This window comes from Eublepharis macularius, chromosome 8, assembly GCF_028583425.1.
Source record: "Eublepharis macularius isolate TG4126 chromosome 8, MPM_Emac_v1.0, whole genome shotgun sequence".
NCBI classification, from domain to species: Eukaryota; Metazoa; Chordata; class Lepidosauria; order Squamata; family Eublepharidae; genus Eublepharis; species Eublepharis macularius.
Window position 1 is genome coordinate 107,769,180 of NC_072797.1, and position 288,358 is coordinate 108,057,537.

Consider the following 288,358-nt stretch of genomic DNA (forward strand, 5'->3'; position numbering starts at 1 on the left):
ATATTTTTGTGTGACAAACAAACCTTGCAGTCCTTTTTTTAAAAAGCACAGCTCTTGTTTTAACAGTTTCTCACTGTGGTTTCTGTTTTTTCTTTAAATATAGTCTAGTTGGAACAGCATGTTTCCCCTCACTAACCACAGTTTTAGCTCCAACACCTCCAGAGAAGTGTTCCTATAATCTCATTCCAGGATAGGCTGGGAACTATTCCAAAAGGCCTAAAGGATTCTGGGATATATTGATTCCTCATACTTTAGTTAAAGTAAAAGTAAACAGTGCAAAGCCTTCTACCCACCTTAGCTGAAGCTGTTCAATAGAGGCAGAGGAGGAAAAAAAACATTTAATGTTTGTCCCCCCCCCCTCAGAATAAAGAGGCAGACACAAGGCTTGGGTTCTAATGGCTCACTTTTATTTGAAAACAACATTAACTCAAGCCTTAGCAGCAAACATGGCAAGGGCCTAACTAGTGGTACAGGTCAAGCCCTGGGGTCACCTCTGAACCTCTGCCTTGATCTGTTTGTGCAAGCCCCAAAATTCCTACCTGGCCCTGGTAACCAATTTAACCTGCACTGCTATAGGGCAGGCGGGTAGGCCGAGCTCAAGGTGCTAGGTTGGGGGGGGGAGCCACCTTTTAAGGCACCAATCTCTGCTCCCCAGAATACCTGGATAGCCACTTGACTCTTCCAGGGTGGCAAAGACAGCCTCCAGCCTAAGCGGCCTGTGTCTGTGGCCAGGAGGCCAAATTATATTGGAGTGGAAGAAATCTTAAAATAATATTTAATTTAAATCACAAAATTTTCAGCCAGCTGAACTTGGGGTTGCTCTAGACCAAGAATATCTAATCCTACTGAATTTCTCACAGGTACTAAAAAGGAACCAATCGTAGATAAGCTTAGATGCAGAGACAATTACTATGGTTTGCTTCCCCCCAACAGCACTTAAACAGTACATTTATGTCCACCCCTGCTTCACTACCACAATGTAAAACCATGCAAGAAAAAATGGATGAATGGAATGGATGGACCATTGTTACAGACTGGCTAGCTGCCCTGGAATTCTTGAAAATATTGGCAGAGCCCTCAGATCTTGACCTAGCTAGCACAACAAAGGCAAAATGAGCATAAAGCATAAGGGATAGGTGTCCAAGGCTTGAAAAATTGCTATTTTATAGCAGGCCAAACCTATGAAATTTGAATATTCAGTGAACATTCAACTATCTCTTATTTGCATCAACTGCTCTCATTCAACTATCTCTTATTTGCATTCAACTATCTCTTATTTGCATCAACTACTCTCGGCCCAGGACCTAACGACAGTGATCCATGCAACAGTCACCTCCAGGTTGGACTACAGTAACTCACTTTATGCAAGGTGGCCCTTGGGCTTGATCTGGAGACTTCAATGGGTCCAGAATGCTGCTGCACGTGTCCTAACTGGAGCTTCATGTAGGACACACATTACGCCTATCTTGCAGCAGCTTCACTGGCTTCCAGTAGAATTCCGGATCCAGTTCAAGGTGTTGGTTCTGACCTATGTCCGGCGACGCCGGCCTTTTGTCCACCCTCACCACCAACCCTGCAGCAGCCTCTGGCAGTACCTCAGTTGCAGGAGCCCCTCCAGGCCTCCAGGCCTCTCCCACCCTTAGGCCAGTTGCAGCCGACGCCCAGGCACAACTCTGGGGAACAGCCTGCAGCCACTCAGCAGACTCACCTGTCTCCTGCAGTTGCCCAGATGGCTCCACTTCATCCAGGCTCACAGGAGGTTGCCATCAGCACAAGTCAGGCAGGCGCAGGCCCCAAGATGCCAAGGGAGCCACTGGGGAAGGTTCAGAAGCAGTAGGGGCGAGCCAGGCAGAGAGCAGACCAAATGCCACACCCTAGGTGGGGATGGAGTGGGTGGAGCCAGGAGACTACAGAGTCTACCCAGCCCTCCTATCAGATAGGCTGGGAGCAGGGCCAGTCAGGGAGACAGGGTGACGATTGGGGCCAGAGCCAGGGAGGTGGGGCCAGAGGAGGCCTTTAAATTCAGGTTCCTGTGAAGGCCAAGGAGGATTTTGGAGGGAGAGACAGCTGGAGCGTGCTGCCACTCCCAGGGCAGGAGAAGGAACAAGGTGGTGCAACCCCCCTCCCTGCCCATCTGAGGCCGGAGGACACCTGCCTGGAGAGCTCGTAGGATGGCAGGCCATCAGGAGAGGGCGCCAGTGAGGGAGGATCCTCACAACCTATAAAGCTCTAAACGGACTGGGACCAGTATACCTAAGGGACTATCTCTCCCTGTATGTGCCCCCAAGAGTGCTTTGTTTAACCGGAAACCATCTACTGGTGGTCCCTGGCCCTAGAGAGGCTCGGCTGGCCTCTACCAGGGACAGGGCCTTTTCGGTCCTGGCCCCAACCTGGTGGAACTCTCTGTCTGAGAACACTTGGGCCCACCATGATCTTGTATCATTTAGGCTGGCCTGTAAGACAGAGATGTTCCACCAGGCATATGGTGGCTAATTTTAGTCCATCAGTGCCGAGCCTTACACTGTTCTCCTTCTTTGAGGGGTTATGGAGGGTCCACTGCTGGCTGCCCCGAAAAGGGGTACAGTAATCTGTCTGTCCGCTCCTACCTCCCCTTTTTGTATGCTGATGGGCAGGAGTGCAGGACTGCTCGTCTTGGAATGGTTTTATTGATTGCTGTTTTTATGCTGTGTTTATTGTTTTTATGTTGTATTTTAATCAATGTTGTACCTTGCCCTGAGCCTGCTTCTGGGGAGGGTGGGTTAGAAATATAATAAATAAATAAATAAATAAACACAATGAGCTCGGATCAATTGCACAGATCCAACAGATTGTGTATATCGAATATCTGGGAATATGTGTATTTAAAAAAAAAACAACTACCCTTCACCTAACCAACTGATTAGTGGGATTCCATTTTGTCAAAAATCCTACTATCTGTGTATGTCAAGCAGCTAGACTGGAATTTGGGCTTGGGCTTCTGAATTGTGTCTGAATATGAAATACCCCTTTTATATTATGACTTCACCAATGACATAAGAAAAGGAGTAACTTGTCTCTTCTTTTCCAGTAGAGACACATTAGATATCCATAATCTAATGAAGCTTGCTTTAAAAAGACAATGTGAGGTCTAACACTGTCATTAATGCAAGGAGGAAATTACGCCTAGAATTTATTTCTGTCCTTTGTGCTTTTATGGGGAAATGCAATCTGTTTGCCAGGAGTTTGATCTTTGGTAAATACACTTATGCACTTTAAAAATAAAACTCTGCCAAGATTTGTTGACCACTTTAGCTTACTCTAAATAAATTATATACTTGTGATTTATTATTCATATTTAAATAATGTGGGTATTTACTTATAGTTGGCAGCAAACAAGAGTTTACTGCACTGCTAAACAACAGCTGCTCTACAGAGCATCAAAGACAATTAAGGAGCTGATAAATGTGAGCTTTTCAAGTTGGCGTAGATAAAGGAGACCATTAATGAATTAACTATGTAATTGTTTTCTTTTCTTACATTTGAAAGGTTAAAACCAACTAATTGTTTAACATTAGGGTAGGTGTCAAAACAAACAACAAACGATTTAAAGTTAACTTTAAGCAAGATCTAACCAAGATAATCCATGAAATAATGACTTCTAGATTAGATTACTGCAATGTATTCTATGAGGGGATGGCAATGGTTTGGAAGTTCCAGCTAGTTCAGAATGTAGCTGCCACTTTATAGGAAGGGGTCGGTTACTGTCAATAAATCACTCCATTTTTTAAAAAGAAATCTTAATTTGAAAGTTTGTTTCCAAAGTGATGTATAAAACCTTACACAGTCAATAATCAGGGTGCTTCTCCCTTTCTTATCTTGCTGGGAAACTGAGATGATCTTTGTAGATGAACAGCCTCACTGATCCATGAGCACTAGGGGTGTGCATAATGGGGGGAAAATGAGCCAAAATTACATACAGAACTTGGTCGTTCTGCTTGTTAAAGCAGTTTCTGGCACGCTGAACCAAGGCCGTCGTCACACGAACATCTCTTCCGTTAAATTTACAGCATATAGCATCCTACCTGTTATTGGCACAGTAACGTTTCTTTGGGTCACCTAACGGCTCTTCGCGCCACCAGCTGTCCACACCGAAGCACTCTGTTCTGTTCTCTCTAACCGCGCAGAAGCAGCTCCTCCCCCCTTTTTTTTATTATTCTGGTGTTTAATTCCGCTATAACGGAATAACAGCATATAAACATTCCGTTAGAGCAAAACATTACAACCTTTTTGTTTTTCCAAATTTGAAATTATATAAATAGCCCTTTGCCCACAGAAAACTCCCTGTCTGACGTGATCCCCATCGCTGACGACTCTGCCATGGCGATTGAGTCATTTTTACTTCAGCAAAAAGTTTGCATTGTGTTATGGCGTTATAAGGACATAATAAAATAAAAAAGGGGAAGTTGCAGGAAGAAATGGATTCTGGGATTGAAGGGAGGGCATAGGACGTTGCGAGGCGAAATACATCGACGTGAGGCATTCACATTGAGGCACAAAATAGCGCGACTATCAAGCACAAAGCAGAAGAGAGAAAATCACTACAGTGTTGGAATAAGGTGGGTGTTTGCCGGGAAATAGCGCCATTTTAGCGCTAAATAAAAGCCCATGTGACGACGGCCCAAATCTGGGAACAGAGGCTGTAATGACTCCCCCTCACCAAAAAGTTTGTATGCAATTATTAAAGGATAGCCAGGAGGTCCCAGGCATGTGGAGCTGGCTCACGCCCATTCAGTGGCCTTCTGTGCTACTCTCCTTCGCTTAGGTGCCATGGTGCCCCAGGGCCAGTCACTGTGAGTTGTCCAAAGATAGCGGTTCAAGGAGCACCACAAGGAATTTCATCTTGCTCAGAGAGTTTTCAGGTTTGGGGGCTTTTCTGATTAAAACTTTTAACCCAGTGTTAAATGATTCAGGCTTGTGCATTGCCCACACATGCATGTACCTCCAAGTCTTTCCAGATCAGTATTCCACATGGAAGGACCGATCTGGGGGACTTGTTCTGTTCTTCCCACCACTTTTTCTTCTTCAATTCACTCAGGGTTAGCAGTTTTCATTGGGAAGGGAGACTGGCAGCCAGCAACCTGTCCAGTCTCCCACTTTTACTAGTAAAAAAAGAGAGGGGGCATCTTTCCTCTACTTGCTTTCCTATGAAGGAAAAACACTAGCCCTCCCTTTCTGTGTCCATACACTCACAGTGTATGGACAGGCCCGCGGTTGGTGGGTTTAAACAAGGTTTAAACAACATCCTGGCTTTTTTTTTTTTAAATCACTGTGCTGTGCCAGAATGGTTGGCAATAGAGCACTCTCCTGCTTGCATGTGTCTTGTTTCCCACCATTGTGTGAACCCATCTATCACCAACATTCACCTTCTTTGGGTTCCAGGGGCTTGCTGCTGAGGCTCTCCTCCAGCTGTTATGACCCAGCAGGAGTAAGAGGAGCAACATAAGGTGTACGAGGTAGACTTGGGGGACATGAGTTTTCTGGTTCTCAAGTTCACCCCAGGAATCCTGAAGATACTGGAGGAACTGGAGGACAGGCTCACAATCTATGAGCTCCCCCGCCCCCCAGTTTTCTCTGAGGCCAATGCCTTTTAGGAAGAGGTAGGAGAAGTTGGAGGGGGCAGAAGAAGAAGAAGAAGTGATAGATAAAGTGCCCCCCACATCTCAACCCCTTCACCCTCAGCCATCTATTTCTCCCTCTGCCCCTGGACAGAGTATGCCTGCTCTGAGCACTTCTCCTATAGTGCCTGCAGCTTCAGGGCAGTGTGGGGTGCCCTTACACCTCTGTTGTCTGGGAGCACTTCCAGAGGACACAGTGGCAACATTGTAGGGCATGGATCAGTTGAGGGAATGACTTGAATAATCTCTCAACTACCAGTCCCAGGAACCACTTGAAGAAGCACCCTCAGGCAGTGCTTCTTCCAGGGGAGAAAAAGGCTGGCACCACACAGCCCCCAGCAAGTCTGGAGGAGGGGTCACCACCACAGTTCTCCTGTAGGGAAGGAATGCCAACACATCTGATGGAGATTTTCCTGGGGGTGGCACTAGTGTGCCAAGAGGGAAGACCCAGAGGGGAACAAAGAAAGTCACTCAGAAAATCACTGAGATGCTTGCTATAGATGAATATCTCTTTTCCAAGACTGCTCCAAAAAATCTGTCCTTGGTACACACCTCCTGCTAGCATCATGCTGAGCAGAACCATGGTCCCTTCCTTTATAGGGCTGTCAATGTTTGAAGGTAAAGTTCTCCCATGCTGTTGGGAGATGTGCGCACTTCACATTGGACATCTAGACCTGGCCTCAGTTGCAGCATGTGTACACCTCACTGACAGTGAGATGGTGGCAACTCAATGACTTCTTGTGTGGAAGTGGAGCAACCAGTGTCAGGCAGGGGCAGATGGAGGGCTGCTAGGCTGGTTACTGCTGTCAGACAGTGGCTTACTAAAAGTTGCAATCCAGCCTATCTCTTGCAATTAGACATGAGTCCATTGGTTTCAAAAGATTTTACTGAATATAAACAACCATTATAGTCCACTAACCAAGATGCGATATCTTGGCTGGTACATGAGTATTGTTATGAATGACAGGCAAAGCATAACCCAGCAAGTCCCATCCTCCCCCCATAGTTCTCAAAACAAACGGCTTGAAGCTGAGCGAGTGAAACTTTCCCAAGGCTGGAAAGGTTGTACTCATAACATTCCTCTTCTTTGAGATAACTGTTACTGGACTGCTTGTCACCTGCAAAAGAAGCACTTAAAACACTGACAGGATTAAAATCGAGTCTCTTTGGTTAGATCACATAAGAAACATAGTCAGTCCTGACAACTGCATGGCTTTGCTCCACAGTGAGGTTCTCAAGAAGGCACACACAGTGGGCAACATCGCAGATGTCATCAAGAGGCAATTACTGGAGTGAGTAGGCAGGGATGTCACCACGGGATATATGGAAACCAATAGTGGCTCAAATATCCGTGGCAGGTCAAGTGGGCCTCAATCACATTTACTGCATGGCCCACTGTTGGAATAGGCAACTCAGCCTGCCTTTGGACACTGGGGGGCACTGCATGTCTCTTTAAATGTAATGTATAAGTCTAGCAATCTGCCACTCTCTTGTCTAAGATGGGAACGCCTACTGACTCCTCCTCTCTTGCCTCTGTGCCTCTTGGGAAATCTCTCTCTCTCTTCATGGTCTTCCAAAGAGGAAAGATGTAAATCCTCCATGCTCCTTATGGAGTCCTTCTTTTTGTCCACAGACCCATCTCCAGCCTTGCTGCCTATATTTTCAGGCCGTGGCATTAGAATAGAGAATGTAACTCTTTATATTAGGATCTTTCCCTTCTTATTACCAGAAGATATTGCTATGGAAGAAATCTGCTACAATAAACTGTAAGTTCTCTCTTTTTATGATTTTGTCTGAAGACTAATTAATTAATGCACGTTTTTAAGGGTTTAAACGCTTCCGACTAAATAACTCTGCTATGTTACTCTGCTAAGTTACTAAACTAAACCAAACTAAATATATATTCCCAATACCCACGAACTTCACCTCATGGTGAAGGATGCTCTGGCTCTGGATTCTTCTGACAAACCCAGAATAGAAGCTGCAACTTGTGAGTTCCAGTGTCTTAGCCTGAGATGCCAGGGCATCATGAGTTACTTCTCATGCAGTATAAAAGCAACTCACCAACTACATCAGAAGCAGGTCCTGACCAGTGTTCGAGAGCATCACCTGATTGGCGACATTAGCAGTTGCTAGAACTCCACCTATGCCAAACTTGAGCATTTGGTGGAGCAGCAAGCTGTCTCATGATGTGACACTCCTAGAGCAACACTGGGATGGAGGAGAGTCAGCTAATAGTAGTGGCTGACCATATCCCAGACAGTGGAAGTCCTTAGGTCTTTTAAGGACTTCACTCACAGCCTTGTGTGACATGGGGACCCTAGGTCTAGTCCAGAGGCTTCAGAGGAGGATGGTCTTCTTTCTGGATGCAGGCACAGGGCATGCAGACTGTGTTCCAGCCATGTACATGCTCATGAGAAGGCTGCAACACATCCCAGCTGCAGCCTCTCAACGAGAAACAGATGTACCTGTTGGCAACCATGTGCAAGCCACACATTGCTGAGAGGGCCAGGAGCCTCACCAGCTTGAGAGACAAGCTTTCTTGGAAGGTGAGGTTTATGGGGACCAGTTCTTCTGTTCCCTATACTGCCCCTTCTCAGCAGTGTCCAATCCCAAGATGTCCCTAGACATGGTAGAATTGACTGGTTTGATATTTTTTTTGGTGGTTCTATTGCTGTAGGACTTTTCATGTGGGATACTTGGTTTTGTTCTGTGGTGATCCCTCATTGGTCCCGGTTTTTGCCTGGGGTCTGTGAGTGACACTGGTTCTGTTGGACTTGCAACAGTGTCCCTTGCTTCAGTTTAGTTTTGGTAGAATTGACTGGTTTGATATGATTCTCTGTCTTGCTTCCCTGGTGCTAGGGGGAATTGCATTGTTTGTTTCTGTTGGGCTTTCTCTTGGTTCAACTTGCATCTGAGAATGGGCCTTTGGCCAGTGGCTGCCTTGCCCTGCCTGAGAGGCAGCTTAGAATTTTTTTTCATGATAGGAAACAATGGAGAGTGGATAGGGGTTCTTTAGTAGACAGGAAGGAGTAGGTTCCCATCAAGTTTTGTCAAATTTGCTTGAAAATTGCTCCCCCCATCCTCCCCCCCCCCCCAATGACCAGATAAATATCTCTGGGGAGTCCATTTGAGAGCCAATTGTACACTCCATATTGATTATTCCATGCTAAACTTTTTCTGTGTTACATCTTCTTTCTGTAAATAAATGTTTGTTCTTCAGTTTCATCTGCGTCTTGTGTGTCAAGTCAAAATAGCTGTGTGAAAGAAGTTATATTTACCTCACAATTAAGTACTATATTAAACTTGTAGGGTTACAAAAAAGAACACTTGAGGAAACACAAAGTTTACATGCTACCAACCAGCTAGATAAAGCTTGTGTCTCCCCTTTTTACTGATTGTGAGAAGCTCAGGGCGGGGCGGGGGGTGGTAAACAACTAAAAGGAGAAACCAGAGGGTGGGATATGTCTAGAGTACAGTCACAATCTCCCTTGTCACTTTCTCTCCTCCTCCTCCATTTTATCTGGTTGCTGCCACACTGTCTTTCCCCATATGTTCCTATCTGGGAATTAAGACCACAGGAAGAGGCCCACTTGACTGCCCCATTGAGTAAAGAAGCTCATCCAGTGGGTACACAAAAGAGGGCCTTTTTGGTGGTCCCACTACTATGGAACACCCCAGGGAAGTGCACTTGGCCCTTTTGATCTTTAGAAGCCAGTTGAAGACTTTTTTTTTTATTTAGGAAGGCATGTGACTAATTTAATGTTTCTATTTATTGACAGTTCTAAACTGTGGTTTTAAATTGTGGACTTCTATGTATTTTTATGGTTGTTATTTTATTTATATTGTAAGCTTCCCGGATGCTGTAAAGTAGAAAGGCAGCTAATAAATGATCTAAATAAATAAATAAATACTGTTTCACCCAACTTTCTTTTTAATTTTAAAGTGCATAAAGTAGTAAGTAATTATCCTAGAACAAAACAGAATAAAAATAATCACCATAAACATATAGAATAACAGTCCATATGAAAGAATAGCCTGCTCAGCTGCCTGTACTGAGAGGTGCCCAGCTTCATCCGCTCTCCCTGATGGGCTGCAGGGCACCTACCTGGTTCAGGAAATGCTGCTCAGCACCTGGAGGGTCCCTTCACAGTGCCACCCAACCACCCAGCATGTGATGGCACATGCACACCCCCATTGCTCAGATGTCTCAGGGTATTTGCCAATTAACCCTACCTATCCTGAGGAACCCACCCTATTTCTGCCAAATCATCATGGCCTAACCAGCTTTTAACCAGGCCTTTTTAAATTCCTACCATCACATACATCATGGAGCAGGTAAAAAATAGGGCCCCTCCATTGCAAATCTGAAGGAAACTCTGATAATTCCTGCTTGGCTCCAATTGGCAACCATCTAGTCCCATGATGTATTCAGGGAGGGAAGTTGGGTTGATTCCCACAGTGAAAAGGCGGTTGAGATGCATCCCTTACTTCCCCCTTCAGATTGGCTGAGCCACCTCAGCCCCACCAATCAAGCCTCGTGCGTGCCATATTCCAATTATGTGGGCTGAGGCAAACTGGTTCACAGCTAATCGCCATGAATTTCCCATCTAAGAACACTTTCCTGGGAGTAAGTCCTATAGAATGAAATGAGACTCACTTCTGAGTAGACCTGCTTAAGTTTGCTCCTTAAACCAGACTTAAACTACTCTTAAAGGTACCTTAGGTGGGCCGTTTCCAGATGGCTTACCTTCTGCCGCTCCATGCCGCAACGTCACGGCTCGTGCCGGGGAAAACGTGAAATATCGCGTTTTCTCGCGCGAGTTTTGCGCAATGTCGCACAAAACTCGCGCAATGTTTCGCATTCGCCCCAGGACGAGCCGCAACGTTGCAGCATGGAGCGGCAGAAGGTAAGCTATCTGGAAACGGCCCACCTAAGGTACCTTTAAGAGTACCTTGGTAATTTTAGTAATTAGGAAAGCTCATATGGGAGAAGGTGTTCCCTAATGCTTGTGGGTCCTAAAGCATGTAATGGTTTGACGTTGATTACATTCAAGGTTTAGACTGGTTCAGGCTTTGTTTTTTAAAACAAGCCAACTTTTTCCACCTCCAAGTGAAATAAATGATGTCTCTGTGTCCAGGAGGGCTCTTTCACAGATATTGCAATTTCTTTCTTTTTCAAAAAAGAGTTCATCCTAGTTGGTAAGGTAATAAAACACTGAACAATATTTTTTTCAGTGTTATACAGACTGACACTGTGTTCACATATTCTCCTGCTCAATCTCATTACTTCCAGTAAATAGTGTACATGCTGGCTGCTGAATGTTTTGCTTTGAATCATGAATTTCATCACAGGGTCTCACTCCAAAAGATACATATCATAAGTCATCTCTTGCATAATAGACTGAAAGGCCTCTCTATAGCCTTGTCCTATCAGCAAGTACAGTTTACTCTAGCCAATTCTCTGTTCACCACTTTGCAGTAACTTTCAAGGGGTTCTGCAGTGCGCCTAGGCCATTTTTTAAAAAAATCTCATAAGCCTTTTCACTTACAGAGGTACTTCATTTCATGGTAGCAATCATATCCAGCCGGCTTACAATGTTCTTGAAAAGTACTGCTAGTCAGGTGAGCCTCATATCCTTGGGTAGACTGACAATTTCCTCAGGCAGGCATGCAGAAGAACACATTGGTTTTCAGGCTGGATCCAAATCTCTGCTGAACTACCAGATTAAAAGAATACATGACTGATACATTTTTTTAATCTGCAAGAAGCCCCCGAATCCATGCACTCAAAGCCAAACTATACATTAAATGGCGGTTCAGTCAGTGATCAGATTTTTCAACACTGACTGAAAAGCAAGGGAAGGGAGTTCAGTTCAGATTAGAATTGTGGTCCTCTACTTCTGCAGACCAGTCCTCTCCCTACAGGTACCCAGGGCATTGTGCATGCACACTCCTGGGACTGCATGATGATGTCACTTCTGGGAACTGTCATCACCGCGCAAGGCATGGTCACCCCCTGGAGCACTCCTGAAATTTGAGTCTGCTTGCCTCCCTGGTCCAGGCTAATTCAGGCTCGATCCTGGCAGTTTCAGACCTGTTTCGGCCTGACATGGCCAGGAGTGGGAGGGGGGAGCAGTTTTGAGAACTGCTGGAATGCCATTCCAGAGTGTTCCAGCAGAAAAAAGTACTGCAGGTACCAAAACTCAAAGGGAGCTGATTTCTATTGGTAAAACAATTTGGAGAAAAGATTAACTGCCTACATCTGTGTATTTTCTCCCAATCTAAATAAGGCAAATTTTATTTTAACATTAAAGTAAACATTAGGAAACATCCAACCACTGTTACACTGTTAAATTAATATTGCTTTATTCCATTAATCTTTGATAGTCAAACCCAAGCAAAATATAATGGTGTAAAAGCGCTTATGCTACATGCCCACTCTTTGGCAAGCATCCCAGTAAAGGAGTTGTACAGTTGTTTAACAACCACAATAATTAATTCATCTCTGAACCATGGCCTGGAAATTATATGGTTTCATTACCCCTTTTATTAATATTATTCATGGAAAATGCAATTTATGTGGAAATGTGCAAATCTAGGTAACAGTCCTGCCGTCTGCTTGTTTGTTGAGGGAATGAAGAAGGGGCTTCTCATGGCAAAGACCAGTCACTAATTACTCATTGACAAATCCTAGTTCCAGCATGTTTGTGGATGCTTGAGTCCCACATGGAACTTTACCTGCATGGAGGAACTTTTTCTCAGCTTGAAATGGTGCGTAAAAATTCTCCTTGTAAGAACAGTATATAGTCATTTCTCATTAAGTGCAGCCAGCAGCTCACACAATCAAACATGGGAGCCCTGTTCACTCTATAGCTGCTGTGTGTGCACGCACTTGGGTACCCATGATTATAGGCTCTGGTCCATAGGCCCATTGTTGAGAAAGGTAAGCATGTCTAAATCAATAAAGCTTCAGCGTACATTTAAGTATTAGCAGCAGCTATTACCCTATGTAATTTGGGAACAAGTCTCATTGAATGCAGTGGAAATTACTTCCAAGTGAACACGCATGGGGTTGGTCCCATTGATTTCAACTATATTTAGCAAGCTTTACTTTTTCAGGACTGTACGTGTCACATCCACACCCATATCTGCAGTGCTAAGTTCTCCCAGAGTTCCTTAAAAAAACAAACAAACAAACAAATTAACCTTTGTATTGTCTTAATTTGTTGAAATTACATAAGATATTTTTTCAAGTTGAAACTTTTTGCATGAAAGTGAAAAAACGTGGAAGTTACATAATAATTTGATAGAAAAGAGTCCAGTAGCACCTTTAAGACTAACCAACTTTACTGTAGCATAAGCTTTCGAGAATCACAGTTCTCTTCGTTGGATGGCATCTGGTTGGTTAGTCTTAACGGTGCTACTGGAGTTTTTTCCATTTTGCTACTGCAGACTAACATGGCTAACTCCTCTGGATCTATAATAATTTGAGTTCAGTATGTAAATTGAATGAAATTGCTATGTCTATATGCTGGACAATTGAGCCCCATCCTCCTTTGTAACAGCCACTGATGAAACTCCTGCAACTAGAGTGTATATATTTTCATGTCTTAAAAAAAAAAAAACTGAATGATTGGTAGCTTCAGTACACGATGCAGATATTTGGCTTGTCTTTCTATGTTTGCACAGCTGTGCATCATCCCTTTAGTCATCCCATTGTTCTTCTTTCTTGTTTTATTTCTGCAACATTTTCATAAATCAATGTTTCAGAGTCACTTTCAGAAGACTTATGCGCTCTACCATCAAGCTCAAGGACCTGCGAAAGTCACACTCGCAGAGTAATGTAGTAAGCAAACATTTCCTATCTATTGACAGTCTTACAGCTACCACAATAGATTTCAAACTTCTCAGAAAAAGAAATTCTAACAGCTGAGGTCTGCTTGTTACGTTAAAGACTAAGTAAATCAATTTAGTCAAGAGTTCCATAACAGCAGCAGCTAGTAGGCAATTCACTGGTGTGTGAACTCCCCTCCATCATTGTGGACCAATCAAGAGTGGGAGAAGCACATCCTTATTGGCTACTATTGGGAGGTAAGAAGCAACCTGGTTCATACTGCAGGTAGGTAGATATTCATTAGCTCATAGCTGCCATTATGAATGGCCTACATTTGTGCTGGGAGCTACTGGTCAGTCAACACTTGTATGCTATATGGCACTTACTGCACTCACATGTTCCTACTTCCCAGTACAATATTTAAGGACATTAAGAGAGACTTTCTTCCCCTCCTTTAATTGCTGTCGAGTGACAATGGGTAATACCCAGCAATAAAGCACCTCACTAGTCTTATGACATGCTTTTCACTTCCCAAAAGAAGTCTGTTTAAAATACACAAATCATGTCAGGGTTTGTCCATATGTGTTCGACAAATGTTCACTGAAATTGCATTTGTTTGCACACATTGAGCTGGATGTGATGAAATGCTTATTGGAGCACTCAAGCACGTGTAGACTACTGAACAGGATACTCAGAGCGTTCTACATCTACAGTAATATCAAATAAAGTTGTTAAGAAGAGAAAGGATTTTAGAATGTACTACCCTACAGGTGTGTGGGGATATTTTAAATCATCTCCCTATTTCATATATTTTTTTAATTTAATAGAATGCCTTAGTTCAGATGTTTCCCTGAAACAATGATTTGGATGCGGGACTCTCTAATATCCTGCACAGTAAAGGGTCTTGCAAGAAGAAGAAGAAGAAGAAGAAAATGTCATCTCTCTTTAGGTTTTTTTTGTTCTTTTTCAGTACTCTTTTCATACCATTATCTTTTAAAATTCCTATTTCCTCCCTGGCTATTTGTCTTTTCTTGATATATTTTAAGATTTTAAAAATATGTTTGTATGCATTAAGCAGTTTGCTTCTCAAATTTGTTTTTTGATAGCCTTATTTTCAACTTATTTGTTTTTCCATTTTCTCTTCCTCACCCCATTTGACCTTTTTCATCTTTCTAGCTTTCTCCTTCAACTTTCTTTTCACTAATCCCTTCAACTTTGAGTGCTCTCCTGAAATTAAATGGGACTTCGTTGGACTTGCTAGGTGATTTTCAGTCACATCTGTGCTACATTTGATAGTATTGTGGTAATTGCTCCCATGCAATTTAACAATTATGTAGGGCTGAGAGGAGTGCTAGCAGCCCCAGGAACTAGGCAAGTCATGTGACTGAATTTCACATGTTTGGTTGGATGATGTGATAGAAATTGTTATCTGGGGGACCACGATGGCTTTTGGCAGCTCAGCATGGTCATGACCAGCTCCTGGTCATGACATCACTAACTGGGTACTAATTCAGCTGTTACAATTGTTTATCATAGTTCAAAATTTTGTCTCTGTCAGGAGGACTTCCTTTACATTTGAAAAGAAAAAGAGTCCAGTAGCACCTATAAGACTAACAAAATGTGTTAATCTTATACCTGAAGAAGGTGTCTGAAGAAGTGAGCTGTGACTCACAAAAGCTCATATCCTACCATAATTTTTGTTAGTCTTATAGGTGCTGCTGGACTGTTGCTCTTTTCTGCTGCTACAGACAGACTAACATGGCTACCCATCTTGATCTATTTACATTTGAAGGCACTAATGATCACATTTTCTCTTCCCAGATTGCTCTTTCCATCACAAAAGAAGTATTTGAACTTTTAAAAGGAAGCAGTACACTCCAAGTACATTGCTATCTACGGTCATTCAATTTGCTTCTCTTAAGCTTTCTAATTTGTTGCACTTAGGGCCCTCTTTGATGTGTAGAACAACATCATTGTGAGTGTAACCTACACTGTCCTTTCTATAGATTTTATATCCATGGGTAACAGTGTCCTATTGATATTCACTGTTCTACCAGGTTTCTAATATCCCCAGTAAAGCTGTGTTGTCTTCTATTATCAGGAATTCTTAACTCACTCTCCTTGAAGTTGTGTCTTCTATCACTAGCATATACACACTTCATTTTTTTCCAGAGGAAGCGTTGTATTAATGCCATCAACACTAATAAATTTATGGTGGCATAAACTTTTTTGGTTCATAAAAGCTATACCATAATAAATTTGCTAGTCTTTAATATGCAACAGAACTTTTTGTTGTTCGAAACCTATACATTTTTGCTGGTCTTTAGTATGCATTTTGAAAAGATTTATATCTTGCCCTTCTAGAAAAGCACTCAGGATGGTTTGCAACATAAAAATTAAAAGAATAAATGACAAATCATAGAACAATAATAAAATTAATGCTAATTATTATTATTGTTGTTGTTATTGTTAATGGAGACAGGGGGTATTGGGATTTCAGTTTTGGACTAGGACCTAAGAGACCTAGGTTCTTATTCCAACTCTGTCATGGAAGATTACAGGATGACCTTGCGCCACTCCCAGTTGCTATGAGGGTAAAATGGAGCAGGGGATAATATTAAGACCTTTCAATTCCCTATTGAGGAGAAAAGTGGGGTCTCAGTGAAGAAAATACGTAACAGCAACAATACCAATAGTGCAGTCATAAGATGAGACACACCTCTCTGAACTCAATGCTGTCAATGGTGTAACTGCTTAGGATTGCACTGCAAAACACCAGAAAAGCAACAATGACTTTGCTTATGTACTTTTCTTGAGATCTTTTGTTAGCAGTAAGACCTCCTCCTTATACTGAAAGGGCAGTTTATGAATATAGAATATCATAAACCCCTTTTTCAATGTGCCATAAGCACAAGACACTGCCTGGTAAGGCAGAACAATTACCAACCCTGTGTCATGTCTACATACATGCCATGATTGTATTGCTGACATTTATTGTTTACTACTGCTGTCATTATGCTAACGTTATGCTACTGTATTAATGTGTAATAATTAATATACACTCTCTCTCTTCTTGCATAACTGCAGTACAGATGTTACTGAGGACCCAAGCATGTGCCTCTCCCTTATCTTAGAGAAATATGCAAGTCTCGGCTAGCTGTAACCTTGAAGTGTATAAATGCCAACTCCAGCTACTAACCTCAAATGCTGGGAATAAGTTGTTGTCTATCTGATTCCTAGTCATAACTAAATTGATTCTCACAGAACCTGTGTAAGCTGTGCACCAAAACTCTGTTGTTTGAAGTGTGGGAAAATGAAGTATAACAGAGATTGCCTGATTTGAATTGCCGCTTCTGTCAAACTCCGTGATGGAGTACAGACCTGAACTGTATGGTTTCTAATAAAGCTACTTCTTATGGAACCAACATATGTTCACTACAGATGGGCTTGAGGGATCTACCTGCCAGGGACTGACACCCTGGTTGGAGTTGCAAAATTACCAGAAAGTGTGTCAGATTGAGTAGCTGCCACTCCATGCCCAGGAGAAGCACTTAAGTGAAACAAAGAGGTCTTTCAAAAATTCCTGAGTTAATCTAATCCAAACCCTTCCATCCTTCCCTCACACACTTTCCTAATCAGGGCTATTCAGGGACCTGATAGCCCATCCCATCCAGCAATCACAGGTTACCAAACACTTTTCACACCTATAATCCACTTTAGGAAGCCTCTCCCAACTCCATTGTCCACCTCTGGATACAGCCATCAAGTCATTGTCTTTGGGAGCAAGATGTCAGTTTTGCCCCAGGATATAGTTTGCTCTCTAATTAGGCTGCCCTGCCATGAGCTCAGCGTGTGTATTCCTTGGATCCACTCACACACCCTCAAACACATGTCTGAGCCTTCTTCCTGCTGCAAAGCATTGGTTGCTCAAGCTGCTGCCCCCACAGATGTCCTCTCTCCCTCATAGACTGTTAAGTATCGCCCTACCCTGAACCTCTCTCCCTCTTCCTCACTGATTTCCTAGTTAGTCCTGTGTGTGTGTTTGGTGTAGCGTTTAAAGTGTGGGACTCTAATCTGGAGAACCGGGTTTGATTCCCCACTCCTCCGCTTGAAACCAGCTGTGTGACCTTGGATTAATCACAGCTTCTAGGAGCTCTCTCAGCCCCACTCACCTCGCAGGGTTTTGTTGTTGTGGTGATAATAATGACATACTTTGTAAACCTCTCTGAGTGTAAGTTAAGTTGTCCAGAAGGGCAGTATATAAATTAAATGTTGTTGTTGTTCGGTGCAATTGTTCTTTTGCTTCCTTAATAAAAACCATTCCTGTTGAACACTTGTGTAGTTTTTTAGAGATTTCTCTAAGGGAACAATTCTGGTATACATTGGTGGAGATCCCAGTTACCCCCTCTCATTGCTTTTCCTTGTCTGCTAATTCCTCCAACTCACAAGGAGCCCGCTCCTTTAGTGTAACACTTTGACTGCTTGCTAGGCTGTCCATTATATATGTGAATATTCATTATCAAATTTTGAGCTGTCCTTAGTTTGAAGGCCAGAACATTCTGATCAACCTCCCAAAGGAAAACTATTCTAAATCATAGGCTTCTGGTTTCTACAACTTCCCCACAGGCCATTTTCTAAGGCACTCTACAATTTTGTTTGATTTTAAGCATGGGTTGTCTTGTTCCATTTTGGTTTTAATAGAGCTCCTTTCTTTTGGTCAGCTCCTTTCTCCATTGCTTAACTAATATAAACCCTTTCTCTTGATGTTATAATCTCATCCATTTATTGAAATCCAACATTTTGATTTTGCTTCTCCCTTGTGTAAATTGAATCAGAATATTTTCACATCATTTTCTGTTTCCTTGTGTCAGTTTTTCCACATTGGTTTTGTGTATAAATGCAATATAATCTATAAATTATTGTCTGTGAATAGCTTATGGCATACATATGACATAAAATGATGTAAAATTATACTAAAATTTCAAAAGAATGGCATAACACAGACAAACTAGCACTATCACAGAACACTAGCACTATCAGTGGCAAATATGGTTGCCAGTCCCCTGGTAGGGGTGAGGGATCCCCTCTCTGTGCCTCTTGTTTTTCCTGCGGCTGCTTGGAGTAGCAGAAGGGGGGGGGAATTAAAAATGGCTATCCAGCCAACTGCTTGACATCACTTCTGGGGGAAAAAAATGACATAATGTCACACCTCTTTTAAGACTCACCGGAAACTTTATGGTAAAATCATAGAGAGTGACTCCTAGAGATGACTGATGCTGCTTTCAGAGAAAATCCAGAAGTCCTCTCTAAGACTCACTGGAAATTATGGTTTCCCCATAGAGTTTCCAGCGATTCCTTGATATCATGCTATAGCCAAGAGCTGTCTCGTATATCCCCCATCTATCTCCCGCTGGCTTTGCAATCCTAATGGCAAACAAAAAAACTTACAACAACATACACAGGAACAAACAACATACACAAACAAAAAGAACATACACATATATCCCTACCAACACTGGCAAAATGTGATGACCAGGAATACTAGAATGGCAATTAATTACTTCCCCCTTTGCAAAAATAATTTTTATTGCTTAGGAAGGGCACGGCTGGCAAGGGATAGGGTAGGCAGTAGTGTTTATAGATTAAATTATTGGCCTTTTTGAGTTCTGACAAAAGTCAGGCTTTTTAAAGAGCTGGCAATACTTACAAAGACCAATTGTCTTTCAGGTCAAGCCTGGTAGAAAAGGGAATGCTAGGGCCCTTAGCTAGTTTTTATAATAACCAGGGGGGAAAGTTACACCTTGTAGAGGCCTCACAGTCAGTGGTTGGAAGTTCTTTATGTGGTATGGGGAATCAGTACTATGACTGTTGTCCCCTGATTACACTTACCGTGCAAATTGTGATGAAGAGAACTTGTAGAGTGTTGAACAAAGATCTAAGAAAACCAAGTTCAAATCCTCACTCTGCCACAAAGCTTGCTGTGTACCTTTGAGCCAGTCAATCTCTCTCAGGGTTGCCCTCAGGCCCGGCCACCTCCGCTCCTTAAACTCAGCTGAGGAGAGATGCATGTCCAGTGCTAATACAACATCACACATCTATAATTTTTGGTCAGTGATTGTGTCAATCAGTTCTGAAACACAAATGTAGGGAAGAGCCAGGACTCTTTTGCAATGTATGATTTAGCCTTTCAAGACTCATTATTTCCTTGAGGCAAAGATGTTCTGTTATGCCCTTTTTGTGGCTGCTCTTCATAATGTAACTAGGGTAAAGGTAACATCAGAAACATCCTTTAAACAAATAGAACACTGGGAATACCCTATAGGATGCTCATTTAATAAACTAGAATGAACATCTTTTAAATTAATGATTCCCTCGGTGTGTCATACAGTAAAAATGCTAAATGGTTTCTCAGATACTTAAAACACCTCTAGATCTGTAACTGCGGCATAAAGAAGAAAGGAAGTGTGAACAATAAGACAAAGGCAATGAAGAAAGACTTTTTTATTTCCTTGGCCAAGTTTCAAATGAGTTTTCAAGGGCAGACTGTGCTTCTAACGTGATGGAAGGAATACTTTCAAACCTTCACTGCAGAATTAGTCATTTCAACTTTCTGTATTAGTTACAGTTGTTGGTGGTTTGTTTCTTTCTCTGTGTATGTGAGTCCTTGTGCTTAATTTAATCTGTCTGAACTCTTTCTCTTCCTCCTTTCTTTCTTCCCTCCCATTTATGTGTGTATGTGCTTTAGCACTCTTTAACCATCTCTTTTCATAATTGTAGATCTTGAGCTAATATAGACTATTGTTGGTTACACTGTAATTAATACATCTTTTGCCAATGCAGTTGACTTGAGATGGTATTTGTTATGCAGGAACTGCAAAGAAAAAAAAAAGGAGATGATTTTGTTCAGTGTCATGTACAAAGATATATCCCATCATTGGCTTTGTCTCATTCCTTCTTCCCCTCCTGTCAAGCAAAGTGTTCATGAATGATAGATATTCTGAGTCAGCATTCTTGCTCCTACCATTTGGCACAGGGGCAAAGACTGCTCAGGTTACAGCTTAGCATGACATCACCTTTTGGATCCTGCAAAACACTGGCAGACAGAAGAGAAATCATTGACTTTCCAATATTATCCAAGGCAGGGTAAGAGGGAAAGATTAATAAAATAAAAGTTCATCAGGATAAAATAAAAGTATATACTAGTTAATTTTTCTTTCAGAACCTTTTTAAATAACCCAGCTACTCTACAACACTAGACTGACAGACTGTATAGGCTGTATGCATAAGGTCCTGGGTGATAGATCTATAGATGTAACTCACTGAGAACAGGCTTGCTTCTATGGGGAGGTTTTGCTCCAGAGTAGGTTTTATGGAGCATACACCTGATATTACCTAATCATCCACTTTATAGGTTTTCAGTCTTTCCAAACCCATGATGGTTTGATATGATCTTTTTTGAAGGATCATGAGTGAAGCAGCTTTGCACACTATGCAAATAGGAATGTACACATTTATGAAGGTACTACCTACGCTGGCATCCTTATTCCCCTCTGAATTGCATTCCCCCTTGAACCACTACTGATATTTTTCTATTTAAAATTGTGATTGCTATATTATTATTGCATTATGATAATTGGTATGATCTATGTGTTCCTCTGAACTGAAAAGCTTATTTTTTTTAAAAAAAGCAAATATACCTTTTCAGTTAAATCTCTGCAATGAAAAGGTCTAACGGCTTTAAAACATTTTAATGAATGCTTGAAATTCAAAGGAATTAGGAGGTTGTGGCAATATATAGTTATACTGTTATAATTCTATAGTGTTACCATAACTACTATTTAAAAAGACAGCAAAAATCCATCTGGGGAGGGGAATGGCAGCCACAAAGGGTCACTAAGAGAAAAGGCAGAAAATAATCTGGATGCTTTGTTCTTGCTGAAGTAGCCATGATTGCACAATGGGCAAGAGATGGTGTGTGGAAGCATTCTACAGCCCATTTCACATTTTTGTTTTAACCTGGTTGTTATCAGTTGTTGCCCTGACTTCATGTAAAGTTTCAAATAGCATTTACATCTATTTATGAACCCTATGTAAACTGCTGTAGCCATTTCAAATAGTCCCACTTTTTCTGGTAATGGAAATGGCTATGCCCTCCCTGAGCCACAAGGACTTTTGCATTTTTTTAAAAAAATACCAGCACCTATTTATTTATTTATTTATTTATTTATTTATTTATTTATTGGATTTTTAGCCCGCCCTCCCCGCAAACAGGCTCAGGGCGGGTCACAATCATAAATAAGATACAATAAGTAAAACCAATAAAATAACATCTCATGGATATCCAGATTCCAAATGGGATACCCTTCCCCCTTTCATAAATCATTTTTATAAGCACAGTAGAAGTGGAGGACATTACAGCGCTTTAGCATTGTAACAACAGGTGTAGCTGGTTCTCTAAACTCCTAGCTTTCCGCATCTTCTTTTTTTAAAAGTATATCTCGAGTCCCTTCCCTAGTGGACATTGTTTCCATGAACATAAGGGGAAAGTCTTATCTCCACAAGGGAAGGTGTTAGAGACTTTTTTTAAAAAATGAAAGTCAGGAAATTAGAGAACCATTAGCAACCAGGAACCAAAATGGTTTACAAAGGCCACGTGAAAAGAGGTTCTTATGTCTGTGCATAGAGGATAGCTAAAAGAGGTAAGAGTGGAGTCTCCATGGGCATGGGAAGAATGCAACTGCATACTGGCACCTTCATGCTTCACTTGTTGTAAGGATTTGGACAGCTTCTGTTGGATACTTAATGCTGAACTAGATCAACATTGGTCTGATCCAGCAAGGCATTTGCTTATGCTCTGAGCTTAGAAATGAAATGTACAGCAGTTATGGTCAAAATTGAAGACTGTTTTTCCCATCTGTGAATGTGTCAAATCTTTCCACATATATCTGTTCCTAATTTTCTTAAATCATTTTTATAAGCACAGTAGGAGGAGGAGATTTTTGATACAGCATTGAATACAGTCGTTAGAAATCCTATATGTTCATGGGATTTAGAGAGAATATAGCCACAGTGAAGTTTTAGAAGACATACACTAAGGTCCTTAAATTTGTTAAAAGTAATTATTCATTTATTTATTTTAAATAAAGACCCTTTTAACTAACAGGTTTTTCATTTGAAAGGTATTCCCTTGTCCTTGCACCAGGGAGTCTTGGACATTAGTTAATCAAATGAATCTGCCAGTGTCAAAAGAACATCATCAAAGTTCAGTTTCAACAAGAGCAAATGGTGAAATATTCATAAAGTTGAACTTGGAACTGCACAAGAAACCTTTATTTTGGAAGGGTTTCACTAGGCAGTTTTCAAATGTTTTAAATTATACCAGGAAGAAGAAATGGAACAATTGCATATCCAGTTTGTTAAGCATAGGACAAGAAACAATGGGTTTGAGATTCCAAAAAGGGGAGGGGGGAATTAGGTTTCTTTTCAAAGAAGTTTCAGCATCTCCACTGAAGGTCTTTCATATAGGAAACCCACCACAAAGCACTCTCTTTCTGAAGAGTTAGTGGGGGGACATGAAAAGGGTTGAAAATATTTCCCCACTGTGTATATTTCTCAATTCAGTGTTTTACTAAAGACTCAGTTTAATTAAGCCATGGTTCCACATGAAGATGGAACTGACCAAGCCACACCATGATCTATGATTAGTTAAGGTCTATGAAATTGGGGTCTGATATCAGGATCTCCAATTAAGACCCTGACAATACATGATAAGAATTCCTGTCTGGCTGCATCAGAGACAATATAGATAAATGTATTTATTTGTTTGCTTGTTTACTAACTTACTTACTTCAACCCCACCTTTCTCTCCAATGGAAACCCAAAGCTGCTTCCATTGTCTTTCTCTTTCCATTTTATCCTCACAACAACCTTGTGAGGTAGGTTAAGCTGAGAGTGTGTAATTGGCTCAAAATCACCCGACAAGCTTCCATGGCAGAGTGGGGATTTGAATCTGGGTCTCCCACATCCTAGTTCAACACTTTAACCATTACACAACACTGCTTCTCCTTCTGTGTTAACCTGTGTTGGAAATGCTGCTTGTAGCCATGCAAAATACCAAGAACTGATACACAGCACCATGCCATTATCTTGCTGATAATGTGACCTCTAATGAGGTTGGATCACAAACACTGAAGGAGAAAAAGAGAAGGGGGTGACAGGGGATGTGAACAGACCCCCTTTATGAATGAAATACGTTGAACACTGGGCAAGGAGTAATTTTGCACTCCGACCCCCCCATTTCCTCCTCAAAATGTTGCAGTTTTATGTGAATATATGAGCCCTAATACTAATGCAGATATAGAACATTTTGAATGGCCAAAGCATTACATTTGCCTTATCTCAATTGCTTCTATGAGACAGGCTAATATTATTGCTGTGTTACTAGGATGGGGTCTAAGAGTAACAGAGGTATAATAGGTCAGTAATTGAAGCCCTCTAATGGATGAATAGCAGAAATTAATGAAATAGGTGAGTCAGCACGCCTTGGACATGGCAGGGGGGGGCGCTGCATCTCTCTCTGTGTGTATGTGTAACTCTCTTGATAGTAAACTACTTCTCTTTGTCTAAGGCAGGAATGCCTTTTGATTCTTCCTCTGTCTCTGTTTCTCTTGACAGATTTCCCTTCTCCTTGCCTCATGGCCTTACAAAAGGGAAGGATGTATTTCTCAGAGCTCCTGCCATGGAGGCTTCATCCACAGACTCACCTGCAGCCTTGATGCCGAACAGCTGGCTGTGGTATATAGGGAAAGTGATTCTTTAGACCCTTTCTTTCTCCTCCAAGATATTGCCATGAATTGAATCTACCTCAAGAAATTATAAGTTCTATCTTATTTACAATTTAATTGCCTGATGATTAATTACTGCACATTGGGGGGGGGGGGAAACACTTATGACTAAATAACTCTAAGTACCAAATGAAATATAACTATTTCTAATAGAAATGACACTTGAATTTAAGACTTTGGAGTTGACTAATCTAGACTGATCTACTACATGTACAACTGGGATGGAAAAGCAAGGAAGAAGTTGGAGACACAACCAACTAGGGCTATGTAATCTAGATCCAGGTTTCAGGAAAACGCAGGTTTTTGCTGATCTGGCTAAACACGGCTTTCCTGAATCAAATCAGAGAATCCTGGTTCTAATCTGGGAACCTGGATCCAGACCCTGGGTAAATCCAGGTAAATCAAGAAAACATGGCTTCAGTCTCAGGCTGGTTCCTTCCTGAGATTCTCCTACTTTTTTTCCAAGAGGGGAGGGGAGAAGTGAGGGAAGAATAAGGCAGGGAGGGAAAAATGAGCAGTCAATCTGTACAGGAGCTCTCCCTGTCTGCCTGGCTTTTGTGAGTGACATTGTTTCAGTTAGGCTAAGATGCAACAGTTTACTTATTTCACTTTGGTTTGGGTGGAATTCTCTCTTTTGAAAAGATTCTCTGGTTTGATGTTGGTCCCCTTAATCCACTAGTTCTGCAGGGATTCCATCTATTCTATTGCTTCATTTTGGTTCTGTTTGGCTTTCTCTTCATTTGGGAGTGTGCCTTTGGCCACTCACATCCTTATGTGCTTTAGCCTGAGAGCCTGCTTGAAAATGTTTCCCTCATAAAAAAAATTGGAGAGTGGCTGTGGGCATCTTCTTTAGGTTCCCATAGAATTAGACCAATATTCCTGAAACTTGGATGGTCTTTAGAGGACAGTCAGGGGTAGGTTCCCTGAAAACCTGGTGGAATGTTCTTGAAAAATGCCACCCCCAGCCCTCCAAATAACAGATAATTTCCCCATAGGGAATAATGGAGAATAGCTGAGGGCACCTTCTTCAGAGGCCTGTAGAATTGGACCCAGGGTCCAGTCTTCCTGAAATGTGTGTGTGTGTGTGTGTGGGGGGGGGTCCTTAAAGAACAGTCAGGAGTAGCTTCTCTGCAACTTTAGTGCAGATTTCTTGAAAAATTCCCCACATACCCCTGGATAGCCCCCATAGGGAATAGGAGCCAAATACATTCTGGATTCTGTGATCCATCTTAACTGGATCAGAGAATCAGTCCCAGATTTCAGGAATCCTAGGCCATTTCCAGATGGCTTACCTGCCTCTGGAACATCGCGCCATGTTGCGGGGAAAACGCGAAATATCGCGTTTTCTCGCACGAGTTTTGTGCGACGTTGTTGCGAGTTTTCCCCGCAACATGGCGCGACGTTCTGGAGACAGGTAAGCCATCTGGAAACGGCCCTAGATTTGTGTGCATGTGTGTGTGTGTGTGTGTGTAATCCATGACACCCAGATTTCAGATTTCCCAGATCCAGATTTCCTGGATTTGTTTGTTCGTTTCTTTGTTTTGGTGCATGCCCCTTCAACCAGTATCTGTTCTCTTCACAGAGAGATGAGCCAGGGAAATATGTTTACTTTTGCCCCTCAAACTGACCATTTCACAGATGGCTAGGTTCTACGATAAAGATAGTACTGCTGGGCCACCATCAGGCCTGTAGCTTACAATGCCCCCTCCATGAATTCCTAGTTTTCATAATTTTTTTAAAAAGATCTTTTCCCGCACTTTTCCTTGGAAAGACATAAGGAAAATTTTCAAGCAGTTTTGGTACTGGAGGGAAAGTCTTATGGCTGAAGCTCAGTTAGTTAACTCTTTCCTGACCAAATTCATTTTTATCTTCTCTGTTCTCTCTGGCATTTTTCTTCTTTGTTTCTCTTTTTTAATCCCCATGGAGAAAATACTAGATAGAACACTGTAGTGGGATTTGGAGGTGCCTCCTCTCTTTGCAGTGGAAGATTTGCCTCAAGAATAGATACAACCATGGGGAGGGGGCAGGAGCACAAAATGAAAGTAATCTTCCTGTAAAGCACTATATGCCAATGAGTGTATGAAAAGTGCCTTTTCCTCTTAACTCAGGGTCAATATGGAGATTCCCCCTCCCCATCTACTGCCGATGCTGCTCAGATAGGAATTAGTAGTTCTGGACACTAGCATGTCCATGAACTTCATGTAAACCATCTAGATGTCATAATTTTGAAGTTGTAGGAGCATCCAGTGTAGGCATGCAGGAGCTTTTCCAATGGACTTGGAAAAGGTTATTTCTAAGGGTTTACGGTCCAACTGGATTAACACATAGTGATGGAATTTAGTCATAGCAAGCACAATTGCTGGAAGTTCCTTTTTAATCTGCACATGGTTTTACTCAGCCTGTGTCAGTTTTCTATCAGCAGAGGCAATAGGTTGTTTCTACTGAAAACTGCATACTCCTAAGCCAACTTTGATATGTCTGCCTGTATTCGTAGCTGATCTCTTCAGTCAAAATATTGAAATACAGGAGCAGTTATGCTGGCCTCTCTGAGATTGTCTAAGGCTTTCTGCTGCTCATGTCCCCATTGCCAGAAGCTGTCATTTCTTAACCGGATGTGCTGGGGTGCAGTCAGACTTGATTCATTTGGAATATATTGTACCATGTACAGTCCCCAAGTAAGTTCAAGAACATTTTACATTTAGCAAATAGCTAATTTCCATGTTGTTGTTTTTAAAATCTGGTAAATAGCCAATTTCTTTGAAACCACATATTTATCAATAGAGATATAATGCAGTACGAGCCCAGTGTGGAAATAATACATATGTTCAATGTGACATTACCAGGTCTTACACCATGATATTACTGCACCCCACTCACTGAGTTTCAAGGTTTGTGTTTGATGCTGACCTGGTAGCCGTAGTCCACTGTGAGCGTAGACATTTCCCTACCCCATAAAATTACAGACTACAGGCCTGCTTATAAGTCTAATCAGTTTGCTTTAGAGGAGTTTTGCAACACTTACAGTTAAAGGTGGGCACGGACCAAAAAACCGACCAAAATTTAACACAGACTGGCCCAGTTCAGCATTTGCAAACCGGTGGGTTGTGGAATGCCCGTTTTTCAAGGATGCCACAACTTTTGGCTGGTCTGTTGGTCTATTGAGTCATGAATCCTGGAAACGTGCACTTTAAACTTGCTTCAGCTGACAGGCGGGATGCCTGCCTGTCAGCTGAAGCAAGCTGTGCAGCCCATGGAATATATTCATTTGGAATATATTGTACAATGTACAATATCTTCCAAAGCCCAGGTGAGCTCAATATATTCCAGAGCCCAGGTGAGCTCAAGGCTCCCAGCTGTGCCACAGCCCTAGCTCCCTGCCCTCACTCTGTGGGAGGGGGGAGGCAAGTGCACAGCACAACTGATCCATGGCTGGCTCCAGCCACGCTACCATGGAGACTGCCAACTGAGCCTCCAAGTGGCACGGAGGGCCTTGTAAATGCCCCCTTGCTCCAGCTGACTGGTGGAGCCCGCCAGCCAGCTAGAGCAATAGAGCACCCTCCACACCACTCGCAAGTGGCACAGAGGGCCCTTTAAAATCCCCCTTGCTCCAGATGACTGGTGGAGCCCACAAGACAGCTGGAGCAACTGGTGGGCTCCACCAGTCAGCTGGAGCAAGGGCGGTTAAAGCCCCTGTTTCCATGCCCCTGCTTGCAGGCAGCACGGAAACTGGTGCTGATGGATCATGGACTGACCACTTCACAAAACGGGGTGGGTCTGTAAAAAGTTCATGGTCCAAGGTCCGTGAAATGTGATGGACCATGGACCGATGGCTCGTGTTTTATTTCTGGTCCATGTCTACCTCTACTTACAGTAAAATCCTAAACAGAGTTTCTCCAGTCTAAGCCCATGGATTTAAATGGGCTTAGACTGGAGTAACTTTGGTTAGGACTGCACTGATGATGAGCAGTTTTCACCAATTAGCTACAGTAATCAGAAGGAGCTCTATAAGCACCAGGCAAAAATTCAAGCAAGGTATGGATTGGATAATATATGCTTTCTTTATGCATTCAAAACTTTGTCTGGATCCTGTAAATAGGTACCTACAGCTGAAATACAAAAGTGTCTGTTGCTGTCTTCTATCCATGACACAATATGTACCACCTCATAGTAATGATTCACAGTTATGGAGTAGAAGAGCTTGTGCGTAGGCAAAATCCAAGGAGAGATGCAACCCTGAAGTGAGGATGGAGTGCTACGTCTCTTAATATTTGGAAATGTTTTTCAATAGCTGACTAAAAGGGGCCTGAAATCCTCATTTCAAATGTTACCTGAGAAATAAACGCATTATCCATTAGTGAACCACAATCTCTGAGCTTCAGCCCCTTACCCCCTCCCTCCCATGCTGCAAGTAATGGATCATTACATGTGAATTTCTGGGAACACTTGAAATGTGTTATGTAAATGCTAAGTACAGTTATTAATAAATATGATAAAATAAACATAATAAAATATTTTATTAGACATTGATTAACATCTTGTAAGACTACTAGGGGCTAGATAAAAGGGCTGGAGTTAGAGTTGCCTGGTCTCCTGCTATGGTGAGAGACCTCTTGGAAATCCATGGTGTTGCCTGCCAGTGTCTGAAAGATGAGCTGGAGAAAAATGATGGCAAATGGGACGGGGGAGTGCCAGCATCATGCCACCACCTTACATAATGGTGTCAGAGATGGCATTCTAGGATTTTCCAAAAACTCTATGGTTTAACTGACATATCTTTCCCACCCACCCCCTGCCCCCCAATGCACCTGGAGGTTCCAGGCTGCAGCCTAGCAACTCTAGCTGGAGTGTAGGAACTTGACAAGTAGGAACCAGTAGGCAGGCAGGCAGGCAGGCATGTGGGCACACAGGTAGCAGTATCTCATCAAGATATTTGATGAGTAGGAAATGAGTAGGTTCACTGCATCAGCAGCAGCATGACCTGGCCTAATACTATGACTTGGCAATGTTGTCTTCTACTGCCCTCTGCTGAATGTTCCATAAAGCAGTATAGATTGTTTGTGAACACAACACTTTATATGTTAATGCATTACATTGTTCCAGTAGAAATACAAGACTGAACAAAAGGGGATGGGGAAGAAATTTACTTTTTAAAAGAAGACACCAGATTAATAAACAAAACAGACTTCAGAGTCAGCCTGGGAAAGATACACTGTGGCTTCAAGGCCCTTCAGCCATACAACAAATGGCTTAAAATTGAATCTTTGGAGTAATTTTAATACCGCAGCCATGAATAATTATGCTCTGCGTGTTCTAAATGGAATTCTGTAGGAATCTCTCTTTTTGTTTCTCTTTTTAACAAGAGTAGTACTGATTCACACAGCAGCTGTGGGGAATGGCTTCTTTGACAAAAAGGAGAACCCAAAGAACCTCAGAATGTCTCTGTGGGTGGAGGGAAGGCTCCTGCCCCCCCCCAAGCTTTTTCCTGTGTGAAAACCGTGTAGGGGAAAAGATATTTTCCCATTTCTGCTGCTCCACATGGCAGTGTAGGCAGGCAGGCACCAAGCCAGTAGCAGCATTTTTTTTTTAATGGCAAGTCTACCAGCCAATTGGTTGGGAATGTGCACAGTGTGCATGAGTGCATTTTTGTCTGGCACTTCCTGGGCAATGGCATTGTCTTTCCGCCAGTCAGGTCATCAAAAGGGGAGGAGCACAGACCTCTCCATCACCCATCGGCTTCAGAAATCCTTCTTCATTTTAACTCTGTTGGAAGGCAGGGGGGACGATGCATCTTTTTTTGGTGCTGTCCTGGAAACATCATTGTTTCCCTGCCAATCAGGATTCGTTGAGCACTGTGACTGACTGATCCCTTCCTACTTATTGGCTTCAGAAACACTCATTTAATTTAACTCTGTGGAGGGAAGGTATGTCTTTGAAACTCCATGGCAGGAAGGTGTATCATCATCTTTTTTTCCCTGACACTACCTAGGTAAAGGTATTGTCTCCTTGCCAATTGGATACTAAGAGCTTGACCCCACTGCACCTATAGCCTTCAGAATACAGGGTTATGTAAAAGCAGAGTTTTTATTTAATGTCTTCACTGTGCTATGCTGGTTGGAGTGCTCACATTCTTGGGCACCGCCCTGCTACCTCCGCAACACTGCTACTGCTTTGCCAACCAGTTTCTCATCATAGTGTGAGTCTTCCAACACTAACCTTTTTTGGGCTCTGTTGTTGCATATGTAGCATACTTAAGTTGGTTGATGATGTAGCATATGTAGCATACTCATTTAATTGATAATATAGAGGGAGGACTGCATTCTGCGTAATTTTGGTGTTAAGTACAAAAACAGTTACCCCAGAGCTTTGTTTCCTCAACCCTCGTTTGAAAAGAACAATGTACATTTGAACATGTGCAGCCAACACTCACCTTCATGCACAATGGGACCAAAATATATGTAATGAAAAAACCAGCAGATTAGATCCAAATCAGCAATATCCCATCCCGAAACAGCCAATAATGGAAAGGAGTTTGTTCAGAATCCCCAGATTCAAAATTTTCTCAGTTTTGAATTTTCTCAGTTCATACCCCTAGTAAATCTCTCCCCCTGCACTGTTTTTGTCTGGGAAGACAGCTTGAGGGAGAAGGGAGAAGCCCTTGCTCCCTCTGCAATGGTGTTCCAAGCCCATTTGGGGTCTCCTTTTTTAAAAGAAAGTATCCCTCACATCTACCATGCGGGGAACACAAGTTGGCTTTGTGGTAAATTCATAAAAGAGGTAACATATTATTTTGTTCCAACATTAATATTATCTCTGAATCAGGCATTAATGAGATCTTAATGAATTCAAACTAAGCTTGCCAAACTCCAGGTGTGGTCTAGTGATCTCTCAGAATTACAACTGATTGCCAGATGACCGAGATCAGTTCCCCCTGGAGAAAATGGCTGCTTTGGAGAGTGGACTCTATGGCATTATATCCCAATGAAGTCCTTCCTTTCACCAAACCCCAGAAATCTCCAGGAATTGCCGAAGTCGGCAACCCTATTTCAAACACTCATTAGTTTAGGTAGAAATTAAACTTTGGAAACATGCAAACAGCTGTATATAAAGGCTTACAGATAATCATAAGTAGCCATACCAGTACATTGGAGAATCTGTCAAGGACAAACCAAAATATGATGCACATTTTTCTAGGGGTCACAGTGGACCTTCAAATAGCATATTAGCAGGATTTCTGTGGCTTCTATTTCTCCCTAGCATTCAAAATCATGGATTTCTGCCATTCTAAATCATGGATTTCTACCATAGAAACTCAAGGCCACACACTTTTCAGATTCTCAAAGCCAGTAAACTGAAAACAAACTTTGCAGTTTTGTGCACAGAACCTGGGAGGGGGAAAGGTATTAATTACTATACTGCCTGGGAAATTAGTACAGAATTCAAGTTCTACAGCATATTACTTAGAAATAGAAGGTCTGGACAACAACATTGAACAAATGCCACTAAATGCAGGGCTACCACCTTTGTGTCCTGATGAAACCATATCAAAGCTGACAAGCAAAGTGGCCGTAAGGGTGGTGAACATTCCAAGGGATGCTCCGGCAGAGAGAACATCAATAACAGTTACAGCTGGTCTTAACTCATTCCAGATAAAGGGGGCAGCTTCCTAAACCAGAAGAAAACAAGGCACAGGTCATATGATTTCTGCTTGATGTATCAATATTATTTTCACTTGTAAATTGACTATTGGAGGAAAGAAAGCTTGGGTTTTTTAAATAGTCTTTTGACATTCTGAGAGTGATGAGTTGGGGGGAAAAATCTTCCTTCCCTTGCCTTTGGATTGCAGAAACATGAGTTGTTCTATACAAGAGATGGGGGAAAAATCAGGTTGGGCAGTTCCCCTTCCATATATATGTTTAATTTATTATAAAAAATATAATCTGCCCTAGACACAAAGATCAATCTTTAACTGAACAAATACACTTGCATTTTCTTTTGTTTATTAAGCCATTGGATAATGCTTCTCTTTAATGTATATGGTTCTCATTTGAATTGAGCTCGTTTTCTTTTACTTCTCTCCATTCAGCAATAAAGTCATAATGAAAAGCTTCAAATTCACTTTCTTCTGGACCTTACAATTCAAGAGCTGTTTATAATTCAATGCAAGGAGGTGCTTAAAACACAAGGGTGATTCCTCCTTTCCAAGTAAAACAAGTGACTATACCCATAGGATAGAATTAAAAAAAATATTTTGCCTGAAAAGGAAACTGAGTGTGAGAAGAATGAGAAAGAAGTAAAATGAGAGAAAGCAACAAAATGCTTATAAAATAGTCACCATACTTATAGCAACAATCTGTGAAACTGGGGTCAATATATTTTCACTTTAGCCCTCTTGTGACCTTCAAAAATGATCTTCACTAGGTTCAATGGGACTTCGCAGTGTGTGAACTGTAGGGAAGAGGATATTACTGATTTGGATTCGCTCTGCATTCCTCCGTATATAATATAGTACTTAATCTGTTATTTTGGAAGGGCCTGCAGTAGCTGCTGCTAAGTCATTTATCTCAAATAACCTGTTTACTGTGACAGCTCCAAGATAGCACATTGTCCCAGAAATGTTAAGGATGTCCACATGCAGCACAAAGTGCACGAGTGCACAATTCTTTCATTCCTGAGTTGACCACAGAAATATTTCACATAATTAATTGGAGCTCTTCTATTTTTTAAAAAATAATTAATGGCATTATTCAGATTCCATGGATTTAACTTCCTTTTAATCTTTTCTGCTCTTGTGAATGAATAGAAACAGACAGGTTTACAGGAATCACCAGCCCTCTATCTAAACAGACTTCCAATCAAATCCCCTAATTCTTATCTGTCTTTGCTATCACGGATTGCGAACATTCTTGCTTTCTTCCAGATCTACAGGCTTGGGTGACTGTTAAATAGGGTTGTTAAGTGGAATTCTCTTAATTCCTCTTAGCCTGATTTCTCCCTGAAATCTAGCAAACACCTTTGATGACTTTTTTTTAGGAATTTGAGTCAGTTTCAAATAAATTCCTCATTCATGAAGAGAAACATTCAATTTAGAGCTGTAAAATATATTTATTTATATACCACAAATTAGCTGAAAAATTAAGAACAAAGTGAGCCATTCAAGGAACAAACACAAGCCAGGCCTTGCCTGTACATATCCTTGCTGCATCAGACTGCTTTTTATCCTTTGTATCATATTACAGTGGCACAACAACAGGCAGAAATCCACAGGGGAGGAAATCTATGCTATCACATAGTAAAAAAATTCAATCTATGAGACTGGATCTTTAAGATGGATGTGACATTGGACAGAAGTACAACTCTATGTTCGAAATTTTCTCCCTCGTTCAAGTTTTTCAAGAGGGAGCCTCTCATTTGACCAAAATTTCCTTTCCTAGTCTTAGAATGGTTTTAACTTCTCTGTTTCAAACCATGCCTTCAGTCATTACACATAAATACCAATTGATGCTCGTTTCTGTATTTGTGGAGCTTCAGTCCCAGAAGATCTTCCCCATTATCTTTTGTTCTGCCCTTTGTATACAAAGCCCAGAAATAAATTTCTTGAGGAAATCTTAAAAAGCATTAATTCTTCCTCTGTGGTGGACAAATTAATCTTCCTTCTTTCTGACCTGGATCTAAACATCTCTTACAGAGCAGCACAGTTTGACCTGGCAGCAAAGAAAATCAAGGCTCGAGCTGTGCTTAATGGTTGAGACTATTTCACCCATGTGTAATGAAGGTGCTTATTTGTTTAAAGTAATTTTTATGTTTTTAACATCATAGTTTTATTATTTGGTGTATATGTTTTGCTTATGTGTTTTGCTTAGTTTTATTTTCTTGATTGTGATGGCCTTTGGAAAAAGAAATTTCACTCCTTATAACAACCCTACTGTTAAACCCTAGCAAATGTTGACCTGCATGGCGGATTTACTCATTTGCGACTGATACTGATCAACTTCCAAGGTTATGCTCTTAACCCAAGCTCCCTTCTACAAGTTGCTGCTCCTCAACTTGTTTTAATACCCTGTGCCCTGAGCAGAAGAAAACCGCTAAAGTTCACTAGAATTAGCATACCTATTTTTAATACAACTTTTATTAATTATAGAACAGAAACAATAACAATAAACATTAAATAGCAAATACATGGAGTAATAAATTGGTTATACAAGATTGCAGATTTCGAAGAAAAACATTTAAAACATTTGCTTACTATAATTTGTAGTTCATATACCACAACAATAAATCACAGTATATTGGTATAGTTGGTTTAGTTCGTAGTGTTAGACTTTCAATATATCTTGGTATAGATGGTTGGGAGGAACTATTTCAGTTTCATCAATGAAATTTAAGAAAGACCACCATTTTTCATAATAGTTAGATGTCGAGGAATTAGCCAATAAATTGTCTGTTATTTTATCTATAATGAGCTGGTCCCACACTCTGGAGTACCAGTGGTTCAAGGATGGTGGAGACTGGTTTTTCCAAAAATATGCTATTGATGATTTTGCTATGGCAAGTAGATTAGTAATTAAATCTTGTTGAGGCGTTGGCGCGTTTACCCCTTGCCATAGATTCAAAAAAATTAATTGGGGCTCCAGGGGTATGTCGTAGTTCGTTATTAATTTTATTTGCTTTAGTATCTCCTCCCAGAATGTTTTGATTTTGGAGCACTGCCACCAAAGGTGGGCAAACGTGCCTATACTTCTGCATTTTTTCCAACACATGGGTGAATATTTTGATGTGATGACAGATAGCTTTTCAGGGGTTAGGTACCAACGTGTTAAAATTTTAAATGATTGTAGTTTTATATTTATTGCTTTTGAGTTTAGAGGGGGAGATGACCAGATTTCTTTCCATTGATCTTGAGAGATTTGCAAGTCACAATCCTGTTGCCAGTTTTTTTTGATATGCATATTGTTTTGACTTGTGAAGCTGTATAATGATTTTATATATTTTTGAGATCAACCCTCTTTTACAGTGAGTATTCATGTCTAAAAACTCTTCAAAGTGTGTTTTTGAAGCCAATGTTATGTCTTTTAGGCATATTTTGTTTATCATGTGGGTTAGTTGTAGGTATGTAAACCAGGGGATGGTAGTGTTGTTTCTTTTCTAAGTCAATTTTTGTTTCAAGGCCCATGGTTGATGTTATGTCTGAAAGGCATATATTTCTTAAGAATGACCATTGCTTACTATTTAGAAAGTTGCATCCTGGTGGAAACCATTCTTGGAAGAGAATAGTCGAGTACCGTGACACTGGTGGAAACAGTTTGTCTTTGTAATGATCCCACAATTTTAATAGTCCTGTCCAAAGTGTGTTATTGTCAGTTTGAATAGGTCTGAGGTGCTTTTTGCACCATAATATTATGTGAATCGACAAAGGAGAGTGTACTGTTTCTAATGGTTGTGACCAGATTGTTTCCTCCTTAGATCTTAGAATTTGTAGTATGATTGAAAGGTGGATTGAGTGTGCATACAGTTCAATGTCTGGATATTTAAAAACCCCATTGTGAGGGCATTGTTGCAGTATACGGAAAGCAATTCTGGGTCGCTTGTGATTCCATAAAAAGTTATTAAAGATTGTTTGCCATTGTCTCAGCGTTTTTTGTGGTATCGATACAGGGATGGTGCGAAATAGAAAAATCAGTTTGGGAAGTAAAAAAGATTTAATCAAGTGATATCTGGAGTACCAACTATGCTGTTGTTTACTCCATGTCTGTATTAGTTTCTTTATTTCTTGAATTGAATGCATATGGTTATATCTTAGTAGGTGGTCCGAATTAGCTGGGATGTTAGTTCCCAAATATGGAAGAAATTTAGTGTTCCATTGGAATTTGAAATTTGAAGACAGCTTGATTTTATTTGCTTGTGAGAGATTGATTGGCATAAGCATTGATTTTTGTATGTTGACCCTCAGGCCTGAGATATGTGAAAATGCATCAAGAGTTTTTTGTAACTGTGTCTGGTTGTGTGATGTAGAGAAGCATATCGTCCGCAATTTTGACACCATGAATTAGTGGATCATTTCGTATTTCATTAGCCAAAGGCTCTAGTGCTATCGCAAATAAAAGTGGTGACAGTGGGCACCCTTGCCTGGTTCCCCTTGTAAGATTTATTTCCAACGATGATGTGTTATTTACCTGTATTTGGCTGTAGCTTGTGAATAAATGACTTGAAGGGCTTGGCAGAATATGGGACCGAAGTTCATATGTTGCAGCAAGTAGTGTAGGTATGTTGTTTCCAGGGTATCGAAAGCTTTTTCTGTGTCCAATGATGCTAGTATTAAATCTGAATTTTTGTGTTTTTAAGTGGAAATTATGTTTAGGGTTTTGTGAATATTGTCCATTATATCTCTCCCGGTGATAAAACCGGACTGATCTGGAAGAATATAATCTTTTATTATTGAATTGAGTCGCTGGGTCATGACGGCTGTAAAAATTTTATAATCTTGATTGAGAAGTGAAATGGGACGGTATGAAGCTGGATTAAGGTGGTTCTTACCTGGTTTCAGAATGCATACCTATTTGAGAGTCAACATTTTCTTGCTAGTTTATTTATTTATTTTTTTAATAAAGTTTTATTGGTGAGAGAATAAACAAAAGAAACCCCCCCCCAAATTTAACACATCTAATCTCATTATTCCCCTTGCTCTATCCCCCCAACCTTTTCCTCCCCCCTCCCTATTGACTTCCAACAGCTTTCCAACCCTTAACCCTTCTTATTGCTTAAATCTAATTCATTTATATTTTCCGACCGCCTCTAGATCATAGTATCTCTTATTCAAGCACATTCTTATTTTTTTTACATAAACTCTATCAAGCATACTATCAATATAATATATATCATATCCATATAACACAACAGTATGGTATAATATCTAACCAAGTTCTCAGTATCTCTTACTTTAGACATTTTCTATTTCTCTTCTTTTAAATATATATTCCATCAAATATACTATCAATATAGTATATATCACAAGACTTAGATTGTATGCTATGCCACCAATGTAGCACAGCACACAACCCAATATAACCCAACCACATAATATATTGTGATATAATGTCTGATTCGCTACCTTATTGTTTTATACTATATACTGCACACTGTATACCTCATTAATATATCTGTTTAACCATTTTTGTTGTCCCATATGTTCAATGTAAAATTCCCTTAAATATTATATTTCTTAGATTATAGTTACATTCCCCCTAAGTGGTAAGATCCCTTCTCTCTTCCCATTACAATGTTATTCTTTTAAAAATTTTCAAACTGCCACAGTTCTCCTTTTACATCCCATTTTTTTTCCAAAAATTGTTTCAATTTCCCCCAGTCAACAATATATTGTCCTAGGTCAAGATCTTTACGTTTCCTTGTCAATTTGTCCATTTCCGCTATGTACAGCAATTTATAAATCGAGTCTTCTACAGTTGGTATTTCTTGTGTCTTCCATTTTTCTTGCTAGTTTATGTTGCAACTGTAAGTTTGCATTTTTTGCATTCTTTTTTGTTTGTTTGCATTCTGTGAGGTTGATTTAGGAACCAAACTTGCAACACAAATGTAAGTTAAGAAAATTTCTTTACACCAAACCTCTCAACAATCAGAACAATACAACTATTTTTTAAAACCAAACTCATAGGTGCAACAAAGAACAGAAACTTGCAGCCAATAATGTCTTTAAGTTCAGCCAAGTAATTGGTTGTCTTTTGAAACCATTTCAGGGTAAGCAGAGCCCAACTTTTTGAATCCAACCAAGTGCCAGAGTTCTTTGCTACCATCCTCTTGACTATGGATCAAACTGGAACCCATGCTTCTGTATTCAGCTTGGGAATTACAGCCCCTATTCAAGGTGATAAGAGCACATAAAATTGTATCAAGCTCCCCTGCAAGAAGCCTTCTCCTCAACTGCTCAGCACCACACACTGACTCTGCCCTATCGGGCTAAACCAATTAGTTCTTGGGGATTACATAAGCAAAAAAAAAGTTCTCTATATGTAAACGTAAGTGGCTATCCAGGCAATCTAAGCATATTTATACCTCCAATCGCATTTATGTGCCTTGGCTCCAGAAAATTGTTAAGTATGGTAAGTCTTGCCAAGAACACAGATACTTCTGTGTGGTTTCCTGCCTCATCTACTGGGGATTTGATTCCAAGTTAACCCCTCCGCTATTGCTGTGGGATCTTTCTGATACCAGATGGATAGTACATTAGTCATAAGTAGAGATGGGCAAGAACGAGAAAAAACCTGAACTATGCAGTTCGTCGTTCGTCAAATTTTACAAACCATGAACCACGAACTTTCATGAACCTGCCCTGCTTTGTGAACTGGCTCGTTTGGTTCATGAAAAGTAACATTCAGGTCAGAAAATCATCACTTCTGGGTCAGCAGAAAGTCACTTCTGGGTCAGCAGAAGGTCTTCAGGAAGTCCATCCCCTGTTGTCTAGGAAACTGATTGATTAGCACCAGGCTGTCTGCTGTGACAAACCAAAAAATGAACCAAATGAACCAGCCTAAAGTTCGTAGTGGTTCATCAGAAATGGGATCTGATGAACCGCAGTTCGCAAACCACGAACCGGCCTGGTTCGTGCTTAATTTTGGTTCGTATTTTGGTTTGTGCTCATCTCTAGTCATAAGGTCTAAAAGCTGTGTACTTTCAGAGAAGAAAATATAGCACTTGTATTCTGAATCATTGCTAAGAAATGCTCTTGAAAAATCCAAAATGAATGAAACAATTGCATAGTAAGCTGATAAGCTGCAGTCCCAGACCTACTGGGGGGTGGCAGTTTGTGGCCCACAAGGATAGACGGGTGTTGTGCATGGAGGCCACCTTTAATCCTGGCGCCTTACAGCTTACAGCAGCCTCCATAGAGCTATGCAGGCATCAATAGTGAGCTGATCAGGTTTGCACGGGAGAGGGCTTTGCAACCAGCAGACCAGAAGACACAGTCTTTCCTTTCATCTGCCAGCTGGGCCCTTTTGATACTTGGTGCTTAGTCTGTTCCCCACTCCCCTCCCTCTCTGCATGGTTGGTGATCGGGAGCTCTGTACTCAGGGTGTGCAAAACAGGAAAAAAAGAGATGAAATTAAAGCAGCTTCTGGAACACTTAACCAAATCTGGGAAATGAGGCTGTAATGACCCCCTCACAAAGTTTTATGTTTTGTTTTGGTACTTACCGTGCAGAGGCTGCACAGGCAGATAAGGCAGCTGGGGGTCACTGGTATAAACTTGTTTTCCTTCACAGCAAGGCTGTCTGCACATGCAACCAATTAGTTCCAAAGAGGAAAGAGCATTAACTCTGTTGGCTGGAAGGGGATGTGTGTGGAGTGCATGAGTGCGCTCAGTTTCCCAATAACTGGGGATCCCCTTAAGGAATTTGGGGGTGATGCATAGTAGGGGTATGCCCAACTTGGTTGCTGTTGGGGCAAGCTCACTCCTAGGTGGCAGGATATCTACGCAGAGGTGCGTGCCCATGTGGTGTCCCACTTACTGTCATCTCACAGTTCTCTGCCTCAGCAAATGGACTGAGGGGGTGAGAGGGTCATTGGCTGGCAGGAGAGGGTCAGCTGAAACTTGGTGCCTTATGCGGCACCAAGGCTCCATAAGCTGTAAACCAATAAAGTTGTGGCCTTTTTAAACTCCAACAAGTTGTCTTCTGTCACCTTGCCCTCACCCCTCACCCCCTTGAAGACGGATTAGCAATCCATTCAGCCTTATGGATATCAATTATACTAGCAAAACCAATAATGATTTCATTTTAAAAGGGATTTATTTGAAGAGTTCTAATCATATATGATACTGCTACCAAAGTTATGCCTACCATAAGGTCACACTGACAAGATAAAAAATCCTCATAGTAGTTTAGGGGGAAAATAATAACATCTAGTAGTGGAGATCCATATATTGGTGGAGATGGTGGACAGTTTAGAAACTTTTTCCTGATTGATTACATTTCTGGCAAGAGCAGAAGTCTATCATCCTCTTCTATTAACCCACTAGAGAGAGTTTCTGAAGTTGATAAGGCTGACTTTTATCAACAGTAAACATCTGTAACACCATCTACTCTACTGCATAATGAACTTGTTATACTTTGGCATGTGAATGCCACCTTGAGACTATTATAGTGTGCATTTGTAGCCAAAGCAGTAAATTAGAAATCAGGGAGTTCATATGGATAAAGCATTTTCTACAGTTACAGGAAACTGGTTTAAAGACAAAGGTGTATATTTTATTGAAGACACTAATAAAGGTGTTGAATCCTTTGACTTAATGGGTTAGTAATTATGATGAGTAGTGTTAGAAAATGCTTGAAAAAAGTTCAGAAGTTTTGAACGTTTTAAATTGACACATTACAAGTGTCTGCGCATACACAGAATGTGCTTCAGAATGGGCTTCAGTTTAAGGAATTTCTTAAAAATTTCAAGCCTTGGAAACTAATGACATTTCATACAGAGATACAAACTTTTCAGGGAAATGTGTTGGATTAATATTACATCAGCTTACGGACATTCATATTCCAAACCAGATATTTATGGCTTTTGAAATCATCATTAGCTAAGTCATGAAAATGACTTGTAATGAGAAATTTTCCACAACAAAACAAAGAATCATGCAGTCACGCAAATGCCTTCAGCCAATTTGAAGAAATTAAGGCCTTATTTCTTTTAGAAAAGTTTTGTAGATGTTTTCTATGGGTGCAATTGCTATGGGAGCAATCTTAAGCTCAGAAATAAGTCAATGGCACTCATTCCCAGGGAAATTCTATGAGAATTGCAGCCTAAAATACTGATAGCTTGATCCACTAATGTAGCACAAGGTACCTTGTATCGGTGCAAAAGCTAAAAGTAGCACTGCATAGGTGCTTCACTGAATCTCTTTACTCATAACTTTTTAATGTTGTGCATATAAGACTTTTAAAGTATACAGCTAAACATGTAATATGAATGTGACAAACAGGTCTTTGAATAGAGGTATATCATACAAGAAATCCTTTAAGAAAGGTTGGTGTTGTTTATGGCTCTTGCAGCATATGCTCTGGATGGCAAACCAAGGATTGTTGTGTCATCTATGAAATGTCTCTCAGCCTTTGTGTGTTTTGAGGTCAAGAAGGTATCCAGGGTCATCCAGCAAGCTTCCATAGCAGTGGGAATTCAAACATGGGCTGCCTAGATCCTAGTACAGCACTGTAAAAACTACACTTCCCCGGCTTTCTGTATACTTTTATATTACATTATTCTATCTCTATATTATATATTATATTAATATATCACAGATAGACATTATATGCCTATATTATCATATAAATTAGATGGTATCTATGTTACATCATTTGAATGCATTTAAAAAACATTTTTAAAATCTTTCTTGAGTTTCAGTAAGAAAGGTGGACTATTAATAAATAAATTGTGGAGAACAACTGGATCATGCAAAGGATTTTGAGAGCTCTGCTGGATATTTCACCCTCCCTCCACTCCCATATATTTAAAGGGTAAAGGTAGTCCACTGTGCAAGCACTGAGTCATTACTGACCCATGGGGGGATGTTGCATTACGATGTTTTCTTGGCAGACTTTTTGTTACGGGGTGGTTTGCGATTGCCTTCCCCAGTCATCTGTACTTTACCCCCAGGAAACTGGGTATTCATTTTACCAAACTTGGAAGGATGGAAGTCTGAGTTAACCTTGAGCTGGCTATTTGAACCCGGCTTCCACCAGGATCAAACTCAGGTTGTGAGCAGAGCTTGGGCTTCAGCACTGCAGCTTACTACTCTTTGCCATGAGGCCCATATATTTAGGTCATGTATTTTGATGGCTCTTTTCACACACACACACATACACGTCCATATACATACTTAGGTACATAGTAGGTTTTGAATGCTTGAATTATCAGAGAAGCTGAATGGAGTGTTCAAATGTTGCTTAGGTGTTGCTCAAGGAGAACAAGCAGATACTGATCAGAATGCACTCTGGTCTTACCAACCGTACAGTATCATAATCTTCTTCATATATATCCCTTAAAAGTTTAAGTAAAAGAAATTGTTAAAGAACATTACCCATAAATTACAGTGACAGTCGAGGTGATTAAAGCACATGCTTTGATTGCAGACATTAATCTCTACAACTTTCCCCACGTTTAATTTAATTATACCCAGGTGTACATTTCTTTTTAATTTATTAGTTTTGTCAGTCACCACTTGCATTGTTATATGATGGTGTTTGTAAAGGGGCAGCACTGCTATGCAGGCTGACATATTGGAGATTAAAATGTAAAATAAATACACCCAGGCATTGCAATTGCCTTCTCAATGTCAAGAAACCACTTTATGGTCGTCTCACGTATTATTCAGCAGCTAACCCAGGTTTCCACTGAAATGTCAACTCAGTTCATACTCAAGTATTCATAAGTGCATTGAGATCAGTGGGCTTAACTCAGTGTTGAGATGCAGCCTGGGGGGTACGCTGAAGTGGGAGTAGCAGTCAATTCTGTTTCTCTAATCAACATAGCCCTATTAAACCCTCTTTACATGTTAACACTGTTCGGCCATCTCGGCCAGTGGCAACAGCAACTCAGGCCGGTGGCCGCTCTTTGCCTCCTCAGAAGGAGGAAAGCAGAAGGCACACCCTGGCATTCAGGGCTTAGCATTGGGGGCGGAGTCTGTAGCCTTAGCTGGCTTCTCCGCCCCATTGCCTTCAGTTGTACCTTGTGCTCTGTAGAGTGCATGGCTGTGAGGCAGTATCTATGGCAGGTATCCGGTGGTCAGTGATAGTAGGTCCATTTGGCCCTGGCTGGGGTATGCTTGGCCATTGGGGGCCTTGTGGGTCAGTCTCTGCCTCCTCACCCCATGGCTCTTTCCACCCAACATGGCCTGACTAGCACATTCCAGGGTTAGTGCCAACTGGTAATGTGAATGGGCTTATATGGTGGGGTAGCTCAGGTGCTGTCCACTCAAGTTTCTGTCAGCACACACACACACACACACACACACCCTTCATTGAAGCACGGACTGGCTATGTCATGCCTATCCAGGTCCCTCAGGGATGGCTTCAGTCCACCATATCCTGCCCTAGGTGGCTAAGTGTGGGTGCCAGGTGCTGGTGGGTCTGTGGGAAGCCCAGCAGTAGTCTGATATGAGGACCCAGCCCTATACAACTGAAGGTACCTCAGCAGCATGGAGCATCTCCCAAACATGCCAATGCCTTGTTTTGGGGAAGAATGTTCCTAGGGATGGGAAGCTCCCTCCTTTCTGGCTGGTCTCCACCACTTTTTGGTCAGGTACCAGACAGCCTGCTGTAGTTTATTCCATTCATCACACTTCCCACCCAAGGAAGCCCAGTAAATGATGTCTGTGTGGACACATGCTTTGACTGGGTCATCAGATTATCAGCACCGTGCAGTTGGCACAGAAAGGTGACACTGAGTTGGCATTTTGCCTCCCCCGGGTCCTGCCTGCAGACTCTTTGCTTTTGGGTTGTCATTCAAGCACCATCCCTACATGGGCAGGGCTCTGCCAACCACGTGCTCTGTCTCAGGTGTGGCTTTTGGCTGCTTCAGCTCTTTTCTTGAGGGGGCATGTAACACTCACCCAGAGCTTTAACACGGCCATGATTATTCCACAGTTTCCATATCTCAGTCTTAGGATTACAGCAGGCATGCGGGAGGACCTCTAAGTATGGGGGGTTCTCAACTCCTTTAAGGGAGTCACTTTATGGAGGGAGGCCTGTTGCTAGTTGGTGTGCTTTAGGCCTTCTCTGATGCCTGCTTGAAGGTCTTTTGATGGCGGCCCAAGTTAGCTTGTTCTTGAGGCCAGTGAATCCCTGGCCTGGATTCCTCAGGATTTCCCCCTCTCCAGCTTGGAAAGCAGAGGTGTACAGGGCAATCTAGTTTGCCATTTTACTCAGCACTAAATGGGCTTTCAATACTGCTGTACACCTGTTTAGGTGGAGGGGAGGCATGGCAACTTTGGTTTAGCGTGCCTCCCAGCTTTGATGTGACGACACTTCTTTCAGCTGTTCTGCCTTGTTGTGGCCTAATCCCTTAAGGATGGGTCATGAGGAGCCTTTATGGCTCATGACACAAATCTTACAGGTGACACGTTTGCAAATGAGCCAAAGACAATGAGGCTTAGGAGGCTATTGGGCTGCAGGGTGGTTGGGAGCTATGCCCAGGGGTCCCCTTGGCTGGTACATGGAGGTCCAGTGATAGGATGCAACCATTGTTCTGACATGCATGGCACACCCCCATCTCAGTGCCTGAGTGGCCTGGTGGATGGAAGGGAGATGTAGTTCTCTGCCTCGCCTGCTGGTCATTTAGGTGCAGTCCTCCACCTCATGTTGGTCACTCACTGTGTGGTAATGACCTTGGCTCACAGGGCATGGCTCTTTCCTTACAGGCTCACACAGGCTTGCAGCACTCAAGCAAGTAGTGGCCTGATAGTTTGAGGGGAGGTGCGTTCCTCCGCCTCACGTCCTGGTCATTCACCGCGTGGTGTTGACCTGGCTCACAGGGCATGGCCCTTTCCTTACAGGCTCACACAGGCTTGCAGCGCCCAGGCAAGTAGTGGCCTGATGGTTTGAGGGGGGGTGCGGACCTCCACCTCACGTCCTGATCATTCGCCATGTGGTGTTGACCTTGTCTCACAGGGCATGCTCTTTCCTTACAGGCTCACACAGGCTTGCAGTGCCCAGGCAAGTAGTGGCTTGATGGTTTGATGGGAGGTGTGGACCTCCGCCTCATGTTGGTCATTCACAACATGGTAATGACCTTGGCTAACAGGGTATGGCCCTTTCCTTACAGGCTCACGCAGGATTGCAGCGCCCAGGCAAGTAGTGGCCTGATGGTTTGATGGGAGGTGTGGACCTCCACCTCACATTGGTCATTTATCGCGTGGTAATGACCTTGGCTCACACATCCTGGTCGTTCATTTGGGAGATAATGACCTGGGTTTGATGAAGGGCATGGCCCTGTCTTGGCAGGTGCAGGATGACTTGCTGGAGAATAGCAAGTGTTGGCCCGGCATCCTGATTTTTTGGTCTGCAATGCTTCTGTGCCGGGTGTGGCAGGATGCATTGGACCACAATGCTTTAGAACAGGCTAGGCAAATGGCCAACAGAGACCTATTCAAGGCTAGGACAGAGGGGTTGGGGATTTATTTGCTCCATCCGCAAATTCGGGCCAAGTTTGCAGATCTCTACCAGGGGGATGGTGTACATCTTTCTATGAGAGGCAATAGTATATTTTTGAATGACCTGCAGCAAGGGCTTAGGTTGGGCTTTAAGCCATTTGTGGGGCACTGAGGCCTAAGCTGAGGCTTGGCCTCTGTGGTGGCAGGATTTAAGTTAAGGGGAAATTTGAGCGGGCTGGTGAGCACCCTTGGCACCTCCCCATTGGTGGGGAATTGGGGTCTGTCAGGAGTAGACATAGGCATGATCCAAAAAATAATCCCAATTTAGCTGATCATGATTCTGCGCCGCCGCCGAACCCTAGTTCCCGAACCTCGCCGATCAAGTTCCGTTTCCGATGCAGAATCGGGAATAGGGAATCGGGAAGGCTGATGCGGGAGGGCGGCCCGCGGTTTCCAGCGCTAAAGGAATGGTGGGTGATGGCGGCCGCTGGACCCGGCAGGCCCGGGGAGGCAGCAGCAAGCCGCCTCCCCTGCGGGGGCAGGGGGTCTGGTCACTTGCTGGCGGCACCCCCCATGTGCCTGGCCGCCGGGCGAAAGTGGAGCGGGGCATATTCCCCGCCAAGGAAGGGAGGTGGGTGAGGAGATTCGAGTGCCCATGGCTACAGAAGAACACCCCCTTCCCCCACCCTCCCCTCTCTTCTCCCAAATGTACGAGACGGGTGCGCGCTTTTCTGGCTGCTCCGTGGTTGGAAGGAAGCCCTGATGATCAAGGAAAGCTGGGCTTCAATTCACGTTTCCAGGGCGACAGAAGGAGGGCAAACAGCTCCGGCATTCCCCAGGCTCCATTTCCACGGGGCTTCGTTCCCTCGGGAACAGATGGGTGGTGCCAGACTGTCTGCAGACTGCAATCCCGAACATAAACTGATTGATTCGATCGAGACCCGATAGAGTGCCCCACCCGAGCGCTGAACCAGGAGCCGTGGACGGAACCGATCTGCCCGGTCCCGATGGCGCAAACGCCAAAATCGAGGCAATTTTCAGACCGTAATTCCGATCATGCCCATGTCTAGTCAGGAGCAGCTGGCTGCTGTACGGCCCAGTTGTGAGGACAGACACCCTGGGTGGGGAACCTCTGGACAAGCCAGTCTCCCCCTGCTGCCGTATGGCCAGGTGAGGGAGCTTTACAGGGGTGAACCACTTTGCCTGGCCAGGCTGGGTCCCGGCCATACCATGGATGGCTCGCACCTGGGGCAGCGGGTGTCTCACCCAGACAGGTCAGGGCGGGGTCCAGGAGTAACCCCAGGGTCTGACCTGTACCACTAGTTAGGCTCTTGCCATAGTTTATGTTTAATTGCTGTAATTTTAATAAAGCGGCCCATTTTAGAACCCAAATACTGTGTCTGCCTTTCATTCCGACTGAGGGGGCAATGTGTACTGGAAGGAAGCCTGCCAACTGGTAGCACACATACAACCCATAATCCTCCTAATATGTGCCATTGCCCCATTTTCTGAAAGGGGTAACCCACAGATTTTGCATGTATGGACAGCTTTTATACATGAGTACATGAAACCCTTTATTTTGTTTAACTTCTATATAGAGATATTTAATTTGTGGGAATTTTGAAGTCATGGGGGAAAAAACTGGGTTTTAAAATTATTTTCCCTGGAAAATAACTGAATTTGAATATATTGAATACTGGAAATAATTGGAAATTGAATATATGTAATACTTATATTTCCGTTAACCCTTAAGTTCTTTTACTGATTTAACAATATAAAATGTGTCATTTATAATTTATAATTTAGTTGGCATATGATTTGGCATATTTATGGAATTTAAAGATACAAATATATTCATTAGGCTAATACATACATTTCTTTAACTTTCTAATGTATTAGTCATCATTATTGTTATATGGCTGATGTTTCTTGTATTTTGCATAGAATTTACTGGAATTATATCAGACTTTTTATGAATTGTGGGAGTATTTATAATAGCTTATTTATGTATGCACTTTGTCACTTTACATATAAGTAACGAGCTATTTTGGAAATTTATAAATCTGTTTCTGTAACTTTATGTTTTGATATTTTTTGGGATTTGGTGACACCCGTAGCTCCAATTGTGGTTGCCCACATAGGAATTATCATTATGCAATGTTTTACCCGGAATTTGGTAAGAAGTATGGTAATAAGTATATCATTTATAGTGTTCCTTTCGCATTGAGACTCAAGGCTGATTACTAGGAGTGTGCACTAAAAAAAAAAATTGAGTTTCCTGCTTCGGGTAAACCTGAAGCAGGAAAAAAATCTGGAATAACCCTAAACCTGAAGCAGCAGGCAGCTTCGGGTTTGGGTATTTAAGCTGCTTTGGTATTCTCTGTAAATATTTGGAGCACACGGAAGATCAAAGCAGCAATTCCCGCAGGCTTTTTCATCCAATGGGAGGGGGGAAGAGGGAGCTCAAAGCAGCCCTGAAAAGAGCAGCTTTGAGCTTTCAAAGCTTCCAGGCTGGCTTTTTCATCCAATGGGAGGGGAGAAGAGGGAACTCCCTCTTCCCCCTCCCAACAGGTGAAAAAGAGGGCAAGGAGCTTTGAAAGCAGCAGCAGCAGCACTTTTCTTGCCGTTTGCAAATGGCAAGAAAAGTGCTGCTGCTGCTGCTCTACACAAAGCTTCCTGAAGTGTTCCGAAATGCTTTGGACAGCTTTGCTTTGGGATTCCCTAATCAGCTCAGCAATGCTGGGGCCGATTCGGGAACCCCAAATCTATACAAATCGGGCTTAATTTGAGTTAAAAACTTGAATGGGAAACCCGAAGTGCACACCCCTACTGATTACACAGTGTGAGGCAATATTATTAACAACATAAACAGGAATACACTAGGGTATGGATCGTAGAAATTTGGAAAGGAGCATACAGATATGAAACATTGCAGGAATAAAATGTAAGTTATTTGTCATGACATATTAAATGACAATGAAACTCCCAGGAATTGCATATCTATGCCAACAGTTAGTACCCAACAGTATAGTTTATAGTTCCCATCCCTTTTTCAAGACACCTGTCAGACCCATTCCTGAGAGCACAGGTCTACTACCTGAGTGAAAAGCCTTGTCTTTCATTTCACACATTTCATAAGGCAAAAATCATACTTCTTTCAGTGTTTCTCCAAATGTCCCAGTTTTTCCATTGCAAGAAAAGAAAGGCCCTCTTATCATACTGTGCCTTTAATAACCTCCTCTCCCCCAGCCACAAAATGGCCCACACTTGGATGGTAGCCTCTGCACTGCCACCAAGAATCCTGCTGATTCATCTCCTTTCCACACTGTATGATGGGTAGCATCAGTTCCCTACAGCTCCCTGATGGCACATGCCTTGAGTGGTTCCACTTGAACAAGGCAGCCATCGAAGCTGTCAGCAAGGAGCTTGGCCCACCATAGCAGGGTCAAGTGTCTGCCCCCAGAGCCATCCCTGTCTCGCAGAAGTTCCTACTGTCCCTCTGCCTCATGGCTATAGGTTCATTCTAGGCATTCACAGCTGCAGTACTGAAGATGTCCCAGTCCTTAATGAGCCACTGCCTTCATAGCTGTAGGACCATGTGTGCTTCCCCACAGAGGAGGTGGAGCTGACCCTTATCTGTACAGGCTTGCTGCATTTGCAGACTTCCTGAATATTGTGAGGCTATGGATTGTACCCACATTGTACTCATCACACGCAGGAGGAGCTGTAGGTCTATAGCAACCATCACTACTTCTACAGCCTGAACGTGCAGGCCAGCTGCAACCACCAGGGCATCTCCACTAGCCCCTTGCCGTCACCAGCTTCTTCACTGTATTATTTAGTTATAGTCAACCTTTCTCACCGAGGCTACAGGCAGATTACTCAGTGTAAGTCAATATGGACAACGGCTAGGGGCATTCAATAAAAATATTGCAGTGATTTTGCAAACAAGCATACATTTGAGTACAGAGCTGAAACAAAACATGAGCAATTTCTCATGATATGGCCAGTGGACAGCCACTATTATTTATTTATTTTTATTTAATTTATGTTATTTATAGTGTGCCTTTCTCACTGAGACTCTAGGCAGATTACACAGTGTGAGTCAATACAATCAATGGCTCAGACAGTCAATAACAGTGCAATAGGGTGTGGATTGCAGAAATTTAAATGCAAACAGAAATCTGACACAGGGGTGAAACAATGCTGAAACAAAGCATAAGGTATTATTATTAAATGGCATATTAAATGACAAAGAAGCTACCCAGTAGGTACACAGTAGTACAGTCCACAGCCCAGTCCCTTAACCAAAGCATCTCTTGGAACTATTTCCTTACAGTATAGTCCTCCTACCTGAGTAAAAAACCCCTCCTGAATAATTCAGTTTTGCATAGTTTTTGGAAAATCAGGACAGTAAAAGCTCTCCTAACCTCATCGGGCAGGCCATTCCATAAGGTGTGTGTGTGTGGGGGGGGGGCACAACAGAGAATGCACATGTGTGGGCAGTTGTTGACTTTGCTCATTTGCAGGGTTACAGAAGGCCCTGTTCAGATGAGTGAAGCTGCCATAGTAGAGTATAGGGAGAGAGGAGATAATGTAGATATGAGAGACGGAAGTCATGAATGGCTTTGTATGGGATAGCTAATTCCTTGAACTGAGTCCAGTGACTGATGACGTGATGAGTAACCAAGGGAGTGACCACAGAATGGGAGTAATATGCATGCTCTGCTTAGCTCCTGATTAACTAAGCTGTGGTGTTCTGTACCAACTGGAGTCTCTAAGTTGATTTTGAGAGTAAAACTATGTAGACTGCATTACAGTAGATGTTACCATGTTGGGGATCCAGATGGCCAGATCAGCTGTGTCAAGGTAGGGGACTATGTTCCAGGCTAGACAAAGTTGGAAGAAAGTATTTTATGGAGTTGCATTAGTTTGCTTCTCTAGCAGCAATGCTGGGTCTAGTATAACTCTTAGGCTTTTAACCAAGTCTGCAAGGCTCAACTGAATCCCACTGAAAATAGGGAGCACAGTGTCCTTCAATATCTCTGCTATACAAACCAACACCACTTCCATCTTATCTGCATTTAGTTTCAATTTGTTCACTTTCAACCAATTGCCCACAACTGTCAGGCAGCAACCTAAGACCTCTACTGTATCACCTGGTGATTGAACAGGGAGATATAAAACTGGCTGTTATCCAAATATTGATGTCATCTTGTTCCATAGCTACAAATGAAATCTCCTAAAAGCTTTACTTAGAGGTTGAATAACATTGGGGGGTGGGTGGATTGCACCATGTGGAACATCGCAAGATAACTCCCACATTGAAGATAGCTGATCTCCAACAACAAGCTTTGATTCTGTTCTATGAGAAATGATTTGCAAAAGTCCAAGGCATTGTCAGAATATAAACTCACTTGCACATGTGTAAAGGCTGTTGTGCCCTTTAACATAGAGCATAGGGTGAGTCAGCAATTTCTCTGACAGTTCACACCTGATCAATTAAGCTGGGATTGCGGCAAGATTGCATCAGCCGTGTGCTGGTTGGCTGACTCCAACTCACCCTATAGGCTGGTGGACACTTAAAAGTCCAGCCAAAGGTTTGTGTAGCGCTGATCTGCTCAGCTTGGTGCCTGGTGCAAACCTTTGTCGCTCAGAACAATCTTGGATAACTCTGGTAACTGACCTAAGGACTGGACTCTGGTTTTGCTCTCTCTGTATGTATGTATGCTGAGCACTTTTGCACCTGTAATATATGGACTTGTATAATACACCATCTGCACTTCATCACAACGTCTTGGCTCCAGTGTTTTTGTTGTTGGGCAAAGCGGGTCACTTGGCAGCACTAATTACAGGCGGTTATTCCGTCAGGGTTATGGGCCCAGCACGCTTCCGCTGCGCCAGTGTACCTGCCGCCTGCAACTGAACCTGTTGGTTTGCTGGAGCATCGTTTGGATCGTTGTGTGGCAGCTCAAGGGTTGGAACAGACGCTGACTGGTTACAAGCCGGTGCCTGGACCCGTTAAGGCAGCTGTGAGTGCGGTGAGTGCATGGGAGTCCTGCAGAGTGCAAGATAACAACCATGGCACAAATGGCTCTCATGCCGGCTGAAAGGCTGGGAGCCGATAACTATTTTACGTGGGCAGTATGGATGGAACATTATCTAAAAAGGGAAGGGCTGTGGACTGCTGTAAGCAACCCTCCCGCTGCTCCCACACCTGCAGATCAGACTAACAATGAAAAAGCCCTGGCCACCATCGTTTTGAGTGTGGATAAGACTCAGCTTGTCCATGTGATGGGTGCTGCTTCTGCCAAAGCTGCATGGGACGCTTTGAGAAGGCTACATGTGAGGCAAGGAGCGGGCTCACTCATTACTCTGACAAGAAGGCTTTACCGGTGCTATCTACAGCCGGGGGAGTCGATGTCTTTTCACTTGACTCGGATGGAGGGCTTTTTCCAACAGCTGGCTCAGAGAGGAAAAATCCTGCCTGAACAGGACAAAGTCTTCGCCCTGCTCAGCTCTCTGGATGCCAGGTTTGATAGCCTCATTACAGCCTTGGAGGCAAGAGACGTGGACAGTTTAACGATGGGCCTCGTCTCTGGGTTGCTGCTTGAGGAGGAATCAAGGCAGCAAGAAGCGAAAACTGCTACGACCTTCAAGAGCTGTGCAATCAACAAACAATGCGGAGGAGTGTCCCAGCACCTGCCGGAGAAAGCTTCCAGCGAGGAAACTGCACTGCGTGTCCGTCATTGCTTTGCCTGCGGTTCTACACAGCATCTAAAGAATGCCTGCCCATCCAGCCGGAGGAAGAAAAAGCAGCAGAAGTCAGCAGGAGTCGCAAGCAGTGGTGTGACCCAGCGTACTCAAACAGCACTGGTGTCTGCTGGACCCTCTGTGTCTGGTGGGAGTATCTGGCTAGTCGATTCAGGCGCTACACAATCTTTTTGTTGTGAGCGTGACTTGTTGGTCACTGAAACAGAGCCCAGGCTCAGCCATGTCTCCCTTGCAGACGGCAAAGATGCTTCAACGGTCTGTCAAGGGGAGATTTGTTTTCCTGCATTGAAGCACTCCCTGGAGGGGGTGCTTTGTGTCCCATCCCTGCAAAATAACTTACTCTCTGTAGCTGACCTTGACAAAGCAGGCTTTGCTGTTTGCTTTGCTAACGGAGTGTGCGCAATTTCCAGGGACGGAGTGGAGCTGCTGTCTGGACCACGAACTAACAATGTGTACATGGTTAAGAACTCTCCTACCATTAGCCATGTGAGTAACCGCCCTTACCATGATGGGTGTATACACTTTCTCCATCGCAGGTTTGGGCATGCTTCTTTTGGGGCTTTGGAGAAAACTTTGGGACTGCTAGGGGTAAAGGTGAAGCCTTGCAATGCTTTCCTAGACTGCAATATCTGCAAGGAAGTAAAAAGCAAGGCAGCCCCAGTAGCCAAACACAGCCAGAGGCAGTCAGCCAAGCCTCTTCAGCTGGTTCATATGGATGTGGCTGGCCCCTTTCCTCAAAGTGTGTCTAAGAACCAATATGTGCTTGTAATAGTGGATGACTGTACAAGGTTTTGTTGGGTGTATCCCATGAAACATAAATCAGAGGTTTTTAGTACACTCAAGTACTGGATGAGCAGAGTTCAGAGACAGCTGGACACTGCTGTGGTATCTATCCAGTCAGATAGGGGGGGCGAGTTCTGTTCAAACCAATTAAAGGCATGGTTGCAAAAGCAAGGGGTTGAACAGAGGCTTGCCAACACTATGTCTCCTCAGGAGAATGGTGTGGCTGAGAGGTGGATACAGACTCTCAAAACTAAAATGCAAGCCCTTTTGGCTGATAGTGGTCTGAAGAAACACTTCTGGGCTGAAGCTATGAAGGTTGCCAGCTATTTGGCCAACAGGACTTGGACTTCTTCCATACAGGACATTCCATACCATGCCCTGTATAAGAAGTACCCCAACATAAATCACCTCAGGGTCTTTGGGAGTAAAGCCTTTGTAAACGTCCCTTTGGGTAAGAGACGGACCCTGTCCAAGAAAGCCAGGGAGCTGGTTTTTCTTGGCTATCAGTCAGGTTCAAAAGCCTACAGGTTCCTGGGTGATAGAAATGAGGTGATCTTCAGCCGGTCCGCGGGGTTTAAGGAAAATTCTCGCTGGGAGAGGCTAGGTGATAGCAACCACTCACAATTGCTATTGCCTCTGGCCCCTCCACAGCAGGAGGAGAACGTCATCACTCCAAAAACTCCCAGCCCGAAGAAACGGCATGCTTCTGTGAAGCAAGAGGAGGGTGAGTCGGCTGTCAGCCGATCTCCCCCTCCTGCAGAAACAAACAGTTCCTCTCCCTCCTCCAGCCCTGCTCAAATGCAGGCTGTGCCGAGGAGGTCACAGAGGGAAAACAAAGGTGTGCCGCCAGACCGGCTGGGCTATTCACAGGCCATAAATTATGTTTACACCTCTGAGCCAGAGGATTTTTGGCAGGTTCAACAACTGCCACAAAAAGAGCAAGAGGGCTGGAAGGCTGCTATGCAAGAAGAATACCAGTCCCTCATTACCCATAAGGTTGTGTCACCAAAGTGGCTACCCAAGGGTGACAAGGTAATTGGGTGCCGGTGGATTTTTAAAAAGAAACCACTGGAGGATGGTTCTATAAAATACAAAGCAAGACTGGTCGCTAGGGGATTCTCACAAGTAAATCAGATACACTATGACCAAGTCTTTTCCCCAACAGTAAAAACCGAGACTTTCAGAACTGCATTGGCTGTAGCAGGTTTCAAAGGGTGGAAAGCTTTCCACTTTGATGTAAAAACTGCCTACCTCAATGCAGATCTTGGAGAAAGTCTATACCTGGATCAAATTCCAGGTTTTCCCATGGGAGAAAAAGGTATGCATTTAAAACTGCACAAGGCTTTGTATGGGCTGAAACAGAGTGCCCGGCAATGGAACCAATGCCTGGATCAGGCACTAAAAGCTCTGGGTTTCAAGCAGAGCAACGCTGACTCATGTCTGTATACCTTACAAAGGGCAGGTAAATGGGTGCATTTACTGGTTTATGTAGATGATCTATGTCTCATAACAGAGCATGAGAAGCACCTAACATGGTTCCAGTGCAAGCTGCAGGAAAGGTTCCAACTAAAGTACCTGGGCCCCTTAAGACACTACCTAGGGGTGGAAGTGACCAGGCACTCAAATGGAACCTATGTTTTGTCCCAAGAGGGAAAAATCCTGCAGCTCCTGGACAAATTTGGCATGGCAGAAGCCAAGCCAGTTAACACTCCCATAATTACAAATAGCTGTGATGAAGAAGGTGAGCTTTTTCCTCACACAACATTATATCAATCACTGGTGGGATCTCTCCTATATCTGTCCTCCTGGGTTCGGCCTGATATCGCGTACGCTGTACACCGTCTTTGTCAGAAAAATGCCAGTCCTAGGCAATCTGACTGGGTGGCAGCCAAACGAGTCTTGAGGTTTCTCAAGGGCACTAGCAACAGGAAACTAACTCTGGCAGCCAGCCATACAAACCTGTTCGCTTTTTCAGACTCCAGTTGGGGGGACAGGGAGCAAAGGAAATCCACCACTGGTATAGCTATTTATTTGGGTGGTGCCCTGGTTCAGTGGAAGGCAGTAAAACAAACGTTTATATCCCTAAGTTCTGCAGAAGCAGAATTTGGTGCTTTAAGTTCCTGTGTCACAGAAGTGGAGTGGTTTTCTTCGCTATGCCATGATTTTGGTATAGCCCAAAACAAGGTCATTATACACTGTGACAACACGGCTGCTATTCAGTTAGCTAGGGAGCAGAACTTTAAAAGTCGCTCCAAGCACATAGGGATCAGGTATCAAAACGTAAAAGCAGCTGTTGAAAAAGGGTTGGTGGACCTGCAATACAGCAACACTGAACAAAACATAGCTGACATGTTTACCAAAGGGTTGGATGTGATAAAACATAACATATTCACTGAACGGTTGTTTGATGGTGTAAATATGTAAGGTCAGCTGTGTATAATATATATAAATGATATGTGACATGTGGCAAGGAGTTTAGCAGGAGTGTCAGAATATAAACTCACTTGCACATGTGTAAAGGCTGTTGTGCCCTTTAACATAGAGCATAGGGTGAGTCAGCAATTTCTCTGACAGTTCACACCTGATCAATTAAGCTGGGATTGCGGCAAGATTGCATCAGCCGTGTGCTGGTTGGCTGACTCCAACTCACCCTATAGGCTGGTGGACACTTAAAAGTCCAGCCAAAGGTTTGTGTAGCGCTGATCTGCTCAGCTTGGTGCCTGGTGCAAACCTTTGTCGCTCAGAACAATCTTGGATAACTCTGGTAACTGACCTAAGGACTGGACTCTGGTTTTGCTCTCTCTGTATGTATGTATGCTGAGCACTTTTGCACCTGTAATATATGGACTTGTATAATACACCATCTGCACTTCATCACAACGTCTTGGCTCCAGTGTTTTTGTTGTTGGGCAAAGCGGGTCACTTGGCAGCACTAATTACAGGCGGTTATTCCGTCAGGCATATTCCCTGATACCTACTTCAGCCTCCAAATGCCTCAATAGGATGGTGATCCATTATATCAAAGGCTGCAGATAGATCCAGGGGAACAACAAAGCAGCATAGCCTTTGTCAATATTCAGACAGAGATCATCAACTAAAGCCACCAGAGCCGTCTCCATCCCATAGTCTGGTCTGAACCCAGACTGAAAAAGGTCCAGAGCACCAGAGTTATCCAATAAGACATGGAGTTGGTCTGCTACTGCTCCCTCAATCATTTTATCTATAAAGGGCAGATTAGAGACCGAGTGATAATTAGCCACAGCATTTTTTTCTAGGGATGGATTCTTAAGCAACAGGCAGATAACCAACTCTTGGAATGACCAAGGGAAGGTGCCTTGAGTTAGTGATTGATTTATGATAGCAATCAAGGGCTCATTTATGTGGTCCTTACATGATTTTGGCAGCCAAGATGGGCAAGGGTCCAGTGCATAAATAGTGGCTACAGACGCCAGGATTCTTTCAATAGCTATCATTGTAATTTGGTCAAATGGTCCATAAGTGAACCAAATGGTGTATTAAGCATTTAACTCACCTATATTACAGCTTCCACTTCACCTCGCCTATATTACAGCTGGTCTCCAGATCACAGTGTGTTTGTTCTATTTTATCAACAAAAATCGTTGCAAAGTTGTCACAGCTAATTTTCTGTTCTTGAAATTTTAAAGTCTAGATTTAGGAGCAAGAAGATGTTGGGATAATTTAAACATGAGATAGCTGATGCAATGGTTGGAGAGAAATAACTTTTCTTTGCTGCTATTACTGCCAATTCTTATGTCTTCTAATGGTGTCTAGTCTATAGCATGCTCTACCAGATTTAGTGCAAATTTTCCACCAGCATCTCTCTAGACATCTACCAGCCCACTTTAGGTCACCCAGCTCCACTGTAAACCACAGGGCTACCTTCCATCCCAAGGATGAGAGAGGTCAATGAGGAGCAATCTCATCAATAGCTTTGAGCAGCTTCATGTTTCAAGTTCGCACTGCAATCTCAACAGAGTTTGTGTTTGGAATCTGAAAATCCTGAAGGACATTTTGGAACCTAGAAGGATCCATTAGCATTTGTGGGTGAAACATTTTAACAGGATGTCAGGGTGCAGGGTGTCGGGGCCATATTCACCCTTGCCTTTAGAACATAATGGTCAGACATTGGTTCAGGCCAGATCTCCAATCTCAAAAGAAGACTTCCTCTCAAAGTGCAAAAGATTAAGTCCAAGGACTGGCCTCTTTCATGCTATAGAATCCTGGACCCAGCCCTAGTGAAGAGCATTCAGCATGAATTTTGAAGTCACACAGAAAATCAGGCGTCTCTGAGAACAAACACCAAAAGGGTGCTTATAGGGGAAATAATTGGCAGGTAAACAAGCAGAATATCTAATTTATCCTTAGTTCCCAATGAGAGAAACATACAGTCAATGCTAATTATAGTTTGTATTGGAATCTACAGAAACTAAAGCACTCCTGGAGGATAATAGCAAGCAACTAGGTATGTGTGTAAACAAAATCCTGAGCTGCAAAAATAATGAACCCCCCCCCATTTTTGAGCCTTACTTGTGACTCTGCAGAACAAAAATGCTACTGCTTTTGCCTGAAACCCGCCCTCCCAGAATCTGGACATGGACTTTATATATGGACTGTGCATAATTTGGTACTAAGGCAAATATGATACATGAAGAAGGGAATGTCATGGGACTGGCAGAGGAACCCCCTGATCAGTACCCACAAACCACCCGCTCTGCAAACACTCTGGAGTGGCCATCCTGCACCCAGATAAATAGGCCTGCTTGCCAAGATGCCAGCCACTGTGGAGGTGCCTGTAGGAACCAAGACTAGCAGTGGGAGAGAGAGAAGCCATGTTCCAGAAAGCACTTTAAAGGGACAAATTCTTCCTGTAGACACCATAGCCAGCAAGTGCTGCTGTCATGAACTGTTTACACGTTGCACCTTTGATGTGCAGATACCCGAAGGGGGGACTGGGAGGCAGGTGCCTCAAACTCTGGGAATCCCACATCAAGACGATCGTCTCCAATTATCAAAACAACGGATATTGTGCAATTTTTGCAGGAAAAAGATATTGTTTCTTCTAACATTGATTGTCAAAAACTATTGAATTTCTAGATGTATGGAACTCCTTAGGAATTGTTATATTTTGGGTTTTGTATGATTATGTTTATGTGGAATGGGTTTTGTATGGTTATGTTTTAAGTTAATGTGGAATAAATTTATTATAAAAACAAACAAACAATGGATTGCAATCAAATGCAGATGGTGCCCCATTGCATCTTTTCTTCTTTGTGGAAGTGTCACCAAGTACCATCAATAAACTCAATCGCTTCCTTCCCACTCTTTCCCCCTCCCTCCTGCTCTCTCAAGGTGTCACAACAGGAAAACATTGGATTCCAAATTATCCATCTCAGATATCTAGGGTCTGGCTAATATTTATTGCTTTTGTTAAATTTCCTGAGGACCATTAATGGGGTATAGTTCATTTCATTGGTCATACCCCAGGACAGAGAATTGGCTATTTAAGGGAAAGACCAACTCTCCTCGGCATGCGCACCATTCCCACCCCCCATCCTAACTAACATAGTGCAGGCACTACATTAGACTTTTCCCTTCTCGCTGCTAGGATCTCTGCTTCTCAATGGACAAGTGAGTATTGCCCAACAATAACACTCCCGCTAATGCAACTGTCTCTATATGCTTTCCACCCTTTTATTTCCTAGCCTTGCATTGAATGTGCACATGATTCTTAGACCCTGTAAGCTTGAAGAGATATTAAGTAAATGCTTTGATTCTTTGAAGTATTAGTCTCCTCTTTATTAGATGGACTCTAGGATTTCTGACCCTGGTATACATTGGTCATGATCCCTTAAGAATAGCCAGCTGCTTTAGGGCAGTTTGGCTAATACTGCTGGCTGCTTGGTAATCACAGAAACTCTCCATAATGAAACTTGTGTTTTAAAGTTCCAGCAATGCAGCATGAGAACTAAGGTTGTCAGGTCTCCTTCCTAGCAGGTGGGTGGGAACCTGCCACTTATTGTGTGACTCTTCATCACACATGCACCAAGCACATGCACACTGCTGCTGGACATGATGACATCACTTAAGGCATGCACCTGGTGGGAGCATGCCTGCTGCATGCTGGCCTGGATGTTTTTTTACCTCCCAGGCCCATTCCTTGTGACTTTCGCTCCTGCCACCAGGTGAGTGGAGGAAGGGGCAGAGGCTGGGAGTGGGGAACCCTCTGGCCCTACCGGGGGACCTAGCAGCCCTAATGAAAGTGCATTTCACTGGAATTTGTATTGACTATCATGCTTCCAATCAGATCATTGCAATAGAGGACCAAAGAGCACTCTCAGCCAATCCCAAAGAGATGCCATTCTTCTTCCCCCTCCTTGTGGGCTAGAAGGAGGCTTTTTTTCTTGTGAAATTACAAAAGCCTAATGGCAGGGGGGGGGTCTTGCCTGCTCAGGGTCCCACTGAATTTGAACACCGTGTCCAATTTGCTTGAAACTTAGGGGTTTTTTCAAGGACAGGCATAAAACACCCTACTGCAATTTTGGTGAAAATTGGTTGAAAAACAATGACTTCAGCCACTCTGGATTCTCCCATAGAAAATAATGGTAGTAAATGATGGTGGGGGTGTCTTGGTCGGGAGCCCACAGAATTTGAACACTTTGCCCAATTTGCTTGAAACTTGGTGAGTCTTTCAAAGAAAGGAAGAAGACACCCTGCTGTAATTCCGGTGAAATTTGGTTTAAAAAAATTACTCCATCCATCCCCAGAAGTTCCTCATAGAGAAGAATGGAAGTAAACAATGGTGGGGAGAAAGCAGCAATGGAAGCCTTCCTCACTTTCTAAAAAGAAACTAACAACAAAGCACAACAAGGAAGAAAGGAAAATGCAGAGTTTTCAGTGGAAAGGTAATTTTTAAAAAATTGTCAACCATTGTAAGAATAGGGAAATGAAATTAATGAAGATACAGCTTTGTTTTTTTTTTTTAAATTCTGGTAGCTGAGTGAGGCTCTCATGCTAGCTAAGGCTGCTGCTTGACAGCCATTTTAAGAATTATTAGAGAGAATTTAGTGCAGATGCACAAAGAGAGACCTTCTTTTGGGGTCTGTAAAATTGCCCCCTGCCTTTGTTCAATCTGCTTGAACCTTAGGGGTTCTTCAGATTGGAGGGAGAACTGTGTCCTGTGCAATTTTGGTGCCATTAAGTGCAAAAACAGCTGTGTGAGAGCCTCCAATGTATCCCCCTCGTGTTCCTCATTGAGAATAACAAAAAACCCCATGAGAATGAAAGAAAACTAATGAATTTCAATTCCAGCCTGGCAATGGCCCACCAGAAAACTACCCAGTCATGACAAACATTTAACTCAACAGCCATAGATTAGAAAACAAAAAATTTCTGGATGCACACCCCTAATAGTTTTAGGTAGGAAGCCATTTTGGTCTGCAGTAGAACAGCAGGATTTGAGTCCAGTGTCCAGCTCCCAATTAGATCAAAAGGCCTTCCCCTCCATTGTGGGTTTAGAAGTATACTGCTTCTGGACTTTAGACATGGAAGTGTCATTTACCTTCAATGTCTAATAATTGTTAGTAAACCTATCCACCATGAACTGGACCAATTCCTCAAGATTATCAAACTGTTTGATTAAAAGAATCTCTGTTTGGTGAACACTGGGTAAAGGACATTATAAGGAGTAATATACTATTTTTTTCAATGCAAACAAGATTTCATAGCAACCAAGATTTCACTAGTTCTTCCCTGACCAGTGTACAGTATTCTTAAAACAACAGGACTCGCAGCTGTTGCTGTTATTGATCATTTTCACATTGGCACGGATGAAGCACAGGAAATGAAAATTATTACTTGCCAGTAAGTGACTAACTGTCAACAGCTTGGCCCACCAGCTCTATTTTCTCCTTCTTGGTTGAAAAAGAAATCAGTACAGTAAAGTGCCTAAAGTGAAGGAATTTTGACAGAAGAATGAAATAACGTTTTTCATCCTAGCCTCTTAAAATTGTCCATAGGCAAACAAACAAATAAAAAAGTCCAAACACGGCTTAGACAAAAGCCATTTGGGAAAGATACACTAAAAAGTGAATGAGAGCCTAGCCGTTTTATTGAAGCATTCTAGTGCATGTGTAATTGCTATGAGATTTGTTAAAAATGACTGCACTTTGCTAAATATACCGGGTGACACCAGTGAGCATCAATTGTAGTACATGATGAAGCTCCCATATTAAGGGATGTTAATGCAATAAAACCTGCCTTAGGAATACATTTGCTGCAGATCATTGCTATTAATTGAAGTGGGGTTTTGGAATACAATAAATATGTATTAGTCCTGTTGTGGAATGATAAGTGTAACAGCTTGGTACCTCTGGGAAGCAATGATAGGAGGGTTAATTATGGTTAGCAAATGGAAGGATGATTGCATGCCCATATCATGCCAGCCTCCAAGGAGGAAGAGAGATGCATTAAATAGAACTGGTGTAACTTCCATTTTGTGGTGGGCGTGCTTCTCCCCCCACCCCCCGGCAAAATACCAAAACTGGAGTATGTTCTTCCAGCATATTATGCAAGGTTCCTTTACTTTTAATCTTTTCCCAATTACTGAAGATAGTGCTGAGACACTTTCGGACAACAGTTGTAATTTTAATTACTCTAACGAGATACTTTTTGATAAGTTGTAGAATGGAACCAATGCTGAAATTCACATGGTGGGTGGCTGAACTGGCTTGCACCGTCTCCTTGCTATATTGTATACTACTTTAAACACTAACAAGGAGAAATAACACCTTCCTGTGGAACACTGGGCATGAATGGAATGACACAGGAGTAAATTCTGCTAGGGTGACAATGATATAGTAGAGTTAAGTAGATTCATTGATAACAGCTTTAGATCAACAAAATAGGGTCTTTTTTACACATTAAACAATCCTTGTGTCTTATTTATCCTTCATAACTGGGTGACTGCTCCTGGGACTTCATCTGGCCTCACTTTTTAAAGAACATAAGCAATGAGTGATTATACAGCCCTCCCGGCCAGCAGCCTCCACTGATAAGGCTGGGGGCCGCTCTTTGCCTCCCTGAAAGGAGGAGGAGACAGAGCATTTCCATGGTATCTGGGTCTCAGGCGGGGGTGGGGGGGCAGAGACAGGCGCCTCATGAGGCAGCTCTGCCCAGCCGGCTGGCAGTTGCTCAGCATGCTTGGCCTGAGTAGAGCACATCTCAAGCTCTTTCGGCCAAGCTCCTCTGAGGCTGTTTTACCGAAGATGCTCATGGTTATGAAGTGATAGCTGCCTTGGAGAAGCTCTGATATTCCCCTGCTTGCTACCTTCAAACTCCAGGAGGAGAGCCAGGGCCCAGCGCCAGGCTCATTGGTTTGGCAGAGACTTTTTCTTATTTACATTTGGGGACTGTTGTCTATCAGTCAGGAGGGCTAAAACAGGATTATACCCAGCCCTTGCAGGCCTTTGGCATACCTAGGCTCCTCTCCCTTTTCCCCAATTTTTCTTTGTTGGGAGACAGTACTTCCAGCAGCAGCACCCTTCCAGCACCCCTGTTGCCTACAGCAACTTTGCTGTGGGCCACAGGGGTGAGTTGCAGCCATCTGGGGGTGGGTTTATTGCTACTGGCCTAGCAGAGGGGATGCTGGTAGCCCTACTTCCCCTGTCTAGGCTTTTCCTTCCCACGCCATTACACTTACTTGGGACGGATTATTTCCAGCAGCAATAGCTCAGCCTAAGGCCTTTAGGCAACAGGGCTGATTTTGTGGGAGTGCTTGGCAGTTTATTCAGTTGGGTATGGCCATTTTGAGAGTGGCATCCAGTGGCCTGTTTAGCCTCCTGGCAGTGGTTGCCATGTTGAGAAGGCATCTACAATATGCACAGCTCTGGGAGTGGCCATTTTGAGTGTGGCATTTGTATGGCCTGATTTACCTCCTGCTTACTAGGAGTAGCAGCCATTTTAGTGGGGCTTTTGCTGCCTATCCTGTGCTAGGGTGGCCATTTTGAGAGTGGCACCCAGGGGTCTGCATAGCTTCCTGGCAATGGCAGCCATGTACAATATGCACAGCACCAGGGGTGGCCATTTTGAGTGTGGGCTTTGTGTGGCCTAATTTGCCTCCTGCTTATTAGCAGTAGTGGCCATTTTTGTGGGCTTTTTGCACTTATCATGTGCTGAGAGTGACCATTTTGAGTGTGTCTCATGGTGGCCTGCTTAGTCTCCTTGCACTGACGGCCATTTTATAGAGGCCTCTGCGGCCTACACAGTGTTTGGGCTGCCATTTTGCGGTTCAGTGTTCCTATTGGCCTTTGAAGTTCTAAAAGCAGTCATTTTACAGTACATTACATTACTTTACTGTACGTTTCCATCATGCCACCTAGACAAGGGTAGTAGCCCTGCTAAGGGCAAGCAGCCAACAAATAGGCCTACTGCAAAATGGCCCTGCAGACTCTTCCTTTGAGGATGATGAAGTGGCCAAGAAGACGAGGGAAATACTGCTATCAGTGTCTATCAGTCAGGAGGGCTGAAGCAGTGTTACGCCCAGCCCCTGCAGACCTCCAGCCTATCTACGCCTCCCTCACTGTTTTCACTTTGTTTTGAAAGAGTACTTACAACAGCAGCAGCAGTGAAGGCCTGGCTGAAGCCAGGGTGGGAGGGCTTGCAGTCATCTGAAGGGGGGTTTGCTGCACACATTATTTCTACTGGCTTAGCAAGGATTGACAGTCCCAGGGTGGTGGCTGGTTAAACCCCTCCCCCTTTTCCCTGCTCCATTTTGCAGCCTTTGTGGATTTAACAAGCTGTTTTTTAGGTTTTCTCACTCAGGCCACCTAATGGCATGCTGTGTTATTGCATCTGCTGATATCTGCAAAACTGTCACACAGGGCACTGAAGTCTAAGATGTGATCTGATTTTTCTACTGTGTTGACAGAGAACACATGGATGCATCATGTGTAATGAATTCCCAGATTTGGGGAAACCTGGTGCTTGCTCTTCTGTTTATAAATAGATAGTCTACAGGTTTGCTTTTTAGAAGTCAGTAAAATCACGTACAGGCACTTTGTCTCTGGAAATCAATAAATATTTACAATAGCAAACACAAAAAAATCTTGCATACAAAAAGGTGACTATAACAAGCAAAGTCCCTGAATTATTTTAAGGTGTCTGTCAGGTACAGATTTAGGATTAATTGCTTACATGAGATAAATTAATTCATTTTAGACCATTTTGTAAGAGAGCTGCAAGAATACTTAGGGAATCAAACCTACTACGTTTATCTGCTTGCATCAAAGGAGTAAGTCTTACCCAGAATATTTAACTTCTTTTAGCTTTTACAAAAGTAAAATTTATTTCTGAAAGAACTCATTACACTCCTGTTCTTGTCACCCTAAAAAAGGGAAAAGAGCCGAAGCTACATGTAATTCTGTTGCATCACTCTGCTGTGGGAAGAAACTGGGAATCTGGGCCAGCTGAGCAAGAACTACTGAGCAAGAACTACAGAGTTTTTCCTTTCTTTTGTCCAAGTGTTAGAAGCCCAGAGCATGACAGAAATATGAGCTGAAGAGCTAGTGGCCTGTGGCCAAGTTGAGCTTTTGTGGATCCTGAAGAAGATATTCTCAGGACTTGGGCTGGCAGAGAAGGAGGAAGTTCATTTGTCCTGGCTGGAAAGACAATAGCTGGTAGTGGTTGGATTCATCCTGTGACATTTGTTTCCAGATAGATTATATTATTTGTGCTGCTGTTGACATGGTATTATGTTTTCTATATGTATGCATTTATTAATTTTAGAGGCAGGCATGAACTGAAATATGAACCAAAGTTTGTCATGAACCGGGCTGGTTCGTGGTTTGCAAACCGGAGGTTCATGGGAGCTCATTTCTCACTGAGATTAATTTTAGCCCAATTCGTTTGGTTCTTATTTTGGTTTGTCACTGCAGATAGTCTGGCACCGATTAATCAGTTTTCTAGGCAACAGGGGATGGGCTCCCTGCAGACCTTCTGCTGACCCAGAAGTGATGTTTTCACGAACCAAATGAACCGGTTTGTGAATCAGGGCAAGTTCAGAATTTTCCCAGTTCATGCCCATCTCTAGTTAATTTCACTCATCATATAAAATATGTGCATATAAACAAAGGTAAGAGTTTCCTAACACACACAATTTGGCAATCCATCATTTGTTTAAGAACTACACAGTATTCATTTAAGCACTACACAGTGGAATAAGTTTTATATGAATAAGAGGCACTCTTTTTTTAGTATTTAAAATTTTTCGGATTCTGGAATGCCTGTCCAAAGGCGGTAAGGAAGTTGCCTACAGTGTTGTCTTTAAGGAAAGCCTGAAATACGGTTTATGAGGAAGGTTACCAGCCTCCCAGTGGTAGCAAAAGATCCCCCACTCCCAGCCTCTGCCCCCTAACAGATCTCACCTGGTTGGCAGGTGTGTGTTTTAAATATTTAAGGAGTTTTATTGGTTTTTAAAGGTACATGTATTTTATATTATTGTACAATTTGTAGTCTGCCCTGAGCCTGCTGATGTGGGGAGGGCAAAATATAAATTGAGTAAAATAAATAAATAAAGCACACGCCTGCATGCTCCAGAACTATTCCTCACCACCTCAGGAATAATGTCATTCCTTTCATGATGCAGAAGCAACAGGTCATGCACAGAGCAGATTAGGTAAAAACCAACCTCCAATCTAGTAATAATAATATAATAATAACATTCGATTTATGTACTGCCCTTCAGGATGACTTAACACCCACCTTTGGACAGGCATACCAGAATCCTGACTACAGCTGAAAACAACTGAGATCAGGCAGAGGCAAGATGGTACAACAGGTATGAGTTGCTGAACAGAATGCTACTAAAGTATAAATTCTCACACAGAGAGGCAGACCTTCAGATGCCAACTCATGAGGGGCTTTCAAGATAAAAACAACAGCTTACACTGAACGTGGAAATGAACTGGCAAATAATAAAGAAATTTTAAAAATAAGTCTTACATGTTCATACGAGATCACATTTTTTACTAAACAAGCTGTCACATTTTTTCAGTAGTAGAAGTTTTCAAATTGTCTTTAAGGTCAACCACATGTGGAGTATGCTACATTAATCAAACCTGAAGATCGTTATTAATCCACTTTCCTAAAATACATACCTCAAATTACAATCTATGTATAGGGGTTTCTAAGGAATGAAGATGTGAAAAGAGTCTAATTCATATTTATCCACAATTTAAGAGACATTTCCCCATGGTATAATCCACAGCCATACTATGCAAGATGAGCACCAAAGACACAAATGGATAAGGCTAATACATCAACAGATCAACTCTATCTTAAGTACCTTGTTTCAAACAGGCATTTCTAAATTGGTTAAATTACAAAGGCTCAGTTGCTTATTAACAGGCTTTATCATTCTACCACACATACTCTTGAGATGGTGATATTATCTGAGGGACTGGCTTCTATACCCTTTTGTCTAAGTATTAATTAGCAAAACTTGTGTTTTCACCTGAACAATGACTTGCATCTTCAATAGTGTAAACAGCTGCAGTGGAATTAAAAAAAAACATGGCCACGGTTTCTCCAACATATTACACAAATAGTTCAGCTGGATCACAACCTAAATGCTATAATCATTGGGGGATTCCTATATTGACAGCTCAGCTAAAATAGGGCAACATAGCTCCTCGTTCCTGTGATTACCTCTGGAAGGTCCCACTGCAACATCCTCTCTCAGTACTGTCAGACATTAATCAAACTAAATGTCAAGTAACTTCTTAAGTATCATAAAAAGGATGAACTTAAACTCCACTGTTTGGGAGTGACACCATGCCTTAAAGGATTAGGGGCATCTAATGTAGCACAGCAAAAAGAAGAAATGGAGGAAGGAATCTAAAAATCCCTAGGAATCCTTTCTTTTTTCTTTTTTTAAAAATGTTTTAAACTTTTATTGATTAACCAAAATGAAACACACAAAATGTACAATGCTCTAATACCCATAATAACTTAAAAATAAAAATTAAAAGATTAAATTAAAATAAAAATAAAATCAAAGGGGAAATAAATTTTTATGTTCAATTAATTCAAAAACACATCATAATCCTTCTTATTTGGGATAATATTATTACATTTTAGATATTCTAATACCATATTCCACCCCTCTTCATGACTAGCTTTCCACATATTTATGACACCCGCCAGGCCAAAAAGGAGCACGCTGGCGAGAAAAGAATGGTGGGTGATGCCAGCGGCATCTGTGTTTGTGTTTGGCCATCTGTGTTTGGCTGTCAGAGCTGCCTATCAGGGTTTGCAGGGATGAGATTGGAGTGCCCATGGCTACAGAACACCCCTCCCCCTCCCTCCCCTGGGTCTCTTCTCCCAACTGGTGACTGCTTTGCTGCTCCGTGGTTGGAAGGAAGTCCTGCTGATCAAGGAAAGCTGGGCTTCCATTCGGGTTTCCAGGGCGACAGAAGGAGGGGAAACACAGCTCAGGCATTCCCCTGGCTCCATTGCCCTGGGAATAGATTACTGGCACCTGAGTATCTGGCTTCCCGATCCAAGCACAATCCAGCCCCGATCCAGCCCCGATCCAGCCCCCCTCTCGATTGCTGGATCGTTGGCTGTGGCCAATCAAGATCCGCTGAGTCACGATCGCGCGATTGCCATTATCGTGGGGTTTTTTTGGACCATAATGCAGATCGTGCCCATCTCTAGTCTTAACGTGGGGGTTTAAAATATGTTTTTTGATGTCAGGAATTCAAATCTGCAATTATTTTTTGATTGGACAACATTTAGCTTGGTAAATCTACATTTGATTAAAATGCACATGCACTGCTGTCAGAAAAATGAAATAACATTTGATTTATATACCGCCAACGATGCCCTCAAGTCATAGCTGACTATGGCAACCCTGGTGGGGTTTTCAAGCCAAGAGACTAATAGAGGTGGTTTGCCATTGCCTGCCTCTTCAACCCTGGTCTTCATTGGAGGTCTCACTAACCAAAACCAACGCTGCTTAGCTTCTGAGATCTGACAAGATCAGGCTCTCCTGAGCTATCCAGGTCAGGGCGCTCTCAGAAAACAACATATAATAATTTTAGCTTCTGGAAAAGTCAGGTAGTGCTATAAAAAAAAATTTTCTCTGCATAAAACCTATACTATTACACATAAAACATATCCTTGTAATAATAAAACAAAATGAGAAAGTAATGATATCAGTTAAAAATATTCAAACAACCAGTTTCATCAAGTCTTGCTTTAATTCATTCTTGGAAATCAGCTGCCGATTTGCTTCTTGGCCCCTGATATACCCCTCACGTTTCTCATGTGTATACACCCTGCCTGCTGCTTCTGTGATTTGTTTCACACACCTCTCTATAGACTGACCATGACAGGGCCACTGTGGAGTTTGCATGGGCTTATCAATAAACTTCTTTACTTCCACTGTCATCAGTCTGCATGTCAAAGGAGGTTCATATACCCCGTCAGACCAGTCTATCATCTCCAACAGGGAAGAAGCACTGTGATTGATGGAAGATGTCTTCCTAGGATGTACAGAAAGATCTCCCAGTGTGACATCATCTCCACCCCTCAAGTCAACAACCTTTTGCACACCTGCTCTCCTCACTGTCATTGGAGCACAAGAGGGTCTGGATTATCATTTTGCTGAATGCATAGCATGCTGAGCATTGGGTGGTTGGCAAAACAACATCCATTACAGCCTTCTTTTGCAGCCTAAGTAACCGCAGCTGAAACCAGGTGTGACATGGTCCTTCCACCCAAGAGTGTTTTACTTTGATCTTGAACCAGCAGGGGAATACGCCAACGATGTATTCCACTATCAGTCTTAAGTTGTTGAAAGTTTTGCCTGTAAGGCTGTGTTTTGAAACCCATATGTGGCAAACCCTTTTTGCTGTTGTCAACCACCTTGAATGGCTGACCAATTTCAAGAAGGGCCAGATCTGTGGGAAGTTCTCTTGTGCTTATGGCCTGTGTAATTCAATACCCATACACTTGATCAGTTGAGAGATCCTTTACCACACTGTCACTTAGTGAAATAAGAGGCTCTCCAATTGAGAGTTTAGTGAATGAAGGATCGATTTCAAGTTCTGTAGCAATATCACTGCACACATAATAATGCTCTTTTTGATGATGCTGCGGAAATGCTGATCTGAATTGTTTTTCAGCATTAGTTGTATCTAGGTGGCCAACAAAGAAGATGTGGTCAATTTCACCTTTCTTAAAAAGATCATCAAATTGCTGATCCAGGGATTTCCTAATTTTCTCTTGGGCCCTCTTGACTTTATTGTGATCAACTGCAAGTCTCTTGTCTTCTTCAGTGATCAAGCCTCTATAAAGGTGGCAGCTGTGATAGCAGCTGTGGCATGAAGGCCAACACCATATCTGAAACTCTGCATAGCAACATTAAGTATTTCTAATGTGTTGTGTTCTGCCTTTTTATTTGAAAAGGAAGACGTACTTGGTATATCTAATGTCGCTTCCTAACTTCCTTTCCATCTTGAGCATCAGCTATTTGTTCTTCATTTTTATCATCTGTGAAAATTATTTCATTTGATGGTGTTGAAACATCCTGCTTACTTCTCTGCTTATATTCAGAAAGCCACCTCTCATCATCTTGCTGGTTCTGCTTTTTGACTTGTCTGATGTGCTCAGGGAGATCTGGAAAGCCAATCTGATGTGGTCCAATAGAACCAGTCTTCTCTCTCTGACTTTTAATGAAAGCAAGTTTATTCACAGGAGTTTTCATCTCCTTAGGGCATGTACAGTTAATGTGAACTCTTTTTTTTGTAACCAGTACCTGCAGGGCAGCCCAATTCATAGCAGAGAACAATTTTACACTTGCAATTTAGGATGCCAAAAAGCTTGTCAAGTTTTGCAGCGAAAGCCTCTTTAAAATCTAGCTTACCTCTACCAAGAGATATTTGGCCTGTTCCCAGCAATTTTGGAGCTTGTTTAAGATTGTAATTCATGAATTTACAACATGGGCTACAAAATAACTGTTTGCTAGTTCCCAGTTTTCAAGCATGTTGGGGTAAATGTCCTTTGCAAGATTGGCTGCTGGGTAGTTTCTTACATCCTCAACACTTTGTTGTCTTAGCATTAGTCCATACTGCAGAATGTCATGCAGACTTGGGAGTTCAGAGGCCAACAACTCTTGGCCAAGTCCAATTAGGTTTCTCATATGCATAAATGTCCCTCGTCTTGTTCTTCTTTTAGAAGCCACTGCAGGTCAATTCCCACTGGTTAGGCTGTTAGTACTGGCAGATAAGCAATTTTAACACACTGATGAAGAAGTTTCAACTTGTGAGATAAGTGAAACCAGACTAAGATACACAGAGAGAGAGAGAGAGAGAGAGAGAGACCCATGTAATACCTAATATTAATATATAACTGTTAGTATTCACAATAATTAAAAAAAAGATTTTCAGGCACTTCTACACACATTTTCATAAGGAGAATATAATATTTGTAGTAAGGTACATTAAAAATGACTGGAAATTCCACAAAAATGTTAAAAAAGTAATACTTTTCATGTATTTATTTACCAAGCAAAATTGAATTAATTTGATAAAAATATCTTTAGAATTCCTTAGTGAAGCTGCAACTTTTTAACACCCCTCATATTTGAATTTTGAAAGCTGAAAAATTTGACACGCCCTATTGTGCATAACAAAATTCCCAAGCCAAAGATACATGTTGTTTTGAATCATTGTCTTGATTTTCCAGAATGGTAACATAAATCCAAGATGCTTGGAAATCACAAAAAACCTTCCGTGAAAAAAAATCATTTTAAAAAATGTTCTTGTACTTACCAGCCATACATCATAAGCATATGGTCCTTCTTTCTGAGGATTTCCTTCTGAAAGTAGAAAGCCTGGAGGAACTAATGGCTGTAGAATAGGAATGATTGGTCCAATTCATTTGAAACTTGAGTGGTCTTTAGTGGACATGCAATAGTCGCTTCTCTGCAATTTTTGGGTCCTTTGGTTGAAAAACATCCTCCCACCCCCTGCCCCAGAAGTCTTTCATAGGAAATAATGGAAAATTCTGCTGGTCTCCTTCCTTCCTTAAACAATCAGACCAGAACAGGAAGCACGGCAAATGGGGCCTTTACAGTGGAAAGTTTTTTAAAAAGTCAGTCACTGTAGAAATGAATGAATGCAGATAGTTTTTTTATTGTTGTTGTTATGCCAATGCCTGTCCAGAGCATGTCTGCTAGGCTGCCATCATTTTAGGACTCAGTAGACATATAAATGTGGCTGTAAAATTGACCCCTTTTGTTCAATCTGCCTGAAACGTATGAGGTCTTTAGATGAGGGAAAGATCTGTGTTCTGTCCAGATTTGTTGGCATTATCTTTATGAACAGCTAGCCCAGACTCTTGAATAGATTATGCATTGAAAATAATGGTCTTGAAGAAAAAACTAGAAATGGGCACGAACCAAAATATGAACCAAAATTTGTGACAAACTGGGTTGGTTCGTGGTTTGTGAGCCAGTGGTTTGTGAGCCAGTGGTTCGTCAGAGCCCATTTCTGATGAACCACCACGAACTTTAGGCTGGTTCATTTGGTTTGTTTTTTTGGTTCGGCACTGCAGACAGCCTGGTGCCAATCAATCAGTTTCCTAGGCAACAGGGGGTGGACTTCCTGCAGACCTTCTGCTGACCTGAAAGTGACAATTTGCTGACCTGAATGTGATGTTTTCATGAACCAAATGAACCGGTTCGTGAACTGGGGCAGGTTTATGAAAGTTCGTGGTTCATGAAATGTGATGAACCATGAACCACACAGTTTGTTTTTTTCTGGTTCATGCCCATCTCTAGAAAAAAAACACTAATTTGACTCCCAAGCCAGTAATATCCTACCTGGAAATAAACAATCACAGTAAAACCCTTTATCCCTCCAAATCTAGATAAGAAATTATAGCTGAAATTTTCTCAGTGCACACCTTAATTTCCATCATTTGGGTATAGGAAAATACTATATATAAAATTTTGCTGCAGGGTACTTTACTTATTTGGGCAAATGAAAAATATTTAGTGTCAAAGGCTAGATGTACTTTGTACTCAAGATTCTTTCTCTTTTTTTTTTCTTTGCCAGGCTTCTTAGCAGTCTGTGGTACTGAGTAAAGTGTATTGGTTGCAAGAATTATTCTTAGCAGAAGTTTCTTGTCCCCAGTGGTCTTGCATAACTGTTAAGCAATGTTTCCTAGTGTTTTCTTGCTGTATGAAGAGCTTCCTTCAAAGGATTCAAATCGCATTGTTCCTACTTCATAAGGAAGAACTGAACCTCTTGTGATTTGAAGATGCTGACAACTCCCTTTAGACAAAAATGATTTTGCATCACATTGTAATGTGTAATAAAAATTAGAGCTGTGCCAAATATTTCAGATTTTGGAAAGAAATTAGCAATTTCAGTAAAAAAGATAAACCACTTAAGGAATGATCCAGCCAGAGCTAAATATTTTTCAAAGTTCATTAATTTTAATGGGAGGGATTTAAATACACACTTAACTCTTCTACTGAAATTAATGATGCTTTCAAGTGCTAAATTTGGACTGGATTGTGAAATACTTCCATTTTCCCAATCTGGCTTGGTGCCATAGATTCTCCTAGTGGGTGATGCTGACTGGATGAACTTGGGACTAGAGATGGGCACGATCCGCATTACGGTAAAAAAAAACCCACGATAATGGCGATCACGCGATCGTGACCCAGCGGATCATGATCGTCAACAGCCAATGATCCAGTGATCGGGAGGGGCCTGGATCGGGGTGATCGTGCTCGGATCAGGGATCCAGACACTCAGGCGCCAGCAGTCTATTCCTCTGGCAATGGAGCCAGGGGAATGCCTGAGCTGTGTTTGCCCTCCTTCTGTTGCCATGGAAACCCGAATGGAAGCCCAGCTTTCCTTGATCAGCAGGGCTTCCTTCCTTCCAACCATGGAGCAGCAAAGCAGTCACCAGCTGGGAGAAGACACCCAAGGGAGTGAGGAGGAAGGGGGTGTTCTGCCGCTGCCAGCACACACCTTCTGGCCTGCGCCGGGAATACCAGCGCACTCCTTTTTGGCCTGGCGGGCGGGCACATGGGGGGTGCCGCCGGTGAGCGGCCAGACCCCCCGCCCCCTGAGGGGAGGCAGCTCGTCGCCGTCTCCCCATGCCCGCCGGGCCCGCCGGCCGCCACCACCACCCACCTTCCCACATAGCTGGGAATAGAAGCATGCCCCACTTTGGCCTCCACAATCCATGATCCATGATCCACGATCCACAGATCGGAAATGGGAGATGATCAATGTGGATCGTTAATTCGGGATCGTCGCCGGCGCCGATCCACGATCAGCTTGATAGTTAATTATTTTGGATCGTGCCCACCTCTACTTGGGACAGTTGAACTGATTTGAAAACTATTACTGAATTTGTTTATAGATTAGATCTAGTAATGTTGTGATTACTGTATTTAAACTTGGATTGTATCAGGGTTTTGTTGAATATTTGTTAGAGTGCATCTACTGCTGCTTCAGCACAAATTCATTCCCCCCCCCTTTCTGTCTCTTTCCAGGTTTAGTCACCCTTGACATGGGTGATCCCATCCAAGCAAAGCTCACGTAGGGACAAAATAACTATGTGACATAGCAGATCAGATTTCAGAGTGAAGAAAATGAGGGATTATATGAACAGAAGAACATTTTCATAAAAAGCACTGGCAATTGCTGAATGTGAGAAGTTGAATAGGTTTGCCTCAGCTTCAGTAAAATTTAGGGATTAGCATATTACTGCATTTGTCTATGTCTATCCCTTTAAAGGGAATTCAGTCAGAAAAAAATCTTCTGTCCAAATTCACAAACTTTGATGGAGTATAACCCCAGTACTAGAGAGATAATAGTCTAACCCTTTCCCCCCATTCCCCTTTAAAATACATTTCACTCAGGTATCTCTAGAAATCATAGACATAAAGGAATGTCTCCCCCTTACATGCCCAGGAACACATATATGGGATCTAGTAATTTAATGATTTTGACAGATGCACTTCCATGGCTTCTCTAAGGTTTCTCAGTTAGCTCAAGATCTGAATTGGCACAAGCAGTGCCTCTGCAAACAGCGAAAAGGAGGGTGGTCCATCCTCCTAGAGGAGGAGCCCCGAAGATCCCAAGATGTCACTCCACATCCCCCACCTCCCAGCAGCAACCATTCCCCTTCCCCCACATTTTCAGTGGCCATCTGCTTGGCTTATCAGAAGCCAGCAGCTTTGTCAATCAGAGAATGAAAGTTGTCTGTGGTACCCTCCCCCCCAGCATACATTCATGGGCCACACCTCAATTCCCACTCCACTGTCTGACATTACATTGAGGGAGGAAGGGGGCAGGGAAGCTGGACAGGGCTTCAAGGCACCACTTGACACCTGCTCCTTCTGACAGCAGAGCCCACCCCATCCATCCCAGCCCTGAGCCAGGAAACATCTGCGGGGATGTGTGAAAAGACATCCTGACAGGGAGTCGGGGCGGGGGGAAGCTACTGATGATAACAAGGAAGCAAGGAAGCAAGGAAACAGACAGGCAGCTTGTTTTTCAACACATATTTTATTAAACTGGAAAAGGTGAAGAGGTTCTCTGAACGTGTCTCCTGCAATCAGAGCTGCAAAATCCATCCCTCATCCTGCCCTCGCAGGGGCAAGGGAGAGATGCAGGTTGCCATGGGAAACTGCTCCCTGGGCTGGACCTGAATGGCACTTGAGGAGGATCATTGGGGGCTGGAACAGCCATGCTCCTTGGTCTCCTGGATGAGTTGCAACCTGCCTGCAAGAGAAAGAGACACGTGTGGCAAGAGACCCAGCCCTGTCCGAGACCCAGCCCAGTCTGCCACGTTCTGGCAGGGTGTTCATGGGTGAGAGTGGCTGTGGCAGCTCCAGTATCACAGGTCCAGCCTGCAACTAGATGATGCATGACCTTCTGGTGAGAAAATGCTGTGCATCAGAATGGTCTTATCCTGTGAGGGTGAAAGTCAATGGACTGAGCACTCTCCACCGACAGGTAGTTACGAACACCCTGTCAACTCGACTTATGGCTGCACTTCCTCCTCTTCTGGGAGGAGCCCTGGCTAAGAGAGGCTGAACAGAGCCCCTGAATGGCACCCTCCCCAAATGGCTGTGTTAAGAACAGTTTTCTGGGCAACTGTCTCCGTGGCAGGCAGCTGCTCCCTCTGAGCCCCCCACCGGAGAGCCTCACCTGCAGAGGCTGGCATTTGGGAGGGTAAAGGTGAGGAGGGCAGCTGGCACATATCAGCGAGCTGGGGTAGCCGCTGCCCCGCCTCCTCCTTACCTGTCAGTGTTCCCTCACTCCTTCTGGAGCTGGGACTCCAGAGTCAGATAACCTGCAAGGGGACTAGTGTGGTTGTTGTTAGTCAAATATTCTGGACTTTGCTCTTCTTCCCTTGAGCGTGTGCAAAGTGCTCGCAATTTTCCGCTAAGTCCCCCCAGTGCTCTTGTGACCTGCCACCATGTTTACCCACTCTCGCACCTTGCACACAAAGTTCCCACGGCAGGAGGCTGCCGGGCAGAGCCTCCGGCCACCGGCCACTTACCTGAGTTCATGAATGGCATACCGGGAGGTTATGTAGGGTGCATGGGCAGCTGATTGGGTGTGGGGAGGGGACTTTCTCACCCTGGACGCACACATGAATTTATCCCCACAGTAGTTGCCATCCTGTGCCCCATTCGGGCCACATCGTTGGGGCCTGGCACCAGGAGGATGGTCCAAGTTTTCCTGATCATTGGGCGCCTATGAACTATGCCTCCTTTTTTTCATGGCATAACTTTCTGCTGCTGCAGTGGGTGTTCCTGGGCCTGGAGTGGCTTTGGAAGCTGACTAACTCATGGCTCACCCCCTCCCTGCCCCCTCCACCGCTGGTGCAGGTCCTGCACCACACTTATGCCTCCACCTGGCTGTCAAGAATGCCTGCCAGTGGTGACCCGTCTGCAGTTGTGCACCTTGGGAGGCTGCCAGCAGGGGGGTCACACTCACATAAGTGCCATTTACGCCCACACAAGCCTTAGTTCTCTCCCTATGCACTTTCCACACCTCCTCTTAGGATTGCACAGTTAGAGAACGTTGCTTAGAGCTGTGGTCTAAGATGTGATTCTGGTACTGGGAGCAGTCTTCCCTTGAAGTCATTTTGGACTGTGTTCATTCCAGTGGAGTATTTTTATATTGCCACCTCTTGAGTGCTTCTACCAGCATTCAGGATAGAACCAGTCTTTAAATAATTATACACTTCTGATGAGATATTTAAACTGCATGAAAGGTTTGATTCAAACATTTAATAGTTTTGCCTGCTTAGGAAAAAAGACCTGCAAACTTATTTTTTTTCTGACCATACTAACAACATTTGATTGAAATGCTGCTGTTAACTTTTATGCATGTTTTTGTATCAACTGTATGTAAACAGATGAAATTACAGGTTATTTAATTCCACTAGACCCTAAACTGATTTTTTTAGATCAATGGGATACTTTTCCAATTCCCAACATCAGGAAAGACTTAATTCGTCGCCTTTTGATGGCAGCTAAATCCTCAATAGTGACCAATTGTAAATCAACAAAAATCCCTACAATTGAGGGCTGGATATGTAAAGTATGGGGCCACTATATACAAGAGAAAATTTATGATGACCTATACCAAGCACAGAACTATCCTAAAGAAACTGATTTTTTACTTAAATGTTTTCCATTTTTTGAATACTTAACTATTAATGATCTACATCCTCCCAAACACTTTTTGCTACTCTAAATTAATCATTAAGGTAGTAAGACAGTATATCCTGCTCTTATTGTTTTTTTTCCAGTGATGTAAAATAAATGTTTTATTTACATTTTATAACGTTGTAGTTATATAAACATATCGTATTGATCTCAGTAGATAATTTACTATGTATTTCTCCGTTAAACCTAATACTGTACTATGCGGAAGAGCGTTTTTATAGACAATGGCTGACTCCACACACGTTGGATAATGCACTTTCAATGAACTTTATCAATCGTTTGAGGTGGATTTTTTGTTCCGCACACAAAAAAATCTGTTCCAAATGATCTATAAAGAGGATTGGAAATGCATTATCCAACGTGTGCGGAATCAGCCAATGTTTGTTCCTTTTTGTATATGAAAAGTTTAAAAAATAAATTTTAAAAAACTGTATGTAAACAGTATAAAAATGATGTAGCATAATAATGTCACACAAAACAAATCAAATTGAAAATGTGTCAAAGAAAACAGGCAGGACAAAAATGGTTTGCCAGATCAGGGACAAAAATTAAAAGGAAAACAAAAAAATCAAGTTTGCAATTCCCTTATTCTTACTAAGTGCCACTCCTCCTTACCATAGTTTCAGGCAGGTAGCCATGATGGTCTGCATCAGAAAAACACTTTGAACAATTCTCTTCCCACCTTGATTCCCATTCTATCCAGATTCCCCTTTGTGTTTATAGTATTACTTTGATGTAAGAGAGTTCTGCTGGCAATAGATTTCCTGCTCCAGCCATCCAGTGGCAAGAGACTTAAGAGTGCTTGTATCCCAGCTCAGCAGGTGGTAAACGTCATGTGTATGATCACACTCTTAAGTTGTATGCATTTTCAGTTACATGCAGCTGTTTCAGTTCAGGGTACATAGGATCCTCCACATCAGACACCTTTCTTTACACCGTTACAACAAATTAATCACATCATCACCATGGTTATAGGGTGCTGCAATGCAAAAATATCAGAAATATTGGACGCATCCATTATTATTAATTTACCTGTTATACACTTATTAGTCATCTACATGATATAGGATGAGGTTCATCATTGTTCAGTAGAGTTACTGGTTTGGTGACAGCTGATGTAAATCAAGAGTCTGCCCATATTTTCAAAATTGATTTAGCATTTTTATTTTCACACCTAAGTAACAAGATTTATGGCACTTCAGTTTGGTGTAGGTCTAAATGGACAGGCATATTTGGGGGTGAAAAATAATGCAGCAAATTGATATGCTTATCAAAGTGAATCAAAGGACTTAAAGGAACGTGTCAGCTCAACGTTTAGCACAGGTAGATGAAATGAAATGATATACTTTCCTCACTCCATCTCCGTGCTGACACTTCCAGTTATTTCTGATGGGCAACGACAAAAGTGTCTGATGGACTTCACAAAGTCAGGCGCTAAGTGAGGGTGATTTTCAGTTGACATTTCAGTGTTACTTTTCATTACAAACTCCAGAGTTCTCAAAAGCCGTATTCTTTCGTAGACTAGGTATTGTTTTCAAGATGATAAAATGCTATTTATAAAGCTGATGATACAGATTTTTTTTTATTTGCATTTTCTTGCATGTATCTTAGCGGTACAAGTTTTTAAAGAACATGCTATAGGCCAACATCTGTTTCCTGTGAAATCTACATAAAACTTACACAGCCACTTAAAAAAAAATCTGGAGGAAAAACCTAATAGGTTGGCTGCTGTTTAAAATATTAACTTTTTAAAAGTGCCTTGGTGAGAGGGTGATTTTATTATCTAAACAGAAGTGACCATGAACCATATAATCCCACAGGATTACTACCAGGCTATATGATTTCAGTCTGAGCCATAGCAAAATACAGACTTGGATCCCAAAGAACATTTCTGTTGCCAGGAAAAAAAACCGTGTCAGTGGAACAGACTTTTCTTGCCGTCCCCTACTGCTACAGTGCAAAATACTGCTGGTGGGGGCGGGGGGAGGCATAGGACCCTCGGGAACAGCATGAGGTAGAATCAGCAGCGTCACTCCCCCTTTCTCTGGAAATCTTCCATGGGATTCAACTCACACTGTGTTCCAGATCACGGAATAGAAAAATGACATTTCTAATTGGACAGAATATGCCCAAATATATGGGTCCGACTCAGATTCTCTTCTGCATGAAGAAGGCACCTTCTGCTTACAAAAGAGCCATTTTATATCTCAAGCCTCATCATTCTGGAGGAATATGAAACTAAATCAGGAGATTTAAGAGCTATTTGAACAAGCAGAAGGTGAAAAATTGCTATCAAACCTACCCATTATAGCACTATGTGAACCTCTGCACATTTTAATTCTACTCATGTTTGGATGTAACTCTTTGTATACAGACTAGGAGCCAAAGAGCTGTCTCAAGAACACCCAGCGACTTGTAGTCACCCACTGGTTAATTGCCCTGCAACACAGTGCGCGCGTGTGTGTGTGGGCGGGGGAATGTTTCACAAAGCACAAACCTCATTTGTTGTCTTGGTTCTTTACTACAGACCAGTTCTAAACAGCTCATGATCTACTAGCCTGAACAGCATCCATCTGTATGCTAGATGCTCTATACTGGTTTTAGAAAATAAGAAGAGCCCTACAGGATCCTGCCAGTGGTCCATCTAGTCCAGCGTCCTCTTTCATAGAATGGCCAATTTACTGTCTCCTATTGCTTCATGGGGTGGCCCCAATTTCTGTTATTATGGGTAAGAGGGAAAAAAAACCTTTCTTTCTCCACTCTCTCCACTCTATGCGTAATTTTACAGAAATCTGTCATGACCTGCGCAAGTCACCTTTTTTCTAACCTGAAAAGGCCCAACCTCTTCAGCCTTTTCTCATAGGGAAGGTGCTCCAACCCCTTTAATCATCTTGGTACAGAGATGTTGCTAAGCACCTGGTAAGGTGGCTTGTGCGTGACTTTTGTAGCCAGGATTTCACTTCGTGACACCAGCGTGAGGACCTGCTGTACTCTATGACATGTAACCTGTGAATATGGGCAGAAGGGTTACAGGCTGCGTGCTGTGGGAGGGAAACGATCAGAATTATTTACTACTAATATTATTACTCCAACAAACATTTACTGGAACTAGCTTGCAGAATATATCATTTTATCCAACTTACAGTGTAGTTAAAACCTATTTGCATGCAACCAATTCTGCCTTGTGCCCTGAGACTCAACAAAGAACAGGCTCCTTTGAAGTTTTTTCATCACACCCATGCTTTTGCACAGCAATGTTTTGTTATCCAACTGTAAAAATCTAGGGTCGTGCTCTCTCAAAAAGTGTCCTCTGTTTTCCTGGTAGGAATACTGATGCTTATTGTACACAACATTAAAAGGAAGATTTCCTCTCCTTCTCTTTCTCTCTGGTGACAGGTCCGTGCAGGCAACATTGGAATAGCCATCCACTCCCATACTTTTGAAGACCTGGCACCCTTTTCTTGAATACATCCCCTTAAAACAGCATGGTATTCTATCTTATGAAACTAGGGGGTGGATTTTAAACACCTTAAGGCATCTCAACATGTGGCTTTGTGCTTGTCTTGTCTGTTGAATGCGTACCACAAATATGTCAAGAGAAAGGCAAGTAGCAGCCTTTAATTTTCATGATTACCAGCTCCCGCCTTTTCACACACTGGGTGTAACAGTCTTGCAAAAAGAGATCCCCCCCCTTTCATCATTGCACCTCATGACAGTCAAATCAGTGTCCAGGATTTAAGAGGAATTCTGACAGCAAGCATTCTTCTCCGCACCTCTTATATGGGAAGCTTTCAGGAAGAAAAGCAACCTTTGTTGATTTCCCCCCACTTCTCTGAAGGATATGCATTATCGCAAAAATATCTCAGAGCCTCCTCTTTAACCATGAAATATGACATCTCTGCAAATGAGAAACTATTCCTGCTGCACGTACTGTATGTCAAGACCCAGCTTATTATATTTTGCTGGAGTGGCTGTTTTTGTAATTTGTTGCCTTAAACAACTTGTACATTTCATATACAGAAATGCAAAGGGTTTAATTTGTTCAGAAGACCAGCTGCTGTTTTCATTAGAAATATGAAAGGCTGCCTTAACTTTAAACCATACTATGCAATCTTCACTGCTAATTGTTAGGTCATTTTTTCCCCCTTCATGTACTGCTCATGTTTCAAAGGTTGTTTGAGACATTAACTCGCTTGTTTTTGTCCTTGCTTAGCTTGTGCTGCAGAACTATTGAACAATTTTGTTTCTTTTCCTTCACTGTTCCATGCTTAGCTCAGTGCTCTCCCACAGTCATTACCGAATACCATGAGTGACAGATTCAATGTGCAGAAAAATGTGACAAACAAGGTCAAAAGATGCTGTTATATCAGCACCTTTTCTAGCTTACCTTTTAAAAATAAAGGAAATGTTCAGAAGTGGCCAACAATCAGGTGTCTCATGCTACTTTTTTTTTTAATGAATGGGCTATAAGTAAAAGTACAGATATATGTTTTATTTTTACTACTGAATTCCCTTCCATTCTTGGCAACTTCCCTGCATTTTCTCTCATTTTCTTTGCCTTATGATACCACTGAAGTTGGAGGAAATAGATAATTATGTGCTATCAATTAAGACCTAAAATGTAGTATACCTCAGGTGATAATTAAAATGTCTGTGTAAACTAGAAAACAACAGACCCTCTATTCAGAACTCAATAAACACCTCAGCCTCTTTTAAATGCAAAACCAATTTGGATTCTTTCATATTCTGACGTCATGTTGATTCTTGTTTGCAAGACAAGTTTTTACAGACATCTCCAAATGTGAGAAGGAACAAGTCCTTGAAGTTCCAGAGCTTTTGTGCATGATAATAGAATTTGTTAAATAAATGTGAGTGATATTCATTGTCAACAAATTAAAATTTCAGGTAATGACTGTAAGAAAGGCGCCTAGAACTCATCTTACAGTGTACCGGCAATAAAAAGAATATTGATTAGATGTAATCCATAGGCTTGAAGTTCAAAGGGACATATGGTCGAAGATGCTTTCAAAAATGACCAGGAGGAGAAGCAGGACAAGAAGATGTGGTGTGTATAATCCAGAGTACAGATTGTTCTATTCCCCATCTTTGGCCCAATTCATATGTTACCAGAGTAGTGTGGGCGTCATTTCCCTGAGACTCAGCCCTGTACACCTTTTGTCCTACAGAGCTCAACTCATAGCTACACAAAGTAGTCCACTGAGAGCTTAATAAACACTGTAACTTGCAAAAACAGGATGCTGTCAAGCATCTGGAAAAAATACAGTGGACTATATTCAGCTTGGTAGGTCATATTTACTACAGCCCTATCCTGCCAATGATATCGTATAGTGTGACATCTTATAGGACATTGAGTCCAATTCCCTGCTCAATTGTGAAGGTCCAAAGCTTATACACACACCACACATTGTCCTGCAGACTCGGCTTTAACACCTCCATCAAGGGAGATTCTTCTCTCCCAGGGAACTGGTTCCATTGTCATCCTATTTTCATCATTAGTAAGATTCAGCTAAAATCTACCCTCCTGTAACTTAAGCCAATTCAGTTTAATTTGCCCTCAGAAGCAACAAACAAGTCTATTCCATGTCACAGCCCCATGAGTATTAAATGTTTCTCCCCCTGTCTCCTCTTCAACTGGCTAAATATATAAAGCTTCTCAAACATTTCCCATAGGGCATTTATGTACCATTAGCTATCTTTGTGGCCCACCTCTGAGTGCATTCCAATTTTCCTTCTTAAAGCAAAGCATCCAGAAGAAGTCCAGATGATGCCCGACTTGCCCAAAGTAGAGCAGAAAATTCTTTTGACTTTGATGCTATGCCTTAAACAAGTTTGTATAAACTGAAAGTCCGGGAATACGCAATAAACCAACCGTTCTTTTTTTCTTTTTTTCTTTTTTATGAACACTATATTAGTGTGAAAGGTGCAAAAGTGCAAAGTGCAAATATATATATATATATATATATATATATATATATATATATATATATATATATATATATAATATACAATAAATACAATTGAATCTCTCGTTTCTTCTGTCCAAGTCGTTATGATGATAACTGAATCAGTGTTCAAAGGGAATATAGTAAAAGCCTACAATGGGGACTCGGCAATGAGCAAACGGAAAGTCACAATGATGGAAGGAGGGGGGGGGGTTACCCCAGTCCAAGCTGAAGGAAAATCCAGCTGGAAGGTCATCAATTTGCTAATTGCTCCAATGTGACTACCGACCATATTCTTCCCAATTTCAATACATAACGAACATGCCTCTAATGACACGGTCATTAGCTTTCCAGTTTAGTGAGATCACTTTGAATTTTGACACAGCCCAGCTTTCCAGTTTAGTGAGATCACTTTGAATTTTGATTCTGTCTTTTAAGGCATCTGCTCTCTCTCCCAATTTTGTGTGATTTGTAAATATAATAAGAATTACCTCCATCCTTTCATCTAAGTCATTAGTAAGAAGTTGATTAGTACGAGATGAACTCATTTCATTTTTTTTAAAAAAATATTTTAAAACGCTTCTACAGTGCCTTTCTCCTTCAGAATAGGACCCAAGGTGGCTTGCCATAAATCACAGCCAATGAAACAACATAGTATAATAAAAAAAGTCCAAAATATGGCAAGTTTCAGGTGTGACAGAGGTCATTCCCCGAGCACAGAGAAGAGCAGAGCTCAGCTAAGCAGTCCTGGCTGGAACATTCTCTTTCCTGGAAGCAGCAGCAGTAGGAGATTCTTGGGGCCAAGTTAGAAGTGATGAATTACACTTGAATGGGAAGTGAACAGACTGAGGGCCAAACTACAAGTGACGACTGACACTTGAACGGCAAGTGTATTTCTCCCTGTTCACTTGCCCTCCACTTGCGCTCCACTTGATCCACTTGCTGTTCAAGTGTCATTTGTCACTTGTAGCTTGGCCCTCACATGTATTCCTCCTTGTTCACTTGCACTCCACTTGCACTCCACTCAATCGTGGTTGAGTGGAGTGCAAGCGAACAGGGAGGAATACATGTGAGTCTGTTCACTTGGCGTTCAAGTGTAATTTGTCACTTCAAGCTTGGCTCTTAGACAACATTTCTTGTAGCATAGGGAAAGGTTGGGCTGAGCAGCTGGTTTTCATCAGGCATAGGTGGAGACACTATCTTCCCTGGAAGCAAGTAACATGTGGTCCCTGTCACAGCAGATCATAACTAACTTGTGAATTACAAACAGCATTAAGCACATTATCTCATAATGCAAAAGAAGTTTCTGCTTATGTTATTGGTTCCAATCCATTTTTGTTCCATACAGAGCCCATAATCACAGCTCAGACATAAGAACTCAAAGATCACAAAAGGATGGTTTTAAGACTCCTTGAAACATTGGACAAGTCCAAGAATGAGCCTAGACAGAAAAAGGAGTCATGCATATTAGAAATAGTTATATTTCATTTGGTAGCACAGTTATCCAGTCAGAAGCTTTGCCCCTCAACATACAATAATTAATCCTCAGATAACAAAGTTTTAGAAAAGGTAGAACTTACAGTGTATTGAGGCAGAGTCCATTCATAGCATTTTCTTGTAGAGGAAAGAAATAACAACAAAAACAACATTTGATTTATATACCGCCCTTCAGGACAAGTTAATGCCTGCTCAGAGCAGTTTACAAAGTATGTTATTTTTATCCCAACAACAACAATAATGCTGTGAGGTGGGTGGGGCTGAGAGAGCTCTGAGAGAGCTGTGACTGACCCAAGGTCACTGGCTGGCTTCAAGTGGAGGAGTGCGGAATCAAACCCGGTTCTCCAGATTAGAGTCCCACCGCTCTTAAACACTACACCAAAGAAAGAAAGAAAGAAAGAAAGAAAGAAAGAAAGAAAGAAAGAAAGAAAGAAAGAAAGAAAGAAAGAAAGAAAGAAAGAAAGAAAGAAAGAAAGAAAGAAAGAAAGAAAGAAAGAAAGAAAGAATCCTAATCTAAAGCATTTCTTTCCCTGTACCACGGCTGACTAGTTCAGTATCGTGGCTGCTCTCTCCCATTGCAGGGGAGAGAGATGTGGATGCTGTTATGGCTGAAAGGAGAATGTGAAGGTGTTTGCTTTGTCTGGGTGAGCAAACTGACACTTCCCTCTCCCCACTACTGCCATGAGCTCAGTAGGTGGCCTTGGGTAAGCCACTCCTCTCAGCCCCAGCTCCCCAGCTGTATTGCGGGGATAATAATGACTCTAACTTGTTCACCACTCTGGGTGAGGCACTAATCTGCCTAGAAGAGCAGTATATAAGTGAAGTTATTATTATTATTGTGCTAGAGTATATAATGCAGAACACAGATTATACAAGGAGATATCATGGCATGTGGGTTAAGCAGCTAATACAAAGAAAAAGAAAAGAAATCTTAATTACATTAACTTGAGAGTTACTGATATTACTTCTAGCAACTTCTTGCTAGAAAGTTAGGAAATAGATGGTTGTTGTGGGTTTTCCGGGCTGTATTGCCGTGGTCTTGGCATTGTAGTTCCTGGCGTTTCGCCAGCAGCTGTGGCTGGCATCTTCAGAGGTGTAGCATCAAAAGACAGAGATCTCTCAGTGTCTTTTGACACTCAGTGTCTTTTGATCTCTCAAAAGACACTGAGAGATCTCTGTCTTTTGATGCTACACCTCTGAAGATGCCAGCCACAGCTGCTGGCGAAACGCCAGGAACTACAATGCCAAGACCACGGCAATACAGCCCGGAAAACCCACAACAACCATCGTTCTCCGGCCGTGAAAGCCTTCGACAATACATTGGGAAATAGAGTCAAGCTGCCCTCCTATCTCCCTCACTCCTGGTCTCTGTTGAACACACACACACACACACACACATACACACACCTAGAGATCTTTTAAAACCTTCTCCTGAGAGTGTGGACCACCCCCCATCCTGAGATTAAAAACCTTCCCTCTATGCCCACCCTGGCACCTTGCCCAGGCAGCACATTGTACTCATTGTTGTGACTTTATTAGGTCATCAAAGGTTAGAAAAACAACAATTCCTCTAGCCCAGGGTGACAGTGAGTGCAAATGGTTTGGTACCTGCTCTTCCTTTTCCTGAGATCAGCTTTCTCACGGTTTGATTCTAGGAAGTTAATTAAAGGCCAGTGTGATATATAAAGGCTTGTTTTATATCTCTCTATGATAATAGATGCAACCTTTTTCTTCGGAGGCCATGAGGCAAGAGACAGAATCTCTCTCAATGGAGTTTATACCAGTTTTTCTTTGCTCAAACTTAATATTTCCATTAAAATTAACATAGTTTTTAGTGGTATTTTGGCATCAGTTATGTAAAATCTGTGTTAACAAGGGAAACAAAATAGTCAGCAAAAGCAACAAAAACAAGGGGAACAGAAACCAACAACAATAAACATACAGAATCAGAAAGATGTGAAACCAGACTATTGGTTCATCCTACTTTCAGTCCAGCAGGCAATATGTTACACCAACTCTTTTTTTATATATGAGAGCTGCCACAGCACAGTGGTTAAGTGGTTGGGTTGCAAATCAGCACCCTGGTGGTTCAAATCCAACTACTGCCATGCGCTCAGCAGGTAGTTGGGTAAGCTACTTCTCTCAGCCCGTGCTCCCCAGCTGTATTGTGGGATAATGATAAAACTGACTTTGTTCACCGCTCTGAGTGGGGCAATAATGGTCTTTTCCGCACGGGGCTTTTTCATTGGTTCTGCCCCATACTGCAGCGATTTCTCTCCAGAGTTCTGCACTCAAGGTCAAAATATTCCAATTCAGTCTCCAAACTGCTTCCCAGATTTTTGGGGGTTCTGTGTAGAAAAAGTCTGCATCTGCTGCAGAATCAATATCTCCTCAGCTTTTCTGTGGCTTTTCTCCCAGCACACATCCCCTGATTTCCCCCCCCCCTAGCAAAGTCAATCCATGGCTTTTTGAAAGGTAGAATGCTTTCTTCAGTGTAAGGCCTGGCCCTGATGCTGCTTTTTGCCCTCCCCTTTATCCCTCTGCATTCTGAGTGATTGAACAGCAAACAATCCAGGTTTTTTTTCTCTGAATTAAAAAAAAAATGGCACTGTGGCAACATTGGTGTCTTAAAAAAAACTTGTAACTGATGGGGGGGGGAGGCTACCATATGGCTAACACAAAAACTCTGCAGACAGCCTTGAATCCCACTTGATCTTTTGAAGCTTCCCTCTGTGCTTCTTCTACATTTCAGTCCTTTCTTTTTTGGCAGTTTTATTTATTTTTTTAAAAAATAGCAACTTTGCAACATTAGTACCATAAAAAAAAACCTTTTAAGTTTCCTCAGCTAATCAACTGATGATTAATCAACTGATGTTCCCCAGGACACAGCAGAACCAGGGCATTTTTCTAGTGTAGAAAAAAATAGACAGACACCACTTCAGTTTGACCTTCTCTAGTATGGAATTACAGAGGCCCAAAGAGGACCCAACCCATTGCAGATCAAATATCCAGGAAACCCGGTGTAAGTGTGCATGTAGAAAGCAGAAATCAGTCTCGAAGAGTAGTATATAAGCACACTGTAATTATACTATTATTATATATTCCCTTCTTCCTGTACTCCCCAGCTGTATTGTTATGCTCTTAAAGCTTATAGTGAGAAAAACAAACAAACAAAAAAGATTGATTCCAAAAGCTTTGGTAGAATATTCACTTGCATTAGGCTATCCTAGGTGCACATCCTACCTCAAATTTGGAAAGCAATGATTTTTTGCCTGTGTGCATGAATACGCTGAATCGTGTTTCAAACCATGTAATTATGAATTTCATTAGCATCAGTGGCAGATAAGAAAGATAGGCGACTCCCCCCATCTGACTATTGAATTATTAGAGTTGTATGAGATCTGGCCATAGTAAAGTAGCATCTATATAAAATGAGAACTTTGATCAATAGCTGTCTCTAACTAAGAAATATACACTACAATCCTAACAGTGCTTTCCTGGGAGTAAGCCCCATTGAATAGACCAGAGGAGGATTCTGAGTAGACCTGCTTAAGACTGCTCTCATAGTGGTAAAATATGAAGATGATTAATTATTTAGGAAGACGCCCTTGATTATCTCTCAAACTTTCCGCGAACAGCAGAGAATAAATGATTGGGGAATGTCATTGCCAAAACGTGACAGTTCAAAATTCACCATGCAGTTCTGCTAAACTTATCTTAATTCCTTTACTAATCATTCCAATAATACACTTGCATGATAGTGTCTCATTTATAGCAATATTCTTGTACTGGTAGACATCATTACAATGGTATCAGGTTTTAGTCAGATATATGGACTAATTGAAGGACATTTCAGTTGAATAGTCCATTCTGTTCTAGCTGCCCTTATCACCCCATTATTAAGAGAAGCTTCTGATCAAGTTTTCAGTTCATTGTGATGGTTGTCTTTTCTTGTTTCACATTTCCCAGCTATCATAGCCACCTCTTCTACCTTTGGACACCATGCTTTTTTTTAAAAAAAGAAAGAAACTGAGGCTTTGGTGATTACAACTAAGAAACTCCTGGGAAATGGAAGACTCCGTGGAAGTGCATTGCCACCTATGTGCTAGTTTCCACTGGATTCCAGCAATGATACACAGACACCTCCATTTGGTTGGAATGGCCACAACTTTATTGATTACAGTCAGGTTGGAACATTGGACAGGCATCTGGGCAGCAAATCCTCTAGCATCGAAAGGCCTTGTGCTGTTCGATGCATGATGCCCTGGCCCGATGCTGGCCCCATGGGAGCAAGTGGCGTTAGGCCTTAGACATGCTGTCTAGCCCTTGCCTCCTGATTCCACTGGGCTGAGCTGCCGGATATGCCCTGCTCACCCCTTGAAGATCCGGCCCAATGCCTGAAAACCACCAAATCTTCATAAAGTTGTGACTGGCCCCCCTGGCCCCCTGGAGTGCAGTGAGTGGGCAGGAAAGCAGCCTACTCTTGCCGGTGCTGCGCTGGAATGGCACCAGCATGTTGTCTCCTTGGAAGAGGACTCCTTCCCACCACCACCCTCTTGCAGTGCCAGCCTAAACAGAGTTATACCCTTCTAAGCCCATTGAAGTATATGGGTTTAGAAGGGTGTAAGTCTGTTTAGGATTGTGCTGTTATCTTTTCTTTGGATTGCTATCCCATCCTTCCAGATCACATTTGAAAAACAAACACACATTTCTTTCCTTATAACATGACACAGAAACACATAGACAAGAAGTGTATACTTATTTACAATAGGTAGGTAGTAGTTTATGGCAATTAGCCATTGACTGTAGCAAATTTACAGTCAACAGAAAAAAATATACAGTTGACAATGACTCCATAAACTCCAAGAGCTACAAGAGCAACTACAGCACATAATATCCGAAAATCATATGATAAAAAATTATCTACTATACTATATAATCTGAATACTTATTTATGCTTTTTCTCTCATTTCTTCTGGGGAATGTCCAGTGACCCCCTAAGACCTTTGTTGTTATTGTAATGATTAAATCACCTTTGCTTCTTTTTCTTACTACTCATTGAATATTTGGCTACTGTTCATGTGAAACTGAAAAATGATTTGTCATGAGATGGAGCATCTTGGCAGATCAAGGTTTGCATTGGCTTTACAGATCGGTTGAGGCAAGAGCCATAATAAGCTTCATGTGGGAACACACTTATTGTTCTGAAAGCACTGATTCCTAATCTCAAAAAGCTGCAGAAGCAGCATTCTCATGAAAAGCACAGGGAGTGTGTTTTTCTTTCTTTTGCAAATACTTCCCATTGAATGTTTTAGGATGAAAAATTCAATATATTTTCCCTCTGTGGTTTGCTGACAGGGACTAGAGGTGGGAAACTGCCCATCTTAGGGTCTCATCTTTAGGTTCCTATGATCAAACAGTATAATAGGGGATGTAAACCTACATATTCTTTTGCTTCTGTGTGAACTGGGAAGAGAAATGGTATGAGAGCAGGAAATACAGCATCGGTTGTGTTTGTGACTTATCACTTGTTAGTCTGAATAAGGAACCATCCTCATGTTTACTCGTTGAGGATCAAATAGCCTGCAACATCCTTTAACATGCTTACTGATAACAGGGATTCTAATCTTTTGTTAATCTTTTGTTCTGTGTATGGAAGTATTCCTGCTGGGCTGGAAGACAGAGGAGAGGGAAGGGAAAGCTCTATCCTTATCTTTTCTGTTATAAAAGACTAGTTATTCAAAAAATGTTGATGTCAACTGAAGCTCTTTACCTTTACCTACTAACTGAAGCTCTAAGATAAGTAAATCTATTCATGATTGAACATCCTTTAGGCATTCTCACTAGATCCAGTTGAATTGAATAGTTTCAACCACAAGAAAAGACATAACTCAATCTATCCTGTAAAGAAGACAGAGCAATTACATTGTTGTTCCAGAGAACTTGGGAGCTTGTACCCACCATACTTGCCTCTCTAGAATTTTTGTTTCCTCACAAGCAAATCCTTAGTGTATAACTGTAATGTACTGGTCGAACTCTAGCTTGCAAGAGAAATCAAGGCTATGCTATCATTGGTTACTAATTACGGATGGCAGCCAATCAGGAGGGCAAGGTAAAGACCAATCACTGAGCTGTAAATAAGTTACATTGTATACGGGTTATGCAAATGATGGTATTATAAAATACGTGTTCTCATTGGCTATCAGTATTCTGGGGGTGGAGCTGCTGTATATATATATATTGAGGGTTTCTGTTCAGTTGGTGTTGTGTGTGTTATGCTGAATAAAGAGCTGTTGGTTTACCTCAAGTCTGAACCCTCTATTTAATAATAACGGGTGCGTCTCAGGAATTTCATACTTTCTACCACCTGCTCCAGGGCAGTCCTGGTTTCAGTGGCTATTTTCCCAATCCCAAAGTGGCCTTTTCCCAATCATGCTGTCAGGTACCATTTAGAGGAGTAGCATCACAAAGGAGAATGGAAGTTAATAAAAGGCATCTCATAGAGGCTAGAGGTGTGGATAATGGGAAAAAAAATCCAAAAATACACACAGAAATGATTGGTTTGGCTTGTAAAGCAGCTTCCAGAACACTGAACCAATCCGGGAAATGAGACTATAACACCCCATCTTGGGAGAAGTTTGTATGTTTTGTTTCTTACTGTGTTTCAGTTCTTATTGCATAGAGCCCTTGCAGGCAGGCCAGGCAGTGGCATGGGCCGTCCAGCAACACCTTGTTTTTCTTAACAGCAAGTCTGTCTACACTCATCATGCAACGAATTGGCTCCAAAGGGGAGAAACTGAGCCCTTAGCATTAACTCCATCAGCCAATGGCACTGGCATGGAGTGACTCAAAGGGATCAAACAGCAAAAGGTTTGCTTTGCTCTGGGCTGGGAGGGAAACAGCAGACAGAACCATCACCATCCCTTTCCATGTGTTTTTATGCACAATGCAAGGAAAGGCCAGAAACATCCACGCACACGTGGGATTGAAGAGGGAGGGGTTTCCTTCAGCCTCTGAGCCCCCAGCTGCCGCAAATGCACATGTTATGCAGAATTTCATCTTGCCCAGAAAGCCTTCTCACGGCTTTTTGGACTTCTCTGATTAAAACTGTTAAATCACTGTTAGATGACAGGAAGGTAACAGATATGTGCATTGCACATGCACACACACACACACGCACACCCAAGTCCTTCCAGATCAGTATTCCATGTGGAAGACTTTATCAGGTTTGATTGTTTGTTTAATTTTCTGGCACCCCAATGGGACTCTCTTATTCAGCAATGCTCACAATTCTAACACAAATACCCCCAACCTTGTTTGAGTCTCACAGTAAAAATAGGAACAGAATTGCTTGCATTCAGACTTGTCATCCTACCAACTCTTCCCCTATTGGCCCTATATATTTAAAATATGAGTCAAGAGGAAATGACTTCTGGGTGAAAAACTTCATTACATGCCTCTCATAATCTACAGAAGCAGGGCTTCTGGATGGATGGGTTGCTGCAAACAAATTTTCTACTGCCAACAATTTATCATTGTATCTTAGGAAGGGGGTAGATGTAAAAAGCGCTGTTACTTCAGTGCAGACAACTTACCTTGTTGTCTTTTCACATGTTATGGAGTACACACATTTGGCTGGCCGCACTCCCTCACAATGTCAGATGCAACACAATCATACATAAGTGATGGGTTGTCGCTAGTGGGTTTGAACCAAAATACAAACCAAAATTCATCATGAACTGGGCCAGTTCATGGTTCGTGAACCAACAGTTCATCAGAGCACATTTCTGATGAACTGCGATGAATCACTATGATTTTTAGGGCAGTTCATTTTTCAGTTTGTCATTACAGACAGCCTGGATCCAATCAATCTATTCCCTAGGCAACGGGGGCAGGGGATGGACTTCTGCAGACCTTCTGCAGCCCTGGGAACACCAATGTCAGCCCTCCAAAGCTTGATAGGCAGCTCTGGCTGCAAACCAGAGAGTTCCCATTCTGCTCTATGAGAGCAGAAAGAGTATAACCCACAGCTCTCAGGCAAGTGGTTTCAGTTTCCAGCCGGCAGTTAGACAGAGAGGAACTGCAGTTGGATTTTCAGTCACAGAGGGAGCTATTTGAAGCTTGTGCTTGGCATTTTGGTGCTTCAGGTCTCTGAAGCACCTGCTTCTGTTCCACAGCCAGGCTCAGGGGGTAAGCCTAGTGAATTACTCATCTGAGGACTCTTTTATTATTATTTTGAGTGCCTCTTCTGTGGAGTTGCCAGCTCCAGGTTGGGAAATTCCTGGAGATTTGAGTAGTGGTGCATGGACAGGACAGGATTTGGGGAAGGGAGGGACCACAGCAAGGTATAATGCCATGCAGTCCACCCTCCAAAGCAGTCATTTTCTCCAGAGGAGCTGATCTCTATGGCTTGGAGATCAGTTGTAATTCTGGGAGATCTCCAGCCACCACTTGGAGGCTGGCAACCCTACTAGGGTTGCCAGGTCCAGGTTGGGAAATTCTTGGAGATTTTGGGGGGTGGAGCCTGGAAAGAGTGGAGTTTGGGGAGGGGCCCCAATGGAGTATAATGCCATAGAGTCTACCCTCCAAAGCAGCCATTTTTTCCAGGGGAACTGATCTCTGTGGCCTGGAGATCAGTTGTAATTCTGGGAGATCTCCAGCCACCATCTGGAGGCTGGCAACCCGACTTCCCCCTGGGATTGACTTTCCCTCATGGATCACCTCTTTCTTTTCCTGTACAAGAATATTCCTGTCTCCCCAAAGAACATCTACTCCTTCCCCCAAGATTACCCTCCTCTCATAGATTGTCTCTGTCCTCTTGTCCTTTCAAAGAATATTCCTGTATCCCCAAGAATATCTCCTTGACTGTCACCTCAAAGAGTTCTGTCCCCATTCCAGCCCCAGAGCCATCATTCTACTCTGGGGGCTGTCATTCCATTCTCAGAGGAAGATTCTCTAACTCTGTCCCACATTTTCATTGCAACTTTTTGGTGCTGCAGTGTATTTCAATGGAGCCAATGCAAATCAAATGGCATCCATGGCTCCCATTATATCTTATGGAATTTTCCTGGAGGCACCTGCTTTGGGGGTCTATAACTCAGACATCTGAAATCCAATCTTTGCCAAACTTGGAGAGTGGCTGGAAGAGAGCCCACTGAAGACTCCCTGTGAGTTTGGCATCTTTAACTGCCAAAGGGGGCATTCTACAGTCTCTGGAAATGACATGACAAACCAAACAAACCAGTTTGTGAACCTGGCAAGTTAGTATAGGTTTGTGGTTCATGGTTCGTGAAACATGATGAACCCCAAACTACCACGAACTGCCATTTTCTCAGTTCATGCCCATCTCTTGTTGTTGCTAATTCCTAAATGTGTGGGGCATATTAGGATCAAGACTAGACATGGGCATGAACAGCATTACGAACAGAAAAAAACAATGAACAGCCTACTCTGCTGTTCTTGAACAAGCTGTTCATGAGGCCCCATCCTAAATGAACAGGTGGTCATTGCAAGCCTCGTTTGTTGCCTTCGGCGGCCGTTTGGCAAGCCAGACAGTCTGACACCTGCTGCAATCAATCCCCTTGGCAACCGGAGGCTGGGAGGGACTGAACTGTGTCTGAACTCCTGGCTTTCCTTATGGCTTTAACCCTTCAAAGTACTTCCAACAGAGAGTCCCGTTTTTGCCACTGTGAAGAGAAAATGATGGCCAATGGGGAGACCCATGGATCATGCTTTTCCTGGGGTGCAATCTCTCTGAAACCTGGGGGGTCTTCAGAGGACAGTGAGGACTATGTCCCCTGCAAATTTGGTGGGTATTGGACATTGGGAAGGTCACTTTTGTAACCCCTCAAACTAGCTGCCAGCAGACACTGCTGTTTTTGCCAGCTGATAGTTTAAAGGAATCTTTAAAGGGCCAGGTAAGTGGGTTTTAGGGGAGGGGGGCTAAGTGGGGTGGTTGGGGTGGGGGTGGTTCTGGCCCCCATGAACAACAAACAATGAACATGTCCAGGAACAGTTCATGTTCATCCATGTTCGTTGTTCATTGTTCGTGGATGGCACCGAACGACGAACAGGATGTTCGGGGGGGGGGGGTTCCGTTCATGCCCATGTCTAATCAAGATTGCAGTGTAAATGGAGAAGAGTCTTGATTCCAGGTATGCACTATTTGGGGAAACCATGTTCCTGGAGACACACATGAGTTTCCTCAGCTGGCTCAGTAGCATGCAGGAATAGACTCAACTCAGGCCTGCTTCTCAAGTATCATAAGAGCGCTGCTTAGCCTTCTCAAGTAAAAAGATTTGTAAAAGCCAAACAGAATTACATTGGTATACTTTACACGGGGAAATGTTTAACTGCGAACTTTCTGATTGCTGTAAGAGGGGGAGGGATTCCCCCTTTATACTTCCTATATTTAAAATGACAGGAGTTAAGAAGTTAGCTGGGGGTGGTGTATAAGGATGATGAGCTATTTTTGTAATATTTTATCCATTAAGATTATAATTATTCACCAGAACCCCATGCAACAAATAATTAGAATCTCAGCCTAGCTCCTCCTGAATCTTGCTGGGAAAGACTGAACAATTGCTAGCCACTGCTAAAATCAAAGTTGCTTTGCCCCTCAGTGATCATGTCAAAATAACTACACAGTTCAATAATACGGCATCACCACATTAGTAATTTCTAACACTATAACCAAAAAAACCTTCAATATGCAACTAGTTCCCATAATATGGAGGGATACATCATTAAATATGTACTTTTATTATATCTACCAGTTGTCAGAAAGTCTTGGTTCCAGACTGTATCTCCACGAATGATAGCAATTTAAGTTCTGTGGCAAGATGGCTTTTACTCATTTGAACTTGTAGTTGTGCACATTTTGAAACAAAGCCAGGTGAAATGGCGTGGCCACCTATGCCATATGGCTTCACAAAGGTAGCTACGAACCATATGCCAGGAGAGTGGCCCACGTAGACTTCTCATGCATTGGATGAGCTACATCAGCAGTTATGTGAAGAGAGACTCAATAAACCTTCAATAACATGGTCGGGGATCACCGGTTTTTAAGGTAACTGCTGAAATTGATAATATTTGGGTCCCATTGCCTAGTTGGAGAGAAGTAAACTAATGGCTACATGCATAATTCATGCAAAGTATTAATGTAATCAATGCAACATAAAATTAACAATATTCTCTAGTTTAAGAGACCAGCAACATATGCAAGAAATAATCAGCACAACCTTCCGTTTTCTATCCCTTTGCCCCCATAGAAAGAATCAATCTGCAATGTATTGGCATGGTTCATTTTTTTTTTAAAAAAGGTAAAGAATAGGTAAACAATTTTGATTTAAAAGCCTGTCAGCCTGCATGCAATCTTTGGAAAAGCAGGCAATCTGTTCTATTCATATGCAACTGAACAGGCAAAAAATCACTTCCTCTTTTAGACAAAGGTTGCTATTGTTTATGGGTGCCAGATAATTCTTCTGAATATAAATATGCTGTTTTCACTACATGGGGAGAAATGATCAGTACAATTAATATGTAGGAATACTGGGAAGTTTTTATAAGAAAAGTGAAAAAAAGAAAGGTAGAAAGACACACTTATAATTGTTTGTTTACTATATTTTCTCTCTGGTATATTGTCCAATCATACTTCTAAGTTGCAGAGAATAAGCCTTAGAAGTATTCTTATAGTAATGGCAGACTGATAACCAATAAAAGATCACTATGAATCCTATATAAGAAGCACATAAGTATGCAATCATTCTGGATCCAACAATGATAAGGACGTAGCAAAGGTTTGCACAACTGGGACTCAACCCACTCCATATGGTCATGTCAATGAATCACAGTGCTCTAGTATGACACTATCTGCCAGTGACAAATGACAACAACATATTGTGTGTTTATGTGGTTGATATATGAATGTTGGGAGAGTGAACTCTCCATTTCATTGTAGTCTCTGAAATCTCAGAAATACTGGCAGTTATGGTGGCCCAGTTGGGATGCAAGCGTACTTGCAAAAGCAAGTCTTCATATTTTATCTGTGCTGAAAATATTTATTAACCAATGAAACTACCTAGAAGATCAAAGTAAAACTTAGACTGACTAACAAAAATCAATGCTTTTCTATGTCTAGGTTGACTCAGAGCCTAGTACATGTCTGACTACTGCATAGGATTGTATCAAATTGACTGAATCAGAAAGCCATCTGTCTCAATAGACTCACAGTGTTGCAAGGCAGCAAATTCGAGCCAAGACTCTCAAACTAAGGTCACTTCCATATGGTCTGTTGTTGTGGCTGCAAACACAGGAATTCATAGTGGCAACAGAACATCCACATGCTGTTTTCTCACATCTTCCATGAAACAATCCCCTTCCTACATCAATGGCTTTTTCAGAAGGGGGTTAATTGAAAATTGGCATATAAGGTAATGCTATAGTGATATGTCAATTACCAATTTTTAAAAAATGAAAAAGGCCGCTGGTGGCGTAAGTGGGGAGAAATAGCTGCTGCGAGTGATTAGGGCAAGGGAAAATGACACCCACATGCAGGACTGGAAAAGATCTGGACTTGCTCATCCGAATGGCAGCCAGCCACCCTGTCCCTGACTTTGCTGCACTCTTTCCAAAAAGATCATAGTAAAATAAGTAAGGAAAGATTGCAGCAAAGCTGGGGACAAGCTGAAAGGTCCATGAAACCACCACAGTGCTGTGTAGAAGCAGAGGGGGGAGCTGTTTTTCCATTAGAATCCAAACAACCAGAATAGAAGTGACCTAATTTTTATTTACTTATTTAAAACATTTTTACTGCATATCCACAGACTTGTGCTTGAGGCAGAGCACAGCAGTATACACTTCAAGCATAAAACTGAACACCTAACCAATATACAATAAAACAGAAAGAAAAACACAAAACTCAAGTCAGTAAAAACAACTAAAAACCACCAGGAGCAACTAAAACAGCAGCAAATCACTAAAACCACAGTGCAGAACAAAGGAAAAACAAAACCACACCACACAAAAGTCTGTTGAACTTTCTGTAAAAAAAAAAAGCATAATCTTTCTGAGAATTGAAGTTTGAAGACTCCTTTAGTCCAATATTCTGATTCTAATGATGGACACTCATAAAATGCACTCAAATATCACATGGCAGAGGTATCTATCCCTGTTGATTGTTTTCCAGTGTTTGATACTACTGGCAGGAGTAGACTGATTGTTTATGGGCATCAGATAATTTTCTATTATTTTTTCCTGTTCCTTTTAGAAGGTCTTTTAAGGGCTTTTCTGCACAATCAACTTGCTCCTGATTTTTTGGGGCAGTCAGTCCACAAGCATTGATATTTGGTTTTGGCTTAGTTCTTCCACATTTCTACCCTCCCTTTGCATTTTTACATTGTGGAGTTGGATTATTTTCTTTCACACATGCTCTTAATAACCAGCATTTTCAAGAGAGGGTGCTGTCATCATCAGTGGCATCACAATGCCCCCCTTTTATTCTTTGTGCACGCTTATATCAATATATCGATATAATGGCTGGATTGTAAAATGATGGAAAGTGAACACACGCTTAGGGATGAAGCAAAGGGGGCTCCATTAACACATGCAATGGTACTCGGTGGATGGACAGAATTCCCCAGCTGCAGCAGGCTATTGAGGGGGGCAATGTGAGCCCCCCATGCCTGCTTGTGTTTGCATGAGGAAGCCTAAAAGGGGAGCAGCTCTGCCACCCATCCATTTATAAATTATATATGAAGTGCTACGTCCCTTTCAAACCAGAATTGCTCAACCACCCTCCTCCGAGCCACCAGGGCTGTTTCCATTTTTTAAAAAACACATCACTATAATATTGCTATATCAACGTACTGTTGTAATGATAAGCTTAGCAGGTTCTCTAAATTTCTAGATTTTTTTTTTTAACTATGGCTGAATCCACACGTCCTGGAGTTGCGCTAAACTTTCGCTAAGTATAGCGTCTTTCTCATGCAATTTCTGACTTGTGGCACAATGCGTCAGAAATCACACTAGAAAGACGCTATACTTCTGGAAGTTTAGCACAATGCTGGGTCGCGCAGGGAAGTGTGGATTCAGCCTATGTCTCTAGCCTCTTTCTTCACAGAGCTATAAAGGAAAACAGAAGGGGATAGAGACTATAAGAGAATACTTTATTCCCCTTACAGAATCACTGCATATTGCTTGTTTGATTTTTTTGTAAACTTTTGCAATTTCCTAGTGCATAAGTTAGTTATTGAACTATATGCAATATCAACATAATATCTGAACTCCTTTTACTCCCTAGGGCTCAGGTTTTACTAATACTACCAATATTACCTTTACTTCATATAGGTTTTTAAAACTATCTTCTGCAATAAAAAGCGGCCAAATAAGCAATATGCAATTATTCTATTCTAGGACCGTATTTCCTCTTAAACTGTAGCCTGAAGGAAAAACTAAGTTTTATTACTAACTTCCTATGTAGGCATTGGGCAAAATAATGTGATCATTTTATTAATCGCTAAGTGCCATCTTAAATCACTTTTCAAATTTAATTTCCTTCCATCCACTCCTCATGGTTTTCCTGTGTTTTTAAATAACATCTACCTACCTAGGGCTGCCAGGTCTCTCATTGTAGAGGAGACCTCCCACTGGCAGTGTGAAAATTGGCATTGGGCAATGCCATGATGTCTCTGCTAGGGTAAACCTGAAAGTGACATCATCACATTACTGCAATGCCCCATGGTAAAATCATAGGGTTTCCAGTAAATCCTAGAGCACCATGGCAATGTGATGACATCACTTCCAGGTTGGCCTAGAAGTGATGGCATGATGTTGATGAATGCTGCCACTCATATTCCCACCCTCCCAGTCTCCCACAAGGTGCCAACCACTGGCTGGCAATGGCAACCCTATTCCCAACTCCTTATGTCTTCATCTTTTCTTCAAAAAGCTACTAACTTAGCAAGTAGGAAAAGACCTCCACCTCTTTAGATAAGGTTGAATGGTGGCAAGAAGGAGCAACACTGCCCAAGAAACACAAGACCAGGGCTTTTTTTCTGGGAAAAGAGGTGGTGGAACTCAGTGGGTTGCCCTCAGGGAAAATGGTCACATGTCTGGTGGCTCCGCCCCCTAATCTCCAGACAGAGGGGAGTTTAGATTGCCCTCCACGCCGCTGAGTGGCACGGAGGGCAATCTAAACTCCCCTCTGTCTGGAGATCAGGGGGCGGGGCCACCAGCCATGTGACCATTTTCAAGATGTTCCAGAACTCCATTCCCCCGTGTTCCCCCTGAAAAAAAGCCCTGCACAAGACACTTTTAGTCTCTGGTCATGGATCCTCCAAACTGACACCTTGTTGTTAAACAATAGCCAGTGGGAAAACAAGCCTCTAGTTCTGCATGAGAAAAATTATCTGTTCTAGGCCATGCCTACTAATACGTCCTGCGGCCTCTTCTCTTCAGAGGGCTCACTGGGAAATACAGTGTCTCCAAACCTTACTGGAGCAGAGAAGAGGCTTCCTTGCCCCTTAGCTCCTTATTTTGAATTGGTTGCTATTTGTTTCTGTATAATGATTCAGTTATATTTGAACTTCAAAATAATTGAGATATTTTAGGTTCAAGTTCAGTTTTAGTCCTCTGAAAATACCTCTCTGAACTGGTTTGAGGTTAGAGTTTAGTTCCAATTCCCTTGGTTGTCAGGAACGACAATGAAAGGTTTTCCATATGCATAGGATCCTGTTATTCAGCCCAAATATTTTTGAAACTGCACATTTAAAGAGATAAGAAAAAGTCTGAAACATCACTAATGAAAAGTCTAAATGCACAAAAACCAACAGATGCATTCTTAAAAGCATCCCAGGATTTGAGGTTTAAAGTTTTATAACATATTTTACACATCTCATAACATTTTTTATTTGCTTCAAACTTTTCAGAATGTGGAATTGGCAGTAATGAACATTAAGTGAGAAGAAATATGCTTGTGATTTTTCTCATCTTCCATCTCAATATAAAATAAAGATATAAAATACTGCGCTGTCATTACACTTCTAAGACATATTTTATATTTTTGTAATATAGAGTGGATTTTGACCTAACTTTTTGCATCTAGGTGTGCATACTTGATCACACAGTATATATTTACAGCACATCAATTCTGAATAGTACTTGCATTTTAAAATGGCTAACTTTATCTGCAAAACAAAAAACAAAACAACCCTCCAAAATGGAATGGCTTAGGCCTGTGACTCGGTGTAAAAGTTGGATCTAAAAAGCTACACAGATACACTGATTCCCCCCTCCCCAATATTATAAAACAGCATGCTTTTGTATCCCCTTGGTTTCTAACGACCATATTGCATAGATAACTTTTTGATAAACACATGCTCAAATGACTGCTAGGTTTCTAGAAATAGTCGTACAATTTTGTAGATGCCAATCATATGGTAGAAAAAAACAACCAGTATGAACCATTCCAAACGAATGGCTCACATGTGTGTTTTGTACCCCAACTGTGCACAAGAAGCCAAAAACAAACCAGTTCATAGAGTGCAAACCCATGGGCAGCAGCTATTTCACTTCCAGATTCTGTACAATGCTTATTTGGATGTTAAATATTAACTAATAGGACTTTTTAAATGGCCCACAAGGGTGCTCACCGGCCCACACCCTATCTCAAAACTCAAAACTGCCAACGCCAGGGACAACCCTTTGCTTACTATTAATGTTATTATCTTGCAGTGAAACTACCAGCTATAAAGTTCTAACATTTTCATCAAGTTACTCTGGCTCAATCATTGTTTAAGGAATTAAATTTGGAGAACTGAAGACAAAAATTGTTCAAATGGAGCAAATAAGCATTATTATATTACTCTCATCGCATCTGGAATCAAGTTAGATTGATGCAAAGAGGATATGTGCTAAGTAAGTGAGCTTAGTGTTATTTCATTGCCTACGCTTGCCTTTTATGTGAGACACTCCCTTTTTCACCTTTTCTCCTGGTGAAAAAGAGAGTGGTACTCAAAAGGCAGGCTATTCTGGGGATCATGGAACCTGCATGGACCACAGCTATTGGAATGTGGCTGCAGTATGGAAGAGAACTGGGCAGGGTTGAGTGAAACAGCTGGCTGGATCCAACCCATTGTATTGAGAATGCTATAGCCACTTTTTTTTTTCTCTCCATGTCATTTAATAGCAGGATAATCAAAAATAACATACATCAAGCTTTGTTAAATGAGAACACTACAGCTGACAAAATTCAAGTGTGTTATTGCTGCTGCTGAAGAAACAGGAGCAGAGCTAATAAAACAATGACTAATAATAATTAGGAACTTAGATTGGATAATATTCATTATTTTTAGATTAGTATAAACACCACATTTCTTTTTTCTGAAGAATTATTGCTAAAATAACAGAAGAAGAATAGCTTGGACAGAAGAAGGTTGTTGACTCCATGCAATCAATTTGTGACCATGATTTGTGAACTGATATACGATTTGGAAAGTCTCTGCCGATACATATTTACCTTTGGATCTTTACAACACATTACTTCAGTTCAGTAACCCTAGTTTGCAAACTGAGCTACAGTCTTTTGCCATGAAAGGAAAATTAGAGGAGACAAGGAAATGCTAAAAGCAGAGAAAGCCAACTGCTGAAATAATGAAGGGGAAAAAGGAAAGGAACTGTGTCAAAGCGGGGAACATGAAAGCTAAAGGGATGGAGTGGTAGGAGGGAATCAACAATCCATGTTGAAGAAGATGAAGTAGTTGCCAAAGGAGAAGGCAGTCTGTCCTTTTTACATATGGCTTTTATCTGCCAAGCACTGTCTCTCGCCTGAGCTTTTTCCAGCTGCAAGACAATTTCCATCCTTTAGAACTTTCACCTTTGAAATAAACTTTCATTTGTATTTCGGCTGTGGGGCACTTTCAAGTCTTCCTTCCTGACTGCCCATAGTATTGATGAAGGTGGCTATGTAACAGCTTTCAATGCCCTGCAACTATTTAGTGAACAGTCTGCTGTCTGGATTCTCAAGGGAAAATCTGTTACCAAGCTCTGCGTGAAACGAGAACATGTATAGGCACATTGATTTGCTGCTGTTTGACTTCTGGTTAGAGGATGTCTTTATGTCTCCTAAAGGGCACTCATGTAGGAGAAACATGCAAGGGGTTCTTTCATGTATCATGGATTAAGAATGTTTCTATACTTACTGTATACTTCACTAGAAAAGAACAATGTGGTCAATTATCACCCAGTATGTAATTTGCCCTTCCTGGGCACAATTATAGAAAAGATAGTTGCAGAGCATCTCCAAACCTTCCTGGATAAATCATTTGCCTTCGATCCCTTTCAGTTTGGTTTCAAGTCAGGCTACAGGATGGAGACAAGGCTGGCAGCCCTCCTGGATAACCTTCTAAATATAAACAAAGGTCATTCCTCTCTGCTGTTCTTACTAGACTTATCAGCAGTCTTTGATACAATAGACCATGCCATTCTGTTGAAACATTAGCAGATAGAATTAGGGATTAAGGGATGTGTTTTGGATTGGTTCAATTTGTTCCTTAGGGGCAGGACTCAGAAGGTGGTTGTTGGGGAAAATTTCTCTCTAGTGTGGGACCTGGCCTTTGGGATTCCATAAGGCTCAGCCTTGGCCCACATACTATTCAATCTCTTTATAAAATTCTTAGAAAGGATCATTCATGGTTTTGAAATGGGTTGTCACCTATGTGCTGATGACATTTAGCTCTACATTTCTTTTTCCAAATCACCCAATGATGCTACAGAGTCTCTGAATCAATGTTTCGCAGCAGTAGTTAAATGGCTATGGGTAAACAAACTGAAATTGGATCCTGAAAAGATGAAGATAATATTTCCGAGAAGGCTGCGGTCCTGAAGGACATGGTGCTTCCCACTTCTGATAGGGTCTAGCTGAACCTTGCTTTGGCTAAGATCCAAGGGCTGATAACTTGATTCAGCTTTATTGCTGGAGAAGCAAGCTGATGCAATAGCTAAAAAGCATTCTGCCAACTCCACTTAGCTCAGGAAATGATCCCCTGCCTTAACTCTGCTGTCCTGGCCACAGGGATCCATAGTATCCCTGTAATTTACCTTGAGGCTAAATTACTGTAATGCACTCTACATGGGTCTGCCCTTAAAGACATCTTGAAAACTTCAGCTGGTACAGAACTCAGTGGTCTGGTTACTATCAAATGCTAAGTGGAATCCGCATATCACTCCCCTTTGTAGCTACATCATTGATTACCAATCAGTTACTGGGTTCAGTTCAAAGTTCTAGCTATCAACTACAAAGTAAAAGCATTGGACTCACATACTTGCAGGACTGCCTCTCCTGTTATATTCCAGTACAGAAGCTCCACTCATCTTCTGAACGTACTACCTTGTAAACAGGTGATAAAATTGGCAAGTGACTGTTCATGTGTATTCTCTGTGGTGGCTTCTATATTATGGAATGGTCTGCCTGAGGCACTTCTATCATTTCATAAAATGTGCAAAATATAATTGTTCAGGGGGAGCAAAGCTGTGGCAGAAGGGATCAGCTCAGGAAATGAATGACTTTTATCAGGGGTAAAGTTTTTCTAGTTGCCTTAAGCAGGTATATTTGCTTGCATTGCTCTTGTTTTTCTCCATTCTGCAATCCCAGTCTGACTGCATTATTTTGTTTTACTAAGAATCTTTGCTGTTAGATTAAAATGTTATCATAGCTTGTAATTTGCTTACTGACTGATGGAAACATTTTTATCATATTTACAATCTGCCTTGACTACCAGGGAGAAAGGCAGAATCACCACCATTATCAACATCATCATCATCATCTCATGTTTTAGATATCTATACTTGCTTTACACATGCCATGGAACTTCCTCTTGTACCTCTCTCTCATATGTAGCTGCATCAAAACTAGTATATGCCAAAAATGCTCATGTGAGCATGGGGGGAAAATTAAATACACATTGGTAATTTTGTTGGAAATAGCATTATATATGCATCTTTTTCTACCAGAAGCAAGAAAGGTATTTGGGCAAGGACTAGGATTTGTGAGACACAGAGTGATTCCACACACATTGGATAATGCACTTCCAATTCTCTTTATAGATCATTTGGAATGGATTTTTTTGTGTGTGGAATAAAAAATCCACCTCAAACAATTGGTAAAGTGCATTGAAAGTGCATTATCCAACATGTGCGGAATCAGCCATTGTTTAAACCCCCATTCTAAAGTAGCTTGCTGGGTGGCCATGGGCCAGTCACATTCTCAAACTAACCTACTTTACATGGATGTTGTCTGGATAAAAAGGAGGAGAGGAGAATGTTGTAAGCCACTTTGAGTTCCATTGGGGAGAAAAGTGTGGTATAAGTGAAGTAAACAAACAAGCAAGCAATCCACAATGAATAGGGAATACTTATTTATTTGAAACATATCTATGCCACCTTTCCATTCAAATAGGATGCCAAAGGAGGCCAATGTCAAAACATTAAAATATTTCAACATTAAACATTCAAGGCTTTAAAACAGCATTTAGTATATAAACAATTCAATTAAAAACTTATACATACACATAATACAACCAGTGAGGGCTAATAGTAGTTATTAGTGGTATGCCAAACAAAACAAAAAAGCCTTTACCCACTGGTGGAATACAATGATAGAGGAAGGCAGACAAATCTCCCTGAGGTGGGAGTTCCAAAGTTTGGGTGCCATGACTGAGAAGGCCCTTTCTTGGGTTGCCACTCATCTAACCCCAGAGGAGGAGGGGAGCACCTGAAACGGGTCTTCTGAAGATGACCAGAGTGAACAGGGAAAGGTAGAAGAAGAATCTCATTGGAGAAGGAGATGGTTCACTAAACTGCTTATGGATCTGTGTGATAAAGATCCCACTCAGAAGCTGTCCTCTGCAAAGTTGGTGTATGGCGTACTAATAGCTCTGCAAGTGATCCTTTGGAGGAAGAAGTCTGGGGACCAGAATGCACCCACTGCATGTAGCTCACGTAAAGCAGTCAATGGAAGTTTGTATGTTAAGGGTTCTGTACTTCCAAGGGCACATTGGGTACCTCAGATGCTGTCTGAACAGCAGCCATGGGGCTAGGTAGAAGCCAGGAGGGAGAGTAAAAGAATTTTCCACTCTTCCCTCAGCTGAAGGGCAGGGCACAACCACCAACTACCTATCACAATCTCCTGTCACTAATAGTAGTCAGTAAAATAAAATTTGATCAAGACTGAGATGAGGGAGGAGAGACAGGAAAGAGCAAGAATGCTGTGGTTAGTGGTCAGATAAGGATTTGGGAGATGCAGGTTTAAATCCTAACTCTGCCGTGGAAGTTTGCAAACATTTTTACTAACATTTTTACATGAATTTATCAGTTGCTCTCATCCTTGAAAGGGATATTTCTTGTAAGCCTCAACAGGCAGATGATATCAGTGTCTTTTGGATATAGCATTGGTGGTAGAACATACTGGGAAGTGATAAAATACATAATATCCTCTTGCTGTTGCAGTCTTCTTGCTGTTGTTTCTGCCTTGCCAGGTCTGTGATGGCCACAAGGAAAATTCTCTTCCTCCAAACTATGTTACCAAACATCAGATTGACCAGTTGATGGCTGAAGATAAGTAGGCTCCTCTTCAGTTGGACCAATGATATCAAGGACCTTATCTACTCTGTGTGAGAACCTGGCCTTGTAAAATAGATGGGTCAAATTAAATAGCTAGGCTGGCAGATACAACAACTTGCATCAGTTATTGGCAGCCATGGCAACATTGACATCAATACTAATAAGTCTTGTCTGTAACTTTGTGAGTTTGGAGAGTCAGATTACTAATATGAGAAATTTCCAAGACAAGGTTATAATGTATAGTTTAACAAATAATATTTTTGTTTTAATTTCATTGTGCCCTTCACATTTTTTAAAATTTTCCCTCCTCTTCTTATCGATCTTATCATGTCTTTCTGCAATCCTTCATAAAAATTATAAAACAATTTTAAAAGTATGTCTGATGTAGAGAGAAATCTAATTAGAGTTCATTGTTCAAAACTGTAAGATTACAGCAATCTTTTCTTTATGTGTGCTGATAATAGACCTGTGATGCCATGGACTGCAAACGTTTATCTGTCCTTTAATTTACTTCTTGAAAATTTATGTTACTATACATTATTGCTTGTTTATTTCATTACATTTAGAAAAGTGCAGGCAGCTACACTACACAGAATTTGCATCCTCTTGGAACAGTTTACTTAAATCACAGAGACAGTCAATAAGATAGTATTGATAAAGCCTCCTCATTTTTGCAGTATTTTACACATTGGATTTATTCACCATGGGGTTTGGGGGGGGGGGAGTTGGGAAGCCCAGGACAGTTTATATAGGGCTGGGAATAATCCAACAGGCATTTCTTTTCCAAAGACAGGGTTTCAGACTGAAAAGTGATGGCACAATGACACTCTAGGAATTGCCCTAATTCCCAGAGCACTGTGTTTTGCCCCCACTACTCCATCAAGTGGCAGCAGGAGCATGGAGCCTGTGGGTACGGTCCTGGCATCCCATCCCAAGGAGGTTCAAGCTCAGGGAGTGGGCAGGCCGTGATGCTGCATTTATAACAATCTGAGTAATCAAAGTGGAAACCCACAACTAAGGGATACAGTCAGTCAGGTTCTGAAATTCTAGTGTATTAAAGTGGCACAGTGCAATAAATAACAATACTGTTATAAGCATATCAAATCACATAAACAAACAATGTGCAATAAACAGCTCAAAATCGGCCAATACAGAAATATCCAATGGTGCAATCAAGTTCATATCAGAATTCAAAGCAGAGATGAAACATAGACAGCAAACCAGAGAAGCCGTGAGGACCCCTCGTTCCTGTTCAAGGTAAGTTCTTAGATAGATGTACTCTTCTCATTTTCTTTCAACAGGTGGAACAAGGAGATGGAACACTCTGCAGGACAGAGTGTTCCATCTCCTTGTTCCACCTGCAGGACAGAGTGTTCCATCTCCTTGTTCCACCTGCAGGACAGAGTGTTCCATCTCCTTACCATTGGATGGGCCTTTTCCCTTAGGCATGGCTAACACACTAAATGCCAGCAAATAGGGCTAAATCTGTAGAAGGATTTTCCTATATTATTGTTATTGTTGTTGTTGTTGTTATTGTTGTTGTTAATATATTATTATGCCAACAATCCCACTGTTTGTGAACGCAAATATAGCAGTAAACTACAGCAGTAAGGAAGGGGGGGGGGTAGCGTGATTCTTAAATGTAGGCCCCACTCCAAATGGCAAGGGACATAAAGCCTCAACACCGAGGGCAACTTAAAATGGCCACCAAGTACCTAAAATGGCTACCAATCTGCCACCCTGTAGCCCAGCAGCCTAAAATGGCCACCCTAAGACATAAGGGTGAGGGGAAGGCTGATGCAAGCCATGTGTAACAGAAACCTAAATTTCCCATTCCAATTTTTTTTAATAAGATGAGCCTCTTTAAACCTCTTTCAAGTGCTGTAGCCCTCAACTGCCTAAAATAAACAATGCCAGTGCCGCGCAGCTGACAAACGGTGCACAAACACGTCCAAAGAAGCGTTTAAAATGCAGCCGCTCAGGCAAGCCTCCCCAGTGCTGTCGCACAGGCATCCCCTCAAACAGAGTAACAAAATAGAGCAGCCTGGGCTGCAAAGGGGTAACTTCTTGATGAGGTGTGGGTAGATGCAGAAAAGGGGGGGGGAGCTGAAGCAGCCTTTAAAACGCTGCTTAGACAAATGGCCAGCAAAGCAGCCGTGATTATTCAGGACAGCACCCAAAAGGAGCGAGGGCGACTGGGCAGTTCAAACTACATTTAAGTGAAGCCTGAAGCATAAACACGTCCCCCAAAGTGTCTAAAATGCTGCCACAGTGCCTGAGTAAAGAGGTCGCGGCTGTTCAGGCAAGCCAACCCACACCTAGCCTCCCACACTAACACCAAACCGCAAAAGGAACAAGTGACAGATCCAAGCTGCTGCCAGCGCAAACGGCAGCGAGCAAACACGGCCAAGCACAAAGAGGACAACACGAGCCTCCCGACGCCGTCGACACTGATGTGGGGAAAAAATCCCCGACAGGGATGCATGGGGCCGAGTGCTCCACAGGCTGCATTGGAGTCAGACAAATGCCGAGACAACAGAGCAAGCAGACCGAACACCCGAGCAACCCAGTGTCCTGCTGCCAAGAGGAGGAGGCAGAGCCAGTTTATAAACCCTTAGCTCCGCCCTCCCTGAACACCTGTATGCCGGGGAGAAGGGAACTGCCTTCCCTTCATCCGCGGCAGCAAAAGCGGCCCCCACCCTAGCTGCTGCGCTTTCGGGTGGGAAGGGGCCGACTTATGTGTAAACAAACCAATAAACCTGATTCACTATTTCATCACCATCTGAACATCATGTTTTCTTACTTGCTAGTGATAGTGACATTTGATATGAAGCCGCTGTCACAGCTGTTTTTTTGTCCTTACTTAGATGGAAGTGTGGGGGGAGGAGAGACATTGTTCAGACGGACTGTTTTGAAATCAGGTCTCAGAGCGGAACCAGGTGATTGTATCTCATGTAGCTCACCATGTGGTCTCTCAAAACGCCTCTCTAAATTGAATTTTTCAGGCATCACAAGCATATTAGTGTACACAACGCATACAAGTTTTGACAGCTTGCCTTTGATGAAAAGGAACTATTCCTCCTATTCTGGATTAAATTCCACCAATGTAAAACCTTCCTTATATTTTCTTTTTGTAATTGGGTTGCTAAGAACAATCACCAACACAAAACTAGGCACTTTCTGTTACCTGCTGGCAGTAGATATAGGTCATTGGATAAGCCTACACTGTGTATCTAAACAAATTATTGTTACACAGAATTAACTCATAACCTTTTGACCATTCAGGTATATTACAGGAAAGTAATTTTTAAAATATCAGATTAAAACATTGATTTCCAGTCCATTTTTCCCTGGTATTATAATATCCAAACATCTCACCACTGCTAAAAAATGTTCAGAAATGCTGAGAATGAGGCTCAGAAAGCACTTTGTATTTAAAATAAATAAAAATTGTGGGCAGTTAATGTAGTAACAAGATAGCCATCTTATTCAGTGTATCCGAGAATATGGTGAGAAAGTTCAAAGTGTGATTCTGCTGCTGAACGTAAGCAGGATGGCTGTATGAGACAATGCACGGGACAATATCAGTGTGTCATTCTAACTCCGAAAAGGGAAAGTATTCAGTGTGATGAATAACGCCTTGGAGCCAACAGAGAAGTTCTATGAATAGAAATATTTCTGTGGCTCAGCAGGAATTTCTCACCTTCCCATCCCATTGCAGCCACAAAAGCTGCATTTGGAAGGAAGGTGGCAATGGGGGAAAGAAAGGCATGTTCCTTGTACTGAAATCCTTCTGTCCACAGAAACTTTCAATTTGGTCCTACCATATAGTCACCATGTTATAGAAAGCTATCACCCAAAATTACCCATATCTGGGCTATTCAAGTCCAATCAGGCAAAGAGGAAACCCAGCAGTGGTGAACCGGCAGCTGCTGTAAGGCGACTGGAAGACGAAACTGCTCCCTCGGAGACTCTAGGAGAACTTCAGAATTTCGGGGTGGAGCAGGGCTGGGAGCTCTGGAGAGGCTGTAGGAGGCTGCTGGCTTTTCTTCTTTGCATAACAAACGGAATTACAGCTGTAACCTGCTGAGCCTTGAAATAGCTGGAGAAACCTTGGAGTTATCAGCCCAAAGACCTAAATCACTGATATTAGATTATTAGGGCTTGAGAAATCTAGAGTGAGTTGATTAAATAATTGTGCCCTAGGATTGAAGGATTGTAACTACTGTACCACCATGTTTAGCTGTGGTTTAAAGTAACAAAAAAGGAGGGGGGGGTTAAGATATCAACTTGAGTAAATCAAAACTGCTGGTTGTAATTGAAGTTAATGTGGTGTTATATTAGATTGAGGGGGGGCGAGGTATTGCTGAGGTTAATTAAACTAAAATTGAAATGAATGGTTTTGGAACTGACTAAATTGGGGGATATATTACTGCACCACATGATCTACTTTGGCCTTAATATAGTAACATATTCTCTAACCTCTGGACAAAAGGGTTGTTAGTCTGAGGGTTGAATCTGGTTTATGCTGCTCTGTTAGTGCAGCCTAAAAAAGGAAATCGTTCCCTGAAACTATTAAAACAGAAAGAAAAGCTTTCCTAGACTGCTGTAAATTGGAGCTTTAAAAGTTGATGAGTGTAGGGGAGCTAAACTAAATGGTTAGGGTTATGCTACTGAGGATTGTGTTCAAATACATTGACTCAAGAATAAATTGTATTTGATAGGAATGTTTCATAAGGTCTGAGATATGCATATGGCTGGGTCTTTGCTATATGATATGTGATTAATATCAGCGTTATAGGCCACTGCTGTTTGGACTGGCATTGAGCTTGTCTATTGCTGCCGGTCGAAACGAGAAGTGAACTGGATAGTGGTGGGCATAGGGAGGGGGCCAGCATGGAGTCAGAGATCCCAGTTCTCTGGGGATATGGGAGGTATGGTGGTGGGAGCTGGTCTCGGCTGAGAAGGGCATGGAGATATAGTTTAGCTCAGTGCCCTTCCAACCTGTGTCCCATCCCGAAATATGCTGGAGATGGAGCTAGGAGAAGGAACCCCCCTTCGACACTGATGTTGAGCAATGCCAGGTCCATAAATAATAAGACTGCTAAATTGCAAGACTTTTTTGCAGTGAGCAATATGGACCTGGTATGCATGACCGAGACCTGGGTAAGGGAGGGCAAAACGGTTGCCCTGGGAGAACTGACCCCCCTCAGGGTATTTGGTCCTTCAACAGTCCCGAATAGGAAGCTGGGGGGGAGGGGTGGCAATCCTCGTTCGAGAGTCTTTCTCCTTCAAGCTGCTGCCCGCCCCTGAGATCTCTGGCATTGAATGTGTTGGCCTGGTGTGGGGTGCTGAGGAGAGTTTGGCCATCTGTCTGGTGTACTGACTGCCTAGCGCGCCAGCAGATACCCTGTCACGCCTGCTAGAGGTGGTAACGGGGTGGGCCTTAGAGTTCTCCAGAGTGTTGGTCTTGGGGGACTTCAATGTCCATGCTGGAGATGCCTCCTCTGCGCAGGCTGCGGACCTGGTAGCTTCCATGGCAGCACTGGGACTTTCCTAATTTGTATCGACCCCCACACACAGAGCGGGCCACACGCTAGACTTGATCTTCGGGATGGGGCTTGATGTGGATCTAGAGGCAATAGAACCAGTGCCATGGTCAGACCACTCGGTTTTGAGGGCTCAACTGGGGATGCCACCCCCCCCCTCGCAAGGGTGGTGAGCTGATTTATGCTTGCCCGCAGAGACTTATGGATCCAATTGGTTTCCAGAATGCTCTGCGGGATCCTATGCACCACGGTGGTTCATTAGATGAGCTGGTGGAGGACTGGCAATGCCGGCTCTCCGAAGCCATCGATGAAATCGCTCCCCATCACCCTCTTTGCCCCTGTGTAAGATGGGCTCCCTGCTATACAGAGGAGCTTCGAGAAAAGAAGCAGGAGCTAAGACGGCTTGAGCGAGTGTGGCAGCGATCTCATGACGAAAAGGCAAGATCATCTTATAGGATGTTTATGAAAGCCTATGAGATGGCAGTGAAGGCTGTGAAGAAGAAGTTTTATACAGCTTCCATCGCATCAGCTAGCTCACGCCCAGCAAAATTGTTCAATGTGGTTCGGTCACTAGTCTCCCTCCCAGGGTGAGGCCGCCAAATTCAGAATTTGGACATTAGCTGTGAGGCTTTTGGGAGCTTTCTTGCTGAAAAAAATTTGTCTCTCCACCGTGACCTGCCAGCCACAGTTGATACAGTGAAGGAACTAGAGACTCCTTGGCTGTCTTTAGGGTCAATATTTGATCAGTTCAGTCCACTCTCTGGGGAAGAGATTGACAGGACTCTGCAATCAGTTAGACCCACCACGTGCCCCCTGGACCCATGCCCATTGTGGCTGGTAAAGGCCAGTGCCGATGGTCTGCGGTCCTCATTGGAGGCCATTGTTAACACATCCTTGGGCACTGGGGTTTTTCCCAGGCCACTACAGGAAGCCGTGGTGAGACGTCTCCTGAAGAGGCCATCACTGGACCCCACTGACCTGGTCAATTATCTCCCAGTCTCGAACCTCCTGTTTCTGGGAAAGATGATTGAGCAGGCAGTGGTGGGACAGATACAGGGTTTTCTGAATGATGTCTTGGCCCTAGATCCCTTTCAGTCCGGGTTCCTGCCAGGACATGGGATGGAGACGTTGCTGGTCGCCCTCACGGATGACATTCGCAGACATCTGGACCAAGGTGGTTCAGCACTGCTATTATTGGATTTGTCAGCAGCGTTTGACACAGTCGATTACGATCTTCTGACTCACCGCCTTGTCGATGTGGGGTTATGAGGGACTGCCTTACAGTGGCTTGTCTCTTTTCTCCACAGTCGGGGACAGAGGGTGGCGCTTGGGGAGAAATTGTCACCCCGTCACCCATTGGTGTGTGGGGTCCCGCAGGGGGCAATACTCTCCCTTTTACTGTTTAACATCTACATGCGCCCCCTTGCCCAGCTGGTGCGAAGTTTTGGGCTTGGGTGTCATCAATATGCAGATGACACCCAGCTGTATCTGATGATGGACAGCTGGCCTGGCTCAGCCCCAGTCGTCCTGGAACATGCATTTGCAGCCGTGACTGATTGGTTGAAACAGTCGACTGAAACTGAACCCAGCAAAGACGGAGGTCCTGTACTTGAGCCACGGAGGACTGGATTCGGGACTCCAGCTCCCAGCCCTCGATGGGGCACAGCTTGTGCCAGTTCTGAGGGTTAAGTGCCTGGGGGTGATCCTAGATGCCTCCCTGAAAATGGAGGCACAGGTCACAGTGGTTGTCAGGTCTTCTTTTTTCCACCTGTGGCAGACCAGGCAACTTGTCCCTTACCTGTCTACCTTTGACTTAACTACAGTGATCCAGGCAACGGTCATCTCTAGGTTAGATTGCTGTAACTCGCTCTATGCGGGCCTACCCTTGAGCCTGACTCGAAGATTACAGCTGGTGCAAAATGCAGTGGCGTGCATCATTATGAAAGCACCAAATAGGGTGCATATTACACCAATATTGCTCAAGCTAGCATTGGTTGCCAGTGGAGTATCGGATCAGGTTCAAGGTCTTGGTATTGACCTATAAGGCCCTGTGCAGACTGGGGCCAGTGTACCTGAGGGACCATCTCTCCCCGTATATTCCCCAGAGGACCCTCCGATCAGGAGAAAAGAAATTGTTATCAGTCCCTGGCTCCAAGGAGGCCCGCCTGGCCTTGACTAGTGCCAGAGCTTTCTCAGTCCTGGCTCCTACCTGGTAGAATGCTCTGTCTACTGAGACCAGGGCCCGGCAGGATCTACTATCTTTCCGCTGGGCCTGTAAGACAGAGTTGTTCCACCAGGCTTATGGCTGAGGCTGGGCCTCCGCTGGCTGGAGGATACAACATCTACCCGCCTCCCTATGAGAGCTGCCCACCATTGTTCTTAAGCTGCTGCTATGTTCAACTGTACTGTTGCACTATTTGTTATTAACTGAGTGCTGCTATTTTATATTTTTTGTATGATGCTTTTAAATGTTTTATATGGAATGTTTTTAATGTTTTTAATGCTGTTATCTGCCCTGAGCCTGCTTGCGGGGAGGGCGGAATACAAATACGATAAAATAAAAATAAAATAAATAATCAGAAAAGTGCAATCATAAAAACACTTCCCTGGGATTAAGCCCAGAGCAGATTGGTTCAGAATTACTATCTGAAACATACCATGCATTAAAAGCTCAGATCTCAATAATAGGACCTGTTGTGGTTGTGCGTAACACAGGACATAATCATGTGCAAGAAACTAGCATGCCACCAAGTATAGCATCATGTCAGTCTAGGATAACATGGCTATTGTCCTTTCACCTACTATCTGGTATCTTGACACAAAATTCAGATATTTGGGATTTTTTGTAAAATGACAACATTACTAAAGAAAATGTTCAGATCCTCAGTTCTGATTCTTTTCCCCCCATGATGAGAAGTAGAAGTTGTGCTGCTGATTATTCCGCAAAGTAGGGATAGTGTCTGGGGAAAATGTGTAAATAGATATCAGGTTGTATATATTCTCTCTAACTACTTGCCTAATGCATTCTGGGTCATGTCAGTATACTAACAAAGAACAGGTTTTATTGCCTTTAGCAGAGAAAAGTGACTAGGGCTGTGAAAGAGCTTGCTGGTGTTTCATTCTCTTAAATGCATTATGAAAAATACCAAGCTACATTCAAATCTCAGACAAAGTACTCGCTAGCAGTTTGGTTATAAAAAAAGACCTAGTTTGAACTGGTAAAAAATTCAGTGTCTATGTCACGTAAATAAATACAGAGGGAACAAAGCATCTCTTTTCCTCTTTTAAAAAGTACATTGAAAGCTGGTGAAAAGATGATTCAATAACACCTGTTTTAAGTGCTAGAGATAGGGAAATGCTGCCTATTTTTAAAAACTCAATGAAGACACTGAAATAAGTAGCTTGATTTCACTGCACCCTCCTTCTGATCTCTTGGAGTGTTTCTTATCTACATTTATATTTGTCTTAGATCAGTGATGAATTTGCAAGTTCATCATTATAACCAGGGCTTTTTTTCTGGGAAAAGAGGTGGTGGAACTCAGTGGGTTACCCTCAGAGAAAATGGTCACATGGCTGGTGGCCCCGCCCCCTGATCTCCAGACAGAGGGGAGTTTAGGTGCAGAGGTCAATCTAAACTCCCCTCTGTCTGGAGATCAGGGGGCGGGGCCACCAGCCATGTGACCATTTTCAAGAGGTTCTGGAACTCCATTCCCCCACGTTCCCCCTGAAAAAAAGCCCTGATTATAACCATCAATGGGACTAATAACCAGTGTGCATAGCTCATAGTCAGGTTGAATGAAGACCAAGTTAGACCATATGGTCAAATGAGAAATGGTGTAGAGGAACACTATACTCCACATGTCAATCATGCAGTAAGAGAACAAAAGTTTCCTCTAGCCCAGGCACCTTCTTCCCAATTGTAGCCTAGCCAATAAGCTCCTCTAGGAAGCTCACACATAGGGTATAAAAGCAATAGCCCCTCCTTTGATTTTTTTTCACAAGCATGTGGATCCAGACCAGGATCACCCTGGGATTTGGTGTATTCATTTATCTGTTTGTTTCTTCATTTAACAATATTTATATACCACTGTTCTGCCCTCACAACGTCCACCAAAACAGCTATCAAATCAAAACACACATACTAAAATCACATTATAAAATTATTAAAACCAACCAAAACACAACATTAAAACAGTTAAAACCAGAGCTTTAAAACATGTAAGTTATAAAAACAACAATTAAAACTTTTAAAACAATTCAAACATTGGACATGAAGGAGGGAATCACTGGGGGTATGCTGAATGAAACAAAAAAAGTCTCTGTCCTCTGGTGGAAGATGGTAACAGTAGCAGACAGATAAATCTTCCTGGGGAGAGAGTTTCAAAATTTTTGGTGCTACAACTGAGAGGGCCCTCTCCCAGGTTGTCTGTGTTATGTGCCATCAAATCTCCTCTTCCTATGGCAACACTATAATAAAAGACTTCCCAAACGTCCTATTATTAACAGACTTGCTCAGATCGAGCAAACTGGAGAACATGGCTTCTTTGATTTAATCAAGCCATCTCACTTGGGGGCTTCCTCTTTTCCTACTGCCTTCAACTTTTCCTAGCATTATTGACTTTTCCAGAGAGTCTTGTCTTCTCATGAGTTGACCAAAGTATGATAGCCTCAGTTTTGTCATTTTAGCTTCCAGGGAGAACTCAGGCTTTATGTGACCTTGAACCCACTTATTTGTCTTTTTGGCCTTCCATGGTAACTGCAAAACTCTTCTCTAGCACCACACCTTAAATGAATCAGTTTTCTTCCTGTCAGCTTTTCCATTCATTGTCCAATTTTCACATCCATACAAAGTAATGGAAATACCATAGTTTGGTTTATGTCGATCTTAGTCTCCATAGAAACATCTTCATCTTTAAGGATCTTTTCTAGTTTCATTATGATTCTTCTTCCAAGTCACAATATTCTGATTTCTTGGTATCAGTCTTCTTTTTGGTTGATAATTGAACCAAGGAACAGAAAATATTGAATAATTTCAATTTCCTCATTGTTAACTTTAAAATGGTATAATTCTTCAGTACTTGTCCTCTTAATGTTCAGCACGTGGTAATCCTGCTTTGGCACTTTCCTTTTTAAGCTTCATCAGCAGTCGTTTCATTTCTTCACTATTTTCTGACACATGGTGTCATCTACACGTCTCAAATTGTTAATGTTCCTTCCACTAATTTTCACTCCACCTTCTTCTAAATCTAATCTGGTTTTTCTTATGATATGCTCTGCATAGAGGTTGAACAAATGGGAAGATAATATACGTCCTTGTCTGATGCCTTTGCCAATTGGAAACTATTCTGTTTCCCCATGTTCTGTCCTAACAGTAGCCTCTAGTCTAGAGTAGAGATGGGCATGAACAGCAATACATACCAAAAAAAAAGGCACGAACAGCCCAATCTGCTGTTTGCAAACAAGCTGTTCATGAGGCCCCATTCTAACAAACAGGTGGTCATTGCAAGCATTGTTCGTAGCTTGCTGTTCATCAAGCCAGACAGTCTGGCACCTGCAATCAATTCCCTTGGCAATTTAGGCAGGGATTGTCTGAACTCTGTCTGAACTCCTGCTGTTGCCCTGGAAACCCCAATCTAAGCCCAATTTAGCTTGATAGGCAGGTCTTCCTTTCAAGTGTGGAGCTCCAAATTTGTTACAACAAGGGAGCAAAGAGCGGGGGGGGGAGGGGGGCTCCCAGCTCTGACTTTGCAGACAGTGTAGAGGGAGAGAGACAGTTGCTGTTGGCATTTTAATAGAGACAGTGCATTGGAGCTTGAATTTTCTCTGTGTGTGGTGGGATAGGGATCTACCCCTTCAAGTTCCAGGGCTGCTGCCAGGCTCTAGGACCAATCTATTATTTATTATTGGTACCTTTCCTGGTGCCTGCTCAGGTCAGGTTTCTGGAAGTGGTGCAGTAGGGATCTTGACCAAACTTGGATGATGGCTGGAGGAGAGCCTGCTGGTCCCCATGAACAGCCAACCACGAACATGTTCGTGAACAGGGCCATGTTCATGGCTGTTCATGAGTCCCTGTTCGTGGATGCCAACGAACAATGAACATCATGTTAATTTTTTTTCTGTTCGTGCCCATCTCTAGTCTAGAGTACAGGTTGCTAGTCTAGAAGTACAGGGCAGCATCTTAAATTCCGATGTTAACTAATTTTTTTCAGGAGATTACATTTTACAAATGATACATTGATGACGTCATCATGGTGCTGGATAGCAAAAAACAAGCACAATCATTGTTGGAGTGGATGAATGGAATCAACCCGGACATTAGATTTACCTGGCAGGGGAGTGAACAGTGCATCAATTATCTTGATGTTGTGATTTTCAAACATGCTGAGAAGACATTGGCCGTCTGGCCATATAAGAAAACTACTGACAGATGCTCATATTTGCATTTTGATTCGTTTCACCCCAGCCATTTGAAAAAGAATATTCCAATGGAGCAATATCTTCATCTTCGCCACAACTCCACTATGATGAGCAACTACCAGCGGGATTCCAGACGGTTGGATCATGCCTTTATATCCAGGGGCTATCCAGCAGCAGTGATTGGAGCAGCACGCAAACGAGCACAGGAAACAAGGTGCAAGGGCCTTTTGGTTGAGAGGAGAGATGGCACAGATGTAAGGTTGAAATGAGCACTTGATTATTCTATGTTGGCCCCCAAGATCAATCGGATCATTAAGCGACACTGGCATCTAGTAGAGGAGATCCCGGGATGTGAATCACCTCCTGCCATAGGATATCGCCGATCCAGAAACATCAGGGACATACTAGTGCGATCTGAATTCAGAAGTAGCATTCCACGCAGCAGATTGCCACAGGGACATTTCCCCTGCAGGGACTGTAGTACGTGTGCATTAATGGTCAAACTTGGAGATATTAGTCATCCTGCCATAAGACGATTGAATCTTCGCCCCAGCTTCTCTACGTGTAAAACGACCTACGTCATATACATTATCCAATGTAAATGCTCTTTGATCTACATTGGAAGCACAACCAGACCACTTAAAATTAGGGTGCAAGAGCACCTTTCTAGAATTAGAGCTGCCGTCTTGGAAGCCCCATTGGTGGCCCACTTCATCGATGTGCGTCACCATGCGAGAGACATGCGGGTGTCGGTGCTGCAGGTTGTGGAGGTGATACCGCATGTAGATTGCACACAGAAACTGTTACAGCTTGAAATGGAGTACATCCATAAGTTCAATAGTATTACACCTGCTGGTTTGAATCGTGAAATGGAACTTTCCTGTTTTTTATGAGTTTAAATCGTGTACTGATGATGCGTAAGTTTTGCATTAGGTGTGTATCACTATGTTGTGTCACTATACGTTTAAGAAGTTTGATCTATTTAGCCCTGGTTGCTAATTTAGCGGCGCGGCATTGTTCCGTCAGACCGCTACATTGTTATAGCAATTCAACTGGTAGCACAACTTGTGTGTAGAATGATTTGTGAGTATGAAATGTTATTAGGTTGCATTGTATGTATATAGAAATGGTTAAATGTATATTTAAAATATCACACTGTCATTATGTTATAGATTAATGCCCGTGAAGAATCATTCGTAATTCAACTGGTAGCACAAGTCGTGTGTGGAGTGATTTATTAATGCCCATGAAGAAGCGTTCGTGGAATGGGGGTGGCTATAATGCAAGCATGAACCCGTAGGCTTTCCTGAACGGTGTACACAGTTTTTCTCGATCCAGAGAATGACCCACACCTGATCTTGTTTTAGCAGATAGAATAGAGCTTCTCCATCATCTGATTCCAATTATATAATATATTTGGTTCCTGTATTGGCCACCAGGTGATTTCCACATACATAATCATCTTTTTGGTTGCCTAAAACATGTGATAGCAATGAACAGGCTGTTGGCTTCAAAAATTCTACGAGTTGCTCTCTTGTGCCACTAGTCCAAATTTTCCAACAATGTTTGATTCTGCTTTGTCTCCTACTTTTGTGTTCCAGTCAGCTATGATTATCAGCATATCTTGCTTAGGTGTATGATCAATTTCCTCTTTGAGGCTTGTGTAAAAGTTTTCAATTTCTTCCTCCGCAGCATCTGAAGTTGGGGCATAAACTTGAATGATGATTATGTTAATAGGCCTTCCATGAAGCCTGATTGATAGTGATCGGTCAGATTTTGCATTATAGCTCTTAACTGCTTGTCCTATGTCTTACCTCACTATTAAAGCAACATTTTTCTTTTAGTTTGTCATTTCCACAGTAAAACACTTTGTGGTTTTCTGACTAATAATGTCCTGAGTCAGTCCACATCAGTTCACTCACACTCAGGACTTCAATGTTTTAACATTCCATTTTTTGTTTTACAATTTCTAGCTTACCTGGCTTACATGTTCTATGTTCTTATTATGTGTGTTGAGCCATTTTGGACATTCCTCTTGCATCTATTCTCATATGCAACTAGACATCCTTTTGGTTTTAATCCAGTCCCATCATTAAGGACAGTGCTATTCATACTTGTCCTCTGCTCTTCCCCAGTAGCCGAGTGTCATCTGACCTGGGGTCTTGTCTTCCAGCACTATATATTCTTTCATTTTGGATTGTCTCATCGAAAGGTTTTCAAGGTAAGAGATTATCATAAGGAGTTTAGCATTGCCTTCTTCTGCACAGTACTAATCAGGGTTAGCTGAAGTGTCACTGCCGTAGTCCGTGAAAGATCTGCCAGTGTCACCTTCTACTACTTTTGTTGCCCACTAACTAGCCTTCAAGAATTCCCCTCTTGCCATCACCACTAAACAGTCAATTTTCTTCTGCTAATGTGGCCATTAATTCCTGAATGGGGTAGATGCATCTTAGTATGGTATCTTAGCCTTGACCATTCTGCCTTGAGTGACTCTTCCAGGAGTTTAGACTCGTCTTGACCAAGACTGTACTCCTGATTGTATGGCTCTCCGCTTCACTGACATACTCAACCCCCCCCTCACCATGTTAAGCTGTATATCCAAGAGGTTGGTACCACCCATTTAATCAGAAAGTGGTGGCACCTGAAGCAGGGACTCCAAAGATGACCACATTGGTAAAATTGGTTTATTTTTAAATTTATTTACTTTGTATTTTTGTCCTTGTTAAGTCATTTTGGGTCCCATTAGGGGAAGGAACTGGTTTAAAAATACTTCAATAAATAAACAAATACGCATATGGTGCTCAGACATATAGTACTTCTACACTTGGAGGTCTATGTAATAGCTAAGGCAGCCCTATCTTTCAGTGTTGCTGTGGCTGTCAAATAGACAATACAGTGACTCCGACATGGAGATAGTTATAGCCAAACCACAAAATACTAGACAGTTTGTCACTCTTATTCTTTTTTTTAATGCTAAACTCTGCTGTCTGAAATCCCAATTGAATCTTTTTTTAAATGGTTTCTATATTCATCTGGTGCTAGAAAATATTATGATCATTAATCATAAGAAGGCTCAAAACAACACGCACAAACAGGGCAAACTCAAGCAGCAAAGGTAAGTGAGATTAAAGGTTATGGCAGGATTTTATTTCAGAGATGGCACTCACACTTCATCCTAATTCTTCTGTAAATACCAAATGGGTTATGAACAGTTTGCGGGAAAATTAGCCATCATTGCAGAATCATAGCTGTTGACAAGTTCAATTTAATTTATGTAGTTGAGTACCAATGATGAAGTCGTGGTGTCATCCTACTGCATTCTTATAAAACTCTTAACATGTAGCATTGGTAGTAGCAGTGACAAGCTTCTTTGCCTGTTGGAAAGCAACTTGAAGAGGTCATCTTGTGGCTTTTAAAATGTATCCTATTCCTCCCCACTTCCTGGATGAATCCAGTTTTAAAAGTAGATTTGCCATCATCTTCCAATAAATGATTATTATTATTTTATAACATCTGCCCTTGAATTGAAATGTTTTTTTTAAAAAAAATTATGAATAAATTACAATTAATATGCTGTATTAATAGACATTGAACTCCCATTGCACATCTGATACAAGATCCACAACTGCAAAAAAAGTTCTAAACAGTTCTTCCTTAAAGAGTTTTGAAAAGATTGCAAGAGTAGAAGTCTTCGAAACACATTCATGAAATGAAATGAAATCCAGTCCTCAAGTCAGAGTTGACTTAGGGCAACCCCTGGTGGAGTTTTCATGGCAAGAGACTACCAGAGGTGGTCTGCCATTGCCTGCCTCTGCAACCCTGGTCTTTGTTGGAGGTCTCCCATCCAATTACTAACCAAGGCCAACCCTGCTTAGCTTCTGAGATCTGATGAGATCAGGTTCTCCTGGCCTATCCAAGTCAGGACACATTCATGAAAGCAGGTCCACAATATGAGAGTCACCATAAAATATTCATGTAACAGGGCAGTAGCAGTTTTGGCAAGCCAACCAAAAGACACAGAAAGTAAACATGTACAAACTGCATAGAGTTTGTCTATGCCTTATAGACTGTGATACACCATGGTGGAATCCCATCTAGAGATGAGCACAAACCACAAAAAAACCAGGCCATGAGGTTCGTGGTTCGTGGGTTTTCACGAACTAGGAACCATGAACTGGCATGAACTGGGGCAAGTTTACGAACCAGTTCATGGTTCATGGGATTTAAATACCCCTTTCTGGCCGCTTAGCAAATTATGTTGGAGGACATTCTATTGTGATCAGCTTGTGTGGGTTATAGGAGACTTAGGTATGTAACACTGTTTTTTAGTTGTGCCAGACTTGACCTTAAAGACAGCTTTAGAAGTAGCCTATTCAATGGAGCTCATTGCTTTACAAGTGATATACCAGCCTGTTAGGGCTGAGACTAAAAACATTATTAAACTTGGTTCCTACCTGAAGACTGTTACTGGTTTCTGTTCCAAATATTATGAATTAGGCCCAGCTTTCAGCTCTTGGCAAAAGTCTCAGAGCTTAAAGTACAGATTTTGCCATCTCTAAATAAGATTAGCACATCAAGCACCAATCCATAGGCAAAAGAACCTCCTCCGGATACAGTGAAGCCTCCCTCCATTAGCATTCCACACCCTGGGAAACTCTTACAGGATGACTCAGCCCAACCACAACCCTCCTGAGTAGATATAAATGACCTGCCAACATCTTTTCCACACTGTGACACTGAGAGATCTCTGTCTTTTGGTGCTACACCTCTGAAGATGCCAGCCACAGCTGCTGGCGAAACGTCAGGAACTACAATGCCAAGACCATGGCTATACAGCCCGGAAAATCCACAACAACCATTGTTCTCTGGCTGCGAAAGCCTTCGACAATAAATATGAGCAGTCAGTGTGATGCGGTAGCAAAAAAGGCCAATTCAATTCTGGGTTGTATCAAAGGGGCCATAGCGTCGAATTCGCAGGAGGTCATAGCCCCTCTCTATACTGCCTTGGTCAGGCCACACCTGGAGTATTGTGTGCAGTTCTGGAGGCCTCACTTCAAAAAAGATGTGGACAAAATAGAGAGGGTGCAGAAAAGAGCGACGAGGATGATCAGGGGTCTGGAGACTGAGCCCTATGAGGAAAGTCTGAGGGCCTTGGGAATGTTTAGATTGGAGAAGAAGAGATTGAGGTGGGACATGATTGCTCTCTTTAAGTATTTGAAAGGCTGTCATTTGGAGGAGGGCAGGGAGCTGTTCCAGTTGGCAGCAGAGGGTAGGACCCAAAACAATAGGCTTAAATTACATGCACAAAGGTACCGGCTGGATATTAGGAAGAACTTTTTCACGATCAGAGTAGTTCAAAAATGGAATCAGCTGCCTAGGGAGGTGGTGAGCTCCCCTTCACTAACAGTTTTTAAGAAGAGGCTGGATGAATATTTGTCAGAGATGCTTTAGGCTGATCCTGCACTGGGCAGGGGGTTGGACTAGATGGTCTGTATGGCCCCTTCCAACTCTATGATTCTATGATGTGGAAGAACCTTGGCCATTCAGTCAGATAGAGCTCTTCTTTTCATCATCAGTCACAGAGTTGGCTTTGAATAAACAATTCAGACATTCATCATATCTGCTCCAAGGCTCCTGGCTTAGGTCAAAGGCCCCCATCTTCCAAAAATGTGTCATGATCTGCAGATATTGGTAATGCTTCCCCTTTAAATATGATATAACTTGTAATTTTCTTTCTTAGTCTGTAAGAGAACCCTTGACCTGGATAGTCCAAACAAGCCCAATCTTGTCAGATCTCAGAACAACAACCAACACTGGATTTATATACCACCCTTCAGGACAACTTAATGCCCACTCAGAATGGTTTACAAAGTATTTCATTATTATCCCCATAACAATAATTACCCTGTGAGGTGAGAGGGCTGAGACAACTCCTAGAAGCTGTGACTGACCCAAGGTCACCCAGCCGGCTTTGTGGAGGAGTGGGAAATGAAACCTGGTTCTCCAGATTAGAGTCTTATATTCTTAACCACTACACCAAACTGGCTCTAAGCTAAGCTAAGCAGCATGAACCAAAATATACACAAAACTAGCTGTTTTGTCTTGTTAAAGTGGCTTCCAGAACAATGAACCAAATCCAGGAAATGATATTGTAATGACTTCCCTCCACAATAACTATGGGACTCTCGTTCAGTTTCTTCTGTGATTCCTTTTTCTCCTTTTCCTTTACATTCAACTCTGTATTAATGGTTTTAGTTGGAAAGGGAGACTGGCAGTCAGCAACCTGTGAAAGAAAACCCCTAGTCCTCCATAGCCTGTGCATTTTTATGCACAGTTCAAGGACAGCGGCCAGGAGTCCCAGCCTAGGTTTCTGCAGCAGATTAGGGAGGAGGATTCACCTGAATGGCCCCTCATCCTGGAAATAAAACTAGAAGGCACAGAGAAATACAGCATATCAGCAGGACTCAAAGATAAAACGTACTGTCTTTGTTGCTAAAGCCAGATTTTTTTTAAAAAAATTTGCTGTGCCATGTCAGACTTGTTGGCAATGGAGCACTCTCCTACTGTAATGCTGACACCACTTGTTTCTTGCCATTGTGTGCACCCCACCATTGCTAACACTCACCTTCTTTGGAGTCCATTGTTTTTCATGTACCTGAAGAGAAACTCAGAGGATCAATGCGTTTGATGCAAATGCAAAAAGAACAGTTTGTTTTAGAATGACTGTGGGTTTTGTACAAGTTTGGTGCCATTGTGTGCAAAAACAGCTGCCCAGAGCATTGGCCCCTTGAAAAGAAGAGCGTGCATTTGCTCATGTGTGACTAACACATGCACAAGTGGGCAAAACTCATGAAATGGAAAAAAACATGGATCCGTTCCAAGCTGGCACTGCCCGAGCCAGAACCAAAAAGTAATGAGAAGCAATTGTTCTGTAACCCCCCAGACCCAAAACTCAAACAGAAACTTTCTAGTGGGTTATTTAGTTTCCAACTCCGGCTTGTGAAATTCCTGGAGATTTGGAGGTGGAGCCTGGGGAAGGCACAGTTTGGAGAAGCGAGGGACCTCAGCAGGGTTTAATGTCATGGAGGTTGGCAACCCTACTTAACAGGAACCAAGTTTAATAACATTTTAACTTAGCCCTCAACAAATTGGTATGCCTCCTGAAGAACAGGAGATGAACCCTTAAATTAACCAGATCAAGGAAGGAAAGATTATTGTGCAACTGATTATCTGAATACTAGCCTATAGTCTAAAAAATCTATGACTTTCATTTGTTGACAGGTCTCAAATGGCACAGAACAGCAGCCAATTCGAATGATCAAAAGATGCCTTCCCTAGGTGGAAGGCTTCGTTTTCCAGGCACAGGAAATAAAATCTTACCACACCCAACTAATTAGCCTATAAAATAAAAGCCAATGTGCTACAGAAGGTCTTTTTTATCATAATCACAAGAAACTCAGCAACTGCTTAGCAGTTTGAATTTTTTTTCTGTGAGTGAAATTCAAACCATGCATTAAATGACTCAAAACAATCCCCTCCTCCTGGGCAAATTATATTACTTTCTCTCTGGGATCCAGCAAGCTGACATATCAATGTGATTTTCTGAATGGCAGAACCTGGACTTCTTGTTCCAAAATGAATGATTAATGCATAAGATTTGTGTGCTTTAATGGTATTTCCCCCCACCCCACCCCCCGAAGCTTCTTGGAATCTGCTTTCAGTAACTGATTTAACATATAAATTGGGCCAAACTTGGCAAAAATCTGGAATATTTAACAAGACACAGATGGTGCAGTAGAAAGCAATATCCAGAGATTTGGGTGACTTGAGTGCGCTCTAACCCTCCACCAGCTGGTCTGGCTAAAGGGTGAATAAAGACTTTTCAAGAATCAATGTGAGCCTCTTATGTCATGCCCAAGTGATCTGTATCCAACCAAACTGGCACCCAGAACAAAAGCAATGGTATATTTAAAAGAACATTAGTGAAAATCTCCTTGCCGCTTGATCCTTTAGATTAAATGCAGTACTGTATTGTGAACCTTTTCCTGTGCTACCTTATGGAAAGACAAGTGTTAGAGTCGAAACCTCATGTTCTCTCTGTTTCTCAATCTGAATGAAACCAGAAAAATAAGAAGGGCCTGAGGCAAGTGGTGGTGGCTGTGGTGGGGGGAACGGGAAGGCACTCAGTTCCTTTCCTTATGAACTATAATAAAATCTCAGTCAATAGGCTTTAGTTATTGGAACCATAAAACAAACTTAGGCTCTGTTAACAATTCATTCCTTTGGGGCTGTGAGTGTGCTGTACGGTTTCTTGGCTTGGGATGAATGATAACTAATTATGGGCTTTGCAGTACATCAGAGAGTCCCATGCTTTGCTGATATCACAACAGCTTACAACAAAAACCCCACGCAATGTTTAGTGTTTTCATCAGGCCAAATTTGAAACATTGATCTTTTCCCCTACTAAATGTGACAATACAAACAGCAGAGCAGAGATCTGAAGGGCAAAGAATTTCTAGGGTATCAGAGCTGGTGGTGAGCTTTTAATAATACAGTATCCTTTTTCTGCTAAGTGATATTTATTTCACTTTTTTGTGGTTCAAGGCTGATAGGAGTTCAAAATGCTAGTTAATACCATGCTGGTACTTAGATGCCTTTACCTTCCTTAGCAATTCAGAAGGACAAAGAGGAGTCCCATGACAGCAGTACTCAAAACTTTCTAAACTCATTAAATATGCCTTCCCTTCACACGAGGTGAGTGCAGAGTTTAAAAAAATCTGCAGATGACCAGGGTCAGATGCTCTAATATATCTGTGATGATACCACAGTGAGCATTCTGGTGCTTTCAGGACTTTGGAAATTTGCTGAAGTTCAAAGATCTGCACCTTCCAGATGGGTTGTAAGATTCTTTGGGAACTGATTTATTCATTTATTATACATGTACACAGGGCTTTTCAGACTGCCATTTTTAAAAATGCTGCCTCCAAAGAGCATGAATTCGGTCAGCCTCATCCTGAATAGCAATGGCAAACCCATGCTGGAGGGGTACTGATGTGGCACAGGCACTACCCACTGGCATCCTAGGCTATTCCACAGAGGAAAGGAAATGACAAGCACCATTCCATGTGGCCCAGACTGCACAGTGACAGAGAACACGAATCCCTAGCAACCCCAGTAACCAGTCAAGAAATAGCATGCCAATGACGCACTGTGAGTGGCCCACACAGGCACAGCCATCTGCTGATGCATTTACAGCCTCCTGATGTTATGCTGCCTCTGCCAACAGAGAACGTAGAGGGCGAAGAGCAGCCAGCTGTGCAGTTTTCAAGGAGGTTGGTGGGTGACAAGAGGTCTCAAGTTAACTTTACGTGTATGAACCAAAAAAGTTTCCTTTTCAGTTTCAGGAGGTTCCAGAATCATTCCATTCAATTACTGATTTTTTCCCCCTTTGGGTTGGCTGGTGCTGGTTCAGAACTGATCCTTTTTCTTTTCTTTTCATTTTTCATGAGTTTCAGTCTGTTGCGCTTGAGTTACCTGCACATGCACAAAATGCACATTTATTTGGGGGGAGGACAAGGATCTGGGGCAGCTGTTTTTGCATGCAACAGCACCAAAAGTGCACAGAATACAGTACTCCTTCTAAATCTGTCAGGTTCCTGGCTGAGTTCGTCAGAGCCTGGGGGCGGCGCACCCTCCAGGTTGGCCTAGGTGTTGGTTTGGATCCAAGGAAACCCTCAGATGTGGAGGGAGGAGGGGGGTCGGTGATACCCAGCATCCCTCTCTCCCTCCATTGGGATGGCCGATATTGCTCCCCCCCTCTCTTGCCTTTCCACGCTTCCACGTCCTTTAGATTCTCTCGCTCACTTCCAACTACTCACCAGTTCCTTGTCCCTGCCCACCTTTATGGGCCCGCCTCAAAACCCACCTCCAGGCTCCATCCTATCCAAGGCCACTTCTCCCTAGGATGATGGACAACATCCACAACCTGTCTGAGGCTCTCCTGGACTTTCACCACCCATGGTTCCTCCTCCAGCTGTTTAGGGCTCCTCTGGAGGATGGGGCTAGCTGGGTCTCACCATCCTGGCTGGTCCACCCTCTATTCTGTGATGCCAGAGTCTCACCCCACCCTTGCCACATGGGTCCTGGCCACACTGTCGGTCCTGGCAGGGCTGCCAGCGTCCTTGCTGCACCTCTACTCTGCCACCTGGCCTGCCTGTGCAGCTCCCATTGGCACTTGGGGAGGGGGTTGTGCCACCTCCCCTAGTCTTCTGGCCACTTTGGATGCTTCAGAGGAGGCATGGGTAGGCCATGCCTCCTTGTTTTCCTCCCCAGCCATCTCTGCTGCTCTGGAGGTGACTGGGATGGCCCGTACCACCTCTCCTGGCTCCTCTGCCACTTTGTCTGTGGCCCAAGAGAGCTGTATTGGCCCACCTGACTCCCTTGTTGTCCCTCCGCCCTGGATGGCCCCTGTGGCTTTGAAGGGGTCAGCAGGTAAGTCTAGGGGTCACAGGCCTATCCCCAGACAAAACCATTGACCCACCAAGTTTGAGAGCGGGTTCCCTGTTTACGTACCCTGAGGAATGCTTGGGGAAGACATGCATCAAGGTGAGTGTTGTGCTGCTCAATGCCCATGCATGCAAACACTGTTCTTTTCAAAGGTGGGGAATGGGGGAAACAAGACTCTATTCGTGCTTAACCAAAAGCTGCATCATTCAAAACCCTTCGAACCAATGAGTTTCCCCTCAAGCACATGAAAACTCACATAGAACAGACCCTAGAGAAGGTGAATGTTGGTGAGTGCACACACTGGCAGGAAGCTTACTGGCAAAGTGCTGCTGGCATGGCACACCAGTACAGCAAGCAAGCAGGAAAGCATTCCATTGCCAACCAGCACCGTGAAGTAAAAAAAAAAAATGCTTCTTTATGATAACAACAAAGCCGATAAATTATTACCATTGAGTCCTGCTGTTATACCATGTTTCCCTGTGCCTTGTAGTTTCAGTTCCACAATGAGGGGCAAATCCTCCTCACCCTAATCTGCTTTACAGCAGCCTGGGACTCCCTATTTAAGCCCACTGGCTGCCAGCCTGTTCTCACACTGTGCCTAAAATTGCACAGAAAGGGAAGGCTAGAGGTTGGTTTTTCCTTCACAAGAAGGGAAGTAGAATGATGATGGCCCCCTTTCCCTCCTACTTTTTACTAGTAAAAGCAGCAGCCAGCAACCTATCCAGTTTTCCTTTCGACTGATACCTTTAACCCAGAGTTAATTGAAGAAGATGACAAAAAGCTAAACAAAAGGGTCTCCTTACTATGCCAATTTTTTTAAAAAATATCTGACCAGGTCAGTCCTTCTATGTGGACTATTGATCTGGAAAGAGTTGGCAGTGCATGCGTGTGTGAGTGCAATGTAAACACCTGCTACTTCCCCATTATTTAAGGCTGAGTTAACAGTTTTCATCAGAAAAGCCTCCAAATCCAGAAGACTTTCTAGGCAAGGTGGAATTCCTCCTGGTGCTCCTTGACCTGCTATCTTTGGAGGACTTCTCAAGTCGCAATGGTGGGACAGCAGCAGCAGAAGGCCACGGAATGGGCATGAACCAGCTCCACATGCCTGGGACCTTCTCAGTGCAGCTCTCTCCAGTTTTCTCCCTCATTATCATAACATGAGCCGTTGCAGCAGCTGGAGGCTCAGAGGCTGCAGAAGACCCCTCTTCCTCAAACCCATGTATGCCTACATGGATGTTGCCAGCCTTTCCTTACAATGGTATGTAAAAATGCACAAAAAAGAGTAGTGATGCTGGCACTGATGACACCATGCTGCCTGCTGCTCTGCTCCCTGGTGCAAAACAAACATTTGATCCCTACGAGGCTCGAGCCAATCAATAAGTGTGTGTGCGCATTGCCCAGGAAGGGCTGATCAGAAAATGCACCCATGCATGCCATGCACGAAGATCTCATTCCCAACAACAGAGTTAAAGCTAAGGGCTCAGCCTCTCCCTTTTGGAGCCAATTGGTTGCATGAGGAGTGCATACAGACTTTCCATTAAGGAAAACAAGATGCTGCCTGGCCTGCCTGAGCAGCCTTGGCATGGTAAAAATCAAAACAAAACACAAAATCTTTTCAGTGGGGAAAGTTGTTGCAGCCTCATTTACCAATTTTGTTCTGCCATTCCAGAAGTTGCTTTAATGAGCTGAAGTGACAATTTATGTATGTATTTTTCAACTTTTTTTTCCATTATGCACACCCTTCGTTAACATCCTTAATGGAACTGTGCAGACTTGAGTTCACGTCCTCACAAGTCCTCACCTGTTGCCATGTTCCCTTTTTCCAGATAGAAGACTGCAGATGCTGGGGTAACAACAAAGGCACAACTGCACCTTCAAACAGAGGCCACCCTGTCCTTTCCTGATAGATCCTATGGCAAATGGGAACAGGGTTACCAGGTCCCCCCAGTAACCAGTAAAGGGTAGGGGAGTGGAGACTTACCGAATCTTGGAGGGCCTTGCTGATGACATCTTCACATCATCAGCAATCTGCAGATGTCACTCCCCATGTGCCCAGAAGAGATGTCAGTGCATTGCCAGCAGATGCTGGGGAGGCTCTAGCATTTGGGAAAACTCTATAGTTAAACCATCGAGTTTCTCCAAATGCTACAGCAACCCCTCACTACCCCCAGCAATGTGCTAATTTTGGATGAGGAGTGTCATCAGCAGCTTTGGATGCTGACCACATTCCCTCCATCCCCACCATCCTCCCCCATCCCCACACCAGCTGCTGAGCAGCACTGGGAAGCCCTAGGCAGTGCCAGAGGAGTTGCCAGGGATGTCTTTCCCAGATGTGTGCTATCGGCTCTGACTCCATCTTGGCGAAATTTGTTTTGTCAGCCATTTTAGGAAGTAGCAATGCCATACTTTGGTAGAAAGTAAGGCAAAGACTTTCATGAAGCTCTGTTAATGAGTGGCCATAATTTTGGGTAGGAAACTGATTCACTGATGAGACATCTTCATGCCTCCCCATTTCCGCAGGGGCTTGCACCCACCTAGATCTATCAATGTAATTTCATCAGCAAGGATGAGTCTCACTCAGCACAAAATGTAATTTCTGTCAAGCAGCCATGTGAGCTTGATTACATTTATTGAACTTGTCTGAATGTCTTCAGCCAACCTCCCACAAGCATGGGTAAAGCCTCTACCCTGTCTCTGTTTTTGTCCACTCTGCTCAGATGCAATAATCTTTTCTTACCTTTCTGAGAAACTCCCCTTCCTAACTCATTGAAAGTCAGAAAACCCACAGATTCTCATCCTGGACTCATCCTGATTTCCTTGATGTTACAATTATTTCTTTGATATTCCTTTGTGTAAGTTTCCATAACTATCACTGTTCTCCCAGCCAAAGGCAGGCAAGTCTAATCTCTTCTGCTGGTTCAAAGGCTGCCCTTTTCACTCTTTTCTTCCTGCCAGCGTTTACGTTAGGATGTTCAGAAGCCCTGCCTGAGATCCTCCTCTCTCAATCTCTGGACAAAAAGCAGACAAGATACTCTCAGCTTCAGGGTATGTTACAGACTAAGGGTATGTAAACTCCTTATCGGTTCACTCCTTTCCTCTGAAATCTCTCTCTCTCTCTCTCTCTCTCCCCCCCCCCCTCTCTCTCACACGCTTTTCCTTGTGGCCATTCCCAGGTGCAGAGTTACCTCTCAGCCAGAGGCTTGGTTTTATTTTCTCTCCTGTCATGTAACTCTCCAGATGCATGTCCTTCTCAATGCAACAATTGCTCTGTTCTTATTCTTGAGTACCTTTTCAATTCCTTTGCTCCTATATTTCCCTCAATAGGAAAAGATTTGATAGCCTATAGACTGAGACATTTTGAGCTTGCCTGCCCACTATCCAGGTGAAAGATTTCTAAATCACATGTTCTGCATCCCTTAATTGGCAAATGTGTTAGTTTTTTAAGCCTGTCAGGCTGTGGAAGAGGAAAGAGGGTTCTTCCTGACACTGAGCTTAATCCCCAAAGATTTATTACAGTTCTGGGTGAGTGTCACAACCCCAAGTTAGAGAGTCCACATGTGTCTAAAGAAGAAGTGAGCTGTGACTTACGAAAGCTCATATCCTACCATAATTTTTGTTAGTCATGTAGGTGCTACTGGACTCTTGCTCTTTTCTACTGCTACAAACAGACTAACATGGCTACACATCTTGACATGTCTAAAGATACACATGAAAGGGAGCACATATGGTAACATAAGAAGGGGGACATTAGCCAGAAGGCAAAGTCTGCCTTTTGCCCATCAAAGGGCTGAGTGACAGCAAAACATGAGGCAGAGGTTAGGTTTGAACCCATGCCTTCTATACTTGAGAGCAGCTACTGGGAGATGGCTGCTAAATGCTGCCTTTGTGGTGCTACGTACCTGTTCAGTGCATTTCCCAACCAACGTAGTGAAAGACTATGTGCTCTGAGAGTGTGCGACAGCACTTGAGAAACGTAGGCATGTGTTGTGATCCAAGCTGTGGATGTCTTGGGTTTATGTAATGCTGGGAGAACTGGGATTAGGGGTGAGTTGGATTGTGCCTGGCTTTTGGAGAGGGATGTGATTGGATTTAGCTAAGCAGTGTGTACATGGTGAGGAAGAGAGACGTGGGTAGTTACTTGAATTTCCTCTTGCGTGGGCCTGTGTGGTCTAAAGTAGGGTTTTCATTGGTATAACTTTATGCCATTGTTGGAGGTGAGCCCTTCATATACAGAGGCAGCAAACCTATGAATGAATATGAATACTAGTGCTGGGGGGCAGCATCAAGAGACGGCCTCCTGATTGCGTGAAAAAGGATGCTGGACCATTGGTTCGAGCCAGAAGGGCCCTTCTTATATTCATATAAAGAAGGCTCCACAATGTTTTAAATATTTTTTATTTTTTATTTTATTTCACCAAAGATATTACAATGGCAGCATACATGCTTATCCCATTTTACCCTTAACCAACTCCTGCAATGTAGATTAAGATAAAAGATGGTGACTTGTCCAAGGTCACCAATTCCAACTTAACTTCATGGCTGAGTGGGAATGTGAATCGTTTCCTCACTTTGTCCTATACATTATCTGCTATACCAAAGTAGTGCTTTTGATCTCAAAGCATGTGTGAGAGAGGGAGCTTGAGAGAGAGAGAGAGAGAGAGAGAGAGAGAGAGGAATGAAGGGGAGGGAAGGGGAGATCTTGATCATTAACCATCATGCAAAGAATGTGAATCTCAACTATCTTTTGATCTATTTTCTTTTTTAATTGTAAAGATTCTTTTGGACTTCCTGAACAGCTTTAGATAAGAGTGAGGGGTTTTGTAGATATTCAGAAGGAAAATACTTGCTGATCGCTGTCAGCTCTGCAGGATTCAATGAATATGCCTTGTGTTTGTAGAGCGTTGGGATTCATTTTATTTGTAGTGAGATAATGAGAATTAAAAATACCAGAAGAATTCCTTTGGTTGAAGGTACCTAAGCACTTTTCCTTTTTCCCTAAAGACTACAGTTTAAAACTGCTTCTACATGGTGCTGATACTCTGTGTAGTTCTTGGAGCTGCCAGAAATGCAGACGCATTCTCTGTGGCAATGTTATGTGCACAGAGCAATTTCCTCTGCACTTTCCCTGTGTCAGCCCCTCTCCATCATTATTCTTCCCCAGACCAGGATATTTTTTAAAAATGGCAATTGCTAGATTATATAATGAGGTTACTTATTTAGCTTATTTATAGCTTACCTTCCTCACTGAGTCTCAAGACAGATTACAGAATTAAAAAAGAAAGAAAAATGAAATCATATAATATAAGACATCCAATGAACAATGAAGTGTAATAGGACTAGGAATACAACATTCAAAGACAATGTCAACAGTGATGAGAAGAATAAACTGCTTAGGGCAGTATCATGTGAACTGTGCAGAATGTGGGGTTAAAAGCATAAGACAATACAGGTGGGCCAGGTGCCACCTCCCCAGCACAAACCAGAGTGTGCTGTCTTGGACTTCAGGGGCTCAAAGCAGACTCCTTAGGAGCAAGGATAACTAGAAGCAGGGGCTGGTCATCCAAGGAATTCTGAGGTCAGGACTCAGCTAGGTCCCAGATGACAGTTTGCACAGGTTGACCTGGTCGAACCTGGAATGTTCTCTGCTTTGCCCAGGGCTTAAATACTGTAAAGGTGAGAAGCCCCTTCTGTTGATGGGCTTCATTTGGCCAGGGCTCGACTGAGACCTGTTGTGTAAAGCCTTGCATGCATTTAGTCAGGGATCTGGCTCGGTACTTGGAACACAGGCCAATACCTGGTGCTTCATCACAGTTAGGCTGTCTCCTCATGGACTTGTCATCGCTGCCACTCCTGCTGGGTGGGGGAGGGGGGAGAACATGGTGTACATTGGTGTGGTATCTAGCCCTATCTGGTATGGGTCTGGAGCCTGGCGTTTTGGCAGCATCATCTGGATCAGAAGCAGGGACTCTGGGTTCAGTAGTGTTGGGTGTCCCCTGAGCTTCCTGATCATCCCCAGGGCTGTTTCTGGTTCTTCTTGGTCATCCTAAGATGAGGAGTCCATTCCTAGATCTGAGTCTGGGCCAGGAGGTGTCTTGACACAGAGTTTGGGCCAGCCAGTGCTGCCTCCCTTTTTCCATGCTGGGCTGGGACCGGCTGGGCACCGCCTTCCCTGCACAATGCAGAGCTTAGGTGGTCTAGGTAGAGCCCTTCTGCTGCTGGCTGGCTCAGGTGGGTAGGTGTCCATCAAACTACTGGGAGCCATCCCTTTGCACATAATGGCCAATCCTCCCCTGATAATAATCATTGCAGTGGACTGCAGACCTATTTGCACATGAAGGTGTCGTTCTGAACTGTTCTGCTTTAATTCCTTTCTGATTCCATTATTAGAATGCCCTCCTAAACATGTCTGTTTTTCACATTTTGTGGAATGATCTAATTGTGGAGCCCTCCTGACCTGTTGGGACAGGCTGTTCCACAATGTGGGAGCCACCACATTGCAATGCATGTGAATGGCCAGTTGTTGATCATACCTGTTTGCAATGAGGAACCTTCAGAAGGCTTTGCACACATGAACACATGAAGCTAACTTATATTAAATCAGACCATTGTTCTATCAAAGTCAATATTGTCTACCTAGACTGACAGCAGAGTCTCAGGTAGAAGTCTTTTGCATCAACTTAAACCTGACCATTTTAACTGGAGATACCGGGGATTGAACCTGGGACCTTCAGCATGTCAAGCAGATGCTTTATTACTGAGCCTCAGCTCCTCCACACAGAAGGGTGGAGCACAGCAGGAGAGGCAATCCCCCAGTATGCATACCAGGCTATGAAGATCTTTGTAAGTGATAATCAGTACTTTGAATTGAAGCTGGTAACTGATTGGTAGCTGATGGAGCAACTGCAGGATGGGTGTGACATGATGTTCTACCTAGCAGCTGCTAGTAAACATGCTGCTGCTTTTTGAATCAACTGGAGTTTCCTAACTGACCTTAAGAGCAGCTCCATAAAGAATGTAGAACAGTAGTCTAGCCTGGTGATGACCATAGTGTGAAACCATGTTGACTGAGGGCCAAGCTACACATGACGAATGACACTTGAACGGCAAGTGGATTGAGTGGAGGGCAAGTGAACAGGGAGAAATACACTTGCCGTTCAAGTGTCATTCGTCACTTGTAGCTTGGCCCTGAGTTGGGGGCCATCTTCTGGACTAAATGAACCTGGTAGAATGCTTTGGGGGGTGGGGAGAGGGCTGCATTAGCTTGCTTCCCCAGCAATAACATTGGGTACAAAATGACATCTACACTCTTTGCAAAATCAACAAGTGTCATCTTAACCCCATCAAAAATGTGGAAGCATAGTGTCCTTCAAAATAACAGCAGAAGATAATTTTTACTTAATGTATTTCCACTTGCCCAAGACATCATACAAGGGCTTCTGTAAGATCAAGGCCTGGTTTTTCATTTCTTACAGTGTTGCTTTGTACAGAAGTCGAACAGCTTGTTGATGTGGTCATTATAGTCCAGTTTAAAAGTGTAGTATGATTTGATCAAAAAAGGTTATTATGGGAAGGGGTGCTGTCCCCTATATCTTGTCCAAGCGGAAATGAAAGACAGGATACAGTCAAGTTGATTTAGCAAAAGGCCTAGTTGTGTTGATTTTCTTGTGCTACTCTTTGCAAAAGAGTTCTAGTACAATATTTCTCCTTGTATCATATTCAATGTAACCACCATGTTCAATGCAAAACAATGTCAGAGCGTTTCTGAAAAGCCTACATAATATTTCCCCAAATCACAATGTTTATTTAAGTATATTTTTTTAAGTTTCTATTTTAAAATATGAGGTCTACAATGTTTCCAAAGTCAGTTTTTAAAATTCATTTATGCTACCAGTTCCAGCTATATCAACAATTCACTCTTGTTAAGCTGACGTTAATGGCTCGAATACAGTAATTATTTACTTCCTTGATGAAGAAAAGTCAATAATAATAGCTTCTCAAATCTATAAAGTCATTGAGAGGTTGCAAGTTCAAGTTCCAGGATGAATCATTGCAGAAAAATAAAAGAGGAAAGAAGGTTAGAAATGTGTTGTTGTTAATTGAAATTATTTAATGAACAGAAAAGCTTGCTATTACCTAATTAATGGAGGAAGCCAATGCTTAGCCACTCTGAGTGCAGTCAATGTGCGTGGACTAACTGCAGTCTGGAACTAATTTTTAAATGTAGAATATAATATGAGTATGCGTCATAGAGTATCCTAGAATTTAACCTTGATATAAGGGACATCAGATGTGTTAGTTAATGGCCAGGCTGCCACTTGGTTAGCTTCAGAGATGTAAGTACATAAGGCACATTCAGGCACTTATTTGAGCACAAGCAAAGGAAAATGAAGCAGCCCAGAGAAGATAACTAACAACCCTTTTTGGCTGAGAGTAGCAATTGGCACCATCAATACAAAAAATATCGAATCCCATGATCATCAAGCAACAGAGAATGACTTCAGATTGATTGTTATGGACTGTGTTTGATGCGTTCACATGCATTCAATGTGTTCACATACATATGCACTAGTCCCCATGTCATCTTGATATAAGATGGCACACCCAGCTGCATGTGAAACATGCTTAGGCTGGGTGCCACTTTTGCCTCACTGCACGGATGGAGAGACTAGCCTTGCATTCCTGGGCATCCAGGCTTTGGGAGGTGGGGCCTGGCCCTGTGAAGGGCGGCTCCGCCTCTGTAGGGCTCAGTCAGCTTTGAAAGCTCGGCCCACCCACCACTCCCTATGGCAGTACAGGATTAGCTGGTTGCTGGTTACCAGGGCCAGGTAGGAATTTTTTCTCCTTTTCCCAAATTGGCACAGGGAAGCGGTGTTTTTCGCCTACCTTGTACTGTTTTGTAGGTGTGGTATTTGGAGTGGTGGAACTGTAACCTAGGTCCCTGGCAGGTTAGATTTGGGTAGACAGAGCGGGCCGGTGAGCACCCAGTGGCACCTCCCCATTGGTGGGGAATAGGAGTCTGTCAGGGATTGGCTGGCGGGCTGTATGGCTGCCAGCTGAGAGGGCAGACTGCCTGTGGGACCCCCTGTACAAGTCCTTCCCTTGGGCTTCACGGCTGGGGTGTATGGAGCTTTAAGGGGGGAACCATTCGCCTGGCCGGCCGGGTTACAGCCATTCACATGGATGGCTCGCACCTGGGGCAGGGGGTGCTCGCCCAAGCAGGTCGAGGAGTTGGTCCAATTGACCCCTTGTCTTGACCTGTAGTACCGCTAGTTATACCCTTGCCGTTATTAAGTTTAATGTTGGTCAATAAATGGCCCAAATTTATACCCAAGCCTTGTGTCTGTCTCTTCATTCCGAATGGGGGGGCAATGTGTTGGCACAGGCTCATTCTGCTGACTCTTAAGCAACATATGTTTGCTATATTTTGAAATGGCAAGGGCAGGACACACAGGCTGCTGCCAAGGGCTGATAGAAGTAGGGGCATGTGTTGTGTGTGTGTTATGTGCTGACAAGTCATCTCCGACCTATGGCGACCCTATGAATGAAAGACCTCCAAAACGTTCTATCTTTAACGGACTTGCTCGGATCCTGCAAACAGAAGGACGTGGCTTCTTTTTTTGAGTCCAGCCATCTTGTTTTAGGTCCTCCTCTTTTTCTGCTGCCTTCCACTTTTCCTAGCATTATTGGCTTTTCCAGAGAATCTTGTCTTCTCATTATGTGACCAAAGTAAGATAGCTTGTCATTTTAGCTTCCAAGGAGAATTCAGGCTTGATTTGATCTAGTACCCACTTATTTGTCTTTTTGCCCATCCATGGTATCCGCAAAATTCTCTTTCAACATCACATTTCGAATGAATCAATTTTCTTCCTGTCAGCTTTCTTTACCGTCCAACTTTCACATCCATACATGGCAATGGGGAATACCATAGTTTGGATTATCTTGATCTTGGTTCCCAGAGAGTGCGGCCCTTTCCTGGCACGCTGCAAGCAGCTTAGCCAGGGGCCGTTGATTGCCGCTCCGGAGGATGGGAAACAGCACCTCCCCCACCTCCATATATGGAGTGGCTGGAAGGGCGGAGCAGGAGCCGTTTGCGGCTGCTCTGCCCTTCCCAGCCTCAGTTGGGTTTGTCGCTCGGACTGGAGAGGACGTGCTCCAGCCGAGCTTCCCAACAGGCCGGGCCAAGCGGGAGCGCAGCGGTCGCGCTGTTCCGGGGCGGCGGGAGCGGTCCGACGGCAGCGATCTCGGAGCTCCTGGCTGCCTGGCGTTCGGAGGAGCGGTTTGCGCGGGCCGGGCTGTGGCCCTGTGGGCGTCGCGCGGTCGGGTCTTTTTCCCGGCTGCTTCCCCTGGGGCGGGTTGCCAACCCCGGGGGGGGGGGGAAAGGGCGACGTGCCGCGTGACTGGGCTGCGGCGGCTGCAGCGGGCTCCCGGGTGTCTGTGCCGGGTGGTTGGGTTGCCAACTGCCGCAGCGGGGCCTAATTTCGTCCACCGCCGGCTTTGACTGGGCAGCGCTTGAGGCGGCTGGCCGTAGTTGGGTCTTTTGCCGGTGCCGCCACCCCCCTTTTTTGCTGGGTGTTCCCCCCATTTCATATTCAGGGTTTGGGCCCTGGCATTTAATTGGGGTGATTTGCTGCTGCAATTAGGTGGCAGCCATTTTGTGTGCGGCCTGGGGTTTGAGTTCCCGGCGGCCATTTTGTGGTGGCGGCCATTTTGAATCGGGCTGTGTTGCCTATTGGGCGGATCGCAATTAACCCGGGTCTGTGGCTGCATTGACAGTGCCTTTGTGTGTTTTTGGGGCATAGAGGCAGGTTACCCTATAGTTACTAACTTAAACAGTAATTAAAAAAAAAAAAAAAAAGGAAAGAAAGGGAGGCCCGAAAGGAAATAGGGAGAAGGCTTGTCTTTCATTAGGGATACAATGCCTCCCAAAAAGGGCAAGGGTTTATCCAAAGGGAAACAGCCTGCTAAGAAGGCTCCTAATAAGCGGCCACCCCCCCAGGTATCCTCTTCAGACGACGAGGATGTGGGTGGGGGTCAGTTGGATATTTTGAAACGTTTAGAGGCTTTGGAGCAAGCTAGAGGGGGCGGTGGTTCAGTACAGCATGCGACTTCTGCTACTAGGCCACTTCGTAGTGCTTCCAGGGATGCAGTCAATCGTAGCATCTTACGTCGTTTGTCTGCCTTAGAAGGGGCTGCTGGATCCTCGATGGCTGGTGGCAGCGGTGGACGCGAGACTGCTGTTACAGAATCCCAGGAGCCGGTGGTGGATCTGGAGCGTGACTGGCAGGACGACCCGCCTCCGGTGGCTGTGGCTGTTGACCCGGTGGATGTTCCTGGTAAGGATGCTGCACCACAATACGGATATCATTGGCCTTGGGGGCCTTGGGCACAAGGGGCCGCTGCAGGTGCGGCTGGAGCTCACCCAGAGCCTTCCCCTGCACAGTTGTCTGTTCATCCTCAGCAGGCGGTGACCCCCCCCTCATGGGGGAATGCCAGTATGGCAGCATATTTGGGCGCAATGGGTTGGCCTGGGTATCCTGCCACGCATTGGGGTTTTTATCCTTCTACTCCCTTGGCCTACGGACAGGTTCCTTTTAACGCAATGCCGTTTGGGGACACGGCCTTGCCCCTAGGGGACCATTTGACACAGTCCACACGGGACAAGATATTGCGGGGAGAGTATGTTGACATCTTTTCCCTTCTTTTTCGTGAATTGGAAAAGAAGGATAAAGATGACATGGATGAAAGGGATAAGGAGAGGCTTAAGAGGAGGAAGGTTGAGAAGACGTGGAACAATTGGCTTCCAGGCTTCCTAGTATATGCTGGCGTGATTGCTAGGGCCCAGCCCGCTCGGGCTGCGTCCCTTTTTCAGTATTTAGATATTATTTTAAAGGGCTACACGGGCTTCTCAGGGGCTGCATGGATGCAGTACGATGAGGAGTTCCGGATGCGGGCAGCCATGCATCCGAGCTTGCCGTGGGATCGCATTCACCAGCAGCTCTGGTTGCAGGTGATGTCTCCGGCTAAGCCAAATTTAGGAGACCGGTCGGATAGCGGCCATGTGGTTCATCGCAGTTCCCAATCAACCGGTGCCCGCGTAGGAGCGGGGCAGCAGGTTCAACCCCGGCTGCTCTGCTGGGAATTTGCGTATAAGGGCACTTGTCTTAGAAAGCCCTGCCGTTACAAACACGAGTGTCCCTCTTGTGCGGGTCCACACTCCTACAATGCCTGTGGCAAGGCACGACAGGGATGGAGTGGTAAAAGGCCTGGCGGAAGTGGTTCAGGGGGGCAACAGCCCCCTGGAAAAGGGCCCCAGCCCGGTAAGGCTGAGGGTCCTTGAGCGCCTGCTGCGAGCTTACCCTAAAAAAGATGATGCTGTTTATTTGTTTGATGGTTTTAATGTTGGGTTTAGGATCCCAGTTCAGGGACCTAGGGCACCATTTATGGCTGATAATCTACGTTCGGTTCAGGGTATGGAGGACGTGGTTAGGCGGAAGATTGAGAAGGAATGTGCTGAAGGGAGGGTTCTTGGTCCATTTGTGGCTCCACCAACTCCCAACTTCAGGGTGTCCCCGTTAGGGGTGGTGCCAAAGAAGGCGGAGGGCGAATTCCGCCTTATTCACCACCTTTCCTACCCTAAGGGGGATTCGGTTAATGACGCTATTCCAGAACACTTGTGTTCTGTTAGGTATACCTCTTTTGACCAAGCAGTCAAGGTGGTACGCGGGTGTGGAGTGGGTGCGGAGATGGCGAAATGTGATATCAAGTCGGCATTTCGTCTTCTCCCTGTCCACCCCGGAGATTTTGAACTTTTAGGTTTTGCCTTTGAAGGCAAATATTACATGGACCGTGCCTTACCGATGGGCTGTTCTATTTCCTGCGCGGCCTTTGAGCGTTTCAGCTCCTTTTTGGAGTGGGAATTGAGGAGGCGTGCAGGTAGTCGTGACTCCGCCCATTATTTAGATGACTTCCTTTTTGTTGGGCGGGCGGGGTCATCTGAGTGTGCCAGGTTGCTGGACACTTTTCTTAGATTGGCTGAGGAGCTGGGGGTCCCTTTGGCTCATGAGAAGACCGAGGGGCCTTCCACTGTGCTCACCTTTTTGGGGATCGAGTTAGACACGGTCCAGCAATCCATGAGATTGCCGTTGAATAAGGTGGACGATCTTCGAGCTCGTCTGCAGGAGTTTAAGGTTAAGCGCAAGGCTTCCTTGATTGAGTTACAGCAGCTGGTGGGGCATCTCAATTTTGCCTGTAAGGCCATTGCTCTTGGTAGGGCCTTTTTACGTCGGCTATGCGACGCTATGGCCCCTTTGCGTGCACCCCATCACCGCTTGAGGGTGACGAGCGGCATGCGCGATGATCTGGATGTTTGGTCTGAATTTGTTGAAGGGTTTAATGGTGTGACACTTTGGCGAGAGGAGTTATTGCTTGAAGCCGAGTTGCAGGTTACGTCAGACGCCTCAGGGTCTACTGGCTTTGGCGTTTATTTTCGGAGGCACTGGTGTGCGGAGCAGTGGCCGCCTGATTGGTTGGCATCTGATTTAGTGAGGGACCTTACTTTTCTGGAGTTCTTTCCCATTCTGGTGGCTGTACACCTGTGGGGTGACGAGTTAGCCAACCACTCTGTCCACTTTTGGTGCGACAATCAGGCAGTGGTTTACGTGGTTAACTCCTTGACCTCCAGGTCCCCTAGGGTCATGAGGTTGGTTAGGTCCTTTACCTTGCAGTGTCTTCGGTGCAATATTTTGTTTAAAGCTAGACACGTTCCTGGAAGTAACAACGGAGTGGCAGACGCTTTGTCTCGCCAACAGATGGAGCGTTTCTGGCAGCTTGCACCAGCAGCCGACCCGCAGCCGGCTGTGATGCCCGCAGACCTATGGCGGCTTGGGAAGCCGAAGCCTGCCGGGCCATCCAGCTCGCCATCGCGCCTAGTACACGAAGAGCGTATTGGAGAGCGGTAGGCCAGTTGGAAGAGTTTCGACGTGAAGCTGGTATTGGTTGTATATGGCCCGTCCCCGTGGAGCATGTTATTCGGTTTTGTGTTAGACAGAAGGGCCGTGGGTTGGCGGTTAAGTCCATTCGGGGGCAGCTTTCGGCCTTAGCTTTTGTTAGTAAGGCTCGGGGATTGTCTGAGGCCACGGGCGATTTCCGGGTGCGAAAGATGCTCGAGGGTTGGTCCAGGGAGAGTGGGGCTCGCGCGGATCCCCGCGTTCCCATCTCACCCTCTGTGTTGAAGGGCTTACGGGTTGCTTGGAAAGCTATTTGTGCCTCAGGATATGAGGTGCGGCTCTTTCATGCAGCTGCTTTAACTGCCTTTTTCGGGGTGTTGAGGGTGAGTGAGCTTGTAGCGGCGTCCGCCAGGGATCGGTCTGGTCGTGCCCTTATGGCAGGTGATCTTCAGTTCGTTGGAGACGTCGTATCTTTGACTATTCGTAGGTCCAAAACGGACCAGAAGCAAAGAGGGGTAAGTGTGCGGTTGGGTTCTTGCACTGACCTTGAGTTGTGTCCGGTTAGGGCCTTGAGGAAATATTGGCGGGTGCGGGGGGATGGGCACGGTTGCCTTTTTCAGCACCAGGATGGTTCCCCATTGACCCGCTACCAGTTTTGGGCGGTGACAAAAAAGGCCTTGGCCAGGTTGGGCCTGCAAGGGGAGAGTTTTGGTACCCACTCTTTTAGAATCGGGGCTGCGTCAACGGCTGCGGCCATGGGGTACTCTGGTCAAGTTATTCAGAGGGTTGGCAGGTGGCGGTCTAATGCCTATCGTTCTTATGTGCGTCCCTTGTCCAAGTTCTAAGAGTTTTGATTGTTTTTGTTTCCTAGGTGTGTTTTGCAGGGGACGGCAGCGTATCCTGATATGTGGGCACAGCTACGTTTTTTGGGCGGCTCACCAAGCGCGAAGGACGCCTGTTGGGTCTCAGCTTGGGCTGAGTGAGCGGGCCGAAATTGAGTGGCGGGGCCGACGGGGCCTCCGGTGGTCTGGCTTGTTGCCAGTGTTATTTGGTATGGGGAGTGGTGATCCACCTCACATACTAGTAGTTCATTTGGGTGCCAACGATTTGGGCCTTTTACAAGGCAAGGCTTTGTCTTCTCAGGCGCTGTCTGACATGCGCCTCATTGTCTCTCGGTGGCCGGGGGTGCTGATTATGTGGTCAGCAATGATTCCTCGGCGGGTTTGGAGGGAGGCAGAGGATCGCACTGCCATTGAGCGGGCGAGGATGAAAGCCAATAGAGCCATCCAAAAGGGTTTGGGGGAAGGGTTGGGCATATATTTGCCCCACCCTCGGATCAGGGCCGAGTTCCCCGACCTCTACAGAGGTGATGGGGTGCATTTGTCCCAAGCGGGCAATGTGATTTTTCTAACTGATTTGCGGCAAGGGCTTGAGTTGGCCTTGGGCTATCAGTGGGGCGCCAGGGCCTAAGCAGAGGCTTGGCCTGGGCGTTGGCTGGTTTGAGTTGGAGTAGGGTGCGGGCCGGTGAGCACCCTTGGCGCTTCTCTATTGATGGGAAGAGGGGCCTGCCTAGAGGCTGGTACTGCTTTGACGGCTGCCAGATCCAGAGGCAGGCTGCCTTCGGGAACCCCAGCCTGCAAGTCCTTCCCTCACTGCTATACGGCTGAGGTGTTTAGGAGCTTAAAGGGGGGTGACCAAATTGCCTGGCCGGCCGGGTCCGCTCCATCCATCGGATGGATCCCACCCGGGGCTTCGGGGCTCGCCCAGACAGGTCAAGGCGGTGGTCTAAGGGACCCCGTGGCTTGATCTGTACCGCTTTAGGTCCTTGCCGCTGTTTGGCTTGTTTATAGTTGTATTAAGTTAATAAAGTGGCCCTTAGATCCAGCACGGTGTCTGTCTATTTATTCCGACTGGGGGGGCAATGCGGCCCTTTCCTGGCACGCTGCAAGCAGCTTAGCCAGGGGCTGTTGATTGCCGCTCCGGAGGATGGGAGACAGCACCTCCCCCACCTCCATATATGGAGTGGCTGGAAGGGCGGAGCAGGAGCCGTTTGCGGCTGCTCTGCCCTTCCCAGCCTCAGTTGGGTTTGTCGCTCGGCCCACCCTCCTCTCCCTGTTTTGGTGTGGGATTAGCCGGCTGCAGTATTCTGAGCCAGGTAGGAATTTTTTCCACCTTTGTCTGTATTGGCTTTGGATGAAGGGGGTTTTTCGCCTACCTTGCACCAATTTTGGGGTAGAGGTGATTGGCTAGGGTGAGGCCTGTTAGTTTTGCCTGGCTGGTTTGAGTTGGAGTAGGGTGCAGGCCGGTGAGCACCCTTGGCGCTTCTCTATTGATGGGAAGAGGGGCCTGCCTAGAGGCTGGTACTGCTTTGACGGCTGCCAGATCCAGAGGCAGGCTGCCTTCGGGAACCCCAGCCTGCAAGTCCTTCCCTCACTGCTATACGGCTGAGGTGTTTAGGAGCTTAAAGGGGGGTGACCAAATTGCTTGGCCGGCCGGGTCCGCTCCATCCATCGGATGGATCCCACCCAGGGCTTCGGGGCTCGCCCAGACAGGTCAAGGCGGTGGTCTAAGGGACCCCGTGGCTTGATCTGTACCGCTTTAGGTCCTTGCCGCTGTTTGGCTTGTTTATAGTTGTATTAAGTTAATAAAGTGGCCCTTAGATCCAGCACGGTGTCTGTCTATTTATTCCGACTGGGGGGGCAAACATCTTTATCTTTAAGGATCTTACCTAGCTCCCTCACAGCTGCTCTTCCAAGTATCAATCTTCTTCTGATTTCTTCTTTGCAGTCACCCTGTTGGTTGATGATTGAGCCAAGGAATATAAAATCTTGAACAACTTCGATTTCCTCATTGTCAGCTTTAAAATTGTGTAATTCCTTGGTAGTCATTATTTTTGTCTTCTTGATATTCAGCTGTAATCCTGCTTTGGCGCTTTCTCCTTGACAGGTCCAAATCACTGACATAGTAAATGAGTGCTAGTACAACACAAATAACATTTATTAGTTTTGGTTCCTAGCAGAGGAGAGGTCTTCTCCATTTTTATGGTGGGAACAGTTTCTTCAAATAGTGCATAGGGCTCAGCCACATCTTTGTGAAGCCCATGTTTCGTTTGAAAAAAAAAGTGGTATTTCAGATGAGAGAGACTTTGATTTCTCAAAAAAGTAGAGTTCTCTAGAAAAAATAACTGTAAAGCTGTAAAGTCTGGATCCTTTCTTCTCATTCAATAATGCCCTTGTGAAAAAAGAGGAGGCATCATATATGCCACTGATCTGTGCCTCATCTCCTAGAAAGAGGCTATAAAAGCACTTAAAACTAAGGAGGTGATCCACAATGTAAGGTGCTGCATGAATCTCATTCAGTCTTGACAAAATTGGAGAAGGATCCATAGTGTACTGTACTGCTCACAGTGCAATGTGCTCCTTACAGCTGGGGATGGTATGTTTTAAAAAAGGCACTTCATCAAAGGCTGTTTCCATGCCACTGGGAAATCTCAAAGAAATGGTAGACTGGGGTTGTTTTGCTGAAGGAGGTGGTGGTGAGAAAACAGTTCCCCTTTATAGTTCAGTCCCAATAGTTTCTCATTAATTAACCTATGGACCAACCAATATAAAGGCCAGCATACTGTCAATGCAATGCTGACTTGGGCCATTTTCCTTTTGTTTCAAGGAGGGTCTACTGAACATCTTAACTGGCACAAAAGATACCTGGAGCAAGAGTATTAAAGGAAATACATGCCTTCTATATTGGAAGCATCTATTTGTGTGTCTATTATTGTCTGTATTTTTCCATATCTATTATCCCAGTTTTAGCTTAATAAGAACATTTTTCTCTATTCTCTCCTCTTCATCATTTTTCTTGGTTATAGCTTTTAAACCTATTTCAGATTTAGCATTATATGAAGCCTTTCTATTTCCCTCAATGTAACTGCACCCCTTTGACTCTCAATTGCATTCTTCCTCTGTAGCCTCTCCTGTGCCTGGCCTTTTTGTCTCTTATTTCTTCCAGTGATTTCCCCCCCTCTGTTTCCTTTTCAGTTCCAAATAAACATTTTTTAATCTCTGCAAGGATCCTTCAGACCCAATACCTTAAACGAATGGCAAATCGTGGCTGTTTTAAAAAAAAAAATAGTGAGAAGCAGCCAGCTTCTATTGTAGGAACATGGTGTTACCTAGCAATGCCATACATTTGGCTTCAGTAAGTTGAAAGCATGCTTTAGCTCTTATTTTATCTATTTAAGCCTCATATCTTTTTTCTGTGTCTCATTTTTTTAATTGGCCCTGACCGCATATCCTGTAGGTTTGCAGTCAGAATAGCCTTTTTGATGGATTGCCTAAAATCATAAAGAGCAATCACACTTTTATGTTGCAACTGATGAACTGTGGGGAAACTGCTGCCTTAGGACTACTGAACATTTCTTTCTATAATCCGTACAAAGAGGGCACCCTGGTTTTTTGATGCCAATATGAAAAGTGTAAAGCTAGGATCTGAAGACAAATGCAATGGTATATAGAAGAAGCTGTTCAAAATAAAGGCCGGTTGAAGATATGCAATTAGCCTGGTCCTGAATGGCACAACAGTGGTTTGCATTGCACTATCCACCTGTCAAAAGATTAGAAGCTTTACAGCCTGCTTATCCACTAATATCCTAATTGTGTGTTTCAGGTGGGTATCAGTGTTGATCTGTAGTAGAAGAGTATGATTTGGGTCCAGCAGCATCTTAAGGACCAACTAGACGTCCAGGGGATGAGCTTTCGAGAGTCAGAGCTCCCTTCATCAGACACAAAGAGTGGGAAAAGGAAGGAGACCTTATAATCCAGGCAGAGGGTGGGAGGAATATTGTAAATTAGAGTCTCAGGAAGCTAGCTGTAATACATGTTGCACTTAGCTTGACAGAACATGAGTGTGAATTGCAGAAAATTAGCATCTGTAATGCAAGACAAATCCTAAATCCAATTCAACCCCAGGGGAACCATTGTTCCAATTTTGTAAATAAACTTAATTTCAGCACTCTTGCAATATAATTTTCCTTTGAAGTTTCTCTGCTTGAGAACTGCTACTCTTAGGTCAGCTATGGAATGTTCTGGCAGACTGAATTGTTCTCCCACTGGTTTTTAAATGTTATGATTGTTTGATATCAGACTCATGTTCATTCATTCTTTTGTGAAGGGACTCACCTGTTTGTCCAGTATAGAGAGTTGAAGGGCATTGCTATCACTTTATGGCATATATAATGGAAGATAAGTGAATGAGCCTGAGATGGTATACCTGTTGTTAGGTCTAGTGATTATGATGTTGGAGTGAATATGTGGACAGACTTGGAATCTTGGTTTACTGCAGGCCCTGATCCCAGAGTTCCTGTCCATGTTGGGAAGTGCATTGTTGTGAGTGAGGAGTTCTTTAAGGTTGGGGGACAGTCTGTGGGGTAAGAAAGGCTTTGCCTCCCAATGCCTGTGATAGAGCAGTATCATTGTCCAGCATAGGCTGCAGGTCATGAATAGACATGGGCACGAACAGAAAAAAAAATGAGCATGGTGTTCATTGTTTGTTGCCATCCACAAACAATGAACAACGAACATTGATGAACATGACCTGTTCACGAACACATTCGTTGTTTGTTGTTCATGGGAGGCCAGCAGGCCCTCCTCCAGCCATCAAGATCCCTACCACACCACTCCCAGAAACCCTACCTGAGCAGACAGCAGGAAATGTACCAATAATAAATAATAGCTTGCCCCCAGAGCCTGGCAGCAGCCCTGGAACTTGAAGAGGTAGATCCCTATCCCACCATACACAAAGAAAATTCAAGCTCCAATGCACTCTCCCTGTCTCGCTCTCAAAATGTCAACAGCAACTGTCTCTCCCTCCCTGTCTGCAAAACCAGAGCTGGGAGCCCCCCTCCCCGCTGCTCTTTGCTTACTTGTAACAAATTTGGAGCTTCACACTTGAAAGGAAGATCTGCCTATCAAGCTAAATTGGGCTTAGATTGGGGTTTCAGAGCTCAGGCAGTCGCTGCCTCCAGTTGCCAAGGGAATTGATTGCAGGTGCCAGATTGATGTGTGGCTTGACGAACATCAACAAACAGGAACGAACGAGGCTTGCAACGACCACCTGTTCATTTAGAATGGGGCCTTCCCTGGAACAGCTGATTGGGCTGTTTGTGGCTTTTTTTAGTTCGTATTGCTGTTCGTGCCCATCTCTCGTCATGAATGATGTTTTGAACTGATTTGAGATTAGAGCTGTATATAGCTACCAATGATGTTCTGTTGTTGTTCCATTTGGGCTTATCTTATTACAGATCATCTCTTGGTAGCATACAGGCTTTGTTGATCTGTTTCCTTACTACTTTGTGTAGGTTTTGTAATTCTAGAATTTTTTGTTGCAGGTCACACAGGTGAATATCTCTGTCAGATGTGGCTGTAGCATAGATGTGGCTGTAGCATAGAGATTGGCTGTGGAAAATGGATTGTATGGTATGTTTTGGATGATGACTAGAGGCATATAGATATATTTGGTGTTCAGTTGGTTTTCAGTATCAGGTGGTTCCTAAGTTTCTGTCATGTATTTGTACAGTGGTGCCGATAAAATGTACTTCCTGTGTGGATTGATTCATGGTCAGGTTGAAGGTAAGGTGGAAGCTGCTGAAGGCCAATGCTTCTTTCTTTTTTCTAGTCCTCGTGTCTGACAAGGGGAGCTCTGACTCTCAAAAGCTCATACCCTGGCATTCTAGTTTGTCTTTAAGGTGCTATTGGACCAGGATCTTGCTCTTCTATCCTAATTGTTTGTTTGTTACGGCTTTTTATGGCTTATAAACAGCAGGCATCCCTTAGGATGAAAGTGAGCATTAGAAGAGTTTATTTTATTTGGTTTTAATATGTAATTTTAAATTATTACTCAGTGGCTACCCTGAGCCAAGAGGAAAGACAGGGTAGAAATATTTTAATATACCAACCTGACAAAATGGCTTTGTGTAATACTCCAGTACATCTTGAGAATGGCTGATCTTTGCTCCATAGTACCATCAACGTCTGCTACTGTGCTACATAAAGAGGCTGGGGTGAAGAAGGGTGGCAGCAGATTCAAAATGTGGCAAAGGAAACATGGAGTTGAGTAAAGGGTATTTTGTGTTTTAAATAAGGTGGCCAGGTCTCCCACTGTGGGATACCTCCTGCCAGCAAACGTCTCTTCCTGGCACTGCTCAGAGAGATGATGAGATTTTTTAAAATAAATCACCGTTGGGCTGACAGTATGACAAGATTTCTAGAGAAAACCTGGAATTGATGTCATTCATGTCTAGGAATTGCCAGAAGCTCTACGGTTTTACCATAGAGTTTCTGGCAATTCCTAGAAAGATGTATTGTCACTTCTGGGTTTTCCCTGAAAGCAATATCAAGCCATCACTGATGGTGCCCCTTATGATCTGCTCCTGACTCCTGCCAGTTGTAGCAGACATAATTATGCCTGATGCCATTCACCTGATCTCACGGGAAATTTCCACTAATGAAAGGGGAACCTTTTTTTGTCAGTTCCTAATCCCTCTTCATACCCATGGCATCTCCTCATGTTGGGGTTCCCTTTCTCCCAAGGAACACATTTTGGATACTTTTGAGGCTGTAATGAGGGGGGCAAGGAAGTTGTGTTCCATGGATGGAAATCCCTTCTGTCAGCAGAGATTTACCATGGAATCCGTACCATTATTTATTCTTGACCTGTAAAAAAAGGAAAAGAAAAAAATAGAATGTACATCTTTAAGGAACAGCCCTCCATTTAGCAGTCTGAGGATGTCAAACAGGTAGTGTCTTCAGACACACCCCAAAAATCAGGCAGATGTAACTTATTCACCATCTAGCATTTGTATCACAATAGGAATGTTAATTTTACATAATTCGCATTTTATAATAATTTTAAATGTCTCATGTAGATGGGAAGACTATTTCTTCACTGACAGGTTACCTAATAACATTGAAAGCAATTTTTTTTTAAAGTTCTTTCTAATAACTACTTATGAACCTAACTTAGAAAACATATATATGTAAAAGGCCACCATAAAACCCAACTTTTATACACACACACACACACACACACACACACACACACACACACACACACACACACACACACACACACACATATATAAATTGGGTTTTATGGTGGCCTGTTTACAATATTCTTTATTATAATTAAATATGTCGAATGTGTAAAGAATTCCTCTCTCAAATTCTATTGCTACTTGCCTTGCTCTTGTTGTTCATGGCAATTTTGATAATGGAAAATCATTATTCAGAGTAAAATGTTTGTTCTTCATTCCTTCCTTCTCAATTAGAGCCCAAAATTTAATCGACTAGTCCTTAGGGAAAGCAAATTAAAACAAACAATTAAAAAAAGTGTGTGTGTGTGTGTGTGCATGTGTGTGTGTGTGAGAGAGAGAGCAGTTTACATAAGAGTATTGTTATTAAAGGACGATTTGCACACTTCATGCTTCACTGCCCAACATACGCTGATAACTGAGGGAAAAATTGGGTTCACACAATGCCATTAGCCTGATGATATGCTCCAGAGAAAATGGCCCAGTGGCAGAATTGTATAAATAAGGCAGCTCCCCTGTTTCATAGAGGGCTGCTATTGTCAAGGGCAGAGGAAGAAGCATTCCCTCCTGCTTAATGTAAAACTCTGTGTGATTATTAGTCCTTACGTCTCCTGTTATTATTAGGTGTAGCTATCAAACAAATGCTTCAGGGAAATTTAATCTTGAATTCAAATGTGGGCTTTTGATTCTGATTTTGATTATGAAGTCCTGTCTCTGGAAGAGAATTTGGCATGCCCGGCTGCAGCTATGCTGCATAAGCTGGGGGCCATGTGTTGCTGGCTTGCCCAGGAAGGAGACAGACCCCTCCCTGGGCATACCAGAATTTGGCTGGGGGGGTGGAGCTTGTGCCTTAGTTGGCTGCTCCACTCTCCCAGCCTCTCAGTCTGCCTTTAAGCTCGGCCCACCCACCCGCCCTGTCATAGTGCAGGATTAGCCGGCTGCTGTTCCCAGAGCCAGGTACGAATTTTTTGCCCCTGTTACCTGATTGGCTGTTGGTTCGGGGTTTTTTTTCACTTACCTTGCACTGTGGCAGTGGTTGAGGGTTTTGGCCTGGGTGGCGCCGTTTAGGTCCCCTTGGCAGGAGATTTTTGGGGAATAGGGAGCGGGCCAGTGAGTACCCACTGGCATTTCCCCCAGATGTGGGGGAACAGGGTCTGCCATCAGTGCAGTATGCTTGTGACGGCTACCACAGCACAGGCAGATGCCTGCGGGGATCCCCAGGTACAAGTCCTTCCCTCATGCTGTACGGCTGGGGCGTTAGGAGCTTGGTGGGGGGATCCGTTAGCCTGGCTGGCCGGGTTGCAACTATTCAATGGATGGCCTACACCCGGGGCTTTGGGGCTCGCCCAGACAGGTCAAGGTGGTGGTCAGGCGTGACCCCGTGGCTTGACCTGTACCGCATAGTTGGCCCTTGCCGTAGTTATTCAGTTTATATTGTTGTTATATTAATAAACGGCCATTTATCTCCAAGTCTGTGTCTGTCTCTTATTCCGGCTAAGTCAGCAAACAAGGGCTGGAAGAAACTGAGAAAAAGGTAGGGGGGTGGAGTTTGGAAACCTACAGAGCAATTTGTTACAGTGGAGTCCAAGGAGAAGCATAGCAACCAGGAAAGGAAATAAGTGTACGTCTGTTTGTGCACTACCCACTCAGCAACCCTAGACTACCAAACACGAATCTCTGGGTGATTTACCCATTTACTTATTCTGGTACCTCCCCCCATTTCAATTTTGCTTCTTTCAATTTTCTGCTTTCTCATACCCAGTTTCCCCCCATCAAATGCATTCATTTGTCAACATTATTTGTGCATTAATAAATTGGCATTATGCATTAATCAACATTACACATTACAGGTACTTTATGAGCACCATATAGATCCATATAGTATGTGAACACAATAGAAACAAAGCTGCAAATAATAGCAAAAAGAAGAAATAAATATAAAACAGGAAACACTATTGAAAGCACTTCTCATTCTTAGCTCTGGTGCAGATGTATGAGTATTTGTCTCTGCCTAGAAGGGAAGAAAGTTAAGTTCAATGTTCAAAGTAATGTATGTTAGGAAGGAGAATCCGATTTTTCCATATCATCATCATCATTGTCGTTGTCGTCGTCATCATCATCATCATCATCCCACCTTTCTCACTGCAATCCAAGGCAGATTAGACAGTGCAAGTGAAAATACAATACAGTCAACAGCTAGGACATTCACTGAGCAAAATACAATAATGAACAACAATGAGGACATTTGGAGAAACAGATACAATAGGCTATGGTAGCAGAAAAATTTAAAACAAGCATAAAGCCAAGCACAGAGATGAAATCTATGCGAAACAAAGCATAACTAATTTTCATGGAATGTTTAACAGTATGGAAATTTCTTAGTGGTGCATATCTACATCAGCAGACAGTACCCAATAGTGTAGCATTTAGTCCCCATTCCTACCAAGGCATCCCTTGGAGCTACTTATTATGACACAGTCCTGCACTCTGGGTAGAAAGCCCTCCTGGATAATCCAGTTTTGCATAGTTTGCGGAAAGCCAGAAGAGAAAGCTTTCCTGACCACCTCAGCACATGTGTGGACATCTATTGATTTTATCCAGCTACAGGGTGGCATCTGCAGAAGGCCCTGACTGTATACACTGATAAGGTCCAAAGAATCTGTTGGTGACTACCCAAGTCATTACTTACTTACTTACTTACTTACTTACTTACTTCATTTATACCATGCCTTTCATCCCACTGGGGACCCAAAGCACCTTATATCATTATTGTCTTATCCATTTTATCTTATTAACTACCTTGGGTCTCCCAGATTCTTGTCTGACATTCTAAACTCTATCCCATACTGGGTCTCTTGAGGTCATGGTGGAGACACAGCTCATTGAAAATCTCAGGTTTACAGTTGTGGTTAAAAAAGGTCAAATTTTATGCTAATTGAGCATATACTTTGATATGAGGGCTGACATGCCACCCAGAGCCTCCAGATAGGGCCTTGACAGGCCTTAGGTCTTTCTCTTCTCTCTGCTGCTCTTCCATGTAACCAGTTAGCTGTGAGGAGGACTAGCCTGTCCTTCCACGTCTGAGACTCTGGCCCTTATGAAGGTGATTCCACTGTCACTTCCTCTTCCTCTACCTGAGCATTGCCCCACTCTCCTGGGCTGACTGGCAGGAGCTATGACCTATCAGGTTGGCTGAGCCAGGCTGGTCTCCAGCCCTTCCACCACCCTTAAATGGCTGTCTTGCCTCTCCCAGCAAGTTGATGCTGGCTGTTACACATAACTATTGTCCCTCTCTTGCCTGGCCCTGCTGGGTTGGATGTCTTACTGGTCTCTTGGGCAGGCCTGGCTTTGACATAGAAGGTGGACTGCCCTGCCTTGTTAGCTGGCAGAGGTGGGGCCAAATTCTGATGCATTCAGGCCATTGCCAGGCAGGCTGCTCCAGCTTGCCCTCTCGTTTCCACCTCTGGTAAGTACAGAGTGCTGGGGCTACTTCAAGGGACTAATAGTAGTGTTTTTAAGTATGTAATGCAACTGCATTTGGAATATTACAAACAGTTATGTCAACCCTTCTTTAAAATAATATTATTGAGTTGAAAAAGATGGAGAAAAGAACAGCCAAAATGATCCATGGATTGGGACAGCTTTGCCTTGAGGAATACTTGCTTGAGATTTTTAGTTTTAAAAATAGTTGAATAAGCCTGCAATCCTAAATATGCTCATGCATCTTCAAGATGCGATGATTCTCACTGGCTAAGTTAATGTTAAAAAGGCATTAGATAAATGCATAGAGTGGGTTCCATCAATGGTTATTAGCCTATGCTACCAAAGTGGAAACTCCAGATCAATGGTAGGTGTTGTGTCAGGGAAAGACTTCATGCCACACTTCATTCTTCCCAACAGCATCTGGGTGGTCACTATGGCAAACTGGATGTTGCTGTGGAAGGATATTTTGATCTAGCAGGGCTCTTCATGTGGCTAGGAATGATATCTGGAGCTTGCTGAAGGCTTCTGGATCCTGTGGATGCAAAAATGGTCAATCCTTTTGAACCCTGGTTTAGTCTTGCAGACATGGGACCTCCATGGCCAAACAGCCACGTGGGTTGGGAGGCAGCAGTGGGGAGGGACAAGGTGTGAAATCACTTCCTTTTTGCTGTTTCATCAGTGGAATAAACTTTCCTGGGATCAAAGGACTTTTGAAGGGAGGAGAGAAAATATGGAGAAGATTCGTGACTATCAGCATCTTCCACTGACAGATAATGCGACTGAAGATTACACTGAAGTAGCTTTCATCCAGTGCAGCTTCTGACATTAGGCATCTGATCTGTTCCTCATTGGAATATGTGGTATGAATTTTTCCATATATTTAGCATATTGGTGTTTAATATTTCCAATAACTACAGCTGCACATGCACGACTATATCTGCTTTGCTTCTCATATGTTTCATCACTATGCTGAGAACACTTCTATGGTACTTTAGTCTGGGGGGGGGGGAATCACAGATAAGAACACATACAGGAAAGTCAACTGACTATCTGAAACTTTGGTAAGAATGTCATCTGACCTGCCTATTGAAGACCAGAAAACTTTTAGTTTGATTTTAAAAAAGAGAGACTATATCATGACACAACTCTGGAACCTGGCTGTACAAGGAAAAAAACTGTTAATAATAAACAAACCCTGTCTGTTCAGCTGAATCTAGAAGTATATAAAATTTTGATTGTGCAGTTTTTGATAGTAAGGTCAAGAAGGGCACAGACCTTTCCATGTTATTTTAGCTCTTCTTTCTTTCTTTCTTTCTTTCTTTCTTTCTTTCTTTCTTTCTTTCTTTCTTTCTTTCTTTCTTTCTTTCTTTCTTTCTTTCTTTCTTTCTTTCTTTCTTTCTTTCTTTCTTTCCCAATTCCGTCTTACAGAACTGAAAAAAGTATTATGAAAATAAGCATTAGAGCCCCTTGAAACATGATAATATTAAAACACTGATATTCTACTCATATTAGACTGCTATTGCTGGAATCACATGGAATGCTCTAGGCCATGTGGGAGAGAGACCAAGCTGTGGCTCTTTCCATATTGGTGTCATCCCTGCATTAACATTGCTTCCTACAGCATGGGCTTTTCCCATGTGGCTGGACTTTTCAGATTACTTTATCACTGCAATTAAAAAGCAAGCAAACAAACAAACTTCACTCTATTTGTGTAATATGAGGAGGCCCAAAATACATTTAAACTCCCAAGGCTCTGCAAAAGTCAGCCTAAACTGAAATATTTTATCAGATACATTTATAAAACCCCATTAAAGGTGAATTTTGTAAATGAATCTCAGTCTTGCCAGTTTCCAGCTTTGGCTGCTCTTCATACTGAAGCACAATCTAAGGGCAGCTTGATGAACAGTAAAAAAGATTGGGGAGAGGTCCTCTCTCCAGTATTTAAACCCTGGAGAGTGCCAGGACTGTAAACACCAGGGAAATATTTTTATTTCTTCATTTAAAACATTTACTGATTTGCCTTTCTTCCAAAAAAACAGGGATCCAGAGAGGATAACAACAACAACAACTTTGTGTTTATATACCACTCTTCTGGACAGATTAATGCCACACTCAGAGCAGTTAACAAGTTGTTGTTGTTGTTGTTGTTGTTGTTGTTATTATTTTAAAAAACTTTTTATTTTGAAACTTTTTTGTTTTATACAAAGTTAAACACATTTCAAACCCAACTTTACAATATAACAAGAAAGTAAAAATAAATTAAATAAAACAAATGTATACACAGGTAGAAGTGATTATAGGACATACATTATTGAAGTATCTGCAGACCAAATTTTAGAGGGTAGTCCATATCTTGACACAGTTTCTCAGAAGCTGAAAGGGTCAGCTGGATACGGTTTGCATGTTTTTATATCTTGGCTATGCAAATCGTCCAAAACCGGTAGCCAATCTTCCCAGGAGCTTGACTGGAGACTTACTAAATCTGCTTGTTTAAGTTGATAGGTTATTTTCTCCATAAAAAAATAATCCCAGATTTTGTTATGTCAGGGGGGGCTTGGGATTTTTCCACGGGGTCACTGTAGTAGCCTTAGCTGCAGCTAATAAAGAGGCTATTAAATTCCTCAGCCCTTCTGGTAGATCTGACCAAAGATTAAGCAGAACTAGTTCAGGTTTAAGAGAACCTCATATCCTGTGCAGAGGAGTTAGCCGTGTTAGTCTGTGGTAGCAAAATCAAAAAGAGTCCAGTAGCACCTTTAAGACTAACCAATTTTATTGTAGCATAAGCTTTCGAGAATCAAGTTCTCTTCGTCAGATGCCTGATACAGAGACTGGTCAAACACAGAAGAGCAGGAGAGGGAAGAGGCAATTAGGGGGAAGAAGGGGGAGGGTGCAATCAAAACATTCCTTTGCTAGTATATGTAAACATCTCCTTTTAGTGTGTGTATCAGTTGGCTTCAAAGGAGTTTGCCCTGTTAGTTTGTAGCAGCCAAACAGCTAGACCATCCAATTCCAATGCAGTATGGGCCTTCGATAACCACAGCTCTCCCTGCCAGATGCATCTGACAAAAAGATCTGTGGTTCCCGAAAGCCCACGCCAGGTGCCACTGAGCTCCCCCAGACCCCACCTCTGTAAAGGAAATCTGTTACCTGTGGTAATGTGATAACCATTCATAGTCCCTATTCAGTCCCAGCTTGACAGTGTCAAATTTGCATATGAATTCCAGTTCAGCTTGACAAACCAGCCAAAGTCTACGCAAAAGAATAAATGGACACAAATCTGACATTAGAAATGGAAACGTCCAGAAACCAGTGGGAGAACACTTCAATCTACCAGGACATTCCATCAAAGACTTAAAGGTCGCTGTAGTTCAACAGAAACCTTTCAAAAACAAAATCCAACGGGAGGCTGCTGAACTGGAATTCATCTCCTCCTCTTCTGTATTTGACCAGTCTCTGTATCAGGCATCTGACGAAGAGAACTTGATTCTCGAAAGCTTATGCTACAATAAAATTGGTTAGTCTTAAAGGTGCTACTGGACTCTTTTTGTTTTTTCATATCCTGTGATTCATTTGATGCATTTAAGTACATTTGACCAGGGCCATTTTCATACTACATACCTGCTTCCGGAACATCGCAAAACGTAGCACAAAAAATGCAGAAGATAGTGTCTTCTCGCAATAGTTTTGTGAAACATCACGCAAAACTCTCGCAAGAAGATGCTATCTTCTGCATTTTTGCGCTATGTTTCACAATGTTCCGGAAGCAGGTATGCAGTGTGAAAACGGCCCAGAACTTCTCAGTCAGTTTGGTGTAGTGGTTAAGAGCACAGGACTCTAATCTGGAGAGCCAGATTTGATTCCCCACTCCCCCACTTGAAGCCAGCTGGGTGACCTTGGGCTAGTCACAGTTCTCTGGAGCTCTCTCAGCCCCACCCACCTCACAGAGTGTTTGTTGTGGGGATAATAATGACATACTTTGTAAACTGCCCTAAGTGGGCATTGTTGTCCTGAAGGGTGGTATATAAATCGAACGTTGTTGCTGTTATAACAACATTGCAAGTCCACTAGCAGTAAAAAAAGTATTCAACTACATATCTTCCAACACTTTGTTCCCACAACAGACATCCTGTGAGGTGGGTGGGGCTGAGAGAGCTCCAAGAAGCTATGACTGATCCCAGGTCAGCCAGCTGGCTTCAAGTGGAGGAGTGGAGAATCAAGCTTGATTCTCCAGATTAGAGTCCTGCCACTCTTAACCACTACATCAAATGGACTCTCATAATAGTAAGAGTAATAGTAACCAATGCATCAGAAAAAACATTAAATTAAAATACCCAGTAATAACTTATTTATTGTGACCCAAAATTCAGGCTTCATAGGAAAAGCACACTTGTATTGGAACAAAGAAAGAAAAAACATAATAGAAAGATTACTCCTTCAAAACTTTGTATCCTACAAAAGCATTTTTAAAATATGTTTTCAGCAACAAAGGGCTCATACTGAAGGGGTACAGAAAAACATAGCTGCACTCCTTGGCAACACAGAAACAACTAAAAGAAAAAGAAACCCTTTCAAGATTAGCTCTTAGCCTGTCAAAACATGTTTTTCTTTTTTAATTGCCATGGGAAAGGCTAGTTTTCAAAGAATATTTTTTGGGGGAGGGGTTGTCTTTCATTTTTATGTTGTAACACATGTTTACGTTTTTCATTTATAGAGATGAACAAACCTACAAATGTTGATTCTTTGGTGGTTCTTTAATTCAAATAGCTCTTCTTTGCCCTTCTTTCAGTTTTGTCTCCTCCAAAGCTGAATTTGGATGAATATTCTATGCTTTTATTTGCTTTACTCTTTTAAAAATGTATTTTTATCCCTTTGGTTTAAAACATCTCTTTATTTTAGTTCACCCTTTTGCACCCATGGGACTTGGAAAAAATATCCCGAGTTTCTAGACACTGGGCTTTTTCATGCCCTCAATTTATTCCTGATTTTCTTAGCAGATGATCCCCAAGCATTGGAATCCATTTGGGTACGGTTGTTCCCTACATCTGCCCTCCCTTTGAATTTTTACAGTTGGGAATCAGTTTATTTTGTTCTACACATGCCTTAAATAATAAATATTCTCAAGCAAGGTTCCTGTCATCATCAGTGGCCTTATTGCTGATATCACATACCCCCCCTCATTTTTTTTTGTGCAAGTACGTATACCAATAGATTGAAAATCGGGGAGCAGATCCACCACCCATACCTAAATTCACCCTCATCCAAACCAGAGAGCCCGACCTCAGAAGCCAGGAAGCAGAGGCCAGCACCAGCGGAGCAAACCGACCTATGTTGGGACGGAGTCCAGAGCAGCAGTGGTTATATGCTTTTCAAACTTTTTCTGATGCCAGATGGGGCCATCTCCTTCCCCTGGGCCACCAAGAGTTTTTCAATTTTTTAAAAAAATCATCAATTTCATATTGATAGATTGACCCAGTGTTATCATAAAGGGTGCAGCAGGTTCCCTGAATTCCCAGCTTTCATTTTTTAAAAACAAAGTAAGTCTGTAGCCCCTTCTGTTGCAGAGATTGAAGAAAAAAGTAATATCTCTGCAATGGAAGGGATTTGCTTTCTTTAAAAAATGAAAGTTTGGAATTCAAGGAACCTGCCACAGTGCAACTTTTATTAAAATGTTTGATCGACGAAACTATGATTTTAAAAAACTAATGATTAAAGAAGTAAGTGTCTAGCCCTTCCTTTGCAGAGACATGCTTTTTTCCTTATTTCTCCTCAAAGAAAAGGGCTAGAGTTTTACTTTTTTTAAAAAAATGAAAGCTGGAAATTCAGAGAAACAACAGCTCCTAGACTTATCTGGGGGCTAGATTGTGGGCAATGCGGGGGAGGCAGGGGGGAGATGGCATGGTGACCGCCACATTGTGGTGGGGGTGAGGGATGACCAGGGGCCAGGGGAGCATGCCAAGGCACATCTGGTGCAGGCCCCTGGTCTGGTGGGCTGGCCCCTGCACCCTCAGCACTTGGCCTGTTGCACTCACCTGCAACCTGCTGCACCTCATGTTACAATGATAGGTTGATCTATTGATATAAAATTGACCATTAAAAAGGCCAATACAAAATCAGGAAGGTGGGGGAGAAATGGTTCCACAGTGCTAAACATCTAGTCATCAAAAAGCGTATTGGAAGTGAGTGGGAGAAATGGGACAAACAAAAGCAAAAGAAACATCATGCATGAAGCAAAAACTCAAAATTTGGTTCCAGAAAATATTGGAACAAAACTGGTCTCAAAAGAATTGGAAAAAAACAAGGAGAGGAGAGATAAAAAAGCACTAGAAGCAAAACCTAAAAGCAAAAAATAAAATACAGAACTCGGGACAAATCAAAGTAGTATAGGGCCAGAACTAAAGAGAAACCCATGCAGAAAATCCCACTGAAAACATAGGGAAACACAGAGGAGCATTGTGTTCTTTATTTGTTGTGTTCTATTCTTCAAAGTTCCATGAAATCAATGGAAGATTATCAAAATGAAACCCTAGGAATAAAGACAAGAAATCCTAATAGAAACATAGTTGGAGGAATCTGTTTATCTCCAGCTTTTGTAAGATTTTTGATGAAAGTTCAGGCATGAATTTTCATAAGTTTTTAAATAGTGATAGCAGGAAAGTTCAAAAATAATTTCTGCATACAAATGTATCTATTTATAATGTTCAATTGTTTTGGGGGGCAAACTTTCTTGGTCTGAATATTGTCTTTTGCTTGTAATGCGAAACAAGAATATTACAAGCGTATGTGCCAATGTTGTGTCTGTTGGTCTGAATTCCTGAAAGTGTTCAAAAAAGGCAGCTGCTCTGTTGCTGCATGTTAGCTTCTTGCTGAAATTAATTTGAAGTTTTAAAAATAGGTATGTAATTTAGAGAGTAAGAAACAGGGGACCTGCAAGGACTTGCAGGGGGCATCTCATTTTTTTCCTCCTCCACAATTTCTTTTTTCCTTTTCATGAAAGCCCCCATAAGCATCTCCCCTTTTCCTGCTTCCTTCTCTGCTCCCTAGATACCACCCAACCTACCTTTACATGCCTCTCTATTGTCAGCTTTCCTTCCTCCCCCAGCTGCCTCGACCTGAGAAAACTATGGCTCAGTTGCATGCTGCTGACTGCTGGGCCCAGTTGCATGGTGGGGAATGCACAAAGACCTGTGGAGATCAGCTCACTTTCCCTGTATCCTTTATCCCACTCTATTTCTTCTTTCCATCTTCCTGGAAAACACTTTCTCTGCTTCCTTCTCGCCACACCCATCAAGCAACTTACCTTTTATCTGCTCCCCCCACTAGGGATGTGCGTTTCGGCATTCAGAATGCCGAAAGAATGCCGAAACAAAAGTGTTTCGGCATTCTTCAAGAATCCCGAAACGTTTCGGGGAATGCCGAAACGTTTCGGGATTGCCGAAAGAAAAACCCGAAACGTTTCGGGATTCTTTCGGCATTCTTTCGGCATTCGAGAATCGCCATTTTGATTTTGCTAGCCGTTTGCCTTAGCAAGCGGCTAGCAAAATCCTGCTGGAAGCAAAGGCTTCCTGCAGGCTTTTAGAAGAGGGGAGGGGGGGAGAAGGAGTGAATCACTCACTCCTTCTGTCACCCCCCACCCCTCTTGCAAAGGAGGATAGGGAATCCTGCTTTGCCTTGCAAATGCAAGGTGCAAGCATTGCATTGCACTTTGCATTTGCAAAGCAGCAGAGATTCCCGCCAAAACTAACAGGTAGGGGAGGGGGAGCAGGAGGAGGGTGGCTCTTGGAGTGTGGGTGGGGAAAGGCAGGGGACTGGGGACTTTAGGAGTCACCAATCCCACTGCTGCATTCTCATGCCAGCCAATAGATTTAAATCTTTGGCTGAGGCTGCAGCAGGGGATTTAAATTTGGAGCAAGACTGTCTGGAACACTTCTGTTGCTGCTGCTGCTGAGCTGTGACCGAGAGAGGAGAAGAAGAGAGACTGCACCTGGAGCCTGGAGGACATCTGCCTGGAGGATCAACTGTGCTGGACATCCTGAGAGGACACCTGGTAGGCCTTTTTAAAATTTTTGTAAATTTTTTTGATGCTGGGCAATGTGCTGCTGTGGCCTGCCTCTGCAAAAAGGTGTTGCAGTTTATTCTTGGCATGGCCTGGGGGACAGGTTGGGCAGACAATGTTTGATGGTGGGGTGGGGGTTTCAGCATTGGTTGTTGTGCTTGCCTTCTTAAAGCTTGATCCACTGTTTTAAGATTAAAACAAGAGTGTGCCAGCTTTGGGCCTACACAGGCCAGAAGCCTTTCTTCTGGCTGGCTCTCACAGTTGTGCTCCACAATCTGGAATGGTGTGGCTTGCTTTTCTGTGTCTGGTCCCCTGCTTGCAAGGATTCCCAACAGGCTCCGTCCTGATCAACTGTGCCAGCCTGTGGGCCACACACAGGTATGGCCTGGGGGACAGGTTGGGCAGACAATGTTTGATGGTGGGGGGGGGGGGTTCAGCATTGGTTGTTGTGCTTGCCTTCTTTAAGCTTGATCCACTGTTTTAAGATTAAAACAAGAGTGTGCCAGCTTTGGGCCTACACAGGCCAGAAGCCTTTCTTCTGGCTGGCTCTCACAGTTGTGCTTCACAATCTGGAATGGTGTGGCTTGCCTTTCTGTGTCTGGTCCCCTGCTTGCAAGGATTCCCAACAGGCTCCGTCCTGATCAACTGTGCCAGCCTGTGGGCCACACACAGGTATGGCCTGGGGGACAGGTTGGGCAGACAATGTTTGATGGTGGGGGGGGGGGGGTTCAGCATTGGTTGTTGTGCTTGCCTTCTTTAAGCTTGATCCACTGTTTTAAGATTAAAACAAGAGTGTGCCAGCTTCGGGCCTACACAGGCCAGAAGCCTTTCTTCTGGCTGGCTCTCACAGTTGTGCTTCACAATCTGGAATGGTGTGGCTTGCTTTTCTGTGTCTGGTCCCCTGCTTGCAAGGATTCCCAACAGGCTCCGTCCTGATCAACTGTGCCAGCCTGTGGGCCACACACAGGTATGGCCTGGGGGACAGGTTGGGCAGACAATGTTTGATGGTGGGGGGGGGGGTTCAGCATTGGTTGTTGTGCTTGCCTTCTTTAAGCTTGATCCACTGTTTTAAGATTAAAACAAGAGTGTGCCAGCTTCGGGCCTACACAGGCCAGAAGCCTTTCTTCTGGCTGGCTCTCACAGTTGTGCTTCACAATCTGGAATGGTGTGGCTTGCTTTTCTGTGTCTGGTCCCCTGCTTGCAAGGATTCCCAACAGGCTCCGTCCTGATCAACTGTGCCAGCCTGTGGGCCACACACAGGTATAGCCTGGGGGACAGGTTGGGCAGACAATGTTTGATGGTGGGGGGGGGGGTTCAGCATTGGTTGTTGTGCTTGCCTTCTTTAAGCTTGATCCACTGTTTTAAGATTAAAACCAGAGTGTGCCAGCTTTGGGCCTACACAGGCCAGAAGCCTTTCTTCTGGCTGGCTCTCACAGTTGTGCTTCACAATCTGGAATGGTGTGGCTTGCTTTTCTGTGTCTGGTCCCCTGCTTGCAAGGATTCCCAACAGGCTCCGTCCTGATCAACTGTGCCAGCCTGTGGGCCACACACAGGTATGGCCTGGGGGACAGGTTGGGCAGACAATGTTTGATGGTGGGGGGGGGGGGGGTTCAGCATTGGTTGTTGTGCTTGCCTTCTTTAAGCTTGATCCACTGTTTTAAGATTAAAACAAGAGTGTGCCAGCTTTGGGCCTACACAGGCCAGAAGCCTTTCTTCTGGCTGGCTCTCACAGTTGTGCTTCACAATCTGGAATGGTGTGGCTTGCTTTTCTGTGTCTGGTCCCCTGCTTGCAAGGATTCCCAACAGGCTCCGTCCTGATCAACTGTGCCAGCCTGTGGGCCACACACAGGTATGGCCTGGGGGACAGGTTGGGCAGACAATGTTTGATGGTGGGGGGGGGGGTTCAGCATTGGTTGTTGTGCTTGCCTTCTTTAAGCTTGATCCACTGTTTTAAGATTAAAACCAGAGTGTGCCAGCTTCGGGCCTACACAGGCCAGAAGCCTTTCTTCTGGCTGGCTCTCACAGTTGTGCTTCACAATCTGGAATGGTGTGGCTTGCTTTTCTGTGTCTGGTCCCCTGCTTGCAAGGATTCCCAACAGGCTCCGTCCTGATCAACTGTGCCAGCCTGTGGGCCACACACAGGTATGCTGCTTTGGCCAAGGTAACCCTTTTTGGTTGCTGGCCTGGCACTCACAGTTGTGCTCCACAATCTGGAATGGTGTGGCTTGCGTTTCTGTGTCTGGTCCCCTGCTTGCAAGGATTCCCAACAGGCTCCGTCCTGATCAACTGTGCCAGCCTTCGGCCCACACACAGGCCTGCTGCTCCGGCTTTGGTAACCCTTCCCGTTTGCTGGCCTGGCACTCACTGTTTTGCTTCACATTCAGGTTGTTTATCGTTGGTGGACCTCTTCTGGACTGGACTGCACTTGGTTGACATCGGCCTGCAGATCTCTGCGTGGAGGATCAACATTGCTGGACATCTGCACTGGTGGACTGGTAGGGTTGTTGTTAAATTTGGTTTTTGAGCTTATGTCTGCTGCTGTGCCTACCTGCAAGCATATGCTTTGGCTCTGTCTTTATGGCTTGGGCCGGGGGGGGGGGCATTTTCTGGTTGGGCAAGAGGATATTGTTTGGGGGTTAGGGGGGCCAGCATTGATCGCAGTGCCTGCTTTCTTTCATGTTTCATTTTTCAAGTTTGAGTGTGGGGTGGGCATGAACTGCTGTTTCACAGGACTAAAAAATGAGTGTGCCAGCTTCTGGCCTGCACAGGCCAGAAGCTCTGCTGGGTGGATGTGTTTTGTTTTGCTGCTGGTTGGCCCTAGCCTTTAAGGGGGGGGGGCTGACTTGGCTTGTGCAACGGGGCCTTGAATTTTGGGGTTGCGTGTGCGGCGTGTGGTGTTGACTCTGCTAACATTTCCAATTTTCTTGACAGCATCGTGGAGGAGAGGAGGACCAGCTGCAAGACCGCCTGAACATCGCTGGACTGCAGGACTGGTGTTACTGTGAGCGAGTCCGGGTTCACATTTGGGTGGCCTTGGGGGTGGGTTCTTGCTAGCTTGGGAGGGGGGAGGCTCATCTTCAAAACACCACATCCACACCCCACACCGACATACCACAGAAACATCGGTCCCGCTAAATAGTGTCTCTTAGGTAGGTAGGCCAGTTGGTAGGTGATCAGTGGATAATTGCCCTCAACATAATTATTAGGGAAACCGAGCCTAGTTTTTTTTAAAAAACTAAATAGGGACTCAGCAGGGAAAGCATTAGTGAGTGAGTGTTAGGTTTGAATTCTATATATATATATATATATATATAAAAATTTGTAATAGCTGTCAATAGGCTTCCCATTAGTGCCCCCATAACTAGGGTTCCACTGCCCATCTCTGGCACCCGTGGTGGTGCCAGGCCGGCCCGGGCATACTAGTGTGTGAGTGTTTAAGGCTTTGTCACCTGTTATTGGGGTTTAGGGCCAGCTCAATTCCAGAGGAATTCAGCTGATTGGCAGGCTCAGGTTCCCTGACATAAATAGGGTTGCTTAAAAAGGCACTTGATTGTTCATCTCCAAGTCACAGAGCCACTAGAAACACAGATTTATAGCAGGTTAGTTAGGTCTTGAAAACAAAGTTGACCTTTGTTTTCTAAATCTTTTCTGATTAGTTAGGGTTGAATTTGGGAGGGGAAAGTATGTCAGAGAGGAAAGCAGAGAGGGGACCCGGGGGAAAGGCTAGGGAGAAATCTAGAGGGGAGGAGGGGAGGGGGAGGGGGACTGCTGCGGCAGCCCCTCCATCTGAGCGGAGGAGGCCCTCCCCTGCGCTGCTGCCGTTCACCAGCCTGGCTTCTGGTGACAGGAAGAGGGTTCGCAAGACTCTCTTTCCTGAGGCAGCTGCTGGAGGGCCACCCCCAACCCGGGTGCGTGAGGCAGGGGCTGGCACTGGGCAGGGGCCTGCTGCTGAGGCTCCTCCTCCTCCAGTGGTTGCGAGCCAGCTGCTGGAGGAGGGGCAGCATGTGGTGTCTCCTGGGATGGGCGCGGAGCACATGACTTTCCCTGCGCTCCCGCTCACCCCAGGAACCCGGAGGATGTTGGAGGAACTGCCCGTGAGACCCCCCCTGGGGCGGTCCACCCCAGTTTCCTCTGAGGCCAGCAGCAGGCCTCTCGCGGCTGTGCAGGAGGAGAGGACGCGGGAGGAAGAGGCAGAGACTGTGGTGGAAGAGCCCACATCTCTGCCCCTTCAGCCTCGTCCATCCCCACCTGCCCGGCCGAGAGTGGGACACGGTGTGTCCGGCCAGAGCACCTCACAGGAGGTGCCGCAGGGTGGTCCCGAACGCGCTTCTCCTGGGAAGCGTGGGATGCCCTTTTCCTCCGAAATCTGGAAGCACTTCCAGACAACGGAGGATCCCCGAGCAGCCCTGTGCCTGCATTGTAGGCAGCGCGTCAGCCGTGGCAAAGATGTGTGGCATCTCTCCACGTCTGGGATGAGGCACCATATGAAGAGGCACCACCAGGCGGTGCTTCTTCGGGAGGAGGGTTCGAGTGGCGCCGCACGGCCGCCAGCTAGCCAGAAGGAGGCAGGCTCCTCTGGTGCTCTCCCCCCAAGGGTACCTGCAGGAAAGGGACGCCAAGCCTCTCTCCCGGAGATGCTTGGTATGCAGGGCGCTAGTGTGCCCAGAGAGGGGATCCGGAGGGCGAGCAGGCGCATCACGCGCCACATCGTCAACATGATAGCAGTGGATGGGCAACCGTATTCCGTAGTTGAAGACTTCGGCTTCTCAGGGCTGCTCCAAGATTGCTTTCCCTGGTACGCCGTCCCTGCTCGCACGTCGTTGAGCAGATCGGTGGTGCCCTCGTTTTACAGGGCTGCCAGGGATCATGTGAAGGCACAGCTGTCCCGGGTTGCCGGGAGAACTGTGCACTTCACATCGGACATCTGGACCTGCCCAAGTGTGCAGCAAGCGTACCTCTCGCTTACTGCTCACTGGTGGGAACCCGAGTCGGTTCTGGGTGGGGGCCGGGGGGAGGTGCCTAGCACAGCTAGACAGGGAAGGATGCGAGACCGCCAGGCCGGCTACTGCAAGGCCTTGCTTCACGCCGAGGTGCTCGACGTGTCCCACACGGCGGAGAACATCGCTGCCACCTTAAGGAGACAGTTGGACGAGTGGATAGGCCAGGGACCCGCCACCGTGGGATGCATGGTGACGGACGGTGGCAAGAACATGAGGGCAGCGGCGCATCTAGTGAGCCGAGAGAGCGTCTACTGTGCCGCTCACAAGCTTCACCTAGTGGTGAGAGATGCGCTGGGGTTGGGCTCCTCGAAGGAACCCGTGGATACCCGGACCCGTGAACTCCAGTTACTTGTCCAGAAATGTCGGAGGCTCACGGGTCACTTCTCGCGCAGCGTGAAGGCCACGCACGAACTGCGCCAGACACAGGTCAGGACAGGTGTGCCAGAGCACGCTCTGATCACTGACGTCAGCACTCGCTGGAACTCCACCTGCGCCATGCTTGAGCGCTTGGTGGAGCAGCAGGCCGCACTCCACGCGTGGCTCTCCGAGCACCGCGGTGCGAGTCAGGTGGGTGAGTTCAACCGGGAGGATTGGCTCACCATCACCCAGACAGTGGAGGTCCTGAAGCCCTTCAAGGACTTCACTGTGGCGGTCTCGTCAGACACGGCGACCCTCGGTCTGGTCATTCCCCTGGTGCACACGCTCCAGAGGAATCTGGCCACCCTTGCAGACCGGGTCGCGCCCCGTGCTGACCTTGTTCCAGCGGTGCGCGCATTAGTGAGAAGGCTGCAGCAGGGCATAGCTGCCAGGCTAACTCCTCTCACTAAGGAAGAGTCATACATGTTGGCGACCATGTGTGACCCGCGCATAAAGGGCACTTTCGCCGAGCGGGACGGGAACCTCACCCAAGCCAGAGACGGGCTCTGCTCTTGGGTGAGGCGCAGGCAGGCCAAGAGGGGACGCCTGTCGACAGGGGGGACGCAAGAGGGGCCCTGCCGTGCGGGTCCCTCTGACGCCCCCTCTGCGCAGGCCCCCCCCGAGGCCACCACCGGAGTGCCGATGGAGATGGAGATGCTCCGGTGGGCCCTCGTCCCCTCTGGGGTCGTGAGGACCGTGAGAGAGGATCCGGCGGAGGCGATGGTCAGGGACTACCTCGCGGAGCCCTGCGAGTCGCTCTCCACCGATCCGCTCAGCTACTGGGCCAGGAAGGAGTCGGTCTGGCCGGACCTCTCCCTCGAGGCGCAGCGGCTGCTCTCATGCCCTCCGACGAGCGTGGAGAGCGAGCGCGTCTTTTCACATGCGGGCGACATTGTCGGCCCACATCGCACTCGCCTTCTCCCATGGAGAGTCGAGCAGTTGACCTTCCTGAAGGTCAACTCTCGCCTCTTCGATTTCTCAGGACTGGACTTCCAGAGTGACTGAGGTGAGCCCAACTTGTGGCCTGCATCCTCTATGAGTCCAATCCTTTGGAATCGCGCTCTCCCCTGTATAAAACCCTGTATATACAGTTAAAACCGGCCAGTAGAGGGAGGGTGGTTAGGAACCAGTGGCAAAGGGAAAACACCCAGCAATTTGAAAGCCCCCCCCCCAGGGTATTCAAAACATCTCCCATCACTGAGACATACCCTGTGGGACCAAATTTATTATGAGAAATAATGCCCCAGAAACATGGATTGCTACTGGAGGGAGAAACAGGTTAGATAGGGATTGCTTAGGTGTTTTTATCAGATGAACTCCTTGTAAAAAAAAATTGTAGAAGAATTGTTGTACTGTTTTTTGCAAGTTGATGTTCCGTTCATGTAAAAAAAAGGAAAAAAAACCAAAAAAAAATGTTGTGATTATGTTTTTTAAAAGTTGATTGAATGTTCATAAAAAAAAAAAACCCAAAAAAATGTTGTGATTATGTTTTTTAAAAGTTGATGTTCCGTTCATGTAAAAAAAAGGAAAAAAAACCAAAAAAAAATGTTGTGATTATGTTTTTTAAAAGTTGATTGAATGTTCATGTTTAAAAAAAAAAAAATTTGATGTTAATGTTGGGTTTGCATGGTTGGGGGATGCGGGTAGAGTGGTGGATGGGCACCGGCCAATGATGATCTCTCACAGATGTTCCCAGGTAAATTCTGAGGCTGGTGTGGGGGTGGGGGGAGACCTCTGCAGAACTGCTCCAGAAATACCATTGTCCAGTGCCTTGGAAGTGCCCAGTTCAGCTTTGTGTGTCTGAACTGAAAGCACAGCCACAGGAAATGACATAGGTTCTGCTGGACCCTGTTGCAGTGGTTCCCCCCCCCATTTAGTCATGTTATGGAGGGAGAGTTGTATTAGGCTGGTAGTTATGATCATCTTCTGTTTCCATGCCCTGTTGTGCCCGCTCACTATGTAACCTGCTGTAATGTTCAAAACTTTACTGTTTGTCCATTTCAAAAGAAAAATTGTGTTTAAGATTCTCTGATGTGTAGTTAATTGTGTTGTGTTGTGCTATGAGGGACAATAAGTGTAATATGTTGTGATTTGTTGACCACTTGTAATTTGAAAATGAGAAAATAAAGGTTTTTTAAACTTAATGATTGTGTGTCTGTGTTCCCTTCTTTGATGGGAGGTTGGTTCCCAGCATAGGGAACAATGGGGCAGGCTGGCCAGCCTGTTCCTGGGGTACTGGGTGTGGGGCAGCTGAGGGTGGTTTTGGTTCTGAGACGGGCTGAGTGGAGGATTTGGGTCTGTGTGTGGCAGCTGGGGTGGGGGAACTGGGTTTGTGTGGGGCTGTAAGGAGTGGACTATGGGGGATGAGAGCACTGGTTGTCCCTTGTGCCCAAGTAGGCCCCTGCTACTGTCCTGGTGTGGGCTTCCATGCCTCCATCAGTTGCTGGCCCTCCTTTGCCATCTTTTTCTGAAATTTTCCTAGGGCTGCCAAACTCCTGGTTGGGCTTGAGTTCAGGTTAGAGAGAGTAGTTCCCTACAGAGAAACTGGCTGCTTCCAAGGGCAATCTCTTTAGAGGGCAAATGCGGACCATGGATTCTGGGGGAGATCCCTACTCAGATTTTCCTTTCCACAAGTCCCACCCCCAAATTGCCAGTAACTTCCAAGGCCAGAGTTTGCCACCCCAGAGAGATCCCGTTCCCACCCTCTTAGCCTTGGCATGAAAGTTGTAGCCCCCATGGAACGCTTCCAGGTTCCTGATTCCAAGCCCAATGACACCAATGTAAGACAATCCAGACCTCCATCAAAAATGGATTTTAAGTAGCAGTGGGATTGGGCTGCATTTCAGTCATTCACATATCTGGTTGTGTTCCCAAACATTTAGCTTATGTTTTTTTAAATCAGCGTATGGCACTGAAGGACACTTTTAAATGGTTCTAAAAACATTTTTTTATTATGAAGTATTTAATGTGGCATTGATCAAGGGCAGGCCTTTTGGCCAAATGAGCAGTATCAGTACAGTAAAATTTAGACTAAGCTCATAGGAGGAAAAAGCATTCACACTGTGAAGTGGGAAGAAAGTTTCAATTTACATGTACCATGGACTCCGAAAAAGACATGTAAGTGGGATCCAGACCAAATCAGGCCTGCTTTCTCCCTTGAAGATATCAATTGATGATAGTGCTTATGTCACATCATGAGAAGACAAGGTTCACTAGAAAAGACAATAATGCTAAGAAAAATTGAAGGCAGTAGGGAAAAGAAGAATACCCTAGATGTGGTAGATTGACTGCGGTTTGCAATACATGGACAAGGTTTTTGGGATACTGTGGAGCTCAATATAATTCTAAAGTACACCACAAGTGATTTGAATGCATAAAACATACAGACACATACACATAAAATGTATATACCCCCTCCCCACCAAATTAAAGGTTTATCTTATGCCCCGGTTTTCTCCCCCATGGGAACCTAGAGTGGTTTACACATTGCTGTTCTCCCTTGATTTGTTTCACCCTCATCACAACCAGGCTAACAATAGACAGCTGCTCCATGCCTCACATTGGAGTGACTCCACCGATGGCCTTCTTAGTTGTTGGAGGGGGTGGAGGGGGGGGGAGGAAGGAAACAACGCACTCCTGCCCACTCTATCTGGGGCCTAGGTGACCAAATTGCTTGGCCTTGGCAAGGAGCCAGTGGTGGGGCGGCACTGGTTCTGGGGCCCCGTCCAGAACATTTGTCCAGGGCCCCAAAATCACGTAGACTGCCTCTGGAAAACACAACACAATTGTTTACTTAGGCTGAGCCAAGAACATCCATCAAGCCTACAAGGCACAGAATCAGAGTCTGCCAGATTCTAGACCAACTCTCTAGCCATTGCACTACAGTGGATATCTAAAAACTGTTCATACCCCCACCAGCAACTTGAACATTTTTCTCCAAAAGGCACAACTTGGCTGGGTCTCAAAAAGGACTATGATGCATGGGCCTGTCAATGCATACTGGTACTAAGGCTCTGGCCGGGGGGAGGGGGGCATTGTGCCAATGCCACCCTGGCTTTGGAAGGGGACAGTAAAATAGAAGAAATAATCTAGCTTCAGTGCCTCCCCCCCTTCTCTGTCTCTCTCTCTCTCTATAATGTGAGTGAAAACATTACTATACCATCACTGAAGCCTACAGGATACTTAGGGTCTGTTCACACACGCATGATCATTTAATGGCAATGCTCTGGCATGATGATGTTTGTTCTAGGAGGTGATGTGATCATCACACAAGGCTGGGGAGCACGCACAATTCACAGCAGGCAGATTTGGGCCACAAGGGATCCTGCTTTGGCCTGTAGGGCCCAAATCAGCCCACTGCAAAGCACAGGCATACTCTCAGGGCAGCCAGATGACATCAGTGACATCACGGCAGCAGCCCCTGGAGCGTACCTTGAAGGCTCATTCACTGACTTTCCCCCTTCGGGGTGATAGGTGAGAGTGGGGGATCCCCCACCAAGGGGAAACGGATCCCTAATTGTGTCTGAGGTTGTGGAAATCAAATGGGTCATTACCTCCATATTGCTTCTGTCTTTGAGGGACTTACATGCACATTATATTTAACTCCAGATTTCTTGATTGTCAAGGAATGCATGTGGTGGGGGGTAGGGGGGAAGGGTGGGAGAAGGGCGGCATTTGGCATGCAAAATGCCACCCCTGGCAAGACAAGCCTCTCCCAGCTGTCGGTGGTAGAGATGAGAGCAGAGCACCCACTTGGGGAGGCCATGAAATGGCCCCCCCAAGTGGGAGCAGGCTGAGCCTTGGTGGGGGGATGGGAGGAAGGGTGGGAGAAGGGCCCCAGAGGGTTGGGGGGGGGATTTTGTTGCTGTGGTTCCCCCCCATTAAGTCATGTTATGGAGGGAGAGTTGTATTAGGCTGGTAGTTATTATGATCATCTTCTGTTTCCATGCCCTGTTGTGCCCGCTCACTATGTGACCTGTTGTAATGTTCAAAACTTTACTGTTTGTCCATTTCAAAAAAAAAATTGTGTTTAAGATTCTCTGATGTGTAGTTAATTGTGTTGTGTTGTGCTATGAGGGACAATAAGTGTAATATGTTGTGATTTGTTGACCACTTGTAATTTGAAAATGAGAAAATAAAGGTTTTTTAAACTTAATGATTGTGTGTCTGTGTTCCCTTCTTTGATGGGAGGTTGGTTCCCAGCATAGGGAACAATGGAGCAGGCTGGCCAGCCTTCTCTGCGGGTGGTGGGGGGGTCAGGGGGGTGGTTGTCTGTGTGCCAGGGCAGGTGCTCTTTCCCAGGGACGATTTGGCACTGCCACCATTGTGGCACCCCTTGTCTGTGCAGAACTGCCCTGGGAAAGAGAGTTTAGGGGTTCCCAAAAGGGGAGGGCAGGCCAGCCTGTTCCTGGGGTTATGGTGGGTGTGGGGCAGGTGGGGGTGGATTTGGGTCTGTGAGGGGCTACTGGGGGGATTTGGGTCTGTGTGTGGCAGCTGGGGTGGGGGAACTGGGTTTGTGTGGGGCTGTGAGGGGTGGACTTTAGGGGCTGAGAGCACCTACTTGGGGAGGCCATGAAATGGCCCCCCCAAGTGGGAGCAGGCTGAGCCTTGGTGGGGGGTGGGAGGAGGGGTGGGAGAAGGGCCCCAGAGGGTTGGGGGGCATTTTGCATGCAAAATGCCACCCCTGGCAACACAAGCCTCCCCCAGCTGTCAGTGGTAGAGATTAGAGCACCTACTTGGGGAGGCCATGAAATGGCCCCCCCAAGTGGGAGCAGGCTGAGCCTTGGTGGGGGGTGGGAGGAGGGGTGGGAGAAGGGCCCCTGAGGGCTGGGGGGCATTTTGCATGCAAAATGCCACCCCTGGCAAAGGAAGCCTGCCTCTTCATTTTTTCCCCATAGGAAATAATGAAGAGAGATCAGCAGCAGCATGCTAACAATATGCTGCTCCTTTGCTTTCTTATGGGGAGGATGGGGGGACCTGCTTTGGGGGGCCATAACATGGCCCCCCAAAGTCCAATCTGTCTGAAACTTGGGTAGTTGTTAGAGAAGGGTTAGAGGAAGGTCCCCACCAATTTTGGGCTTATTTGGTGGGAAAATGCCTCCTCCAGGCGTCCTGAAAGACGGAGGCATTTTCCCAGCAAAAAAACCCGAAAGAATCCCGAAAGAATGCCGAAATAATGCCGAATCCCGAATCCCGAAAGAGATTCTTGTTTCGGCTTTCGGCTAATGCCGGTAGAGAATCTTGTTTCGGGTAATCCCGAAACAAGAAAGCCGAAAGTTTTTTCCTTGCACACCCCTACCCCCCACATTTACTACATTTACACCACACATTTCTCCACAATGAGGACCCAAAGCAGCTTACATCATTCTATTCCATTTTATCACCACAACAACCCTCTGAGGTAAGTTAAGCTAAGACTGTGTGACTGGTCCATGATCACACAGCTTCCATGGCAGAGTGGGTATTTGAACCTGGGCCTCCCAAATTCTAATCTGAAACTCTACCCACTGCGCCACACTGGCTGATGTGTGGTGGCTGCTGTTGAACAGCAGTGGGCTGTTGGGCCTTCTCTCAAAGGCCAAAACATTCCTAGAAAGGGCCCTGCCCTCTCTCCCTGCCTTTTACTGACAGAAACCAAGGCTTCAACTAGTGATACTGTTATGGTTGCTTAGCAACAGCCACAGATGACATTTGTTCCTTAAGATGACATGTGCTGCTTCTGGCTTGGGGGGGGGGGTTATAAACCCCCAGATTTTGGGCTTTCTTTTTAGATTTCAGATTTTTCTGCAAACCGGGGCTTTTCTGAGATTTGCAGAAAGATCTGTTTTGTTTGTTCATTTCTCCAATATCTGGATTTTACTGTCCACAGATGGGGCTACACTGCAAAATAGATATATTGGCGTCTGAATCTTCTGAGTTATGGCACAAGCAATCAACAGTGCCAGGATTTTCACATACAGGTCATACGTGTAAATTTGCCCAGTAAAAAAAAAAAAAAAAGCAAACTAGATAACCATAAAAAATGTTGTTCATTAAGACCAAACCAGCCAACTTATTAACTAAAGAAAGCTGGCCCGTCCAGTTGACTCACCATTGCCTGTGCATTGTGCGGCATTCTCTAGCTCCCATGCTAATTCCAAAGCAATGGTGTGAGAACATATGCACATTTAAAAAAAAAATTGAACAAATGTAGAACTTTTTCAGTGTTTACAGTTCACAAATGCTGCCCCTTTTCAGAAATGGAACTCAAGCCACCAAAGGGAGCTGACTGGGAAGTTTTTTATGATGCCTTTGTCCCTTGACAGTACAGGCATTTGGCTCTGCATCTGCCCACTTGTTGGTCCCCTTAAAACAACAGTGTGGAATTATCCAGTTACCATTTGAGCAAGCAAGAATTTTGGCAGTGTTATACCAGATTGGCTGAGATTGCCTCTTTTTGCCTGATTCGTGAAAGGGGCATGGCACTGATTGGCTGTTTCTATCTGATTGTCACAGGAGCATTACTAACACACCATTCAATTCCATATGAAGAAGGGAGCTCTGACTCTTGAAAGCTTGCATCCTGAAAATCTTGTTGGGCTCTAACAAAATCATGCAACTGCAATGCTCTCTGGCATCTCAGTGAGGAATTTTTCTTTCACAGTTCAGTGTAGTGGTTAAGAGTGGCAGGACTCTAATCTGAAGAACTAAGTTTGATTCCCCCTCTCCTTTGCTTGAAGCCAGCTGGGTGACCTTGGGTCAATTGCAGTTCTCTCAGAGCTCTCTCAGCCCCACCCACCTCACAGGATGATTGTCGTGAGGATAATAATAACACACTTTGTAAACCGCTCTGAGTGTGGCATTAAGTTTTCCTGAAGGGTAGTATGTAAATTGAATGTTGTTGTTTTTCTTGTTATATATCCCCTCAGGTGGGTGACTACTGACTAGTGGTGTAAACACCAAAGTGTTAAGACTAGACATAGGCACAAACGGGGGGGAAATTGTGAACACCCTGTTCATTGTTCGTTGCCATCCACGAACAATGAACAGAAGCGAATATGTCCCCTTAATGAACATGTTCGCTGTTCGTGTTTGTGGCCCCTAAAAGATACTTTAAACTATCTTCTGGCAGGTGGCAGGGGGGGTTCCCCCTTGCCACCTGCCAACTGATAGTTTAAAGGGCCCTTTCCAGCCACGTGCAAGGGGCAGGGCCCTTTAAACACCGCACCATGCCCAGGACCCACCTCCCTGCCCCACCCAGCACTGCTGGGCTGCTGCTGCTGGGTGCGAGAAAGACGGAGAGATTCTCTCCATCCCTCTGACAGCAGACAGAGCTGGTGCTGTGGGGCCACTTCTGCCCGCTGTCAGAGGGAAAAGGAGGCTTGCGTCGTCCCTCTGATGCGGGGCCACTTCTGCCCACTGTCAGAGGGATGAGGAGAGACTCTCCTGGTCCCTCTGACAGAGGGCAGAGCCACTGCCACAGGGCTGCTTTTTCCCGGTGCCAGCAGGACAGAGAGATTCTCTCCATCCCTCTCACACTGGGAGAGCCAGCGCCACCCCCTTTGCTGTCATTTTCTCTTCACAGTGGCAAAAACTGTACTGCCTGTTGGAAGCTACTTTGAGGGGTTACAAAACTGACCTTCCCAATGTCCAATACCCACCAAATTTGCAGGGGACATAGTCCTCACTGTCCTCTGAAGACCCCCCCCCCCAAGTTTCAGAGAGATTGCAGCCTGGGAAAGGTATGATCCATGCCCCCCTTTCTGTCTATTTCTCTTCTGAGTGGCAAAAACTGGACTGTGCTGGAAGCTGAAGGGTTAAAGCCATAAGGAAAGCCAGAAGGAGTTCAGACAGAGTTCATTCCCTGCCGTTGCCAGGGGAATTGATGGAAAGGCGCCAGACTGTCTGGCTTGACGAACGGTTGCCGAATGCAACAAATGAGGCTTTGCAACAACCACTTGTTCATTTGGAATGGGGACTCACGAACGGCTTGTTCGCAAACAGACGAATGGGCTGTTCATGGGTTTTTTTGTTCATATTGCTGTTCATTCCCATGTCTACTTAAGATATGGCTGCTTAATGTGGTCTTTTTGTTATAACTAGAAAACACTTATTTTCTTTTTCTCCTGAAATTATGAGCAAACCTTTCACCATACCTTGATTAAAACTGACTAGAATCATCAGGACTAGATAAAACTGTAATGGGTGCCCTGGCCCAACAGCCATCAGTTGACTATCCTTGTGCTAAAGTATTACATAAATAAAACCCCTCAGTTAATAGTCTACTTCTTTATAGTGTAAATATCAGCATATTTAGTTGCTTGCTTAACATCTGATATTTGATTTCTGCATGTATTATCATTGGTAAGAACTTCTCTTATTCTTGAAAGGTACTGGAATCCTGACCGGGAACTTGTATCAGCCTCAGATGAAGCTTCTCCATTAGTGCATACCCTTGGTGAGTGAAAAAAGGCCTCTGTAGAGTTTCTGTTAAAATCATATGAACTTCTACCAGGAAAAGGACCCTGGCAACCACGTTGATAATTGTGTAACTCAGACTCAAAGTGTTCATTTCTTGTAAGGTACATAAAACTGCATATCAGCAATACAAGCAGGCTGTTGAACAGGGATTATATTTTCAAGTAGTACAGAGTGTATTTCATTTTTCACTCAAGGGCAGATTACATTTTCTTCAGAGAGAAGTGAAAAAACCCACTCTCATGTGCTTCACAACACATAATATCCTGCAGTGTAGCAACATCAAGGAGCAGTCACAACAACTCATAAGAAAACTTGAGTGACATTACAAATCTTATTGGCATGTAAATGCCTCTCCTGCTTGGCTGCACGTGTTGGTCCTTTCCTTGTTTGTTTGTATCATCCCTTCTTTCCAATGAGACAAACAAGGACAATAGCTTGGCCGCATGAGAGATACACATCTGGAGACATTTCATAGGAGAAATGCCTTCAAGAGATGAACAATAAAGTTTGCCACTGAGCTGTAACATCTAATTATCACAGGTGGCACAAAACGTATGGAATTGGTCAGCCTTAGTATAATGCTGCATCCAGCATCGCCTCTGCAAAGGTGTCCACTTGTCATTTATTTAGAAGTTGATGGATGCCTCCATTCAGCTGTCATCTGAAAGGAATATTCCTTGGGAAGAAAGGGATTAGGCTGGGTTTTTGAAAATGCAGCATTTTGAGAGGCAAGGGCACAATTGTGCTTGGAATTTGGTTTCTGGTAAAACGTCTGGCCAACACTGATAAAACTTCCCAGGTTTGGGGTCCATTGTTTCTAACTTTTCATATTTCTTTATTTCTTTAAAAAGAAAGAAATCCCTTATAATGGTTTTGCACATTTTGTCAAGCTTTTTTCTTCCTATTCATCCTCTTTATTCAGGTTTTTTTCTGACTGTGAAATCCTGTCCTCTGCTATTGGCTGAGCCGCCATGATGTTCACAGATGTTTTAATACCAAAGGGTAAAAGATTAGTCCACTACAAATAGTTATCCAACTGCGCATGAGAGAAATTTGGGAGAGAGAAATGAGGAGGACTGTATGCTTGGGGGGAAAGCAGGGGACAGGCAGTGGTGATGGAGTAGCAAAGAGAGGAAATGGCAAATTAGAAGAAATCCTAGAGCCAGAAGAATTAACAGTGCGGAACATTTTGGTAAGAATAGACCTGAGTAGGATTCTGGAACTGCTTAGGATTGCCTTCTAAGAGAAAGTTGACCAAGAAATAGCTGGCTGCAGAAAAGAATAGTCAAGGGCATTAGGGAAAATTGCTGAATGAACAGATACAGACAAGAAGGAAGTCGGAAGGGAGTATGAAGAAAAATCACATATATTGTAAGTGGAGGGAGGATGAGGAAGGAGCGGAGAAACAGGGTAGAAAAGGATAATGTGAGCCAGAGAATCAAGGGGCAATGGGACAAAGATTGTTTTAATGTTATATATTTACATGAAATGCTTTTTCCATATTCAGGTATCTATTAATTGTATAATCAATTAATCATCCGTATGAGAGATGTTATAACATGTCCTAATATATTGTAAATAAGATTGTAGGTTACATTTTGGATTAAGTATTTTTGGTGTCATCATTAGCTGACGTACAGTATATATCCCTTTCCAAATACATAGAGTGTTGGCCCCTGGTGAGAAAGTAGAAATAATCTTGCATCTTAAAGGGTCATAGTTATACAAAATGCAGACAACACACAGGATTACTCACTCAACAATGATCAGCATTAGCCTACAACTAGAGTTCTTTTCAAGCCTGACCTTTTACTCCTCTACAATTGTAGCCTTAAATAATTTAAGCATACTTGGTTACCAAACCCTTTTACAAATCAATTGCTACCCGTTCAAAGATAGCTCATTTCATTAGGAGGATTAAACATCCAAGACCCCAGTCGATACAATGAAGACCTCTTAAACATACAGTTCTGGGGCAGAGACCATTTATTTTTTAAACAAGGTTAGTACTATATTAGAAAATTTAAATAGGCATATATATTTAATGAATACAGCAAAAGTGCTCTTGCTGGAGAACAAAATAATTTCCCATTCACATATATGTAATTCCTAACTGGCAAATTTTTGTAATGCATAATAGAAAAAAGAAGAAACTACAGGTGAATATAGATCACAATTGACAATATATTTGTTCCCTGGAACAAATTGCAATACAATAAATTACCTACAAAGACGAGCTATTGAATTTCTTCTTTGAATACCACCTTGATAGGAACAACCTGTTGCAATACCTCATCCAAGTACTCAGGGCCTAGTGGCCGAGCTATATAATACATTTTTTGGTCTAAGTCAGGCTTTTGTAAGGATAAAGAAAAGAAGATAAAAAAATTAAACACTTTGAATACTGAAAGTGCTACATAAATGCTAGGAGTTATTATTATTGTTTAAGCTTACTATATAAAAAATGGTCATCTTTACACACACTTGTAATAAAGACAGATACAAATTATGTGGGTTCAATTAGTTTCTTTATTAGCCTTTAACTTTAAACTGCTTATCTCCGTAAAATGCTTATACTATAAGTTGACTATCCGAGGGTGGGCTGCACTACACATCCTCCTTGGGTGCCCACCTGGCAAGTCTACCCTGGCTCCAAACCTGACTGGAGATTTCTACCCACCTTGTTTATCATAGCCTGCACAGCTTCCTGTGCTGAGAGGTACCCAGCTTCATCTGCCTTCCCTGATGGGCTGCAAGACACCTACCAGGTTCTGGAGATGCTGCTCAGCACCTGGGGAGTTCCTTCGTGGCACCACCCAACTGCCCAGCATGCAATGGCCTTGTCTAGATACACACCTGCTGTGAATTAGCACTAATTGAAAAGGGAAAGCACCGCTATGGGCGAATCAGTTCGGAAATTGTGATCTTGACTGTTATAAAGAAGGCCAGGATGAAGGGAAACCGAAACGAGCAACTGTAGCTGGCGGGCTCGTTGCCATCTGCCGGGAGATCCTGCGGGGGATCCTGCGCGTGCATTTTGGAACTAGCCACTTTGAATATTCACAGATGTATTAATGGCTGCTTTGAACTCGTTACTTCATCGTCTTCACATGTAGGACGAGTACAGGTTTAAGTATTTTTTTCCTCAAGTTGCCTACATAGGAGAGGATTTCGCTGAGTAAAAAGAACTGGCGTTTGCTATTAACAGTATTTGGGGAGATGTATGGATATATGTTACTGTACGATTTGTATCATTGAATGAACTTGTGTAATACTTTATGAAAATTTGTATACTACTGTATATAATGAGAATGTCACTGCAATTAAATTCTTTTTGATATATTTATTGTACAGTGTGGGGTTTCTGGGATTAATGCTAACTAGCCTGAGCAATCTACCCTATTACTGCCAACTAGTCATGGCCTAACCAGCTTTTAATCAGGGTTATTTAAATTCCTACTACCACATACATCATGGAGCAGGCGAAAAACAGGCCCCCACCATTGCCAATCTGAGGGAAACCCTCAAAATTCCAGCTTGGTCCCAGTTGGCAACCAGCTAGTCCCATTATGTATTCAGGGAGGGAGGGTGGGTTAATCATTTTTGTAAGCATAACTTACAGACATACTTACAGGCAATCTCAGTGTAAATGATATACTGCTTTCCCAATTATGTTTTTGGCATATATTTTGTATTTTAATCACAATAAAGTCTTTATTTCAACTGACATTTTATCTACTAGTTCTTTATAAGGATTTTTATTTATGTCAAATATTGTATACATAAAATCTTGTAATGTCTAAATAATATTGACACTGGATTATGATTAACATAAAAAGTTCTCTTTTTTGCAGAACTATTAGTTTTCCTGGAAGAGAATAATATTTTTACACATACCTCTTCTTAAATTCTTATAATTGTTTTTTGAAGAGTAGTCTCTTTCAAGGAAATGCTGAAGTATTCAGCTACCTTGTAACTGAAAGTGATCATTCCTTTATTATGAAATTGAAAGAACAGTGTTTCTGTTAATGTCAGATATATTTGAAAAATTATCCACTGAAAGATTTGTATCTATCCTTTAAATAAGATTTCCTTGTATTAAATTATTAGTATATCCATGCATATATTTTAGAATATTCTCACAAGATAAGATCATAACAAGACTTCTTCCATATTTACCATCTAGATTTACCTAGTGTACCATCCTTTCTCCCCCAGTGGCCTACTAGATTCCCCTAAAAGGTTATATGCAAGTTATAAAGGAAAAAACATACTTAATTGTTGTGTTCCAGTAACTGGAACAGAACTGTTTGAATGGAACTATTTGAAGATTCTGTTTAGCAGTCATGAATAATAGCAATTAACAAGTGGGAACCCACATGAACTTGAAGGAGGGGGCTCTCATTTTCCCCTCCCCCACCATGTCCTCTTTTCCTTCTCTGCCCATATAGCCTCGCCCCCTTTTTCTGCTTCCTTCTATTAGCAGAGTTGCATCATTTGCAGGGGAAAATGCGGGGGTATAGGAGTTTCGTGTGGCTGGAGTATGTAAGAGAGAAAAAAACAGACAAACACTTTTCCTTTTAGGGACAGAAACCAAGCCTGGAATACTAGCTAGACTGTTATGGTTGCCTAGGAACAGCCATTGAAGGCATCTGGTTAAAGCTACAAGCACTTCTTTTATCAATTTAGGTTTTTTTAAAATATATATTTTTTAGATTTCATATTTTCCTGCAAACCTGGGGTATTTTGCAGTTGTGTAGGAAGATGTGTTTGTTCATGGCTCATTTCTCAGGATTTAATTTCTTATCATCGGACTATTTGACTATTTGTATATAAGGTGGCACTATTCCCCATGAATTAGTCTAATACAATGGGGATCCTGTGGGGGGGGCATCTCGTTTACTCCCTTATTTCCCTCTGCACATTATTTCCTATTTTCCTCCTTCTGGCAGCCCCCACAGCCTATCCTCTTGCCCTGCATCCTTCTCTCTCTCTCCAACCTCCCTCCAACCCTCCCTTCCCTCTCTTGCTCCAATGTTCCTTCAACCCATCTACTTTTATCTGTTTCCAAGTCTTCAGCTTTCTCTCCTTCCCTCCCCTGACATTGTTACCAGAATTGGTCTCCTTGCAATTAAGAGAATTGTGGGGGAATTAGCAAGCAAGGAAGATGGCTATGCGAGAGGTTGGTAATAGTGGGATCTTTTCCATCAATTTTTATGGGGTCCCTTCAAATTTAACATACGAGGCTGGTGCTTTAAATTCAAAGAGCAAATGTTTATTAAAAGGGAAAACATGCACATACACACAGGAATACAGGGTAAAAATGCTTACTCGCACACAGAATCCTAGGAAGCTAATCAAAAGTTGGAATAGAGTGAGGGGAACAAGTATATCTATCTATCCTGAAGAGTAGTCCAGTCCATGGGAGAAGAGAGTAGCTTCAAACGCCAGCGTTCTTGGCCAGGAGAGCAAGAGGCTTAGGGCAAACCTCAAAGGCACAGCACTTTGGATCCGATAAGTGTGTACAATTTGAATGAGACCGGGGCACGACTTTTACAGGGTAAAAAGTGCCCTGAGGTGTGATAGCCCACCTAGCTGCTAGAACAGACTCCAACCATCTGTTTCTGGGATTAACAAATGGTTTGATTATCTTGATTGGTAGCTGCCAGGGCATGTGAAAGAGAATGCAGAATTTGCTCTAGCGCTGCATAAAGGGGCAGTTTGCTAATGAAGTCCACTAGAGCTAAGTTGATGAATTTAGTTAGGGAATGCACCTTCCCAGGAATGAATTTATCAATACTTATGAATGCCATTTGATTAGCTCCTCAGTCAAGGACTGGAGATCTCATCACAGAAGGGGGGAAAGGAATGTGTAAAGTGGGATGACTCTGTGAGACCTTTGTTGCGCTGGATTCCTCCCAGAGCGGGAGGGACTGCAAATCCAGTCACCACTGATCACCCTGCATTTACATGTGGCATTCCATTTATGCCTGGGTCTCCCAGGCAGGACTCAGTAACTGTTAACTGGAATTCCCCTGGTAGCACTATAAACTGCCATTTTGAATCCAGGGGCCTGGTGACATTTAATATTGCAAGTAGCCATGTTAAATGCCTATTAAAGATGGCGGAGGCCGGGCCGACAACTTACAACATCATCTTTCCTTTTCTTCTCTATCATCTACCTAACAAACTTTCCCCCCTCTTCCTTCCTTCATGGTCTCCTTTTTCTCTCCCCTTTCTCTGCTTCCTTTCTCCATTCATTTTTTTACCTTTTTCAGTCTCCCCAACCCACACCTTTAACTGATAGACACCAAGGCTTGGAAAGCTTAGCAATATTGTAATTGCTTAGCAGCTCCTAAAATAGCCATTGAGACCTTAGTATATACTCTTGCAAGATCTCAATGGGCAACTATATTTTAAAGTTACACACTTGGCTTTTATTATTTTGGGTTTTTTAAAACTCTTATTTTTATTTTTATTTAGATTTCAGCTTTCTCTGAAAGCCCAGGGCTTCTATCAGGTTTATAGAAAAATATCCCATCTGCCCCAGTCTCATTGTGTGTATGATCCACAATCTAGTTTAGAATAAAATATGATGAACCTTTAACAATGCAGTCATAAAGAGGTCTACTCAGAATCATTACTTAAGTCTATTAAATTTGGCTTACTCCTAGGAAAATATTCTTAGAATTGCACTGTATAGTTAATTAAGCTACTGGCTATTGTTACATCTTGTGTCAATGAAATTCATAAATGAATCCAACAAATTTTTGGTTGATCAATCAGTGTGCAACCTCTGTACAATAACAGCACACAGAGATATTGTTGGTGATTTCTCCTAGAGATGTGCATAACTTTTAAAAGACCACTGGTTTGTCTGGGTTGAATTCAGAGGCTTTTTTGCTATACCATTCAAAAAATGGTATATGCAAGAAATAATCTATTGCAAGATTCGTATCTCTGTCTGAAATTAGATATAACTTCACTGTTATCATTTGTTATAATTTGCTTTGGCTGCCCACACCTTCTGAGATTTGGCAGATAGCAATCTGGATCCTTCCAGAGGGCCTTCTGGATCATGGCACCAAAACTCTGGAACTGTGTCCCTAGGGACACTCATCTGACCCTTTCTGTTGCCATGTTCTATCAGTGGAAGAAGACTTTTTTGTTTCATTTGTCATTCCCTTAGTAGTTCCTCCTTCTGCCCAATGTTTTAATTGTTGTTGTATGTATATTTTATCTTTGGTGTTAATTGTTTTAATGATGTGTTTTGGATTGGTTAAAATATTCTAGAATTTTCAGACAAGATTTGCTCAGCTAATAGAACAACATACTGTATAATCGATGGGCAAATTCTATAAAATGACAACACACAGCATAGGATTTTGGGCAGGAAGGCCACACATAATTTGAAATTCTGAACGTAATAGACTTACAATGCAATCCTAAAAAGAGCTATGCCAGAAATCAATGGGCTGAGATTGGAGTAATTCTTTTTAGGATTGCACTGTCATAGACTCCCTTTAAATAGTAATATAGACTTCAGATATGAAGACTACATTTCGCTCCTTCCACTGAGCCTATGAGCTGGGATCCTGGACTTCTGCACCCAGTCATTTTTCATCCAAGTGCTAGGAAATCCACATGGGTATACCTCTGAAGATGTTGGTTTGCTTCCAAAAGAAAAGACGGGAAAGACAAAAGAATTCTTGGCTAGACACACTGGGAGCAAGTTGAATCTCTGTGGTACTGCACCTCTGGGGCTTGTCTTGTTTCTTTGGGTAGAAAACAAACCCTGCATGCCAATCAAAGTATTCTGGCATGTGTCTGTTTGTTACATGTCCTGAAGGTTGCCTGTAACGAATGGAACTATTATTTTTACTCTTACAATCAGGATTCATTTTATTCTTGTTTTATACAATATATTTTGGTTTATTTTCATTTCTGGTACAAAAACTAGAAATAAACTTCCAGAGGTCATACTATTAGTTTACTCTTACCTCTTAGCATTATAAGCTGAACGGACTAGCTCTTTTTAAATTCAGGCACTTAGTGTAACTTGAGTGAAGTAGTCCACTATATGGGTGGGATGCTCCTAGGCCTTACCCAAGCAATAACCAATCCAAGAGTTATACCATCACAGTTCTATTTTTTTCTGCAGTCCTCTAAAATGTAACAAAGGAATCTTTATGCCAAATATCATCATGTCCCCAATTCTTTGAAATTTCAATTTGGCAATCCTACCCAACCCATTTGAAAGAGAATCAATCTCACTTTAAAAAAAACAAAAAAACGCTTTTCTATACCACTGAAAATGAAATTTCTAAGATATGAACAAGAACAACCGAGTTATGCTTTGTTACTTTTCTGAAAAAGGAAAACAAAAAACCAGGCAGCTTTCCTAACTGTCAGGCACGGTTTAAGTGAATTGAAATATCATCTAAGTAGGGTTTGACTTCTATATAAATTAAAGCACAAAAAAAAGCAAAAAGACCTGTACGGAGCAGAAAACTTACTGCTGTATACCTAGGACTACACATAGTTTATGGCAGCCTGCTCAGGCAGAGAGGCAATTTTTCCTTGCACACTTAGTTGTTATGAAAGTGAAGGATTTCAAGGTCAAAAGCTCATGTTGAGATGGGCTTCTCAGCCATCTGGTGGGATGGAGGATCAGGTTGACAAGTAGCAGTGCACATGAATGAACAAGCAATCAGAGAGAGAACCCCTGTCACTTACTAAAGATTACGAAGCATCAGTAGATAATAGAGAAGAATAAGTAATCGAGCATGAGACTTTTCATGCCCCTTAAAGGAATCATATTTGATGTGGCTTGAACAATACAAAGAATTCCAGGAGCAGATTTATAAAGTGGGTAGATATGTGAAATATTAGATTCAACAAAAAACTAATTGAAAAGAAAGAAGGCCTTGACACGGAATACATTCATAAATGCTTCACTGCATTAGAACCGTGAAGCTTAATAACAATTCCTGTGAATAATGAAAAACTCTGAAATGTGCTGAGGACCTGCATTCCTCGCTGAAAAGGTATGCTGCTCAGAATCGTTTAGGATTAAATTTAATACTGACAACTGAGCTATGCACACCGTCAGCCAAGAGGGCCCCTTTGGTTTCTTTGGGGCATTGAATATAGTTGTTCACATCTATTTTGGGTTGACTCATTTCCATCATTGTTGATAATTTTAGTATTTAAAACATCTTAATGTCATTTGTTTGTGTGGTGTATTTGTGTTATTTATATGCCATTGGCACAACATTGAAGATGTATATTTGGCAGAAGAAAAGATAAACTGGTACAGAATAAATATACTACTCCCTGGTGTGTTGTTCAAAAGAGCTAAACAAAATTATAATTGGTACATTCTGATTGAACCAGAAAGCTATTGAAATTGGGTTTGATTGCTAGCAGAGCAAGCCTACAGTCCTAAGAGCACTTTCCTGGGAGTAAGCCCTGATGAACAGACCTGAGTAGGATTCTGGATGACTTGTTTAGGATTCCTCTCCTAGTCCATATAATGTTGCACTGAGACACTACTTAATTACAAAATAGGAAAGAGTCCAGTAGCACCTTTAAGACTAACCGACTTTACTGTAGCATAAGCTTTCGAGAACCACAGTTCTCTTCATCAGATGCACAGCGGGTATGAAGAAACTGGCCAGATATATATAGGTGGTGAGGGAAGGGGGGAGTAGATGCAATCAGTTGCAAAAGTCATGAAAGAGGTGGAGTGCACAATCAAGGATGGGTGTGACCCCTCCTCTCCATAGCTGAATCTGAATAGAATGCCTGAAAGGCAGTTACTTCTGATAATGAAATAACCATTCATAGTCTCTATTCAATCCGATTCTGACTGAGTCAAATTTATATATGAATTCCAATTCATCAGCTTCCCATTGGATTTTGTTTTTGAAAGGTTTCTGTTGAACTATGGTGACCTTTAAGTCCTTGATGGAATGTCCTGGTAGATTGAAGTGTTCTCCCACTGGTTTCTGGATATTGCCATTTTTAATGTTAGATTTGTGTCCATTTATTCTTTTGTGGAGAGGTTGGTTTGTCCAATGTACAGAGCAGATGGACATTGTTGGCACATGAGGGCATATATCACGTTGGAGGATGAGCAGCTGTAAGAGCCAGAGATAGTGTAGTTGACGCCATTGGGTCCTTTAATCATATTTTCTGGGTAGATATGAGGACAGAGTTGGCATCTGTTGCAGGGGTCTGGTTCCTGTGTTGGTGACTCTGCTAGCCAATTCATGGTTGTTAGTGAGAAGTCGTTTAAGGTTGGGGGGCTGTCTATAGGCAAGAAGAGGTCTTTCGCCCAGGGCTTGTGAGAGAGAGGCATCGTTTTCCAGGATAGGCTGTAGATCACTGATGATACATTGGATGGGTTTGAGCAGGGAACTATAGGTGACAACCAGTGGTGTTCTGTTGTTAGTTCCTTTAGGTTTGTCCTGGATTAGGCTGTTTCTGGGTACTAGTCTAGCCCTGTCGATTTGTTTCCTTACCTCATTTAGTGGGTACTGTAGTTCCAAAAATGCTTGTTGTAAATCTCTTAAGTGGGAGTCCTGATCAAGAGCATTGGAATAGATACTATTGTAACGTAAGGCTTGGCTGTAGACAATCGACCAAGTGCTATGTTTAGAGTGGTAGCTAGAGGCATGTAGATATGAGTATCAGTCGGTGGGTTTCCGGTATGAGGTGGTATTTATCTGTCCATCTAACAAAGAGAACTGTGGTTCTCGAAAGCTTATGCTACAGTAAAGTTGATTAGTCTTAAAGGTGCTACTGGACTCTTTACTATTTTGCTACTACAGACTAACACGGCTGGATCTCTGTCCATTATGTAGTTGTACAGTGGTGTCCAGGAAGTGTACCTGTTGTGTAGAGTGGTCCAGGCTCAGGTTGATAGTAGCGTGAAAGTCGTTGAAGTCCTGATGAAATCTCTCAAGGGCTTCCTTCCCATGGGTCCAAATGATGAAGATTTCATTCAAGAATCTTAAGTATAGGAGCAGTTTCAGTGGATGGGAGCTGAGGAAGCATTGTTCCAAGTGTGCCATGAATATGTTAGCATATAGTGGTGCCATGCGTGTGCCCATGGCTGTGCCGTTAACCTGTTGATATAAGCTGTCATCAAATTTGAAATAATTGTGAGTAAGCAAGAAGTGGCAAAGTTCAGTGACGAGGTGTGCTGTAGTTTCATCTGAGATAATATTCCTGACGGCTTGCAGTCCATCCACATGTGGGATATTGGTGTACAGAGCCTCCACATCCATGGTTGCTATGGTGCCATCTGGTAGGTTGTCAATAGACTGTATTTTCCTGAGAAAGTCAGTAGTATCCTGTAAATAACTGGGTGTGCGGCTTAGGGCCTGAGGATAGAGTCCATATATCCTAAGACTCCTACGGTGATAGTGCCAAATCCTAAAACAATGGGGCATCCTGGTTTACCTGGTTTGTGGATTTGGGGTAGTAGGTAGAACGTTCCTGGCCATGGTTCCTGAGGTGTGTCCATATGGATACGTTCTTGTATGTCCATGGGGAGTGACTTTAATATTTTATTGAGTTCTCTTTTTTATTTCTCCATAGTGTTTTATAGAATGTTGTGTTGGAGAGTTTTCTCTCTGCTTCCTGTATGTAGTTATGTTTGTCCATGATGACAACTGCGCCGCCTTTGTCAGCTTCCTTGATTATGATGCCAGAATTATTTTGAAGGCTGTTTATGGCATCTCTTTCTGCACGGCTGAGATTCTGCTTTAAGTGGTGTTGTTTGTCAATTGCCCCACTAGTCGGAATGAAGAGGCAGACACCAAGTTGGATCTAAGGGCCACTTTATTAACTATATACAAAGACAACAATAGCGGCAAGGGCCTAAAGCGGTACAAGTCAAGACATGGGGTCCCCCTGGACCACCGCCCTGACCTGTCTGGGCGAGCCCCGAAGCCCTGGGTGCGACCCATCCAGTAGATGGCGCGGACCCGGCCGGCCAGGCAACGTGGTCACCCCCCTTTTAAGCTCCTAACACCTCAGCCGTATAGCAGTGAGGGAAGGACTTGCAAGCAGGGGTTTCCAAAGGCAGCCTGCCCTGCCTGGCAGCCGTCAAAGCAGTACCAGGCCCTCAGGCAGGCCCCTCTTCCCCACTAATGGGGGAAGCGCCAAGGGTGCTCACCAGCCCGCACCCTATCCGACCCCAAACCTGCCATGGGACCACTATACGGCACCACCACAATCAATTACCTCAACCCTTCCACGGTGCAAGGTAGGCGAAAAAACCCCCATTCCATGAGCCAATTAGAAAGGGGGAAAAAAATTCCTACCTGGCCCTGATCACAGCAGCCGGCTAATCCTGCACCGATACAGGGTGAGGAGGGTGGGCCGAGCGACGAAGTCAACTGCGGCTGGGCCAGGGCAGAGCAGCCTCAACGGCTCCAGCTCTGCCCCGCCCAGCCTGCCCTAACATGGAAGGAGGGCGGAGCTGGTGCAGCCTCCCTCCTTCCAGTGAGGCAATTTTCGGCACCCGGCCGGATCTGCTTTGCAGCCAGCCAGGTAGGTGCCGCATTGCCCCACTAGTCGGAATGAAGAGGCAGACACCAAGTTGGATCTAAGGGCCACTTTATTAACTATATACAAAGACAACAATAGCGGCAAGGGCCTAAAGCGGTACAAGTCAAGACACGGGGTCCCCCTGGACCACCGCCCTGACCTGTCTGGGCGAGCCCCGAAGCCCCGGGTGCGACCCATCCAGTAGATGGCGCGGACCCGGCCGGCCAGGCAACGTGGTCACCCCCCTTTTAAGCTCCTAACACCTCAGCCGTATAGCAGTGAGGGAAGGACTTGCAAGCAGGGGTTTCCAAAGGCAGCCTGCCCTGCCTGGCAGCCGTCAAAGCAGTACCAGGCCCTCAGGCAGGCCCCTCTTCCCCACTAATGGGGGAAGCGCCAAGGGTGCTCACCAGCCCGTACCCTATCCGACCCCAAACCTGCCAACGCCACGGCCAAGCCTCTGCTTAGGCCTTGGCGCCCCACTGATAGTCTAAGGCTAGCAAAAGCCCTTGCCGCAAGTCGTCCAAAAATATTTGATTGCCCTCTGCAGATAAGTGCACCCCATCGCCTCTATAGAGGCCGGGACTGGTGGCCCTGATCCGGGGGTGAGGCAAGTAAACGCCCAGCCCCCCTTCCAACGCCTTCTGGATAGCCCGATTAGCCTTAATTCGGGCCCTCTCGATAGCCTGCCAGCTACCAGCCTCCCTCCATACCATGCGTGGAACCATAGCCGACCACATGATCAGCACCCCGGGCCAGCGCTCAGCGACAATGCGTAGATCTGATCCAGCCTGCGCTGATAATGCCTTGCCCTGCATCAGCCCAAGGTCATTGCCACCTAAGTGAATCACCAAAATGTGAGGGGGTGCACTCCTCCCCCCACCAAACAACAGGGGCAACAGGCCCGGCCATCTCAGGCCCCGGCGCCCTTGCCATTCAACCACGGCCCTCTCACTCAGTCCCAACTGGGACCCAATAGCCGTCCGTCTCGCTTGATGGGCCGCCCAAAACACATAACTGTGACCGCAGATCAGGATCCTCTGTCGTCCCCTGCGGTCCGTCGAACCTAAGAAAACAACTATTAGCAACATTCTCATTGTGAAAAAGGACGAACATAAGAACGATAGGCAGCAGATTTCCACCGCCCCACCCTTTGAATCACCTGCACCGGGTAACCCATAGCTGCAGCAGTGGACGCAGCCCCAATTCTAAATGAATGGGTACCGAAATTCACTCCACACAATCCCAATTTGCCTAACGCCCGCTTCGTTACCGCCCAAAACTGGTAACGAGTCAATGGCGCACCCCCTTTATGCAAAAACAAATAACCGCTATGTGACCCCCTGACCTTTAAATACCTACGCAATGCCTGAACAGGGCACAAGTCACGATCAACACACGGGCCCAGCTGGATAACTGCCCCCTTTCCACGCTGGTCAGTCTTAGACCATCGAATGGTAAGGGTGACACCATTCCCCACAAAACGCAAATCCTCGGCACCCAAAGCCCGACCGGAAGTATCCCTTCCCGATTGGGCCACGAGCTCACTCACCCGAAGCGCCCCAAAAAATGCAGTCAGGGCAGCTGCATGAAAAAGCACGGCCTCATACTGTGAACTGCAAACCTCCTTCCATGTAGCTTTCAGCCCGCAAAGGACAGCCGGGGAAATAGGCTCGCGCAAGTCCTTCCGACTCACACCCTCCCTTGTCCAGCCTTCCAGCATTTTCCTCACCCTGAAGTCTCCTGTGGCCTCCGGAAACCCCCGGGCTTTGCTAACGAATGCAATAGCAGCCAATTGACCCCGTATAGATTTTACTGCCATCCCCTTGTCTTTCTGCCCAATGCAAAATTGTATGAGATGCTCTACCGGCATGGGCCAACTGTCTCCCAGCCCAGCGGCCGTCCGAAATGCCCCAAACTGTCCTACCGCTCTCTGGTAAGCTTTCCTTGTGCTAGGCGCGATGGCTAAATGGATGGCCCGGTATGCTTCGGCCTCCCAAGTCGCCACAGCTCCACAGGCATCCGAGCCGGTTGCCGATCTGCGTCCGGGGCAAGCGTCCAAAAACGCTCCATCTGTAGGCGAGACAAAGCGTCTGCCACACCGTTGTTCACCCCCGGTACATGCCGCGCCCGAAACAAAATATTCAACCGTAAACAGAGCAAAGTGAACTCCCTGACTAACCTCATTACCCTGGGGGATCTGGAAGTCAAGGAATTAACCACCTGCACCACCGCCTGGTTATCACACCAGAAGTGTACAGTGTGATTAGCCAGTTCCCGCCCCCAGAGGTGCACTGCCACCACAATGGGAAAAAATTCTAAGAAAGTCAGGTCCCGCACCCGTGAGTCCAGCCGCCAATCCGGCGGCCATTGCTCGGCGCACCAATGCCTCCGGAAATAAACTCCGAAGCCAGTGGATCCAGAAGCGTCCGACATCACCTGCAGTTCCGCTTCTAACAACAACTCTTCCCGCCACAGGGTAACCCCATTAAAATCGGCGAGGAAGCTCTCCCAAACAGCCATATCTTCTCACATGCCCTTGGTCACCCTCAGCCGGTGATGCGGAGCACGCAGCTGGGACATAGCATCACACAACCTGCGCAAAAAGGGGCGCCCCGGCGCCACCGCCTTGCAAGCAAAATTAAGATAACCCACCAGCTGCTGCAGCTCAGTGAGGGACACCTTATACTGACCTCTGAAGTTTCTAACCCGCTCCTTGATCACCTCCAGCTTGTCCGCTGGCAAGCGCAGGGACTGCTGGACAGTGTCCAGCTCAATCCCCAGAAAAGTAAGCACCCTGGCAGGCCCTTCAGTCTTCTCCTGCGCAAGTGGGACCCCAAGCTCCTCGGCTAGCGCCATGAAGATGGCCATGAGCCTGGCGCACTGTCCAGACCCCGCCCGCCCCACAAAAAGGAAATCATCTAAATAGTGGGCGGTATCACGGCAGGCCGCCCGCTGCTGAACCTCCCACTCAAGAAAAGTACTAAAGCGCTCGAAAGTGGCGCAAGAAATAGAACAACCCATCGGCAGGGCCCTATCCATATAATACCTGCCCCCAAATGAGAATCCCAGAAGCTCAAAATCATCGGGGTGGACCGGCAGGAGACGAAAGGCAGACTTAATGTCGCATTTCGCCATCTCTGCCCCAACCCCGCACCCACGCACCACCCTGACCGCTTGGTCAAACGTGGTATACTTCACCGAGCATAAGTGCTCCGGTATGGCGTCATTCACAGACTCCCCCCTAGGGTACGACAAGTGATGAATAAGGCGAAACTCACCAGCCTCCTTCTTTGGCACTATCCCAAGCGGGGAAACCCTGAAATTCGGGGTAGGTGGGGCCAAAAATGGCCCCACCACCCGGCCCTCAGTACATTCTTTATCAATCTTCCTTTGCACAATGTCCTCCTTTCCAACAACTGAACGTAAATTATCCGCCAAAAACGGAGAACGGGTACCTAACGCTGGTATCCTAAAACCTTCCCTAAAACCCTGCAACAGGTAAGCTGCATCATCCCTATTGGGATAGCGAGCCAACAGCTGCCTAAGGACCTTCAGTTTTACCGGGCTGGGGCCCTTTACCAGCAGGGTGCTGCCCACCGGCACCACCTCCTCCAGACTTCTTACCGCTCCAACCTTGCTTGGCCCGATTACAGGAGTTGTAAGGGTGGGCCCCCCCGCAGGAGGGGCACTCATGCCGGAACCGACAAGGTTTCCTAGCGCACGAGCCTTTATATGCAAACTCCCAGCACAACAGCCGGGGTTGAACCGGCTGGCCCGCTGCACTGCGGGCGCTGGGGGTCTGAGAAGATCGGTACACCACATGCCCACTATCTGATCTATCAGCCGTGTTCGGCTTGGCTGGAGACATAAGATGTAGCCACAGTTCTTGATGAACCCTGTCCCAAGGAATGCTCGGGTTCATGGCCGCTCGCATACGAAACTCCTCGTCGTACTGCATCCACGCAGCACCTAAGAAGCCCGTATATGCCTTAAACACAACATCAAGATACTGAAACATCTGCACAGCACGATTGGGCTGCGCCCTGGCAATGACCCCAGCATAAATCAAAAAGCCAGGCAACCAATTATTCCAGGTCCTATCCACGCGCCGCCGTTTAAGGCGCTCCTTATCCCTGTCATCCAACTCCTCTTTATCTTTTTTTCCCAGCTCCCGAAAAAGCAGAGAAAAAAGATCTACATATTCTCCTTTTAAAATTTTATCTTTAGTAGCTTGGGTCAAATGATCGCCCAAAGGTAAGGCAGTTTCACCAAAAGGCAAGGCAGTAAATGGCACCTGGCCATAAGCCATAGCAGGGTGGGGGAAAAAACCCCAAGGCCCCCCTGCAAACCCGGCCCAACTTGCCGGGACCCCTGCCACGCCACTCACACTGCTACTGCCCCATGTGGAGCCTGGTGGAGCAAGCTGATGGGAGGAAAACCCAAACCCTGGCCCTGACCATGCCACTTGGCCTCCCCCTGTGGACACTCCAGACAAGGGAACATATGCCCCTTGAGACACTGACGGAACCATACCCGGTGTAGCCTGCCCCCATGGCCCCCAAGGCCATGTGGGTGGACACTGTGGTGCATTGTTCTTACCCCCAACGTCCGGAGGATCCACTGCCACTGCTACAGGAGATGAGTCGTCATGCCATTCCTGTTCCAAATCCACCACTGCTTCTTGCTGTTCCACGGCGCCAACGCCCGTCGCGCTGCTGCTTCCACCAGTGGCCTGCCCGGCTGCACCTTCTAAAAGAGACAAGCGACGCAAAATGTCCCTATTAGTAGCATTCCTGGCAGCCCCCCTAACAGGCCTTAGCACACCAGATCCCTGTGGTGCTGCCCCTGGGGCTCCTCGTGCTTGCTCCAAAGCCATCAACCTTTTAATTATGTCCCTCTGATCAATGGTGTCATCCTCATCCCCTGACCCAGTATGATGAGGGCGCTTAGCAGCCTCCTTGTGAGCAGGCTGTTTCCCCTTAGGGGCTCCCTTACCCTTTTTAGGAGGCATCCTAATGCACTCTATCCAAAGGAAGGGCCCAGAAGTTGCACAAAATGGCCGCCCCCCAAATCAATTTACAAAATGGCTGCCTATCACTAGCACAGCCCAACGTGCATGTGCAGCGTGCACCAACCCTGCCGCCACACACAGTGTCCAACAGGGGTCTAGCCTCAATAAGTGCTCCCCCCTGGCCCTCTGCAACCTAATGCCAAACCTGCTGGTAAGCCCCCAGAGCACCTTACTAACGCGCCAGCCCCACTACACGAAGACCTCAGGCCGGGCCGAAAGCCTTTCCCACTGGGGCAGCAATAAAGCCCTGACGCCCCAAGGTCACAGCCAAGGATAACAAGGGGGGGAGGGAAAGTCCAGCCGCAGCCCGCCTTCCCCCGGGCCCGTGCACTAACCCCCCGCCCTCACTACCGTACAACTCAGGAGGCTTCCTCTTGGGCAGTAACCCCCCACCCCTTGAAAACCTCCCAAACCGCGCTGCCACGCCGCCGCGCCGCCGCGCCGCCGCGGGAAGCCTTTCCCGGCGGCGCTAAAGACGCCGCCGGAGCCGCGGCGAAACCGCAGTCTCCGCTGCGCCGGCCAGCAGCCGCTTGCTGCCTCCTCCTCTAGCAGTCCCTCGCCGTCTCCTTCACCGCCGAGAGCCCCTTCAGGCCGCCGCCGTCCCGCCGCTCCCGAGGCCTTGCAGCGGCCGAAAGCCTCTACTCGGCCAAGCAGCTCCGTCGCTCAGACCGGTGTGCACCCACCGAGCGACGAAGTCAACTGCGGCTGGGCCAGGGCAGAGCAGCCTCAACAGCTCCAGCTCTGCCCCGCCCAGCCTGCCCTAACATGGAAGGAGGGCGGAGCTGGTGCAGCCTCCCTCCTTCCAGTGAGGCAATTTTCGGCACCCGGCCGGATCTGCTTTGCAGCCAGCCAGGTAGGTGCCGCATTATCTCAGCCTGGGTACATCGATGAAAGCATTCAATGTAAAAGTCCAATGAGGAGTTGTGGCCCTCAGGGGGTGTCCATGTGGAATTCTTGTTTCTGGAACTTTGTAACGATGATTGTGCATTGCTTGGTTGTGGGGGGGGGGGTGATTGCTGCTGTGATGGTGTCTATTCAGCACTCTGTTCAGTGTTTTGTTCAGCAGAGTGGTTGAAGAATTCTTTCAGTCTTACACATCTAAAATAGGCTTCCACGTCTCCACAGAGTTGTATGGTTTGTGTGGGTCTGGCTGGGCAGAAAGATAATCCATGTGAGAGGACAGATTTCTCTGCTTGATTCAGTTTCTGGCTGGAGAGGTTGATAATGTTGCTAGGTGGATCTAAAGTGGTCTTGTTCCCTGTTACTTGCAGGAGTTTTGAGAGCTTCTTCTCCTTCTTCTTCTGTAATACAGTAAGTTGTATGCAATAGATGGTTTCTCTGGTTTTGGTAAAAATCTGTCATCTCCTGGTTTGTGTAGAAGGATTGTTTTTTATGGAAGAGTCTAGTTCAGAGATCTCTTGCTTGATCCTTTGTTGTTTTCTGTACATCAGTTTGATGAGGTGAATTAAGAGTTTCCTGGATAAGGTGTTGCATAGTTTCTCATTGTAGTCTGTGCAGTAAGCAGATTTAAGTGGGTTCTTCACACACAGTCCCTTGGGTAGAATGTCCAGTTTTTTGCATTTAGAAAGGAAGATGATGTCTTAAAGGTGCTACTGGACTCTACAATTTTGCTACTACAACACAGCTAACTCCTCTGGATCTGTGACCATGGAAAGTACTTAATTACATGGACCATTTTCAGCAGTCCTGCATGCAAAGGCTAAGTATAGAACAAACATGCATAGAAATGAATGTTGCTTGATAAACTGTGGGCACAACTAGATGATATGAAGTCCCTGGGGAAAACTGGAGGGTGCTGCAGCCCATTTGGTGTAGTGGTTAAGAGTGGTGGGACTCTAATCTGGAGAACTGGGTTTGATTCCCCACTCCTCCACTTGAAGCCAGCTGGGTGTCCTTGCGTTAGTTACAGCTTTCTTAGAATTCTCTCAGCCCCAACCACCTCACAGAGTGATTGTTGTGGGGATAATAATAGCATACTTTGTAAATCGCTCTGAGTATATAAATTGAACATTGTTGTTATTATTTTACAGCAGGCATTCTCTTGCTTTAAAGAGGCCCAAGGGTTTGGACTCCTGAAAAATGGTGTGGTGGACAAGGAGCCCCTCCTCCCACCTGTGCTGCACTATGAGCAGGATGGGTCCCTGCAGCATTTTGAAAGCAAGATTAATGCCTGCTGTAAAATGGCTGCAGAGTCCCAAATTGTCTTTGGGGACTCTAAATTGTCTAGTTGTGCCTTGTGAGAAATGCATTTATTTCCAGATGTTAGCTAACTGAGCTGAAAATACCTCACAATATACATGATGATTAGATTCAGGACCACTGTTTTGCCTTCACATTTTTTTCGTATTTGGCTTCTGGAGTTGGATGCTATGTATATTTTAGCACAGGACTGGAACCTTTCAATCTTTCGGTCCTCATCTGTTACTGTATTGCCAAGTTTTCCAGTATCCCCTGCAAGGCCACAGTGGTCTCCCCCGTCCCCCGTACTTTAGAAACAAAGGAACAAAACAATTGAAAGTTGTAATTAGTGCCTAGCCTAACATCACATCCTTTAGCCACTTGGAGAATGCCTTGCTACCTGGACACATGACTTTTTGCATGTGGGCTATGCAGCATTAGCTTCATTCTCTTTCTTTGTTGATTTGATTCACCATCCATTTCTTATTGTATTGCTTGGCTTTTCTCTGAAATAACCTGTCACAAAGTGTGTGTAGGATGTGAGTAAATCAGCAATGAAAGTTTAAAGACTCAATCATAGTTTACAAACAGTTAACTTTCAAACTTTTGGTGTAGGGAAGAATGCAGGAAAACAGAAAAAGAAGAACCTGAGCTTGCATGCTACATAGTATTGAAAGAGTTGTGAAAGTTAAAGTGAAAAAGCAAAGCACGGGAAAAAAAGTTACTTCAGCATCTTTTCTAATCTATGCATTCCCTTTTTATTTGAGATTCAATTTGCCTTCACGGGTTTGGGGGGGGGGGGCGGTGAGGAGAGGTGATATTTCTTGTTTGTTTTTAAGAGATGTGCTAAATGGCAAGGAAATATAGAACACACAGGAGAGTTAGGAGGTCTCTTAATTCATAGCCCTGGCGTGCAGTAAATCTATTCGTTGAACAGGTTTATTTCTTTTATCAAGTAGGGTTTCATCTAATGGATGACACCCCTATAAAATGGTCACTGGATAGTGAGTAATGGCACAAGGGGCGTAACTCATCACAGTGATGAAAAATAAAGCAAACAGAACTTTAAAAGAGCTTTGCAAAAAAAAAAAAATAATCAATGGGATTCACAGCCAAAGACTTTTCTCTGAAATAATGTTTTGCTTTCTCTGTTCACTGAGCAGTGGAAAGCCCACAATTTTACATGGTCATTTTCTTTGGAAAGTGAAAAAGAGAGATTTGGGGAGGGTCCTTGGTAATGATTTACTGTAAAATCACATTACTCTTCATATATATTAAAGTCAAACATAGGTTCAAAGATTTAAGTTACGTTTCAAGAAGACAAGCAAATTAGAATCATAATTCCACAACCCACAGGTTACACTGTTCAGTTGCATGGACTCAAAGCTTGCAAAATGGCACCATACGCAAGTCAATGTGCTGCAAGAGCATTACAAAGAAATAGCAACAAGCACATAATCGTTATCGATGTATATTTGGATAACAGTGCAATACTAAACAGAGATATCCTTTCTAAGCCCATTGGCTACAAACCGTACTCTTCAACCTACACTCTGCTTTCAGTTTCCATTTCCCCATTATGTAGAAGGGGTGTTGAAGGGAGAGGATGATTCAGCAGATACATGCCTGATGAGTGATGTATGGAAGGCCTATTTACCTTCCATACAGCACCATCTCTGATACAGCATTTCTCCCAGTCATCTTGCTGGTTTGGGGGGGGGGGTCCTCATTCCACATTACCAGGAACAGAAATGGTTTTCCAGAAGTATTCAAGATACTGATCATTAACTAATGGTTTACTTGGGTAAATGCTGTGATTGCAGCTGATAGTACTACATAAATATTAGGTTAATCATATTCTATGACAGCTAATTAACCTATTAATTTGCTCTGGTGATTTCCCTTGCTGGATACTGGAGGTCATTTGAGATATGGTTTGAGAGGGAGAGCATCACATGACAGCCCTTTTTCTCTTTCCCAACACCTATTGGAACAGTACTGCTGTTGCCAGAACTGTTCTTTTCCTTTCTTCACATTGACCCCCGCCCCACACACACATGCATCTTTTCCATGAGGGTAGAGTTCCCTACCTCCAAGTGGGACCTGGCATTCTTCCAGAATTGCAATTGATATTCAGACTATGGAGGACCCCTGGAGAAATTGACATCTTCAGAAGGAGGACTATCACATCACATACCTGCTGAGCTCCCTTCTCTCCCCAGATTCAGGTTCCATCCCCAAATCTCCAGGAATTTCCCAACCTGGGGTTGGCAACCTTATGAGACTAAGGACCATCATGGGGAGATTATTTCAAGAAAGAAGGGAACAAATCGAGTTGTAAAGAGGTCACATCAAAGATGGTGCTACAAATAACTGAGATTTTATGTATATAGAGACCTCTGCTTTGCTTCCATCTTGGAAATTTCTCTATGGAAGTGTTGCTGAATATTCAACATTCTACTTTTAGCGAATGGGCAACAACAAACATTTATACTCAAAACACTTGATAAGTAACTGATTTTTATCAATGGTCCACTTGGAGTGGTAAGTGTCTAGCCATCCATGGTGAAGTAGCCCACTTCCTGCCTTCATCAATGCTTCAGCATTCATATTCTCCTTGAAATAGAATGCAGAAAGGAGAGAGATCATGCAAGCAATCTTTTTGTATTAAGTAATTATGTCAGACAACTTTTCCACATGATTGTTTGCTATACACATTGAAGATACACTGAAACGCCCCCTGTGCAATTTAGTGAGAGAATTGACCTAAAACTAGTAATTAGTGGTGTGCGTGGAGGAAATTTCCATTTCAGTCTTGGGGCTTCTGAATGAACTCCGTCCTGTTATTAGTTTGTTTCAGGTGGTCCAGTGCTGGTTTGGATCTAATCTATTTTGGTTTTTTATTTCATAAATTTTGGCCTGTTGCATGCGTGTAAGGTAAGTGTGTTGGCTGTGCATGCACACAAGCATTTGCCCCCCCCCCAATTTGGAATAAAGAGATAGACACAAGGATTGGATGTAAACAGGGCCATTTATTGACCAACAATAACTTAATAACAGCAAGGGGTATAACTAGTGGTACAGGCCAAGCCAAGGGGCCAACTGGACTTCCTCCTCAACCTGTCTGGCCAAACACCCACTGCCCCAGGCACAAGCCATCCAAGTGAATGGCTGTAACCCGGCCGGCCCAGCAAGTGGTTCCTCCCTTAAAGCTCCATAATCCCCAAACCGTAAGGCCCTGAGGGAAGGACTTGTACAGGGGGTCCCACGGGCAGTCTGCCCTCTCAGCTGGCAGCCATAAAGCCCACCAACCGATCAGTGGCACCAATGGGGAGGTGCCACTGGGTGCTCACCAGCCCACTCTGCCTACCCAAACAAACCTGCCAGGAAATAGGGCTGATACCCTAACTGAACCAAAAACAACTATCTAACCAGCAGTACAAGGTAGGTGGGGAAAAAAACCCTTCCCATACAGCCAATATGGGAAGAAGCAAAAAAAATCCTACCTGGCCCCGTAAAACAGCGCCTGGCTAGTCTTGTACTACCAAGGGTGAGGTGGGCGGATGGAGCTTTCACAACGTCTGCTGAAGGGAAGGAGGCAGAGTCAGCTTTATAGGCCCTGGCCCCACCACCACAAAATTTCCTGGATACTCAGGAATAAGCCGTCCCTCTCTCCCTCCATGTGGGGAGGCAAATGGCAGCACCCGGATGACCACACTGCACGCATCCCGGGGGTGCCATCATTCTTCTTTTCATCATTCTTCTTTTCAAGGTCAGCTGGGGAAACAAAGCTCTGGGGCAGCTGTTTTTGCACTTAAGAGCACCAAAACCACACTGAGCATAGACCTCTCTCCACATCATCATCCCACTATGTCCGAGCACACACACAGCAGCTGGGTTCAGCATTTAAGGACCCCAAAGAAGGCTTGGGGAAAGGCATCAAAGTGAGTGCTGGGTGGGTGTGCATGTATACACTGTTCTTTTCAGGAAGAATGGGAAATTAGGTTTTGTTCGTGCTTAACCCAAAACTGCAAATTAATTGCCAGCAGTGAAGAAGTGCACTCCAAAACAAATTACAAACCTTGAAGGTTATATATTAAATATATTTTGTAAATTTTTATATTTTTGATTCTTACAAAAGTGCAAGTGCTCAAATGTGATAAATATTCTACAATAAATATACTACAATAAATATACAGCTAATAAACCTTCATAAATAATCATAAATATTCATCAAGTGTCCAATCCTTCCAGTCCACTTTGGATTCCAAATGCAAGAGTTGCAAACTATATATTCTTAGTTCTTGTTCTACTTCAAAGCTGTTAATATCTGTGTGGAGCTTGAAAACTATAAATATCTGTGTGGAGTATCCTTAGATGACAGCTTGGCCTAGTAGTTACAGCTGAAAAATCTCCAAGATTGGGCTATGAAAACCTGTATGATCTTGTTCTTTGTTCTGTTTCAAAGCTGCTGATATTTGTTTGAAGTTTCATATCCATATGGAATATCTTCACATAACAACGTGCCCAGTGGTTAAAGCTGAGACCATCCAAAAATGGGCTGTAAGAGCACAAAACACATACACACACAAAATGGACCCTGAAAAAGGCAATGGCTTCGAAACGGGCTGGCAGGCTGGTGCCCAAGGCAGGAGAGCAATCCATTGCCAAACAAAGCAGTACAGCAAAAAATAAATAAATCCTGCTTAATGTCAATTTGAGGATCTTTGAGTTTTAATGTTGCCTATTGATATGTTTCCCTGCGATTTGTAGCTGAATTCCCATGATGAGGGACAAATCCTTCCTTTCAACACTCAAGAGGAGCCGCCAGCCACAGTTGATATGGGGGGAATCAGACAGAGCTCTGTCTTCAGTAGGAGTGTGTGGAAAAAAAACCTGAACTGGGCCCGATTCATAAAGATTTGGTATTTCCAAATTGGGACCCATATGACGACCCTGATTTGGAAATACTGAAACAAAGCTTCCCGAAGCAATTCAGATTGCTTCAGGGCCTTAAAAGGATGTCCTCCCTCCCACCACCACCACCCCACTTACTCTCCGGCTGATGCACTGGTGTGGGCAGCGCAGGTGAAAGCGTTCACTGCCGCTTGCCGGCCGTCACAAAAACCAAAGCAGTGCACAGGCAGCATGGGCGGTGGCGTTAGCTGCCGCCTGCCAGCCACTGCAGAGGCCGAAGCGGTGGCACAGGCACCAGCATTTGCCTCCACCTGCCGCAGAGGCCAAAGCGGTGGTGCAGGCAGCGCAGACGCAAGCATTCGCTACCGCCTGCTGGCCACTGCAGAGGCCAAAGCAGCCATGCGGACAGCACAAGCACTGGTATTCGCTGCCGCCTGCCAGTCACCACAGGCCAAAGCAGCGGCGTAGGTCGTGCAGGCACTGGCTGCAGCCTTCCCCCTCTGCCCTTCTCTCTGCAGCTGTGGTGGCAGAAGGCCTGCTCCGGCCTTCGGAAGGTAATTTGGGTTGGGGGAAAGGGGAAGGGGAGCTCAGGGGGGAGGTGGAAATCTCACTTCAGTATGCTCCGCATCATTTTGAAGCATACCGAAGCGATTTCCGACAACCCGAACCAAAAGTGGCTTGCTGCTTTGGGTTTTGGATTATTCTGGATCATTTTCCTGCTTCGGGTAAATTCGAAGCAGGAAAACTGAATATTTCCCTGCTGCACACCCCTAGTCCTCAGCTCTGATCTTTGAACTCCAAAACCAAAAGCCCAGAGAAAGCATTGGAGAGCTCATCCTGGGCTTCAAAATTAAGAGTGAAGTGTTCCCAGTAAAGGCCTTCATCTCAGCATCAGATTGGTTGTCACAATGGATATTCTTTCACAGAGGAGAGGCCTGCTGGAACTGTGACTGGCACTTAACTCGATGCCCTCTGCTCTGAGCACCTGTTGATCTTCTAAAGTTACTGTGCATTTTGACCAGAGTAGGCCATGCATACCACATTACCATGATCCTTTGTGTTCAGCTCTTGATTTATCTTGACTAGATACTGGGCCATAATGTTGTCTCACACCATACCCACAACATGATAGAGCACTGGCAGAGAAATGTTGGGGGGAGGGTGCTGCCGTGCCATCAACATGGGAGTCAGTGTTATGTTTTACTCATAGCATCCTACATAAGTAATATCTCACCTTCCTAAAACGGTCCGCCACAGTGAGATTGGGAGTTAGGGGTTCCTTTGGTTTTGTTAATGGGAGGTTGAGGGAATGAGGAATAATAAAATCCCCCTCTTTCTTTTCTCTGTTTTTTTTATTAATAAAAGCAATTATCCCAGTCTCCATTTTCCTACTAAAACCATTAACCCAGAGTTGAAGAATGAAGTACAAGAAGTTAATCTGAATCCAAAGGCACAGACTCAATAAAAAAAATGAAGGGAGTCCAGTCTTTAACCAGACTGGTCCACATGGAAAGACTTCAGTGTCCTCATGGAACTGTGCACAGGTGCAGCCCTGCTGCCTCTGCTTATTTAACACAGGGTTAATAGTTTTTAAAATATATATATATATATTTTATTTAATAATTTTTCAATTTTACAAACATTAACAAGTAGAAACAATAAACAAGCTTAAGCACTTAAACTGGTAGTTCCTATCTCTTTTATAGGCATGCCAACAAAATAATATACATTTCTTACAAACTATTTACATATATACAGCTGTATAATACCATAAGGAAAAGTAAGTTAACTCTTAACAGTTTAATCAAAGATATGTCAACATTTGATAATATTCCATTTTTGAGGATTCTTGGTTCATAAAATCGTTGCTAGTTAGATATTCTATAACTGGAAACCATTGCTCCAAGAAATGGGATTTGTTTTTTTGGTGTTCAAGTTGAGCTAAATGATCTGAAAGCTTTTCTATTATAAAATAGTCCTATATGCAATCTTTCCAGTTTGAGATTGTGGGCAGACTTTTTTGTTTCCATTTGGAGGCAATAACAGATTTGGCTATTGATAGTAGAGTTAAAATAAGGTTAATTCTGATTTTTGGTATTTTTGATTTTTGGTATTATTCAAAAGAATAATCTCTGGGGTTTGGGATATTGCATAACTGGTGATAGATTCTACTGTTTTGATTATGTTTGGGTTAACAGTTTTAATCAGGGAGTAGAGGGAGGATGACCCTCTCTTTTCTCTCTCTTTTACTTACTAGTAATTGGGAGACTGAACAGGTTACCCCGTCTTCCTTTCCAATTAAAACAGAGTTGAATGAAGGAGGAGGAATTGAATTTAAGGCAAAGTGAAGTTGGGCAGAAGAAAAAAAAATCTAACCAGATCAGTCCTCCCACATGCAGTATTGATCTGGAAAGATTACTGAGACCACGCATGGGCCGGCTAAGGCCCTTGTTTCCCATTTTTTAACACAGGGTTAACAATTTGAATTAGAAGAGTCCAAAAAAGACAGAAGTCTTTCCAGGCAGGGTAAAATCCCCCCTGGTACTCCTTAACCCATTATTTTCAGAGGTCTTCTTTAGTCACAGTGGTGGTGTTTAAGCAAAGGAGAGCAGGAGCAGCAGAAGGGCACTATTGGGCAACCTGGTCCACATGCCTGGGTCCTTCTTGGTACAACTCTCCTTTAATAATTATTGCACCATAATCTGCATAACATGAGCCTTTGTGGCAGCCAGGGACTTGGATGCCCTCCCTCCTCAAATGTGTGTGCGTACACCCGCATGGACATTGCTTGCTTGCTGGTGCTTGCTTATATTATATAAGCATACAATGGGATTGGTGAGGTGATATTGACAGCACCACACCATCTGCTGCTTCCCTCCATGGCACAAAGGAAGGCTTTTGCGAATCAGAGCCATTCAGTGCCAATACCATTGCCCAGGAGGTGCTGAAGACAAAATGCACTCGTGCGCTACACACACAATCCCATTCCCACCAATGGAGTTACGCTGTGATAGGGCTCAGTCTGTCCCCTTGGGAAACCCAGATTGGGGATTCATGAAAACAACAAAAAATCCAGGATATCTGAAACCCAGGAAAGATTCTCTAATCCAGTTTGGCAAGATTAGAGAATCCCGGGTGTATTCAGCCATTGTTTTCTATGGGGAAATCTATCTAGGAAATATAGGGGGGTGGGGGAGTCATTTTTCAAGAAAACCCCACCACATTTTCTGGGATCCTACTCCTGACTGTTCTCTAAAGACTACCCAAGTTTCAGGAAGATTGAACCCTGGGATCCAATTCTATCAGCCTCTGAACAAGATGCCCTCAGCCACTCTCCATAATTTCCTATGGCGAAAGTCAAAGCTGACTCCCACTGCAGAAATATACTGTGGGAAGGCTACATGGCCAGAGCACACTCCCAAATGCAAGCTCAGACACAGAAAACTCAACAGAACCAAACTGAAGACCTCACTATCCAAGGTTCATTGAGCAAGTTGCCAGCAGCCACTCCCCATTGTTTCCTGTGGTGGGAAAGTTTCAATTAGCTCCTAGGCAGAAACACACATGGCAAGGCTGCCATTGGCCAGAGGCACACTCTCAAATGCAAGCTCAACCCAGAGAAATCTGAATAGAACCAAACTTAAGCAAGGGAATGGAATCCCCCCTCCCCCCTCCCCCCTCCCTGAACAAAAGTGAGAATTACAGTTGTAACCTAGTCCAAGCCAGTGCCACTCACAAAAATCAGGCAGACCGGAGAGCTGCTGCACAGATTGGCCACTCACTCCTCCCCTCCCCACCTCATTCCCTTGCCTCCTGCCTTTTCTGCTCTCCCCCTCCCTCCTCCCCATGACCCCTTGGGAAAAAAATACAAGAGAAGCTCAGGAGTGGGACAGCCTGAGGCTGAAGTAATGCTTCCCAATTAAACCTAGCTTAACTTGGATTCATCCAGAGGTCTGGATATGGGTTCCAGATTGTATCCGGGATTCTCTTATTTGATTTGGGAACACTGGATTCAGGTGGATCAGAAAAAATCCAGCTTTTTTCTGGATCTTGGATCCACTTGGTGTGATCCAATTGGTTGGTTGCAGTTAAAGAAAACGGTTACAGATGCTGCTGTTGCTGCCAGCCTAGTGCCTGCCCGGCCAAAACACAAAACCCTTTTTGGTGTGTGTGTGTATGTGGGGGGTTGTTACAGCTTTGTTGTTCAAATTTGTTTCACTGGAAGCTCCTTTCACAAGCTGAACTGGTGATTTCCTGGTGTATTTTCAGTTCACTTGCACACCTCTACTGGTGATGTGTATTAAATTGGGCTAACGGGACCTTTTGAAAGCTTTGGAAGAGGATTGCAGCTTTAAAATAATGTTTGCAAATGAAGAACTGAGTTTTGGAAATGCTGAGCATTGCATTTTTATAGTCTTTTAATGTCTTGTAATACAAGTAATAAAATCAAATATACACACCTTGCTAAAACATTTTTTTATAAATGGTGCCAGGCAGCCATATAGCATATCCATGCTACACGTCTCCCAAATGTACACTAGAAGCTTTATCTAGTGGAAAGTATCAATGTACCCTTTACCTTTTTCATAGCTACAAGATCCTCTGGTTTTGTTGTTGTTGTCGTGTCCTTTCTTGCCTTTAGGAGTCAGACAAATGTAAATCAAGAGCCTTTTTTGAGTTATGGCTCCTGATAATTCAGAAGGTAATCTTGCAAACACAGCAGGGAAATATACGATTTGCAAATTGCTTAAATGACAGTTTGGCTATTATTTTAAATTATTGTTGCTGTAGATCTCATTTTACAGTATTTCAGCTTGATTAGAGTTTAAAACTTTAGCTTTCTCAAGATAAATACCCTGCCTCCTATTTGCATACTTCTGTTTTGTTAAATCTGTATGGTGCGTGAAAGGACAGGCTGTTTAATCACTGGATGACCTAATCTTCTCTTCATTACACTGGAGATGCATGTGCTTTAAAGTATTTCTGAATCCTTAGGTAATGTGATTTTAATGCAGAATTATAGGGTTATATCCCTGAAAACTAACTTTCCCAGATTTTTAAAGATGCTGAATTGCTTCCTGATTAAGCATGTCATTTACCTCTGGAGATTTATCTGCAAAACATGACATGTCTCCCCATGAGATAAAAGCAGAAGGAAATTGAAATACTATGTGCTTTCTTTGTACAACAGACACATATAGATGATACATCATTTTGTTTGGTATAAGAAGAACATAGATTTAAAAAAAATACTTGCCAACATAACCTTCAGGCCACATGGGCATCCTTCAGTGCCTCGATTGCTTTCTTCTCATTATTATTTTAAACCACAAAGCTGAATTTACCTGCATATGATATATTATGAAAATCCCAAAGTGAATGGTGATAAAACAGATTTGTTAAAACCTTATCTTGAAGAACATTAGAAGAATGTAACTGAGGTTATAGTATATTTCTTTGTCAAACTATACAACAATAACCCTTGGCTATTATCAACCACAATGTGATATCCATAGTGATCATATAATATTCTTTGCACTAGAGATCCATAATCTAAAAGCCTGCAAACTGCAGCTGATTGGTTTTGGTTTCCAGCAGGGAAATCTTCATCTCCTAATTGAATAGAAATTGATTTTCTAGCAATGAGATACCAAAGCCCATATAAAAAGACTCAAGGAGACACTCAAAATGTAAGGGAAGTGTGTGCATGCACACACACACAGTCTTTAAAGGCATGAAAAATGCAGCAATCCTTTTTCATTTGGTGACTTCAGATTAATTTAGTATTGATTGAATGTTTCAGTCAATCAAGGTGTAAAAGATGATCCGAATTAGTAATACATAGTGCATATTCATTCTCTCCAATTCTATGGAAAGGAAGACCAATTTTGTGGCATGAAATTTTTATCTTTCTGCAGGTGACTATGATTTTAATAATACCTTCATGATTGGACTAGATAGTCCCATGAGTTCTTTCAAAAGTCTGCTGCAGTATCTAGCATATGCTTTAAAATGTGAGACTTAAAGCAGGAGGGAGAAGGGGGAGGAATCAATCATTCCACCACAGATTCACATATATATATTTCTTCCTTCTGTCTTCCTATGTATGCGGAAATTTCAGTTCAGTTGTGTGGGGAAGGCATTCTGCATATGCTCAGTATGATTTCTTTATTGTGACTAAACTGTTATGTCTCTTTAAACATTCTGTGTCACTGTTACTATCACTGATATTGGGCTATCTATTTATTGATTGCCACAGTATTCCCCAGTGTTAAAATCAGGGCAGTGTTTTCCAAATTGTACAAATGCAATACAGTACTTGTATATTTATCACCTGACACAAAGATACAATGCTAGAAAAATGTAAATGCAAGGGAAACAAAATAATAAAACAACACTGCAATAAAGTAAAACAATCTTAGCAATGCTGCCCATGGTTGTTGCCTAATTGGGTACAAATTGGGAATGTAAAGGGAGAGAAAAGGAGAGAAGAAAACTATACCTTACCTTTTCAAAGAAAAAGAGTGGTCACTTCTGTCTGGGGCTGGAGAAGGAAAATCCAAAGATTAAACCAACTATGAAGTTGTGGCTCCAGATGAGGAACAAAGGTCCAGGAGTATGGGGGCGGGGGAGTCATTCAGTAAATCATTCCAAACTTAGGGAAGAAATTTAGGTACAGAACCAACTACAATCAGTTGTGGATCCAGCAATGAAAGATAGGGGTGGGGAATCCAGTGATTTCAGTGGGAAAAAGGCCTAAGAGCAGAAGTGACTACAAAATTGGAGGCTTGTGGTATAGAGTCTGAAATGACTAAAATTCAACTGGGAATTCTGTTATTAGATCAACTGAGTGCAAAGTTTAGGACCCGCAGGAGGATTGGATCAAGGGTGTGCTGGTTTGACAAAGGCTTGAATCCCTTCCCTAGGCTAGAGACTAGATATGGGCATGAACCAAAATACGAACCAAAATTAAGCATGGACCAGGCTGGTTCGTGGTTTGCGAACCATGGATCATCAGATCCCATTTCTGATAAACTGCCACAAACTTTAGGCTGGTTCATTTGGTTCATTTTTTGGTTTGTCACTGCAGACAGGCTGGTGCCAATAAATCAGTTTCCTAGGCAACAGGGGATGCATTTCCTGCAGACCTTCTGACCCAGAAGTGAACTTCTGCTGGCTCGGAAGTGACCTTCTGCTGACCCGGAAGTGATGGTTTTCTGACCTGGATGTGACGTTTTCACGAACCAAATGAACCAGTTCATGAACCAGAGGCAGGTTCATGAAAGTTCGTCGTTCGTGAAATTTGACAAACCACGAACCACATCGTTTGGTTTTTCCCCGGTTCATGCCCATCTCTACTAGAGACTGAATTATTGGGGAAGGCTTTATTGTGAAGAGGACTCTGCAGTTTCAGGTTATAATCCAGAAAACTTGCTGAAGGCTATAGGTGTGAGGGAGTTTCTGGAGGCAAAAGGCCTTAAATCAATGTGCTCTTTCGAGCATTCAGACATTGTGCCACTCCCATGAGAGAGTGTCCAAGAAAAGTTCTCCTGGCTCAGGGTACCTTGCTTTGAAATCAAACTGGGCATTTTATCCAGACCTCTAGCAGTCAAGTCAGAGGGGCTTTTGGGATTAGGCAAACACAAGGGTCCCAAGGTCCCATATGAAACACCACCACTGTCTGTCAGACCATGCTGCTGTACAACCAGACTCCACCAATAGTTCCACTCACTCAGGTATAGGAAAGTCTATCTTTCCACCTGTGAAATGTTGAAAGGTCGGCCTTTCCAGTGTTGCATATTTTATTACAGAAGGATCCCACTGTGGTTTATTTCCATGCCTTTTTTCCAGACAATTAAGCTTATTATTAATCACTGTCTTTTACTCATCTGCCCTTCCATTCTGTCTCCACACCCAGAAATTTTAGCATTTCCCTGTTCTGCTGTTTATGCCCTAATACCTGGGCCCTATGGCTGCCTCATATTAGAATTCCATTATCGCTTGTCTCTCTGTGCTTAAGTGTAATGAAGTGTATAATTTCCCTGGAACCATTCACTGAGCCTTAAGGTGCAGATATGTTTCATATGGTCCACCTCTGCTCAGTGCTGTTGAACAGCATAGTTTTTGTAGCCAAGGTATGTGAAGCTAGAAAACAAAACAGTGTGGCTATGTTAATAGTAACCCCCTTGAGCATTTTTTGTCCCACTCAATCTGTTCAGAGCAACACTGAAACTGTTTCCTAGGCAGCACCTGCTCACATATAATCTTAATGTTCCATCTTCCCATGGCAATCCCCAGAAGTTATCATCTAAAATGATTTAACAAAAGCAAATGGCTTGCACTGTCTCCTTAAGTTACATCTGCTGGGATATAAAACTAATTAGTTTCCAGCTTTGTGTTTTACATTTCTTATACTAATACTAATAATAATCTCTAGTTGACAAAAAGCAAAAGAATGGATATAACCTTTGTCCATTTTTACTGAGCATTAAAACTTCTGATTACATAATTAATCTTTTCCTTTCATATATATAAAAGATATCTGTGTGTATTATGTTATTACAGAAACCTAAAATGAAAACTTATTAATCATTTTCATATTTCTCATCGTCAAACTGATCAATAGTGCAGTAAATGCATCTTACTAAATTCAGGATTTATATCTTTTTCATCTGCCTTATTGGAAAAACACTAACAACAAATGACAAACATACATGCATTGTGCTCCTTGTAAAATCAAACAGAGACTTTCTCTTTGATTGATTAATGTAGGCACAGTTCTTAGATGGATACTTAGAGCCAAGCTACAAGTGACGCCTGACACAGGTTGGACACTTGTCAGCTTACCTCAAGTTTTGATGGGAAATGTAGGTGTCCTGGTTTTACAGTTTGGCTCTCCATTACAGCTGCAAGACCAGGATGCCTACATTTCCCATCAAAACTTGAGGGAAGCTGACAAGTGTCCAACCTGTGTCAGGTGTCACTTGTAGCTTAGCTCTTATTTCTCTGCATTAACAATAATGGTGCAAGCGCCACCATCTAAGAGTCCCTGCAATGGGACATCAAGATCTTTTTGGTTTACTATCTCTGGCAATTTCCCCTTCTTACATAGCTTATTTTCTACCATTTTCCACACAACTCAAAGCCCTCATGAAGCTCAGTCATCTGAATTTAATGGGACATCTGAGTTTAATGAAACTTATTCCCTAGAAACTATATTTAAAATTTTGATTTCTCTCTTCCTTCACCCATGACTCCATGCATCCTATTTAGTCTTATTTCTACTGCTATCGTTGTGCTTGTTTCTTTGCTAACCTGCTCTTGTATAGTTTGTTGCCAGAGAATGGCTGCTCAGAAAACGAAGAACACCAATCATTAGAGTGTTCTGGTATGTTACCTAGGCATTTTCAACAGCAAATTTCCATTAGACATTCTAGTAACATAAAGAATCAATTATATCACATTGGAGATCACGCAACTACCTTTTTTGTTTAAAACCACTCAGGTGGACTATCAGTGGGTGAGGAGAAATTTTGGAAGTTAACTTGTTTTTTTTAAAAAACAAACTAATTGTCCCATCTAAAGTTGGTGATGTTTGGGAATTTCCTTCCTGCTTTCTAAGACAAGTTGGTCAGAGACCTGTTGCAGCCTTTACTATGAAGGAGAGGGACACTCTACCTTTACCTCAGAAGGTTGTTGTGAGCAGGGCTTTTTTTCTGAGAAAAGAGGTGGCGGAACTCAGTGGGTTGCCCTAGAAGAAAATGGTCACATGGCCAGTGGCCCCGCCCCCTGAACTCCAGACAGAGGGGAGTTTAGATTGCCCTTCGTGCTGCTGAGCGCTGAGTGGTGCATAGGGCAATCTAAACTCCTCTCTGTCTGGAGATCAGGGGGCGGGGCCACCAGCCATGTGACCATTTTCAAGAGGTTCCGGAACTCTGTTCCACCACGTTCCTGCTGAAAAAAAACCCTGGTTGTGAGTAAGAAATGGACAAAAGAACATTATAAGCTACACTGAGAGAAAGTTGGGGCCTACATGAAATAAATATTAAATAAAAACAAAACTTCCACATAGGAGGCATTGTGGCTCAGTGGAAAAGTACATACTTTCCCAGATGCAATACCTGACATCTCCAGTTAAAGGGTCTCAGGTGGCAGGCACTGGGACAGACCAGACTTTATCCGCTATGGGTCAGAGTCCCTTTTGGAGATAAAATACTAGGGATTTGAGATGAGAAAATATTCAGTCACCAAATAATGGTATATTCTGAATCCAAATTTTATAATTCTAGATATGGGGAATAATTCCTACTGAAAGCAGTCTATGTTTCTTGCAAGAGGAGAGTGACACCTGTCCCTCAGACAGCTAAGCCTGGCTGCTTGGGAACAGAAACTGAAACATTCTCAAGACAGCCTGGCACCAAGGGTGGTAGAAGCAGACAGTTCAATGTCCACTGATTGAAGTTGTCACCGCTTTGCCTGAAGGTGGATATGGTGGAGGCAGAGGTGGAAGTTTACATGACGGAACTCTGCAAGCCAAAAGGGACTGACTCCTTGGCTTACTAGGCTGAGGGGGGTGGGCTGTTTGGTGAGGTCTGGCCAAGGTGGCAGTGGGAGTAATATTTTACCCACCAACCAGTATGCCCAGTGATTGGGTGTTCTCATGGGTCTGCAGACATTGTCAGTCTGCACTGCTCACACCGGGAACCCGAGTCTGTGGAAGAAACCTGTTTTTCCTTAAGGTCAACCTATCACTGCAATCCTAAGGTGCCCATTGAGTAAGAAAGAATGGTGCATTTCTGGCCCACAGTGCAGGGTATGCCATGCGCCAGTCTGCTGCCTCCTTTCTTCTTCCAAAAGCCATTCCAGGACTCTGCTAACTCACTTAACTGTTCTATGCCAAATGCTATTGGGTAGTTTTTTCCACCTGTCCACCACTAGTGTCTGTCTGTCTGCTACTCCAGTATGCCTGCCGCCAGTGTTGCCTAGAGTATTTGCTCACTCCCCAGCATCAGCTGTTGTCTTCTCCACTATGCCATGCCCAGTATTGCCCTGGTGGTATTTTTTTTGTTCAAGGTTCATGCCCAGATTGCAGTAATTTCCTAATGTTTGGCACTGTTGCCTGGCAATAGTGGTGGCTGCTGTGCGCACTTGCCACATCTTGTCTTTTTTTATGGTCATTTCTATTGATTTTACTTGAGTTTCAGATATTTGGAAGCTCTAGATTTTCTAAATTCCAAATCTGAAGGATCCTAATTCCAAGTCTAGCTTCTGAAATTGGATTTTGGTGCCTGTGCAGGCCTGGCGCCACCATTGAGGCAGTGAGGCGGGGGCCGCAGGCACCGTGCGGCCGGAGGGGGTGCCAGAGGGAGTGCCGGGGGTGGAGGTGCATGCCACAAAACTGGCGTGCCTGTCTTGCGCTGCCACCGACCAGCCCTGTGCCACCGCCGCTGCCACTGCTGCCACACGCCCCTGGGTGGGCACAGCAGCCGTTGGCCAGGGACAGCAGGCAGCTGGGGTGGCATGTGGAGCACAGGCAGCCTCCTAGTGCCACCCCAGCCACCCGCCGGCCAATGGCCACGCCTTTACTACGTGATGACATCATCACATGATGACGTCATCATGCAGTCCCCAGGCATGGGTGCACTGTGCGTGTGTGAGTGGCCACAAGTGCCAGAAACCCTGGCGCCGGCAGTGTGCATGTGCACATATCTGAATATACAAGCAAAATATATGGGGCCAAAGCAAGTGGAAGAGGGAAATTTTGAACAGAAAAATGGCAGAAAGTGAAAGGCTACTCCCAGGGGTGGCGCAAGGGTCTGCCACGCTCACAGCCAGCCGGCTGGCCGGGCGCCCCCGTGCGCATACGAGCACGCGCGCGCACCAGCCTACATGATGACATCACACATGACGTCATCACGGGAGCGTGCGCGCTGCCGCCGGCCCGATTGCTGCGGCGGGTGACCTCCGAGTTCTCCCGCTCGGTTGCCTGCGCCGCCGCAGATGCCTGCCCGTGGTGGCTGCGCCTGGCCGGGGGCTTGTGCTGGCGGCGGCAGCGGCGCAGGGTGAGAGGGATAGGAGGCTGGTGCTTTGTGGCGTGCGCTCCCACCCGCCGTGCCTCCTCCGGCGCTCCCTCTGGCACCCCGCGCCTGCGGCCACCGCCTACCTGGCCTTAATAGGCGCGCCGGCCCTGGCTACTCCTCCATTGTTCTTTAAGCCTCTTGTGTCTGCTTTTCTTTTTCCAGGAGGAAGAATCATGGAATTGCTTGTCATATGTAATATATAAACACACACCAGCATCTTAATCACACTTACAACCCGATACTAACCATGTTTATTCAAAAGCAAATCATAGCTGATCAATTTTTATTGATTCTGATGGAACATTTCCAAGAAATGTACTTAGTATTGCATCTTTGCTTGGAAATCATTTCCACTGAAGTGAGTAGGATAGACTTGCATGCACATATGCATAGGAGTGGGACTTAAATCTGCTATGCTTCTTATGGTGCCAAAAATATATTTGAAATTGAAAATAGAGAACCTACATAAGTATTTGATTTTTTTTTTTACTATTACCCCACAGTTGGCACACATAGTTGAAGGGATATAGTATCTTAATGAAATTACATGCACCTGACCTAATAATTCTGATGTTTATAGGGTATTATGATTTTAATAGCTTGTGAGTATTGCAAAAGCTCAGCACATAAAAAGAGTTTAGCAAAGGAAAAGGTAGCTTCTGAGAAATGACATTAAATTCCTGGAAAGAACTCAAATCTACTGAATTTAGAGATCTTGCTTTCTCATCGTACCTGACCAAAGTCAAAGCTGTTGCTAAGCAACGCCAGTCCGCCTTTCCTCATGTTTCGTTTCCTGCATAAAGACCTCCTGCTGAAGATGTGTCCTTGCCGAATAGCGCTAAATGTAATGAACCAATGACTCAAGGAATGAGACGCTCACCCTCACATGAACTTCACTTTACTTATATGGAATCTATATTTTTCTTACAACTTTGTGGCTGATATCCAATGAGGCCTGTACTGGCACAAAGCCCGTTAATTTCCAAAGCAGGTGCTGTGCTGAAATATATGGATTAGGCTGAGTGCGATTGAATGCTGGCCTGGGCTTCAAATCTTGCATCTAATATAGAACTCTGGGAATCTTGGACAAGCCACTTATTCTCGGCATTAATTCCCCACCATAACAAAGAAATAACTAACACATAGTTTCATGTGATTGTTGCAAAGACAAACATGAGAAAGACTATGGATGATTTTTAAATTCAGGTTGTATGAATGAGCAATGATGCATGAAATACTGTTTCTAAAACTATCGTCCTATTGTAGTGTTTGATTTTAGAGAAATATTACACTGTTTTGCACAGAATATAAGATATTGGCATTCCTTTAACATAAACAATCAGTACAATAATCCCTGAAAATGGCAGAGATGCCCTCTTTACCCTTTTGATGTATGGATGAATTCAAATATACTTTCCCTGCTATTTTGATCTGAATATTTCTGTTTCTTCAGTTTGCCTTTGCTAAGTCAAGACTGCTTTTAAACTATTTTCTGTTTCTTTGCATCAAGTTTTCCCATAAGATGTACATTTTTCAACATTATATAGGTGTTACTAAATCAGCATTATCATTTTACATATATTATGTACATTCCTTAAAAAAATGTATTGGTGAGTTTTAATTTCCAAATTTGATACATACATTCCCTTCATGGCTGATTAGCTCTGCTCCCCACCCTTTTCCTCCCCCCTCCCTATTGACTTCCAACAGCTTTCTAACCCTTACCCCCTTTTATTGATTAATTCTATTTCACTTATATTTCCCTGCAACACATAGATCATAATATCTCTTGTTCTAAGCATATTCTAATTCTTTTATGCATATACTCTATCAAATATACTACCAATATAGTATTTGTTATATACTATACCATCCAATATAGCATAGCATGCATTGTAATATAACATAACATATATTTATCTGCAACACATAGATCATAATATCTCTTACTCTAAACATGTGCTAGTTCTTTTATGCATATTCTCTATCCAATATACTATCAATATAGTATTTGTTATGTACTCTTCCATACAATATGGCATAGCATGCATTATAATATAACATATCATAACATCCCAATATAGTATGCAGTGTGATATATATATTGTACATAGTATATAGTATAAATTTTCTAATGAATCAATTTTACTTTTCCTTTGTTAAACTATATATTCTAAATCAAATTTTCTTAATCATAAAATTAGCTTAGATTGTTATAGTTAAATTTCCCCCTTAATGGTAAAGTCATTTCTCTCCTCCATTTACAACACCGCCCTTTAGAAATTCTCAAACTGTCACAGTTCTCCTTTCACATCCCATTTTTTCTCTAAATATTGTTTCAATTTTCCCCAGTCAGCAATATATTGTCCTAGGTCAAGATCTTTAAGCTTCCTTGTCATTTTGTCCATATTTGCCATGTACAGCAATTTATAAATCCAGTCTTCTATAGTTGGTATTTCTTGTACTTTCCACTTCTGCGCGTACAAAAGTCTTGCCGCTGTAGTCATGTAAAATAGCAATGTTCTATACTGCATTGGAACAACTTCCATCCCCAAGTTCAGTAGCAACAATTCTGGGTTCTTATTTATTTGAATTTGTAAAATCTCATTAATTACTTCAGTTATATCTCCCCAATATTGCTTGGCTACTTCACAAGTCCACCACATATGGTACAATGATCCTTCATGCTTTTTGCATTTCCAGCATTTGTCTGACATATTCGTATTCCCTAGCGCAATTTTCTTTGGTGTTAAGTACCATCTGTAAATCATTTTGTATACGTTCTCTTTAATATTCGTACAAGTTGAAATCTTCAATGTATTTTTCCACAGGTGTTCCCACGCCTCCATTGTTATTTCTTTATGAAAATTTATTGCCCACTTCACCATCTGGATTTTAACTGTTTCATCCTCCGTATGCCATTTCAGAAGTAGTTTATAAATCTTAGATATTTCTTTCTTGCCTTCTTGTAGCATCACTTCTAGTTCAGAATTTTCCATTCTTATACCTCCTTTTAAGCAGTCTGAGTTATAAAGATCTCTGATCTGTCTATATTGAAACCATCCATAACAAGGAGACAACTCTTCTTCTGTTTTTATTCTTAGCATTGAATGTTGTACTTGTGTTATCTCCTTGTAGGTTAGACGTTGCCGCTCATTGTCGACAGTTCTCGGATCTATTACTTCATACGGAACCACCCATGAAGGAATTCCATCTTCCATGTAAACCTTATATTTTTTCCAGACTGTGAAGAGACTTCTCCGAATATAATGGTGCAAAAACATCGAGTCCGCTTTTACTTTATCATACCACATGTATGCATGCCATCCAAATATTTTTTATGTCCCTCCAAGGCCAGCAATTTACGATTTTTTAATGTTATCCAATCTTTTAACCATACCAGACATATTGCTTCATAATATAGTCTTATATTGGGCAGTTGCAAGCCACCTCTTTCCTTCGCATCCTGTAATACTTTCATTTTCATGTGTGGTTTCTTGCCTGCCCACACAAAGTCTGAAATTTTCCTTTGCCATTTATCAAACTGTTTTGAGTCTTGAATAATTGGAATTGTTTGCAGCAAGAACATCACTCGCGGTAAAACATTCATCTTTACTGCTGCTATTCTTCCCAACCATGATAAATTCAATTTATTCCATTTTATCAAGTCTCTCTCTATTTGTATCCACAATTTCTCATAGTTGTTTTTGAATAAATCTATATTTTTCGCAGTCAGTTCAATACCCAGATATTTTACTTTGTTAGTTACCTCACAGTCCGTTATCACCGTTAGTTCTTGTTGCTTCTGTTTAGTCATATTCTTGCATAGTATTTTCGACTTCTTTTTATTCACATAAAATCCGGCTAGGTCCCCAAACTGCTTTATTTTCTCTATTACCTTTGGCATGTTTTCAATTGGATCTTCTACTATTAACATTATGTCATCCGCAAATGCTCTGACCTTGTAGGAGAATTCCTTCATTTTTATACCTCGGATTGTATCATCCTCTCGTATTTGAACCATCAATATTTCCAAAACCAGAATAAACAACAGTGGAGACAGAGGGCAACCCTGTCTTGTTCCTTTGCTTATTTTCAATTTTTTAGTTAAGTCCTCATTCACTACAGTCGCTGCACTTTGGTCTCTGTAAATTTCTCTGACCGTTTGTATGAACCTTTCTCCCATTTGCAGCTTTTCCATAGTGGCAAACATAAAGTCCCAGTTCAAATTGTCAAATGCTTTTTCTGCGTCCACGAAGAAGAAACCAACCTCCCTATCACAATGCTTGTCATAATATTCAATAGCGTTTATTACTGTCCTTAAATTGTCTTTGATTTGTCTGTTAGGTAAAAATCCTGCCTGTTCTTCTGCAATGAATTCCACCAGCCATCCTTTTATTCTCTCTGCCAAAACTTTTGCAAATATTTTATAGTCATTGTTCAATAACGAAATTGGCCTATAATTTTTAACATTAGTCAAGTCCAGTCCATCTTTCGGAATCAGTGATATGTTAGCTTCGTTCCATGAATCAGGAATTTTTTGGCCTTGCATAGCTTCATTCATTACCTCTCTCAGAAAAGGTGCCAATTCGTTAGCCATCACTTTATAGAACTTTGCTGTTAGTCCATCCAGTCCCGGTGCTTTCCCCAATTTCGTTGATTGGATGGCCTCTTTTATTTCTTCCTCTGTCACTTCTCTGTTTAATTTTTCTTTCCATTCCTCTGACATCGTTGGTAGTTTCATTTTCTCCAGGTACTCCTCTATTGAACCCCTATTCACGTCTTTTTCCTGGTACAGTTTTGCATAAAATTTATAGAAGGCTTTACTGATGGCTGTTTGGTCCAATAATATTCTATCTTCCTCTCGGATTTTAATTATAGTTTTCTTCTCTTTTTTCTTTTTCAATTGCCAAGCTAAGTATTTGCCAGGTTTATTTGCACCTTCAAATGTTTTTTGGTTCATTTTTTTCAAGTTCCACTCCAATTCTTTGTTGTTCATTGCCGTCAATTGTTCCTGTAATATTTTTATATCCTGATATATTCGCTTCTTCCCTGGTCTTTTCTTAAGTTGCATCTCTTTGGCTTTAATTTTTTCCATTATTTCCTTTCTTTTTTCTTCTTTTCTCCTTCTATCTCTTCCGTTTAAGTCCATCAGTATTCCTCTAATTACCGCTTTGGAGGTGTCCCATACCTTATAAGTTGACACATCCTTATTTATGTTGCATTGTATAAAGAACTTGGTCTCCTTTCGCAGCAACACCATATTGTCTTCTATCTGCAGCAAGTCTTCATTTATCCTCCATCCTCTTTTTTTGATATTTTTTCCGAATCTCCACATAATTGGATTATGATCTGAGCTTACTTTAGGCATAATCTCCACATCTCTAGTCCACAACATCAGTTCTTTGGAAGCCCAGATCATATCAATTCTTGATAATGTAAAATGTCTTGCAGAGTAAAAAGTATATTGTCTATTTTTAGGATTTTGTCTCCTCCATACATCCTCCGGACTTTCTTGCTCTTTGATCGCAAAGAATGACTTTGGCAAAAGTCCTCTCTTTTTTGTTGCAATTTTAGATTTCTTGTCTTCTTCCAAGCTTGTAACTCCATTAAAGTCGCCCTCCATAATTATTTGGTCATAAGTCAACTCTTCTAGTTGTCCTTGCAAGTCCTTAAAAAAGTTTTCTTTTGCGCCGTTCGGTGCATAAATTCCAATCACCAAAATATTTTTTGAGTTCCAAATTATTTCCACCGCTAAATATCTGGCTTCCACATCGCTTAAAACTAGTTTAGGCTGCAGCTCCTCCTTTATGTACAGTGCAACTCCTCTCTTCTTCTTTTTGGAGGCAGCTGCAAATTCATTTCCCAGTTTTGCCAATTTTAAATACTTTAAGTCCTGTTTTCTAATATGTGTCTCTTGCAGGCATACTATATTACATTTTTGTTTTAGAAGCCAATGGAAAATAGTCTTACGTTTACAGGGTGAGTTTAGTCCATTTACATTCCAAGATATAATTTTACACTCCATGGTTACATTCTTGTACTTTTTGGTAAGTCCTTTTCATTGTCCCTAATAAAAACTTCCATCTCATGGCCAGATCTAATGTTCTTCCTTGTTCCACCAAATTCAAATGCCAGTCCTTCCGGTATTTCCCATCTATATCTAATTTTCAAGTCTTTTAACATTTGGACCAGCTCTCTGTATTTTTTCCGCTCCACCAACACCGATCTGGGCATTCTTTCATGATTCTCACCACCTTCCCATCGACTTCTAATGGTTCTTGGAATTGCTTGCTTACAATTGTCTCTCTTATACTTCTGGTCGTAAATTGCACAATCATATCTCTTGGTAACTTCCTCTGTGCTGCAAATTTTGAATTAATTCTGTATGCCACGTCCAGGAGAGCTGCAATCTCTTCTTCCTCTCTTCCCAGGTAACCTGCCAAAATTTCTGAAATCTGTTCTTGGGCTGATTTTTCTGTAATCTCCGGAATTCCGCGCATTCTAAGTTGTTTTTCCATTTGTTTACATTCAGCTACGGCCATTCTTCCCTTCATACCTCTCATCTCTGTTCTCTGCACGTCTGCTAAGGTGTCAACTGTATTCTCTACAACATTTACTCTCTGCTGTGTAGCTTGCAGTTCGTTCTGTACTTGATCAATTTTCTTTGTAAGTTCTGCCATCTCCGATTTGAGTGCCTCTTTAAAATCTTTAAAGTTCTCTTGCATCATCTCTTTAAGCTCTTTATTTCCTTCTGAAACTTTTTTGTCCAAGTTTTCCAGCGCAGTTTGCCACTCCTTCTTTGACATCGTGGGGCTAGATCTACCTCGCTCCCACGAGTCCGCTCTTTTCCTCAACTTCATGGCACTACTTTACTCCTTTCTGTTAATTTTAAATGTCCCAATTCAGCTTATTTTTTAAAAGTTAATGCTTGCACGGTCCAAAACGTCGGGCGTCTTTTCTCTATGGTTTTATGTTGAAGTAATCACCCTTACCCTCATCCAAGATGGCCTACTTCTGTTTTCTTTGAAGCCACAGCTTTGCCTTTCTTCAAGATGGCGGCTTTCTACTTCCGCTTTTAGCAAACCGCTTCTCACCGGTCTCTCTATGATTTTGACGCACTTCCTGTTCCTCCTTTCTTCACAGCAGTTCTCGCGATGTTAAAACTTTCTCACAGTTCGTTATCTCCTCTTAGCCGCAGGTATGTAAACAATAATCAGTTTTCCGCGTTTATTTCCCTTTATAATGTCACTTTTTAAAAATTTAACTTGCCGGAGTTCTCTCATATATATAACAAGTCCCTTGCAGTTTTCAAATCGTCTTTATCTCTTTACTCCTTTTTATAATCTGTCCCGTACTGAGAGATAGCAATCTTTACCTTCTTAGACGTTTCTCTTGGGTTGTAATCGCTGCTTCAATTATCTGATCAATTCCAATTCCCTTCCTGGTTTACTGAAGCTTGGGCATGTAGGTCTTATGCCAGAAACTGACTTCAGAGCCGTTGCAGAGATTTTGGCAAACCTTTCTTCGGGTGGGACCTCAAGGGTGGAAGGGGGCTCGTTGTGTAGAACCCCCCTCACACCCGAGATCAGGTTCTCGAGCGTACTTGCCTGTTCCCCGCCGGGGGACAGGGGGCTGCGGGCAGTTTGCGCCCCTCCAGCCTCCACAAACAACGGCATGGACAGCCCAGCTCTTTGAGCTGCGTTAGACCTCCATGAATCCCAAACCGGAAGTCCTCATTATGTACATTCCTGATGTACATTGTACTTATAAATATCAAGTAATTGCATATAACAATTATACTTTGCATAAACTAAAACTGAACCTGCAAAACCAACCGTGAAACACAGACAATCCTAATTATTGACAACAGTAAACAAATATAAAAGAAATGAAACTAGCAATAGTCACTCATCTGTTCCCCATTGCAAAAGACATTCTGTACTGTTAGGGGATGCTGGCATGTATGACTTGTTACCATATCAATCAACAGACATTTGTACCTGAGGTACGTGTTAGCATGAACATGGCCCACTTTCAGGTTCAAGTGAAAACCACACTAAAATAGGCTGAGCATAAGGAAACTATCTTCTTTTAATGCCTCACAGTTTGAATACAAGGAGTTACTGGGTCGTTTCCACATGGCTTACGCTTTGCTGGAACACAGTGTCTTCACGCGCGAAATTGCGCCAGGAAGACACTGTTATTGCACAATTTCACTCGAGAACATGCTGTTATTGCGCAATTTTGCATGAGAACACGCTGTTATCGCGCGATTTCATGTGAGAACATGCTGTGTTCCAGCAAAAGGTAAGCTGTGTGGAAACAACCCTGGTTTAGGGTCTATACCCACCTTAAAGACACCATCAAAACTTAGTAGTGATGCACACAACTGTAGAATGGAATCTAGGCTGCCCCATGGATTCATATATGGTTTTGTTTCTCATGATGTGGAGAAGGAGATAATAAACAGTTAGTGGATGCGTGCATGTAGGGCTTTTAGAAACCTATCCACCACTTCCCCTTACGCCTGGACCACAGATCCTGTTCCAAAGTGGAGTATGGGACAGGCAGCTATTTCTTGTTTTTCAGAACCACACAATCACACTCTTTGTTGCTTTATTCAGCATTAAGTGGACAGGAATATGATTTATAGGTGAAGGGTTTTTAGAAACCCAGCTATTGTATTTTCATACACTAAGAGAGAAGCAGCAGACATTCTTTCAGGGAGAAATGGAAACAGTGTGTGTGTGGAGAGGGGCACGCGGCTTTTTCTCTTTTTTGAGGAAATTAGGGAGAACACTGGAGGGAAAGAAATTCCAATGAAATGTTTTCTCTTTTGGAATAAGTGATACACTTTTTACTCAAAATGTTTAACATACAAATTCTTCTGTAGGAAAACTAGCAGTATTTGCTAAAATTTTGTTCAATGGGGCTTACTCTAATGAAAGCATCATTAGGAGTGCAGTGCACTGTCACTCACTTGTGCCAGCCGATGGGGACAAAATGGAGGAAAGGAAAAGTTTATGTTTCCTGAGCTCCTTAGAGGAAGTGTGGGATGAAAAAACAGCCTATTCATCCATGTCATTACATTTCACTTGCTGTTTATAAGCCTGGCCCCACAAAATCACGCAGCAACCCCCAGCTACAGCTGGAGGCTGCTATGCCCGCGTGCTGTCTGTTGCTGCCCTGGAAGGAGAGGAGGCAGCTCTAGTGAGGAGCAGCACATCGCGCCTTAAAAGAAAGCTCCACCCCTGCGGTGCTTATTCTGTGCTTTGTGATTGGTGGGAGAGGGAGCTCACCTGTCTCCTCTCGAGCAGCATGGACAGTGTTGGGTGGCGATACCTTCCTGCTTGAAGCAGCGGTGAAGCACACCTTCTTGCCTGCTCTGTTGTGACTGGTGGAGCATGCTGCAGATGCTGCCATGCTTTCTGGCCTCAAAGCAACAGTGATGCAATTGGCAGGCCTCCCACCTCTTCACTGGGTGGGCAACTACTGCTGGGGTGTGATGAAGCACACCTTCTTGCCCACTCCTTCATGGCTGGTGGAGCACACAGACAACACTGCTGTGCCTTCCTGCCCCATGGCTGCATTCCAGAGCAGTGGTGGAGCACTCAGTGGGCTGCCTGCATTTTTGCTGGGCAGGCAGCTTCTGCTGTGCTCTCGGCAAGGGTAGTGGTGCCTGGTTCCCAGGCAGTGGGTGGCTTGGTGGGGCTTGCCACTATGGCCTGGTTTGTGCATGGACCTGTAGCTCAGCCCATGGAGGCCCTCGGCTTTCTCCTTGGGTTCCCACTGGGGAGGGAATCCTGTCCCTTCTCTTCTCCCCACCCTGCTCAAGATGTCCTGATGCAGCAGTCCCAACCTCGGCTTGGGTGTGTGTGTGGCACACTCTGTTTCTCCATTGCCTTTTAGCCAGGCTCCTCCTGCTGACCAGGGTCCTTCAGCCCAGCAGCCATTTTGCAGTCAGTACCCAGTTGCCATTTTGTGTGCACCAAGTGCAACATCGCTTGATCTGGGGGAGGCATACTCAGGCCAAACTGTGAGTTGGGGTTAGATGCAAGGAACTGCAGTAGCATAGTGGTTAAGTGGTTGGATTGGGAATCAGCTTTCTGCTGGCTATTATCCCCTTATCCGAGTGACATGTTATCAGCCTCCATTACCCCACTTACTTGACTGCAGCAGCATTCCCCCTAAGAAAGGCGGCAGGCTTTTCAAAGGGAAGCAACCCGCTTAAAGGCCACCACCTAATTGAGTTCCACTGCCCTGTTCTCCTTTGACAATGACCAGGAAGATCAGGGATGGTGTTCAATTCTTGACCACTTATCAGCACTAGAAAGACAGTCTGGTGTCCCCCCTCCCCAGCCAGTGACTGAGACCCATAGACGGGCTTTTTAAAGCGAGGTTCTAAATCTCCTTTCTGCCCTCGAAGGTACATCTCACACAGCTGTGGCAGAAGGGTCCGGAGCCTCACATGAACCAGAGCCCATTATGGACATGGAAGGGGAGTCAACTGAGCAGGAGTAGACAGCTGTGCCAGTGGCTGCAGCAATGCAGCCCCAAGAACCAGATGGTAAACTACCTGCTGCAGAACAAGGGCCTGCCTGGCCTTGGGGACCATGGAGCCCTGGGTTGGTCTCTGATGTTCCAGCTTCGACTGCATATGCATATGGGCAGCCTTATCCCCTCCAATGGCTGATTCAGCCTTCTATGAAATTGGTGGACCCTGACACCTCTGGACAGGCACACAGCTGGTACATTGCAGTTCCAAGGCACTCTCTGGAGCTGGCCATAGTGGGAACAAGTATCCTGGCCTGCCCCGGAAATGGGGCCTTCTTCTCAAGTACCCCAGATGCCCACAAATATGTTGGTTGGTACAAATACCTTTGGTTCCCCTGGACCGGCCAGGCTTAAGTGCCAGCCCTATACTGGGCAGTTCCATTTAAGGCTTTACCATTTGGGGATGTACCATTGGGGGATCACTTGACTCCAGCCACATGGGACAAGATTTTAAAGGGAGAATATATTGATGTCTTCACACTCCTCTTCAAGGAACTGGAGAAGGATAAGGAAGACTTATATTACAGGGGGAAAGAACAGTTAAAATGGGTGGACTTCACCTGAGCCAATTGGTTTCCAGTTTTTTTCATCTATGCTGGTGTTTTGGTGCATGCCCAGCCCTGGAGTGTGACAGCACTCATGACTCCTTTCATGTCAGTGAACCTTATGGCAATCGCTGGCATAGAAGGGGATGGTCAGAGACAAAATAGCCAAAGAATGTGTGGAAGGCAGGGTGCTAGGCCCATTCCCTTCTCCCCATGCCCTGTTTGCAGGTCTCCCCCTTGGGGGTGATGCCAAAGAAAGCTGCAAGCGAGTTTCGCCTCATCCACCACCTGTCATACCATATGGGGTGGTTCCATTAATGATACCATTCTTGAGCACCTGTGCTCTGTGCGTTACATGTCTTTCGACCAGGCCATGTGGGTTGTCCGGCGTTATGGGATGGGTGTGGGGATGGCAAAATGCAACATAAAGCTGGTGTTTTGCCTCCTCCCTGTCTACCCTGATGATTTTGAGCTGCTGGGCTTCACCTTTGAAGGACAGTTCAACATGGACAGGGCTTTGCCAATGGGTTGCTCCATTTCATGTGCCACCTTTGAGCATTTCAGCTCCTTCCTGGAATGGGCCCTGTGTCAACGGCTCAGTTGCCATGACATGGTGCTTAGATGATTTTCTGTTCGTGGCCCTGATGGGCTGCTGTTGGGCTTTATTAAACTTTCGGAGGAACTAGGCATCCCCATGGCCCATAAAAAGATGGAGGGGCCTTCAACAGTACTTACCTTTTTAGGCATAAAATTTGACATGGTCCACCAAACCTTCTGATGGCCAGTAGCGAAGGTCATTGACCTCTGGGCCTGCTTGACTGCTTTCAAGGAGAAAAGGAAGGTCTCCCTGCTGGAGCTGCAGAAACCAGTGGGGCATTTAAACTTTGCCTACAAAGCAGTTGCTCCAAGTAGAGCCCTTCTGATATGCCAGTGTGATGCCATGGCATCGTTAAGGTTGCCTCACCATAAGCTTCATATCAGTTGTAGCATGAGGGAGGACCTGGAGGTGTGGGATACATTCCTAGCTTCTTACAATGGGGTAACCTACTGGAGGGATGACCTAAGGTTGGAGGCCAGGTTCCAGGTTATGTGACATGCCTCAGGTTCAACTGGCTTCAGAGTGTATTTCTGGGGGCACTAGTGTGTGGAGCAATGGCCAGCCAGTTGGCATAATGATGATCTTACCAAAGGCCTTACCTTCTTGGAATTTTTTTCCAATCTAGTGGTGTTTTGGCTGTGGGGTGATGAGCTGGCCAACCACAAGGTCCACTTTTGGTGTGACAACTAAGCTACAGTACATGTGCTCAACTCCCTCACTTCCAAATTGCCTAGAGCAATGTATCTGGTCAAAGCCTTCAGATTCCAGTGTGTCTGGCTGAACATGCTGTTCATGGCAAAACATGTTCCTGTGGTGAACAATGGGGTGGCAGACACTGTCTCACCAACAGATGGAAAGGTTTCTCCAGCTTGCCCCTGGGGTCGATATACAGCCAGCTTTGATGTCCCAAGAGCTGTGGCAGCTTGGAAGGCAGAAGCACACAGGGCCATCCAATTCGCCATTGCCTCTAGCACCTGAAGGTCTTATGGCCGAGTGGTTTGGCAATTTGCGGCCTTTAGGAAGGAGGCAGGCCTGTGGCAGCTCTGGCCTATCCTGGCCAAGCACATTATACAATTCTGTGTCGACCAGAAAGGTAAGGGCTTAGTCACCAAATCCATTGGGGGCCCATTAGTGGCCTTAGCCTTCACCAGCAAGGCCAGCGGTTTGCCAGAAGCTACAGGCAATTTCCAGGTAAGAAAAATGCTTGAGGGTTGGGCATTGGAGGATGGGCTCTGGGTTGATGACAGGGAGCTCATTTCCTCCTCTGTGCTTAAGGGTCTTGGGGCAACCTGATCTGAGGTGTCATTCTGAATTCAAAGCCACACTTTTTCATGTGGCTACCCTAACTGCCTTCTTTGGAGAACTTAGGGTCAGCAAACTGGTGGTCCAATCCTTTTAAGATAATTTGGGCCAAGCCTTGATGGCACAGGATGTAAAGTTTGTTGGGGACAAAGTGTCCCTAGCTATAAGGTGGTCCAAAATGGACCAGAAGCAGAAGGGGATGGTAATCCATTTAGGCCTGTGTGTGGATCCCAAATTGTGCCAGGGGTGCTGTTCCACCACAGCGATGGAGCACCCTTCACCCGATACCAGCTCTGGGCCATAACTATGAGTTTTTGCCAAGGTTGGCTTGGCACCCATTCCTTCAGGATTGGGGCAGCCTTCACAGTGGCATCCTTGGGATACCCTGGTTAGGCTATCCAGCTTGTAGGCTGATGGTGGTTGTCAGCCTACAAATCTTATGTGTGCCCTTTGCAAGGCCTTTAATAGGCTGCTGTTAACTGGGGATAATAATATACTTTGTAAACCACTCTGAGTGGGTGTTAAGTTGCCCTGAAGGGTGGTATATAAATCAAATGTAGGTTTTAGGTGTTCTCTGAGGTGTTGTTCTCTGAGGGAGTTGTCGGATCCTCATATGTTGGCACAGCATGGTTTTCTGGGCAGCCCATCAAGCCAAGAGGATGTCGATTAGGTCCTAACTTGGCCTTAGTCAATGGGCTACCATGGAGTGGCAGGGCCGCTGAGGCCTGAGGTGGCTGGGCCTGCTGCCACTGCTGTTTGAGGGGAGGAGTGGTCCTTTGCCTCTCATCCTCATAATTCACTGGGATTTAATAACTTGGGTTTGATCAAGGGCAAAGTGTTGTCCTTTCAGGCGCAGTCAGACTTGCAGCTGATAGACAAGCACTGGCCTGACATCTTCATCTTCTGATCCAAGATGTTTCCTATGCGGGTATGGTGGAAGGCCTGGGACCCTAGAAGTATTGAGGGGGCATGGCGTAAAGCCAATAAAGCCAGGGCTTTGGGATCCATATTGAGAATTTATTTGCCAGGGCTTTGGGATCCATATTGAGAATTTATTTGCCCCATCCTGGTATAAGGGCTGAATTTGTTGACCTCTACAGGGGCAATGGAGTGCATTTGTCAACTAAGGGCAACAACATCTTTCTAACTGACTTGCGGCGGGGGCTTCAGGAGGCCCTATGTTACCTGTGGGGCTCCATGGCTTAAGCAGAGGCTTGGCCTTGACAGTGGCAGGTTAGCGTTGGGGAAATGAGAGCGAGCTGTGAATACCCTTGGCATATCTCCATTGGTGAGGAATTGGGGTCTGTCAAGAGCAGCTGGCATGCTTCACGGAGGCTAGCAGCAAGGGTAGGCTGCCTGATGGAACCTCCTGGACAAGTCCTTCCCTCAGGCTCTACAGCTTGGCGTGTTTGGAGCTTTAAGGAGGGAACCATTCGCCTAGCCAGCCAGGTCCTAACCATGCCACATGGATGGCTAGTGCCCAGGGCAGTGGGGCTCACCCAGTCAGGTTCAAGGAGGAGGTCCCAGTGTGACTGCTGGATTGACCTGTACCACTAGTTATGCCCTTATTGCCGTGTTAACTGTTATGTTGTTGTTTTAATAAAGTGGCCCTTTAGTACCCAAGCCTTGTGTCTGCCTCTTATTTCCAGCTAGGGTGGCAATGGTCATTCTGGCTTTAGCCCAATCCAATGCTGATGTGAAATTTCACTGCATTATTCTATTGAAGTTCATGCTTCCCATTGGCAATTTTGTGTTGTCTTCAGTCCATTCCTCATTTGGCTTCAGTTAAGCAGCTTAGCATGGTAGGGAGCCTGTCTTGACTGATGCTTAAAAGCTTACATCTTCTGCTAAGAGCTGGCACAGGATGGGGCTAGGTAAGCAAAAATTAAGAGAATGATGAATTAGTGCTATGAACTAGATGATATACAGGCAGAAATGTATCCCAAAGCTAGCAGTCCAAAGGGGTTCATTTCCACCTGTCTTTGTTCAATAGTCTAATGCAGATCAGACATGCTCTACCTTAACTTAAATAATCTAGATTCCTCCTTCCTGCAAATTTGACATATTTAACATTGATTGAGAGGAGGGGGGAAGTAGGGTTCTTCTTTCACTGTTTTCAGGAGGGGGTGTTTTCAAGCCATCTCTATATGATGAGGGTTGTAGAATAAACACAACTTCTATTTTTTCAGCATGGCTGTAAAGGAGTGATAGGCTTAAATGTTTTACTTGAAGATCTCCTCAAGTGGTATACTAGTTTCCAGAAATTCCAGGGTATCTTTCTTCCTCTTGTTGGGTATGCTGCTAAACATGGCTACAATTTTTAAATGATGTGTTTGCTTTGTACACATGCAAGGGATGTGGATGTATGCAGAGGTGTTCAAATAATATGTCTCGCCCAGGCCTCGGAAGTACTAACTCTACAACTGTTTCTGAACTGTGTAAGCCCACTTTGGAGAAAAGCAGAATCCTCTTTTAGCTAGGAATCTGTTGGTTGCCAGCACTACAGTTTATGAATGGGGATACCAACAATTGGTCAGCCCTGTTGCTGGGCTTGTTAAAGAACTAATCAATGAGGTCAGTAGGAAGACTTTAAATAGCCTTCTGTCATGGAAAAAAACAGCTGTTGGCTATTGAATTTTGACCTGTTCTCCTTCCTTTCATAAAACTGTGTGGAATTAGATGGTTGCCTCAGGGTTAAGTGGGAATTGGGAGAGGGATGTCAAATTGGTTAGGAGAGGGAGTTCTTCCTTTTGTTTGTTCAGTTGTAAATAATGAATAAACCTTAGTTTAACTTACACCTGATGCTTAGCTTCTTCATCTAAGGCATGTGCTGGCCAAAGTCTTGGGCACTAAATCTCTAGATTTCTAGTCACTGTTTAAAAGTGATAGTATTTTAATCTGCCCTAGCTGCTGTCACAAGCATGTGTGATATTCTTTCAATCTCATTATGTCAATTTCTATGATGGTTTGTGAAATTTCAGCCATAAAAGATAACCTCGGGGGGGGGGGGAGGAGGAAATATATTAGCACAAATTACCACAATACATGTAAAAAAAAACAATTATTTCGAGAGAAAAGAATCTTCAGAAGTTGTGCAGAGGCTGAATGAGAGGTTATTTTCATTTTTCTGTTGCAGCTTTGTTACTTCATCGCCTGCTTTCTCCAAAGCTGTTTGCAAAGATGAACATGTGACTGGCACTCTGCAGGAAAAAAGAAATAGGCTAGGAGTAGCTACAGAAAAGCAGTGGGCAGAGAAAGGGTTAACACTACTTGACCATTCTATTTTGATCATTTGAATTTTTAAGTTCATGTCATATTCTAAGAGGCTCCCACTGAGTAATTCCCCAATGGTACTGGTGGGGATAAAATGCATCAGCTTAAGAGTACAATACATGGCACACTGAAATGAAAGATAGAGAAGACATATTAAGGCAACTTGTTCATTTCTCTCCCATTGCAGGACTGACAGTTCTGCACAGTATATCCTTGAGTGTTTTCACCAGCCTAGTTTTAATGGTGCAAGTCTCCATTAGCTCCCTTGGGAAACAATTCTGCAGTCCAATAGACTTTCCTGTTAAGAAAAATAATAAAGGCCCTAAGGAAGCATCAGCAAGTATTTCTAATAGGGAAAGCAAGGAGGAAAGATTGAATTGTGCATTCTGGTCTCCTATTACAAAAGTGTCTTAAATAAACTAGTCACTAAGGACCTATCCATTCTGGAGATAACTGTCCCAGTACCCACTACTTGTGTAGTCATGTATGGCACAAATGCAACATATCTGTAGTAAAGGTTTTCATTGTTTATACCAAATACTGATGAACCGTTGGGTTTAAAAAGAATTGCATGTCTTAAACTCATTATGAGGTTAGCTGTGAATTTTCGCTCTTCTATCCACAAGAAATATCAGCAGAGAGAAAAACAGGAGAATGGAAATACATGGGAACATTGGTTCTCTAGTCTACTGATAAATGACTCTACAATATCAGGCAAGAGCTTATTGCACATCAACAGAATAGGAATATAAGGGAAAGGCCATAGTGCAGATAACAAAATGAAGATTGACAGCCGGTTAGAAAATAATGATCTCTTATTGAATGTCCATTCTTCTTTTTTTTTGCTGAGGAAGCTAATTCCACTTAAGCATGTGGATGGCCAGAAAAGAATTTTCAGGGACATTTTTTTAACTGTTTGAAAGGACAGGCCACCACTTTTCTGTACCAAGTGTTCAATGTTCCTTCTGCATTCTCAGTCATAGGGGCTTGGATCCAAAGGGGATGTTGGTTGATGGGAAATGGTGCATTTTTTGTGATTCTCCAATTTCCGCCAAACTTTTGTCTTTAAAAGGCCATATTGGCCTGCAGTGGGAATGAGGAGGGGGGAAAGCTCTGCTGCAGAGATGGAAATCATTTCCATCAGAGGCAATTACCGCTGGATCCAAGACAGGAGTTCCAATTTGTTTCACGGGGAAAACCAATCTGGGCACATGTAGAATGATTCTTGCTGTTGAAGTGAATGGGAAAGTTGTCCTGACAGGGAGTGGTCTGTACAGGGGCATATTAGTACTCCTGCACTGAACATGTATAAAGAAACCTGTTCCTTTGGGAATCTGACTCTTTGGCCTGGTTCTCATTTTAATGAGAGAGTCACGGTAAGAAACCAAGCACAAAATAGAACACCGTGACTTTTTTACTAGGCGGATTCTTAAAGATGCAGTAAAACAAAGTTAAAGCCAAAATAAATTGTTCTTTATACTATGTAGTGAGAAAAGGAAGGCAAACAGGTCAGTACAGTAACACATTTCAATATACAAACAAAGTGCAAAAGTGCTTACAAACTTTTTCTTACAAAGTAAATGTGCCGGCGTTAAAGTGACCCTGCCTTCTTAGCTAAATAACATACAACTTGATACAACTTGATACAATATATTGTACAATCCAGAATGGGAATCAATGAAAAATTAAATAATCTATTGTATTTGCATAATTCATAATTCATTCATAGTAACCACATTCATAGTAACCGCAAAGGGTCTGCATTTGAGTAGTCCTCCCATTTCAGTCATCCTTCTTCATGGCAGTTACATAGACAGAGAAGTCAAATACAATTCACAAGAAAACCACAGGGTGTAATGGCCATTCACTGTCGGGCACAGGTTTAACTTTAGCTTAACTTTGTTCCACTGTATCTTTAAGAATCCACCTAGTAAGTAAGTCATGACGTTCTATTTTTTGCTTGGTTCTCATTTTATGCAGGAGCAGATTTTCCATACAAGGACATTGTGCCTACAGTTGCATTTGTATGTGTGCAATACAATATACCAGCTCATAGAAGCAGGTTATGCCAGAAATTGAAGCACATACGAAGCTGTCTTATCGTGAGTCAGACCACTGATCAAGCAATGGCAGTATTGTCTATTCTGACTGGCAGCACTTCTCCAGAATATCAGGTCTCATCTCTTTCACATAGTCTACTGTCTGGTCCTTTTAACCAGAGATGGTGGGGTTGAAACTGGGACCTTCTGCATACAAAAGGGGACCCTCTGCCACGGAGCCATAGCCCTCCTCCTCAATTAGTCATTTGAGAGACAAGTCAGTAACAGCCAACCATCTCATAAAAGAACTGCTCCCAGAAATGGGGCTCTTAAAAGGCGCAATCTTCAGACCCCTTCTGCAAGGCCAGGTAAATCATACATGGATTGTGCAACCACTAGGAGCCTGCTGTGCTAGAAAATTAGTTATTTGTTTACAAGTAGTTAGCAACCACTCTTCTGCAACCACTCAGAGAGGGGAATGTTTTTCATTTGACAAATCACTAATAACGTGCTCTAATGCCACAGCTCCCTGCTGCTCTGCAAGTTTTCATTCTGCTCCACTCGCATTTTTTTTTTAATTTTGTTTTCAGAAGAAAAATAAAATGTCATTTTAGGTCAGACTGTTTGGAATCAAAGAGAACCCAGTTGCACTTACTGAAGGATAATGTTGACCCTTGTTATGAACAACAGAAATGTTATGAACAACAGTCAAAGGTAATGGCATACCTTCTGTTTTTAAATACTTACCTACAGCAATGAAAAAAATCTATTCGGTTTTAATGGTTACTTACTATATAGATTAAGATATAATTCTCCATACTTAATATTGTTAGTGAAATGATGTGTTTTTTTGAAAATGACAACACATAATCAAAATTTCAGCTCCATCTCAATAGTGTGTTGGGAACATGGAACAATTAGATAAGTAAGCAGAATTCCAGTAGCAAACTGGCACATATCTAGGTTTGCATATTCCCTTGGAAACATGTCTGGACTTGGAGTTATGTGGGCCATGTTAATTGTGATTGTTTCATTAGAATAATACTCATTTATCTTTAATTATTAAATATACTTTACAGAAAAATTCTTTGTTCATATGTCTCATAAAGGGGTCACGTAATGTCCACAATTCTCTGGGTCTGACCTTGGGAAGCAAATGGTGAGTCGTGCAAGCAAATAAAGATTTAAAAATATTCATGATCATGCATTTCTTAGATCTAATTCATTTGTGGTCCCATTCATGACCTCACAGATTTGTTTTGCATGAATATGAATATTAAAACATTTTATCTTCCACAAGTACAAAGGAAGATGCCACACCATTACATTGTGTTCCTCCATCTGATTCCTAACAGAGAACTTATTCAAGCATCTTCTTGTCAGTTGTACACCTTGTGAGTTATGCACCTAACAGAGAACTTATTCAAATATCTCCTTGTCAGTTATTCATCCCATCCAATCAGAAAAAAAGTAAAGCCCCCTCCCACCCCCAAGCAAGAGAGGTCTGTGTAGAGGCACTCAGTTTATATATATAGCTGCTGCAACTGGACCCCCAGTTGCTCATCCAGTCCAAACTTAATAGACTAGATATGTCATTTTGTGCATTGAACAGTAGAACAGCAAGATTTGAGTCCAGTGGCATTTTAGCAACCAACAAGATTTTCAGGCCAAGGAGAAGAAGGGCGACAAGAAAAGAACAGCTGAGCTGACTGCAACTTTGACAACTGAGTTGACAGGCTACATCATCTTCATGGGGGTGGTCACCATGGCATATCTAGAGAGGGAATAGCACCTCTTCAGCCATCTAGGAAATGTGCTATAGGCATGTTTCTTGGCCCAGGATGTGGAAGCCATTGAGTATGATGAGGAAGTCAGGAAGTCAGTGTCTTATTCTGAGAAGGCAAGATGTGATCAAATTGATGACAAAATATGGCTGATGATGGTTGGACCACAGGTTCACAGCAGGAGTGAGCAGGTATAGGCAGAGAGGATTCATAGTGTTATGCACAAACTTTGTGCCTTTGTGGTATCTTTCTCTCTCTCTTAGCCAATCACAATAAAATTAAATACTCCAAGAGTCCTGTTGAACTGAAGCAAATCAGATTGTTTAATTTAAACAATGGAGGGGCAATTTACACAGAAGAAGAAGGTCTCCTTGTGTGCAAAGCTCATCAAAGCTACGATAGAAGTGCAAAGCAATTAATACCCTCAGGTTAATTATAATAATATTACAATATTCTAATATTTGTTATCTTATTGGCTCATAGTCTTTGACACAGGTGTCTAGGGTTAGTTTGATTGGAAGACGCAATTCTGGGTCAGCTACCTACTTGGGGGAATTCCAAATTCTGCAGCCCCTTATCTCGTCCTTGTTCCCCTTGGAAGGACATCTTCCCTTTGCCCACTTCCCTTTTGCTATTGTTACCTTCGACGGCACCATGGAGTCTCATCTTGGCAGCCTTGGGGCCTTCAGATAACGGAGGTCCATGGGCAAACAGGAATGTTCCTCCACTTCTGCACTCTCTCCCTCTTTTGCAGCCTTGAGGGAGATAATGCCATAGGTGGCCGACCCAGCTTGCTGCATAAATCAGTTTCTACAAAAGGCTCTCTTGTATTGATTCCTATTGGAATCCTATTGGAATATAGGATAATATAACATTTGTGTAATATTTCTATAGGTGCATCTCTACAAGCAGTATATTGTTTAGTCCTCAGTTCTTACAGAGTTTCAGCGTACATGCTTCTTTGGTCTTCTTGTTTCAAGTGTCATATTCTTATAGGTTGCATTACAAATACTACATTGGCTCCTGAGCATAGAAAAAGTGCAAGGCATGTAATACTGAAAGGCACAGAATACTGAAAAGCACAGAAGTGGTATATAAAATCCCTTTCTTCAAATCCATATTCCTCAATAGGGTATACTGGGTATTCAATCAAGAGAGGTGACACTGGTCCCATTGCAAGTTTGACCACATCTGCAAAAGCTTTTATGGTCTCACCCTCAGCCCATTTGCTCATGCAGTTCCAGATTTCAGCAGCCCCTTTGGGGGTATGGTGGTTACTGGGGCTGCCAAAGATGACAGAGGGTGCACAACCACCTAGAGTCCCACCAATGCCTCCACAAAGTAGCCAAGACATGGCAGGAATCATAGTACTCATGTTGTCCCAAAAGCTTGTCAACTCAGTGGTCCTTTGCCACCGCTTGACCAATACCCAAACCACCATGGGGCTTGCCAGATTTGGGAAGGATTTACACACAGTTTTCACATCCCATACCTGCACATACCCACTGATGCTGCCAACTTAAAATCAGCCAGGGATTTGCTCCACATATATCCAAGTTGCAAAATGTGCTGGCAGCAGGCAGGGTGGTGCGTCCCTTTGACTTGCTTTGACTTTGACAGGCATCTGAGATAGGGCCAGGGATACCAGTCCTCTGGGGACGGGGGAGGTATGGCGGTGGGGCCTGGTTTAAAGGGAGAAGGTCACGGAGATGTGGAAAGGCTCGGTGCCCTTCTAACCTACGCCCCATCCCGAGGCACGCCGGTGTTGGAGCTAGGAAAAATCCTCCTTCGACACTGATGTTGTGCAATGCCAGGTCCATAAATAATAAGACCAGTATGCTGCGTGATACTTTTATGGCAGCTAATATGGACCTGGTATGCGTGACCGAGACTTGGGTGAGGGAAGGAGAAACAGTTGCTCTTGGTGAGCTGACCCCCCCCCCCCGGGTTATGCGGTCCTTCATCAGTCACGAACTGAGGGTCGGGGGGGAGGGGTGGCAATCCTTGTCCGGGAGGGTTTCTCCTTCAAGCCGCTTCCCGCCCCGAAGATCTCTGGCATTGATTGTGTGGGCCTGGTGTGGAATGCTGAGGAGAGTTTGGCTGTCTGCTTGGTGTACCGACCGCCCAGCGCACCAGCAGACGCCTTACCGCGCCTGCTAGAGGTGGTTGCTGGGTGGGCCTTGGAGTACCCCAGGTTGATGGTGCTGGGGGATTTCAATGCCCATGTAGATGATGCCACCTCGATACAGGCCACGGACCTGGTGTCAGCCATGGCAACACTGGGACTCTCCCAATTTGTATCGGCACCCACACATGAAGCAGGCCACACGCTAGATCTGATCTTCGGGATGGGATTGGATGTGGTTCTGGATAAAGTAGAGTTGGTGCCATGGTCAGACCACGCGGTTGTGAAGGCCCGGCTGGGCGTGCCACCCCCCTCCTGCAAGGGCGGTGAGCAAATTTATGCTCGCCCACGGAGACTGATGGACCCAATTGGGTTCCAGAATGCTCTGCGGGAACCAATGCTCCACGGTGGTTCATTAGATGAGCTAGTGGAGGGCTGGCAAGTCCGGCTCTCTGAGGCCATCGATGAAATCGCCCCCCGTCGTCCTCTTCGCTGCCGGAATCGCCGGGCTCCTTGGTATACGGAGGAGCTGCGGCAACAGAAACGGGAGCTAAGACGACTTGAACGCGTGTGTGGCGGCGATCTCGGGACGAGGAAGCAAGAACATCTTATAGGCTGTTTATGAAGTCCTATGAGATGGCGGTGAAAGCTGTGAAGAAAGAGTATTATGCAGCTTCCATCGCATCAGCTAGCTCTCGCCCAGCTAAATTATTTAATGTGGTCCGTTCATTGGTCTCCCAATCAGGTGGAGACCATCAAAAGTTGAATTTGGAGATAAGCTGTGAGGCTTTTGCGAGCTTTTTTACTGATAAGATCTTGCTTCTCCGCCGCGGCTTACCAGCCACAGTTGATACAGTAAATGAACTAGAGGCCCCTTGGCCGTCTTCGGGACCCATATTAGATCATTTCAGCCCTCTTTTCGGGGAAGAGGTGGACAGGATTCTGCAGGTGGTACGGCCTACCACGTGCCCCTTGGACCCGTGCCCGTCATGGCTGGTGAAAGCCAGTGTTGACGGGCTTCGGAATTCCTTGGAGGCGATTATAAACCTGTCCTTGAGCTCTGGGGTTTTTCCCAAGGCGCTGAAGGAAGCTGTGGTACGGCCTCTTCTGAAGAAATCATCATTAGATCCTGCTGACCTGCTCAATTACCGACCAGTTTCCAACCTTCCGTTTTTGGGGAAGGTGATTGAGCGGGCGGCAGAGAAGCAACTGCAGAATTTCCTGAAGGAGACCTCAGCCCTAGACCCCTTCCAGTCTGGTTTCCGCCCGGGACATGGGGTCGAGACATTGTTGGTCGCCCTCACAGACGATCTCCTCAGACATCTGGATCAGGGCGGATCAGCACTGCTGATTTTGCTGGATCTGTCAGCAGCGTTTGATACGGTCGATCATGAGCTTTTTACCCACCGCCTTGCCGATGTGGGGATTCAGGGGACAGCACTGCAGTGGCTGGTCTCCTTTCTCCACGATCGGGGACAGAGGGTGGCGCTCGGGGAGAGGGTGTCATCTCGTAGGCCACTGGTTTGTGGTGTGCCACAGGGAGCGATACTCTCTCCATTATTATTTAATATCTATATGCGCCCCCTCGCCCAGCTGGTGCGGAGTTTCGGGCTTGGGTGTCACCAATACGCGGATGACACCCAGCTTTATCTGTTGTTGGACGGGCAGCCTGGATCGGCCCCTGATGCCCTGGAGCGTGCTTTTGAGGCTGTGGCTGGTTGGTTGAGACAAAGTCGGCTGAAATTGAATCCCACGAAGACGGAGGTCCTGTATGTGGGTCGTGGGGAGATGGCTTTGGGACCCCAGCTTCCTACACTTGATGGGGCAGCACTTACACTGGCCCCGAGGGTTAGGAGCCTGGGGGTGATTCTGGATTCCTCCTTGAAGATGGAGGACCAGATCACTGCAGTTGCCAGGTCTTCCTTTTATTATCTTCGGCAGGCCAGGCAGCTTGCCCCTTATTTGTCTCCCCGTGACATGACTACAGTGGTCCAAGCAATGGTCACCTCTAGGTTGGATTACTGTAACGCGCTCTATGCTGGGCTTCCCATGGGCCTGATCCGGCGGTTACAGCTGGTACAGAATGCAGCAGCGCGGGTCATTGCTGGAGCACCGGTGTGGGAGCATATTACACCGGTGCTACGCCAGCTGCATTGGCTGCCAGTGGAGTACCGAATCAGGTTCAAGGTTTTGGTGTTAACCTACAAAGCCCTACGCGGACTGGGACCGACGTATCTGAGGGACCGTCTCTCACCATATGAGCCCCGGAGGACTCTCCGCTCTGGCGGAAAACATCTTTTAAGTGTCCCTGGCCCTAGGGAGGCCCTCCTGGCGTCGACCAGGGCCAGGGCCTTTTCAGTCCTGGCCCCGACCTGGTGGAATGCTCTGTCTTGCGAGACAAGGGCCCGGCAAGATTTGCTTGCATTTCGCCGGGCCTGTAAGACAGAGCTATTCCGCCAGGCATATGGCTAACGCCGGGCAGTGCCCGCCCCCCCCCGTGAAGGGGGGGTTAAACCATCACCCCTATGCAAACACAGAGGCATGTATGAACCACTGGGCAGCATGAATTGTTATATTTAATGTTTTTAAATGTTTTTAAATGTATTATTTAATGTTTTTAAATGTTTTTAAACATGTTTGTATTTGTTATCCGCCCTGAGCCTGCGAAAGCAGGGAGGGCGGAATATAAATATAATAAATTAAATTAAATTAAATTCCTCTGCTGAACCAAAGGGTTTCACCACTGGGCTTTGTGCCCAAGAATGCCCCAGGCAAATTCTGTCTGATTCACCACTTTTCATAACCAAAAGTCTCCTCTTTCAACAAGGCCATCCCACAGGAGGCTTGCTCCATTCAATATTTGTCTTTTGACCACATAGTCAGCTTAGTATGCTCTTGCAGGCCGGGGCATTCATGGCCAAGTGCAATATACAATCTGCCTTCCAGCTTCTGCTGGTGCATCCCATTGACCACTGCCTGCTGAGTGCCTGAACTCAAGCCAAGCTGGCTATTGCAGACTTCAGCCTCAGGGGCAGGACCCATTGGGGTCAAACTTGGGCAGATGCTATACCTTCTGCTATCCTGTGGTGCCAATCAGGCGGGCTGAGGAAGGTGTGCCATCAGATGGCAGGCAGGTCATTGAATGCTGTAGATCTGTGCCCTATGTCGTACCAGTGCTTCAGTGGCTGTAATAAATAAAGCTGTGGCCTATTTCACCCAATTCTCTATGGGTACATCTGTTATTGCCTGGCATACCAGGATCACACATAGCCAATACCACCACAATGTGAGATTCCTTTTGAAATCTCACTCCCTGCCCAACATACATGTATTCATTTCTCCTAAAATGCTTTCTTAATGAATATGCAATGTTAGTCACTACATGCTTACTCATAAGTAAGTATCATTGTGCTCAGAGGGTCTTGCTTCCAGGTAAGTACACAATCCTATTGAAGTCAGTGAAATATATGTCTAAATACATACTATATAGCTGTTGCTCTGAAGTCTTTCCCCCTACTTACTCACCCAGAGAAAATTACAATATTTTAATATGTACACGAAGTAATATAATTTGAGTGTATGCAATTATATCATTTTTTTAAAAAAACAATTATACTGAAAATATATTGAAATTATATTAGATTGAATATGGTTTCAGGTGGGTAGCTATGGGCCAAGCTACAAGTGACAAATGACACTTGAACGGCAAGTGGATTGAGTGGAGTGCAAGTGAACAGGGAGAAATACACTTGCTGTTCAAGTGTCATTCATCACTTGTAGCTTCGCCCTACGTTGGTCTGCAATAGAACAGCAAAGTCTACAATAGAACAGCACCCTAAAGAGCAACATGATTTTCAGTGTATAAGCTTTCGAGAGTCAAAGCTCCCTTCTTATATCTGATGATATAATGGAATATAATATAATGAAATATTTAATGAAGTTAATTTTTATTTTTATAATTTATGTATCCATAATAATTCACTTGTAGAAACAATAATGGGGTGTATGTGTTGAAAACTACCATGTTTTTGACCAAATGTAAATATGACATGAGCGAAAAATATTAAGATAATGTGTTACCTCAAAAGCACAAAAACTAGGTAGATGGCTGAAAGGAAAGATACAAAAAAAGCAAAGGAGACCTTTTGTACAGAGCTTAAAGTAAAAACCTGCTATCAGACTCCAACCATATGAGGGAAGCAAACCATAGGCCCATCTTCTCCAGAGAGATTCCAAGTGATTTCAAAGTGCAATTTAAAACAGAAATTACATCCTTTAAAGCCCATTGACCTCAGTGGTCTTAGAAGGGTAAAAGTCTTTTTAGGATTGTGCTGCAAAACAACAAAAATACACAGTGGCACTGTAAATAATAGCAGACAGTAACAGAGAGGTGGTTGTAACATTAACATTGCGTATAAAGAGCTTAGACTACAGTACATTAGTTGACACTTTTTAGTTGACGTCACATTTGCTGGCATCTTTACAGCACTAGATCCCAAAGGTCCTGCTGTAGGAGTGGTTGCTTTGTGATGCCCTTTGTGAAACATCTTCATGGAGATACAATGTATGTTAATTTCCTTGTAAAGAGGTAGGTGGTGCTAAGGAGTAGTGCCCTGTTTTTGCAGACAAGATAACATTCTTCTTTTCACAGGACTTTTGCCTTGATAGCTGATACAATTTACATTGCATAATTTAACATTGATGGAAGTTCTACATCTTTCTACCCTTAAGCACGACCAATTATATCGAAGCATTTTCCTGACAGATTTCTATTTAACCAAAATCTCCAGTGATAAAGTTTCCTTGATTACATTTCAAAACAACACCCCTATGGCAACTTGTTCCATCGCCTTATGTTGTATGTTAGACAATTCTGTGATCCAGTTAGCATAAACCTTTCCTCTTTCTGTTTGTCATTTTTTTCTCCTTGGCAGCAAAAGAGGGGGGGGGGGGAAATGTTATCATAATGCTTAGAGCAACCTTTTGTCTGTTTGCATGACCTCCCAGTTGTAGGGAACTATGTAAGTAGGGGCAGAGGATTAACAAAGACTCAGCAGACACTGTGTAAGAATAAGCTGCCAGCAGGCTCAGCCATTATAAGAAATACATCACTCAAAGTAGTTCTTACATACAGACCTGTCTTTTCTCCTGAAAACTTTCTTCTACACCTCCTCCCCCCAGCAAAAAAAAGTTAGAAGCTGAAATGTCTAAAACAAAATATAAAGCATATGCCTAATTTATTAACAGAGTTGAAGTTACTTCCTTTGGTATGCAACATGGTGGGTCCTCGGGAAGAGCACATACTTTGAAATTATAAAATCTCTGAGTTTCAAAACCTTAACTGCAGTCACACATCACTAGGTCGTGCACTGTCACTGTGCTATAGTAATTATTATAACTGGATTTTCTAATCTACATAGACCAACCATTGGTGAAGGAATGCTATTGCTCAACAATAGTGCAATATCCAGTGAGGTATAGATGTAGCCTTCCTAGAGGGGGAAAACTCCTCTGCTAGAGATAGGAGAAAGAAATAAAAATGTATGATAAATGACATTGAGCTAAATAGATCCTAACTATGATAGCAATTTACAGTGTAATTGTAAGCTGTCTCTTGACTTCAAGGGATGGAATGACATAACTCTGTTTAGGATTGCAGGGTTGTGTGATGAATGGTTACTTTTTCAGTGTTAACATTTCTGTATAATTGTTGTGCACAAGTTGTAAGTTCAACATCTCATTGCCACTCCAGATGGATAGAAGAGACAAACACAAGTGTTGGGAACTAATGGGCCATATTTATTTGGCAACAACATATCACTGAACATATATACACGGCAAGGGCCTAACTAGCGGTACAGGTCAGGCCCTGGGGTCACCATGGACCTCCATCCTGACCTGTCTGGGTGAGCCCTGCTGCCCCGGGTGCGAGCCATCCACAAGCATGGCTGGGACCTGGCTGGCCAGGCAAATGGCTGGCTGGGTCCCACTCCATGCCTATAGCACCTCGCTGTATAGCAGGAGAGCCATACTTGCCTAGGGGATCCACACAGCAGTCTGCCCTCTCATCTGGCAGCCGTAAAGCAGTACCAGTGATCCTAATTTACCCCAATTCCCCCCAAAATGGGGATGTGCCAAGGGTGCTCACTGGCCTGCTCATTTTTCCCCTTCCTAATCCTGCCAGGGGACATCCAATTATAGCTCTACTGTAAGCCAATTACCACAACCTATGCAAGAAGTGCAAGGTAGGCAAAAAACTTCCTTCTCTGAAGCCAAAATGGAGAAAGGAGAAAAATTTCCTACCGGGCCCTGGTAAACAGCGACCGGCTAAGCCTGTACTACTGCAGGGCGGGTCGGTGGGCCGAGCTCAAGGCAACTGCAGGGGAGCAGGGGTGGAGCCACCTTATAAGGCTCTTAGCTCTGCCCCCTCCTTAATCCCCATTTGGCTGAGAAGTCGTCTGTCAGCTCTTCTTCCTGAGGGGAGGCAAAAGGCGCCCCTCGGCCTTAAGCAGCTACACTGCTGGCTGGGTGGGCCGAATTATGATGAAGGGTAGGATATTCCTTCCTTAATATTACAGCTTGGATTATTATTTACTCTTTCTATCATTATATATTATTCTTTGACAATGACAAATTAAGGTAAGATTTACAATATGACCTGGTTTTGTGTTCAGTAATTATAATAATTTAATAATTAAATCCAACCAAGTTTAAGATAATAGGGATCTCCTTGATTTCAGTGGGAATTTAATTATGTGCCTAATCCTTTTCTGATTGGAATAAATAGGACTTAAAAGGACTTCATTTGGGCTGCTTTGAATATAATAGCAACAATAAAAATAATAGAAGTACAGTACAGTAAAGTTGGTTAGTCTTAAAGTTGGTTAGTCTTAAATGCTACAGTAAAGTTGGTTAGTCTTAAAGATGCTACTGAACTTTTTTCTATTTTGCTACTACAGACTAACACAGCTAACTCCTCTGAATAAAAATAATACAATACAATTATTATATTCTTTAAGGCTCATACTTATTTTTTTACATGTGGCATACATAGCTGACCTATGAGTACCCCTGAAATATGCCTAAGTATGTATTATATATTGTACCATATAATCTATTTGCTATATAATAAATATTAGTCAATGGTAAGTAGTTGTTTATTGGTTTTGTGCAGCTCAGGTTATCCTGTTTTACTGCTGTTTTACTCTCCTTTAATCTCTTATGTCCACTCCCTATCTAAGAGGAATATGGTAAGAGCTAATGGTCATTTTTGCAACATTGATTGTATTACATCGATTGTATTACATTCAGTCTTCTCTATTTGTTACATCTGGATGCATAGCCCATGCAAGGACTCCTGCCAAGCTCACTTGTGTTCTAAAGAGTTGCCAGTCCCAGGAGATGAAGCAACAGATGGTAGCTCTTCAAAATGTGAATGCCACCGTGCAAGCTATTTACTCTCATCTATGCATTTGTGGAGGGAAGAGGAATGTGGCTCCAAATAAGATTCAGTGGGTAATTGAAAAAGGAGGCCATAAATAGCCACATATCACATCATTCTGTAATCCCATTTGACAATACATTTAGGATGAGTGAACACTGTGGCTCTGGAAATTAGTTGATTACACCCAGAACAATAGAAGCAATCCCTGCAAATGCAGTTTTAGCCACCCACGATATCTTCAGCCACTATAATGATAAACAACAAAAAAAAGATCATGCAAACAATAATAATCTATTCTCAAGATGATGGGTCCTTTTACATGCACTGTTGCACCTATGTCCATTTATGGCCATTTATGTTACAGAAAACATTTTGTTGGGAGATAACTGTTGAATTAATTAAAACATAACTATGTCAATAAAAACCACTGAAGTAATAATGAAACATGCAATGAGAAAACAAACCAGAAAGTGGAAAAAGGGAGAACAAGTCTATACACCATATTGTATGGGGAAAGTCATCAAAATTCCCTTCCCAACAATTTCCCCCCCTTTACCATCAACAACCATATGTTTTTTACTTGTTTTCTTATGAAAGAATATTCGTTTTGAATCAAAACAAATGTTCTTATATAATTTGCCCTGCTGCATTTTTGTGTTCATTTAAGATAATTCTCACTTCAAATCGTAGGAAAATGTAGTAAAGCGTGCAACAGCCAATCCAATTTGATTTTTTAAGAAATGTTATGATGTTACTGATAAATTACAAAGTAATTGTTTTAAGAAAGAAATGAGATATCTGACAAACTATCTGTTCATCTCTCTCCCCTTTCTGTTATTTACCTAGCACCAGTCTCTTGAGAGCATTTGATCTAAAACATCCTGCACTGTTCTTCTCTCAGAAGTTAGTCGGAATCCCCGGCTTGCTTCATAGCCAAATGGTGTTGCAGATCCATGATCACATCTTCTGTTTTTTTGAAATATCAATAAACAGCAGTTATGGAGGACGTGACTATTGTGCTGGGTGAGTAAGGGAGTTAGCCCTCCACCTGTTCCATTTCCCGTCACTTGGAGATTCTTTCTGATTTGGAATAAATACAAAGAAGACCTCTTCCATTTCATTAAGCCTCTAAGAATCTCTGAAGAAAAGAAAATGCCTCAGCCCACCCTGGACTGTGCACCTGGTACAGGGGGTTTGAGGGAATCAGAATAATATTTGCTGTATACTGCCAAAGGCTGTCATGACTAAGCAAATAAAACAGGGTGGATAGTAGCATCCATCATATCAAATGCTTGCCACTTACTGCTTATCAGTTGGCCTTGAATACATCACTCCTATTAGGGGGCTTGGATAGCCCAGGTGAGTCTGATCGCATCAGATCTCAGAAGCTAAGCAGTGCTGTCTTTGGTTAGTAATTGGGTGGGAGACCTTCAACGAAGACCACGGTTGCAGAGGCAGGCAATGGCACACCACCTTTGTTAGTCTCTTACCATGAAAACCCCACCAGGGGTCACCATAAGTCAGCCATGACTTGAGGGCATTCTTCATCACCACATTAGGGGGAAACATGAGCACAGGAGCACAGCAAATATCTTGAATATGAGCACAGCATATACCTTAAAATATATGAGCACAGCATGAGCGAAACATGAGCACAGCATATACCTTAAAATATATATATGTCTCAAAGTACAGGGGAGGGGGAGGTCAGAGTTCTACAAGTATTATAATAGTAGCATTTAAACAAAAATGATACAAATATAACAGGAAGCATTTTCAGACATTAGCATTTCAAATTAACACCCTGAGATTATACATATACAAACAAAGGATTAAGCACCAAAATACAAAAGGAAAGATGGAAGATTATGAAACTGTTTTTTCCACCCGTGCATTTCATGCTACCAGCACTTAAAAGTAGAGAAGTTAAAAGTGCTGTATTAATTTGTTACTTAGAAAAAGGAGTGTGGAGCTGAAGTAGAAAAGGTAGGAAGGGAAACAAAACAAAACAAAAACGCTCTGTGATACTTGAATGTTTCACACAGTGATTGTGGCATAAGTAGGAATGCTGTAACTTTCTCAGCAAACCTGTTCAGCAGATGAACTTTCCATGTTCATCACTCAAAGTCAGACTGTGATCTGATGTATGATATGTTCAGATTACATCAAACAACTCAAACAGCTCCTGAACAAGTTTGCAGCAGCCTCGTCAGAAGCCCACTCACAGCTGATTGGGTGATCAGCTGGCAGTTAGGTTCTTATCCATCCAGCCCCTTCAGCAAAGTAACTACGCAATGAAGTTGCAAAAAGGAGAAAGGAGAGCTCATTTCTCTTTCCTCCTTGCAAGCTGGGCAGATACAGAAGCAATGCTTTTGATCTCTGCATTGCAAAGGGAGAAGAGAAAGAGCTCATTTACTTCCTTTTCTGCAGCTCAAGCCTACCTACTTTTTAGGGAAATCAGATGGTATTCTGCTCAACTCTCTAAATTGGTTGCATCTCAGCAAGTTTTGAATGCAGCAAAGTTACCAGGATGGGAGATCCGAAGAACCCAAGTAACCACTTGATGGGGAGGGGGGAACCCCCTCTAAAACACTGCTGGGTACAGAGCAAAATTTTCCCACCAGGAGATTGGAAGCTGACACTTTGCTAATCCTCAGCAACTGGGAGTCAGTTTCTAACGGTTGCAAGCAGCCTGTTCTTGTGAATACACACAGACAGGTTGCAAACACTCAAATATCCCTTTGATTAATTGGTGCCTGATCACCACAGATGAATGAGAAGTGAACTGAATTGGCAGGTGTTCAAGCTTCCCTAGGCATAAGCTTGTTTGTGCCCACTTCAACAGATGCATGAGGGGGTGTTCTCAGTTGGCTCCACCCTCTAAATCTCCTTGCTTTTGTTGTTTCAAAGCCGTTTTTAATTATTCAGGGTGCCCTGACATACCTATATGTAATTATTTTCTTTCTTACTTGATTTTAAACCTTTGCTTTTGAACCCTTAATTCAGCTCCTCCTTACATTACCAAAGGCTTTCACCTTAGGCCACCTCGGTTTAATCGGTAATATAGGAAGGCTTATAATAGATGGTAGTCTGACAGAAAAGTCCATGTGCGGAGGTGGCTGTGAAATAAGAAGGGATCTTTTCCCCTTAACTAAAAGTAAAATTTATTTGTAAGAATATAAGCAAGATTATAAGGAAGGATTACTTTCAAGCAAACATAAATGCAGAGTGGTCCTTGGAGGTGAGGCATTAATACATTTTAATAGAATATATAGCATTGTATTAAGTGCTATATGGTGTCCCTGTTTCAATTCTATCTGCAGCTCAACTTGGCCCCAGAATGCAGATCAAAAAATAAACTTATAAAATAAGCAATGGTGTTTTAAAACAAACCCTGAAACTGCAGAAACAATGTCTACATAAGCATTTCACAGAAAAAAGAAATGTCGACTGTGACCTTGCAACGCTATGACATTTGCAGGGGAGGCAAGAGTGGGTAAGACGTGCTTTCAGCTCTAAGCATGAGGTTCATCCTGCACTTTCCACTCTAAGACCTTTCAACTGTAGTAGTTAGAGGCTTGTAGCAGAAAGTTCAAAAGGCCTGCCAAGCCCCCTCTGATCAGCTGGTACAAAACTATGCCAGTTTTTATAAGTGAATAAAAAGACAGGAGGTCTTGCAAGCTGAAGACAGAGACATGTATATCTGTGCATATGCAAGTGTATATCTGTGCATATGCAACAGAAATCTCTGCAATTCATGTGAGAGTTGCCAGGTCCTTCAACACCCCTGGCAGGAGATCGGGAGCCTGGCACCTACCTTGCTGTGTCTCTGAGTCCCAGTTTCATGTGCACACACAGCACACTCCCAGCTTGCGCGATGACATCACTTCTGGGAATTGATGTCATTGCATGGGGTCAAAGGGCAGCTGGGAGTGCTCCCACAGGCTTGACTGGCCCACTGCGGGGCATGATTCAGCCTAAAACGGGCCCACTGTAGGATGTGTTTCAGCCTGAATAGGGCTGCTGTGGGAGCAGGGGTGTGCCACACAGCCCAGGGATGTACCGCATTGCCTGGGGGGATGCCCCAGGGAGTGTGCCCCCTGCCAGCCAAGTAAGTGGGCAAGGGGGGAAGGGTGGGAGAAGGGGATCCCCCATCCTGGACTGGGGAATGGCACTCCTAGTTCATGCTGATCTCCCTATGACTGTTCAGCTGCCTTCCTAATCTTCTGTTGTAAGAAGGCACCTCACCGCATAGGGTTGATTGTCTCAGGGGATGAGCCTCCTGATGTATGCATCCACAATTCCACATTATAGGATAGGAATAATTCTGTTCCATATTTTGGGAGCACACAAATAATTAATTAAGCTGACAAGTAAATTCAGGAAAATATGGAAATCAATTGATGGTGAGCCACTTGTCTAGCCTCAAATGGCATAGGCACCCAAAGCAGGGCCTCCAAACATGACCAGATTGGATGGGTAGGTTCATATGGGAGAAAGCAGTCCTGAAGATATGTGGTCCCCAAGCCATATAGGCCTTTAAAGGCCAATATTAGCACCTTGAATTGAGCCCAGAAGCAAACTGGGAGCCAGTAAAGATGGAACATGACTGAAGTGATATGGTCCCTACAACTCACTTCACTCAACTTTTTGGCTACAACGTTCTTTACCAACTGTAGCTTCCATTCAGTCTTCATGCACAGCACATTGTAGTAATCTAATCTGGATGTTACCAAGGCATACACTGCAGTGGCAAGCTCTTTCTTGCCCAGGAGGAGCCACAGCTGGCTCAGCAGCCAAAGGTGGTAAAAGGCACCCCTGGCCACCTTTGCCACTGTTTGTCTAACAGGAAGCCCTTGTCTGGCAGCAGCCCCAGGCTGCACACTTGCTCCTTTAGGATAGGCACAACTCCATCTGAAATAGGAAATACCCCATTTCCTATGTCATATCTTCCCCCCACCAATAATACCTCCATTTTGGGGGGATTAAGCTTCAGTTTGTTAACTCTCATGCTTCCCAAAAGTGCCTCCAGGGACCTGTTCATGGTTTCCACAGCCTTCTTGAGATTTAAGGGAAGTGTGAGATGGAGCAGAGTATCTTCCACATATTGGTGGAAACTCAGCCAGAATCTCTGGATGATCTCTAACAGCAGATTTGAATCTATGTTGAAAAGCATGGGGAATAAGTTGGAACCTTGTGGGACCCTGTAGGTCAGAGGCCAAGTAGTGAAGCAACAGTTCCCACCCCCCACAGCACCATACTCTTCCTTCAAGGCAGGACGAAACTCCTGTGTAAAAGTGCTTCTCAGTCCTAATCCTGAAAGGCAGTCAGGAAGGATACCATGATTAATGGTATTGAAAGATCAAGGAGAATTAACAAGGTTGCCTTCTCCCTGTCCATCTCCTGACACAGATCATCCCCCAGGGCAACCAAGGCCATTTCAGACCCATGACTAGGCCTGAAACCAGATTGGAATGGATCTAAACAATCTGCTTCATTCAGAATTCTCTGAAATTCCTTGACCACCACTCACTCTATCACCTTGCCCCAAGAGCACATTTGAGACTGAACAATAGTTATTAAACAATCCTGGGTATTTAGGAGTGGATACACCACTGCCCACTTCAAGGCAGAGGTGATCACCCCCTCTCTCAGTAAGGCATTTACTGCCTCCTGGAACCAGTCTGCTAGTCCCCCCCCATCCCACCCCAGCAGATTTAAGCAACCAGGCCATGATCATACAAGCATGTTGTAAGTCTCAAACATCTGAGAAGCCTGTCCAATCTTATGACTGGACAAGATGAAAAGTATCCCACACAACAGGATAAATTGGCACCCTAGGACCATCAAATTCTGTACCTGCTATTGTAGAGTTCAAGTCAAAATAGAGGGGGGGGGGGAATTTTATCCGCAAAATGCTTAGCAAAATGATTGCAGCAGGCTGAAGAATAATCTATCTCCTCCTGTAGGTTGGAGCCTAATAGGACCCTGATGACCCAGAAGAGTTCTACAGGTCTACATTGTGTGGATGCAATGGTGGCAGAGAACTATCCTTTCTCTTCCACCAACACCACCATGGAGTAGACTTTAAAAATAGTTCTACCCTGTGCCTTGCTGGATTTATTCTGAATCGTTTACTTCTGTCATTCTAGCCATCTTTTTTCTCTTTTAATCATCTGGAGCCTTGCAATAAATCAAGGGGCTGACTGAGATAGAGTGCCTAGGAGCAATCGTGTCAATTGCCCAGGTCAACTGGGGCATCATCAGAAGTGCCAACCGTATCAGCAGGAAAATCTCCGAAAGCCATCTGAAAATCTGTTGGATCCATCAGATTCAGGAGATGGATCATCTTATTGAACACTCCATCCCTGAAGAGTTTTATGTCAGAAATGTACCTTGATCAGAAGGATCATATAGCTAATTTCTGTGTTTAACTCATGTGTAATTAATCTAATTTGTTGGTTAGTGTGACAGCTGTATAACTCCAAGCATCATGATACCTATGAAGCAAAATATACAGGTGTGCAGACAGGCCATGTTGACATAATGAACTTATAAACCCTATGGCACCAAATTGTACAGTGCCACTGGATGAGTTGAGAATGAAAAAGACTAAGAAAATCACTCTGAAGGGAACACTTTTTTCTATAGTTCACTGTGGTTGGAAAAGGAGGATTGAAAGGATTTGCATAAGTTTCTCCTTTTTTGTTTCAAGTGTATTACTTGATAACTTGCTGAAATGTCCCTCATGTTGAATTTTGTTTTGGAAGAGCTGGATTTTTTAAAAACTTCATTTATTTAATTTAGAATCTGCCTTTCCTGCCAGGAAGTCTGAATACTGTATACAAATGATGACTCATTTTCCATCCAGTCACTGGCGAGATCCAAATGTTCTTGACTTTAGCAATCTTGTGCTTTTGGACAATGCTTTGAGCTTTAAATGAAAGGAAATGAAAACCCTTAAAGATGGTAAATAGAGGAGGGGGTGGCATACAGACTCTTCAATTATTCCAATCAGCAGCCTCCAAATGTACAGGAATGAATTAAGAATAGCTGTTTGGTCTGTGCTGCTCCTACTGTTGAGATTAAAAAGCTGTGTACTGTGCAAAAGTGGCAGGACTGCTATTACCGTCTGAGGCACAGAAATGTGGAGCTCATCCTCTATGTAAGAATAGGTCTTTTCAGCATCCTGTGAAAATTGTTGTGAGTCTCGGCATCCATTTCAGCCTATATCTCAGTATCTGGGAAGGTAGAGGTCATGGGAAATGTCAAAATAGCACAACCCAGCACGCATCACAGGAAAGGATGCAGAGCAGGTGGACTGCTTCAATTATCTGAGCACCATGATGAATGAGGACTGTGTCTGCTCTTGAAAGGTCTGTGGGATGCTGATAATGTTTCAGTCACTTGCACATCAATGGCAAGGTGGGAAGCATTTCAAATGTAAAGCTGGGTTTGCGTAAGCACATACAGTTTGCCATAGAAACTGATAGGAAGAGAATTAAGCTAAAGGAAAAGTGGAAACAGGGGAAGAGGGATCTGCATCAGCAGTTGAAAAAGGAAACTTCCCCATCTCCTTAAAAATGGTACCTGTAGATATACCCAAGTCTAATAACAAATTTAGTACATAAAAGCATATAGTTTAGAGCACCCACTTCATGAAGGTAAAAGAATTATATGAGGTACATACCTCTACAGTTTGGTTCATAGTTACTTTGGTGCTTTGATTCATAGAGCTCTCCTACTATCAGTGAAGAAATCAGAAACGTTATCAAAACAAGAAGAGCCCTGCTGGATCAAACCAGTAGTCCAGTTAATCTAGCATGTTGTTCCACATAGTATCCAACCAGCTCCCCAGAGGGCCAATAAACAGGATGTAGAGGCCAAGATTTTCCCCTGAGGTTGCCTCCTAGTAAAAAGGAATGTGGAGGTTCCCTTTTGTCACCAAAGCTGTCTAATCTCCTCTAAAACTATCTATGCTAGAGTCATGATGATGATGTTCAGTGGCAGTGGATTAATTGTAGAGTTATGAAGAAATGAAGAAAAAGTTTTCATTGATCTATCATCTACAACCATAAGATCTCATTCACTGTCAGTTCTGGCCAGTTCAGACCATACTGGCATATATTTAAAATTAAAGTTTAAAGGCCCAATGATCCATGGACTGGCTGGGGCATGCTTCCTCTCAGTCTCCCCACTCCTCCCACCAGTGTATTTCACATTTTTTTTGTTTTATTTTATAATTTTGGAACAGACATAATTCTTGTTTTTATTCTATTTTGAGAGTACTGGTATTTTTCTGATATTAATTAAAATGGAAGTTTTCCCCAACATGACTTTGTGATACAGTATCAATACTTCCAACATACAATGAAAATAATAATCATGCCCTTTCTGGAATTAAATGATAATATTTGAACTGCACCTCCCTGTACCGCACTCATATGCATGCCTCATGATTAGAGATGGGCACAATCCGCATTACGATCGAAAAAACCCCCACGATAATGGCGATCGCGCAATCGGGACCCAGTGGATCATGCTTGGGCACAGCCACCGATCCAGCGGTCAGGAGGGAGCTGGATCGGAGCAATCGTGCTCGGATCGGGAAGCCAGACAGTCAGGTGCCAGCAATCTATTCCCCTGGCAACAGAGCCAGGGGAATGCCTGAGCTGTGTTTGCCCTCCTTCTGTCACCCTGGAAACCCTAATGGAAGCCCAGCTTTCCTTGATCAGCAGGGCTTCCTTCCAACCACGGAGCAGCAAAGCAGTCACCAGCTGGGAGAAGACAGCCAGGGGAGGGAGGGGGAAGGGAGTGTTCTGTAGCCATGGGCACTCCAATCTCATCCCTGCAAACCCTGATAGGCAGCTCTGACGGCCAAACACAGATGGCCAAACACAAACACAGATGCCGCCGGCATCAGCCGCCATTCCTGTATCACTGGGAACAGCAGGGCCCCCGTCCGCTTTTGCATCCACAATCCATGATCCACAATCCATCATCCACGGATCTGGAATGGGAGATGATCGATGTGGATCGTTAATTCAGGATTGTTGCTGGTGCTGATCCACGATCAGCTTGATCAGTATTTTTTTGGAGATCTTGCCCACCTCTACTCATAATCCTCCTGTCCTGCAAATGCACCTCTTTTTCCTTCATAGTGGCTATGTTTGCTTTTAGAGGAGACAAAAAAAATCCAAAAAATTTGCCTGTTGGAATTTATCTGGGACTGTACTAGGTCTCAGGAAAAAGTTTGATCACCCTCTCCCTCCTGCTGACTCCAGCTCTGTGTGTGCCTCACAAAGGAAGCAGGGGATTCCCAAGCCAGTGTTCTCTGTGCTGAGAGTGAAGCAACCGACCTTTGCTTCATTAATAAGCAAGGGACCTCAGTCAGCTCCCTTCTACTTAATCCCCTAGCACTGCCTTCTGGCTTTAGATACAAGATCAAGAAATCCCTGGCAGCCAAGACTGCTCTGTTTGTAATATTGTTCTGTTTTGCCCTGAACCATAGTCTCCCCTAGAAATATAAAGAATCAAAAACAAATAGAAAAAGCAAGAGCTGCAATACTCAATTAATTAACTTAATCAATGAAAATGATACTATAGTAGACAGGACCAGTTCCAGCTCCACCTCTCCCAGGGACCAGCCAATAAGAGTTGGCAGAATGCTGGGGTTGGTAACAGTTGAGATCCATTACGGCAGTTAGGGGAGGAGAAAAGGAGTCTGAGAAGAGGGTTATCTGTTTTTTGTGAATGGGGGAGCCTGCATAGAACTGATTTCCGTGAACTGATACTTTGTGATTATTGATTGCTGGAATGAACTGGGATCAAAAGTTCAAATATTAGAAACAATGTACCTCTGTGTTTAACTTATCTAAATGTTGTTGAAGCTGTAAATAAAGTTTAAATCTTTTTTCTGTTTAAACCTTGATGACTGGATGTTTAATGTCTCAAGGAACATACATACACACACCCCAACTATTCTGGTCACTATCTATATATTATATACTACTAGCCAGTGACTCTGATCTGTGGATACTTAAACCTGGAGATTGAAGCCATGAATGAACAAGACAGATCTTACACACCTGAAAAATGCCCTGGGATTGCAGAAAAATCTGAAATCTAACAAAAGAGGATGAGAAATATAAAAAAATCAAAATGATAAAACAAACACCTGTAGCTTTAACCAGACACCCTCAGTGGCTATTGCTAGGCAACTATAACTGTTTAGCCAGTATCAAGGATTTGTAACTGTAAATAACAGGCAGGAGGAGGGGCAGGGCCATTTCCAGGGCATTTTGGCCTTTTAGCAAGGACTCATTAGGGACAGGCCCAGAAGCAATCACCTGAGGACTTGATATCACATATGTCAGGTTTTCTCCTGGGCGCTGCTGCGTTGGGCGCTGGGGTACCTAGCTTTGGCACTGGGACACTGCTTGGGATCATGCAGGGTCCTGCTTTGTGGGAGGAGAGGAGGTAAAAATCACCCACGCACCCTCTCAAACCACCAGCAAGCCCACTCAACCTAGGCCTGCTCCTGTGTCCACCTTCCTCCTTCGCTGCCTTTTCCCCTTGCTCACTCATTTTCTCCATCCAACCTCCTCCTGTCCTCTAACCACGGCTCTGGCTGGCCCAGGCAGCTGCACCTGTGTTTGCTTGGCTGGAAGCACTGGACCGTTCCACCTGTGTCTCGTTGGCTGGCTGCCAAGCCTCTCCTGGTGAGCTGACTGCTGGAGGTGGGCACAGCTGTGTCTCCTTGGCTGGCTGCCAAGCTTCTCCTACAGAGTGCCTCAGGCAGTTCCACCTGGAGTTGTTTTGCTTCTGGCATCCCCTGGACCATGCTATTGCCTTCTAGTTGGGCTGCAGGCTGGCACATGGCTCTGAGCTTCTCCCTGGCTGGTAAGGTTTCTGTTTGGTTAGCTGCTGGCTGGCTGTCCCCGCTGCATTTGCCCTCTCCCTCTGTTCTGCCCCCCTCTGGGTTGAGCTCACTCTCCCTGCCTGGCCTCCTAGACTCCTACTGGAGGGTGGGACTAGCTGGCCTCCACTTTCCCCTTCTAACCCTCTGAGGCTTGGGTGCTTCTTTCCCTCCCTCCTGTGTGGGTAGGTTCTTGTCCCGGGCATCTGCTGGGGTGGCTGGGTGGTTGTCCCCCAGCTGCCTCCCATCCCCTTCTCCCAGCAAGTCTGGGGGCTGTGCCTCAGACCCCAGACAACGTAACTTGTATGACTCACCAAGATCTGGCTGTTTGCTACTGTTCAATAGCAGCTCCCCCCCTCCAAGCCAGTGTAGTGTTGTAGTTAGCATTTCAGAGTAGGATCTGAGTGCTCCAATTCAATTCACCATTCTGCTGTGGAAGTTCACTGGGTGACTTTCATCTAGTCACACACTCTTTGACTAACCTACATCTCAGGGTTGTTGTGAGGATAATTTGGAGGCCAGGAGATTGATGTGCATTTTGGCTCACCATTATAGGAAAAAGCAGTATATAAATGAAGTAAATTAGTAAATATAGATAAAGATGGGTGGAGGAGATAAAAGGTAAGTTGTTTAGTGAGTTTGAAGGAGAGAAGGGCATACTGAAAGGTGAGCATAGGGAGACAGCCAGGAGGAGAGAAAGAGTAAATAGTATGGGCAAGTAGATACAGAGAAAATAGAAGTACCCCCTGAAAGTTCTTGCAGGTTCCCCATAATGCAACTGAGCCCACTGCAGCCAACACCACACAACTGGGCCATTGGGGATGGGCTCTCTGGGGGGAGGCAGAAGCGGAAAGATGAAGACAGGGGGCAGACAAAGTTGGGTGGGAAGAAGAAAAGAAAGCAGGAATTGGGGGAAAGCTATGGAGGGGGCAAGGAAAGGAAAGACAACATGGTGGGAGGGGGTAAAATAAGGTGCCTTCTGCAAGTCATTATGGATCCTGCACTTGTACACTTGGCAATATATAGTGGGAAGAAACACTGAATTGCCTAACTTCACTTGCCCTGGGCGTTCAATTGGGTGACGAGTAGTGGATGAGGAAATGGGCTACCTGCTAGTGAAGTCCCTGGAAAGAGGAGAGAGAGGACCCTGTGTGGATTTGGGTCAGGGCTGTCTACCTGATAATTAGACTGGAGGCACATGGAGACTGCCCTGAACTGCCAGAAAAGCCACAGTCATGTGCAAGGAGTTTTATGATGGATTGTAGTGTTGAAAGGGGGTCACAGACCATTCCACCAATTAATCAGACTACAGCTGTTTTTTAAGACATCGTATTTAATACAAATAAATCTGCACGATCTTAGAAGAGTCACTCATTCCCCTTCACAGGAAGGAATATTACCTCTAAGATGACATGACAATCTAGAGAATCATCCACGAAGTAACATTTCCACTTCAGGGCTTTTTTCCACCTTGTTTTTACACATATACAAATTTATTCAGATTTTAATTAAAGTATTCTGAAACTCTTAGAATGGATTAAGATTACTTTATTCCACTGAGAAACTCTAGAATAAACAGAACTTGTCACTCCTTTGAAAAAGGCAATTAGCAATCAAACAAAAATAAATAATAGATACAATATCTTTGAATATTTTTATCATGGTTTTGTGAGTGATTTGGTTAGCTTTTTTGCTTGATATTTATCCCCAAGCTAATTAGAGATGTTCATAGTAATGTTAGGTAAACCAAGAGTCTTCAATAAAGGCAGAATTTTCAGTAACTAAAGTCCTCCTATTTGTTATGGTCCATATGCTGAATGAAATAGAAGATCTTTTAAATTCTAGTTCTAGGCCACTGGTACAGAAATTGCGTGAGGTGGAAAGGACTTTCTGTCTTCTTTTCTTATGAGATATAAAAATGGAAACAAGCATCTCCAGAAAGAATTTCTTACCTAAAAGAATGAAAATACACCTGTGAAATAAGACCAAATTTATTGACTACCCCCAAAATGCATTAAAGAAAAAAATCAGAAATTAATACTGCATTAAGTATCCACGACACTGTATGATACAATATAGGGTATCTTACGTATGCAATAGAACTCAAAAATGCAAAGCAAGATCATATATTGTAGTGCAACTGGAAGCACACAAATTTATAAATCTCTTGCTCAGTTTAGTATCCCAGGGAAGACCACAAAAGGAAGATGCCAAATCTACCAGAATGATGCCAGCTGTCTCAATAGACTGACCTGACCTCACCTCAGACACCTGCTAATAGAAAAAAATCCAGAGAATTTGGAGAACAGCTGCCAACAGTAGCAGACATCCTCTTGTTTTTCTTCAGTCTATATAAGTGATGTCCCCTCTGATGATGACTGGCTTTCCAAAATACTGAATATTTATGTGAAATACAATGACTGAATTATGAATGAGGAGTTTGCATCTATCATTTAAATGTTCTGTTTAATTTATTTAATTAAATTGTCTATCCTGCCTTTATCCCAGAAAAAGTGGTTTATAGTACAATATAAAACAACGATCATACCAAGCAAAATAGCCCAGATGAAACAAAAATCATTGCTCCTAATAATTTCAGAAGTTCTCCAGAATAGTATCATCATGCAAAATGTATTCTTAGAATAACTCAAGCTCCTGCTAGGATGAGGACTATTAAGTACTAAAATACTATGAACACTTTCCTGGGAGTCAGTCCCATTGAATAGCCCTGAGTAGCATTCTGAGGAGACCTGCTTAGGATTGCTCTCAAAGTCTCCTAAAAATCTGGAGGACAGACAACCATTCCTGACCCGTTCATCCCATAGGGTAAGTAGATCTATATAGTAAAGGCCTGAGACCGCATAGCAGCAGTTTTAACTATTCCTATGGACAGCAAGGAGGAATTGTTGAAAGGACTGCAGTAGCCATAGGGGTTCATAGAGGAATAAAGAGTCCTTTAAATATGTGGGTCCCAGCAAAAGGAAACACTATTTAAAGAAATTATGAAGTGCTATGGAAGAAGATTAAAAAAATATCTTGAAAGGTGGTTAAAATTAAAATTATCTTGGATATGAAGAATTTCTATAATCAAAAGGAATATTTTACCAAAATTTAACTTTTTATTTCAAATGTTACCGATCAGTATAAAAGATAAGACACTGAAAAGTTGGCAAAGACAGATAAAACAATTCATTTGGAGTGGCAAAAAAACAAGAATAAGATTTAAGGTACTACAAGATGAAAAAAGAAGAGGAGGATTGGCGGTACCAAACATTAAATTATATTATGAAGCAGATGGTTTGGTTTGGATTACAGATTGGATTAAAACCCCTAAGGACAGATTAATATGACTAGAAGTGGCTGATTTGCCTGAAGGGGTACCTTGGGTTGAAGAGAAAAGAAAGGACACAACATAAAAGTCATGTAATAAGAGACAGCTTGATTCAAATCTGGGATTCAGTAAGAATGAGGATAAGCCCTCCACAGTACTGTCACCAGTTGATGCTTTTTGTGACAAGAATCAGAGAAAAGTGAATGCCTTTATAACTTATCAAGATATGATAAATTCTCAAGGAAAGATAAAATCATGGCAAGAAATTTGTGACTAAGGAAAGAAAATACAATGGCTGATATATCTTCAAGCAGTCTCTAGGTTAAAGGAAGCTCTTAAGGATGACAGAGGCCAACTGAGGGATCTTACTAATTTTGAGAAGATAATCACGCAGAAAAAGAATCATATTCTGGAACAAATTTACAAACTTCTACTTCAATATGATACAGAAACAGAACAAATTAAAACGTATGTTAAAATTGATGTGGTGGATATGTAAAAAAGTAAAAGAAAATTGGAAAGATATGCATGCTGATATGCAGAAGATTTTAAAAATCAATTTCACCATGAAACCTCAGACTATGTTATTGGGAATAATACTAGAACATTACATGAAATATGTAATGCAGTTTGGTGTCGTGCTTAAGAGCGTGGAACTCTAATCTGGAGAGCCAGGTTTGATTCCTCACTCCTCCACTTGAAGCCAGCTGGATGACCTTGGGCTAGTCACAGTTCTCTGGAGCTCTCTCAGCCCCACCCACCTCACAGGGTGTTGTGGGGATAATGACATTGTAAACCGCTCTGAGTGGGCATTAAGTTGTCCTGAAGGGCAGTATATAAATCGAATGTTGTTATTATTATTTTTATTTCGATATTTGCTGACGGCGGCAAAAGTGGTAATGGCAAGTAAATGGAAATAAGGAGAATGCCCAACCAGGGAAATTTGGAAGGAAGGGGGGCATCTATGCAAGGTAGGGGGCAATCCCCGGGAGCCGTGGAAGCATTTTTTGCTGTTAGAATCAACTCTTTCCTGCCTGTTTGTCCCTAGCCACCTCCGATCTCCATTATTATCTATTGAGAAAACTATGGGGGATATCCAGAGGGATAGGGGTGGCATTTGGCAAAATAAATCTACAACATTTTGAGAGGACCTACTGCTAACTGTCTTCTAAAGACTCCCCAAATTTCAGGGATATTGGACCTTGGGGCGCATTTTATGCTCCCCCAAAGATGGTGCCCCCAACTACCCCATTTTTCCTATTGTAGAGAAAAAAATGACTGCAACGGCAGCAATCCTTAGATCATGCCTTCCCTAGGGTCCAATCTCCCTGAAACTTGGGAGGGGGTCTTTAGAGGACAGTTAGGAGTAGATCCCCAGCAAATTTGGTAAAAATTCAGTCCTAAAATGCCTCCCCAGGCCTCTGGAACGCCCCAAATCACATATCCCATTGGAAGCAATAGCCAAATTTTACCCAATTTGCTCTGTATTGCTGAACCGAACTGGAGAATGAGAACCCTACCCCCACCCCGTCCTTTTCAGGTTCATGTATCAGGCATGTTTCTGAACTTTTACTCAGATGCTTAATTGCGTTGCCACGATTTTTATTCCCACCTCCTCCTTATCCTTATCAAAGATGCTGCATGGAGAGGAGAAGGAGGAAGAAGGGTGCAGGAAGGAGGAGTAGAGAGGCAGCAGCGTCAACCAGAAAATAGGAGAATTTAAAACATGCCAGATTAAAAGCAAAATGGTTTGAGTGTAAGCTGGATCTAAGGGAAAAAAGAGGGGTGAGGGAAGCTGAAGCCGTTCAAAACTGACACTGCAATGGCGACTTGCTGATTATGACCATGGACACTCGCAACCGTGACTATACCAGTTACCCAACCCATGCACCGACAAGGGCTACAAGACCCATGTTCACCCAGAGTAAAATGGACACGGGCAAGTAGGAACAGACATGATTCTAGACACTCGCATAGCCTCGTGCAATTTGTCTCATCTAGTTCAGCTCTTAGACTCATGGAATGGAGCTCCTGCTTAATTCATATATATGGGCTAGAATTATAAACTGCATCAGCTCCCTTTTTCTGAAACCAGTTGCTGCTATCTCTGTATCTCCTTCCTAATAATAATAATATGTTTATTGCTTTTCCGGCCGAAGCCATAAGCCATACAAACACCAACAAAATATGAACTGTACACTTGAACATACCCAACTCACATAGACGTAACTCGTCATTATCACTTTAAACTATCTAAACTCATGAAAATCTTGTGGATGTGAAGGCGATCTAGCTGCGACATCTGTCACCCCATTGATCGCCAGGGTTGATTGGGCTGATCTGGCTGGCTAGGCGGGTGTCCCCTTCCTAATAAATGGATGTTGCTTTGAGCATACCCATCACTGCTGTATGAACCTAAGGGCAAGAACCTGACCTAGAAGTAAAAGCAGATGTTAATATTTTAGTTTCTGGTTCATTTGCATCTTTCCCTCTATTGATGGAGAAACTTCTGATTTCAGTCTTTAAGCCTATTTTCACCAAGACAAACCAATAGAATCTACAAAATGCAAGATGCAAAAACAAAATACCTGTGTGCATTGACGACTTACAGTGCCACTGAAAAAAGCTACTCACAAGGAAATCCAGTGTTTCAGTTACTGCTGACCTAATTACTGTTATATTTATATTTTAGAGGTAGTCTTTATCTTTGTTTCAATAACTTTTTCCAAAGAAAATTGCTGCAAAGGGTATGAGTAATTTGATATTTTATTTTTACATGGATTAATGTCCTTTGGTTTCTGGCCTATCCAGCAGTCTCATCTTCCTATTGGTGAGTTTAAAAGGCCAATTGGGTCAACTAACTGAGGGCTTCTTCACATTCCAGGAGGAAACGGTGTTAGAGACTATGGGGGTTATTTGTGCATGCCAGTGTCATAGTTCCAAGAGGAGGAAAAATGCATATCTTTTCCCTTCCTCCATGATATGTTGCACCCCATTGGGAGTACACTACGCGTGGACTTTTCTTGGAATGAATACCAAATATAGAGCTCAGTTCCCTTGGAGGCAGCTTTGGAGGATGAACTACATGGCATCACATCCCCACTGAGCTCCCTTCCCAGGCATCACCCCCGCCCCAAATCTCGAGGAATTTTCATAGCTAGAGTTGGCAACCCTACAGCACATGCAGTTCACCAGTGGGGAGATGCACATTTGCATGGCATCCAGAAGCATGGAAATAGCATTAGTGAACCACTTTTCTATCACCCCTTTATCATAATGGCCACCTTTATCTCAAAAAGAGTTACATCTGTTAAGTTCAACGTTCTTTTTTCTTCCCCCCCCCCCCACTCTCTGCTGCCAGGCCAAGCCTGTCTCTTTAAACATTTATTCAAAGCTCTTTCTGATAACTTATATGTTTATACATATCACCAAGTGAGGCTGAAGTCTCCAGAGTCTTCTACCACTGCAAGTGCATTGATTTCGAAAGAGTTTACATTACCACAGCGCTCTGAGGATTAGGCTGCAATTGTACTTGCGTTGGGTTTGAATGCAGAAAATACACCGAGTAAAATTTGGATCAATATGTTATAAATATTTAGTCTTCTTATCAATGTTGCTAAAACTCTTGGCTTCATTTGCATATCATAGTGTCATCATGGTTCATTTTAATACTGTCCTCAATCTCTAATCAAAGTAAGTCTTTCAATTCTGGATTTAAAGCACCTGCATTCGCTGCATTACAATATAAATGTTTTGCATTGCCAAGGAAGTTTCCTACCCTGGTGCTTCTATGAGTCAAAGAGAATTGAATGGTTGATGACAAAATGTACAGACTATCAAACAAGAACCCAGATAATATGCTTAAAGTACAGTTTGGTACAATGATTACCCCATTCAGATACTTTAATTCTAATTGGCTTTCAAAACTCTGGATTTATTATGCCTACAAATGCTGGTCTGTATGCGGGTGTATTTGGTCAGTGAAATTTAGTTTTTTTAGGGACAAAAGACCGTGAATATTGTACTATTTAGCACAGCCTTGCAAATTAGGATTAAATCGAATTCAGTCTACGCTTGCTCCAATTATTACACTTAGAAGACTTTACATCAAATGAGAGACTGACTTTGGAGGATCAAATACCACAGGGTGTCATATGAAAGATCCCCACATTTGTTCATGTTTTTGGAAAGAATTAAGCCCAAATATCCATCTTTCTGAATGTCAAACTTCGTAGAATTTTCTGAAGACAGGTTTTGAATATGGGCTTAGTTGGCACAAGGATGTTTGGATGCTTAGGGTAGAAAATCCAAATATCTCATCATCACTCATGGGAATAAAACTAATATTCTAAATAATTTACAGGTTTTTGGCTTTTCATAGCTCCATCTCCCAAAGTGTGCTGTTCAGTGTGTGCTGTTTCAACCTACCAGATGGCCCTTCTCTCTATCTCTGTTCCAAATACCCAAGAACTCCTTTTCCTCTTATACTTTAGTTCATTTCTCTGCTTGCCATTATCTTCATAGTCCAAATCTTTAGTGTGATATACCTGAGTGGCAGATCAAAGCTTTGAAAGTTATTGTTTTCCATTAAGGCTTTTTAAAATTCAATTTTGTGTTTTTCCTGCTGATAACACTGCCAGAAGACTACCTTTGTAGATGCTGACATGATTAAGGGAAGGAATTCTAATCTAAACTTAGGAGCTCATTAACAGATCCAGGGCAGGCCACTGGAAACCATGAAAATATAAACAGGGAATCAGCTGAAGGGTAGCATCATTCACAAATAAAGATTCATTGGTAATCTCTCAACAAGGATTATTAGCAAAATATTCTTGGCATCTGTTTTTCTCTGTGGTGTACATTTGTAAGGCCTGACCAGCATAAAGGAAAGCCTATTTGCTGTAGAAGAGGTAGTGGATAATGTTATTAGTATTAGGAAAGAGGGGTTGAAGGGCAGTAACTGGTAAGTAACCTGTAAGCACGTGAACAAACACTGCTAGATTTATTAAATGATAAAGGTAGTTTATAAAAATCCAAGCCAATGTAGCTGGAGTAATTCAAAGACCAGGCTATATCCTACAGTTTTTCCATTGGTAAAAGATAGGAGGCCCCTTTTGTTCACTGAAAATCCTGTGTTGAGGGTTGTGAGATTGGACTGCCTGTGGCTACAGAACACCCCCTCCCCCTCCCTCCCCTGGGTGTCTTCTCCCAACTTGTAACCACTTTGCAGCTTCATGGTTGGAAGGAAGACCTGCCTATCAAGGTAAGCTGAGCTTTGATTCCAGGGCGACAGAAAGAGCTCAGACAGAGTTCAGGCATTCCCCCGGCTCCGTTTCCAGGGGAATTGATTGATGGCGCCTGACTGTCTGGATTCCCGAACTGCGGCCAAACGCACCGAACCAGGCTTCTTCCAAACGCTAGTTCTTTGCCATGGACAATCACGAACTGCCGGATCGCGATCGCCAATTTCTTGGGTTTTTGAAGTTCATAATGCGGTTCGTGCCCATGTCTAGCCACAACCCTCCCTCTCAAATGGCAGGGAGATTTCTGGACGTATTTTGGACTTTTTGTGCTATGGCATGGATAAAAATTAAGTTCTGAAGGCCTAACATTCTAGATTTATTAATATACTTTCAGTACAATCCTAAGAAGAGTTACTCCAGTCTACTTAGACTGAAGTAAATCTTCTTAGGATTGCATTGCCTATCACTTATTTCTCTTTATCCAACAACAGCAGTTTAACCCATTTTTCTTTTCATCCTTCCTAATTTGGGCAGGTTTCTGATGATATATCTAAGGGGTTTATTAGGCATTTTGTGGCCTATCTTTGGTATCACTTTTTGTTTTGGCTTTGACTATGTGGTAATAGGCCATTTACAAATGTTATGAGACCTTGCTATCTCACAGGGAGTTTGGCACAGTTACATCTTTCTGAGAAAATATAATATCTTCATTAAATTAGGGATTGATATGGGGTAGTAGATCAACTGCCCCATAGAAGTGCCTCTTTGCCTCCACCTGTGAGCTACTTGTACATTGTACATAAAGCAAATACAACAACAGAAATAGGGTTGCCAGGCCAATGACAGGGGACCTCCTGTGGCAACTGTCTCTTCCTGCCACTACTTGGAGCAGCAGGAGGAAGAAAATAAACAAAAAAGATTGCCACTAGGCTGACAGCATGATGTCACTTCTGGGGAAAACCTGGCAGTGATATCAGTCATGGGTTTTCCCTGATGGAGCCACCCCCATGCCCCCACCTTTTTTAATTTTAATTTTAATTTTATCGTATTTGTATTCTGCCCTCCCCGCGAGCAGGCTCAGGGCAGATAACAGCATTAAGAACATTTAAAACATTCCATATAAAACATTTAAAAGCATCATACAAAAATATAAAAAATAGCAGCACTCTTTTTCCTGATGGCGGCAACAGTACAATTGAACATAGCAGCAGCTTAAGAACAGTGGTGGGCAGCTCTCATAGGGAGGGGGTAGATGTTGTATCCTCCAGCCAGCAGAGACCCAGCCTCAGCCATAAGCCTGGCAGAACAACTCTGTCTTACAAGCCTGGCGGAAAGATAGTAGATCCTGCTGGGCCCTGGTCTTGGTAGACAGAGCGTTCCACCAGGTAGGAGCCAGGACTGAGAAAGCTCTGGCTCTAGTCGAGGCCAGGCAGGCCTCCTTGGAGCCAGGGACTGATAACAATTTCTTTCCTCCTGATCGAAGTGTCCTCTGGGGAATATATGGGGACAGACGGTCCCTCAGGTACGCTGGCCCCAGTCCTCACAGGCCTGACTCCCCCCAGTTGACAGGCTAACCCCAAACAAAAAATTTAAGTGTCCAGGTAGTACTGGCCCTGGAACATCTTCCTCGTCTGAGAAGAACCATTCATGGCATTAATGCTGTTTGTTTGCCCTGGCCCCTTCATCCAAAGGAGGCACAAGGCAGCATCAACTCCAGCCAATAGGGAGGGGGTGGTGAGTGTCTATATAGAAGAGTTACACCTCATCTCACACAGGCTTTTTCTTGCTGCAGCTGAACTACCCTGCCATGGAATATCTTTTGATTAGCTGGTCACTTTTATAGGGCCAAGCAGGGATTTGGGGTTTTTTCACCAGATTGGCTTGAGGAAAACTGTGTTTGCACCTGCTTTGCAATGTTCCCAAAAGAGAAGCGTTTAGTTATAGAGTCCCGGTCTTAAACTGATTAGTCCACAACTAGTTGGCAGGAATAGGGCAGATTGCTCAAGATAGGTAAGGATAAGATTCTTGATGGAAGGTAACTTGGAACAATAAATGGCGTAACCATAACCAAGAACTGATTATCCTATTATGCAGAATGAGGAAGAAGAGTTTCTGGCTGTAGGAGGGCTGTGTGTGCATATTTTTTAACATCCCCTCATGGAAAAACCCCTTTGGGCTCAGTAAAACTAGCACAACAGGGTTTAGTAATGCCTCTTCCCTGAAGTGCTATGATACTGATTGCAGTGAAAGCATTTAATTGTATAACTCTTCCCATTGTGGCCTGGAGTAGTACAGCCCAGCATTCTCCCTCTGTCTACCTCCTCTTTCCACACATGGTACAGAACTGCTCCCTGTATCGATAGGCAATAGCCTACTTTTCTGTTCCCTTAACGCATCTCCCTAATCCAGCTCCTGCCTATGGAAGCTCATGTCTTAAGAACCACACTTCAGAATGAAACAGTAGAAGCTGCCACAAATCACCATGACCATTCCACTGATGTCTTCCATAACTTACTAGAATTAGACCCACATTAACTATCCACACAGACACAAGGACAAGCGCTCAAGAGGAAGAAAGACTTTCTGTGAAATTACACCTTGTTATGCCTATAAATATGGATGACTCATGAGGTATTCAAAGCATGGAATTGATTTGGTAGTTGTTTCACAGTCGCTTTCTAATCCTTTTGTTAAAAGAAGGAGCATTAACAGCTGCCCTCTGCCTTTACCAACAAAGAACAGTGACACTCAGTTCAGCAGACAGTCGTGTGCCTTTTAGAGCACAAATGCTTCCTAAGCAAAGCATGATAATTTGTGAAGTTGGAAGAATCAGTATATTGATTCTCCTCCCTCCTCTTAACTTTAAAGCACCAGGCAGAAGATAACAAGTGACCATTTTTTCTGTGTGGTAGGGAGGGGGGAATTACAAAAGAGAGGCAAGGAAATATCATTTTGCTTGACATTTCCCTTTGAATATTGCCGGTTTTCATATGATCTTGTCAGCTTTTATAGCATCTTGCGATCTGGTTTTATGCAACTGGAGTGCCCTCTGTCTTTTAAAGTTGCATTGTGCACCTAATTAGACCCCTAAGACATAACACCTTTTGGGGTTCTTCAGTAGAAGAGGCACCAGTATAGGTTTTGTTTTGGTAGTCATTTAAGTGGACCTTTCTCGAAACAATATGCTAGCAATTACATTAGGACTGGTCTCCAATGTTATCTTGTTATAAAGGTGCACGTGGTATTTTGTTATAGATTTAATATCACCTAAGGACTCTTTTCCTACATGGGCAGGTTGAATACCTTCATATTTAAGCAAAGATGGAAACTGTGGGCGACTTCACCTATTCAATTAATATACATGAACTGGAAGCTGAATTCCTTGGGCGCCTACAGTTAAAATTAACAGAAGGATTTAATAATATTTCCAAAGAATTAATTCACAGAAAGCGACTACAATGTTCAAAGGTGTTATTGCATTAATTAACACTTAATAATTAATACCCTGTTCCAGCAAGTCTGTGGAGCTCTTAGTTGCTGTATTTAGTTCAAAATATACCTTTCTTCTAGCCCAACATCCCATTAAGTATTCTAAGGAATTGTGGTCTCCTAGGAATCCTGCTTGAAAAGTGGTTACTCAAAATAAGTGTTTGAAATGTACAGCAAAGGGGAAAAAAACTAATTACCGGCACTACTAAGCCCATTCCCTAACAATAGTGAACCTCCTAGCCACATGCCAAGTGAAGAGGGGAAAGGCCATTGAGAAAATTGCCTTGAAAAATAATGATATGTGCCAATTTGGTACAATGTTGATGTTCAAGTAGTCCCCCTCACCCCAGGCCCAAAAGTCAAATTTTATTTTAAGTAATTTAAACATGCTCACCTTTGTGGTCAAAAGATTTTTTCTTTGCTGTTAAGATGCTGCATATAACACTGTGTAAGCTTCGTACTGTGTGTTTATCGTTTATGGAGGTGGTACATACCACATGATACATATAGTTATTATACCACTCATATATGGAAATTCATTGTAGCTCTTCTCTGCCCATCCTCCACCTCCATCTCTTCAGAAATAAAGCACCACCCAAGAGAGCTCTGAAAGATGTATGGCTAGAACAAAGAGAAGGAAATCTAGGGCACTGCCATGAAAGACTATGCAGGCTGGGTTGCTTCTGCAGCCGCAACAGTGCAAAACATTAAACATTTACACATTTGCTTGTTATCAAAATTGCTTATCTTGTATTTTTAAACAATATCTTATTTGGTTTTTTTATTACAGAATATGATTTTAGCAGGGAAGAAAATGAAGGAAGAAATGTTGCAGCCTAAGCTAATCTCCTCCCTCCCTTTACAGATAAATTGTTTATGGGGGGAGGAGGGGGCTAGTAATCATGCAAAGGCAAAAATGCAAAGAACTTTTAATACAGAACTGATACATTTGTTAGCACATATATCCTTTACTACAATCAATACTAGCTCCGGCTTTAGAAGCATGTGCTTTAAAGTAATGATGTCCCTTCCTTTCAGGTTTGATGGACAACTGGTGAATGTAATGCCCAAGAGAGTAGGCATCCCACTATAGGGATAATAATACTTCCTGGGGCTTTTGTAAAGGTGAAAATACAATAATGCATGTGATGATCTGTGAACACTGAAAGTACTATATAATGGCTAAGTATTACTATTATCTTTCAACCTGAAATCATCTCACTCTTGCCTTTGCAAAATTTGAAACAATGGAATTCTTCTTCTGGTGATACTCCTGCAGTACTTCAGAGGAGCTGCTGAAAAAATGTTTCCACAAGATTAATGAAATTTTGTTTTGGGGAGTAGACCATGGAAATGACCCCTTATTGTTTTGAAATAAATATTAGAGTTCTGTGTCAGGAAAACAAAACCTAAGGGATTTCAAAGGAAACCAGAAAAGTTTCCATTAGTGGAGAGGAGAAGCCTACAATGGGAGGGGAGGGTCAACACACTGGATCTAATACAGCACCGGAGGGCTGTATTATATTAAAATATTAAAAAGTATTTATTATAGATGTGTACCAATGTGAATAAAAACAAGTTTAAAACATAAGGCCTGAATGGCAGGCTACATATATATACTAAAACTTGCTAAAACATCTCAAGATACAGATGATGGTACAGTGCAATGACCAACACAAATAGACCAATGTACAGTACAAAACTGACCAGATGCATTTCGGCCCTTAGGCCTTCCTCAGTGGTCCTATTGTATTGTATCTGAAGAAGTGAGCTGTGGCTCATGAAAGTTCATACCTTACCATGAATTTTGTTGGTCTTATAGGTGCTACTGGACTCTTGCTCTTTTCTATTGCTATAGACAGACTAACACGGCTACCAATCTTGTTCCTCCTTCCCCCACCCAAAGGTTCTGAGGTTCTTTGGGAATTACAATTAATTTGGAATTTGTCTGTCTTGTGTAACTGACTGTATTATATGTCTGGGTGGCTTTTTTGTAACTCAACCACAACACTTTTATTTATTTATTTTATCACAGACAGGCCAGTTCATACACATATCACAGTAGCTTATCTGACATCTGTGCATGGGATCTTCTGGTGCTGGTGGGAAGAATGCACAATGTGGTGAGAGCAGATCTGGCAACAGGAGGAGAGGATGGGGTGATTTTGAAAATGCAGCCGCCGCCAACAGTAGCAGGAGTTGTGATGTAACAGAGCTCTGTTCCATCAAGGGTTAATAGGATAATTAACAGCTCTGTCCTGCCCGCCAGGTTTACTTGTAGGGTTGCCAGGCCCCCTCGATCTTCCAGTGGGAGATTGGGGCCTGGCTCTCACCTGAGGGGTGTGTGTGCGCGCACGCAGAGCATGCGTGCGTGCGCTCCTTCAAATGCAATGACGTCACTTAGTGACGTCACCACTTAGCCCATTTGGGCACAGATTGGGCCCGTTGTGGGCCCTTGCGGAGCGCAGGAGCATTCCTGCACTCTGCAGGGGCCCACAACGGGCCCGATCCACGCAAAATGGGCCCAATCCATGCCCATTTTGGCATGGATTGGGTCCATTTTGGTGCGGATTGGGCCCGTTTAAGGCCCCTGTGGAGCGTGGGAGCCCTATTTGGCAGCCCTATTTACTTGGCAGAGACACTGTCTTCCAGTTGTCTAGTCAAGGCCATTCAGCCACTAACAATTTCAGAGGTGGAGGGGGGAGAAACGCGCACTAACGTAAAAACTCTAGAAAGTTACCAGAAAGTGGGCTTCCTCTTAGATAACACTGGTCAAAAGGTAAAGCAATAAAAAAATCTATAATTGCCCTAGGGTCTCAGATTAAGTGTGCTTCGGTGCCCTTTTGGTGCTTTGGCTGTGGTGCTTCTTCTGTTGATACTGTATGGTAAGGCCTTGTGCTGTGGCCTTCAGATCTCTGTCAGTCACCTACTGTAACTGTACCAAGAAGCTATAGGCTGCTGGCCTAGAAAGCCCTGCTGCTACTCAACCATCTGTGAGTTCTGGAGTGGAAATTCCAGCTCAGCTCCAGGTACCAACTGTAACAGCTAGACTAGGTGGCTTTATTGTTTTGTTATGCTTCAGACCTGCTGAGACTTGTACTGTCTTGGTTTTAATGAATTACTGAATTGAATACTTAATAAAGATATGTTTCCTTACAAGAGTCTATTACTTGGAATCCAGGGGATGTTATCTGGTGGCTTTGCTAGGGTTTATTAAGGAAGAAATATCAAGGTTTATTAAGAAGACAAGGGGTTCCTCTGGCTTCCAGGCACAGGGAGTCAGAGGTGTGATGACAAACCCCCTCACCCTTCACAGAGTCTGGTTCCTGCTTTGGGTGGGGGGGAGGTAGGTAAGGGAATGTCACAGCAGTCTATCTGGCACTGGAAGTCCCCCTGCAAGCTCTACCTGAGTGGCTGCAGTGCCAATTACTTAAGCTGCTTTATGTGTTACTGTTTCCTATAAATTCTCCCATAGACATGGGCACATTTCATTGTCTCAAAAAGAGGGACCTCTTTATTTTATCTATCAGATATCAGGCAGTGTAGATGTCATAGTGGAGTACTGCAACACCCCTAAGTTTTATTCAGTTCAGACAGAAATGCAAGAAGATGAAGACCCAAGAAAAGGGGGTGATGGTATTTCCACTGAAACCAATGCAAAATAACAACAAAACAGTATTAAGAAAATGAAACAGTGATGAAAGAAGTAATAACAAAACAAAATCGTACAAAACAGTCCCTTTTGGAATTAGTAATTAAAACAAAAGAAACAAAATGAACTCCTATGAACAAGTCTACTGCAAACCACCTCCACCATTGTTCTCCACAATGTCCTGCATAAATCTTTTTTTTTTTTTGCTCCCATAAGCCAGGGGAAAGCTTGTTTTAAGCACACCAGTATGGACTGATCCTGCCCAACATAATTAAAGACTTGGATTATTCTATTGGATTATTCTATTCTATTCTATTCTATTCTATTCAGAAGGACATTCAGCAAAATAAGCATGCTCCCTCAAATTGTTTATGGTGTAAACTTGAATGGAGTAGGGTTTCTACTAGACTTGCGCATTTATTGTGTTATTAATTATAATTATTATGAAATGGGGTGTTTCATAATAATCAAACTTAATAATCAAAATGAAGCAAATTTCCCATCTAATAGATGATCTAAAAACCCATTATTTTCTTTCCATTTTGTTCTCATTTCTTTTGTTCCAGTCTCTGCCTCTATTGGTTTCCCTTTAGCAAGACAGATAGTATGGTTCAAATAAAGGCACTGAGAGAACCCAGTGTTTCTTAGGAGGTGAGAGGCTCTGGGTTTTCTTGATTGACTGCAAGCTGTAGCCACTAGAATTATATACATCTGTGAGGTATTCCAGTCCCAAAGGATATGGGATGGGACTTCGCTTTCCTGTCTCCTCCCAATGCCTGCTCAGCTGTGCCAAACGTTCTCCTGCAGTCTGTATTCCACTACTTCCCTGCTGCTCTCCAAAATTTATCTTCAAACTTGTATGTTACTTTTCGTCAAGCTAAGTGACTGCAATGCTCTATGTGTTACTGTTTGGAATCTTTCCTCCATAGGCTTTGATTTTAAACATGGGCGCCTTTCATTGCCTTCAAAGGGTGGGGGATGCCTCTTCATTCTATCGGCCTGAAATTTGGCAGCATGAGTGCCCTTAGGGAGTACTAAAATCAGTTTTGTCCAATTTAGATGGAAAGCCATGGAGATAGAAACCTAAGAATGGGGTGGGGTCTTCCATGGAAACCAATTGGAATTAATAACAAGCAACTGAAATAACAACAAAAATAATAAAACAAAACCATATGAAACAACTAAATAACAAAGCAGACATTTTTGGAATTTATAACAAAAATGGGGCATGAGATAACACTGAACTCACGTGCATATGTCTAGTTTTTACTTGTCAATATTTTCATCAAGACAAGTAACACTTCTCAGATGCTCATCTCCATTTCAAACTAAGTATTTCACCAAAATATTATTTAGCCAATGAACAAAGAAAGAAAAAAGATGTTTCATAACATATATCAAATATCCTTAAGAAGAAATGCAAGGATGTATTACTTTACTGGCAGGAGGGAGAACATCCTGCAGACATCACTTTTGTGGGAAATTATCCTGGTGCCACAACTGTACAAGAAATAATGCATCTTATATAAGCAGACAGGAAACGGAAATTACCTGTGGACACAATGAACTTTGGAGCTCAGGAAGAGGCAAATGCTCTACTACGTGCAGGCTGGATTATCAGTTGCTGTAAAAGTAGACTTGGGAATGAAGAAAATAAATGAATGCCTAGTATATAATGATAGAAAGATTCTTCATACTGCAAATTCTATAGCATTGTCTGAATCAGTTGTGAAATATTGTTCCAAATGGTGAACAAAACCATTTCATTATTTTGTGGTATGTAACAACTTCTATTTTAAGGTTGAATTGAGTGTGAATTTGCATTTTTTTAGCAAAAAGTAATTAAAACACCATAGAGAAAAGTCATGGTACCTCTTTTAGAAAATAGCCTCTATAAAAAAAAGTATGTTGTGATTGATACAACATTCCGCTCATAATTATAGACAGAAGTGATTGATTTGATTTTTGGTTATATTTGACATTTTTAAAAAAAAGATAGAAAAAGTGGTATAAAACACATTTTCATTGCAATGTGTTGTCACGTGTTCCTGACTTTGATGAATTGTCTCTTGTTCCAGAAGAATCCCATAGAAGAGATCTCATGTTTATAATCAGCTTTAAAATGTTTATTCTATAGGCACTGTGAATTTTGCAGCAAATTGCAGTGATTTTGCAGTAGCCTGATTTGCTTAGTGGTACCTGGACTTTTGTTTTCATGTTATTTGGGTCGAGTGGTTATGTTTTTATTGTATGTTTTAATTGTATATCTTGTTGGAAGCCACTCTGACCCTGTTTGTGGGAAGGGCAAAGTATAAGCCAAACAAACAAACAAACAAACAAACAAACAAACAAACAAACAAACAAACAAACAAACGAACGAACGAACGAACGAACGAACGAACGAACGAACGAACAAACAAACAAACAAACAAACAAACAAACAAACAAACAAACAAACAAACAAACAAACAAACAAACAAACAAACAAACAAACAAATGTATTTGGTGCAAGAGCCAGTTTGGTGTAGTGGTTAAGAGCATGGGACTCTAATCTGGAGAGCCGGGTGTCGCACACAGGGCTGGGCACAGCAGGCAGGAGGCTCACTGGTACTGCAGGGCTGAACACAGCAGGCAGGAGTTCAGTATTGCAAGACAGCAAAACCAGGGTCCAGGAGTCAGGCCAGGTGTCAGGGTCAGGCTATCAGTCAGAGAGAGGGGGGCAGGCAGAAGAGTAGTCAGTAAGCAGGCCAAGGTCAAAGTCCAAGCAAGCAGTAGAGCAGGGTACATGAACGTCCAGGTAGCAGGGAGTGGCGAGCTGAGTTGCTTCCACGCTTGGTTTCCTCAGCGTCTTCCTTTATTGCTGTCCTAATGAGGGACAGCTGTTGCCTCTCCCTCGAACAGCTCAGCCCAGCGTTGTGCTTGCAGACGGCCACTCCTACGCCTCTCCAGAAGCGCTGCCTTATCTCTAAGTTTCCTCCTTTCAGCTGGCCCCAGAGGCTCAGATTTCGCTCTTGCCCTGGGGGAATCTTTATCTCCTACAGCCTCTGTGGAGGTTTCTGGCTGTTCCTCGTCCCTGACAGTCTCTGCAGAAGCTCCAGGCTGTTCTTGCTGAATTCCTCCTGGAGCAGCAGCAGTGGTTTCTGACTGCTCCTCCTCTCCAATAGCTTCTGCAGGGGCTTCCGACTCTAGAGGAGATCCTGCTGGCCCTTCCTGCTCATCTTCTGAGGAGGACTCTGAGGAGGACTCTGAGGCACTAGGTAAGGTGGCCAGTCGGGGCTGGGGCTGATTCATGACACCGGGTTTGATTCCCCACTCCTCCACTTGAAGCCAGCTGGGTGACCTTGTCACGGCTCTCTGGAGCTCTCTCAGCCCCACCCACCTCACCTCATAGGGTGTTTTGTTCTGGGGATAATAATGAAATACTTTGTAAACCGCTCTGAGTGGGCATTAAGTTGTCCCGAAGGGCAGTATATAAATTGAATGTTATTGTTATTGTTGCTGCTGCTGTTGTTGCAAATAAAACATTTTCAATAGCTGCTCACTAATGAGTTGAGCCTAGGATAGCCTTGCCTGACAGCCACCCAACTCAAATACTGTGCTGTATAGCTTTGTAGCCATGCAGCATTTGGGGTGATTGAGTTTCATGTCTTTCTGCTTTAATGTTTCTTTTGCATCTTTGTAGTACATGGAATCAATTTTTTCTCATCATGGCTGAGGTAATTTAATGACATAAGGGAGGAATGGCTCCCACAAGTTTGTACAAAGCCATACATATATGCAATAACAATGCTACTAAATTTTCCGGAGGGTAGCCATAGTGGTCTGAAGTAGAACAGTAAGATTTGAGTCCAGAGGCACCTTAAAGGCCAACAAGATTTTCAGGGTATAAGATGTCAAGAGTCAAAGTTCCCTTCTTCATATACAAGTGGGGGTGGAGATCCCTGAGCCTTTATATTCCACTCAGGAGGTGGAAGAGGTATAGCAAAAAAGGGAGTCAAGAGGATGCAAAGGTACAATGGTACAGCTCTAATACAGCTGCGTTGTACCATTGTACTTCCGTCTTTGTTATACCCTCCTACCTCTTTCATTTCAGGGGACCTACCCTTCTTCCCTCCCATGGAGCCCATGGAGAATTCTCTCTTAAGGATGACAAAGAGACGGGGAGGGGCGTTGTGAGTGTGCATGCTGGATGCGTGAAAACTGGGCTCCAGGCTCTGATTCCTCCCCGATCGACTTAACAGCCTTTTAAACAATCCTTCCAATTTTACTAACATGGGCAAGACAGGAGGCAGCAAAAATAAAGCTTCAGAGTTGACCTCACAATTGGTCAAAACTTATTTCTTGGCGGGAGAGCCTAGAAATGAGGCCGCTGCAGAGCCACATTTCCCAGCCAAAATGGCCACAGGCAATACAGGAGAGCCAGCCGAAGAAGAAATCCAGGTACTTGAAGTGCATATTAATAAAAAATTAGATCAATTAGAAGATAAGATCGTTCACAGAATGGAAACACTTTTAAAACCTAGGATCAGTTAAAAATGATAACTGAGACACTCCAGCAGGTGACTCGTACTGCAGATTCTGCTTTAGAACTTAGTCTTGAAAGAAAGAAAGAATCAGAAAGAAACACGTACTCTGCAGGCTAATGAGAGCTGGATGAAAAATAAAATCATGGATTTGAAAAACAAATGGAAATATAACAATTTAAAATTCTGTAGGTTTGTAGAATCCGAAGAAGGTTCGAATGATTTAATAGCTTTCCTATCTGGATGGCTAGCACAAGAGTTGCAATTGGAGGACGGAGTGTTACCAAATATAGTATCTGCATAAAGAATGGGCTCCCCCTGCACTCTAAGAAAGTACACTAACAGAGACATCATTGTCAGATTCATAGACTCACGCACTAGAGAGAAAATCCTCCAGGAAGCGAGAAAAAAGGGTTCTTTCCTTTTCCAAGAAAAGACGATTCAAGTGTTTCAGGACTTACCAAGCGAAACCCTTTCACAGAGGAGAGAGCTTAAACCCATAATCATGCAGTTATGCATAAACAATGCAAATATCAGATACAAATGGGTGGCTCCTTCCAAACTTCAAGTAATCCAACAGGGCAGAGCTCTTCATGCAACGGATCTTGAATCTTCCTCAGCACTACTCAAGGAACTGAACTTAGCACCACCGGAATTGGGCAATAAATCTACAATGGTCAGCACTACACAGATTTCTTCTATTTTGACAAGATGGATCATGATCCGAACAAAACCAGCTACCTGAGAAAGAAAATACCAGCGAATGATGCCTATCTTAAAACAAGCTCATCAATTCCTGGAGACCCTACCTAAAACTCCTGTTCTTGCTCATCTTTTCCTTCTTTTTCTCCATCCGTTGCTTCTAACTCTTCTTTAACTATTGCCTCATCTTTTCCCCATATCTCATTGATTAGGGGGGAAGGGGAGGGGAATCCTGGTATTCATAGTAGTTCCCAGTTTGTTTAAGGTCCTCCAGACAGAGGGAAGAATTTATTTCTCTCTTCAATTGTTTTTGCACAGCCACTTTAGCTCTGTGCTTCTGGAGAGGTTGCTCCTTATTGTTAGGGAGTGTTACTATGCAAGTTGGTTTATTTTTGTTGTTTGTTGGGGGGCATATTTTTTCTTTGGTTTCTGTTCAATTTGATAACATAACCTCTGCAAACTTGGAAGAACTCTACAGGGTTACTGTAATTATGTTCCTAGTACCTCAAATGATCTTTTTCTTTTCAACAATGTACTGCTAGCCTGGTTTAGCAATTTTCCCATTTGTAAACCATTACAGATAAAAATCAAAATTATTACCTTGAATTGTAGAGGTTTAAACCCTATAAAACTTAAATGTGTTATTGCAGCATTAGTGAAGCAAAATGTAGATATATTGTTTTTACATGAAGCCCATTATAGAAAAGAAATGCCCCAGGTATTGAAATCTAACCACTTCAACATGCATTTCCAAGACCCTGGTTCATCCAGTGCCAGGGGTGTAGAAATTTTATTTTCAAAAAATATTAGATTTCAGTGTTTAGACAGGAAAATTGATCCTAGGGTACAATACATTTTTGTTAAAGGGGTTCTGGAAGAAATAAAATTAACCTTAGCTATTTATGCTCCAAACAACAAACAACTCAATTTTCTGCATGAAACCTTATCCAATTTATGTTTATTTGTGGATGGTGAAATTTTGGTAGGTGGGGTATTAACGGTATAGCAGATTTCAATTTAGATTGTTTGCAGAACAACAGGACACAGAGAAATAAACCACACCAATCAATCCTTAATTTGCTATTTGATAAATTGGCATTCATATATGTTTGGCATTCACAGCATGGCCTAGAAAAAGACTTCACATATTTTTCATCTCGCCACAAAGTCCATACCAGAATCGACTATATCTTAGCTTCCTCAAAATTTTCCCACAATTTAATTTATTCCAACATAGGTGAGAAATTTGGATGGATCATGCCTGGGTTGAATGCCAAAGGACTATCTGAGAAATCAAAACAAGATACTCAATGGTTATTGAATAAATCTCTTTTATTACACCCAATAATGTACAAAGAAATTGAATTGGAGCTAGAAAATTACTTCAAAGAAAATATAGCAAGCGAGGTCTCCCAGGCAACAATTTGGGACACCATGAAGGCAGTGATCAGAGGGAAAATCATCTCGTTAGCTTCATTCTATATAAAAAAGAGAAATTTATATCAGACATTATTTCTACAATCCATGTCCTAGAATATAAACATAAAAAGTATTGCAATAAAAGAGTTTATAATCAATTGAACCTAGAAAGGAAAAAAATTGAAGGCACTTGAGACATCTTCTAAACAAAAGAATCTACTTTTAGTAAAGCAGAGATACTGGCACAAAAATCCCAGAATACTGTGTCTTTTAGCTTGGAAAGTCAAAAAAAAATCATCCTCGAACCAAATCTCTTTAATCAAAAGAAATGGCAAGGCATACACTTCTAATAATAAGGAAATATTGGAAACATTTCCAGATTTTTATTTTAATCTATATAAATCAAAGAACACATCATTAACTGATATTGTGGACTTTCTATGCTTTATCATATCTTTAAAACAACTCACACCAGCACACAAAGAATTTTTAGATCTACCTATTTCCTCTCAGGAAATCATAACTGTCATAAAAAAGCTCAAGCATAATAAAACTCCCAGCAGGGATGGTTTCCCTGCCGAATTCTAGAAAAAAATTATTCACATTTTAGTCGAACCACTCAGACTAACCTGCAATGCAGTTCTTTCACAAGGCATTTTTCCACAGTCATAGTACGAAGCATCAGTTATTGTGATCCCCAAGAAAGGGAAGGACACCACACTCCCATCATCTTACCATCCTATATCCTTGCTAAATCAAGACGCAAAGATTTTTAACCGCAGTGCTAGCTAATCAATTAAACAAAATTCAGTCTGATCAAACTGGCTTTATACCAAACAGTAGTATCTCAGACAATATGAGCAAGACCCTTAACATTATCAATTATTGTAATACTAACCAAATTGAGTCAATATTACTTTCATTAGATGCGGAAAAAGCATTTGATAGTTTAGAAACTAAATACCTATTAAGTCTTCTTTCTAAAATGGGATTTGGCCAATCATTTATCCAAACAATTAATCTACTCTATGTTAACCCTAAGGCCCAAATAAAACTAAATGGATTGAAATCACAAGACTTTGAGCTCACAAGAGGAACTAGACAAGGATGCCCTCTTTCTCCACTCTTATTCGCCCTCTCCATTGAACCTCTGGCTGAGACTATACGGCAGAATGAGGCCATCAGAGGCATTTCTATTAAAAATCAAGATTATAAAATCTCTCTTTTTGCAGATGATATAGTTATCTATATCACTCAACCAAACATCTCACTAATAAGCTTTGGAAAACATCTTATACAAATTTGGTTAAATTTTTGGTCTCAAAATTAATAAATCTAATTCAGTAATTTACCCTATTAATTTAACTTCAACCACTCAAACTCATATAGCTTCTAATTTTGAATACCAGTGGATTCGTAGACAATGGACCTATCTAGGCATTAAGATCATCATGGACTTATCTGTTATAAAAGATTCTAACTTTAAACATTTACAACAGAAGAATAGGGGTAAATTCAAAGATTGGGCTAATTTGAATCTGTCATGGGCAAAGAAGCTTAACCTGGTCAGATCCATGATTCTCCCACAATTCTATCACAAATTTACAGATTAAGACCTCCAAAATTGGCAAAGGGCTATAAACAGTTTCATATGGGCCAGTAAATGCCCTAGGATAAACTATTTAACCATGGAAAGGTCAGCGAAGAAAGGTGGACTGAATGTCCCAGACTTAAAACAATACTACTTAGCTGCCCAACTCACTAATATAGTTTTGTTATTAAATCCCTCAGAAGATCTGGATTGGGCCATATTGAAACATCACATATTTGTACCAATCCTTTCCTAAAAGCTACCCTTGAAATCTGGGATAACATGCAACACCGTCTTGAACCACCTATCTTGCCATTATCATCTTTTCTAAACCAAAAGTGGTTCCCACCCAGCATGAACGCATATTTTTTATACCTTGGAAAGAAATAAAAAAAACAAGGATCATAGGTATAATTAAGCAAGGATTTATCCTAAATAACGCACAAATAGAAAAGGACACTGACATTTCAGTCCCATGGTTTCAATACATTCAACTCAAACATCTAGTTGAAAGCCAGCCACTTACAACTTCACTAAAATGTGAACTGACTTTGAACATTTACTTAAACATTCACAATCCCAATGGAAGGGTCTAATAGCTAAAATCTACACCATTTTAACTTCATGGGAGGACCAGCTCACATTAAAGTATCAGACAAAATGGAACAGAGTCTGTAAAATTGCCCTGACAGACTCGCAGTGGTTATCGATCTGGTCAAGGAGCTCTTTACAATCTAAAGCAGTTAATATCAGAATGACATCCTTCAAGCTAATGGCGAGGTGGTATCTGACACCTTCCCTCCTTCACCATATTAATCCGGAACTAAGTCCATTGTGTTGGAAACAATGTGGTCAAATTGGAGATTATATTCATCTTTGGTGGTCCTGCCCTAAAGCCCAGCTGTTCTGGAATCTAATCATACTGAAAATCAAAGAAATAACAAACTACACATTACCAAAGCATCCTGAGGAAATTTTGTTGGGTTTTTGGGAAGATCAGACGATTCCAACAATTAGGAAAAATTTAATATTTATGTTGCTTGCTGCAGCAAAAATGCTCCTAGCTTTAACTTGGAAGCAGGAAAAAGCACCGTGCATATTGCAACGATATAGAGAACTGTGGGATATTTTTACCATGGAGAAAATAGCAGATCATCTTCAAGGCATTGACAACCCACAGTATCAATCATCATTTTTTGAACAGTCACTCTTTATGACTTATCTCCATAATACCAATCAATTACCAAATGCAGATCTTCATACACTTCACTTTCTTGCTATAACCTGATCAGCTATACTAAATGCATCACTTTTAATAATACTATCGGTCTTTGTTAAAGTTAAGAGGTTACTATCTCTTCCAAGAATTGCCTAATTTTTGTATGATGTTGCTGTTGTATTTTGTTATTTGAAGTTTTGGAAAAAGTTATATAAAAATACAAAAGAAAACGTTTTTAAAAAAGAGGATGACAAAGAGACTTTCTTTACATTTTTTATAATCGTATGAACTATAAATATAGGGAACAGTCTTTGGTTTGAAAGAGACTCTGGGCTGTTCTTGGAAACAATGTGCCAGAAAACTTCCCTGCAAAATCTTCATCAAATGTAACAGGAGCTAATCAAATTCTGTACCAAGAGTAGTCAACTTCTGGACATGCAATTACATGCAACAAGTAACATCTTTGTATATGTTATGTGTTGATATTCACATACCACAATGGCTGTAAATCTGCTGACATGCTCACGACAGTCTTTGCTGAGAAGTTCCTGCTATATCCAGGGCTATATCAAGGAAAATATATTTTCTCCGCTCACGAGCACCATGCTTATGTATGCAAATCTGCGTGAGCCTATACCAGAATGGCCATGTAGCCAAGGCCATTACTGTCCAAGTGAATGACCAATACATGAGGCGGAGGACTGCTCCTCCCCTTGAGCACACTGGGCCACCTTGCCTATGTGTGCACATCTGTGGGGCCTATAACGGAAGGGCCGTGCCATTGGGAAGCCCAGCACATTACCCACAGGTGAATGATCAGGAGTGAGGCAAAGGACCCCACATTCCATCAAACAGAAGTAGCAGCTCAGCCATCACTTTCCCCATGGCTAATGTAAAGTCAACCATACTCTTCCTTAAGGTCTTGGGTCATTACTGTGCTAACACTCAGGGTCTAACTCTCATGCCCACCATTAATATTGCACAACCCCAGAAACTGCCCGGGCTTACATCAAACTGGGAGGTTTACTGATGAACCTAAATGTGCCTAAGCTTCCTGATGGTTGCCACTGGATATGAGGCAAGCCCCCTAACAGTCCACTCCCCCATAACTGGGAGAGATCCACCAGCTCAGCCATAACTCCTACAGACCAACTGGTACCCCAGCCTAGAGACTGCTGGCCACTTAGTCATAGGTTCACCACATGCTGGGGGTGATGCCCCAGTTGCCAAGAAATAATAGCCCTCCCTGGAGGCATAGCTAAGAGGAAATCCAAGCTACACCAAAATTGTCTCTAGAGTCACTCATTTAACTTAATCACGGTGGTCAAATGATAAACACATTCCAATGACCAGCCCCAGTTGGGAGATTCCACAAAGCGGACACCAACCCTGCAGGAAGGATGGAAAGCCACCGTGCGCACGGAGACAATTTTAGAGACAATTTTGGGACGTCCTTCCCATAGGGGAGTGTGGACTTTCTGTTTGTGCAATCCTTGTGTTCATTTTGTATTAAAAAGCAACAGGCTAGTGGCCTTTGTGATTAATATTGTTCATAAAAGTGGTTAGTAATTTTAACCATAAGTGTGTGCTGCCCTTTAGGACTGAGTCAAGTAACAACCCAGTGGCCAAACTGTGAAACCCAAAGGCAAGATCCTAGGCGATACAACCCAGAAGCCTAAACATAGGAATTGAGAGACTGTCACCTGGCCCCTTGGAACCCCCACAGCCAGGCACTAGAGGCCAATGACCTACCTTGTCAATCAGGACTGAAAGCCCCCCCACCCGAGCCTCAGCCAGGCCTTTACTGCTGCTGCTGTTGTAAGTAGTCTCTCCAAATAAAGTGAAAACAGCGAGGGAGCCTAGATAGACTGGAGGCTTGCAGGGGCTGGGCCTAACCCTCCTTCAGCCCTCCTGACTGAGAGACACTGATAGCAGTATTTCCCTCCTCTCCTTGGCCACTTCATCATCCTCAATGGAAGAGTCAGCAGGGCCACTTTGCAGGAGCCCTGTTCACTGGGTGCTTGCCCTTAGCAGGGCTACTACCCTTTCTGGGTGGCATGATGGAAATGTACAGTAATGTAATGTACTGTAAAATGACTGTGTTTAGAACTTCAAAAGCCAATAGGAACACAGCACCCCCAAAATGGCAGCCCAAAAACTGCGTAGGCTGCAGAGGCCTCTATAAAATGGCTGCCAGTGCAAGGAGGCTAAGTAGGCCACCGTGAGACACACTCAAAATGGTCACACCCAGAACAGGATAAGCTGCAAAAAACCCACAAAAATGGCCACTACTGCCAGTAAGCAGGAGGCAAATCAGGCCACACAAAGCCCACACACAAAATGGCCACTCCTAGTGCTATGCATATATAGTGGTAAAATGGCCACTACTGCCAGTAAGCAGGAGGCAAATCAGGCCACACAAAGCCCACACTCAAAATGGCCACCCCTAGTGCTGTGCATATTTAGTGGTAAAATGGCTGCTACTGCCAATAAGCAGGAGGTAAATCAGGCCTCACAATTGCCACACTCAAAATGGCCACCCCCGGAGCTGTGCATATTGTAGATGCCTTCACAACATGGCTGCCATTGCCAGGAAGCTAAGCAGGCCACCGGGTGCCACTCTCAAAATGGCCATACCCAACTGAATAAACTTCCAAGCCCTCCCACAAAATTGCCCCTGCTGCCTGAAGGCCTTAGGCCGAGCTATTACTGCTGGTAATACTCCCTCCCAAGTAACTGTAATGTCAGGGGAGGGGAAAGCCTAGATGGGGGGAGGGGAGCTACCAGCACTCACCCTGCTAGGCCAGTAGTAATAAAGTATGAATTAATCCACCCCTCAGATGGCTGCAACTCACTCCTGTGGCCTACAGCAAAGCCTATTGCTGCTGCTGCTGCTGCTGCTGGAAGTACTCTCTCCCAACAAAGTAAAATGAGGTGAAGGGGAGAGGAGCCTAGGTATGCCAAAGGCCTGCAAGGGCTGGGTGTAATCCTGCTTTAGCCCTCCTGACTGATAGACAACAGGTCCCAAATGTAAGTAAGAAAAAACCTCTGCCAAACCCCCGAGCCTGGCACTGGGCCCTGGCTCTCCTCCTGGAGTTTGAAGGTAGCAAGCAGGGGAATATCACAGCTTCTCCCAGGCAGCTATCCCTGCATAACCATGAGGGCCTTCGGAAAACAGCCTCAGAGGAGCTTGGCTGAGAGAGCTTGAGATGAGCTCTGCTCAGGCCAAGCACGCAGAGCAACTGCCAGCCGGCTGGGTGTAGTTGCCTCATAAGGCTCCTTTCTCCACCCCACCCCTCCGGCCTGAGATCCAGATACCATGGAAATGCTCTGTCTCCTCCTCCTTCCAGGGAGGCAAAGAGCAGCCCCCAGCCTTATCAGTGGAAGCTGCTGGCCGGAAGGGCCATATTCTCTTAGTGTCCTTAACATTTACATTACCGAAAAGAACTATTTCATAATATTCTTCATTTTCATTACATTCTTGAAGATCATTTCTTTTAATGCCAGCTAAGGAAAGCCTTTGCTGTAGTAATACCCTTTTCAAATTCTTGATTTGTTTCTGCATAATCTGATTTTTATACACTGTGCATAAATTATAGGCACTTCATCAATGTCTTATTATTTTGCTCCTAACAATTCAATGACAGTGATAAATTCCTGTAGAGTCATAAACAAAACCTAGCTCGAAAAAGCATTAAAGCTGAACAGGAACGTTTGTGAGCATATATGCATATACAGATTTTGCTCCAAGACAGTGTGTATTTAGCATGAAAAGTGGCAAATTATAGGGCACAGTGGTATACTTAGGACTGATTCACCAACATGATTGCCAAATACATCTCTCTCTTGTGTGTGATTCCCATGATTAGATATGCAAGGTAATAATGTGAATGTATGACTCATACATACAATTTGTTCAGTGATATTTTTCTGATTTACTAAAATGATTCTGGAGGGCTGCTGTTCATGGAGTTGTTAAATGAATTGCCTTTTTGCCTTGACTGTCATTAGATTGGCTGTATTTATGGGCAAGTAATAAGTATAAGGGACCCAGAGGGGAGAAGGTATCAACTGTTTGGTAACGGTAATACATAACTAAGCTCATCTTTTAAGGGGCATGATAGAGCTCTGAATTCAAAGATTATTACATTTCCCAAATTCACAGAGAAGACAGATTCTGCTTAAGTGCATATATAATGCTCAAATGGTCATCCTATAAAAGTTTAAAAGGAAAAATTCAATCAAATGCATGAGGCTCTTGCAAGGCTTTACGGGCCTTTCAAGGAAGGAAATAAGAAAGACTTGTTTAGTATGTAGGGTTTTTAATACACATCCACAAAACATGGTAACTATCAAGATAAAAATATTGTGGTTGCAAACTGCTCAGAATCCTGGGTGATTTTCAGAACTGGTTCAGGAGGCACTGCAAGTGGAGGTGTTAGGACAGATGCTGTTGTTCCAAAAAAGAAAGGGAGGAGGCTATTGTGTGTACATGCAGGGTCATATATGCACATAAAAGGGAATGGCATACATCGGAATGAAAACATAGCTTTTCCTAACATACTTCCATTGCCATTCATGAATTCTACTTTTTATCGCAAACAGCTGAGAGTGATGTTTTATCCTAACATGATCCAATGACAGAGGTTAGGCTTAAAAACAATTTCTTCCCCATTGCTACTGTGATGCAAAGAAGGTAGAAGGTTACCATGGAAAAGACCTGGTAATGGCTGCCACCACTCAGGGAACTCCTGACACAATACAAGACTGACTCCTAAGAGGATGCCCTTTTAGTACAGCTTTAGACAATTAAAGGAATGGTGGTGGAGAGTACCCTCAAGTCATAGCTGACTTAAGGCAACCCCTGGCAAGGTTTTCATGGCAAGAGACTAACAAAGATGGTTTGCCATTGCCTGCCTCCATATGCCTGGTCTTCACTGGATGTCTCCCATCCAATTACTAACCATTGACCCTGCTTAGCTTCTGAGATCTGACAAGATCAGGCTCACCTGGGCTATCCAAGTCAGGGCCAATAAAGGATTGACAGGGTGTAAACCTGGGAAAATATCTTATAAAAAAACTATGTAGTTTCCATGCAATCTGACACATAGGGAACAGCTTAACAGAAATAGCCCAGATGAATATATTGTACTAGACAAAGCAAAAAAAAAAAAGAATTATAAAAAGTTTATTATAAAAGAGGGGAAATTATGAAGGGGTGGATGAATTCTGAAAGAAGCTAAAAAGAAGACAAAACAAAAATACAGGGATAGACAATATCATAGAACATGATCTTCAAATGAAGGCAATAAAGTCAATCTAACGTAGCTAGTTACTTGTTACCTAAATTTTAGTAGATTCTTTAGAGCATGTGCAGAGGGCACTACCATGTGGTCACCAGATTTCACATGGTTCCAATGGAGACAAGGCAAGATCCTCCAAACCTCAGATATTTATGGACAATGGAATCCGGCCTAAGTGAGCCACCACTCTAAGTGTCTAACTGATTTAGCCATTCCTACATAAATCTCCACCTCTGTTATCCAAGGCTAATGTTACCAATCAGAAAATTTAAAAAATGGTAATCCTTCTCTTCTAATAGCTGCTAACGACTCTGAACTATCATGATAAACAGTTGGTCCCATCCAAACTGTTTTGACCTTTGTCTAAAAAGGATTAAGGTAGAATGTGGCCCAATGTGAAATGAGAATAAATGGATTGTTCTAATGTAAAACCCAGGGGCCCAAGATCCCAGACACTGTAGGTGGCACTCTTGAGCCATATTAAAGTGTTTGGGGTTTTTTCACAGCTACCTTATGAGACGAATAGCACAGTAGGCATTTGGACCTAGTTTTCTTTCATATAGCAAAACCCAGCATTTCAGAAATTATACTTTGAAGGTCTCTCTAGCAGGATACTTCTATAAAGAAAAGCAACTAAGATCATCTCATGTGGACCAAAAGGTTTGGCATGGTAGACATGAAGCAGTCATACAACTGCTTTAGCAAGAATTTACAGCATGTATATATTTGTTCTTTCATTTCATGCACATCTTTGGGAATGAACACTTGTCACAAAGTTCTCTATGCCTAGGAATAATTTTCCAATCAAATGCTCCTAGCAGTAAACAACTAGCAACTGCCTCCTTAAGAACTTTCATTAATGTTATCAACAAAATTGTTAGCATCTTTGAAATTCCTATGGATGTATTTTGTAAACAAGACCTTCCAAATTCACCTCAGGTTTCACTTTAAGAAAAAGTGGGCAGCATTTTTTTCTCTTGTTCTTGCTATTTTGGGATTTGGCTTGATTCTAAGCTTTCCATGGACAAGCAGGTGTCCATGGAGGCTAAAACAGTATTTTCCCATCTTTGCCAGGCCCAACAACTCTCCCCCGTATCTATCTCAATCTGACCTTGCCACACTGATCCATGTGACAGTCACCTCTCACAGACTACTGTAACTCACTCTACGTAGGGCTGTCCTTGAAGATACTCTGGAGACTTCAGGTGCTGCAGAATGTGGTTACTAGGTTGCTGACCATGTTACCATGGTCAGTTCATATAACACCAATTTTGGAGCAGCTACTGGTTACCAATTAGCCTCTGGATCCAATTCAAGATGTTGGTCCTCACTTTTAAAGTCCTATATGTTCTGGTACCCCCATATCTTTGGATCCACCTCTCCCATTATGAAACTCCCCACGCACCTGCTTTGGACATCTTTGCAGGGCTTGCTGGTGGTTCCAGGTCCTGGGGTGGCATGACTTTCTTCCACTAGGAATAGGGCCTTTACAATTGTGGCAATCTTTCTTTAGAATGCACTGTCAGAAAGCACTCATGCTCAGTGGAATCTGTTGATGTTTCGGGAACTTTGCAAGGCAGAACTATTCCAACATGCTTTTGGTATCTAATATTCTACTGTGAGGCAGCGCAAATTGCTGTGCATTTTATCTACCTGCAATCTTATGTTATTTGTAGGGTTTTATAGGCTGAGGTTGGGACTAGAGAGGTTTTAATTTGCATTAGGCTGTTGTTTTATTGTGATTTTATTAAATATATTATATTTTTGTATTGGTTTTTAACTGTTGTAATTGTTGTGAACCACTCCAAGGTCATAATGGAAGAGAAGTGGTATAAAAATTGAACAAATAAATAAATACATTTTATGCATGCAGACTCCAAAGTCTTCCATTTTCTTTTGTCTTAGTTCAACTTGCATTATAAGTGCTCTAATGAGGGCCCACTTGACTCGTAAAATACTATTCTAGTATACTCATAAGAGTAAAAATTACCTGCAGACAAAAAGCGGAAACTTTTGGTAACTGAAAAAGCACTCGGTTTCCCCTCCTCCTTTCAGTTTGTCAGTGTGCCAGAAATAACCAATTCTGATATGTGAGAGTAGACTCGATATAAAATGTTGGTGGACTGGAAATGCGTTTTTGTAAAACTGTCATAAGAGGTTGCTTCCACTAAGAAATCTTGAATAGTTACAGAAAAATAGATCACTATAAGCATTGTTAAGAAAGCCTCCATGTTCGGAGGCAGTGAATCTCTGAATATCAGAGCTAGGAAGTTATATCAGGAGAGGACTCTATGCCAAATAGTATTGTTATGAGGAAAGGAATTTCTTTTTCAGAAATTCATTTTTTTAGACAGCCATTGATTCCTCTTATTCTCTTTTTAATCTTTTAAAAGAGGGCTATTTCTTTCATTTCTCTGTGAAGAGAAATCAAAGCACCTTTTTGTAAATTCAGTCCTTGCAGTTGTTTTATATTACATACTAGCTTGATACCTGTGCTGCGCTACAGTATTTAACTACTTTAAATCCAGTTATAATACTTATGAGTATGTAACATTTTTTGGTTTGTGTGTGTTTTTTAGTTGGTTTTGTAGTATAATAGCATAGTACCTGAGCTTCACAAAGGTGTTTGAATAAAGCGAAGCATGTTGATGCTGAAAACTGATGAAGTGAATTTCAAAAGGTAACGTTTATTGAAGAGATTTTTATTATCTGCCACTTTAAATATGTATTCCTATGTACCACCAGTGCTCCATGTTGTCTGATGTTAGTCCTAGAATTGATTATGTTCTGCTTCAGTATTTTTTCTACTCTGTATTAGATTCTTGCTAATACTATGTCTTTTAAACCTGTATCTATTTACCTTTTGGTATTGTTTATGAAATGTCCTTGATACTGTATTGAAATGTACTTGTATTAATCTCATGTACTTGTACTAATCTCATACTGTGTAATCCGCCTTGAGTCTCAGTGAGAAAGGTGGACTATAAATGACATAAAATAAAATAAGGTTATCTGATGGTATGAATGGTATGTGTGGTATGAACACTGACTCCCCTCCCCCCCGAGCACTGCTGGTGAACAATGTGGCCTCAATGATGTTCCTGTGGAGGGCTTTCACTTGCAGTCTGGTGCCATTACAGATTTTGGGTGGGCTGAGGTTCTGGAGCAGCATCACTGGAGCCCCCAATTTGAGGAGAAGCTTGTGGGCTGGGAAGCTAGGAGGGTTGAGCATGTTGAGAAACTCCACGGGGTAATGGTCTGTGTCATCCATTTCCACCACGGAGTCCACAGATCAGTACTCCATTTCTGCCCCTTCAAGCGACTTAAGTTGAGTTTCATTAATGATGGCAGCCTTGTCATTCTGGGGGGGGGGGGGGTCAGAATGGCACGCTTGCACAGCCATTCCATGGACTTCTCTATGATAGTGGTGATATCAAGGTATATCATGGCTGTTAGGTCTGCTAGGGTTGTCACTACTGTGCCCAGGCCTGCAGGGATGGTCACCTTTCCCTTGGACTTGGGATACCCTCCATCCCCTATTTTTAATAGGATTTCAGAGAACCCTCCAGTGGACACTTCACCTCTCAAGTGAACCCTCATGTTCTTTCTTAGTGAGAGTTTCCTGATGAGGGGCTACAGATACAATGCCTTGCCA